General features: G+C 42.3%; 2 protein-coding genes across 2 annotated transcripts; both read right to left on the bottom strand.

Moving 5' to 3' along the window:
* Nucleotides 1-12079: 12079 nt before the first annotated feature.
* Nucleotides 12080-54570, bottom strand: LOC132898595 (heparan sulfate glucosamine 3-O-sulfotransferase 3B1-like). The gene is made up of 2 exons (XM_060940308.1): nucleotides 53658-54570; nucleotides 12080-14711 (listed from the first exon to the last, which is right to left on the bottom strand). The coding sequence occupies exons 1-2, from the start codon at nucleotides 54254-54256 to the stop codon at nucleotides 14093-14095; spliced, it is 1218 nt and encodes a 405-aa protein (XP_060796291.1). The 5' UTR covers nucleotides 54257-54570; the 3' UTR covers nucleotides 12080-14092.
* A 9571-nt stretch (nucleotides 54571-64141) lies between these two features.
* On the bottom strand, nucleotides 64142-185739 carry LOC132898596 (protoheme IX farnesyltransferase, mitochondrial). Its single transcript, XM_060940309.1, has 7 exons — nucleotides 185650-185739; nucleotides 182777-182919; nucleotides 178841-179114; nucleotides 178223-178347; nucleotides 92728-92798; nucleotides 68800-69032; nucleotides 64142-65664 (listed from the first exon to the last, which is right to left on the bottom strand). The coding sequence occupies exons 1-7, from the start codon at nucleotides 185678-185680 to the stop codon at nucleotides 65222-65224; spliced, it is 1320 nt and encodes a 439-aa protein (XP_060796292.1). The 5' UTR covers nucleotides 185681-185739; the 3' UTR covers nucleotides 64142-65221.
* Nucleotides 185740-288358: the final 102619 nt, after the last annotated feature.

The raw sequence follows: 288358 nt of genomic DNA on the forward strand, positions 1-288358 counted from the left end.
CAGAGGGACAGATAGAATGAGGGGGAAAGAGAGAAAACAGGTTACAAAAGTACAGGAATCTATGCAAATGAGATTTGAGGTTTGAAGTTGAGCAAATTGAGGTTTACATGAGTTTGTCTTCTTCCGTGTAAATTCACATTCACTTGGGAGAACAACTGAGATATGAACTTTTTTTCCTGAATTTACAGATAATGATTTACAAACCCAATTTCCAGAAAAGTTGGGATATTTTCCAAAATGCAATAAAAAACAAAAATCTGTGATTTGCTAATTCACATGAACATTTATTTAACTGACAAAAGTAGAAAGAAAAGACTTTTAATAGTTTTACTAATTGACTTAATTGTATTTTGTAAATATAAATGAAGTTAGAATTTGATGCCTGCAACACACTCAAAAAAAAGTTGGGACAGAGGCATTATTACCGTTGTGTTACATCACCTTTCCTTTAATAAAACTTTTTAATCATATGGGATCTGATAATACTAATTGTCGCAGTTTTGTAGTTGGATATTTTTTGTCCATTCTTGCTTGATACAAGACTTCAGCTGATCAACAGTCCATAGTCACCATTGTCTGAGTCTCCTTTTCATGATGCACCATACATTCTCAATACAAGACAGAGCTGGATTGGCAGCAGGCCAGTCAAGCACACGCACTCCATGTCTACGAAGCCATGCTGTTGTAGCCTGTGCAGAATGAGGCGTGGCATTGTCCTGCTGAAATAAGCATGGACTTCCCCAGAGGAGATGTTGCCTTGATGAATATGTCTCTCTAAAATCCCAGTATATCAATGGTACCTTCACACACATGCAACTCACCCATGCCGCGGACACTGATGCCCCCCATAACGTCACAGATGCTGGCTTTTGCACCTTTCTCTGAGAACAAACTGGATGGTCATGTTTACCTTTGGCACTGAGAACTTGACGTCCGGTTTTCCTGAAAACACGCTGAAATGTGGACTCCTGTGACCACAGCACATGCTTCCACTGTCTTTCGGTCCATCTGAGATGAGTTCAGGCCCAGAGAAATCAGTGGTTTCAGGTTGCATTTCTGGATGCAGTGCTGGACTGTGTTAAGTGACAGCAGTTTTCTGAAATCCTCTCAAGTCCATGTGGCTGTATTTGTCACAGTAGCATGACGGTTTCTCAGGCAGTGCCACCTGAGGGCTTGACGTTCCCGTACATTCAACAGTGGTTTCTGACCTCACCCTTTACACACTGAGATGTCTCAGAATTTCCTGAATCTTTTCACAATGTTATGTGCTGTAGATCTTGAAAGACCTTAAATCTTGCATTGAGAAATGTTTTTTTTGAATTGATGAACAATTCTGTCACGAATTTTGGCACAAAGCAGTGAGCCACGCCCCATCCTTGTTTGCAAAGGTTGAGCCTTTGGTGCTGCTCATTTTATACCCAATCATGATACCAGTTAACCTGTTTATTATGGAATCTTCCAAAATGGTGTTCCTTGAATATCTGATGAACTTTTCAGTCTGATTTTGCCTCTGTCCCAACTTTCTTTTGAGTGTTTCAGGCATCAAATTCTAACTTCGTTTATATTTACACATTGCAATTAAGTCAGTCAGTAAAACTCTTGAAAATGTTTTCGTTGTACTTTTTTCAGTTAAAAGAAGGTTCAGGTGAATTAACAAATCACAGATTTTTGATTTTGTGGCATTTTGGAAAATATCCCAACTTTTCCGGAAATGGAATTTGTACATAAATACTAAGCTTCTTGTGTAAACACTTGTGCAAATTATTTATAAATAAATCCATTCATATCCAGTTTGATAAATGAGGCCAATTTTTTTTTATTCTAAAAAGATTAAAAGTATCAAACAGAGCTTTAACGTAAGGTTTAAATCACCACACGAGGATTAACGATTCAAGTCAAGATTCAATTCATATGAATTCAAATAATTCGAAAATCAATCAAAGACTGACTGAAACAAAACAACTGAAAATTGATGAATGGATCATCCAGAATGGGGCGGCATGGTGGTGTAGTGGTTAGCGCTGTCGCCTCACAGCAAGAAGGTCCGGGTTCGAGCCCCGTGGCCGGCGAGGGCCTTTCTGTGCGGAGTTTGCATGTTCTCCCCGTGTCCGCGTGGGTTTCCTCCGGGTGCTCCGGTTTCCCCCACAGTCCAAAGACATGCAGGTTAGGTTAACTGGTGACTCTAAATTGAGCGTAGGTGTGAATGTGAGTGTGAATGGTTGTCTGTGTCTATGTGTCAGCCCTGTGATGACCTGGCGACTTGTCCAGGGTGTACCCCGCCTTTCGCCCGTAGTCAGCTGGGATAGGCTCCGGCTTGCCTGCGACCCTGTAGAACAGGATAAAGCGGCTAGAGATAATGAGATGAGATGAGATCATCCAGAATTAACCCATGAACACTGTACACATTTTGAAAGGATCAAAATAAAAGAAACGAAAATCTTGAAGCAATAGGAAATGAGCTCGAAGCTGAAGGGAAACTCGTACTCAGTGCACTGGTTTCCATCCGATGAACTATAAGCGTAATACAAACGCAGCAGATTTTCTAAGTTTATTTTTAAACTCTGTCATCTTTGTGTGTCTCTGCTTTGGTCTTTGGTGTGAAGTTTCAGTCAGGTACACGACGTTTCTTTATCTTCATCCCTCAGCTCTTCAAAATCACTGTGTGGTTTTACACCCAACCCTCGGGAGCTGTGGAGAGAGAAGTTGTGTGTGTGCGTGCCTTTTTTTTTTTTCAGAATTCATTTGTCGTCATTCTTGTGCTTCAGTGTTACTCAGAATCTGAATTCCTACGAGTATCCTATTTAAAAAAATAAATAAAATATTTATTTAAATAGGATATGTGGGCGGCACGGTGGTGTAGTGGTTAGCACGGTTGCCTCACAGCAAGAAGGTTCTGAGTTCCAGCCCAGCGGCCGGCGAGAGCCTTTCTGTGTGGAGTTTGCATGTTCTCCCCGTGTCCGCGTGGGTTTCCTCCGGGTGCTCCGGTTTCCCCCACAGTCCAAAGACATGCAGTTAGGTTGACGTGGGGTGGCCTTGGGCTGAGGTGCCCTTGAGCGAGGTACCGAACCCCTGACTGCTCCCCGGGAGCTCTGGTGTGGCTGCCCACTGCTCTGAGTGTGTGTGTGTGTGTGTTCACTGCATCAGATGGGTTAAATGCAGAGGATGAATTTCACTGTGCTTGAAGTGTGCATGTGACGAATAAAAGGTTTCTTCTTAAAATAAAATAAAATAAAAAGTAATAATCACACCCTAGCTCTGATGAAGTCTTCATCAGACAGAGGCTGAGCTTGCAGCCCATTTACACCGGCTACTTTCTCATCACACACTAAATTAGACTCATCCATCCATCTGTGCTAAAGAAGACTTCCTGCAGGGACAGCCACCAATTGCTGCTCTTCCCTCTCTCTCTCTCTCTCACACACACACACACACACACTTCCTCTGCATTATTGATGGCTGTCGGTCAATGCGTCTGACCACACTCGTCTCTGCAGGGGGGCCAACGGTCATCAAAACACGCACGTGTCCTTGTAGCTCCCTTTTTATTTTGATGTCTGCACCAGCGCTAACCCATTTGGCAAGCTTTTACACAGACGAAGGCATGAGCAAAGTGACAACATGCACATTTTTTTCACCTATTAGGCAACTAAATCCCACAAACAGAGAGCTTTGCACAAGCACACGCACACACAGTAGAGCTGGGGATTGCAGGTGTACTAATATCACCTCCAAAGGTCATGTCCTAGCCTGCCTTTCAAACAACACCCCTCCGTGTGCATGTAAGCCTTTCCTCCTCTTTATCCTATACAACTCTTCTCTTCTTTTGTTCCTGTTTTTCCACCTGCCTGGCATGGTTTCTTGACACGTCTCCTCTCAGAGTGCTTCGAGCAATCTGCCACCATGTCAAAGGCAGCTGCATGACCCGGCACACTGCTTCCTGGAAGAGTAACAGAAGCACATCCGACCCACGTCTATCACAATGACAATCACTCAGTCAGGAATGAGAAGATTTACAATGTTTACTCTTATTTGATACCTGGACTCATGATATAACAATGCTATAAGTGTATAATGATCATCGGTATTAACTTTAATCTTACTGAAAAATAAAAGCCAGGATTTGTTTTAGGAGCATATATAGACACAAGGTAAACTGTCACAGCTTTTTTACATATATGAGAAAGAACTCTTGGCGAGCGTACAGGCTTGGACTTGAATGAACCGGAGATGAAGTAATTACAGGATGTGGAGAAGGGGGTCAAAAATTTGAGGCAGTGTTCATAAAATCCCTTAACCCTGACTTAATCAGACTATCTAATGTAAACTACCGGTCCTGGGCCTCAGGGGCACTGGCTAATCTGAAGAGATAAAGTCCACCTTTACAGGATGTCGAGACCCTGACTGACCTGCACGAGCAAGACTGTAGGGTGTTAGAAATAAGGAGAATACTCTTAGCTGAAACATTTCTTCTATCTGGATCGGGATATTTTTCTGCAACTGAATAAAGAAATCTATCTGAAGCATATGTATAGCAGAAAACATCAGAAATTCTGCCATTGAAAACCAGTTCTTGTTTAAAAAGACACTGCTTTCCCACGATGCCGAGTGTAATCCGTTCCCATTTAACAAAGCAGTCAGGGAGATGAATGCAAGCTACAAATGACAAATCTCCTTTCATAATGAAATATGTAAAATGGCCCCAGATAAACAGCATGTTCAGTTTCAAGGTCTTCTGCTTTAGTCAAGGAAGATGGAGCACTGCGTGTGAAGGTGGGTGGTGCCATCGAGAATTGACCATCTGAATTGTTCATTAACCTGCCACTATAACGGAGGTGACCATCTGTGTTATAAGTAGTTGAACAAAAAGTCAAACTTAGTTCAAATAACAAGGGCCCCACCATGATACCTTGGTTGATGGCAAAAATCGAGCAGGAAGAACCCAGAATGAAGTAGGCACAGTATATAACTAGCTGTTATAGGGTGTAACAGGGTGGGCCAAAAGCAGGGATCCAGTATTTATTCATGGTTTATCTTTATTATTAGCTCAGCTGGCCGACAGGTGATGAGTTTATGCCATCATGTGTTGTCCATCGTCCATCTGGCGCCATCCACATTTCACAAAAGTTGCTTCTTCTCTCTCAATTCTTCATCGATTTTTATTCTTTTTGGCAAGAAGGTAGGTCTGCCTGGTAGGTCTGCATATAACTTCTACCCAAATTTGCATAATCACAATTAATAATGAAGATATGGAGTAATTAATCAATCCCTAACAAGCAGTTTCCACACAAATCACGTCTTCTCCCTCAGTTCTTCACTGATTTTGATTCTTTCTGGCATGAAGGTTGGCGTACCTATGGTGCATAGAACTTCTTACCCAGATTTGCTTCGTGACAATTACGAATGAAGTGATGGACTAAATAAGCCTTAATGAGCAATTCAACGAAAATCGCTTCTTCCTCACTGTTTTGGATTCTTTCTGGCAAATAGGTTGGTATTCCTAGGATGGATATCGCTTCTACAGTATATATAGCTTGGATATAGTGTATATTCAGTGTACGCAAGACCATGAATATACTCAGGTACACTGAGGGAATGTCAGGGGCCACTTAAGACAGAGCTTAATACCGAGATAACTACAAACACAGACTGCAAGAGCTGCATGTCTATAATACAAAGTCAGTCACTGCAGTCTGAGAGAATGATACAATGATTGTGTGAGTTGCATGTGAAAAAGTCCTATAATAAGTCTGCATTCCCAAGACTCAGGGGATTTCAAGCAGGTTTTCTTCACAGCCATTGCAAAAATCAACATCTCTCACAGACCCATCCAGCCGCTGTTGGAAAACTCAAAGTGAGGCTCCACCCCAAAATGGCACGTGTCCCATGTACATACACAGGGTATAGTAAGTACAGGGATACCCTATTAATGAATACGAGCAGCCGACATGTGTGTGCACGCAGTAAACCTGCTGCAGCATCTTATCGTTTTGGCTTGTGTACTGTACATGCGTGTTAATGATACCATAAACATAAAAGGATGGCACACACCCTTTACATGTAGTTCACAGTGCAGTCTGGGAATACACTATATGTCATGTCGATGCAGGACGTTCTGGCACCCTGTAAAATCCAACAGGACTTGCCCAGCTTGCATTTCACTGCATTCATGTCACGAGCGAAAAAAAAACCTAAGCTAGGACATACTATTAAATAGAAATTTATACCATAAACTCTTCAGCTCAATCCTACATAACTATTTATTTATTTAAACTGTATTAATTAAATAAAAAACGGCAGGCATATCTCGGTATCTGCAATACTAAAACTTTTTTTTTTTTTTTTTTACCACCCAGGGGGTGGCGACCCCTCTTAAATCCACACCAGGCTACAGTGTCAGGAACAGGTCCCAGGAACATTGATGGAGGACATTTCAAACACATAAGAGATTAAATATGACCTCATCAGTACTGTATACCTACTCAAAACCAAAAATACATAATGAATAAAAAACTGTATACAGTACCTACTTTTGGCCCACCCTGTATAATAAAATACTTAAGACAAAGCATCTTAAGACACTTGTGCTTTGTCCCAAACATAATTTTGTGGTTTGGCACCCTATCCAATATGGCTTGAAGTGCAAATCCCATTACTGGGCTTATATATACACTTTTGGTCATTTTAATTAAACTGGAAACTTGGCGTGCCCCCTCAAATCAAGCACATCAACATTCAGACAACTTCCAGCCATCAAAAACTGAAGAGAGAAGGTACTGAGGCATTCATCTGGACTTGCAAGACAGAGACCACCTACCACTCTTTTTTAATGGAAAAAAGCCCCATGTTGCTGTGCATTAACAAGCTTGAAAGGGCGCCTGGAGTCTAAATTATTGATTGCTCCTTCTGGCAGCCACATTTTCTTCAGTTGTGCCTGAAACGTTTGGAGCTTCTTCATTACTTGGCCGCTTGAAGCTTATCAGATCGAACATTTAGCGCAGCAGGCAGCACAATGCATACAAGGGAGCAGGAGAATGTTGCTAAGCATGGGGGTTTTGCGTGTAAGGAAAGCCAGGTGTCTGCACCCATCAAAATACCCCCAAACAACAGCCAGCGCTCCCACAACAATTCCAGGGCAGCGGTAATGACAGCAAACCATAAAAGCAGCAATTACCAAATGCCATTCTGTACCCAAAGCTTACTCACAAACATCAGGATCATTTCCTGGATTCATGCCTTTACAGGCTTCAGGCAAAGGTGTCGACCAGTACCAGTCACCAGCGAATAGCTTAATCAGCTTCGTCAATAAACACCATGCTAACCCATCAGGAGGTTTGGATGGAGGCCAGATGTGTTTAAATATCCGAGGTACATTTCAGAGACCACATCCTTTGGCACCACCATTGCTGTGTTTGTCAGCACAGCCGCTTGTGGTGTGAAATTATCCAGCTTCAGACTTGCTAGTGTTGATGGTAATCTTGATGAAAGGCAAACAGTTGTGGCTTGGGATCTCCTGAGGAGCTGGGAGGTTGGAACTTGTTTTGCAGGGATTCTGGGAAGGGCCAAATAAACCTTCTTTGGTACATGATTTTGGATTTTCATTCTATGAGTGATCAAAAGGTGAGAAGATATGTATACTGTACTTCTTTTCATCATCTGTAATGCTCCCATTTGAGTAGACACTTTGGACAAGGTGGAAAGAAAAAGTGTGATCATAAAAACAGCACTGGTTTATTTAGGGAAATCATCACTTACTCTAATGAGCAAGTGCAGGGAGGATGGGTCTTAAAAGAATCTCTGTTGAGCCTGTCCGATTCCCCAATTCTCTCTTGTTTACAGTAGAGCATATGTCCCCTGCCTGGTCTGAATCCTCAAGGGTGGTATTAGCTCTCTCTGGCTTCCCTCATGGAGCAGAGAGTTACCAAGGCCTGGACTCAGCTCTGGCTTATTCCAACCCAGTAACAGCAAGGTTGGGTAACACCTTTCCCACAGGCGCTCCCTTGAGTCAGCTATGTTTTCAGCTCATGTCAGCTCCACCAAGTGTCAATGAGCACTGTGGGTGGAAGGGGGAAAAAATCTCTCCAGTCCACCACAGTTGCCCTGGAAATAGACAAGCCAAGATCTTTATTTGTATTTCACAATCAAGAACTTGCTTTTTGTACTTTGAACTTTGCAAGTACACTGCTGATATTGGACATGGGCTGACACTGGACGAGTGAAATCTGACTCTGTATTTTACAAATTAAGAAAACGGCCACAAATGTCAAGATGCTTAATATGATCGAGGTGATAAAATGCTTCTTGACAGGATCAAATTCAGTTACTATGTATTACACTGGTTCATAAACAGAAGCACTCTGAAGTGAGAACAACTTGCTCTCAGCATTAATCTTTTATGGTGTGTTAAGATTGCTGTCTAAGCTCAGCTCTGAGCTAATACTTGCCAACATGTGTGAGGAAGCCAACCTTAATAAAAGATGCTGGAGGAAAAAACGGGGCTTGTAGGAATTCGGGGTGGTTAAGTAACCTACAATCTACAACCACAGTCCAACAGTGCTATGTTGGCGTATAGTCGTTAAACATGGAGTTACTCCGAACAAGCCAAGGTAATTTCTCCTAAAGGTGACAAGAACATATACAGAAAGCATATTTTTATATCTCGTAATGCCATTACGGTGCCCTGATTTCTGCAAAAATGTCAAAACATGATTCCATATTTCACAAACAGCTTTCACCACTGTAACTCTACCAGTGCTTAATGCTTACCTTTTAAACTGCTGGATCATTGAACAAAATATGCATTGCATACACCGATGCCAGTGATACATATGCTCACATTATATATATGTCAAAGCAAATCAGAACCCTGGATATTTGGACATAATTGGCAAGACAAAAATCTAGCCATTCAATCCCAACAAGGTTGCTAGTAGGTAAGGGGCCACACTCTTGGGACCCTGCCAAGTTTGTGCTCTAAGTAATGTACTGTCAGAGAAAATCAGAGCCGGATGTGTAAAAGCCATTTGTGTTTATCTAACAAGGATCTTCATAAAGTGTTTTGAGTAAAAACTTTTCCGATTCTGACTACAACTAGGTGATGTCAAGGAGATCGAATCCTGAATCCAACAACATACTGTATTTGCAGCCAGGAACGTCTTTGCATACCACTTAGTTGGCACCAAGTTGGCATCATTTCTACCAAATTTATGTTGATATGATCAAGGCTGTCATTAAGAAAACCACAAATGCCAGACATCATGAACAATTTTCTATTTCTATTGACAGCAGCAACCTGCTATTACGGCCACTACGTAACTATGTTTATACATACACCATCTTTATCCTTAGGTAAAAGCAAAATGTCAGATAAAAACACGTCAAATAAATGTTGTGATATTGTTTGTTGGGATAGTGGTGGCTTAGAAGTGAAGGCATGGAGCTACTGATTGGAAGGCTGTGAATTCAAATCATCACTTCCAAGCTGCCATGGTTTGGTCCATGGATAGGACCATTAACCCTCAACTGCTCAGTTGTATCCAATCTCAAGTGTACTTTAAGTTGATCCTGGTCAGAGTTGCAGTTTATCTGGAGCCTATTCCAGGAACAGTGGGTACAAGGCAGGGACACCCTAAATGGGATGCCGGTCTATTGCAGAGCACCAGGCGTACCTAGGGGTAATTTATTGTAGCCAATCCATCTCCTTGCATTGATCGGAAACTGGATAACCCTGAGTAAATCCACACAACCACGCAGAGAACATGCCCAGAAACTCCCCACAGATAGCAACCCAAGCTCATGGTCAAACCAGAGACCCTGGCCCAGTGAGATGGCAATGATACCTGCTGTTCAACCATGCTGCCTACAAAGTACAAAAGACCCCAACACCCTGGTGCCCTTTTCTTCCATACTAGACCATAGATGATCCTGAAATACCACTGGATGCTATACTGAACATCGCACTCATGCAGGATATCTGGTAGGCATATCAACTGAAAATACAAATTCAATCCAAATTATTTGAATTCAGAACTGAATGCTAATCCACATGCTTTTTACAGAATTAAAATGTTTATCCGTTCTTGAGATATTACAAATCAAAGATTGAAAAAACGTCTGAATTTTTAGAAAACGGCCGTAATATTCTGTATGAGGATCGCATGATCCAAAATGGGCCTCATTAACCAATGAGATCAAATGTTTTTTCTTAATAATTTTATTTTTCCAAGATATTTACATGGAAATTGGCAGCACATACCGTAGATGGTTTGGTACTGAAAACAAATTATGCAAATTAGCATTCAATTCTGCTAATCAGGTTAAACGTTAAATTGGTATACTCTCTTCAAATTTTCACCAAATGGCTTTATTTGTGCAATACAAAGCTGATCTTAACACTCATTTATACATCACAAAGAAGGAGAAATCAATGTTAATTATAAAATATGCAGAAATAAGCAGTGAATGTCTCACATCTACCATTCTCTATCAAAATAAAAAAGTAATAAAAGATTATTTCTAATATCCCCTTTGTGCTCTGTAGGGCTTTGTATTTCTCAGTAGGGCCTACTAGTGTTTATATGAAAGAATATAAATGATTATTTCGATTAATATTCACAGCTTTCAAGGTGAACCTTGAAAAAAAACTGTCTGATCCACATCCAATAAATAATTCACATTCACTGAACTGAAATTGACACTCGCGTTTCTGACTTCGGTTTTTTTAAATCTCATTCCGACCACCAAGACGTCAATATTTTTCATCAAAACAACTCCAGTTATATTAGAAAATAGTTATTTATTGATATGAATCAGTCTGATTTAAAAAAAAAAAATAAGTAGGTAAAGCTATGAAAACTCACTTCAAAGTCTCCCGTGAATCAGAACATCAAAACTAGCAGAGGGAAAATGTTGCTGAATCCTTCATCAGAAACAGTGAGAGCGAGAGAACATCCCTATAAAAGTGACCTGATTGATATTGACGAGTAATCCAGTGGGAAACCGATCAGGAGAGAGAGAGAGAGAGAGAGACTGACCGCTTTCCCGTGACTCAAAAAGAAAATCACCAGCAGTTTCCCGATGTCACGCGAGCAGAGTTTTTACTCTGTTGTACCGACTTCAACCTGCCGTTCCTCCCAAAGCACTGAACAGATCTTAACCAGATACATTTCTTTGGAAAGCAGAGATTATAAACTTTTTAATGAGAGTATTCATGATAGAAAATATTCAAGAGTTACCCAGTGACAGATTTGGAAACTTAGATGAGCGTCTGCATGGACAATTTTCACAGCACGGCCAGCGAGCGTCTGATACGCCTATATCTGGTACACGTATCCAAGATAAATATCCTGAAAAATACACTGAGGCAAAACTCAACTGTAAGCTACTGTATGCGCCCAAGGTGCAATGTTGAGCTGAACTCAGCTGATCCAAATAGATTTGTGTGGAGCTACAGTGTTTTCATGAGATGCTGCATCAACCCAGGTGCAAATCAAGCGTCCTGGGAGAGCACACTTCCTGAAAAAGAACAACTCGTACCCTGTTTAGGAGGAGCACTGCTGAGACCAGCAGTAAACAAGTCGCCAGGTAGGTCGATTGAAAGAGAAATTCACACAGGGACCTTTATAGTGTGTTGGTGGGCTGAAGGAAAAGCACGTAGCACTACTGATCTCAGAGCAGCTTTTAACACTGAAACCCAACCAGGCAGTGGTTCATGTTTAACTTGATCTAATCTAATGTGATGTTGAGGATCAGTGTGGACCACCAGATCTTCGCACCGACATAATATAAAGGCTGTGAAGGGACTTGTGGTGCCAAGATTAGCCATGCTAACTTTGTTGGCTAGAAAAGTAACATGAAGTAAAAATTTTCCCTCTTTCTGGGCTTGTTGAGTGAAATAAACTCCAGGAAGATATTCGACTGCAGTTACACATTTTTCTTCCATTTTCGCAAAACAAATACTGTTGATTCAGAACTAAATACAGGTGGGAAATAAAGTTGCGAAAAGCGGAGTTAAGACAGAAGACACTTTTGGTAAAATATATATTTTATTTATTTCTTCATACAAAGAAATATGAATGTTCAGTATTTAATTGTCTAGAAATATCTGCTCCATTTTGCTCATTCATGGTGTAAAATTATTTTTAGATAGATACCACAAAATACTTGATTTACATGTCTTTTTTTTGTTGTTGTTTTTACATACAGACTCGCTAGCCTATTTATTATACGTGGGGTAAGACAAACATCACGATCTGAATAGGAGGTTGAATAAAACTCAACCATAAACAGATTCATCAGAAGCATGGACTACTTGACCATGAGCAGAGGTTTCAAAATTCTCCCAAGCAAATAAAAACCCAGGGCTTCTCGAGTATCTGTGAACTCGAGAAGAGATCCGCAAATCATTATTACTACTGCTTGAGGTCTTTGTGGAAGAGATGTTTCTGCAAATACAGAATAGCATTGTTGAGGTAGCAGAAACTTCCAATCTCAACCACTGTACAAATAGTCCATGATTAGGTCCAATCCGAATGCTGGAAACAAACTTCAGTGATCCCTTTATGGTTACGGCAAGCTTTTGCAAGTTTGGTTTGGTTGGTGTGTGTTTTTGCAATAAATGAGGATTGAAAATAGAAGAAAATAAGAAATGTGTGTAAAAATTTGTGCCTTCTCTTTCCTGCTCACTTCTGAAATCCACATGTGGTGGATGCTCATGGCTATGTCCTCACAGATGATTCGTATTAAAATTTCCCTCCTAAATGGAAGGATGTGGGCTTCAGCATCATACAGAAGGAGTTCGAGGCACAAAATCATCAAAAGTAAAATCAATGCGCAGTTGCTGACCACATTTGAGTTCCACACCCATCCTTTGCAAAAAAAAAATATATATATAATCACACAAGCACTTTCCTCAGTACTGGATCTTCACATGTTTAAGTGATTCATGGCTTCAGTACATTCACAATTCAACCCTGTTCCAAATCTGTCAAAAATCTCTTCTTTAAAAACCTAAATGTCCTCTGATATGAGAGACTCTTTTTTTGCCTCAATTTTATTGAAAAATTTACCAAAAAAAAAAAAAAAATTACCGTAGAACCTTCAAACTCAACCAATCATGCTACACTACTGCTAGTACATTTGCTCGTGCCTTTTGCATAAATGTTTTCCATTTAAGTATTAGACACATCAAAAAGTTAGAAGTCTATCCTGAATCGTTGTTTTCCTTAAACTGAGGAGGAGCAGGTAGAGCAGGGCTGCGGTGCTGAGGAATTCCTCTCATCTTGGAGGCTACACGATGTACAACAGATGGCTAGCTAGACAGTTTCTCCCTCTTGCATAAAAAGAATTCAAGTTGAAAGAGAAAATAATGTCGAAAATGTGCAACACAAACTGAGACAAAAACATTTGAGGCTTTATAATGAAGTTACAAACTTGCAAAGGTTAATTTGGCAACAAGAAATCAATCGAGATCAACCCTGAAAAGGAGGAGATAGAGTGCCGATTGGTCCGATCCACTTCGAGATCTTGCGCTTGAGGAACCACAGTATCTTCCGACTGCACTTTAGATCACATCACACCACCTGCATGACAGTATCTCTGGCACTGACCCAATCTGGTTCACCTCATTATCCCAAGATGCAATGAGACCCGAGAGATCTAATCAGGTTCATATGTTACGGAATTAGCATAATGACACGTTGCCGCAGTGTAGTCCACCGTACGATTGCTCCACTGATAAAATGCCCGTTCATAGTGCGTGTTGGTAGAAAAAAAAATATATATATATCCGAGCAAAATATTCATGAATCAAGGGCACTGTGAGTAGCAATTAGGCCTACTGATCCAACCATTCAAAAAAAAATAATAAAAGATGGTGTTGGGGGGGTTGAGTAGGAATGTTGTGGGACAGGGGTGTAAATGTGAGCCAGATGCGCTGTACAAATATGGTTAGGCAGCTTAGTGAATTAATTGCTTAAAAATTAAAAAATAAATTATTATAAAATAGATTTCTGTACATTTACATATATATAGATAGCAATTGTCACATCTCTTGTCATTTCAAACACAAATAGGTTTCAGTTTTTGGAGTTCACTTTCAATCCCAACCAAAGTTGTGTCCAGTCATCTGGTAGAACTTCATATTGAAGGGTCTGTAGAAGTCTCGTAACCTCTGCACCACCTCAGGGTCGATATTGGGGTGTGTTCGGCCTTTGGTTTTGCCCAGGCAATGAGGCTTGCTACTTCCTTCAGCCTTCTTCAGGCATGGAAAGCCCTTGGTCTGGTTGAAATAGAAGTGTTTGTCTGTGATGATCCTCTTGAGGCCCAGGAAGTCCTGTACACGGCCAAGCTCTCCAGCTGGGTCGCTGATCAGCCGTTCACCGCTCACGAACAAGATCTGGTGCATGGGAAAGAACTGGAGCCAGTTGTCCAGGTGCTTGGCGTAGATGCCGATCTGGATGGCGCTCCATGAGGTGTCGATAAGGCCCGTAGTCCTGTTTTTGAAAGTCAGGCTTTCGAAGGAGGGAATGTCTGGCTTTTTGGACAGTGTCTGTGTGTAGTCCGAGATTGCCCGGGTGACTGGATCCCTCACCACCACGATGAGTTTGGTGGAACGTGACATGGAACAGATCCGAGCTGGAGCTTCACGGGTCACAAAGTAGCTGGGCGTCTTCTCCATGGTGATCTGGCCCTCCAGGGTCTTGGGCATCAGGTCTCTGGGGGCAGAAGAGAAAGAGGTTAAGATGGTGGTTTAATGAAAGCAAAATGCAGCATGAGTCCGTCAATAACAGAGATGGAGTATGCCTGGTGACTATCAATGAGGCGATGCAAGCCTCTGGGTTTAAACCAATTAGCATTGTATGATCAAAGATCCACTAATGAAAGATAATAAGATGCATGCTATCCATTTCCTGGAACTACTGCCGATGGCATCTGGTCCACATAGGACATCAATGTAGAAGTTAGGCAAATACTGTTAAGGCAATTTAAACTGTATTAATTTTGACTTAAAAGATTTTGAGGAAGACTTACACACTCCAGTTTGAGGCTTAGTGTGCTCAGCTCAGTTCAAGTGTAAACTCGCCACGTAAGAACTTAAAGGCTAATAGACACTTTCCAGTAGTTCGCCAAGTTCTTAGCGCAGCATTTCATTATCATTTACATTACAGATGAAAGTCGATCTGCTTTGTTTAAGCAAAGAAATCCATTGCTTGGAGAGGGAAGCAGGTGAAAGGGATATGTTATGTTATACGAGTACATATAATCAGGGCTTTTTGAGAACAAGTCTTTTTGAGTAAAAAGGCAACGCAGACCATATGCCAAGTCGAGTCAGTTTGCCAATTCAGGTCAAGTCGGGAAGAGTGGATTATGGTGCAGTGATAAGAGTAAGCTCTGACAGATAGTTATGGGTGGAGGAGGATATACGATTTCACTCTCTCAATTCAGAGACGCACAGTAAGTCGGTAAGCCTGATGAATAACATTAAAACATGCACGCTCTACAGGAACAAAAGTCTATATTTAATACCCTAAAACGCTTTAGGGTGCAGGGGGAATTCCCTTTCAGAAAGGTTTCCAGGTGGAATCTCTTTGAAAAACTAATAACTGTTAACTGTTCCTTGAAGTGTACATTAACACAAAAGCAATGGTCCCAGTGAAAGAAACAACCTGCTCATTAAGTTGTAATGTTGTTAAAATTACCCACCCAGAACCTCCCAATCGGTTAGTCGTCTTGAAACAAACTGGCAAACACTCGAAATGTATGTGATTGTGTTTGTCTGAGTAAGGGCCCGGTCCCACAACACCAATAACTATACCTACAAGTACAACTCTGACTATACCTCTGCCTGAATTTAGTTCCAGGAAGTCATGGACGTTTTTTCCAAGTAGTAGCACATTATTCCGGGTCATACTGTACAGCTTGGACTTCAGAACAACCCATGTGCACACTCCAGTGGTGGATAAAACACAGATAGGTCACGGACTACGGAAATAATAATAATTAAAAAAAGGATAGAAAATAGAGTGGTTACGGATTGATCATGGACATTTCAGTATATTATAGATTGGTTACCGATTTCATACGGATGATGCATCACGGATAAAAAAAAATTAAGTCGTCTAAAACAATTAAAATGTTTGGACTGCCGAAGTTCATAATTACAATATCTTACCTGCATTTATATGTTTACTTTATTAATTTACTCTTGATATTTCATGGAAAATAATCACATCTGAGTTTCCGCTATGTACAATTGGCTGCGGCGGGCCGCCGCACCTTGATTTTTGCCGCCGCACCTTCAGGAATACCCCTAGGAGCTATATGTATTCGACTACATTATCCGTTGCTTGCCCAGTCTTTGCGTTTGGGGCGAAGCGCAGTTCCACTGGCCGAGCTAGCAGTTACTTGATTGGTTTCCATGGGTCGCCGTGGGCTCCGATTGGACAACGTTCCACCTGGAGCAGCGTAGCCAAGCCAACCTGAGGTAAACTAACTGCTACGTTTTCTTCGCCAATTGTCGGGAGAATTAACGATGAATAATAATTAACATCTTTATATTAATCATAATTATTGCTATAATTTATCCCATTAGATTCCATGGTGGCCGGCGTCAGCCATATTGTATCCCATAGCGGCCGGCGTCGGTGTTTTAATAGGCTATATAGGTGAACGGACGACGCCATCATCCCATTTAAAGATAAGCCTAAATACTCTTAAGATCAATATTTCAGACCCTCTTCGATTTATTTTCATAATAACACGTCTTTGTAATCAATTATTTTTAGATATATTTTAGTTTTACTATAGATCTTGCGGTTTGCGAGCCGTCCTTGGATACAAACCACAGGTTCTATCTGATAGCCTATAGACTAAATATCGAAACTTCAGACCCTCTTCGGTGTGTTTTTAGAACCAAAGCCATAACGTTTGTATTTAATTATCTTAGGCTACGTTCACACTGCAGGCTGAAGTGACTCAAATCCGATCTTTTCGCCCATATGTGACCTGTATCCGATCTTTTATTGACAATATGAACGACACAGATCCGATTTTTTCAAATCCGACCCAGGCCGTTTGGATATGTGGTCCTAATTGCGATTCCTATCCGCTCTTTTCATATGCGACTTCAGTCTGAACCGCCAGGTCGCATTCATCCGACTTGCACGTCATCAACAAGCCACAAACGTCACTATTCTGCGCTGAAGTAGGCGGCGGGTCTCTCAAAAAAAGTTACAACAACATGGCGCATAATCACGGGCGCAGATAGAGGGTGGGACGGGTGGGATTCGTCCCACCCAGATTTAAATTCACCTCGTTCGGTCCGCCCCACTTATAGGGAGGAAAAAACATCTATGCTGTCTTTCTTTGCATAAGGCAAACCTCACGGAAAAATCAAAAGACTAATTACCATTCGGTTTATTGAGGTGCACAGCAGTGTATACATAGTTGCAACAACTCACATAAAACAAAACAAAGACTGATATTCGGTTGGTTGAGCTGCGCAGACTGCACAGGTTGCGAGCTCGAGCTTGGTTGCTATGGTAACCCACAACAAGTTTGACAGGCATATCGGGGTTGGGGTTGGTTTGCTGGCAGCTTTGTCCCCCCCAGTTTTTTGTCCCCCCCCAGTTCAAAAAACGTATCTGCGCCCCTGCGGATGACATCAATGCGAGGGACGCTTCGGGCTGTGAAGGTTCTGAATCTTCTCAATGGAAGGACGCAGAGGTTAGGGAGCTGATTTCCATTTGGGGGGATACAGCTATTCAAGCTAGATTGGATGAGTCATACCGCAACCGGGCGGTTTTACTTCCGTAAACACTGGCCATGCTCACTGCGTGTGACGTCGTCGTATCCTGCAATGTGCATGCGGAACACTTTTAGGTCGCTTTTCGTTCATACTGAGGATCACATACAAGTCGCATATATTTGTTAATGTGAACGACCTCACAAAAAAAATCGGAATTGAGCATTAAGCCTTGCAGTGTGAACGTAGCGTTAGTTTTACTATGAGATGTTCCAGCTCCTTCTTGTCCGTAGTCTAACACCGAGTCGATAGTTGGAATTGAGATGAACCGCCACCGTCATTTTACAAGGCTCCGGTGCGCGCTGTTCAAATGGTAGGCTACATCATTTTTGTTGTGGATGAATTGTATTTATACGCTCCATTATAGTGATGACAGTAAACTTGGACATTTAAAAATGGTCCCACGCCGACGCGAGTTTTTAAACACAGCCCTTTTTCTGAACGTCAGTGGGTGCGTGTGATCATCTGCGAAATGCTATATCAGATCAGAAATGATCAAAACCACGTTAATTTCAAAATGTTCATGTAAATGTTTTGAAAATATGAACATTTTAGGCAGGTAGCAGTAATCAAGCAGGAGAGCAAAGCAGACTGCCAGAACAGGAAAGAGAATGTGAAAAGAGGGAAGAGAGAGAGGAGAGCAGCCAAAAGAAGGGCAAACACAGGGCCACGGGCTGGGACCCTACATGGGTTGACAAGCCCAGATACAAACCTTGGCTTTACCACACTGACCATGGCAAGTATTCTGTGGCTACTTTAATATCAACCAATTCTGCCACTCACAGTCTTTGTTGTGTTAATTACCTCATCTTTCAAGACTAGGTTTATTCATTTATTCCCTTACAAAGGGTCACCATTTTAGTGTGTGTTTTGTCAAAAAATTTCTCAGAATGCTCCCGTATCCTCGTACTGGGGTGGGACGTCTGAGCGCAGGTCTTGCCACCGCACCTTCAAACATTTTCTAGGAGAAACACTGCACATATCCGTGAATAAAAGATCTGTGCTTTGCGTTATATTTTTTATTTTCCGCAAATCCATATTCCGTGACTTCATGATGCAACAAGGATGTACAAAGATGCCTGGGGGGGGGACGGGGGGGGACACGTGCTCAGACAACGTCACATGTAAACAATTACCTGATTGGTCAGATGTTTTATCGGATCAAGTCCAGGCCTGGAAAAATTGCTCCAGAAGCGATCTCACCAATACGGATAAACCCAGGCCTGGGCTATAGGGATCGTTATCGGTCTGGTGTGAGCAGCGACCACATAAACTGCAGGGGGGACTGATTTACAGTGCTGAGCGTAAATGAGTACACCCCCTTTGAAAAGTAACATTTTAAACAATATCTCAATGAACACAAACAATTTCCAAAATGTTAAGACAAAGTTTAATATAACATCTGTTTAACTTATAACATGAAAGTAAGGTTAATAATATAACTTAGATTACACATTTTTTCAGTTTTACTCAAATTAGGGTGGTGCAAAAATGAGTACACACCACAACAAAAACTAGTACTTTGTATGGCCTCCATGATTTTTAATGACAGCACCAAGTCTTCTAGGCATGGAATGAACAAGTTGGCGACAGTTTGCAACATCAATCTTTTTCCATTCTTCAACAACGACCTCTTTTAGTGACTGGATGCTGGATGGAGAGCGATGCCCAACTTGTCTCTTCAGAATTCCCCAAAGAAAATAATTTCTTTCTACCACAAAGGTGAAGGCTACAAGAAGATCAGCAAAGCTTTACTTATCAGTCAGAATACTGTAGCAAAAGTGGTACAAAAATTTAAGAAAGATGGAACTGCAACCATCTCACAGAGACGTCCAGGTCGTCCACGGAAGTTAACACCTCGACAGGAGCGTCTTCTGATGAGAAGGGTTGAAGAAAATCGTCATGCAAGTTCACCGCAGTTATCTAAAGAAGTAGAAAGCCAAACTGGGGTGACTATTTCCCGTGACACAATACGGCGTACACTGCGGAGGAATGGCATGCATGGATGCCGTCCACGAAAGAAGCCTCTCCTAAAGCCCAGGCACAAAAAAGCCCGCCTAGAGTTTGCCAGGGTCCATGCTGACAAAGATGAAGACTACTGGGACTCTATACTCTGGAGTGATGAGACCAAGATAAATGTTTTTGGAACTGATGGCTTCAAAACTGTATGGCGTCGCAAAGGTGAGGAATACAAAGAAAAATGCCTGGTGCCTACAGTGAAACATGGTGGTGGCAGTGTCCTTATGTGGGGCTGCATGAGTGCTGCTGGTGTCGGGGAGCTGCATTTCATTGATGGCATCATGAATTCAGATGTATTGCTCTATACTGAAAGAGAAGATGCTACCATCACTCCGTGCCCTTGGTCGTCGTGCACTTTTCCAACATGACAAATGATCCTAAACACACATCTAAGGCCACTGTTGGATTTCTGAAGAACAGGGTGAAAGTGATTCAGTGGCCAAGTATGTCTCCTGATCTGAACCCAATCGAACACCTTTGGGGAATTCTGAAGAGACAAGTTGAGCATCACTCTCCATCCAGCATCCAGTCACTAAAAGAGGCCGTTGTCAAAGAATGGAAAAAGATTGATGTTGCAAAACGTCACCAACTTGTTCATTCCATGCCTAGAAGACTTGGTGCTGTCATTAAAAATCATGGAGGCCATACAAAGTACTAGATGTACAGTAGTAATTTTTGTTGTGGGGTGTACTCATTTTTGCACCACCCTAATTTGAGTAAAACTGAAAAATGTGTAATCCAAGTTTTTATATTATTAACCTTACTTTCACGTTATAAGTTAAACAGATGTTATATTAAACTGTCTTGTCAACATTTTGGAAATTGTGTTCATTGAGGTATTGTTTAAAATGTTCCTTTTCAAAGGGGGTGTACTCATTTACGCTGAGCACTGTATTTATAGTTATTGTGGGACCGGGCCTTAACGCTCTGATTCTGTTTGGTGTGTTCAGTCCAGTGTTTGAGTACCCCATTCCAATCAGACATCAACAAAACCAGAATACCCCCGTCAGAGTACCGGAGTATACAGTACACCCTGATAGGATTTGTTGGTTTATTGTCTCAAGAGTAACAGGCAGTGTTCTCAGTCCTGGGGCCAAGTTACAGCCTCATTGTCAAAAGGCCTGTTAGCGTCTGGCGTAATCCTGCTTTGCGTGTTTACATCCTGCTAACGCAACACTACACGCCACTTCAAGAGGACACAAACAATACAGAAGTGGTATCTGCTTTCCCCACTTCAGTGGCTGGCAATTCTGTTTATCTCGTTCAGTGATCTCATTGTAAAAGGCTTATTATTTGTACAACTGGTTAAGAACAAGTCTGCCGAGTCGAGGCGAGAGATTCCACAGAACAGAAAAGATACAGTTAATCATATCGGAGGTATTGTCAAGTCTTGAGTGGAAATTTTTCAAATTCTGCATGTTGCCCTTTGGGATAAGTAGTTCACTTGAAATAGATTAGGAGAACAAGCAGCACTATATATCCTCAGTGAACCATGGGTGGGGGGAAAAAATCCCAATGTTTGCAATGTGAATCACAAGGTGTCAATCCAGAAATGGAAAGCAGCCAAGGGCAGAGAGAGGTGAACTAATGATGCAGTGCATTTAATAGGAAGCTGTTGGCAGACTGGTGTATCCAGCCTTTTCAAAATAGTCAGCCACTGATCCAATTATGATAATGTCGGGGTGATTTCTGCTGTCTCACAAGAGGAGAGTGGAAGAGAAGAAAGACTGGATAATCATCATTAATAGTCTGGTAAATAGATGAGCTTAGCGCCTACTTGCACACCAATGTCAAGCGGAACCCCAGATTTCTGCCTGTCTTCGAGTGGGTTAACACCAAGTTTTAGAAACTTTCGAGACAGCTCAAAAGCACAACGGAAGTTTATTGGCTTACGTAGCCCGAACAAAAGTGAACAGGAAATATAAACTTGATGTATGACGAGTATAAAGCTCATAAGCTTGTGGTTAGGGGGTAAGAGTCACCTATTAATTCCTAATTATCAGGAGGAGAGTGAAACGTTGTGTGGGTTTGGTAATGAATGCCAACGTTGGCGGTTTCACTGCTAAATGAACCCCCCCACAAACTCATTCACGCTAATGTGTGTACTCAGCCTCAGGGATAGAATTGCACAAAAGACGACCATAACCGGTGAAATCTCGAATCTATATCATATAACATTTCAGTGAACCACTCTTTAATTTTACCCAAAACAAAATCTTCAACTTTTTCTTCAAGTACTAAAATTACAATGGAGACTTGAAAACTAAGGACAGGGAGCAAGAATCTTGACGGCGGGTGAAAGGTTAGAAATCCGCTGGAGAAAAAAGGCGAAAGGGGAGGACCATGACAAGTCTCCACCCATCCTCTTATCCTTTTTCTGCCTCTCTGAGCAACAGGAGAAAGAGGGAATAGAAAGAAAAGGGGGTTGAGGAGGACAAGTGGCCAAGCTCTTGGATGAACAATGCCTATTCTCACCCATTTTGATTTATGAGGTAGTTCTTTTTAGACGTTCCGTCAGCAAACAGGCAACGCTCTGACATTGGCGCCCTCTTCTTTTCCCCCTTCTTTGCTTTCAAACAGAGCATTGTGCTCGGGTGATCTGAGAGAATCAGGGCCAGGGCAGAAAGGGGGAAGGGGCACTCATGGAGGCCTGAGTGGGGCACTTCTCGCTCACTTTGGGGGAAGAGAGAGAGAGGAAGTGGAGAGCCCTTGAGTGGAGTGCAAAGCAGCTCGAATGCCTCTGGGGGAATGGACTCGGCGCAGGCTGCCAACAAGCAAGGGTTAAGATATTGGACTGATCAATTATTTAACACAGGATTAGAAAGGGGATAGGTGTGCTCGAAAAAAGATTCTCCTGATAAAAGAGGGGTGTTCCTCTCAACAAGACAAGGTCAGAATGTTGTGATGGTACTTGACAGGTTCCTAAGACTTCTGAGCCATTATTTTTTGTCCTTTGTAATTTAAGTGTTTCTAATTCTCTCTGTATTACTACATTTCCTCTTGTATACCCAGACATCAGGACAGTCAAATTTGATGAACCTTCTACAGCATCTACCGTTAACCACTTCCATGTTCCTTGACGTTCTTGGAGAGCAATCCTATCTCGTCCTTCCAAACTCTCACAGTTTGTCCGAGGAACTTCATCTCCCATGAAAACTCAATTTTGGACAGCTTCACACAGGCTGTGTGTGTTTATTCTCATAACACAGCTTGCTCTTTTCAGTAGCAAGGTCAACTGCCTCTTGTGAAGTGGAAGACTTGTCCAAGTTGAAAGAGATGCCAGAAGGAAAGTATGCAGATATCTCAGCCTCCCTCTTTCACATTACTTCAAATGCAACAATAAAACACTCCTGCGGCCTGGCTCTTGAGATCAACAGAGATAAAGTCAGGAAAATAGAGCTGGAGGGAGAACGCCAAGAGCCGTTATTTGCTGCATTTCTGCTCCTGTTCCCCCACTTAATGTCCTGATATGCTGATAAGATGGTTTCGCTTACATAAGACTATGACAGTTTTTTTCCCCCCCTGCCTGTAACATTTCATGCACAGTGTTCAAGAGACAAAAAGCTGATATTACTTCTCTGGTTATTTGTTCCAGCCAAAATTTGAAGCACCAAGACCATTGCCAATCTCTGATGTATGGTAGGTATGGAATGAAATTCAGAAAGACCAAAAACAGACAAGTCTGCATGCTGTATACACAAGTTATGGTATAACTCCGGCAACCTTGTCAAATAAACCTAAAAGGCCTGCAACAGCGTGTCCATCATCTGGAGTACCAAACCAGACAAAGTCCAGAACCACGGCGCACTTACAAACTCTCAAATTGCACTCAAACAGTCAACACTGCTCTGTGTGAGTGAAGTGACAGGGTGCGTGACAGATTCTCTCAAACCCAGATAGAGCGCTCTGCTACCAGTTCCCACACTCTGGCCTCTCTCCAATAATCAGGCTATTGATTACAGTGCCTTAACCCCAGGGCCGTAGAGATCTAAGCATTCAATTGACACTTTACCCAGTCAAGGAGGAAATACATCCCTTCTTCCAACTCTCTTACTCACTCAACTTACTACTCAGATGATCAATGGATTTAGGAGGGGGGAAAAAGGAATGTTCTTCATTTCTCTGATAGAGGTACAATCCCAACCCTACTTTGTCTCATCTCATCTCATTATCTCTAGCCGCTTTATCCTTCTACAGGGTCGCAGGCAAGCTGGAGCCTATCCCAGCTGACTACGGGCGAAAGGCGGGGTACACCCTGGACAAGTCGCCAGGTCATCACAGGGCTGACACATAGACACAGACAACCATTCACACTCACATTCACACCTACGCTCAATTTAGAGTCACCAGTTAACCTAACCTGCATGTCTTTGGACTGTGGGGGAAACCGGAGCACCCGGAGGAAACCCACGCGGACACGGGGAGAACATGCAAACTCCACACAGAAAGGCCCTCGCCGGCCACGGGGCTCGAACCCAGACCTTCTTGCTGTGAGGCGACAGCGCTAAACACTACACCACCGTGCCACTTTGTCAAAATAAAAAAAGTGACCGTCAATGACAGCGTAGCTCACTCCGGCCCCGTCTTGTCCAGAAGGAACGATCTAAAGTGGGCCACCTTGCACAATAAATGTTGCAAGCTATATGCGCGATATCCATCCTAGGAATCTCGACCTATTTACCAGAAAGAATCCAAAATGGCGAGGAATTGACCAAGAAGCAGCGATTTTTTTTTCAACTGCTCATTAAGGCTGAATTAGTCCATAACTTCATTAATAATTGTAATTCAGCAAATCTGGGTAGAAGTTCTATGCACCTTAGGTTCCCCTACCTTCATGCCAGAAAGAATCAAAATCGGTGAAGAATTGACGGAGAAGCAGCGAGAAACTGCTCGTTAGAGACTCATTAATTACTCCATATCTTCATGATTAATTGCAATTATGCAAATTTGGGTAGAAGCTATATGCACCCCAGTGAGACCTAACCTTCCTACCAAAGAGAATAAAAATTGATGAACAGAGAGAAGAAGCAATTTTTGTGAAATGTGGACGATGCCGGATGGACGCTGGATGGACAACACAAGATGGCATAAATTCATCACCCGTCGGTCGGATGAGCCAATAACCCATTAAACCAATAAAAAAGTAGGAGACTCCATTACAAATGGACCTCACTTAAGATGGACAACCAGAGAGCAGAACTTTCTCTCTTAATTATGTCTTAGTCATGTTCAAAGCTTTTGAGGGAAGTATGACACGGTGCCAACATTAAACGATCTCCTGTGGTGTCTTCGAACCGTAGTACATGGTACTCGTATCAAAAACCAGTTTTGTATACAACAGCATTTCCAGAATTGCTGGATGATACAGGCCAGGCAAAAGGTTCCCACACTTCCAAATTCATAATTCGCCTCAAACAAAATACAACCATGTCAGCCTCATATTGTCTGTTTCCTATAATCCTGGCTGTACCAGATCACCAAGGTTGGAAATCTCACAGCCAAGTCTGCATGAAACTTCTAATTTAATGGGAAAAGTCAATTATTACAGCACAAGCCAAGCCAAAACAGGTTAAGGCCAGGACTCAGCCTTGCGTCAGTGGATATTCTCACTGTTGACTTGTAGCTAAGGTTCGGGTCAAACTACAGCTCATGATTGGTTTGCAAATACTTGGCGATGAAAAATTGGTAGCATCACCGCCAATCGTGCAATGCACGGTGAATGTTCTCCGATCAATTGCAAGCTGTTTTTTGGTGTGTCTCCACCACGTGAGTGGCCAAAAACTTCAAAAAATTTCACTGCATGCATTTAAATATGGTGGTGACGTTTTGGTCGGCAAACTAAGCAGTAAATACTCACGGATGGGTTTGGGAATACTTCCTAAAGCTCGGGGAACCTTTGCCAAGCCTCGAGATGTATTTGTCTCAAATCTAAATCTCTGCTGAACCTTCGCCAAGACTTGAAATGCACGTTTGTATTTGGCGATCCTTCACCAAGGTTTGTAATTGGTTGGGCGAAGGGTTCAAGGATATTCGGCTAAATGCCTGGCGATGGTTAGATAACATTTGTGATGATCGCTGATTGACTGGCGCTGATGTTACGCATTGTTGAAATCTACTGAGCAAGGCATTGGCGATCATTCTCCTGCCAGACGCCAATATGTACAAAACCCTCAAGCATGCCTCCTCGGCAAAACTGTCAAGTGTTCACTTGCTGTGTGACCACAATTTTTAGTTCGCCTGTACATCGCCATGCATTGCCACCAAAACGGCTCATTTTCCCATCGCAAACCATCACGAGCTGTAGTGTGACCGCAGCCTAAGAACTGTTAAGCTCATCATAAAGACTGTCCTGTGCTCATCCCAGGACTTATTCACAATCTGCTCAAAATGAACATCCTGTAAAACACACACAGGACTGTCTGCCTTTACAGTTCTAATCCTCTCTGGTGTCACCCAGAAGAGGATGGATTCCTTTGAGTCTTTCAAGGTTTCTTCCTCATATCATCTCTAGCAACGGTCACATCTGGCTTGTTGATTAAAGATCTAAATCTACATCTTGGTTTTTAAAAAGTACTATACAAGTAAATACCGCGAGCTGGCCTAGGGGCTAGCATGTCCACCTCTTGACCGGGAGATCGCGAGTTCCACTTGCAGTCAGGTCATACCAAAGAGCATCATAAAGATGGTACAGTGGCATGCAAAAGTTTGGGCACCCTTACTGAAAATGTCTGTTACTGTGAATAGTTACGTGAGCAGAAGATGAACTGATCACCAAAAGGCATAAAGGTAAAGATGACACGTTTATTTTCAGTGTTTTATGCAAGATGTGTGTATTATTTCTGTTTTATACAATTGGAGAGTGAAAAAAGAAAAGGAACACCATGCAAAAGTTTGGGCACCCCAATACATTTGAGTTCTTAGGTAACTTTTACCAAGGTTCCAGACTTTAATTAGCTTATTGAGCTGTGGCTTGTTCAAATTCTTCGTTAGGAAAGGTCAGATGATGCAGATTTCAAAGCTGTATAAATTCTCTGACTCCTCAAACTTGTCCCTAAAATCAACAGCCACGGGCTCCTCTAAGCAACTCCCTCGCATCCTGAATAATAAAATAATTGATGCTCACAAAGCAGGAGAAGGCTACAAGAACAGAGCAAAGTGTTTTGAGGTAGCTGTTTCCTCAGATCGTAATGTTAAGAAATGGCAGTTAACAGAAACAGTGGAGATCAAGGTGAGGTCTGGAAGATGAAGAAAACTTTCTGAAAGAACTGCTCGTTGGATTGCTAGAAAGACAAATAAAAACCCTTGTTTGACTGCAAAAGACCTTCAGAACGATTTAGCAGACCCTGGAGTGGTGGTGCACTGTTCTACTATGCAGCGACACCTGAACAAATATGACCTTCATGGGAGGGTCATCAGAAGAAAACCTTTCCTGCATCCTAGCCACAGAATTCAGCGTCTGAAGTTTGCAAATGAACATCTAAGCAAGCCTGATGCATTCTGGAAACAAGTCCTGTGGACTGATGAAATCAAAATAGAACTTTTTTGCCACAATGTGCAAAGGCATGTTTGGAGAAAAAAGGGTTCCAAATTCCAGGAAAAGAACACCTCTCCGACTCTGAAGCATGGGTGTGGATCGATCATGCTTTGGGGTTGTGTTGCAGCCAGTGGCACAGGGCACATTTCATTGGTCGAGGGAAGCATGGATTCGAATAAATACCAGCAAACTCTGGAAGCAAACATCACACCATCTGTAAAAAAGTTGAAGTTAAAAAGAGGACGGGTCCTACAATAAGACGATGATCCAAAACACACCTCAAAACCTACAATGGAATACCTCAAGAGGCACAAGCTGAAGGTTTTGCCCGGGCCCTCACAGTTCCCTGACCTAAACATCATTGAAAATCTGTGGATAAATCTCAAAAGAGCAGTGCATGCAAGACAGCCCAAGAAACTTGCAGAACTGGAAGCCTTTTGCAAGGACGAATGTGTGAAAATCCCCCAGGTAAGAACTGAAAGATTATTAGCTAGCTGCAAAGAGTGTTTACAAGCTGTGATACTTGCCAAACGGGGTGTTACTACAGTAGGTACTGACCATGCAGGGTGCCCAAACTTTTGCTTCGGGCCCTTTTCCTTTTTTGATATTTGGAAAATGTAAAAGATGAAAAAAAAAAAAAAGTTTTTGCTTAAAATATAAAGGGAATGAGTCATCTTTAACTTTATGCCTTTTGGAGATCATTTCATCTTCCACTTGCTTAACTGTTCACAGTAACAGCAATTTTGACCAGGGGCGCCCAAACTTTTGCAAACCACTGTAAAGATTGCTGTCTGGCAAGGCACGCTGCAATACAGATGAAAGTGGGGAGTCCAACTCTCATGGTTACCAGAGGACCTCCCCCCCCACTGTAACCCAAGCTGTATAGGTGAGGGGCCAAGGGCTAGAGAAGCAGAGATCGGCGTTGCCCAATGTGCCTCAAGGGCCTGGTTAGTACTGGGATGGGAGACCGCCTGGGAAGACCAGGTCCTGACACAGGAGGGACTTTGACTTTTGACTATACCAGTAAAAGTGGATAAAAAGGTATAATTAGTGAGAAGGGTATAGACTCTGTAGTGTGCGAGAGTGATGCTTTCTTGCAACGGAGGCATCCGCCATCCATCCATCCACTTAAAGTCTCCTGAGTGCGTCAAACCAGAGCAGCTCTTCACCTGCAAGGCCACAGCCAAGCACACTTGTGTACGACAGAGCACACTGTGTGTGTGTGTCCTCTCTCTGTTGTTTCCTTTACGTCTTCTCTCCTTGGCTCCCTGTCTCCTGCTTTCTCTTTTCTTTCACCCATCCTTTGGCATGTAACCCTTCGCCTGGCGTACGGTAAAGAGACGTAATAGGTTACCTTCTCTCAGACGTGTGTCTGATCTCTGTCCGTCTCAGGTACAACTGTGGCAGAGTCGTGTTTCTTTCTCAAGAGTTCACTCTGCGAGCACGTCATCCTATCTGTATCAGCCACACTCAGAGAGCCTCTTCAGGAGAGAGTCTGCTCTGAGGGATGAATAATGGAAGAACATGGAAAATCAAAGATGCTGACCTGGTGTTGTCCTGCAGCTGACACAGATGTGTACTCGGAGGCTCTTCTGACAGAAATACCTTTGCACTTGGCTAGGATGTGAATACAGCATTATGAGCTGATGCAAGTTTTTTCCCCCTGAAGGTTGTACGCGAAAGGAACACTCCGTATAACAGCAGCACATCGTTTAATCTTGGTGTTTTGTCTCACAGCCTATATGGCATACGGCCCACCGGCTGGCTTCGGGCTAAACAGTTTATCTCCACTGGGAAAACACAAAGGGTTTACCAACCAGAAAATAATGAAGATCGACAGGCACGACACAAATGTGTGTATATTGACAGATGATCTCTGTAAAAAGAACCACGGTCTCTTTGGTGCTGTGGCGTGCTCTGCCAGCCACAATTTCTCTCACACAAACTTGCTCGGTCAGAAAAACACACGCACTTCGCCTGCGAGTACAAACTCGCTCTGAACCGCAACGGTCTCTGTGAGTAGTACATAATGGCATGCATAAATCACAGGCTGCTCAACTTGAATAACTCTCCATCTGCAATGAGTTTGTTTCAGGTTTATTTGCTGCTCTTTGACGCCTTTCGAAAGCTTGCTAAAATAAAACGGGAGCTCCCGAGCGCCACATCAAGTTGCAGCGTCTCGGTCGCTCCAGCTGAATGGAATTACTAGTCGCAAGCAGCTCGGCATGTGCTCTAAATAAAACACGCATAGAAATGAAGTGGCGCTCACTGCTCGAGTTCACGCGTCAACTTGAGAGGAAAGAGCGACTGGTTTTTTTTTTGCAAGCTTAAGTGTCTGATCACATGCAATGGCTGTGTTGGAGATTTCCATTTCGAAGGTTGTTGAGCCACATTTCAACCCACGAAAGCCTTCAAAGCAACTCTGCTCATGGATATTTAAACAGTGCGAAAGAAACCAGATAAGAAACAACTATGACTCGGTGACACCGAAACATTTCTGAGCTTTCCAATATTTCGGACTGAAACCCAACACACTTGACTTTCAGCACTCAAGTTCCCCAACTCAGCAGAGCATGCAATCTTTGAGTAGTTAATCAGCCTGCATAAATAACCCAGCAGATAACAGGCGTTTGTACTAGTCTGGCTCGCCCGTCCTTAGCAGTCATCAAGGCAGAGCTCTAGTGTTTGTCCTGCTCGAGTAATCCGCTCTGATAAGCCTGTTTGCTCCGAGTGTTTGTGCAGGGTGTTAACGGACTCCGTTCGCATTCCGATAGAGCAGGAAAGCAAGAACCCAGTGGAGCAGCATGATCAGAGAAGACCGAAAACATTAGCAAAATGCCATATAGGTGGCAGAAAGTCTTTTGAGTGATCTTCAATGTCAAAGCCAAGACGCAAATCCCCCCCTCTTCTGAAGCGTAACAGTCTAGAAAGAGCATCCTGTTTTGCTTGGCACTCGTTCCTCCCCGACTGAAGTGTGTTTGAAGACAGGTGAGCATTAAGCACAGGGGATTTCCTGTGTCTATCTGTCCATCAGCACTACGCTCGAGCTTAAACATCTCTGCAGTCTGGCATCCTCCTCAGTCAGCATATAATTAGCTAAATTGTGCGGGAATAGCAACATAAGTGACATTTAAACTGCTCGGTTAACGTAGGAAGACATCCCAGCAGTGCTCCCTCTCTCTCGCCGTCTCTTTCTCTCTCCTCAGGCCATCCTAGCGATTTCCGCTGAGGGAATTCGGCCCAGCGGATAATAAAAAGACCGGGTTTCACTTTTCGAGCCCGTGTTATTTCGGAAAGGATGTCCGAAAAATTGAAATCTCAATGACAAATGTTTTCACTTCCCTCTCTCATTCTTCCTCTCCGCTGTCCCCGTTCCAAGACGCCTCACGGTTCCACGAGAAACAAGATCTGTCCCACCCGTGCCAGGAAGACATGCCGTTCCAAAACCACAAAATGTGGACGCGAGTAGACATTTGAGAAATGAGCTATGACATGAAGGAAAAGAACAAAAACTACCGCTTGGCTTGGCTTGTTTGCGTATGACTTTAGAGTTACATATCGGGAGCAAGTCAGTAAATGATTTTAATGTCTATAATCGCGTTGCTTGATGTTCACTTATGAATCCAATGCACTATAAATGGCTAATGGAAACATTAGAAGTTATAATTCAGTAATTTTGGAGCATAACATGAAAAACATACCAAACAAATTACAACCACTTTGGTATACTGGGGAGCTCAAGATTAAAGGAATGGTTTAGCAAAAAATAAGTTGATAAGACAAGACGTGTTCGGTGTTTGACGTTTTCGTCTTCAGTTTCACACCAGAGCGATGTTTTGGGTAACGAAAAAGTCAGTCGTGCTCAAAAGGAAACGGATGAAGGCAATTTTTAGCCTTTTTTTTTTTTTTATATAAAGATGTAGACCAAGCAACAGCAAGAAAATATCAAGACATAAACATGTCAGTACTTAATAATTAATCTCTCTGCCATTTTGCTTTTTTGAAGAACGAAACCACAGCCCTGCCTTCTTGTTTTCAACTGGCTCACAAGACCAAGGCTGTAAATTCACAGGTTCACCAAAATGAAGTCGATGAGAAGCGAAAGGAGCCACTCCAAGAGTTAAAATCAACAATTTAAATAATACATTTATTTCAATTCATTAATTTATAGTGTGGGGTTGTTGGGTTTTTTTAATACATAAAATGATTAGAAGCGCATTACAAAATACACTCACCAGCCACTTTAATAGAAACTTGTTCTTGGCTGCAGGAGCGGAACCCAATGTGTTCTTCTGCTGTTGCATGCTGAGATGCTTTTCTGCTCACCACGGTTGTAAAGAGTGATTATATGAGTTACTATATCCTTCCTGGCAAAAACAAACCAATCTGTCCATTTCCCTCTGACCCTCTCTTATCAACAAGGCGTTTGTTTCCACCCACAGAACTGTTCCTCACTCACTCAGTGTTTTTTGTTTTTCGCACCATTCTGTGTAAACTCTAGAGACTGTTGTGTGTGAAAACCCCAGGAGGAGATCAGCAGCTTCTGAAATACTCAAACCAACTCAAATCATCGGGCTCAAACCAACACCCATGCCACAGTGAAAGAAAATCACACTTCACTGTGAGATCACAATGTTTCCCGTTCTGATGTTTGAACATTGTGAACATTAACTGAAGCTCTTGATTTGTATCTGCGTGATTTGATGCATCGTGCTGCTGTTGAAGGAATCGGCTGATTACAGAACTGCATCAAACAGAACAACAGGTGGATGTAGGGGTGTTTCTAATAAAGTGGCCAGTGAGTATAATTCTAAAAAAAAAATAATAATAATAATAATAATAAATAATAATAATGTTAAGGACAAGAACATAACTGAAATAAAGTCTAGTCTTGAAAGACAGATTATGTAAAAACTAAAAAGCGAATTTAAAAGGTATGTTTTCAGGTAGGGCGGCACGGTGGTGTAGTGGTTAGCGCTGTCGCCTCACAGCAAGAAGGTCCGGGTTCGAGCCCCGTGGCCGGCGAGGGCCTTTCTGTGCGGAGTTTGCATGTTCTCCCCGTGTCCGCGTGGGTTTCCTCCGGGTGCTCCGGTTTCCCCCACAGTCCAAAGACATGCAGGTTAGGTTAACTGGTGACTCTAAATTGAGCGTAGGTGTGAATGTGAGTGTGAATGGTTGTCTGTGTCTATGTGTCAGCCCTGTGATGACCTGGCGACTTGTCCAGGGTGTACCCCGCCTTTCGCCCGTAGTCAGCTGGGATAGGCTCCAGCTTGCCTGCGACCCTGTAGAACAGGATAAAGCGGCTAGAGATAATGAGATGTTTTCAGGTAACATTTAAAAGCGTCCAAAGATAAATAATTGCGCAGTTGGACTGGAAGTGTGTTCCAGAGTTTTGGTGACACCAAGCTAAAGGGATCCAACACCAGGTGATCAGTGGAACAAATACCGCGCGCGATGCCGTTCCTTCATCAAACCACTAACTGTTTTGTTCAGACAATGATGGTGTAAAGTTTCTATATCTTCATTACTCCATCACATAAATCAACAGCTTTCCCCTTCAGGAAGTTACTTCTTGGGTGAATTTTATTCCTATTTGCTCTGTTGTGAAAAAAGCAGAAGAGTGTCTCTGGTACTGCTGTAATAACGACTCAAAAATCATAAACACCTCTTCTGGTCAACTTGATCAAGACAGCTCACAAATCTGGGAAAGGGTTTTCCTCTCAAAAGACTGCGCTTAAAAAAAAAAAAAAAAAAGGTGTCAGTATTTATGCACTCTTCGTCTTTTGATAGCAGAAAGAGGAAAAAAGACGAAGGAACATGAAAGGAGAGAAAAGGAGATCGTGAAGACACAAAAGAGGAAACAAGCCCTGGGCTCCAAACACACACCAGCTCTGTTGCCTTGGAGTTTCATTCATTCATCTTTGCTCCAGCAAGCACATCAACACTGCCGTGTGTGTGTGTGTGTGTGTGTGTGTGTGTGTGTGTGTGTTTCCTTAATCATCTGCTCTTTTCTTGCAGGGGTTAATGGAAACCTCAGGGGGTCTCCCCTTTCCCCCAGTCCTCTAGCTCTTCCTTGCTTTCTTTCACACACACACACACACTTCTATAACTGACACTGTCCCATCACCTCACTGCTGAGGTTCAGTTCAGTGTAATGACTTTGCTGTCACGCCTTTGCATGGCGTCCTCGTCTGACTGACTCCACCCCACTGATGGACACACACATGCAGATTCCAGCATCGAGCTGCCATTTGTGTTCCACTGATCTTAAACAGAATTAGTGCCCATCCCACCTCACGAGAACGGCACTTCTGTTTGAAATATAGTCATTAAATACTTAAAAAAAATTTTTTTTTGGTAATATTTATGCTTAAATACCATTTAACACCATTTTCTATCAGTCAATCATGACAAAAACGGGTGGGGGTGGGGGGTGTACATTTTTAGTTCCACAACATTCCCTGAACACATTCAGCCCTGTGAAATATCCAACACGATCAACAGGAAGTTGCCGAATCATCCGAATTTCTCAAGTCTCACAGGAAGAAGAAAAGTGTCAATCCTCCATTTCCTTTTTTTGTTTTGTTTTACACAATGATAGTGATACTGACTGATAAGTACTGTCACTTTGAAAGGATTACTAAACAAGATTATAGGGAAAAAAAACTGTAGATTTTAAAAATATATTTTAAGTAAATCAATAGAATGTCCTTCACCCTTTCACCACTGCATAACTTTATATACACACTGCTATATACGCACACTATAACTTTTTATTCTATCTACATTCACTGAATACGAGCAATCGGACGCTCTGATTGGCTACTCTACTACTAGGATATCAACTCCTATACTGTGAGTAGAGAAAAACAAAATGGTGACATATTGCTGAACCAGCCAAGGACAATAAAAACTCGACTCGAAAACAAAACCCCAAAAAATACAAAAGAAAAAAAAAATTATATATATATATATATATATATATATATATATATATATATATATATGGAATAAAAGTATCTTTTTATTATTTTTCAAGAATTATTGCATTTTTCACAAATTGCTTCTGTCATTTCACCGGTTTGTTTATATTCTAAGCAGAAATTATTTTGTTGGACATTTTGTATAAAAGGTTTTATCGAATTTGCAAAAAATAAAAATGCTCCATCAAAATCCAGTGAATGTGGATAGAATAAAACAGCTATTCCACTCAATCTCGTCGTACATGGATTATAGTTATCAGCTCATGTACGACTCGATTTTGGGGAATAACTAAAATATTTAAAGGTTCCACAGTTCCCCCCCGTCTTCCTACTGATGCGCTGTACCTTTGTTTGTCTGTCGAACACTAACCTTCCTTGAATAGAACATCGAAAACCTTTGAACGTCACTTTGGAAAAATGAGAGGCTGGAAGAAGTAGAGCATTTCAAATATCTCGGAAGTTTGATATCAGCAGATGGAACAATTCAGAAAGAAGTGAAAACCCGAATTGCAATGACTAAATCTGAATATGAAATGAACAAGAGGGTGTTAACAATTGAAAGTTTACCAAAAGAATTAAGAATCAGCCTTCGACAGATCCAACCGCAAGTTGGCCTAGTGGTTAGCGTGTCCGCCTCTCGATCGGGAGATCATGAGTTCTACTCACGGTCGGGTCAGACCAAAGTCCATCATAAAAATGGTACCTGCTGCCATCTGGCAAGGCACGCGGCAATACAGATGCAAGTAGGGAGTCAAACTCTCATGGTTACCAGAGGAAGTGGAAATGTGGCTCTGGAGGAGAATGTTAAAGCTAGACTGCCTTTCAGATTTTTCAAGTGTAGGTCATAAAAAGAATTTTCCCCGACACCCAGTTATTTTTGTTTAGTGACCGAAAGCTACTGAATTCAAATCACAGACTCCCAAATTTATTAATGAAATTTAGTGCCATGTGGCCCTAAATTCTCCACTATTTTTTCCTGCTTCACCTTGACCCAATACAAGATACTACGTCATGCATCACATAGTGATCTTTCCCCGTTCACGGCAAACAACTGTGGGATACAAATTTGAAACAGGAGAGAAAAATGGAGGACGCGAGTGTGCGAATGAAACATGAAAGACCGACTACAGTAACGGGAAGCGAGAAGAAAAGAGTTCTCCAAAACAGTGAGAGCTGAATAGCAGTCTGCAGTGGTGAAAGGGTTAATGCCCTTTCCATGCCATTAGTATGAATGCTAGTTAACCATATTTTGTTTATTTGATTAAAAAAAATTATATATATATATATATATATATATATATATATATATATATATATATATATATATATAAAAGCCTGTTAGTGATTGATTTCCAGACAAAACACAGACATTATCAGCAAAGAAACCTTGTTGTCAATTCAGTGCTGAAAAGTGATATTTTAATTGGACAAATGGCACTGCAATCACAGAACCACTCAGCGTCTGGATATTTTACACACTATCTTCAGAAAAGGACGAACTCCACACCGATAACCAACAGCCACACGATCGGGTCAAATAAACCAACTCCGATTCAGACCGAGTGAAGAAACAAGGTCTTTCCTTTGCGCCTTAGAAATCCGTGATGTTTACTTCCACACGTTAATACTGAACGTTTTAAGTCTAGCTTTTTTAACAGAATGCATTTTCAGTACAAACTTAGCTTTGTAAACGTTTTAATATTTTTGCCTTATTTTAATTATTTATGCATTTATTATTACTTATTATACATACGGGCCACTTTTCCATGGAATAAAAACGTATTCTATTCCCTTCTAGTGGGTTTATTGATGGCATGTAATATTATTATATCGCTTATCCTCCATGTATTACGCCACTCTCCCCAGTGGAGAATGAGCATGCAATATTGTTATAATATTGCACATTGTCAAGACAACACGATGTCACATGCGAAGATCCAATGACAAAACTTTTCTGTTGTGCATGCGCACAATCATTTCTTTGTTGGCTGGGAGAGAGAGAGAGAGAGAGAGAGAGAGAGAGAGAGAGAGAGAAGACGAGGTTAATTCAGTGCTCAGTTTAAGCACTAAATAAATAAACTGAAACTAAAAGATGCACTGAACACCCAAAAGGCTATCAAAACTTCATTATATATTCTTCGCACATATTTACAAGAGAAAAACACACCAACGGACATCAAAAAACTTGAAGAGACACAGAGATGTAAAACTTCCGCGCAAGTGAGTGACTGACAGTTTGAAAACAAAAATGGCCGTGAGGTTTGCTTCATTAAAAATAATTTCAATTTATATAGCGCCTTTCTTAAAAGGCAAGGTTGCTTTACAATTTTAGGGAGCGGGGAAAAGAAAAAAAAAGTCCACCAAATAATGGTCGGGATGTTATTCCAATGGTGTAGCAGCCACAGTCCACCCAAAAGGCGCACGAAAACAAGTCCCACACCGCCAGCACAGCCACCGCGACGCTGCCAGGCAACATCACTCGGAACACCATGCCATCGAGCCACAAAGCGAGCACAGACGCACCGCTACGCAGAGCGCTGGTATGTCCCAAACCGCCTGCACAGCCACCACGACGCCACCGAGCAACATCGCTCGGAATGCCACGCCAAGCACTAAAGCACCGCTGCACAGAACGCTGGACAACCACGATGTAAAAATTAGCAACGAGCTCACAGCGGTCCATAGCGAGGAGCACAGGCATCACCCACAGCAAGCCAAGACCTGAAGGGAACCGACGCCCAAAACTGGGTCCGGAGCTACACCACAACCGGCAGACTAAAACACTCAAACAAAAATTTATATAATTAAAAAAAAAAAAAAAGATAAAATAAAAAGCTGAATAAAAACCGAAGAAGATTTAAAGAGACAGATGCACTGGACACCCGAAAGGCTACCAAAACTTCCCTGGATATTCTTCACACATATTTACAAGAGAAAAACAGACCAACAGACACTGAAAAACTGGAAAAGAGAGCAATACCGGAAATATTGCCAAAAGTTCTACTTGGACAGAACATTAGAATGCATTCGATCAGAATCAGCATTCAATATTGGTAAGTTCCCCCCGTTCTTAACTTTTTGCAAAATCTATAATTGTTCCATTGAATGTGTATGTATATTATTATTATTATTATTATTATAATATCATCATCATCATCAATAATAATATTGGCTGGCTTTTTTTGTGGTCTATCAGATATATTCCATTCAGCTACTCGTCTTCGACTTGTTCAGTATCATGCTCGCTGAATGGAATATATCTGATATACCATGAAAAAAAAAAAGCCAGCCAATGTTATTTAATATTAAATTGTAAATATTTTAATATGATAAGCATGTTTTTTGCAAAGTTGGAACAAAGTCATTATTATTATTATTCTCCAGGTCTCTGGAAGAAAGACTGCAGAGAGAGCAGGACTGCCAGCCATCAGCCATCTAGGAGCCTTTACTTCACTCTTCCTTGATGTCTTCTTGCAGGAAGTAAATAAATGGTTTGTGTGTTTTTTTTTTACCTTCGAAAAAGAGTGTAAGAGAGAAAGGTGTAAATGCATGTGTAATGGGGGGGGGGGGGGGGGGCTTCAGCACACAGTGAATGAAAAGGCACATTTTGCTGAATGGGTGATTTTTCCATCTTCATTAACACCGATATCAAAGATCATAGTCATGGCTGATATGTGATGACTGTCGTTTTAAGTGAGATTGCTTTCTACCATGTTTGACAAAACTTAGTGACCCTGAAGTCAAAACATTGTTCAGCGCTATCTGTTCCAGTTCCTTCATGATATAGACACTAATATGACAATAACAGGATGTCTAGAAAACAATTTATATCCAAAAATTTGTTTTGGAGATATTCCAGAGTTCATTTTATATTTATACCATGAGTTGGCCTTGTGGTTGGCGTGTCCACCTCTTGACTGGGAGATCATGAGTTCTACACACAGTTGGGTTATACCAAAGACCATCATAAAAATGGTATCTGCTGCTGTCTGGCAGGGAACGCTGCAATACAGATGCGAGTGGGGAAGTCAAACTCTCAGTTACCAGAAGACCAGCCCCCCACTGTAACCCTAGCTGTATAAGCGAGAGGCCAAGGGCTATACAAGTGGAGATTGGCGCCACCCAATGCACCTTAAGGGCCTAGTTAGTACTGGGACAGGAGACTGCCTGGGAAGACCAGGGCATGATGCAGGAAGGACTTTAGACTTAGAATTTTATATTTTGTCAGGCTTTTTTGTATTAATCATACCTGTACTTGAATGCTATAACCTATTGTTTAAACCAGTCCAGCACTTCAACCCACCATCACTTGAACCTCCTGTCAGGAAACCCATCAAAACACAGAATCAAAGATTTCACAAAGATTTCAGAGTGACTTTAAGAGGCGTGATGGTGTTCTTGAAGACAACTTATCCTGGGAGCTGGATTAGTCAACACCACACTGCATAACCTGAACCCACAATGAAGCAGCATTTCACTGCGATATTGACCCCACTGCCAATACTTGCTGCATCACTATTTACAGTACAAAGCAAATAAACTTCATAAACTCTGCTTTACTGGAACTTTTCAGCTTGTGGTTTTAACCTCATTGGCGGCTGACCACCTCAGTGGCCCACCAGGCTCTTCTGTCCCCAGGCTGCCTCGTTGCATAATTAGCTAGAGGTAATCTGGGGCCGATTTCTCCAACCCCCTTTGCTCTGGCCATCCCTGTAGCCAGGCCATGCCAGCTTAGTCAAAGAAACTGGAGGCCTCTTTCTCCTCAGCCACAATTTCTCCTTCTGTGTGCTGAGCAAGGGGGCAAAAACAGCTTTACAAGTCCTTCAAGCAACACAGGCTGGTTAATCCATTGGTGAGTTGCATGCATATAGATTTATAACCCCAATTCCAAAAAAGCTGGGACACTAAAATATAAATAAAAACAAAGATAATTTGCCAATCAGGGAAAACCTATATTTTATTGAAAATAGTCCAAAGACAACATGAAATGTAAAAATTTTATTGTTGTTTGAAAAACATATGCTCATTTTGAAAATGATGTCAGCAACACGTTTCAACAAACTTAGGACAGGGGCATGTTTACCACTGCATTGTATCACCTCAACTTTTACCAGCACTCTGTAAATGTCTGGGAACTGAGGAGACCAATTGCTGTAGTTTTGAAAGAGAAATGTTGTCCCATTCTTGCCTGATATACAATTTCAGTTGCTCAACAGTCCGGGGTCTCCTTTGTCGTATTTTGCACTTCATAATGCATCAAAGGTTTTAAATGCAAGACAGGTCTGGACTGCAGCAGGCCAGTTTAGCACCCGGACTCTTTTACTACAGAGCCATGCAGTTTTAATCTGTGCAGAAAGCAGTTTGGCGTTGTCTTGCTGAAAGAAGGAAGGCCTTCCCTGAAAAAGATTTTGTCTGGATGGCAGCATATTGCTCTGAAACGTTTTTATATCATTCATCATATATCATGATGCCTTCCCAAATGTACAAGCTCCCCATGCCATGTGCACTAATGCACCCTCATACCATCACAGATGCTGGCTTTTAAGCTGTGCACTGATAAACCGGATGGTCCCTTGCCTCTTTAGCCTGGAGGACGTGGTGTCCATGATTTCTAAAAAGAATTTCTACTTTTGATTCATCAGACCTCGGGACAGTTTTCCACTTCGCCTCAGTCCATCGTAAAAGAGCTTGGGCCCAGAGAAAGGGGCGGGCTTTCTGGATATTGTTCATATCTGGTTTTAATTTGCATTTTAAATTTGTACCAAAGATCACAGGCATCCAGTGTCAGTTTTCAGCCTTGTCTCTTGCATACAGAGATTTCTCCAGATTCTCTGAATCTTTTAATGATATTATGGACCACGGATGATGTGACCCTCAAATTCTTTGCAGTTTTACATTCAGAATGTTTCGTTATTTTTAAATCGTTGCACTGTTTGCCCACACAGTCTTTCACAGAACGGTGAGCCCCGCCCCATCTTTACTTCTGAGAGACTCCGCCTCTCTGGGATACTCTTTTTTTATACCCAATCATCTTACTGACCTGCTGACAATTAACCTAATTAGTTTGGGTTTCTTTTTGTTTTGTTTTTTTAACATTACACAACTTTTTCAGGTCTTTTGTTGTCCCTGTCCCAACTTTTCTGAAATGTGGTGCTGACATCAAATTCAAAACGAGCATGTTTTTCAAAAACCAATAAAAATTCTCAATTTTAACATATGTTGTCTCTGTACTATTTTCAATGAAATATCAGGTTTCCATGATTTGCAAATTATCACATTCTGTTTTTATTGAAGTTTCACACAGTGTCCCAACTTTCTTGGAATTGGGGTTGTATATACCCAAAGTACGATATATTTATCCCCCAAATGAAAGTTTCACCTCATGCTTCTCAGTGGCTTGGGGAAATTACAGGCATGTGAGAACAAGGAGACAGTGGGAGGAGCCGCGGAAAAAGCAAAAAGCAAGGACTCAAAAGAAGAGGAGCTGCTCTATAAAGGAGGTGTTGGGGATGGGCTGCTTTGGGGGAGGAGAGGGGTGGCAACGAGGCCACAAAGGAGAATAATCTGCCGGTTAGGAAGATGCTGAGCAGTTTAGCCAACACTAAAGCGTGCTTGGGAGCAGCTCTTTGAGTTTACCCAGCGAGCACCGAGCCAGCCTTTCAATAGAGGATGTCAACCTGCTGACTACTGAATGGCCCAGCGGTCAGGGTTCAGCCCCAGCTGAGTGCAGGAAGTCTATTTCACTCTCTGGAAGCACAGCGCTTCTGCTGGGAAGCGCTCGTTAATGCTGACCTGAGATCAGGCTCCAACTCGGAGTCTACTGTTATCTTCTTTTGAGGAGAGGGACGCTCAGAGGCTGAATTGTGTGGAAAATGTTACAAGAAATAAGATTCCAAGTAAAAAAGAAAGAAGGAAAGAAAAGAAGCTGTCAGGTGACTTGTGTGTGTGCGCAGTGCTGTAATTACAGGGGTCAGAGGTCACGGGGTGCTGAGAATCAAGGAGTTACCTTCAGGCTAAGTGGGTCTGCAGTATTTATTAGATGGGTTCTCAAAGAAGTGTCTTAACTATCTATCTTTCTATCTATGACTTGAATGAATGTCCTTATATTCATCATGCAAGTGCACTGAAATTTAAAAAAGTCCAAAAAAGAAAATGGGGGAAAAAAAAAAAGAAATTTATTTTTTTTAAATGTATCTATTAATTCATTCCCTCATTCATTGAGTTACTTTTTGCATATATTCATTCCTTTATTACATTCATCACCATTACAAATCTTCATAATTATCATTTCACCAATTTCATAATCTTCTGTTCTCTCAAGCATCAAACGTTCAATGTCAACCCAAGTGTACCTTTACTAACGCTGAAAAAAAGATTTAATATGATTTAAAAATAATTATTCTATCCACATTCACTGGATATGAGCAATCGCGCGCTCTGATTGGCTACTCTACTACTAGGCTATCAGCTCATGTACCGTGAGTAGAGAAAAACAATGGCGGAGTGTGTTGTTGAACCAAACGAGGATGAAATAAAAACTCGACTCAAAAACACACCCCCCCCCAAAAAAAAAGGCAAAAAATATGGACAAAGTATTTGATGGTAAGAACGTACCTTTTTATTTTTCAAGAATTATCATCGCATTTTTCACAAATTGCTCCTGTCATTTCGCCGGTTTGTTTACATTCTAAGCGGAAATGATTTTGTCTGACATTTTGTATAAAGTTTTTATTTTTCAAATTTGCAAAAAAAAAAAATTGTTCTGTTTCTCAAAATCCAGTGAACATGGAAAGAATAAAACAGTTATTCCACTCAATCTCATCGTACATGGATTATAGACAACTCGGTGCTACGCACCTCGTCAGCTATCAGCTCATGTACGACTCAATTTTGTGGAATAACTTAAACGTGTTACACTGGGTTACGTTTAAGTTTTGTGAGTCGAAAGTTCAGGAATAAAAAGCTCAGATAATTAAATATGATGGTACATTTCTGACTAACGTCCCGAATCCCGTACATGACTCTTTATTACACTCATCAACAACAATTAATTAATTTAGAGCTGTGTGGCCCTAAATTCTCCGCTATTTTTTCCTGCTTCACCATGACACAATACAAGATACTACGTCACGCATCACGCGGTGGGCTCTCCCCGTTCACGCATGGCATTGTGGGATACAAATTTGAAACAGGAGAGAAAAACGGAGGACGTGAGTGTGCGAATGAAACGTGAAAAACCGACTACAGTAACGGAAAGAAAGCGAGAAGACGTTATGTTATAGACGAAGGAAAGGAAACGCAGGACCAAACTAATAAATATGGGCGCTCAGCGAGCACCTCGATGTGATCAGCTGTTCGTTTAGCGACAGAATGATGGAACTGTCAGTGCACGCTCAAAGGGAAACCTGCGCATGCGCACACACACGGACTTCCTCTGTCTGCTTGACTGCACGAAGCGAGTGATTTCATGCACATTATTTGCTTTAATCCCCTCAAATTAAATAACTTCCCAGCCACAGAATGGCCTGATATTTTGTGAGATATTACAGAAATAAACAGATATCACAATCACCACATTTCAGACGGAACTAAATTTCACCAATTTTATGAAATCGAAAGGCCGTCTAGCTTTAAAGATTGCAACGAAATGAAAAGGGAGTTAATTACTGTATTTGCGGCGTGTGTGTGTGTGCTGGGTGTCTGATGGGTTTCACCTGCTGTGCAGATGGTCTTTAGACAGGCAGCGCTGTATGACGGACTGCCTGCTGACCCTTATCCACAGAGCGCTTGACCAACCGACACACACCACCTACTCCAGCCTGAGCTAATCGATACGTCTGATTCCCGGAGGATACACACCGGCTTGGGTTATTACTCTGTGTGCGCGCACGCAGTAATCATCATATCCCTATGCAAACATGACACAAATCAACAAAAAGAGCATCTAATCGCCAAGCAGCAGCTTGGTTTCTCTTTGATTTGCCCTTCCACTAATCTGGGTGTGTTGTGGAGGCAGGAAGTGGAGAAGTGTGGCGAGGTTAGTGACCCTGCCTTCCTGGACCTTGTGGATAAAAACATCCTGAATGCTCCAGATGGATGGAGATCTTTGGCTGGATAAAACACGAAGGGGCTTTAAAGAAAACTTTAAAGTAACAGACCTCCGAACACTTCCTGAGGTAGATAGCAGAACGGATTTCTCCTCGCGGAACAACGCTCCACTCGTCCCTTTGTCAGGTGGCGCTAAGCAGAAAGGCCACTGCTCACTCCCCTTGAATCACACTTCTAAGAGTGCACACTAGACACACTGTTCCATCCCACAGCTCCTCTTCATGGTTTTAAATAAATAAATAAGCGCCTTTTGATAATTCAAGGTGAAAATGCTGAAACGTTCCATCTGATTTTACACTTTCAAGCACCTTATGTCTAAATATACAAGCATCATAACTTTTGACCAAAATGAATAAATGAAATGACTTGCATGCTCGTGCTTAATTCAAAAAACAAACAGATTTAGAAGTCACTGTCTGCTCGCTCCTGATATTTTATTAAAAAAAAAAAAAAAAAAAAAACACGATATTCCTCAAGAACACGACTCGAATTCTTGAATCTGATTGGTCAGAAGGTGATTATTTTCCGAGAACAGCAGCTCCAACACCAGTTCAGCTGATTTGTCCAACGAACACGCAATATCATCTACTATTCTCTCCACATTCACTGGATATGAGCAATCGTGTGCTCTGATTGGCTACTCTACAACTAGGATATCAGCTCATATACCGTGAGGAGAGGAAAACAGAATGGCAGAGCGTGTTGCTGAAACAACCGAGGATGAAATTAAAACTCTACAAAATATACAAAGCAACAAAATATGGAATTAAAGTATTTGATGGCAAGAACATACATCTGTTTTATTTTTCAAGAATTATTATTATTATTATTATTATTATTATTATCATCGCATTTTTCACAAATTGCTCCGGTCATTTCACCGGTTGGTTTACATTCTAAGTGGAAATGATTTTGTCGGACGTTTTGTATAAAAGTTTTTATTTTTCGAATTTGCAAAAAATAGCAAACCTGGCAGCCATGTTTGTTTACAAATTGTCACAGTCGCTCGTTAGCGCGCAAGTTATGTGTAACACGTATCTTATGACGGTTTCAATTCACTGCGACGGTTTATTGCGAGCGCCGCCAGCAAACAAAGAAATGCTTCTGTGCACGCGCAGCACAAAACTCCCTCATTGGATATTCACATCAGCTCCGATGTGTGAGGTCATGTTGCCTTGACAACCATGCAATATCGGAAACCATATTCAACGCTCATTCTCCACTGGGTAGAGTGACGTGATACACGTAGGATAAGCGATATGCTAACAATATTGCATGCTGTCAAACCAAATGAATGAAACCCGCTAGAATGCACGCTTTTATCTTTAATGTATAATAATACAGCATATTGTAGCCGTATTATGCCGAGACTGCATGCAATTGTGATGAATTATCTGATGACATTGATAAATGTTCGATTATGTCTGTGTCCACCTGTGATATCCACATGCGCTGGTGTGCCTCGGACTGAAACTCACGTGTAGCGCAGCGCTCAAGCTCATTAGGACGAATGGCCATGCACCTGTTCCTGATCAGGGCGCAATCATAGCTCATGCACATAAGGACTCTCTTCACACACAGACTTCATGAAGTATACGATCTGTTCTTTGTATCTGAAGTTGCCAAGCCTTGATGACTGGTTTTGTCTTTGTTTTCTGTTTCCATGGCCATGTTTTGCTTTGCCTTATATATCCGGTTTATGTCTCACCCCATCATCGCCTGTCCCTGGTTCTGCTCTTTGCCTCATGTCATGAAACTTTTCTTGCTTGCTTTTCAACAGGGATGAGAGTGGGTGGTCATCAAAAAAAAGGGGGGGGGGGGGGTCTGGGAGGGATACCCCCCCAGGAAAATTTTGAAAAATAAGGCCTTACAAACCACTTTTCCTGCAATCTGAGCTGTAGTAGATAAAAAAAAATAAAATAATCGGTTGTCTTTTTTTTATATACTTACATGAAAATATGTTTCAAATCAATCGGAGTATTGTTTGAATTCAAAATAAAATCATATTCTACATTTCAAGGGTATGGTTATAATTCATGATCAACAAAAATGACAAACTAAATTCACATTAAACTTAAGTTCTATTAATTATCAAAGTGTTCATATATTAAATAAAATTTCTGAGGGTGACTGACCTTTTCTCCCGGTGTCCTCATTAGTTGCATATGATTTCTTCAAAAAGTCTTTTGAAATATTTAAGTTTTCAAAACTGTCAGCATTAATTCAGAGTTACTGACCATCATATACATGTTCAATGTATTAAATCAAACGAATGCTAAGTTTACGGGAAAATGTCTATGTACACTTTATACCGTTATTTATAGTTCACAGTCACTTCTCATTTTCATTTGATCATTTCGACGACTTCTTCAGCTTTTTGGCCAAAGACAAAGCTAGTCAGTCCTCTCTTTTTCCCTTTTTCTTTCATTGGCAAGCTGCTCCTGTGTTTTTACATGGTCTAATCTAACAGATACTTTTGTAAGAACTGTTATGATTGGCTATCACGCTCTCGCCATCAATGTTTTGGCCAATTACTGTACATTGTAGATAACACGTATTCTACCGCGAGACTAAAGATGGCGAAAATGTAAACATGTAACATCGTCGTAGGAATGAATTACGCTTGAGTATCACGAAGGAACATACCCCAACCCCCCTCAATAAATGGAAAAAAAAAATTCTCAACGGATTTGGCATAATAAAAAAAACGTCGATTTTTACTCAGAAAAAGCGGAAATCCGCCGAAAACTCTCATCCCTGTTTCAAATAAACCCCTCCTGCACTTACATCCATCCATCACCCAGTCACATGACACTACTTGCTCTCCCAAAAGTTAATTAATTTTTTTAAAATAAATAAATGAGTGAGTCGCTGACAGCTTCTTAGTGAAACACGAGGGCCGCCATTGGCAATACGCACAGCAACCAATGATAGGCAAGATGACAAAAACGGGATACAATAGGTGTGGTGATAAACATGTGTAATGTGATTGGTGATCTCGTTTATGAATGGAGTTTATGCACGCAAGCAAACGCTGTCTATATACACAAGAACATCAAGTTCCTTCATATAGATATGCAATATAAAAAAAAAAAAAAAAAAAAACACCCAACCGGCCAGCTGACGGGCTGGAGACTTAAAACTTCGACCCGATATTGTGAAATTTGTGTTCATTTATGGAACAGTTATGAAATGAGTCTCCAGTATCAACACTCTTCCAGTCCTCCTGGAGGAGTTTGTTTATTCCTGTTCCATGAGAACGTTACAGGATGCATGGGTTTGTTGGGGGGTTTTTGGTCTTATTCTCCTTAAGAGAGAAAGTAAAAAAAAAAAAAAAAAAAATCAAGGCAGGTGAAGGAACTACTAGTTACAGCTGCTAGAATTAACAGTTATTCCACAAAATCGAGTCGTACATGAGCCGATAGCTGATGAGGCGCGTAGCACCAAGTTGTCTATAAGCCATGTACGACGAGATTGAGTGGAATAACTGTTTTATTCTATCCACATTCACTGGATTTTGAGAAACTGAGCATTTTTAGTTTTTGCAAATTCGATAAATAAAAACTTTATACAAAATATCATCTCATCTCATTATCTGTAGCCGCTTTATCCTGTTCTACAGGGTCGCAGGCGAGCTGGAGCCTATCCCAGCTGACTACAGGCGAAAGGCGGGGTACACCCTGGACAAGTCGCCAGGTCATCACAGGGCTGACACATAGACACAGACAACCATTCACACTCACATTCACACCTACGCTCAATTTAGAGTCACCAGTTAACCTAACCTGCATGTCTTTGGACTGTGGGGGAAACCGGAGCACCCGGAGGAAACCCACGCGGACACGGGGAGAACATGCAAATTCCACACAGAAAGGCCCTCGCCGGCCACGGGGCTCGAACCCAGGACCTTCTTGCTGTGAGGCGACAGCGCTAACCACTACACCACCGTGCCGCCTTTATACAAAATGTCTGACCAAATAATTTCCGCTTAGAATGTAAACAAACTGGCGTAATGACAGGAACAATTTGTGAAAAATGTAATAATAATAATATTAATTCTTGAAAAATAAGAAAATGAGCCGCTCTTACCATAAAATACTTTTATTCCTTCTTTTGTCTGTTTGTTTTTTTAGGATTTTGTTTTCGAGTCGAGTTTTTAAATTTCATCCTCCGTTGGTTCAGCAACATGCGCCGCCATTTTGTTTTTCTCTACTCATGGTATATGAGCTGATATCCTAGTAGTAGAGTAGCCAGTCAGAGTGCACGATTGCGCATATCCAGTGAATGTGGATACAATAATGCACAATGTAACTCTATATATAAAAAAAAATAGTATGAGGTAATCAAATCATCGGTAGATACGTGGTAGAAGAGGAATTGAACATTTCAGGATGTGCTGTTAGAGGAAAATAATCAACTCCGTCCAAAGTCACATCACGCCACGCCATCGTTGATTGTTTTCCTCTGACATCATGCCCTGCTGTGTTTCATTCCTCACCGATACGGAATTAAATCACACAACCACATCAATAATCACACGACATCACGATGTTGAAACTCACTCCCGTGACAGTTCCGTATAAAGTTCCGTATAAAGCATTCCTTCACACTGCGTCATTCACGTCAGTCGTCCTTCTGAAACGTTCGTCTAGGTGAAGCTTTGGAGAGGTGAACTCTGATTAAATCAGTCGAGTGTGTATTACAAACCTGCAAAAGCAGCAGAACCCGGCTCCAGCAGACCACACAAAGCACAAACATTACTGAAACTCGAGACTGCCAAAGCGCTGAGATTATTCAACACACTCCGCGGCACACACTTCTACATTCCCACAGCGACGTGAAGAAAACCGTGTTCGATGCCAGTTTAAAGGATTCCGCAGGACAATTTGTACTTTTGACCAAATGTAATCGAGGAGCCAAATAGGGCGGGGCTCGGAAAACTCTATACGTTGGACTGTCTGGATTTTTTTATATTTTGTAGACATTAAACAAACACACAGTACAAAAGTCTTGGGCACAAAGAAATGCTGCAGAGAAAAAAATGGCTTAAAAATAATGAAATATGTTTCAACATCTAAATAAATAAATAAATCAGTGAGCCATAATAAATGAAACAGTCAGTATTTGGTGTGAGACGACCCTTTGCTTTAGTCTCAGGTCCAGTGAGTGCAGTTTTATGTGGAAATGATCTGTAGGTTTTCCTGAGCATCTTACAGAACCAGCCCCAGTTCTTCTGGACACTTTGACTGTCACACTCACTTCTTCATTTTACACCAAAACCCAGCAGCCTTCATTATGCTTTCTGTTTTCATCTGAAAAGTGCGCTCTCATGGAATACACTGCTCAGATACAAACTATTTTTTTCTCTAACATTTAATTTTGTGCTGGAAAAAAATGAACATTTGGACTCAAATGTTTTGACACGATAACGTAGAAGTCATACAATAGAAATCTATAACAAAGTTGGCATGGAAAAAAAATAGGGGGGCTAAGACTTTTGAACAGTACTGTATATCATCACCACCACCACTCTAATGTACAAACCCTCCTGCTTTGCTGGCCATGTATTGTCCAGTAAATTAGATTTGTCTCAGATCATCCGTATTGAAAACTGATGATGGACAAAAACTTTTCGAAGTCCGTCTCACCGCGAGAACACGGCACTGTTATAGAGTACAGTAAACCCATGTGGAAGATATTCCCCGCAGGGGGAAAAAAAAACCTGCGTGAGACATTTCTTCTTTAACGTTTTCACTACGTCCACCTCACAGCTCTGGTAACTGCAAAGAAATGCTGCAGAGAAAAAAATGGCTTAAAAATAATGAACGTGGAAATGGGGAACCTACAGTGGGAAACGTGATCCAGTCGACTTTGCACTCATTAATTAGTGCATTAAAAAAAAATTTTAATAAAATAAAATCAAAGTTTCAACAGTGAAAGTCGAGGAAAACCATCTGAAATGTTTGTAAGAAATTAAACATGCAATTTTAGGAAAATAATTATTTAAAACAAAAAAAGTTTATTTCCATACCAATGCTGCTTTTTTATCCATTTATAGCTACATGTAATTTTACAGAACATCTCAGAGACGAGCGATTTAACAGTTATTCCACAAAATCAAGTCACACAGGAGCCGATGTGTGCCGAGTCGTCTATAACCCATGTACGACGAGATTGAGTGGAATAACTGTTTTATTCTATCCACATTCACTGGATTTTGAGAAACTGAGCATTTTTATTTCTTTGCAAATTCGATAAATAAAAACTTTATACAAAACATCTGACAAAATCATTTCCGCTTAGAATATAAACAAACCGGCGAAATAACAGCAGCAATTTGTGAAAAATGCGACAATAATTCTTGAAAAACAAAATTTTACAATATATATGCTCTCACCATCAAATACTTTTATTCCATATTTTGTTGAGTTTTTTGTGGTTTTGTTTCCGAGTCGAGTTTTTATTTCATCCTCGGTTGGTTCAGTAACACGCTCCACCATTTTGTTTTTCTCTACTCACGGTATATGAGCTGATATCCTAGTAGTAGAGTAGCTGATCAGAGCGTGCAATTGCTCATATCCAGTGAATGTGGATAGAATAATTCCTGTTATACAAGAATTAAACAGTCGTTTATCCACCAACATAAAAGAAATTAAATAAAATAAAATCATGGCTTGTTAGGTCTGTTGTGAAAACTTTCCAGAAAATTGCTGGTATTTGAGACTGTTTATAAACGTTAATAAGCGTCTTATTACAAAAAAAAAAAATCCACAAACCTCTTTGCCATATTAATGGTTAAACATTCCTTTTAATGAAATAACACTTAATTTTTCAGTGGAAGTCATTTTATTGTTAGTGTTAGATTATGAGGATCATCTGTCCGTCTCTCACACACACACACACACACACACACACACACACACACACACACACACACAGAGGAGCTCAGAACACTCAAGAATCCATTCATACACTATTTATATACTGTGACATGAAAATTAGCCAGAAATGTGAACCAGGATTCAACAATCCAACCCTATAAAACCTGTGTGTGTGTGTGTGTGTGTGTGTCTCACTCACTTTATAAAAACAGATTTGTCTCCCGACATACAGCGTATAAAGTCATCACCTTCTACACTAAACACACACTCTCTCTCCCTTCTGTTTCAAGCCCAAAAACACTTCATTAAACACACACACATTCTATAACACTGCTGGATGTCCGTATGCAATCGATGAGGCGACACTTCACAAACACCAAACTGCACCCAGACGGTTCATCTCCCCTCGTGACGCAGCTCTGTGATCAGACATCGGATTGGGCCTGGAGCTGAGCAAGCAGCTGTGTTTGAGCAAAACTCACTCATGAAGAGTCTGGAGAGCGTCACTGCCCTTTTCCTCGCTGTGTGTGTGTTTCACAAAGCAGCAATTTCAACATGAAGAAGGGGGGAAAAAAAACGGCGAGAGAACGGATAAGGGTGTGCATTTTGTTTGTGCGCTGTGCCTTCAACCCAAACAGCAGCTCTAGGATTTCAGTGGTGTCGCATGTCTCAGTCCAAGCAGCTGCAATGCATGAGAGATCAGTAAAGCTACACACACACACACACACACACACACACACACACACACACACACACACACGGTATTCTTCTGAGCATTTTAGTCTTAAAAGTAATTAACAAAATACTGTATGATTGTTTGGTTCTTGTTTCTCACACACACACACTTTGCCTAATTCTTATTTATTTTAGAGATAAAAATTAATTTATTGGATGAAAGCTATATTTTATGATCTCAGGTCTGAACATTTCTCCAGATTCTGCTCCAGAATCAATTCCGGACAAGAAAACAAAAGGATTGCATCTCTATAAAATATAGAATTCTAGAACCCTAAAGGAAGGTTGTATTAAAACTGCACAGTTTTCCTAAGATTTGAAAAGCGTATTTGTCTCATAAAGCCCCACTTTGTTGCAAGTGGTCCTGTCACGGCACAATACCAGATAAAGAAAAGGCTCGAGGGTGAGATTTAAAGCAGATTTAGTGGATCAGAGTCTCAGCCTCGGTGTTTTCTTTATAAATAAAAGATTAAAAGCCGGCCTCGGTGGCATTTCGGCTACGGCAATCCGTGATGCTCCGTAATCAAACCCAGATTGACCTCGAGCCTGGGAACAGGCGTGCTTCCGCACACGTCCGTGTTATATGGATTCCACACAAATAGAACATCCGAGACAACATTTCGCATCAGGGACTCGTTTCCATTCAACCTCCGCCTGCGTACGAGCCGAGCTCAGTGCTGCACACAGGCTCGGTTTATCCTCAAGCAACAAATGAGCCCTCAGGATCCGTGATACGCATGAACACAGTCCTCTTTTCATCTAACCTCGATCTGTGTAGACTTCGATTCTTTCACTCGGTCCCGTTCCTGTTGAGGGCCCCCGAATGAGGCGCAGATTGAAGGCGCTGCACTTTCTTCTCCAGACTTTCCTAAATCCCTGAACTTCAGTAAATCCGGTTATTGTGACAGGCGTGCTGCTCAAACGCTTTAGCAACTTTGTCACAGTGAAAGAGTGGCACTGAAGATCACAGGTGCTCCAACAGAAATAATAATAATAATAATAATAATAATAATAATGGGCTTTTCTAATAAGATGGTTTTCTCAGATGTTTAAAAACGGCATAGAGAAGAAGTGACTGAGAATATAAAATGCAAATGTGTGCGAGAGAGAGTGCGCGAGAGTGAGCAAAAAATTAATAAAATTGTACACGTGTCAGATTTGAGTGAAATATTTAAAACCTACTTCGCCCATTTCAGCTTTAAAAATATATGCATAAAACAAACACCTCATAACCACAAATTCCTCCAGTAAACTAAATTACATGAGCCACAAACACATTCTAAGCAAACTTCCGTTCCAGAGGCGTGAGCTCAGCTCTTTGTGAGAACTGTTTAAGCCCAATTTGAGACTATTGTGGTGTAAATTAGACGGAGTTTATTATGCTGTTTATTTATTGCCTGGAAAGATTGAAAGGGGGGAGAATGGGGAGGGCTTTTCAAACTTGCAAACTTTCTGAATGATTTCTTACAGAATTACAAAACTTGATGAATCCATGTTCGAGATAAATTCATCGAGTTTTTACGAAAAGTCTCAAAGTTTGTCTGCTTTCACAGATTTTGCCTTCAGCTCCATGAACAGCGTTGGAGTCCTGCTGTGCGTTTCAGTCTGTTCAGCTCCAGGCTTTAGGTTTAAACTCAGCACCTTCATTAAACAGGTTGGCAGGAAACAGCGCTGAAGAACAACTCCATGAAGGTCCAGACCGTGGTGAAGGTTTTCCGCACTGATTAAATTAACGGGAAATAAAGATTCACAACTTCTTTCAACAGGTTGCTTTCAAACGCAGCCTGTTCCTGTCTGTGTATTTAAAATAACCAGGCGACATGGGCTGCGACCTCATAACCTGCGATTTCATATCGTTTAAAAAAAAAAAAAAAAGTGTTGTGTAAAGCCCATGGGGGGGGGATCCCGAAACTGAACGGGTCGCAATAAGGAGTTACTGTATAGAATATAAATAAGTACATAAACAAACAAATAAATAAAGTCGGAGGACAAAACTGACATTTTTAGACACTTTAGTTCCATCTAAAATCATAAATATATTCAAAGCCAAATTTATTTATTTATATATTTATTCGCCGCATATTGCGCATGATTTATTTTTCATTCGTTTTTATTTTTTATTTATTTACTTCGTTTGTTTGTTTGTTTGTTTACTCTGTCTAAATATCTCGAAAGATCTCCAGATGTCCACAAGCACAAAGTTTTCCTGAATATTAAAAAAAAAAACGAAAACATTTCATCTGCTCTGAACAGCGGCAGGTTTTTTTTTCTTCTTCTTCTTTATTCTGTCCATCACAACCTGAATGAGCTGCACATGTCTGAAAGTTTATAAATAAACATTTATACCTCCATAAATCCTCTGACCAGATCGTGTTTGCTTTTGATGGCAAAAACCGGGTGATGGGATCCATGAGACCCCCGACAGAACTGAACCAGGAATTAGACCCAGATAATAATAATAATAATAATAATAATAATAATAATAATAATGCTGCGCTCTCTCTCTCTCCCCTGCTGCACCCCCCCTCCCCTCACTCACCTGTGCGTTTGAACTCATCCCCTTGTGTAATGAAATGAAGGTTCTGATTGGTGCTTACCTGTACCACTCCAAGCCGTTGTCATAGAAACGGTCGAAAAAGTGCGGCTCGGCTCCCGCCGCCCTCACGTCCGGGTGCACGCGGAGAAACTCGAGCAGCGCGCGCGTGCCGCCTTTCTTCACCCCGACGATGATGGCCTGCGGCAGCCGCTTGGTCCCGGAGCCGTTGGAGAAGGTGGACAAGCCGCCGCTGTGCACCGGGGACCGGCGCTCTGCTCCTGCGTCTCCCCCCCGCGGCTCCGGTTCGGCCTCGTTGCCGTTCATCAGGGCATCTCGGGGAAGCGTCCTGGCATCCGGTCCGTCGTCGGTCTTGACGTTGTTCAAGTCTCTAGAGAACAGCCCGACGCTCGTCTGCTCGTCGTCCTCCCAGGCGCGCGCTCGTGCAACTAACCGGGACCCGACTCCCGACCTGAAGCCCGCGGGGTCCTCGGTGCGGCGCCGGTCTGCGCGTAAACTCGGCACGGTGGCGCACGAGCCCACGCACGAGTACAGCACGTAGAGCCACAGCGCGAGCATGATGCCGAACAGCGCGAGCTTCCGCCTCACCGGACTCGCTGGCAGAGCATACGGATGGTGCGCGCGGAGCAGGCTATATTCCATAAGCCTCGGCGGGTGCGGTGTGGACCGGACTCCACCCGGACATCTTCACACGGGGGGGCAGAGGGTCTCCAGGACGCGCGCGCGGGCGGGCAGGACGGAGGGCAGGAGGGCGCGCGCGTGCGTCAGGATGCACAAGCCATGCCAGTCCTCACGGGGAATAAACCTCACCGACAGCCAGACTGCTCGAAAGTGGCACGAAGAAAAGGCTGGGGAAGCTCCAGAACCGAACCGAACCGAACCACTTCTGACCACAATGTCCAAAAGAAGAGAGCAGAACCCCGAACCGCCCCAGCGCGCGCGCTCCTTCAGCTTCATCCAGCCTTCAGCACTGAACCTTTATAAACACGCACAACTCTCCGAGGCCTGGGATTGGCTGAGGCGGCGGCCAATCAGAGCGCAGGGATTCAGTAATTGCAAGTTTGTTGACATAAACGGACCAATCAGAAAAGGACAGAGGAGGAGCTTAGGGGGAGAGAGAGAGAGAGGATTCTTCTTTATTCCTGGTTATTTAGACTTTCCGACTCTCCACTTTTCATCTTATAAACTTTCAAGACAAGTTTAAACTTTTACCTTTGATTAAAAAAAAAAACCCACACACATAAATAAATAAATAAATAAATAAATAAAGATATTTCCTCAATTAAAAAAAAAAAAAATCTTTAATTGACCCGGTGCGCTTTGACTCTGTATCTCTGACCTGAGATGGAGGAAATAATCCAATCATCTAAACATTACTTTTACTTTTCATTGTTTGCATTTTTCAAAAGATAAAAATGCCCAGTCTGGACTTTACCTGTGTTGTTCAAACTAATTAAACTGGATCAGCGATGAGTCTCATCATCTCGACTTTTCCAGCCTGATCAATAAGTTTTTATCATCAATCATGTATGTGAGTAACTGTTTGTTTGAGAGATGGACTGGGGGTCTCAGAGTGCAGTCCAAAAACTTTCAGAGTCCTCTACAGAAAGAAACAGAGTATTGTAAGGGAAAAAGCAGTCCTTAAAGAAGTATTAATAATAATAATAATAATAATAATAATAATAATAATAATAATAATAAAAGACTAGAACTTCAACTTCTTCCTCCTCCTCCAATTTCACCCCTGATATCAGTAACTGTTGCTCTTTGGCTGGATAAAACAACAATTAAATATCTACAAAATGAATTCCAGCCTATAATTAATGATCTATCCAAGTTTAAAGGTTTGTGCTAAAGTGGCGCAACTTGTAGCTCATAGTGAACTTTATGGAAAGAAAATGAAGATGAAATTTACTCACCAAGTCGTTTTGAGATCTCGGGTTGGGTTGGACAAATCATCAGGCAGCTTGAGGGGAGAGAAAAGAGACATGAGCTCATTTTCAACAATGACTAAAAACTCTGTTAGAGGTTTCAGTTCATTAAAAAAAAAAAATCATCCGACTTTTCCGCTTGTAGCTCGTGTGTGTGTGTGTGTGTGTGTGTGTCTGTGTGTGTAAATCAAACCCTATTACTGAACAACAAGCAAATCAACCTCCATATCAAAGTGAAACCTAAAGGCCAGTGGAGAACAGGCTGAGATGTGAACACATTATTCAGAAACACTGTATAATCCAGTGTAAACTTAATAGTACAAAAATGACGCGTTAATTATGAAAATTAAAATGCGACTTTAAAAAAAAAAGCAATTAATAACCTGTATAAACACTTCTTCCGAAATTGGTCCTGTGGATATTTTTTCCTGTGGTTTTAAGACCAGCCAGAGCTTTCTACACTGAGCTAAATGTTCCCATGACACACACATTAATACAGTATTTAATTAAATCAGATGGACAGAACTGTGAAAAACTCTCAGGCACATGTACAGGCCAATGCTGGAGACAAAAAAAGGCTTAAAAATAATGAAATGAAATGATTCAACATTAAAAAAAATATAAACAGTAATCAGTAAGCTGTAATAAATAAAACAGTCAGTATTTGGTGTGAGACGACTCTTTGCTTAAAAATAAAAACAGTAGTCTCAGGTCCAGTGAGGTCAGTTTTATGTGGAAATGATCTGTAGGTTTTCCTGAGCATCTTACAGAACCAGCCACAGTTCTTCTGGACACTTTGACTGTCACACTCACTTCTTCATTTTACACCAAAACCCAGCAGCCTTCATTATGCTTTCTTTTTTCATCTGAAACGTGCTCTCTTATGGAATATGCTGCTCAGATACAGTACAAACTTTTTTTTTCTGTAACATTTAATTTTGTGCAGGGAAAAAACCCCAGAATGTTTGGACTCTGAAATGTTTTTGTAATGTTTTGACTCGATAATAGAAATCATAAAATAGAAATCTAGAACAAAGGTTTTGTTTTTTTTTGGGGGGGGGGGGGGGGGGCTAAGACTTTTGCACAGTACTGTATATTATTATTATTAGCAGCCATAAGTCTGTCTTGTGACTCTACACAGAGTGATATCTCATATTAGACCCTCATTAGACTCACATCAGACCATCCACATGTGTGGCATTAAACATACAGAGGAATGAAATAAAACTCAGTCCTGCAGAGCCACTGAGAATCACATCCCCGTCTTTTACCTCTGACCTGTCACTGCGTCACTGCTTCATCCTGCAGATGCTGATGTCTGCTCTGAAGGCCAGAGATCCAGAGTAAAGGTGAAGATCAGCAGTTCAGAGGCTTTGAGACCATAACAGCGTTCTGTAGAGGGAAGAGATCAGCTCCACATCAGCTGAGGCCATGTGGAACAGAAAAGAATTCCAATAAAATAGTTCAATGAAGACTCAATCTTTTATAAAATACAACAAAATTACAGAAATAACTATCCAAATTAAATCTACACACCTTTCACACTTTCATTAAATATTAGACATCTGGCCTTTTCTTTAGTTTTGCCCTGAAGCCATGGACTGGATGGATAAACAGGTAGGAAGTAAACAAGTCAGCAGGTCATTAAATTAAATGTAGAAGTGGATGAGTAGATAAATAGTAAAATTTCAACAAGTGAGTTATTAAATAAAAGCAAGCAAGCGGATAAGTAAGAAGGTAAACAAGTGAGTCAACAAGTAGGTAAGGGGATAAACTAAGTAAATAAGAAAGAAAGAATGCAAGTAGATCAGTACGAAAGTAAATAAGGGAGTAAACAAACAAGTGGATAAATATGCAAGTTATTCCGTAATTAAATAAATAGATATGTAAATAAGTAGGTACATACATCAGAACACAAGTAAATAGGTAATTAGGTAATTGAGTAAATAAGTAAGTACATAAGAATGTAAATAAGAAGTTAATTATATATCTTGTAAATAATCGAATAAATAAGAGGGTGAGGAAACAAAAAGCAAGCACAGAAGTAACCAAGAAATTTTATTTATTTATTTGCTGTGTAGCCAGAAACTCTGAAACTGACGTTATTAAAAAGAGAACTCCTGTTGCTGCTGGAATAATAATAATAATAATAATAATAATAATAATAATAATAATATTATTATTATTATTATGTACTGTAATAATAATAAGTACCTTAATAGTAGTAATATGTATTGTAATAATAATAATAATAATAATAATATGTACTGTTGTAGTAGTAGTAATTATTATGTATAATAATAACAATAATAATAATACATTTTTTTCCAGGATACACATTAAAACCACCACTGCTGATGTCACCAGTCTTACCTCATCACAGAAGACTCCAGAGAAATGAAAGCGGAGCAGGGCACCCTCCTCCTCCTCCTCCAATTCATCATCAGCATTTTAAGCATTATTGAAAATAGATCTATGGATTATGGAATATGGCATCAATCAAAAATGAAACTGCAATTAAACAAACAAAAAAAAATAAATCACAAGAGACTCAAAGAAGGGCGGCACGGTGGTGTAGTGGTTAGCGCTGTCGCCTCACAGCAAGAAGGTCCTGGGTTCGAACCCCGGGTCCGGCGAGGGCCTTTCTGTGTGGAGTTTGCATGTTCTCCCCGTGTCCGCGTGGGTTTCCTCCGGGTGCTCCGGTTTCCCCCACAGTCCAAAGACATGCAGGTTAGGTTAACTGGTGGCTCTAAATTGACCGTAGGTGTGAATGTGAGTGTGAATGGTTGTCTGTGTCTATGTGTCAGCCCTGTGATGACCTGGCGACTTGTCCAGGGTGTACCCCGCCTTTCGCCCGTAGTCAGCTGGGATAGGCTCCAGCTTGCCTGCGACCCTGTAGAAGGATAAAGCGGCTAGAGATAATGAGATGAGATGAGATGAGACTCAAAGAATGAGTGAGATGAAGTAACGTGTGGATTTGTAGTACAAAGAAAGCAGGCAAAGCAACAATGAAGACCACAGCATTCGTTCATCTGCACCTCACCAAACTACAAACTCGTCTCAGTCTGGTGTTGACATTTAATCTGGACACACAGCAGGAACAGCTGTCTCCATCTCTCTTTTCTCCATCTAACCCGACCACAAATCACGCTGCATCCGGACCAGGCCTTTTTATGAGGATACGTCTCGTTCACATCCCTCCATCCGGGTTAAATTCCTCCTGTGGAGAGCAGAGAGGAGGAGGAGGAGCAGGAGGAGAGCAGGCCGAGGTGCTGACGGAGGCTGCTCTGTGTGTGTGAGACCATAGAAGAAGGGATCATATGTTGCAGTTGGACAGGTGCAGAGGTCGATCCTCCACTGATCCCATGGGGCGACACGCTAGCCGAATGTGGCTAGAGATGCCGGACGCCGCTACAAGCAGAAAAAGGAGGGAAATGAAATGGTGCAGGAAAAAAGCAGAAAGCTCCAAGGTCCAGGAACGAGTGTGGATTAAAGGAGTAGTTCAGCCAAGGATGAAACGGACACAAGGACATTTATAATATGTCCAGATTATATCTAATCCACAAGTCCATATGGCTTGAAGGAAGATCAAACTACGCACTGAGGAATAAAGTGACTTCTTACTTGTTAGCATCATTACCATTATCATAACTCCAGTGCAAAGATAAACAAGCAAAGATTAGACATTACGTCCACAATATGGCCAAAAGTTTGTGGACACCTGACCATAGCACTCATGTGCTTTCTGAACAGCCTCCTTTACCCTTATAATCACCTCCACTCTTCTGGGAAAGCTTACCGCTAGATTTTCAGACGTGGCTACGGGGATGTGTGTTCATTCAGCATCAAGAGCAGTAGTGAGATCAGGCAGTGATGTTGGACAAGGAGTAATGTCTGGGGTGGAGTCAGTGTTCCAGTTCATCCCAATGGTGTTGGGTGGGGTTGAGTTCAGTCGGGGCTCTGTGAAGGACACTCAAGTTCTTCTAGACTAACCTTGGCACATTATGTCTTCTGCTTTGTGCACGGGGGCATTGTCATGCTGGAACAGGTTCAGGTCTTTTAGTTGCAGTGAAGCAAAATGGTAAAACTACAGCATACAAAGACATTCTAGACATGCATGTGCTTACAAACTTTGGGTGGGGGTCAACATTTTAGGGAAGAACCACATTTGGGTGTGATGGTCAGGTGATTTACCTTTAATGAAAGTCAAAACTCCATAAATAAAGTTTAGAAAGCTGAAAAATTCCAAATAAAGACTAAACAGTGAAAGAGCACATCGTATATAACGTGTGCTAAAACAACCATTGTACAACAGGTAGTTCTGGTTCACTAATCCGATCACACAAGAAGCGTTTCAAACATTATTTTTACTAAATGCTAAAGTACAACAGCACGAGGGGATTTTGCCGTGTGCATCACTCCACCTGTGTGTTCGGTACATAAAATTGCAATTCTAGCAACAGTTCATGACACTGAAACTGTTACTACACTTACTATTGGTTGTCGGTCAGTCTGTTGGTTGGCACGGCAACATACAAAGCTCTGTCAAAAAAGCAGTGGCTTCTTTGGAAACCATTTTCATCAACGGAGCAAAAATTTACAAAATATTTAAATAATATTGGGAGGCGTTGAGTGGTCTATCAGATATATTCCATTCAGCAAGCATGATACCGAACGAGTCGAAGATGAGTTGCTGAATGGAATATATCTGATAGACCATGAAAAAAGCCAGCCAATATAATAATAATAATAATAATAATAATAATAATAAAACACTCTCTTCCAGTTTTTCGATGTCCGTTGATATGTTTTTCTCTTGTAAACAGAGGTGAACTGTCAGAGAATGTTATATTTCTTTTATTATAATTATTCTCTTCTAATTCGGCCTCATTTTCTATCAAATCTGCTTCAGAAATGAAAGGGTTACTGTCCTGAAAACATTCAAATCGAGTTCTCCAATGAGATTGTTTTGTTTGTTGTCTCCAGGCTGAGAAGAGTTTAGAGCTGCTCACTCATTGGTTCGGACTTCATTGCCAGGACAGAAGGCCATGGCAGTGTGTGTTTATGTAGGAAGTGACAGATGACTGATTAACCAATCAGATTTTGATTTATAGTGGGAGGGACCAAAAATTTATCAACCTTGGCCTTCTTGAAGGTTAACGCGAGCTTAACCACGAGTTGGTGCCGTCAGTGCAGCAGTGAAGTCGCCTTCCAGCCAGTGTAGCGTTCATCAGTAGTGTTCGCGAATGCTAATAAAGCGGTCAAGCCAGTGCTATCTATCGAGAGCAAGTAGCACAGGCTAACGACTGAGAAACGAAGATTTCTGTCTCCAGACTCTTCTTCAACGCTGCAGCATTTTTCACTCAGACTTAAGTATTCATTTCCCCGTGTAATTTACTTAATTACTTTTAAAACCAACATCAACAGCTACACACAACGGAGCGACCTGGCAGCCTGACGCTAATCCCTTACAAAATCCTTTACCCTGTTGCTTTTTTGGTGTCTGGCTAAGTTTTGGCTGAGCTCAAGTCCCAGCTCTAATAGGAACAGTTCACCCACTGCTTGTAAATACACATGAAGAATATCTAATGAAGTTTTGGTAACCTTTCAGGTGTTCAGTGTGCTTTTCTCTTTCCTGGTGAACAAAGAAATGCTTGTGCACATGCGCAGCTGAAAACTCTCTCAATGAATATTCATATCAGCTCCGACGTGTGACATCATGCTGTCTTGACAACCATGCAATATCATAAACCATATTCAACGCTCATTCTCCATTGTATTTTTTCATTCCTGTCTTCCTGTCCTGTCTATTCCCCGTGCCAATTGTATGTATGTATGTATATGTACGGATGGGTTGACAGCTAATTTCACTAGTACTTGAGACTACGTGACAATAAAGGCTTCATTCATTCATTCATTGGGTAGAGTGACGTAATACACAGAGAATAAGTGATATGCTAACAATATTGCACGCTATCAAACCAAATGAATGAAACCCGCTAGAAGGGAATAGAACACGTTTTTATTCCAGTGAGAAAGTGTCCTGTATGTAGAATAATCAGTTATTATATCCGAAATGTCACATACTGATTAATTTATTGTTTATAGAACTGTTGTATAAAAGTAATAATCACACAACAGCCACTTCCTCCTTTATACGCCACCGTTACTTCTGCACTCATTGGAGCTAGTTTTATTTGGATTTGTTTTCGATTGCATTATTTCAAGTTATTATATGAAATGAAAGCATTTGACAAAATTTACATATATGACATATAGATTCGTACTCTGAAGCTCTTGTGGAATCGGAATGTTTGGATTTTTTTTTAACTTGCAGGATTTTTATGAATATCACCATTCTTGTCTAAGAGCTCTTGAAAACAATTTACCAATAAATCCAGAAATGATGCCCACCGTATGTTATATTACTACCAAGTCTAATGAATGATCCCTTATGTTAAGGTCACACACAGCTGGTTGATCCCGGAGAACCATGGCTGGGGCTACCGTGGCCATTCCAGCAGATTTTGGAGGTGATCTTTATTTGCATAAAATAAATATGCAAATGAAGCCACGGTAGTGATGGAAGACGCCGGTAAAACCAATGGCGGCAGAAATGTATAGTGACGTATGGCCTCCAGCGTGTACAATTTTCATGGCTGCAGTACGGCATAGCCACAGCAAGATGAAAAAATAAGCCACGCCCCTTAGGCAAACTTTTCACTTACTGCAGAATGCTGTTCTGTCAAAATTTTGAGCTTGATGGTTGCGATGGAATGCTACGGTCACCCCAGGAAGCCCACGCAAGACTCCCGTATGCCTCAAGGATGCTCACGGATGAATTCACCTGGCGCTTGATCCACAGTACTTTTCAACACGGCCAAACTTTCCAGGGATGGAAGCCACACCCTTCTGGTTGTCAAGGTAGCTCTGAGATTCTCACATATTCTGAGAGAAGGGTCTGGAATGCATGCTGGTTGACCCCCGGAAGACTCGAAATCATCTACTGGTGTCATGTGAGACCGAGGCATTAATCGGGCGCTCATGTAACAAAGCAACTCACCACGGAGTAGCATAAAGAAATGCATTAATACACCAAAATGGTTTGGGACTTCAAAAAGTGACCTTTTGACCTTTGAAGGGAACATATGAAAAATTCACTTTTTCCACTGCTTGTGCAGATACATTTGGGTATCTGGAGTGTCTACCAACCCTTAAACTCTGAAATAAGACACCCAGTCAGTTTCTTTTGTTCTGCGCATTTCAGAAAACATGAGCTTCAACAAGCCGTTCAGATTCGGCTCCACTTTCTATGTCACAAGGGGAGATCGTTAGACTAATCCTGCCCCTTCATCGGAGTATCTCCATTCACGGCTTGAGAACTGCCTTTGTGAATGAACATTCATGAACAAAGTGCTTCCCTGATTGGCTGGCGGAAGAGGGGGCGGAGTGAGCAGTGTCTATCAATTTAAAGGAACAGGCCGGTGCTCAAATCAGCCGTCTTGAACAGCGCTGTTTAGACGGGGTGAGGGGGGAGCTGGGGGGCTTCATCCTTGTCGTATTTTGACCAAAGTGTTACTTACTTATGCCTTCTACCCCTCCTGAGGCATAAGCCACCGACAAGCGATCTCCAGGCATCTCGGTCTTGGGCTATCCGCTCCAGTTGACTTGGTGTATCCCATTGTTCTTTTTTTTTAAAGATATTTTTTGGGCTTTTTTTCACCTTTATTGGATAGGACAGTGTAGAGACAGGACAGGAAATGAGTGGGAGAGAGAGACGGGGAGGGATCGGGAAATGACCTCGGGTCGGAATCGAACCCGGGTCCCCGGATTTATGGTATGGCGCCTTAGCCACCTGAGCCACGACGCCCCGTATCCCATTGTTCTGGTGTCAGCGTCAAGGTCTCGGTGCCACATGTTTCTGGGCCGTCCTCTGTTCCTCTTGCCTTGGGGATTCCAGGTGAGTGCTTGTTTGGTGATGTTGGAGGCTGGCTTGCAGAACGTGTGGCCGATCCGCCTCCGGATCTCCTTTTCTGCAGAAAGCTGGTCGGTTGATTCTCTGCCAGAGGTCCTGGTTGTTTATGGTGTTCGGCCAGCTGATCCGGAGGATCCTTCACAGACTGGTGTTGATAAAAGTCTGCACTTTTTTCATTGTTGCCACAGTTGTCCTCCAGGTTTCTGCTCCATATAGAACTGACTTGACGTTGGAGTTGAACAGCCTGATCTTCATTTGCAGAGTCAGTTCCTTTGAGTTCCAAATGTTTTTCGGCTGAAGGAATACTGCTCTTGCTTTGCCCATTCGTGCCTTCACATCAGCATCGGTTCCGCCCAGCTTGTCGACGACACCGCCCAGGTAAGTAAAGGCTTCCACCTCTTCCACCTTGATCGGGTCACTGCTTGTGGTGTTGACCTTCAGGATCTTTGTCTTCCCCTTGTTAATATTCAAGCCTATTTGAGTCGAGGTGGTTGCCACTCCATTTTGACCAAAGTGCGTCACAGAAATTTCATCAAGACCTCAGGGACTGTGCCAGCTTATGGAAAAGACGTACAATATGTCACCTTTAAAAACCATTAACAAACACCACCAAAACCACCATGGATTAAAATGCATTTATTTGAAGAACACATGTTCTTTATCATCTCACACAGATGATGTATTTATACAGTGAGGTCAGATGTAGCCTTTACACAACATCAAGAGGTCGTATACAGTATGAAGGACGGCAGGAAAGCCAAAGCCGGGGTGCTCGCTCTGTCTAGCATCACAGATCCCTTTTCCACCCGGTGAGTCAGTGCTGGTTCTTGAGGCAGGGACTAAAGATGAGTTCTGGAGTCAAAACTCTGAACCAAAATGCGAGAACTGATAGTCTCATGATTGAGTTTCAGGCTGGTACTTATTCAAAAGCCTTTTGTGTTTTCTGTTTATTAAAAAAAAAAAAAGCATGGAAGGGAGGGAGAGTGGACGGCCAATCAGATTACAGCATTTAGGATTCTGAAGCTTGTGTCTAGTTGAGTGAACAACAAATCGACTCTTTTTATTTAGGTTTGTGATTAAACCATGCCATGAACATTGTATTGGGTTAAAAAGTATATGACTGGTTGAAAAACAATAAAAGTCGACCAATCACTGAAAAGTAAATAACGGCATTACTAGCAACAAAGTGACTGTCCGTGACATCATGTTGTGTATTGACTCTGAAGGAATTTATTTTATCGAACCAATTATATTATGGTTCAACTCTTCAAATGAGCACGTGGCTCAGTTATCCGAAAGCGTCTCGAGTTCCCTAAACCAGCACCGAGTTAACGAAAGGGGTTCAGTCGTGACAAAATCTCGCGCACCACTGTGTGGCTGGCTCGCTTTGCGGTTGAATTTTTGGTGCTCCACCTGAGCTGCAACATGCTTCCAAGCTCTCCAGACCCCAATCTGGATCCAATTTCCGATAATTTAAACAGGACTCGCCGAGTGAGTCAGTGATTCTGGCTTCTGCTATTGTGCAGCTGGATATTTTATTAAATATTTAACATATTTACACACGTTCCAGACTTATTTTACTAAAGACCTGAGGGAGTCCAGGAGTTTTCATTTTGATCAGCTGTATAGTCCTCGGGGCTCCTCTGATCGATCCGAGCTGCCAGTCGTACCGAAAATAAAAATAAAGCTGATTAAGATGGTTTAGGAAGAAGAGGAGGCGTGTAATGCGATGGTTGAGTCAGTGGACCCGGTTGGCCCCGCCTCCTCAGCCGGGCGTCTCTTTTTGCAGGTGAGGGCGAGCAGGAGCAACATGGGCAGGTGCCAGAGGCTACAGAAAAAGAGCTTGCGGGCACTCTGGCGCTCACCACGCTGGTAGAAGCGGAAGGCCAGGTAGCTGATGTACAGGTTGATGGGCAGAGAGACAAGCGGGAAAGTCCAGGTGGTGACGTCCAACGCGGGGCCGAGCGTGGAGAGGCCGATGAGGGCGACGCTGTGGCGGAGCGCCACCCGCTTGCACATAGCTGGGTGGGTGACTGACATCATGCGGTAGCCACCGCGAGAGTAGTCCTCTCGCAGGTTCCAGCTCAGAGCGTTGAAGTGAGGGAACTGCCACGAGTAGAGGAACGCCCCCAGCAGCAGAGCACCTACAGGACAGGACAGAGAGAGAGAGAGAGAGAGAGAGAGAGAGAGAGACACAGACAGTCAGACACATCGGATTCAAAAAGACGACCAACGATACCAAAGTGCACAAGGAAGAAAGAGTGAGAAAATATGAAGACCATAATATGAGCAGTGCCCCAAGTACCTCAAATATCTCAAATTATTAAAGTAGCAAACTCTGTGAGCTTATGCTTTATTCACGCAGGTGTCTTTTTCTTATCTTTGATTCGCTGTGTGATGACAAAGGCAAAAGCGCAACCGTCCAAAATGGTTACGATTCAAACTGCGCATATATCACACCTCTCAGCCAATCAGAACCAAGTATGATCATTTAATTAGCATAATGCCAAAGCCCAAGGACACTAAATGTAATAAAAGCAGTCTGGAACAAATCAGACTCAAGATACAAGATTTATGATGAAAACACCTTCTAGTAATTTCTCACATCCTTCCTGTAGAGAGATGAGTGAGCCGGGCTTGTGTTTCAGCTCCTGCGTTGGAGAAAAGCAGCAGCAGCGCAGCGGCCCGAGTCTGAGCACCAGAGCATGAAACTCCACATCGCCTCTGAGAGTGTGTGTAAGAGAGACGTGTGTGTGTGTGTGTGTGTCTCTGCTTGTGTAAACACACGCGCTGCTAAACCCTCTGGGAAAACAAGGGATCTGAAAGTGTCAGCTCATCTTTCCCACCACAAAGCGCGCAGTAATTAGCAACGCAGGCGCTGTTTATGACGAGCCCCGCATCGCCCTTTTACACTGACCAGAGATCCGTGTGCGCGATTTCTCTTCCAGTGACGGGAATAAAATCCGTGAAGTGCAAAACGCCACAATACTGTGAAACATGGGTTTGAGAAAATGGAGATACTAATTTCGTTTTCTTTATTCACCTACATTTTAAGAACATTTTCCAAACATTTGAAAGGTTTTTTTTTTTTTAAATCACCATTTTTAGCATAATTTAAATTGTGTAAACATATCAACATTTTTAATTCAACATTACTGGAATTTTTTAAATAATTTCTAAATCATAATTTTTAATTTATTTTTTAAATTTATATTTAATCACACTTTAAAAAAATTAAACAACTTAATTATTTGATCACTATTTAAAAAAAATTAATGTTTATCATATTTTTAAATATAAATCACCATTTTTTATTATCAGTTTAAAATGTGTAAGCTTTAAAATCAACATCATTTTTAAAAATTGTTTATTTTTTAAATTAATATTTTATCACCATTTAAAAAAAAACACCATTTAAAATTATTTTAAAAATTTAACAATGCATCTCCATATTATTTTTCAAATATAAATCACCGTTAAAAATATAAATCAGTTAAAATGTTTAAACTTTATTAAACTCAACAGTATCACCATTTTAAAATTACAATTTTATGTATTTTTCAGCATTTTTGTCAAAAATTAAAAAAAAAAATTAATTTGATCACTATTTTTTAAATGTTTGTGTTTATTTTCATATTGTTTAAAATATAAATCCCTTTTTTATTATCAGTTAAAATGTGTAAACATATTGAACATTTTTCATTCGACATCTCCATTTTTTAATTATTTCTCAATCATAATTTTTCATTTAGCTTTTATTTTTTAATATTTCATCACCTTTTAAAAAACCCATTTAAATATTTGATCACTATTTTTTCCATTTAACAATGTTTATCTTCATATTACTATTAAATATAAATTAATTTTTATCAGTTAAAATGTGAAAAAAATCAATATTCACCTTTTTAAAATTATTTTTAAACTATAATTTTTATTTAATTTTTAAAAATGTTTTATCTTTTTAAACAAAATCCTTTTAAGCGATTTGATAACTTAAAATTAATTTTTATCTTCAACTTTTTTTAATTTTTACATTTTTTTAATATATAAACTGCCATTTTTGTACTTTACCGTAGCAACCATTTTTTGGACATTTCACGACATGGAGAGAGGAAAACACAAACAAACATCTGGTTGCTTGGGTGAGACGGACGGTGAGTGAGATCTCCTCTCCAATCACAGCCCAGGAAGCAGAAACACATGACGACACACCACTATATATATATATATTGACCATTTATATAAACTGCTATGCTGCCGGTGACTTATACTAACATCCTGCTCCTCCTCCTCAGGAGAACCCTCCAGCTGGAACTGACGACGCAATAACCGTTTAAAAATAAACACACAAATCTGAGACAACATTAAATATGGAGCAGGAGCAGGAAGAACCACCTCCAGCTCAACGTGACGAAGACGAAAGAACTGGTGGTCGATCTGAAGAGAATCAGGGCTCCGGTGAACCCTGTTAACGTCCAAGGGGTGAGTGTGGACGTGGTGGAGGAATAGAAGTACCCGGGGCTGTACTTGGACAATAAACTGGACTGGTCCAAAAACGTGAACACCGTATACAAAAAGGGCCGGAGCCGTCTCTATTTTCTGAGACGGCTGAGGTCCTTCAACATCTGCTGAACGATGCTGCGGATGTTCTCGGAGTCTGTGGTGGCCAGCGCCATCCTGTACGCCGTCGTCTGCCGGGGCAGCGGCTTGAGGGTGAAGGACACTAACAGACTCAATAAGATCATCAGGAAGGCCGGCCATGTTGTAGGCGTGGAGCTGGAGTCTCTGACAGTGGTGTTGGAGAAGAGGACACTGTATATACAATCACTTCACTTTGCTTTTACTTAAGTTATTGAACTTATTTAAATTTTATTTTTATTTATTCTTTTTTAAAGACTATTTTATCTTCTATTTTTAGACATGTTTACTTCTTCCTTGATTCAGGAGCTTGGTTGCAAATTTTGAATTTCCCTCCGGGGATTAATAAAGTAATTCTGATTATCAGCTAACTGCATCAACATTTTGAAAGTGCGTCCTGTTTTGGGAAAAATGTGAAGAGGCCATGGCTGAACGCTTCTCCCCTTCTGCAGCTGCTGATGTCACGCAGTAAATGGGCGTGGTTTATTATCTCGACTCCTGTCCAGATCATGGATGATCACACGACACACTTCAGCTGGCTGCTCTCAACTTACAGCCGTCACAACACACTTGACTCGCAGCAGGCCAACACTCGTTTAATATGGACGTGTAAGTGTGTATGTAGTGTGTGTTATTCAGACCTGGATCCAGAGCGCCGGTCGCAGCGGTCCAGCCCATGATGGGAGGAATCGCCCCCACCACTGAGCCCACCCACGTGTTAGTGATGCTGAGACGCTTCAGCGGTGTGTAACAACACGTGTACAGGAAGATGTTCAGAGCTCCAAGGAACCCTGTTAGAGGATTCACAGCCAAGGTCAACAAGGTCACACCAGGAATCCCACAGGCCAGGGCGAACGATACAGCGTGGAGGGGGCTGAGAGAGAGAGAGAGAGAGACAGAGACAGCCAGACAGCGAGAGAGAGACAGAGACAGAGAGCGAGAGAGAGAGACAGAGAGAGACAGAGAGAGAGAGAGAGAGACAGACAGAGAGCGAGAGAGAGAGAGAGCGAGAGACAGACAGAGAGAGACAGAGAGAGAGAGACAGAGCCAGAGAGACAGAGAGAGAGAGAGAGAGAGAGCCAGAGAGAGAGAGAGAGAGCCAGAGAGAGAGAGAGAGAGAGAGAGAGAGAGAGCAAGAGAGACAACCAGAGAGAGAGAGTAAGAGGACAGAGCCAGAGAGAGAGAGAGAGAGAGAGAGAGAGAGAGAGAGAGAGAGAGGAAATGAAATGATTATTCACATCTCAAGCAACAGAAATCAACACTTCTAGACTTCACAGCATTTTATTTATTTATATTCAATTCACTGATCTGTCATAATGCAGGTACAGAAAAGGAATAAAAACAATAGCCACAAGCGGCGATAAAGGACCCGAACACCTCCGGTATACCAAATCTGGCGTGAATCCAACAACCTGACAAGGAGAACATCAAAATGTAACGTGTCAAAACGCACAAAACCAAAAATCACTCACTTCTTGCTGAGTACGGCGAATACGATGTACATTACAATTTTGTTTGCCTTGGGGCACCGCACACACCAACCAAATTTGACACGGATAGATGAAACTATATACCAGGCAAACGGCTCAATGTCACGTGGGGGCGCTATGGAGTCCCCCAGACACACCCGGGGCCAAGCCTCGAACCCTGAGTCGCGGTGGCCAGGACTGATGTGTGTACCAAATTTCATGAGTTTTCGCCGATGGGAACGCCTCAAAAATGGCCAAGTGTTCAAGAAAAAGAAGAAGAAAAAAAAAACCAAGCAGCCTGAGGAAAACAGGGTCTCGCACCTCAGTGGACGCTGGCGGCCGCGTAGCTCCGGTGCTCAGTGTCCGAATAAATAACCTGAGAAATGGAGAGCAGCTGCTGTGATAAGTGATTTGGTGTGATGAGTGTGTGAGACAAACAAAGGGTTCAGGTGCGTGCTGGAGATCAAATCCCGTCTAAGGCACGCCCGCTCGCCTTTTTTTTTTTTTAAATTAAATTAATAGAAGCGAAGGCCTGGTTCAAGCTCGCAGCTCAGAACTCCATAAATTAAAGGGAGATCCAGATCAGGACCAAAGGATGAAAAAAAAAATAATTCCACACCACTGATTACTGCTGTTACGTGGTGCTTTTAAGTCCGAGTGTGTGTGTGTGTGTGTGTATGTGTGTGTGAGAGAGAAGAGTAAGAGATCAGTGACAGAAGTAAGGTACGACACTCGTACAACTCAAATCAATTCTATTCTATTCCATGCCATTCCATGTACCTGGATAGTCCCTTTAAGCAGGTTAAGGTTAGAGACACCGTGACAAAGCAGCTTCACAGAAATCCGGTTGGAGATCGTGAAAGAAGATCCGAAAAATGATCATGTTTATGGAAACATTTTCCGTTGTTAATATTTAAGAAACTTGGCTTAATTCTGGAAAACATTTGGGTGAATATATACCCAACATATATCCAGTTCCAACCGAGGCATTCTGTGTGAAAAATGTCTTTGTATTTTAAATTTTTAACCAGGTTCGGTGATGGAGGGGAAAAAAAAAAAAGGCATTAGTTCCGTAGTTCATATCTGAGAAACAGGCATTCCATTATATTCCATTATATTCCATTATATTCCATTATATTCCATTATATTCATCTCGCAGGCGCGCTTATCCAGAGCGACATACAACACACCCAGAGCAGCCTGGGGAGCAGTTTGGGGTTAGATGCCTTGCTCAAGGGCACGCTGGGCGCTCCTGCTTGTGCTGAAATGACAGCTGAATGAAACTTCTAGAAAATCATGTAACATCTATAGTACCAATCAAAAGTTTGTACACCCCTACTCTACTCATTCACGGGTTTTTCTGTATTTTAAATTTTCAACATTGTCGAACACCGAAGACATCAAAACGATGAAATAACACATGGAACATACTGTACATGGAAAATTAAAAATAGTGTTAAAAAAAAAACAACGTTTGACATTTTAGATTCTTCAGCGTATCCAGCGTCTCCCTTGATGACGCTTTCCACTCTACTGGCATTCTCTTAACCAGCTTCATGAGGGACTCACCTGGAACGCGCTTCAATTAACAGCTGCGTTTCATCAAAATCAGGGCTTTGAACCGGTTCAAGGAATGAAAACGAAAACCGGGAACTTTTTCTATTTCACATGGAACAGAAACGAAACCAGAAACTTTATTATTTTTTATGTTCCGGAACAGAAACGCTTATTAAAAATAATGGTAACCGGTTAATACCGGTTTTTATTTCGTTCCTCAAAGTTTCCGTAGCCTACAAATAAAAAAGTCATTCTTCTCCTGCGCAAGTTTCTATGACCTGCTGGGGTTCACTTCCTGTGTGACGTTCGCTGACTGAATGGAGAGAGCGGGAGGGTGGACTACTATCACGTCTCCATTACTGAGTGTCTGAGCAAAGAAGAGCCTGAACGTTGCAACCTCCCTATTGGCTGTTTGTAAAAATGTATCAGTTGTTGCCCTTCCCACGGGAATCATCGCGGGCTCGAGAGACGAGACCTGACGAGTTAGTTCGTTGGTAGCAGAACAAAATGTCTGGACACAAATCGGGTTTTCAGAAAAGGAAAGAAAATAAACGGAGGGTCGAAAATACAAAAAAGGAGGCAGAAAATGCAAAACGAGTTTTAAGGTAGGACAAATGGTTACTTTTCTGAGGCAGCCCGCCGTGGCTGCCTGCAGGCTTATTTATTATAGCCCATTTAGTTAAAATAGTTGATATAAAATGTTTATAGTTATAGTTATGTGATGGTTGTCCTGATTTAGACTGGTGTTTTTTTGGGGGGGGGGGTTGCGCGATGTTGCACCCGGGTCCAGATTAGGGCAGAACCGGCCCTGGCTACATTTCAGGTGTAGTTTGTTTTATGTATGTATGTACTTGCGTAGACGTGTACTTGGTCTTCCAATATGGCGCCTAACAAAATCTCGCGGCGCGGTGACGTCATGCGGTAGCCCTCTATAGGGCCTGACTAGCCTTTGGTAACACACTAAACGAATTATCTTTCATTTTTGGCACTTTTTCTGTTTGTGTAGATGGGAAGACATACTGAGAATCCAAATCGCCAACATTTGAAATAATAATTGTTTTGAATTATTTCTTGTCTTATTTAATGAAGGTTGTAATAGAATTAGCCTACATTTGGCTTAAGCTGGATGAGACAGAGACATAATTTTATAGCCATTTGTTAAACAGCTGACAGGGAACGTAATTAACCGTTCCGGGAACGAAATTTTTTTGTTCTAACCGGTTCGGGAACGTCTATTTAATGGTGGAACCCAAAACCGGAAACGTTAAAATTCCGTTTCTGTTTGGAACGAACCAATTGGAAAAAAATTCTGGTTCAAAGCCCTGATCAAAAGTTAATTAGTGGACAAATTTATTAGCTTCTTAATGTGTTTGAGATCAAACAGTAAATAATAAAAACACAGTAAACAGCCCTATTACACACCACAACTGTAGTAATCCATACAGTATTATGTCAAGAACTGAACAACTAAGTAAAGAGAAACGACATCAATCGTTACTTTAAGACATAAAGTGACTTACATTAATAACAATAAAGAAAAACAAAACACCATTGTGGACACGAAGGCGTGTCCAAACTTAATCATTCAACAGTACCGTATATTCCGTTTTCTGAAAACGTGTCCAAGATTGTTTCGGATAAAACGTATTGCTCTATCCACATTCACTGGATATGAGCAATGATTGGCTACTCTACTACTAGGCTATCAGCTTATATATCGTGAGTAGAAAAAAACAAAATGGCAGAGCGTGTTGCTGAAGCAACCGAGGACGAACTAAAAACTCTCCTCGAAAACAAAACCCCAAAAAACTGTCATCAAGCATTTAAAAGAAACCCTCCCCCATATACACACACCGTATCTACTGGTAATGCACCTTTAAGTTGGTCTGCCAACCACCAGAAAATCCTAAAAGAGAAGTAAACCCAAAAAAATACAAAAAAAAAGCAACAAAATACGGAATAAAAGTATTTGATGATAAGAATGCATTTTTTTTTTCAAGAATTATTATTATCGCATTTTTCACAAATTGCTCCTGTCATTTCGCCGGTTTGTTCACATTCTAAGCGGAAATGATTTTGTCGGACGTTGTGCATAACAAAGTTTCTATTGATTGAATTTGCTAAAAATAAAAACGCTCCGTTTCTCAAAATCCAGTGAATGTGGAGAGAATAAAACCGTTATTCCACTCAATCTCGTCCTACACGGCTTCTAGACAACTCGGTGCTACGCACCTCGTCGGCTATCGGCTCATGTACGACTCGATTTCATGGAATAACTTAAATATCCCAAAGCAAGATTTCCTTCCTCGAACGATGAATAAAAGCAGCTAATAGAGCTCAGGATTACAGTTCACAATTCTGAACAACTTCATCACCTTGACGATTAAATTAATAAATATCCTACCATCATCATCATCATCATCATCATCATCTGCCCTGTAAGACTGATTCGGATTGGTAGTGCTGTCGCCATCGCTGGAACCACTCAGGGTCCGACTGCACCGAGCTCCAGGCTGAGAACGTGCACTTCTGAAAGTGCCCATGACGTTGCTCCCGTCACACAGACTCCGTTACTCCTCCAGTCACAACAATCATAAAGAAGTTAGTCAGCTAATTCGATTTGTAAATGTATACTGATGTTCTTTTGTCCTGCACTAAAATCTCATGAACCGTCTTCGATCACTGCTTTCAACAAGTTTCAGAAAATCCATAAAACATGCAGCACGAATGCATTCAATATGGTGAAATGCGCAGTTCTTAACGCTCCTGATAGATTTGTAATGTTCCATATGGCAAACACATCTCCTCCTGCCGAGGAGGAGGATCTGGTTACTCCAAATGTACATTTTAGAACGGTATTAAACCATACTGAAGCCATTTGTTCAGAATGAATCATTATTAATCTTCAGGAGTTCATCGTTTGACATCGCACAAGAAAATTCAACAGAAGCAAGTCCTTCACGAACGTTTTGGTTAGTAGTTGTTGTGTCTCAAAAACAGTCTAACGTTCTCCTCCGATGGCACTGTAACCACTAGCCTGGGCCCGCCCATCCTAAGCGTGACGCAACACGAGGGCCTGTTGCGAGCTTAGTCTGGCCAGGCAAGCTACCTACAGCTCTTCCAAGCTCCCGAAAAATCGGGAACCAATCAACTTTGAGCATCTCCAACGGCCCTGGGTAGAGGCGTGTTCAAGGCACTGACGTAGTAGAACTGCGACCGGAAGCCATAGATTGTTTACAGAATCTATGCCGGAAGCGCTTCATTCACAAATGCTGTATTGAAAGCATTCAACGGGAAGTTCTCATTGAAAACGGAGCAAAGAGCAGCCCTGGAGGGATTTATTGAAAGGAAGGACGTTTTCGCCTTGCTCCCGACTGGCTTCGGTAAGAGTTTAATAATAGGATGTCTATGGTTTAATCTACCAGTTAGCCCCGTCGCGTCGCATACGTCAGAGGAAAGAGTGATGTGATTGGTTTAAGCTTCGTCACAGCCTTTTCTGGCTTCGACCAGTAGCAAACTGAGGCATTTCAGGGAGGCGGGTCAACCACGGGCTCTGGGAAACGGTTGGACTTAATATCTTGGCCAGACCAATAGCTCGCAGAGCTTTGCAGTCGCGTTAGCCAGGCTACGTAACCACAGCTCTAGCACGACATTTCACTACCAGCTCTCAAACTAAATGCAAAACGCAAAAGGACTTGCATGGTAGAAGCTCTGTGTAATGAGTAATCATTGATGTTTTCTCAAAGATGTTTGTTTACGATTTTTGGAAGGAGTCTCCAGTGTCAGTGCTTTGTTACGGTCAGAACTGAAGTTGTAACAAGTTGTGTACCCAAGAACGAGCGTTTGTAGCTGCTATAACATCAGTAACAACAAGAACTAACTTGTTTCGGCGGGACGTTCCACAGCATTAAAAATACAGCTACAAATGGATAAAAAAAAAAAAAAATGTACACCGGTGTCATTGTTTAATAAATAAAAGATAAACACGAGTAGTAAATGAGTATCCGAGCCCGGAAAACATGACTGCACGATAAGGAGTATCATTACACCAGTCTGATGTGAAGCCGTGCTGAAGGACGTTTTAGAGTCTCGGCTTGCACGCCGGTGTAATGTGATTTCTTGCGTCACTTCACATATCAGAGAAAACTTCAAAGGCTGCGGAAGACACAATATGATGCTCAGGACTGACATCAACCGCTTGCTGAAATGTGTGTATTTGTGGGAGCGAGCAGCTCGCTCCGTGTCGAGGCTAATGGATATAACGAGACGTTTGAAAGGTGACGTTTGTGTTTGCACGGCTGCCTGCACGAGCGTGGCTTTGTTTAAGGGTGCTGGCTGTACGTCGGACCCGAGCTTGTTATAAACACGCCGACTACAGCAGAAGGGAACCGTCAGGGCCTTCTAGGCATCCAGAGAAGCCCAACCATATCAGCATCTCAAATGTTATATTTAAATTTCTTTAATTCTTTCATAATTTCATTTTAATTATTCTCTTCTAACTCGGCCTCATGTTCTATCTTCAGAAATGAAAGGGTTACTGTCCTGAAAACATTCAAATCGAGTTCTCCAATGAGATTGTTTTGTTTGTTGTCTCCAGGCTGAGAAGAGTTTAGAGCTGCTCACTCATTGGTTCGGACTTCATTGCCGGGACAGAAGGCCGTGGCAGTGTGTGTTTATGTAGGAAGTGACAGATGACTGATTAACCAATCAGATTTTGAATTATAGTGGGAGGGACCAAAAATTTATCAACCTTGGCCTTCTTGAAGGCCAACGTGAGCTTAACCGCGAGTCGGCGCCGTCAGCGCAAGCAGTGAAGTCGCCTTCCAGCCGGTGTAGCGTTCATCAGTTGTGTTAGCGAACGCTAATAAAGCGGTCAAGCCAGTGCTATCTATCGAGAGCAAGTAGCGCAGGCTAACGACCGAGAAACGAAGAGTTCTGTCTCCAGACTCCTCTTCTACGCTAGCAGTATTTTTCACTCAGACTTAAGTATTCATTTCCCCGTGTAATTTACTTAATTACTTTTAAAATCAACATCGACAGCTACACACAACGGAGCGACCTGGCAGCCTGACGCTAATCCCTTACAAAATCCTTTACCCTGTTGCTTTTTTGGTGTCTGGCTAAGTTTTGGCTGAGCTCAAGTCCCAGCTCTAATAGTAACGGTTCACCAGTGGACTACAGCAAGGCTGAGCTCAGACTCCAAAACTTAAAAAACAAAGTCGCAGTAACGAAGTGCCAAGTCGAAACAAACCAACCCGACTTCAAACCTTTTCTGAAGTTCTAAAAGAACCATCCACGTACCTCATGGAACTCTCTTTTAAAGAATAGACCCATGGGATTGGATTGCCTTTGGTGAGCAAGGCTTCATTTCTGGGACAAAGTGCTCCATCTTGTATCCTAAAAAAGTTCATCATCTTCAGTTTGTCTCTCTTGTGCTCACCAACAAGCTTTCCCTTTCAGAAAGGATTACAAGTTTAAGTGTTCCATCAGAAAGATAACCTTACAGTGTTCCTCAGTTTGCCCCTTGATGGAAACTTCTAAAAGTTCTATCCTGGGCCCTTCATCAGGGTTTCCTTTTCACAGTGCACCCTTCCACTTCTATAGGTTCTTCCTTTCAGGACAAAAAAAGTACCAAGATGCTAAACAGAACTCCATATTCTACACTCAGAAAAAAATGGGTACATTTTTGGGAAACCCCTAATGTTTCTTTGAGTCTGGCCATCAGAGTGGGTTCCACCCCCCATACACACACAAAGGAAGGGTCTATTTAACACCAAAAAGGGAGCCGCGCTCTCTCAGATCGTATGTACACCAACAGCAGAACCTGCAGGTTTGCTTTTCGGAAAAATAACAGGCTTTCGTCTAAACCGGGGAACAGGGGCGCTGAGCCCTCTTACCGAAATGCCGACTGAACCCCAAGTCACACTTAGGCCATGCACTTATATGCTACTGCACAACATGCAATCTTTCTCAAAACGATCTTTTCTCCGTGAAAACATCCCGGCAACACCACGTGACAATGTGTCTGATCATCAAATACGTTATAATTACTCAAAAAATATTCCAAATCATAGTAGATACACCTCCAGACGGCGCAAAAACAATCCGAATTGGTGGTTTCCAGACTGAGGCACCATGTTGTTTACTTGTCGCGGCTGCTCTCACAAGATTTGACATGGGTTACATACAAGGTCAGCTGACTTGAAGAGCGAGAGTTCTCGAGACTGAATGACCTTTCACCCACCGGCGCGGGAGCTTTTGACAGAAGTAGTTCGCGAGTTGTTTTCATTGACACTTGGGCATTTAAAGATGTCATCCCGCGGCACGAAACGGAAGAAAGCCAAAGACTGTCCGGGGCAGATGATGATTACTTCTTTCTTTTTCAAGGTTGACAAACAATTTGTTACAATTTCCCTGTCAGATAGCCTCAGAATGTCCCATTGGAGCCTCAATTTTTCAAAGGCTTTGCACAGCGGGGGGGGGGGGGGGGGGGGGGGGGGGGCAGGCAACCCCCCCCCCCCGCACCATCCCCCCCCCCGTCGCTTCGCTCCCTCGCCATGGTGAGCGCCCTCATGCTAAACTTTTCTATAAAAACCCTGAATAATACCACAAAATGACTATCGCGATAACCACACCATCGCCTGTCCATTTCCACATCCATCAGTGGCAAACTGTAGAACCAAGTCGAACACTTGCAGCTTTCTACACTTGCAGAACTTCAGTTCCAAGCTACAACTGTTAAGAATCCGACAAGCCACGAGGAAAACTTTCTAATCGTGCAAAACACATCACCTCGCAAGCATATCAGTTTGGGCTCAAAGACCCTGTCTGAAAGGAAACCTCGGTTCTAGGGAAAGGTTCTACGTAGAACATTTCAGGATGCATTTCAAGGCACCGGAATGCAGCAATATTGGTCTTATATTTGACTTCACTTCAAGCACATGAAGATGTTCGAGCTGAACGTTTAAACCCAGAGATTAACAGACGCCAGTTATCAGCCATCAGCTCTCCTCTTTATCGGTGCTCTGAGAAACTCTTGTCTAAACGAGGTCAGAGCGAAGGCGTTGAAGATGGAGGTGTTTCACACAGCTGCTCTGGATCCAAACGACAGCTACAGCACTCAAGCCTGCAGTCTTTACTGTGACACACAAGTCGGCAAGTGGAGCTTCAAAAGGAAATAATAATAATAATAAAACAAGGCCAACGTAATCTTGAGCATCCTGGCACCATGAGCCTAAAGGGTGAAGCGTGTGTATTCATTAACCACACACACACACACAGCAGAGGCATTAACTAGCGGGGTCTGATTTGGACTGTTTGGATTCACTCGACTGCCAGTCTTTACCTTCTCCTGTTGACTGATGAGCTCTTTGTTGTGGAAAGTGATTCAGGCGTGGGTCAGAGGTCCTTCGCTATCAGAATCTACTAACAAACTCGATTAGCAACAAGAAAAAGCTGTTAACCTCGAGTGCATGTTATCGCTGCTTGCATTATGCAAGCAGCGATAACCGCTATTAACCAGTAAACTAGCAGTGGAAGAGTAAAAATTCAGATTTCTGAGTTGAAACTTCTTTACAAAACTTCTCCCAAACAAGCAGATCAACTGTAAGCTGCTGCTCACTTATGTATCCCCCACTCTTGCTTATATCCGAATCCAAGCAATCGAAGGAACAGGACACTTATTATGAAATCAAACAGTAGTGATTTGTAGTTGCTGAGAAAAATGTGTCAATACATGCTATATGTTTCGCAAATATATTCAGCCGGTAAACAGGACGTCGATGTGCGACAGACCTGAAAACGATAAACACGGTATAGAACCCCAAGCTGAAGTTTGGTACCAAGTGGCTATGATTTGTGGTTGCTGAGAAAAAGAGTGTTTCAGACAGACGGACAGAGGGAAACCAGTATACCCCCCTCTCCTTTAGCACAGGAGTATTAAAGAAACAAACAAAAAAAACAGCATCGGTGGTGTAGTGGTTAGCGCTGTCGCCTCACAGCAAGAAGGTCCGGGTTCGAGCCCCGTGGCCGGCGAGGGCCTTTCTGTGCGGAGTTTGCATGTTGTCCGCGTGGGTTTCCTCCGGGTGCTCCGGTTTCCCCCACAGTCCAAAGACATGCAGGTTAGGTTAACTGGTGACTCTAAATTGAGCGTAGGTGTGAGTGTGAATGGTTGTCTGTGTCTATGTGTCAGCCCTGTGATGACCTGGCGACTTGTCCAGGGTGTACCCCGCCTTTCACCCGTAGTCAGCTGGGATAGGCTCCAGCTCGCCTGCGACCCTGTAGAACAGGATAAAGCGGCTACAGATAATGAGATGAGATGAGATGATGAAACACACCACATAATAATGCCCTCAACTGCACTCTCGCTTGTGCTGCTTTGAATAAAAAGTCATATGTCGGATTAAATATCAAAACTGGTTGATCATAATCTTAAAGCAGTCCCGAAGCAACTTCACATTTACCCATTACGGCATGCCATCATAGCAGAGTTTCCTGAGCAAGCGAAGCTCCATACTCCAGAGAACACGGGAACGCATCGACCTGATCTTTGAGGGATTTTGCGCCTGTCCGACGTCCATACCGTACATACGAACGATGTGCGTGTACCACCACAGGGAACCTGATCGCAAGTGCAAGGCAACGTTTCTCAAACACCTGACCACCGGACAATGAAATTTGTATTTTTATTTCCCGGAGATAGACGCGTTTTTAATCCAGCGCTTCTTTTTAATTTGGTTTAAAAAAATAACACTGGATTATTTACTCTCACATTCTATGGAAAATATTGATGGAAAAAAAATTCATAGCGGGCAACGCATCTTGGCATTGTAGGCTTTTTTAAAAACCTGAACGATTTCTTACTCTGCACACTCATGTAAACATCACAATTACGAGCATCTTCCTTAGTTTCAAATCATCTGAAACTATCACAGATCGATATCGATTAGTTCTTGTTCTATCCTAACTGCCCTCACCGGCCACTTTAATAGGAACTTGTTCTTTATTCTAAGATCCCTGTTCTTGGCTGCAGGAGTGGAACCCAGTGTGTTCTTTTTTCTGCTGTTGCATGCTGAGATGCTTTTCTGCTCACCACGGTTGTAAAGAGTGATTATATGAGTTACTATATCCTTCCTGGCAAAAAAGCTCAAACCAATCTGTCCATTTCCCTCTGACCCTCTCTTATCAACAAGGCGTTTGTTTCCACCCACAGAACTGTCGCTCGCTCACTCACTCACTCGATTAATGTTTTTTGTTTTCCGCACCTTTCTGTGTAAACTCTAGAGACTGTTGTGTGTGAAACCCCAGGAGATCAGCAGTTTCTGAAATACTCAAACCAGCACCCATGCCACAGTGAAAGAAAGTCACACTTCACTGTGAGATCACGATGTTTCCCGTTCTGATGTTTGAACATTAACTGAAGCTCTTGATTCGTATCTGCGTGATTTGATGCATCGTGCTGCTGTCGAGGGATCGGTTGATTACAGACCTGCATCAGACAGCAGGTGGGTGGATGGGTGTTTCTAATAAAGTGGCCAGTGAGCAGGGATTGAAACGGGCGGTCGCCCACTCACCAATGCGAGTTGGAAAGGGTACGGGAGACTAGTGACAACATGTACTCGACCGAGTGAGCGACTGGCTCGCCATCGTTTATTTAGCTTCGCCTCAGAAATAATAATACAAACAAAAAACGAATTAAGGTATAGAAACTAAAATATAAAAAAATATTACAAAAAAAAGTGAGGCAGGGTAACCACAACAGTCCTAGACCAATTACTGTGGGCCCGACTATAAAAATAAAAAACTGAAATTAGAATAATTTACTAGCCAAAAACGAGTGATATGAATTAGGGCTGTGCGATATGGGAAAAAATGAATATCCCGATACAATTTCTCCATTTCACGATATACGATATATATCTCGATATATTTAAATCTCCTCTAAAGGACCCCATGAAATCTAACTTTTACTCTTTACTGTTTTCACTACAGTCCCTGCAGATTAAATAACATTCTCGGTTAACTTTACAGGTGGTTTTCAACAACACATTTTAAATTTTCATGTTGGTGATTAATCACAATTCAATTGAAATAAGACCATTTTTATTCAACAAAGATGCGGCACAAACTGCAAAAACAATCTTGAAAATTACAACAAAGGGACAACACAATACAGAGCTGCTCAGAGCTCAAACCAATAAAGTGCAGCTCAACACTGAGAGACATTTAGCCTAAATAAGAAAAGTGCTCATTCATTAAATTATTAAAAAAAATAGATCTCCAAGCTATTAACCTGACTACTGAGAACCACTGGAACATTCACAATAGAGAGAGAGATTGCGGGAGAGAAGAGAGAGATCTGCAAAACATCATTTCTCTCTTTGCACACTTTTGAACTGAATGTTTTCTGGCTCCGCCTCTCAGACGTGTAGAATTACGGCTGCTGCCTTTCGTGATGACAGGGTTTTTTGCACACTTTACAAACTGGCATTTGCTGCTCCACGTCCTCCTCGCGATATCCAAAAAACTCCGGATGACCGACCCCTTACAAGTTCTTTTAGGAACCAATTCGTCCGCTTCCATTTTTAATTTGTCGCTGAAATTGACAGAGCTTACACGGTAGCCTGTGCAAAATCAGTGATTGCACGAACTGAGTCAGCGCTGTAAACCGGAACCAGGAAATCGCAGTGTTGCCAGATACTGCTGACGTTTTCCAGCCCAAAATATGTTCAAAACCCGCCAAAACACACTTAAAACCGCCCAATCTGGCAACACAACCGAAACTAGAAAATCTTCCTGGAAGTTCCTTTCAGCACCGAGATGTCACCCGGGATTGGTTGGCGAGTGCGTGACGTTATTGCTTTCTTTACCCTTAGGCAGCCTCTCACGTTACTGCCTGAGGGACAGGGAGAAAACCACCGGGAAATGTTTTAAACAAACACGAAACGAACGCAAGTCGGAAGATGACCATAAAATACTCGATAGTTACGATATAATCATTTTATGTATCGCACACAGAATTTTCGGCAATATATCGAGTATATTCGATATATCGCACAGCCTTAATATGAATATACAAAACCAAACATAATCTAAAATTAGGTTATATACTAAACAATTAGGCATGATAGCCACAATAGTCAGTAGGCCAATTACTGTGGGCCCGACCATAAAAATAAAGTAACTGAAAACTAGGCTATTTAAATATTTAATATGGACAATAAATATATACTAACTTAAAAGCAGCATGAAAGTTCTCCATGCTATATATATATATATATATATATATATATATATATATATATATATATCAAACTACTCACTGCCTCGATGGTTTCTATCAACGATTCTCGCCCATTTTAAGCAGAACTTGGTCTATTTTACCGTTTTTTACGATAATTTCAATAGATTTTGCGAGACATTTGTCAAGTTGGCATAGACGCGGGCGCCGCCATATTTTTTACGTGCGCAGTATACACCGCTACATGCAACATGGCTGCACAAAGTTTCGTTTCTTCCCGTTCATTTTCGTTGCTGCCCGTGAAGACAAATGTAACTTGAACCGCTATTGGTCAGATAGATTAGACCCCTGCGAAGTTTAAAAGTCCTTGGCTTGACGTTTCTGACAGCTATCAGAACAAACGGATATCGCTCAACAAGTATGATGAGCCAGAGCAGCCTGCAGGTGATGAGAGGGAGTATGTGGCAGGAGACGTAGAGCCCCAGGAGAGACAGAATGAGGAGGTGGAAGATGAAGATGACGAGGAGGCGCAGCATGATGTGGTGTATGACCCGATAGATGATGATGATGATGATGATCTGGATGAGGGTTTCGAAGATTGTGATGATAATGAGATGACTGAGGAAGAAGTTTATAGACAGTTGAAATTGATCACTCGTGTATAATATGGTTGTATTATATGAATAAATATATAAAATCGGCTTGAAATTTGTAATTATAAATACGGACCAGTGCTACTCCATTCAGACCAGCACCTCTGAGAGGCACTGGTCCAAATGGACCAGTGCTCCCAAATTCCCGTTTCGATCCCTGGTGAGTGTATATAATAATGTTGTAAAGTGAAAGCGCTGGTTCACTGCTGTCCCCCAGGCACCCAGCACAGTCACACCATAATAAACGTGGTGGTGGTGTTTCTGGCGCATGGCATGCGGCGTCAAAGAAAGGAATAAATATGCATCATAACTGCGATGTGCATCTCATTATTGATCTCACGGTCACAAGACAATGCAGTGATTTATTGACATAAAATACACAACACTACAGAATTCGACGGTTCATTCACGGTGCTGTAATATTATTATTCTGCTCAGGTTGATTGTGTGTCCTGGCAAATATTCTGCTCAAACACTCATCAGCAGCTCTGCTTTTAAGCACAGCGTAAATATCTCTACAGCAGCAGGTCAGTGACGGTGCATGTACCTGGATCAGGTTCCAGTGGACAGGTGTGTTAGCGGCCATCAGCAGATAAACGCTGGCATACGGCCGCTAAGCCTGACAGGCAAAACCTTATCCAGACATTACACTGCCTGAGGTCTTCAGAGTGTAAACAGAGAAGCTGACCTTAGCAACGTGCTCCGGCTCATAGTTTATTCACAACCTACTTATTATAATGAGAGCCTTGATCACAAAAATGACACTGTTTGTCTGTGTAGGGTTAACCGAGGCAGATGTAGGAAAGAGGGAACAAGAAAAGTGAAATTATGGTGCAACCCCGATTCCAAAAAAGTTGGGACAAAGTACAGATTGTAAATAAAAACGGAATGCAATGATGTGGAAGTTTCAAAATTCCATATTTTATTCAGAATAGAACATAGATGACATATCAAATGTTTAAACTGAGAAAATGTATCATTTAAAGAGAAAAATTAGGTGATTTTAAATTTCATGACAACAACACATCTCAAAAAAGTTGGGACAAGGCCATGTTTCCCACTGTGAGACATCCCCTTTTCTCTTTACAACAGTCTGTAAACGTCTGGGGACTGAGGAGACAAGTTGCTCAAGTTTAGGGATAGGAATGTTAACCCATTCTTGTCTAATGTAGGATTCTAGTTGCTCAACTGTCTTAGGTCTTTTTTGTCGTATCTTCCGTTTTATGATGCGCCAAATGTTTTCTATGGGTGAAAGATCTGGACTGCAGGCTGGCCAGTTCAGTACCCGGACCCTTCTTCTACGCAGCCATGATGCTGTAATTGATGCAGTATGTGGTTTGGCATTGTCATGTTGGAAAATGCAAGGTCTTCCCTGAGAGAGACGTCGTCTGGATGGGAGCATATGTTGCTCTAGAACCTGGATATACCTTTCAGCATTGATGGTGTCTTTCCAGATGTGTAAGCTGCCCATGCCACACGCACTAATGCAACCCCATACCATCAGAGATGCAGGCTTCTGAACTGAGCGCTGATAACAACTTGGGTCGTCCTTCTCCTCTTTAGTCCGAATGACACGGCGTCCCTGATTTCCATAAAGAACTTCACATTTTGATTCGTCTGACCACAGAACAGTTTTCCACTTTGCCACAGTCCATTTTAAATGAGCCTTGGCCCAGAGAAGACGTCTGCGCTTCTGGATCGTGTTTAGATACGGCTTCTTCTTTGAACTATAGAGTTTTAGCTGGCAACGGCGGATGGCACGGTGAATTGTGTTCACAGATAATGTTCTCTGGAAATATTCCTGAGCCCATTTTGTGATTTCCAATACAGAAGCATGCCTGTATGTGATGCAGTGCCGTCTAAGGGCCCGAAGATCATGGGCACCCAGTATGGTTTTCCGGCCTTGACCCTTACGCACAGAGATTCTTCCAGATTCTCTGAATCTTTTGATGATATTATGCACTGTAGATGATGATATGTTCAAACTCTTTGCAATTTTACACTGTCGAACTCCTTTCTGATATTGCTCCACTATTTGTCGGCGCAGAATTAGGGGGATTGGTGATCCTCTTCCCATCTTTACTTCTGAGAGCCGCTGCCACTCCAAGATGCTCTTTTTATACCCAGTCATGTTAATGACCTATTGCCAGTTGACCTAATGAGTTGCAATTTGGTCCTCCAGCTGTTCCTTTTTTGTACCTTTAACTTTTCCAGCCTCTTATTGCCCCTGTCCCAACTTTTTTGAGATGTGTTGCTGTCATGAAATTTCAAAATGTCTCACTTTCGACATTTGATATGTTGTCTATGTTCTATTGTGAATACAATATCAGTTTTTGAGATTTGTAAATTATTGCATTCCATTTTTATTTACAATTTGTACTTTGTCGCAACTTTTTTGGAATCGGGGTTGTACTTATCAAAAGCATTGAGAGGAAAAACCAGTGTTTTTGTAAATAATGATTGTACCAGGGTTCGGATACATTTTCCACACCCAAAGCCACATTTTTCCGATCATATTTAACACCACCACAGTACAAATAACCAGGTTATTATTTAAGTAATGATTTTAAAATCCAGCTGTTAACATGTTACACTGGGAGTACTTAAGCTGGTATGTTGTCAAATAATTGCCAGAACCAAGCGAGTAATTGCTGATGATATATTTTTTCACAGGGCTCAAAATTTCCAGTGGCTCCCTGCGGCGCGGTACTGTAGCTCAGATGAATCAATTAAAACCAAACCCAGACAAGTTCAATGCACAGCATTTTATTCAAGCTGCAATGCTAAAACACCGCAGTGTTCTTCTGTTCCTGCCATCTACATCTGAAAAACTAAACTGATACCTTCGACTCATCAAAAGAAAAGGGAAGAGAAGAGAAGAGCACTGACTTTGCTTCATTGAAGATTAGATGGAGTAAAACTGTTTACTGTAAACACTGTTCAACAAAGAACTATAAACTAGATAGGGATTGTGACTAAAATCGCAGTTATTTGCGCCAGCTGACCTCTGTCAATTGAAGGTCAAGGAAAAGTTGCGTCCTGCCGCGCTAAACAAAAAACGAGCGCTCTGAGAACACAACATCTCTCACTGCAATATATTGCAAACAAAATTGCAATATGCGTATTGCTATCCTATAATAAAACCTTTTGCCAAGTTTCGTGAAATTCCTCCAAAAATCGCGAGAGGAGTTGATTTCAGAAGGTGAGAACCCTTTCCGGGCGGGTGGGCGGGCGAGCCGACCAGCTAGCCAGACTTCGCCACGACATAATCCCCCTTCAGGCCTTTTGGCCAGCGGGGGATAAAAACCTTATTGAAAAAAAATCATGAAAATTGACAGTTATAAGTGATTGGGGGGAAAAAAAAACCTCCCATTTTTCATGCATCATTCCGGTTCAGTGATCCAGATCAGCACCAAAAGTCATAGCAATGTAATTCAGCCCAGAGGTATTCATGTGAAACTTGGTGATGATTGGTTGAAAGCTGAGGGAAAAACAGCGTCCTAAAAATCTCATCTCATTATCTGTAGCCGCTTTATCCTGTTCTACAGGGTCGCAGGCGAGCTGGAGCCTATCCCAGCTGACTACGGGCGAAAGGCGGGGTACACCCTGGACAAGTCGCCAGGTCATCACTTATTATAATAATAATAATATAGATTGAGTCACTGCCTAAAAGCAGAGCTCCCATCTGTTTCTGGGTTGTAGAATTTTCTTATATCGTAGCCAGCCTCTTTTGTTTTATTTCTTTACCGTTATAGTTACTGTTTCCTTATGTTGTACAAAATGTCAGGCCACAACAGTGACAAGTTACTCACTACTATACTGTCCCGACTACTACTCTACTTCACTACTCATTTCACTAGTTGTTGGGTTTCCTGTGGTGGTGGCACATATAGAACCAAAACCATCAGAAAACAACTCGATGAGTTTCTTTATGTATCCACACTTTATGCCTATGGGGCTCTGCACAGGAGCGCTGCTAATAATAATAATAAACTATATACAGACCGTGACTAAAGTCACAGTAATTTGCGCTAGTTGTTACAAACCGGAACGTCTGGTCACCGTACCCTATAGATCCAGAACAGTAAGAGGAAGAGAATGACGCTTAGTGAGGAAAAGTTGTGCCCTGCCACCCTGAAAAAAAAAAAAAAAAAAAAAGAATGAATTATGAAAATGGACAGAGTTATAAGTGATTGAAAAAAAATCCCATTTTTCATGGATTATTCTGGTTCAGTGATCCAGATCAGCACCAAAAGTCATAGCAACGTAATTCAGCCCAGAGGTATTCATGTGAAACTTGGTGATGATTGGTTGAAAACTGATGGAGAAATAGCGTCCTAAAAAAACATTAAGAGGAGAAGAAGAAGAAGAAAAAGATGATAAAGTAGAAAGATCCTGAGTGAGAGTAACAATTTGTGCCACTGCTCCTGGTGCAAATTAATAAAGTCAAATAATAATTAACAAAATCATACATTAACAGAAAGAAAGAAAGCACAACTTTATTCATCACACACTTGTGAAATTTCCTCTCTGCATTTAATCCATCTGAAGCAGTGAACACACACACGTGAGCAATGAGCGCACACACACACACACCCAGAGCAGTGGGCAGCCATGCTAACAGCGCCCGGGGAGCAGTCGGGAGTTCGGTGCCTCGCTCAAGGGCAGCTCAGCCCGAGGCCGTCCCATATTAACCTAACCACATGTCTTTGGACTGTGGGGGAAACCGGAGCACCCGGAGGAAACTCACGCAGACACGGGGAGAACATGCAAACTCCGCACAGAAAGGCCCTCGCCGGCCACGGGGCTCGAACCCAGAACCTTCTTGCTGTGAAGCGACCGTGCTAACCACTACACCACCGTGCCACCCAACATGGCAGAATGCATTTTGAAAACTCAACATAGAACTGAGAATAAAATGTAAAATCCTTGGTCGCAAAATGTTTTGGTTCGCTCCCCCCCGTGTGTTTTCATGTTTCTCCTTCAGTCATAAGCACACACACACACACGCACTTTCAAATATGAAGATAACACGTGGTAGTCAGACAGGTATCAGGCTAAGAAGTTGTGTGAATACGCCACACACACACAAGTAACGGCAACTACACACATCTGTTCTAACACATACATCTACATGCACACAGAAACTCAGACACAGAGAGACAGACCGTCATGCAGATGCACAAATACAAACACCCGATATTTTCCATCATTCACACCCTGGCCACACCCACACCACCAGCAAAACTTTCCAGCCCTCGGAAAACTTGCAATTACCCGTTCTTACATTTGTAATGTTGCAATGTGCGTTCGCGCAGATATTTTTTTTTCCCCACTTTTGTATAGGTACGATGTAGCCCACTGTGCTACCACCAGATAGTTCACTGATGACAAATGCCACGGAAATCACCTCAGACCACAGTGTGATCTAGAGACGGGTAGTTTTCTTCAACAACGGACTTTAAAATTCCCATTCGGGATCCTTCAGCGCGCGTTGTGCATGCACGCTCAGGACCCAGCCATTACAGGAAACACCTGATGCTGATTTGAGTCCAATCAGCACGCAAATATAAGGATGCTGTTTTCACAGAGACTTTGTGAAGCATTCCATCAGGTATGTGGCGGTAGACAGGTCTACAGTAAGTGCAGGAAGTGTGCATTAGCAGGCGTGATCTTTACAAAAACGAAACTGAAACCAGAGTCATAAACATGGCTAGAAACAAACGTGACCGTGATAATGATACTTCACAAAGTCTTTGTGTCTTTATATGCACGTGCTGATTGCGTTCAAATCAGTATCCGGTGTTTCCCGTAATGGCTGGGTCCCAAGCGCACGCACAACGCACTCCGAAGGATCCCCGAATGTAAATGCACCAAGTCTCGGTGAAGGACCCCAAACAATACAACCCAATCTGCAGCCCACATGCATGTTTCTCCGGTACGATGTTTGCTCCACCTTATTTCTGAAGCGGGACATGATTTGCTGCTCAGAACCGCCAGCACACTCCCATTGGCCAGCACGCAGCACGGCAACCAACCATCCATCATCCTTGTTCCGTACTCCAGCCAGGTCCAGCTGCCGGTCCTGGCCGCCCGCCATGTTGTTGCTGAGGCCGCGATGGCGATGTCCACGTAAAGGTTAGCTTCTGTGACTGGGACAGCCATTACTAATTTACCACACCATGCTAATCAGGACTGAGCCTTGCAAAATTAGGCACAAAGGCTACATGCGCTATAAAATGGCAAAAAACAAAATTTTATTGAAATGATTTGAGTTGACTGAATCCTTTTTCAGAAATTTACTACCTAAAAACACTAAGGGCTTCTCCCAACTTGCTTTTTCATGCCACAATTGCACCAGAGGGCCCCAAATTTGCTTCAATATTTCAATTTTTCCCAGGGGACCATGCCCCCAGACCCCCCCTACCAACACCCGTCAATTTCGAGATAATACCCTGCCTCGGACCAATCATGTGCACGTCTTGCCTCGCTTTAATTACACAGCATGAAACTCGCAGTGGCTTGAACATTTGGGCTTAGTTTTCGTTCGTTCGTTCGGACGGACGGCGCAATCGTCTGGAAACAGAAATATTTCGCCAAACTTGATTTTCCTTTTTCCATACTTATCGAGCTCGGGAAATTACTAAAATCAAATTCCACACTGCGTAGGAACCCTGTACTACAAGTCACTAGAACAGTCCTGAAGCGAGGTCGAGATATTGTGACTCTAAAGGCCACAGCATATGATTACTGCCTCGCTCCGCGATGGAGTCAGCGGGGTGAGGGATTGGAATCAGTGTGGTTTGTGTGCGTGTCTGTTAACAATCAAGTGTCTAGACAGTTGCACTGGTTCACTTCATAGTTTCAGGGTAGGTGGGCAATGGTCCGTAGAGTGCCTGATTAAATTTTGGGGGTAATCAGGTCCAGGTGAAGGTCACCGGAAAGGTCAACTTTCAGTCAAAATAACATTTTCCATTATAACTCAAAAACGGTTGCCGATAGACAGGTGTGTACTATTCTGAGCATACAGGAACTCCCATATGGCCTTTCATTTGGTACCATGATCTCTGACCCTGAGTGACCTTGAAAGGCCAAACTCAAGGTCACGGATTTTCAGAGAGCTGTAACTTGAAAACGGTTGATGGTAGACAGATATTTACCGTTATCAACTTCTACGAAGTGCCATATGGGCTTTCATTTGGCACCATGACCTTTGACCTTGAAAGGTCAAACTGAAGGTCATGGGATTTCAAAGGGCTGTAACTTTACACTGATTGACTTCAACTTTTCATGGTAGATGGGCAATGGGCTGTAGATTACCTGATTAAATTTTGGGGGTAATCAGGTTGAGGTCAAGGTCACCGGAAAGGTCAAAATAGTTTTTTTGTGATAACTTTCTTCAAATTCATCATTTTGACTTCAGACCAAAACCAAAATGTGCATCTTTCAATTCTGCTTCCAACCACATGCTACATGATGGGGTAGCTTGGACAGTCTTCATAGCAGTTGGGGGTTAAAGGTCAGGGGGATCAAGGTCATCGGTCAAAATAGCATTTTCCATTATAACTCAAAAACGGTTGCCGATAGACAAATGTTTATTATTATGAGCATATAGGAACTCCCATATGGCTTTTCATTTGACGCCATGATCTTTGACCTTGAATGACTTTGAAAGGTCAAACTCAAGGTCATGGCTTTTCATAGGACTATAACCTGACAGCTGATGATTGAGAAATATTACCGTTATCAACTAGGGATGTTAACCGATGACCGTTTGACCGGTGGTTGACCGAATCAACGTTAACCGGTTAATTTTTTTTTGGTTGTCGGTGAAAAAAAAAAAAAAAATCAATCGTTTTGAAGCTGCCGATTTTGGAGAGGAGAACCTGGAATTCTGTGTTTGTAAACGCTTGGGGCATGCCATGCGGTGTAAGGACGACAGCTGACAAATCAGAAACACCCATTCAGTCATGTCCCGCCCTCCCGCCCCAGTTAAAGACAGCTGACAAAATCAGAAACACCCATTCAGTCATGTCCCGCCCTCCCGACCCAGTTAAAGACAGCTGACAAAATCAGAAACACCCATTCAGTCATGTCCCACCCTCCCGCCCCAGTTAAAGACAGCTGACAAAATCAGAAACACCCATTCAGTCATGTCCCACCCTCCCGCCCCAGTTAAAGACAGCTGACAAAACAGAAACACCCATTCAGTCATGTCCCGCCCTCCCGCCCCAGTTAAAGACAGCTGACAAAATCAGAAACACCCATTCAGTCATGTCCCGCCCTCCCGCCCCAGTTAAAGACAGCTGACAAAACAGAAACACCCATTCAGTCATGTCCCGCCCTCCCGCCCCAGTTAAAGACAGCTGACAAAATCAGAAACACCCATTCAGTCATGTCCCGCCCTCCCGCCCCAGTTAAAGACAGCTGACAAAATCAGAAACACCCATTCAGTCATGTCCCACCCTCCCGCCCCAGTTAAAGACAGCTGACAAATCAGAAACACCCATTCAGTCATGTCCCGCCCTCCCGCCCCAGTTAAAGACAGCTGACAAAATCAGAAACACCCATTCAGTCATGTCCCACCCTCCCGCCCCAGTTAAAGACAGCTGACAAATCAGAAACACCCATTCAGTCATGTCCCGCCCTCCCGCCCCAGTTAAAGACAGCTGACAAAATCAGAAACACCCATTCAGTCATGTCCCGCCCTCCCGCCCCAGTTAAAGACAGCTGATAAATCAGAAACACCCATTCAGTCATGTCCCGCCCCAGTTGAACACAGCCGCCACCTGTGCTGCCAGATTGGGCGGTTTCCTGCCCATTTGGGCAGTTTTAAGTGGATTTTGGCGAGTTTTGAACATATTTTGGGCTGGAAAACGTCAGCAATATCTGGCAACATTGGCTGCCACTCGGCGGGAGAAAAGTGTCGACACGGGCTTTTTAGCTTACAAATTACTATTCTGTTTGTTTTTTTTTTTAAATTATTATTAGAAGGCATATCGAGTTTAGTCCTGCCTTGGCCAGTGCATTCTGAAAGTACGTTTCGGTCTGTAGCCAACAATGCATGTTATTGCAGATCATATATCTCCACACAAACTAAAGGCACAGATGCCGACTTTTTCACGGCTTTTTCATGGACTGTAACGGCATTTGCTTATGTAGTAATTTTAATACAGAATTTACTCTGTTGAAATTATTCAGACACTCCAACGCCCCCACTAAAAAAAAAAATCGGATCTGCACGAGCCGTGAAAAAGGCGCGCCGTTTGCATCCCTGTTTAAACTCATAGGTTAACTGACTTTAACCGGCTAATGAGGCTCGATGGTCGGTCAAGATTTTTTTTTAGTTTTCGCCATCCCTATTATCAACATATAGATATAAAATAAGTGCTGCCGGGCGAGGTTTGTTTTGTCAGGTAACATTTGTTAATACGATTATTTTCATCTTCATGAAACCATTCTGTCAGCCCTATGGGTGAGGCGGAGTCATTCTGGAAGAGACCACGCCCACCAGTATACAAACAAACATTGCATCATATGATAAAGCTGATGAATCAGAGGAACTGCAGTGATGCTTTATGCCATAAATACGGCAGAATAATAAACTCGATGAAAAACCCTTCCAGGGCTTCATGCTTTCATGAAACTCACCTTATTTGTCCTCGGACTAACGGCCTGTTCTTCGTCCGGTTCATGTTGGAATCAAAGGGCACCTCAAAGTACTGTGGGAAAAATATAGGAGGAGAAAAAAAAATTAAAAAAATCATCAGTCAGGACACGATGAGCGATGAAAACAAGACACCATTAGTACAAAATATGTGAGCTTATATCCAATAAACCAGTGGTCCAACACTTAATACCCTCACGTCAATAAGGTAAATTAAAGACCCAGCAGCTTGGGAACTCGAGTTCAGGGCTGGAAATGATAGATAATGCTTTAATTTGTGTCCATTTCAACTTGAATGTCTCAGAAACCACATAAGCAAAAAGTGTTGTCATTTCCTTGACAGGATCCCTTTATCCTCTGCCAAAGAACAAACAAGAACACTTCAGAAACAAGACACTTACACTTCATTGCCAAGACCAAACATCTGTTCCCACCACCCGTCTGTCTCACACCAGTGGACGCACAGCTTATTGAACTGGCACAAACTGAATCGATGGAAAAAAACCTGGATCAATCAGGCAGTTTATGGACGCATCGGTGCTGCGCTTGCTGTGGGAGAATTGCTCCAGAGCACGACAACACTGCGAGCGATGCATAGTCAGACAGTTACATGTGTGCACGGGGTTTTCTGTGGTGCATAAGGGGACGATTATGACGAAAAACTACTTATTCCTTTTGTTTTATGGCCTTCTCCTTGGGAGTCTGCTTAAAAGCCACCCCTGGGAACCCACAATGTGTGGCTAAAATGCAAACACATGGGGCGCCTGAAGCCAGGAACCGGTTAATCTCGGTGGGCAAGTCCACACCTAATGAACAAAACAGATATCAGACCATTTCATCCAGTGAATCCCAGGATACATTACACTTGAAATATAGCTCACATAAAAGAGCTAATAAACAGATAACCTACGGTTTTTTCTCCCGTTCTAATTTACTGTAGGACACTGGAACAGACTCCGCGGTCAGGAACATTTTACACCGAAGGCGTATGTACGGGTATGTTCTTATACGTTTTAGAGATATAAGGCATATCACTTTGCCAAAGGAAAGATGATCTACGACCAGTGTTTGCTTAACTTGACTATATACACTCACTGGCCAGTTTATTAGGAACCCCCATCCACCTGCTGTTTTCATGGGTGTTGGTTTGGCCAGATGGACTGCTGGTTTGAGTATTTCAGAAACTGCTGATCTCCTGGGGTTTGTTTTTACACACAACAGTCTCTAGAGCTTACACAGAATGGTGCGAGAAACAAAAAACAAACGCCTTGTTGATAAGAGAGGGTCAGAGGAAAACGGACAGATTGGTTCAAGGGGTTGGGGTTTTTTTGGCCAGGAAGGATATAGTAACTCATATGATCACTCTTTACAACCGTGGTGAGCAGAAAAGCATCTCAGCAGAAAAGCAACAGCAGAACAGATCACCACACTGGGTTCCAGTCCTGCAGCCAAGAACACGAATCTTAGAATCAAGAACAAGTTCCTACACTGCAAAAAATAAAAATCTTAGGAAGTTTATTTGTCTATTTTCAAGTCAAACCATCTAGCCACTCTTATTATAAGACATAATTGCCCAACAAGCAAAACCTCATTTAGGTAGAAAGGCTAGTTTTTAGACAGTCCATCTTGAAAATCTTGTATAGACAAAATGTCTTGAAAAAGTCTTATTTGGAGCACCTTTGAAAGTAAAACAAGTTTTTTAAAGGGATAGTTCGGGATTTTTGACATGAATCTGTATGGCATCCCCCATCAATAGTGTCGTGCAAACACACTGACTTACCCCTGACAGCATCCTGTGAGTCCAGTTCTTGTCCAGTTTTGGTCCAGACGAAAGTAGTCCGGCAAGTTTGTTGGGGTCACGAAAGTAAAACGTTTTTCGTCTCAAAACAGTATGTGTTCAAAAGAGTGATATATTTGCATCACAAAACCGTTGCCAAATAAAAAGTCAGACCTCAAAATCGCTTGGCACTATTTTCTCTCCCTTCTTATCACTGCGCGCTGCCGGCTTGAAGCCGGCAGCGCGCAGTGATAAGAAGGGAGAGAAAATAGTGCCAAGCGATTTCGAGGTCTGACTTTTTAAAAAGAAACTACCACTGCTGCCTATGTAGTGCCCTATTTATACAAATAGGAGTCATTCAGGATTCAGCCATGTTTTTGCTCTGTGTCATGGCTGAATCCTGAATGACTCCTATTTGTATAAATAGGGCACTACATAGGCAGCAGTGGTAGCTTCTTTTTCCCTGCCATGGAAGCGCACTTGTATACTGAGGAGGAAAGCAATTTGCATTACAGCCGTGAGGCGGCTCTTCTCGGTTTTCCCTTTCGGGCGCTCTCGTTTTCTGTTAGAATTTGGTAAAGAAAAAAATAAATAAATATTATTTACCAGCTTACCGGGTCCATGAACATAAATGTGACAGCTGACAAGGTCGGGATATAAACGAATCGAATACAAACCACCCGCCGGGACTCCTACTTATGCGGCTCCAGCTTATCCTTGAAGCTGGAGCCGCAGCTGGATGAAGCCGGCAGCGCGCAGTGATAAGAAGGGAGAGAAAATAGTGCCAAGCGATTTCGAGGTCTGACTTTTTATTTGGCAACAGTTTTGTGATGCAAATATATCACTCTTTTGAACACATACTGTTTTGAGACGAAAAACGTTTTACTTTCGTGACCCCAACAAACTTGCCGGACTACTTTCGTCTGGACCAAAACTGGACAAGAACTGGACTCACAGGATGCTGTCGGGGGTAAGTCAGTGTGTTTGCATGACACTATTGATGGGGATGCCATACAGATTCATGTCAAAAATCCCGAACTATCCCTTTAAAAACAAGTAAGTACATTTTGGACATTTGTCAAATGCGGTTCATCTTGTTTCAAGAAAAAAAAGTATGCTTGTTTTAGGAATAAACGAACTTTACTGAAATCTTTGAATCTTTCATTACAATTCAACTCCACCTTACGATAGTTTACTGCGGCTGTTTTCTCAGTCATTCAGAGTGAGCTCCTTCTAGATGCTGTACAGACTCTAGACCAGACAAGTGCCTTCAAAAAGGCTATGAGTGAGTGGAGGGCGGTTTAGTGACGTCTTTTTGGAATGCTGTGAGTTAAGTTCAGTGGTTTTGTTTGTTTGGTTGTTTTTTTTTTTTTGTGCCTGATCTTGTAAACCCCTCGTACACATGAATAGTCAGTGCCCCCAAAATGCACTGTTGCTTTGGCGTTGTGTAAGCACTGTAAGTCAAAATGCGCAGACTTTTATTTATTTATTTATTTATTTTTTGGTGCCTGAGGTCCTGGGGAAGTGGAATCTTAAGAGATGTTTTAATGTTTGAATGTTGAAATGGGAAAAAAATAAACTTGTTGCAATGCTACACGTGTCGTCAACTTGATTCAAGATAGTCTCTGGTCTCATATCTAGAGTATTTTACTAATTACAGGTCACAAAAGGAGAATCTTTTAAGCTAGCAATGCTTAGTTGTAGAATTTAACAATCCTAATATTAGTATATTTATCTTAAATTCAGTTTTTACTGCTAAAACTTTGTCATGAATTTAAGTGAAATACCCTTAAAATGAAATAAATAAAAATGACTTGAATGGCTAAATGTAAGAAGTACGATCTTGTTATAAGAACTATTTTGAGTTAATCAGATCTCGCATAATAAGTTCCCCAATCTTATTTTGGAATTATTTCATCTAAAAACAGGTTAGATTTTTCATCTTACTTTAAGAAATCTTACCAAGTCAAATTTGACTAGTTCCATTGGCAGATTTTTTTCACCTGATTCAAGTAAACATGCTTTGTTTTAATCTTTTATTTCTTATTTTTTGAAAGGCCAGTTTTTGCAGTGTATTAAAGTGACCAGTGAGTGTGTTCTAGCGTGATGAACTGAACCCTGAGAAGAAAAATCCACGATCGACAAATTGCTCTTTTTTTTCCACAAAGCCATTCAAGGTTTATTTTAGAATCAAGTTCCAAGTTAAATTTTGTAATTACCTCGCCCGCGATGGAGTAAACGGGGCGAGGTGTTGTAATCGGTGCGGTTTGTTTGCGTGTCTGTCTGTTGACTATCTAGACAGTTGCACCGATTGACTTCAAATTTTCAGGGTAGCTGGGCAATGATCCGTAGATCACCTGATTAAATTTTGGGGGTGATCGGGTCAAGGTGAAGGTCACCGGAAAGGCCAGGCGAGGTTTGTTTTGCCTGGCAACACTTGTTTAAACTTGCAATGGAAATTTCTAATAAACACTTCAGAACGCTTAGCTATTCTCTGTTTCTGTATGTTGAACTAAAGTGGCTTAGTTACTGAGAAGAGATGTTTTTCCACATGCTGTAAATCGCTTTTCTGTGGCCTTGGTGATAAGCAGGGTGCCCGAGTTCTCATAACTACACACCCGCCTGCACATACCAGAGCACGCTTTAACAAAGCTTCATAGAAAATCTTGAGCCAATCACGTGAAGATGCAAGCAGTGAGCGAATGCCTTTAGAGTATAATAGATAGCAGCCACTAAAACAACTCAGAGAGCGCGCGCATACTCACATCACTAGAGGTGATGTTCTGCTTTAATTTTCCTTCTTTCCTATCTTATATTCCTTTGTATGATTTACTATAATAAATAACTGAAAAGACAACTGCTAAGTGTTCTGAAGTGTTTATTAGAAATTTCCATTACAAACTTCTGTAACCGTCTATATGAACCACACCGCTGTGTTTGATGACCTGCCCAGAGTGGTGCAGTGGGATTCAACCCTTGCTTCATCTCCACCCAAAGAGAATGATGCAGCAGTGCTTATGTCCTTTAGTCTACCCAGATTTATTCTATCCATATTCCCTGGATATGAGCAATGGTGCGCTCCGATTGGCTACTCTACTACAAGGATATCAGCTCATATACCGTAAGTAGAGAAAAACAAAATGGCGGAGCGTGTTGCTGAATCAACAGAGGACGAAATAAAAACTCGACTCGAAAACGAAACCCCAAAAAACACAAAACAACAAAATATGGAAAGTATTTGATGGCAAGAATGTATCTATTTTTCAAGAATTATTATTAATGTATTAAGATTAATTGTTTATTTTTATATATACACAGAGCCTAATCTAGGAATTTGAAAATAGGGGACAGATCCCTCACTAGTTGTAGAAACAGGGGACAGAAAATATTAACATGGGTAAAAATATCTCTCATTTGTTACAGTTAGTGGGGACAGAAAAATAAGTAATACATTGGTAGATATTTTCAAGAGTACATCTATAAACAGAACAGTTTTATTAATCTTTACTTTTAGAATATCATTAACATAATACTAAATTGAACTTTCAACAAGAAAAATTAAACAAATTACTCAAAAAAAAAAAAAAAAACGAGCAATCATGTAGAATGTGTAAGATTACCAGGACTACAAAAATGCAGAAAAATAGGCTTTACTTATCCAAATGTGCAGAGAACCTCAGAGCACAACATGAAGTTACCTTAAAATATAATATAAATGCCTCAGCTTTCATGTAAGAAAAAAAAAAAACTATTAATACTAGTACTGTGTGCAGGCAGTCTCTCCTGAAGACTAAATTAAACAATAATTATAAACTAATAAAATAAATGGCTCAGACTTCATACAAGAAAAAAAAACCAAACAATTTGAACAGAATCTCACAGTATGATGCTGAAGCTGCCTAAACAATGGAAAATAAAATACCATTTTGGCAAAAATGTTGGCATCCATTAATTTCTTGTATTAAGTAAAAAAAATAAATAAAGTGCACACAGTCCTTCACTGTAAACATCACACACTTTCAGTAACAGAATTTAACCCTATATAAACACTGACTCGCACATCATGCAATGTTGCCAGATACTGCTGACGTTTTCCAGCCTAAATATGTTCAAAACCTGCCAAAATGCACTTAAAACTGCCCAATCTGGCAACACTGCGCGCATGCTGCTTCTCTTGAACGTATACACAGAAGTAAGGCGGAAGGTAGTTTGCCGACGTCACCGCAAGACGACACCAACGATTGGATATAATAGTTCACAAAACTGTTTTATCCGCTAAATAAACCATTCGGAATACTTCGGTCCTTTCCGATATTTTCCGATTGGTGTGTAAACAACGCTGTATTTACTGCAGTGCTTGCTAGCGGGTGCTGACAAATTGATACGCACAAGATTCAGTAAAACGCGACTACACGCTCTCTACTTATAAATGCGCGACAAAATGAATAGATACGCGATATCAGTCTCGCGCCCAAAAAGTGGATGTGCGACAGACAGATAAAAAACGCGTATTATCGCGTATTACGCGCCCTAGATTAGGCTCTGTATACACACACACACACACCTTTTTTTTTGCATACTTAGTACTTTTTGCACTAGTCTTTCACTGCCTTATCTTTTTTTTTCTATATTTTGCTGCTCTAACAATATAAATTTCCCTTTGTGGGATAATAAAAGGCTAATCTTATCATCACATTTTTCACAAATTGCTCCTGTCATTTTGCCGTTTTTTTTACGTTCTAAGCAGAAATGATTTTGTCGGACGTTTTGTATAAAAGGTTTTATTTATTGAATTTGAAAAAAATTAAAATTCTCTGTTTCGCAAAATCCAGTGAATGTTGATGGAATAAAACCGTTATTCCACTCACTTTCGTCGTACATGGCTTACTGACAACTCGGTGCTACACGCCTCGTCGGCCATCAGTTCATGTACGACTCGATTTTGTGGAATAACTGTTAAATATCACCTTTTCATCTGTACACTCTGCTCAAACACATCAACCATGAAAGTTTCAACGTTTGATGCCGTCAGTGGCGTCACACTCATCATCTTGTAGATCACTAAACAGCCAAGCTGAGTCTCAGCCATAACGCTGTACAGCTGCATTTCAACTCGGAGTCCAACATTTGCTGTCTCAACTATTTCTGCTTTGGTTCTCTCATTAATACGGCATTAAATATGGCTGGACAACAACAAAATAAGCTCTTGCTTTTTTTCAAAACCTGACTCATCAACATGACTTTTTTTCTCCTTCTATTAAACGTAGCTGTGACTTGACGACTTGTTAATAGTGGTGCAGTGGGATTTAGTCCTTTCGTGCTTCATCTCCACCTCAGTACCAACACCCCGCTGTGATGCCAGCATGGGTGACGACTGCTAACGTCTCACAATACAGCACCGACCAACAAATTAGCACCTCAACGTATTTAACCTGTTTCAGGATGGAGTTTTCCTATAACAAGGATGACAGGATTTGTTTGGCATATCACACACATGGCTTCAAAAATCATCAGCAAGCCAGCAAACCTTCTCAAAGAAGAAGAAGAAGAAGAAGAAAAAAGAACAGGTGACAAACACGTCCAAGGGGTGACACTGAAGATTGATGGTTTTTCATTTTCTCCTCAACAGGCTTTCGCAGCACCGTCCAACACGGACCAATGTCATCCGAGATGACTTGGGGAAGCTAAAAGCCCAACATCTGCTGTGTAAAAGTGCAGTGCGGGCTCTGCAAAGTCTCAGTTTTATTCTTTCTGCCATTCGAGGCATGGCGTGGGACTGCAGCAGCTGCGACCCATGCTGAGGGAGCTCAGCTTGAGGGTCGAGGTGTTAATTCTATTTCCTGGGTCAGAAAACGAGTCAAGAGATCGGGAAAAAGAAATGGGGTGAGGGTTCTGGCTTGGGGCTGATCCTCGGGAGTGCTGGCCAAACTCTAATAATGCTTTTACTTGGAGGAAAAAGGCTCAAGGCCTGAATGCTGATGCGTCCGTGGTGGTTTTGGAAAGAGCTTCTTGCCCTAATAGTATGTAAGCATGTGTATTACCAGCATATGAAATACTTGAGCAAAAGCAATAAATCTGCACTGGGTGGCTCAGCAAACCCAGAAGGCATTAGTGTTAAATTAGGTATGGGAAAGAGTACAGATCATCTGATTGGAACATAACTGCCAAATCAACTGGCAACTTCAAACTGCCTTGAGAATGTACGCAATTTTCACATTTGCGTTTTGTTTTTTTTTCTTCTGGACTTGGGACCATTTGCTCAAAGTGTTTGGTGGAGTGTGAAAGCTGTTTTTAAGTCTGGAAGTGGTCCAGACTGCCACCAGTGATACCTTGTCCTCTGGAAAACAGTGGTCTGGGGCTCAATTCCTCCCTACTGGGGTGCAGTTCACATCATATTTGGAAGCTATGCACTCTTGGAACTGTACAGCAAAGTAGGGTGATTGGCTGTCTCGTTACTTCCTGTTTCAGGAATTTGTGATGGAGGGGAAAAGGTCATGTCCAGCAAAGGAGACAGAATGTCCTACTGATGTATAAAATCAGACTCGCACAGTTAAAAACCAAGTGGTAACCTCCGCTCCGGAAAACTGAAGACAACATGGAAGTGCTAAAATCTGCAGCTCCTTGAATGGCCACTTGAGGCAGGCTCCAAAAGCGAGTCAATTCCTATACACCCCCCCCCCACCGCGTTAAAATGTCCAACAAAATGTCCAAAACCAAAATGTTTACACCCTGATAGAAATATTATACTGTATATCTCCCAGTTGTTTCGATCTCCATAGCAAGGAGTGCATTTTTATATAATAGTTCAACAGTTTAAATTATATCGAGACATACATTTATGCATAATTAGGGGCGGGGCTGAAAGCTGGGTTTGTGTCATCTTGTTAGCCGCTACCTGGCATTACCTCAGAACTCAAACCAAATTCATAATTTATGGCGCCTTGCCTACGTATTTTCGAAGAGCTTTTTCATGCAAACAACTTTTACACACTACTACACCTGTAAGTTACTTTCATTTGCTTTATTAGATTGGACTTACCTTTCAATATTTTTGGTATAGTCGCTGCCGATGAAGTTTATCGGGGTCTCCGCTTCAGTAAATTAGGCTTAGACTGACAAGTTGACAGCTTGAGCGACTGAAAAAAATTCCATTTTTGTAGTTCGACATATCGACAAATAATATCTATTCAGCATGACGAGTCGCATAGCAACAGTCAATCGTTGACCAAGAGACGCATCTCTTAACTAAATCACGGGTTTGGTTAATAGTTTCACATTAAATACACTGTGCTATGTGATCATCATAGACTGACCATCTAACAGTAGCTGATATGGACCTCAGCCACTCTTAGCTAGCTATTAACCAAGCTAACGCTAGTTATCTAAGCTATCAGGGGAAAATATTATTGTGAATGTTGCTTTTATTAACAAGACTGAAAAGATGACACTCCTTGATCAAATATGTTTATCAGACGGTTACACACGGTGGTGGTGATTTTTTTTTTTTTTTTTTAAACTGGCCGTTGAGGTTATGGTCTGTCTCTTATAGAGCGGCTTCTTTTAGTTTAGCCAGTAGTAGCTTGTTCGCTTCAAGGTTAGTAGGCGTGTTCCAGCCGTACTACTCCAGTGACCCAGCTTCACTATTCCTGCACCTTTCTTCATTTATGGACTAGCCGGGAGTTAGGCGGAGTTAGGTACTGCCAAGATGGCGATGCCCATAGCCTCCTTGTTTGAGCTTCAAACCCGCTCTTCAGAAATCTTGAGAGTGACGTCACAGAGGCTTTGTACATCATTTTTACAGTCGATGTTAAACAGGGTTCTAATTTGACCAAAATATCAACGTAGTGGCACCAGCTATAACGGCTGAGGGTTCGTGGGTCACCTTAGAGCCCCGAAAGCTCATGGGTTCTACATGTTCGGAGATGCATTCTAGTGCATGTCCTGGCACTTGCAGGCCTCCACGAAAGTCACTCTTTTTGGTAATGAGATTTTGTCTTTGCCAAAAGTTGCTGTGATTGAAGACTTTATAGTTGAATTAATATTCAACTATATTGGCGACATTGATGGAATAAGAATAAAATGGACACTTGACCAAGTGTCAGCTTTAGCCATTCAGTTACAATATGCGACTATCCAAATCTGTTATCATACTGTACCGTCCCCTACTGACCGTTACTCTGATTGATTCAATGCACCGTGTTGCATCATAAACGCAATCCTGGGGACCAGCATAAGCGCCTCTTAACACAGATGGCACTTTACCGTGAGCACAGCATAAGGAAGGAGGTAAACTGGACTAGCATGGTCAGTGACAATCTCCACACGGAACTACTCGTGCAGCTATGCACCGGGCAGGGAGTGGAGTATGTCCGCATGTAGAACGTTCGCACGGTGGCATGCCGTCACCGTCGCGTGGGGATAAGAGAAAATTAAACAAAAGACCACGTTTTCAAGATTGACTAGTCTTCTTAAGGCCGAATCCCATTTCACCCCTTGGACCAACCCCTTGGCCCTTCCCCTCCATTTTGCGCGTTCACGTGAAGGGGTAGGGGTATCCCAATCCCAGTTAACGCGGAAGGGTAGGGGAAGGGGTAGGGCTTCTGTACCCCTCCAAACGGAGATTTTCCTGGAGCTGACTCCGAACGAAGGGGTTTGAGTGATTTCCCACAATGCCATGCGGATTTCAGAAAGATGGCGGTTCCCGCGGCGAAAGATTGTCATAAATGTATTTTCTCCATTATTTACGTGTTTTAAGTTGTTATCCAGAGGAAACACGCCGCTTGATTCGCTTTTGAGCTGAGAATGAGCAGCGATTTCTGAAATCCAAGCGGCTGCTAAAAAGCTTTGGGAGTGAGTATTGTTTTCGGTTGCTTGACTGCGTACGTTTTGTTCTGTTATTCTCGCTTTTATTGTTTACATGAGTGTTCTGACACCTCATTCTGTCGGATGTGGTGCACGAAGCACCAAAGATATCCCATTCAGTGGTGTTAGTTAACAAATCACACCCTGCCAGCAGAGATTTCTGGTTCTGGCTCTGACTGTAGCGGCTGGTCGCAGCCAATGACGCATTTGGTCGCGTTTTGCTAACGTAAACGCTGACGGAGGTACGCGATGACGTATGCGATCGTTGAAGGGCTATCCCAATACGTAAGGGTTGAATTTCAAGCCCTATCCCTTGTAGCTCAGTTTCAAGGGGAAGGGCCAAGGGGAAGGGGGAGGGGTAGGGGTAGAAATTAGAATTGGGATTGGGCCTAAGAGTGTAGCGGCAATTTTTACAGGCGTGTCGGCAATCTTGTGGATGCAGCAGTAAGGAAGCATTGCGTATTAGCCTGATGCGCTGAAAAGGCCTAGTTATGAACCCTGGTTAAAAACCTTAAAGGAGAACAGCTCGACGTTTTATGATATTCCCACATGACGACATTCCACGCATCCAAAAAGGGCCATTTTCACTCCTTCAGGATTGGCACCAAAGGAAAATTATTAAAAAAAAAACAAAAAAAAAACAGCAAACTTTTCAACCTAGTGACTACCGTTTTGCAAAGACAACATGCATTTGTACCAAATCGCACAACTGGTCCATGATTGAGAAAGAATTCTTGCACTTGAAAGTAACCCTGAGATCATGAGACCCTCCAAAAAAACTAAATCCTGGATATGGAATCAAATATTCGATCCAAGTGGGAAAACACCCTTGCCTTGAATAGCTTCACCAAATTAAGCTAATAAAGCTTAATGAGCAACAGACAAGCAATATTTTTTTGTAAAATGTAGTCTTCTGCCCAAGTTGGGTTCCTCAACTTAATAGATGGATATTTCAAATACTTTTCTAAGTGGAGTACTTCACATGTATCAGACTGCTTTATTTTTCCAGTAACTTGATTTACTGTTTAAATGCTGAAGGGTTTATGTTCTGATGCCAGCATGACTGTTGGTTGGCACCAAATGAAGAATGAACAGTGCCACAAAACCCACAGAAAGCAAATTTATGAAACTTTTCGATGAAAATGGCTCCATCGGAGAAAAACAGCTGGATTACTGCTCAAGAATGTTGCTGTTTTCAGGGCTTGACAAATTCTAAGCATCCTGGCAACATGTCCCCTCACTCTGTCCATTCCCGTTCTTGCCTTCAATCATTCAAGTGTCCAGATCATCTGGTTCAGATCATCACTCACTCAGACTCACTGTCGCTCCTCTTCAACTTATTCCATCTCCACAGTTCTCCCAACAGGGCCTTGAGTGGACGACTGGTCATTTATTTTCAAGTGCAAAAGAATATGATCTTTTCTAAGCCAGAGACAGAAAGTGATGAAGTTCGTGTCTCTTCTTATGTGACTTTGTGCAAGCTTGACAGGAAACAAATGTGTGCACCCATGCATCGGAGCGGTCAGGTTGATGAAAAGCTGATTGATCAATGTGACAAGTGTGTAACAAGTGCGAGCCATGTGTGAGCAAGTCGATTGCAAGCGCACACACGCAAAATAAAGAATATCAAAGCACAAGCTGCAGGATGGCCATGTAGTTTGTATACAGTGGAACCGGAAACAGCGTTCACCCATTTTTCCACATCGAAGACGTCATCACAGAGAAAGCGTTTTTCTTGTTCGATAAATTCATTCATGAAGAATCCATCAGATCACACCGGAGCAGGGAGAATAGTGGACGTGGAAAGTCCAACCCTTGGTAAACCACACTGATAAAATTCCAGGAAGTATATGTTACTGAGTAAAAATAAAGTTTACAACAACTGTGTACATTCGACCACCTGTATGTAGCAAATACATCAACAGGATCTGGAACTGGAAGATCTAAACACCAACTGCGGAGATGCATCTCCAACCACACAAGCAGAACATGAATTGATCCAAGAGTTTAAAGCAACAACAAAATAAAGAAAAACAAGAATCAACAATCTGGAGCTGCAACCAATCAAAATCCAGGTGCATGGACCAGTTTCTGGAGTTTCAATGGTAACAAACAGAAAGCTTTCCTGATGTGTTTCCAAGGTTCACAGCAAACAGGCAAACGAGATCCTGCTCATCTGGACATTAGAGCGAACCAAGAAAGCCTGAGTTACACCGTGTGAACCGAGGCACTGGCCAACGAGTTCACCAAACACAAGAAGAAACCAACTTAGTGGGTGAATATCAGAGATCTCAGAAAGTTATTATATTTTAAATAAAACATGCATGTTCAAAATTTACAGACCCAAACCCCACTTTGTGGTAGTCAGCGATAACCACAGATCCCTTCCAATGGGGAAAAGGATAGAAGAAGAAGAAGAAGAAGAAGAAGCAGTAGCTCCATCACTCATCCAATACGCAGTCATCAAACACAAATGGGACTCTGGCCTGGTGTCAGCATTTATATGCCAAATAGTCATATATGTTATATTGCCAAAAGTTTGTGGAAACCTGACGATAACATTCATCCTTTGCTGTTACAGGGTTCTCCAGAAAATCTGAAGTAGCCAGTTAAAACAAGTAGTAGGTGGCTCTGGAATTTGTGGTGGCAGAACTGCCGCAGTGCACCAAGTGCATGCCAATGCTAGAGGGGTCTGGGGGCATGTGCCCCCTAGAAAATTTTGAAATTTACATGCCTTCTGGTGGCTTCTGGTGTGTTCTCAGCTAATAAATGGCTTGGTTCAAAAGATAAAATGGCTTGGTTCCAAAAAAAAAAAAAAAAAACAACATTCAAAAAACTGATCAGAGCCTGAATTTTTTTTGGGGGGGGGCGCGGGGGGGGGGGGGGGGGGGCACACAATAACAATGAAGGGGAGCGCTATAAAGATATGTATAAGAGAAAATAAGAGGAGGTAATGAAAAGGGGGAAAAAAAAAGTCAGGAAATACTTTTCTTGAGGCAAATTTGATAGGATACGATGGTTTAACACACAAACCAAGTACATGCGATGTACATGGTAACATGGCGGCCAGATGGCTTCACTCGTCTGTACAGCATGGACTGGACAATGAGCTCTCCAGATATTTTGCGTAGAGATCAGTGGATGTAACATTACTACATGCGCTACGACGTGGTCATGTGGTCCAGCTCAGCCAAAAAAAAAAAAATCAAAATCAACAAATATGGCGTCTCTTCCGGTCACGTTAGACCTGAATCGAAGACAATTTCGTGGTGGAATAATTAGATTTGCAGCAAATTATGGGCAGTGGAGACAATATTTAAAAACAAACAAACAAAACAAAACACTTGAACATTGAAAGGTAAGTTTTAATTTTTTTCTGGGATTGAGTAGCCAGGGCAGACCATCTGTGTAGGTGGAGAAAACCGTCGGTCGCCGGAACTTGTGGACATCTCTGCTGTTATAATAACCTCCACTCTTCTGCGAAGGCTTTCCACTGGGGATTTGTTCAATCAGCCACATGAGTATCAGTAAGGAGGCCTGGGGTGCAGTCAGTGTTTCAGTTCATCCTAAAGGTGGTCAGTAGGGTTGAGATCAGAGCTCCGTACAGGAAACTCGAGTTCTTCTACACTAACTCCATCTTCATGAGGACGCCATGGCCTAATGGTTAGAGAAGCAGCTTTGGGACCAAAAGGTCACCGGTTTGATTCCCTGAACCAGCAGGAATTGCTGAAGTGCCCTTGAATAAGACACCTAACCCCCAACTGCTCCCCAGGCTGCTCTGGGTATGTTGTATGTTTCTCTGTACGTACGTACATACATACATAAATGTAATGTACTGCTCATGGGACGTACCATGTCTTCATGGGCCTCACATTGTGCACAGGTTTGATTCCCTTGGTACAGCGTACAAAGTCATCCTATACAACTGTGTGCTTCCAACTTTGGGGCAACAATTTGAGGAAGGCCCACATATGCGTGTCCACATACTTTTTGACATTTAGTGTAAACTGAGAGGTGAAAGCACTGCTCTATAATAAAAACCAGTGAGAAGACAAGATTCAACCTTGATACTCTAATAGAATTTTGCTCTCAGACGCCGTTATATGGCTCCCATGGGTCAATAAAATGGATAAGACTATTCTACGTTTAAAACCTCTTACCTTAGGTTCTGTTCCATTGTATCGGGTTGCAGTTTGCTTTCCATGAACTTGAAATACTACTTTAACAGCCACAATGACAAGAGAAACAGTGACTGCATTTTTCATGCAATAGAATCCAACACGAAGAATCAACATCGCTAGAATCAACATGGTTCGTGGATGGCTAATGGCTACTGTGAACAGAGTTTAGGAGTAAAAGATTTCACCGGTCAAGCAAACACGAAGTCATGTTTCGTAATCAACCAGTCGGTTTAAATATTTGCACTACACACCTGCTGTTTTATGCAGTTATCTAATCAGCCGATCCCTTGGCTTCAGCACACTGCATCAAATCATGCAGACGCAAATCAAGAGCTTCAGTTAATGTTCACAACGTTCAAACACCTGAATGGGAAAAATTGTGATCTCACAGTGAAGTGTGACTTTCTTTCACCATGGCATGGCTGCTGGTTTGAGCCAGATGGACTGCTGGTTTGAGTATTTCAGAAACTGCTGATCTCCTGGGGTTTTCTCACACAACAGTCTGTAGAGTTTGCACAGAATGGTGTGAAAAACAAAAAACACCGAGTGAGTGAGCGACAGTTCTGTGGGTGGAAACAAACGCCTTGTTGATGAGAGAGGGTCAGAGGGAAATGGCCAGATTGGTTTGAGCTTTTTTGCCAGTTAGGATATAGTAACTCATACATATAATCACTCTTTACAAGCGTGGTGAGCAGAAAAGCATCTCAGCATGCAACAGCAGCAGAACACCTTGGGTTCCGCTCCTGCAGCCAAGAACAGGGATCTTAGAATCAGCAACAAGTTCCTATTAAAGTAGCCGGTGAGGGTACACCGAAACAATTTCCTGGTGCAAAATTTCAATCTATTGTTTAAAACATTGTTATAACCTCATCCATCCTTCTGACAACCATGAGGTCATGATGGCACCAAATGCAGAGAAATGGACCGAGAGCCAGGGGAAAAAAGTGTGGCTCCAGCTTTCTGGTGCCAGTATTGAAAGAGTATTCCGTGGAAAGGAAGGGTGTTGATAAAGAAAACAAAGGGATGAAAATGCTGGAGGTGGTACAGTGGTTTATGAATGAACTCGCCCCCTTGCGTTCCCTACAATGAAAACAACTGAGACATCAGCAGCACTCCCAGCTATCTTCACAGGCTCCGAGTCAGAAGATGCGAGACTGTGCGTCTTTCTCCCAGCACTTTTGATTGTTTATTTATAGCTCTTCCTCAAGTCTGGGAGCACTTCGCTGTAAACAACCTGGCAGAGGGTCAGCTGGCATGCTGACAAGCTTGATTAATGGTTCGAGTGATGTCCTCAACAGCCAACATGCTAATAAGCCAATTATTAATGTCCAGGAACATGTTATCACTGAGTCACTGCTAATCGATGGATGTAGCCATTACCAAAGTTCAACTTGGCCTAGCATCACAAGAAGGTGGTTTCATTTTAAACAGCTGTCAAAGATACAAATTACAGTAGAAACTTGGAATTGAATGATCTGACATGTTCTTCTGGTTTAAACCTGCTCTATACCCTCATATACTCAACAAGACAAAAGCTCCACATTCCTCAACATGTCCCATTTTCTCAGCCTTGCCTCTTGATCTGGTTCCAGCTCCAACATTTGCAGATGTTTTCGCCACACTTGCTCCAGTTAGGACAACATTAGCGTCTGTTTCGAGATGACGACACAAGATAGATGATAGCAGTCTGTGCTGGTCGGGAGCCGGAGCCGAGGGCTTAGCGGCGCTGCCGTGGGGTTCATGAGGTTAGGAGACTTGCCTGGGAGAAGGGAAGCAGTTCGTCATCCCTAACCTGGATGTCAGATTAAATCACTAGGGCCATCTCTTCGTTGAAGCTGTGATCTGCTTTTCCCACCAACATTATTTGCTGGTACCGTAGGTAGCACAAGACAGCCATGATGTATCGATAACCGCTCAGGCAATTTGTAGGATAACAAAACCAACTCTCATAGCTACATCCTGATCAGGATGACGCAATCCCACTTGCATCGATGATCCTTGAATGAACACTGCATCTTGTATGGATCAGTTATAGTACAGGTTCCCAGGCCTGGTCCTGGAGTAACCCCTCCCCCCAAATCCTGCATATTTTAGTTATCCAAACACATCTGTTTCAAATAATTAGCTTATTAACGGCTTTCCAAAGTTGAAGTGGGTGTTTTTGAGCAGGAAACGTGCAGGACAGGGGATACCCCAGTTACCGGGGGTTTGGAACCTGGGTGTTAAAGTAAACCTCTACTATGAAACACATGAAATATGTTTCCACTGAAATATCGATGCTTAGTGATTTTGGCACTACTTTGCTGGTTGGTGGTGGATTTTCATCATTCCGCTGAAAAGTTAGTAGCTGTATACTGCACTGACTCAACAGGTTGACTTTGACATCACGTTGATATCTAAGAACCCTTTTTATACAGATATTCCATATTATACACACAGGACACTTTTTCGATGGAATAAAAACGTGTTCTATTCCCTTCCAGCAGGTTTCATTCATTTGGTTTGATAGCATGCAATATTGTTAGCATATCGCTTATCCTACATGTATTTCGTCCCTCTATTCAACGGAGAATGAGCGTTGAATATGGTTTACGATACTGCATGGTTGTCAAGACAACATGACGCCACACGTCGGCACTGATGCTGATATTTAATGAGAAAGTTTTCTGCTGCACATGCACAGAAGCATTTATTTGTTCGCTCGGAAAGAAAGACATTGAACACCTGAAAGGCTCCCGAAACTTCATTAGATATTCTTCATGCATATTTACAAGAGAAAAACATATCAACGGGCATCAAAAAACTGGAAGAGAGATATGTCAGAGATGCAAGACTTCCGCACTAGCAAGTGACTGACAATCTGTAAACAAACATGGCCGCCAGGTTTGCTTCGTTAAATACGGAAGATTTTGAGAGAATTTTGAAAGAGAAAGACGCGTTGAACACCCGAAAGGAATGTGTGTATAATAATAATAATAATAGCTGGCTTTTTTCATGGTCTATCAGATATATTCAATTCAGCTACTCGTCTTCGACTCGTTCAGTATCATGCGCGCTGAATGGAATATATCTGACAGACCACTCAACACCAGACAATATTATTTAAATATTGGTGTACAGAAGGCACCTCGATATTCTAGGGTGACACATCTATGCTTCAGAAATAGGAATACCCCGAGCATACTGGTGATGCTTTTAAAAATAAATAAAGTGGTGGGTGAACGGAGTGCTGAGGTGCACTCTTCAAACAAGTCAAGATGCTGAGCATCACATGCAACATGTAATCACTTCCGTGAAATAGTTCACATTTAAGGGAAGTAACAGCCTCAATGTATAGACCCTTTTCACGTGACGTCATGACCAACGCGGCCGCCATTTTGGACATGTACTACCAGTAGTTTACCACAGCCAACACTGAGGAACGGCAGCAAAGAAAGTGTTTATTTTCAGCAAGACTTCCATCATGCCACTATATTGTTGTGCACCTGGATGTAGTAACCATCAACAAACAAGGCAAGGGTTATCATTTTATCGGATCCCGACGGAGAAGATGGATAGCGGCCATTAACAGGAAAGACTGGCAGCCCTCGGCATACCAGCGCTTGTGTAGTGACCACTTTGTTGGAGGTAAGACGAATAAAATTAGCCAGAAAAGGCATTACATTGCTGTTAACATTCTGTGGCGGCGAGTGTGTAACCAAATAGGCTAAAATAACCCATTGTAACCTCTTTGTTCTTCTGTAGTAGCTATTAGCTAACGACATTAGCTAGCGTTGTGTTCCTTTGCTGTTGGTAGACTGTAGGACAGATCAGAGGCAGTGTCCTACAAACAGCGCTTAATTTGAGGGGGAGCAAGCCGGAGTGCGCTCCGGAACCTCGGGCGTTGGCTCCAGCAGCTATTTACACTGGATCCGGTGATCCGACACCTCTTTTGACTATGTAACAAAAAAAAAAACCCAAATAATTAAATAAAAAAATGCAAGTTTATTTAGTGTTAATGTCTGATTTTGATATCTGTCTTGTTGGTGATTTCTCTCATGAAACGACATCCACAAAATATCTGCAAATGAACTTAATTTGCAGTGTTATTACAAAACATGCCCAGAAGCGCAGCGCCGCGCCCCCCTCCCCCCCTCTTTTTTTCCGCACCGGAGCCGCTCATCCTCTGCGCTCCGGGACCTCCCACTTTACAAATTAAGCACTGCCTACAAATAAGTGTTCAAAACAAGAGGAACATGTATTTGTCTCTTAAACCCAGGCCGTTCCCTGTAATCTCTAACAACGGTTGGAGAAAGTAATGGCAAATAGTGAGTGCACAAACCAAAGAAGGGAAACTGTACACAGCGCCAGGGCAGTGTGATGGTATGTCTACTTTTAGATTGTGTTAGCTTATCAATGAACACACTCGTCACTCGACGAGTTTCACGTCTTTACGACGGATACTTAAATGTGTGTTAGGTATTATTGTTGCAGTCTAAGCAGTCATTGTAGCAGCTAGATGAGCGAGAACCGAAAGGGTCTGTGCCATAAACCGTTATTTCTGTACGGCGTTGCTAATGTGTCGTTACTGTTGTTATTTCTCCCTCTGCTCGCCCTGTAAATGCCCTACGTCGCTGGATAGCGAAGGTATTTTCTGCATCTCGCTCCTTTTTCTTGTATGTTCTCCGTTTGTCGCCTTCAAACCAATTCGACCCGAAGTCCGCTACATGTCCAAAATGGTGGTCGCGTTTACGAAGGTCACGTGACTGAAAAGGGTCTATAGAGAGCGTGCACGTGACATCACGAGGTCACGTGATATTTGTTTATCTGCCATCTTGGACGGCGTGGCCGCGCATAGAACTTAGACGAACCCGTTCTAATTATCAAGTGTGTGGGAGTAGATCTTTCGAGAATGGTTATATCTTGTTCAGCATTTGGTTGTACCAATAGACAGGGCCAAAAGGAGGGCCTGTCATTTTACAGATTCCCCGCAGACGAGGAGAGACGCGCAAAATGGGTGTCCGCTGTGCGAAGAGAAAACTGGAACCCCAGTTCTACCAGCCGAATTTGCACCACCTATCACCAAGTTGTGATCAAAAAATATAAGTGGTTTTCACATGGACGTGTAATATTAATGTTCTTAATAAAATATGTATACAAATGCATAACTTGTTTATAAAGTTCTTCCTATCAGATTGTGTAAAGTACTGAAAAAGAATATGCATGTTATTTTAGGCACATAGAGGTGCAAGAAAATATTTTTTTTATTTGTTTGAATATAGAAGCTGGACATATCTGTGACCCCTATACATTTATATCTGATTTTTTTTTTTTTTCAGACAAAAACATACATATTTACAACCCTGTCATTATCTGGAACCGAGTTTAGATTTCGAACATTCTTACGATAAAACGTCCTGCATAGTCTCTTTATGATAAACGTCTTAATGCCACTTACCCGTGAGGTTATCAAGTAGACATTCTTCTTCGGAACCTTCCAGAGGTATAGTTGGGATACGCATCCCGCAACAAAATATTTATAAGCTTCCAGGCTCTTGTAAGCTTTGAGGGCTTTGCCAGTGCAACACGATTCACGATTAACAAGAAAATTGTAAATGTCGTGGTAGGCCAGATCGGGCAAATCGCCGGCACCGCAGCTCCGAATTTCCCTGAACAAGGATTGTGGCAAGTTGTACGGATCTGCAATCCCCAACCTGGAACACTTTTCCACGTAACGCTGCCTCACGTCACCTTCAAGATGCTGAACAAACTTAGACAAATAATCGCGCGATGTAGATGGGGTATTTTCCGAATTTTCTTGGGGATTACTCCCTGGATCCATTACGCTCGCGCAAGGTAAACTATCCTGATGCCGTCCAATATGGCGGAGTAAACACGGACGGGTCACGTGACTGCACATCCTCTATCGGCTATATCAGGGGTTTTCAAAGTGTGGGAGAGTCAGCCCCCCCCCCCCTCAGAGAGCAAATAAACAACAGCGCCCCCTCTTACAATTTTTGTTGTTGCTATACTTAATGTTCCATTCGTATTTTAAAAAATGGTTGCTGTACACATTATTTTTTTCCTTTTACACATTTTAAACATCTGTGCTTTTTTTTTTTTAAACATCTTGTTTTACACATTTTAAACATCTCATAGCATCGTTAGCTAGCACCTCTTGGCAGACAACACACTGTGGCAGTGGAGCATCTTCAGATCCAGTCCATGAAAATCCAAACTTTAAATAATCGTGGTCATACTGCCTTCTTTTTTTGCTTGGCCCAGACTCTGTCTCCTCACTCACTGTAGCTTTAGGTACTAAAAATCAATCCATTTTGTCTCTAGCAAAGGCTAGCTGAAGTTCGCTAAATGTCTGCAATAGTAACTTATTCTGGTTTATTTTTCCTCACGTTGCGCCCCCCCGAAGAACTCTGGCGCCCCCTAGGGGAGGCGCGCCCCACACTTTGAGAAGCCCTGGGCTACATCATGTTTGTGTCCTTTAGTTGTGCAGCTTTTCAGAGGAAAAATGGTCCGTCAGAAAACTGCACGAGCAAATTGAGAGGAGAGGGAAACGAAACAGAGAGAGAGAGAAGTAACGAGGAAGACAGGAGTGGAAAGACTCATGCAAGCAACATGTGATCATAAATATGTTGAGAATAAATGAGGAAGCGATTTGAGGCAGAAAGGTGCTTAGACACCACAGACAGAGACTTAAATTCCTGCTGCTCTTGAAAAGAAGAATGTCAAAAATGTCTCACCCCTGTCCCACCATACCGGCTGTCCCTTTTACACAGACGTTGATCCTGGCTGTGTTATATTATATTAGCGGCATTTAGCAGACGTTCTTATCCAGAGCGATATACAACAGACTTCCCTTAAACAGTCTGGGGACCAGTTGGGGGTTAGGTGCCTTACTCAAGGGCACATCAGCCATTCCTGCTGGTCCGAGGAATCGAACCAGTGACCTTTTGGTCCCAAACCTCCTTCTCTAACCATTAGGCCATGGCCTCCCCCATGATTGCTGCTACCAATCTTTCCGGCTCAGAGGCAGAACACCACAGACTCGCCGTTCTGCATCCGGACGTTTTATCCAGAACGCGAGACGGAATAATGGTGAGAGACTGGTTTCTGCCTTGAACAGGCTATATAAAAGGGGCTACTGCGGAGTTACAGCTGAGACTTTGCTCAGCGAGCTAGTAATTGTAGTCCAAGAGATGATGAGTGTGATGGCTTTGAGGGTGGTATTAGGAAGAAAGTTGAAGCTTTGGAAACTGATTTGTTTGAACCAAGTGTAGAGATGAGCGGAGCGGAATAAAAGGACTACATGGCAAGTGCCGCCGCATCGTTCTTTTTCGGTAGACGTGAAGCGAGGGCAAAAATCCCACTGGCACCAGTCACTATGAGCAAGCAGTCGAACAGCATTATGGGTGGAAAACCATGAACCAAAGTGAATTAGAGCAACATGTCAATGAAAGAACGAATGTGATCCTTTTTACAATATAAACGTTAAATAGGAATTTTCAGAACACCCATCATTTTCAGAGCAAAGAGTTCAAATGCCACCAGAGAGAGAGAGAGAGCCATGTACATGTCACGTGTGTACTGAGGTCTTTCCCAAGACCTCCATTAATCACCATTCCACTGATCAGCGCAGTCCTCAACTCTCAAACAAAACACAGACCCCAATTAAGCGATAGCATTATTTTCACTCAAGGTAAACACATCCATTGTGCTAAAATGACAAGTTCCTTTCTGGGAGAAAGCTCCAGTTATGTGTGACCAACTCCGATAAGTCTGCTGGCTTTTAATGAGAACATTCCAGACCACTTCCAGAGAACCATTAAGGCTGTGTACACTAGACAAGTTCATGCCCGGGGTTTCAGTTGATAAGCGAAATGTTCAGTCCCATTAAGACTCTTCTGCGTAGGCGACCCAGAAGGATGCAGTCGGAAATCAGGGTCCTTGTAGAAGCGGTGGGAATGGGTGTTAGAAGCTAAAAGCTTGTTTGTTCAATCGGCAAAGAAAGCTGGCTCATTTCAGCATGCATGAGAAGGTGATGAGTAAGCATGCATGTTTATCTGGCAGAGTTTAGATTATGTTGGGATAATCCAGCTGTGTGCAAGAGGACAAAGCTCAAGAGTAGAAGTTGGAGTGTGGTCCTTTAAAGATAGCGCCGTCCAATCATATAAAATGTGGCTTGTTTTGAAAAAATTAAATGAAAGAGTGATTGATTCTATCCACACTCACTGGATATGAGCAATCGCGTGCTCTGATTGGCTACTCTACTACTAGGATATCAACTTGTATACCGTGAGTAGAGAAAAACAAAATGGCGGAGCATGTTGCTGAACCAACCGAGAACGAAATAAAAACTACTCGAAAACAAAACCCCAAAAGTTATCAAATACAACCCCGATTCCAAAAAAGTTGGGACAAAGTACAAATTGTAAATAAAAACAGAATGCAGTAATTTACAAATCTCAAAAACTGATATTGTATTCACAATAGAACATAGACAACATATCAAACGTCGAAAGTGAGACATTTTGAAATTTCATGCCAAATACTGGCTCATTTGAAATTTCATGACAGCAACACATCTCAAAAAAGTTGGGACAGGGGCAATAAGAGGCTGGAAAAGTTAAAGGTACAAAAAAGGAACAGCTGGAGGACCAAATTGCAACTCATTAGGTCAATTGGCAATAGGTCATTAACATGACTGGGTATAAAAAGAGCATCTTGGAGTGGCAGCGGCTCTCAGAAGTAAAGATGGGAAGGGGATCACCAATCCCCCTAATTCTGCGCCGACAAATAGTGAAGCAATATCAGAAAGGAGTTCGACAGTGTAAAATTGCAAAGAGTTTGAACATATCATCATCTACAGTGCATAATATCATCAAAAGATTCAGAGAATCTGGAAGAATCTCTGTGCGTAAGGGTCAAGGCCGGAAAACCATACTGGGTGCCCGTGATCTTCGGGCCCTTAGACGGCACTGCATCACATACAGGCATGCTTCTGTATTGGAAATCACAAAATGGGCTCAGGAATATTTCCAGAGAACATTATCTGTGAACACAATTCACCGTGCCGTCCGCCGTTGCCAGCTAAAACTCTATAGTTCAAAGAAGAAGCCGTATCTAAACATGATCCAGAAGCGCAGACGTCTTCTCTGGGCCAAGGCTCATTTAAAATGGACTGTGGCAAAGTGGAAAACTGTTCTGTGGTCAGACGAATCAAAATTTGAAGTTCTTTATGGAAATCAGGGACGCCGTGTCATTCGGACTAAAGAGGAGAAGGACGACACGAGTTGTTATCAGCGCTCAGTTCAGAAGCCTGCATCTCTGATGGTATGGGGTTGCATTACTGCGTGTGGCATGGGCAGCTTACACATCTGGAAAGACACCATCAATGCTGAAAGGTATATCCAGGTTCTAGAGCAACATATGCTCCCATCCAGACGACGTCTCTTTCAGGGAAGACCTTGCATTTTCCAACATGACAATGCCAAACCACATACTGCATCAATTACAGCATCATGGCTGCGTAGAAGAAGGGTCCGGGTACTGAACTGGCCAGCCTGCAGTCCAGATCTTTCACCCATAGAAAACATTTGGCGCATCATAAAACGGAAGATACGACAAAAAAGACCTAAGACAGTTGAGCAACTAGAATCCTACATTAGACAAGAATGGGTTAACATTCCTATCCCTAAACTTGAGCAACTTGTCTCCTCAGTCCCCAGACGTTTACAGACTGTTGTAAAGAGAAAAGGGGATGTCTCACAGTGGGAAACATGGCCTTGTCCCAACTTTTTTGAGATGTGTTGTTGTCATGAAATTTAAAATCACCTAATTTTTCTCTTTAAATGATACATTTTCTCAGTTTAAACATTTGATATGTCATCTATGTTCTATTCTGAATAAAATATGGAATTTTGAAACTTCCACATCATTGCATTCCATTTTTATTTACAATTTGTACTTTGTCCCAACTTTTTTGGAATCGGGGTTGTATTTAAAAGAAATAGAAAAAGAGCTAAAAGAATAATCGTTCCCCCCCTCCACCCACACCCACACACACAATCTCCTGTTCCACACTCCAGCCCAGTCGGTGGCGGTAATGCACCTTTAAGTTGGTTTGCCAACCGCCAACAAAAACCCAAAAGAAGAAGAAAACCTGCAAAAAGTACAAAAAAAAAAAGCGCAACAAAATAGGGAATGAAAGTATTTGATGGTAAGAACATATATCTTTTTTTATTTTTCAAGAAGAATTATAGCATTTTTCACAAATGACTCATTATTTCGCTGATTTGTTGACATTCTAAGCTGAAAAGATTTTGTCAGACATTTTGTATGAAGTTTTTATTCATCAAATTTGCAAAAAAATAAAAATGCTCCGTTTCTCAAAATCCAGTGAATGTGGAAAGAATAAAAGTCATTCCGCTCAATCTCGTATATGGATTATAGACAACTCAGTGCTACGCGCCTCATCGGCTATCAGCTCATGTACGACTCGATTTCGTGGAATAATTATTATACATACAGGACGTTTTTCGATGGAATAAAAACGTGTGTTCTATTCCCTTCTAGCAGGTTTCATTCATTTGGTTTGATAGCATGCAATATTGTTATCATATCTCTTATCCTACGTGCATTACGTCACTCTACCTGATGGAGAATGAGCGTTGAATATGGTTTACGATATTGCATGGTTGTCGAGACAACATGACGTCACACGTCAGAGACGTAAAACTTCCATGCTAGCGAGTGACTGACAATGTGTAAACAAACATGGCCGCCAGGTTTGCTTCGTTAAATACGGAAGATTTTGAGAGAATTTTGAAAGACGTGTTGAACACCCGAAAGGAATGCATAATAATAATGGCTGGCTTTTTTTGTAGCATACCAGATATACCCCATTCAGCTGGCATGCTATTAAACGAGCTGAAGATAAGTACTGACGCCACCCAAGATTATTTAAACGTGTGGTTTTTCTTACCAGCACCCACTCCATTTCCAGACCAGCGTGTTGGAAGAGTATGTTAGTGTGTGCTGTGTTCAAGTTGAGAGGCTGCTGATGGAGCCACTTTAGTTTCTCTACTCGTTTCCAACAAATGTTACCCCACGAATTTCTCCCCCTCGCTGCAAAATCTCACAGAAACTTCTCTCACTGTGTAATCTTGCTCTCCTCCCCCCCTCCTTCATTCTTTATTTCCTGCTGTTTATCTGCTGGGCATGCTCGGATGTGGGTCAGAAGCTTCAGCCTTTTCTGCAAATCATCTCTCTTTTTCTAAACAACCACCAAGTGTACTTCAGGTCCGAGACCCTGCCGTACGTTTGCATTCCATAATCAGACTCCCAATTCACTCCGTTCCTGTCTTTAGGCCACCTGCGTTCTTGGCACAGCAGACAACTGATAACGTGCACAAACATGCGGCAGACAGGACAAAGACAGGAGATAGCAGGAGAAGACATCTTCAAAGCTGAATCGCTCTTGGTGTCTGCCACAAAGCAGGCTGTTGACTGAGTCGACACGGGATTTTTCATTCTTACTTTTTTAAGGTGTGCAAGGCAAGCCCAAAGCATGAGCAGCATTATAGAGGTTTGTGCGTTATCTTCAATAAAAAAAACCCGTCACGAGTTGAGTAGTAACTCTACAATAACATGCATAAAGCAAAGGAAAGAAAAGAAAAGGCGGCATGGAATGAAAAGGCGGCGACACCCCTTCATCCTGTCCAGCATTAAGCCAGCAATTATCCAGCACGCTCTAATTGTGGTTTCTCAAATCCATATAACAGGCTTCTGAGATGCAGACCTTGTGGTCGCCTACCCTATTATTAGCTGCATGCTAATGGATGAGGTACGGGCCCGGGTAAAGATGTGAGGCGTGCTCGAGTGGGGACCTCACATTAACCTACACATCCGTGACGCAGAGGACTCCTGTCGGCTTTGAGCTTTGAGGACTTGTAAAAGCGCCACTGTGAAACAGCAAGATGAATAATCCATGCTTCAAGTAATACAGGCACGAGTGGCAACAGATGGAGCCGGGTCGGTTTTTGACGAGCTCCAAGACGTGTTAAGGGTTTTCTGTCATTCTGAGTTCTCCCTCGCTCCGTGCGCTGGGCCTCAGAGAGCCCCCGTGCTCATTTGTCCTCATCCCTCACTCCAGCGTGGCCCTGTTAGCTCCTCGGCCGGGTCCTCGGAGTGAGCAGTCAACCATCTGCCCAGAAAAAGGAGCAAAATGGTTCCGGTCAGAACGTATGTACGTGCGAGACAGACAGGCCGAGATGAGGGAATGATCTGACGGCCAGAAACGGCGCGATACAAATACCAGTGGAAGGACAGCAGCCAAGAAAGTCTGGATGACGAGAAGGACGGGGAATACTTCAGTAAATCAACAAAAATATAAATATAAACATAAATAAAAGCGAGCTACAAGGAATAAACTTTCCAAATGACATTCTTAGAAATGACTCAACTCCCACCTGGTGTTCTCGACCTTAAATAAACACACGACCATAAAAACGTGGCATGCTCCAGTACACTTTTTAACCATCATCATAAATCACGCTTCTGTTGTCTCAAATCGGACTGGTCAGAACATTTACCTACCTTCAAACTTTAAAAGTATTAAACCTAAAAGGTAATTTCGTACAGCAGCAGCTCTGACGGTCGTTCCAACTGCGAGACAAAATTACAGGTTTACTTTAATACACCCGTTCGAATCCGTTACTGTTGCCATAGTAACGTCTCATTCACAGGGACTTCTACTGAGGATACTCCATGTCATGTAATCTTAGACTAATTATCAAGTAAGAAACTGTTTAAATATAATCAATCATTGATTGTATCTGATGATGTGCTGCGGCAGAAGGATAAAACACCTGAGGATCAGCGTTTCCCCCAACATTATATATTCCCCTGGGCTGGGGCACGGGCCACCACCAAAACCCATTTTACACTCACTGGGAGCCCTGGTTTTAGGTTGTATCTATCCATCATATATATTAGTCTCACTTGTTTAACTGAGTTAAACATGGGGGAAAGCCATGGCCTAATGGTTAGAGAAGCCTCTTTTGGCCCTTTTCCACTACCCTTTTTCAGCTCGCTTCAGCTCACTTCAGCCCGACACGGCTCGCGTTTCGACTACCAAAGAACAGCACGACTCGGCTCGCTTCAGCCCTGCTTAGCCCCTAAAACTCGCACCGTTTTGGAGTGGGGCTGAAGCGAGCCAAACCGAGCTGAGTGAGGCTGGGGGCGTGAGCAGACACTCCCCTGTGCACTGATTGGTGAGGAGGCGTGTCCTCACATGCCCACACACGCCCCGCGAGCATGCTGGGATCTGTAAACACCGCAAACCCGGAAGAAGAAGAATTACAAATTACGAGAATTTCTGAAGCCTTATGCGCCTCGCCTCATCTATACGCTCTTGCCAGTATCTGTTGGCGTTGTCGGTGACAACAAGCCACAGCACCAAGACCAGCAACACTAACGACTCCATGTCCTCCATGTTTATTGTTTACTAATCGGGTTGTGAGACTACCACTTAAAAGATCACTGATGTCACTGTTTGCGCTGCTTAACGACATCACGTGACGTCCACCCACTTTCGCTAACTCCACCCAATGTGTCCACCCACTTCCAGCCAGCACGGTTCAGTGCGGTTGTAGTCGAAATGCAACTCCAACAGCCCCACTCAGTTCGACTCAGCCCGGCACGGCTCAGCCCGACTCAGCCGCGTTTGTAGTGGAAAAGCGGCATTTGGGACCAAAAAGTCGCCGATTCGATTCCCTGGACCAGCAGGAATGGCTGAAGTGCCCTTGAGCAAGCTACCTAACCCCTAACTGCTCCCCAGGGTATGCTGCACATCGCTTTGGATAGGAGCATCTGCTAAACGTCATTAATGTAAATATAATGAGTTCTTTTTAAGCCTCGGTCACAACCGGCCGTACGTGCTCCTACGGCCGGTCTACGTGCAAAAAACGCAAGAAATGCACGGAGGGCGCGCGTGACGTGCTGATTTTCGAGCCGTAGACTGGCCGCAGAGGTTCTTTGTAATGTCAAACAAACTCTACGGGTGCTTATGTTTTTTTCAGGTTGCAAGATAAACTTACGGCCAACGTGCGTCTTTCTTCACGAACAAAAAAAAAACCGCAGCGATTTGGGAAACGCCAAAAATCGCACGTCCGGTTGTGACCTAGGCTTTATCTACGTTTAGGACTTGTGTGAAAGTCTGATGCTTTACATCATACTTGTACAGAAATATAGCAAATTCTAAACGGTTCATAAACTTTCAAGGACCCCTGAAAATTAAAATCTGACCATTTTCTCTCAATATGTTGAAGGATTTCTTTTTCCGACTCTTGAACCTACTTACAGTAACTCCCAGGCAGAAAAGTAATACACAAGAAAAGTGTTAAGAGCCTTCAGACTCGCAGGAAACTGAATCCTCCCAGTTGTCACACATTTCTGATGAAGATTCATGAGAAGGCCGATTCCGAGAAGTTCCAGCCGATTAAACTTTCTACTTTCATCATAATCCGGTGACTGCAGCAGCACCCTCAACAAGTCCAGGACAGTTACGCGTATACGCTTGACTTACTAAAAGCATCAGATAAAGAAAATATATATACATTTCGTCTTCAAACGCAGTCGACACAAGCAGCGGCGTCACCCGAAACCATTAAGCTTTGATCTCTGAAATATTCGCCATCTCCCGTAGTAAATAATCAGTCAGCAGGTGAGATGAAGAAGGAAAACGGATGTCAGGGTTTGATGAATATGAGAAACGTAAGCCTTGGATGCAAAAAAAACAGGCCTTGAAAACTTAGTCATGAGCATATAACGCACTCTCGCTACAAACTTTCGCATATACTGTGCTGTGAAGAAGCATTTACCCCCTTCCTGATTTGTTCCATTTTTGTACATTTGTCACACTTAAATGTTTCATGTCATCAAACTAATTTGAATATTTGACAAAAGACAGCTCAAGTAAACACAAAATGCAGTTTTCAAATGACGATTTCATTTATTCTTTTTTTTTTGGGGGGGGGGGGTACCCAACTCTATGGCCTTATGTGGAAAAAGTAATTACCCCCTCAACCAATCAATCCAACAATTAACCAAATTTAATTAATAATTGGGTTCAGTTTCACGAGCCACACCCAGGCACGATTACTGCCAGACCTGTTCAATCTAAAGATCCCATAAACAGAACCAGGCTGGGGCTGGCGATGTGAAATAGGCTAACAGATCTTAAAAAGATGCCGCGAAGTAAAGAGTTACAAGAACAGATGCACAACAAAATAAGTGAAATCTATCAGTCTGGAAAGGGTTACAAAGCTATTGCCAAGGCTCTGGGACTCCAGTGAATCACAGCGAGAGCCGTCATCTACAAATGGAAAAAAAACTGGAATGGTGGTGAATCTTCCCAGGAGCGGCCGGCCTTCCAAAATTCAACCAAGAGCGCTTCAATGACTGATCCGGGGGGGGGGGGGGGGGGGGGGGGTGTGTCACAAAAGAACCCTGATGAACATCTAAAGAACTGCACACCTCACTTGCCTCAGTTAAGGCTCGTGTTCATGATTCTACAATAATCAAAATGCCATCCATGGGAGAGTTGCAAGGCGCAAACCAACCACAGCTGACCAAATAGAACACAAAGGCTCGTCTCACAGTTATCAAAAACCATCCTGATGACCCCCAAGACTTTTGTGATACAACCCCGATTCCAAAAAAGTTGGGACAAAGTACAAATTGTAAATAAAAACGGAATACAATAAATTTACAAATCTCAAAAACTGATATTGTATTCACAATAGAACATAGACAACATATCAAATGTCGAAAATGAGACATTTTGAAATTTCATGACAGCAACACATCTCAAAAAAGTTGGGACAGGGGCAATAAGAGGCTGGAAAAGTTAAAGGTACAAAAAAGGAACAGTTGGAGGACCAAATTGCAACTCATTAGGTCAATTGGCAATAGGTCATTAACATGACTGGGTATAAAAAGAGCATCTTGGAGTGGCAGTGGCTCTCAGAAGTAAAGATGGGAAGAGGATCACCAATCCCCCTAATTCTGCACCGACAAATAGTGGAGCAATATCAGAAAGGAGTTCGACAGTGTAATATTGCAAAGAGTTTGAACATATCATCATCTACAGTGCATAATATCATCAAAAGATTCAGAGAATCTGGAAGAATCTCTGTGCGTAAGGGTCAAGGCCGGAAAACCATACTGGGTGCCCGTGATCTTCGGGCCCTTAGACGGCACTGCATCACATACAGGCATGCTTCTGTATTGGAAATCACAAAATGGGCTCAGGAATATTTCCAGAGAACATTATCTGTGAACACAATTCACCGTGCCATCTGCCGTTGCCAGCTAAAACTCTATAGTTCAAAGAAGAAGCCGTATCTAAACATGATCCAGAAGCGCAGACGTCTTCTCTGGGCCAAGGCTCATTTAAAATGGACTGTGGCAAAGTGGAAAACTGTTCTGTGGTCAGACGAATCAAAATTTGAAGTTCTTTATGGAAATCAGGGACGCCGTGTCATTCGGACTAAAGAGGAGAAGGACGACCCGAGTTGTTATCAGCGCTCAGTTCAGAAGCCTGCATCTCTGATGGTATGGGGTTGCATTAGTGCGTGTGGCATGGGCAGCTTACACATCTGGAAAGACACCATCAATGCTGAAAGGTATATCCAGGTTCTAGAGCAACATATGCTCCCATCCAGACGACGTCTCTTTCAGGGAAGACCTTGCATTTTCCAACATGACAATGCCAAACCACATACTGCATCAATTACAGCATCATGGCTGCGTAGAAGAAGGGTCCGGGTACTGAACTGGCCAGCCTGCAGTCCAGATCTTTCACCCATAGAAAACATTTGGCGCATCATAAAACGGAAGATACGACAAAAAAAGACCTAAGACAGTTGAGCAACTAGAATCCTACATTAGACAAGAATGGGTTAACATTCCTATCCCTAAACTTGAGCAACTTGTCTCCTCAGTCCCCAGACGTTTACAGACTGTTGTAAAGAGAAAAGGGGATGTCTCACAGTGGGAAACATGGCCTTGTCCCAACTTTTTTGAGATGTGTTGTTGTCATGAAATTTAAAATCCCCTAATTTTTCTCTTTAAATGATACATTTTCTCAGTTTAAACATTTGATATGTCATCTATGTTCTATTCTGAATAAAATATGGAATTTTGAAACTTCCACATCATTGCATTCCGTTTTTATTTACAATTTGTACTTTGTCCCAACTTTTTTGGAATCGGGGTTGTAATATTCTGTGGACTGAGGAGTCAAAAATAGAACTTTTTGGAAGACAAGGGTCCTGGTACATCTGGCGTAAAACTAACGCGGCATTCCAAAATAAGATCATCATACCAACAGTGAAACATGGTGGTGGTAGTAGTGTGAAGGTCTGGGGCTGCTTTTCTGCTTCTGGATGACGACATAATTGATGGAACCATGAATGCTGCTCTCTACCAGTATTCTACTGAAGGAGAATATCCACCCATCAGTTTGTGACCTAAAGCTCAACTGCAGCTGGGTTGTGCAGCAGGACAATGATCTGGCACACACAAGCAAGTCCACCTCTGAATGGCTCAAAAGAAATAAAACTAAGGTTTCGGAGTGGCCTCGTCAAAGTCCTGACTTGAATCCAATTGAGGTGCTGTGGCAAGACCTTAAACGGGCAGTTCATGCTCGAAAACGCTCCAATGGGGCTGAATTGAAACAATTCTGCAAAGAAGAGGAGTGGGCAAAAGTTCCTCCACAGCGATGTAAAAGACTCACTGCAAGTTATCGCAAATGTTTAATTGCAGTTATTGCCGCCAAGGGTGGCCCAACCAGTTATTAGGTTTAAAGGGCATATTCTGGACCAATTTCATGCTTTTTATATGAAAGAATGTCCCTTTACACACTCCTCCAGAAGGGTAATTTTGCACAAGGCCATCTGTCTACAGCAGAAAAAAATAAATAAAATGCGTCTGGAAAAATCCCAAGGGAGTCTGGAGCCAGATTCGTGACGTCACCTGCGGAAGCGCCAGCAGGCTGCGTGAGCTTTGCACGGTTTCAGTGCACAGCCTGTGTAGACCAAGCGCTCCCATTTCTCTCTCATTGTCCGGTCTTTTGGGAAACGATGAGTACTAATCCCATCATGATTGGTGTTGCTACACCCTCCTACGATACATCTGTTAACTATTTTAATAATTACGTGATAACGTTGAAGAAATTTGCAGAAAACCACCAGGTCGTTTTCTCATAAACAAACCAGCGCTGACGTAGGATTCAGAAGGAGGCGTCCCGCACGCGACGTCACGAAAATCAATGTTTGCCGGGAAACCCAAATGCCAAGTTTTTTCAGAGGCGGACCAATTCGCCTCAAATGGCTTGATTTCAACTGAATTTTTCTGGTATTGCGCAAGGGAAAAAAAAATTGCAGAGAATGCGGAGTGTTACAGATATTTGACCAAAGTTTAATATAAAATAGGAGAATTACACTGATCTTGCTCCTGAATTTACCCGTGATATGCACTTTAAAGTGCTGATGACACGAACATGACTCTATGCAATTTCTTAAATAAACTATACAACATGGCAAACATGTTAGATTTCTGTTATAATTATGTGAAAAGAAGCTGTTGTTACGCGAATATCCAACTTTTAATTGCACAGCGCAAGAAAACTGGGTCCGTGGCTCGCGGCCATGTTGTGACGTCAGCGGAAGAACACGCTGCGGTTCACTGGCTGTTCTACTCTGGTTCTACTCAATGGAAATGGCGCGTGAAAACGCCGGTGAACTCTCTAGTGCTAGCTCTTCCTCTTCTGGGAGTCTAGAATTGTGTTGATCTCTTCCCAATAGAATCTATGATAGCCTACCCTCTTTACCCTTTGCCTCTCGTTGCTAGGCGGCAGCTACATGAAAGCCGCAAGCTTTCACAAGCAAATACATGACTGATATCACGCCGACTTTATGATTACATTTATGATTATCATGTAGAATCTATAGCTCTACGTACCTTTATCTTATGTCGTTTCTCAACACATGTTCTGACAGGAGGACTGTCTTTGGAGGAGTCGCCTTGTCCCAGGCAACTGCTGGATCCGGCATAGCTACTAGTAGACCCCCTCCGGAATACTGTAGGCAGTGTTGCCAGATACTGTTCAAAACCCACCAAAATGCACTTGAAACCACCCAATCTGGCAACACTGACTGTAGGCACTGCTGATGGTAGTAACACACGTTTGTGCTGAACTGAACACCCAAGAGATTCTTTTAAGCTGGGAAGGGTGTCAAAACAATCCAAATCGAAGTGTTCAGAGCACAGGACGGATGTTGGTGAGGGCTCCCACTTGTCACGAGTGCCCCTGACTTGCTTCACCCACTTCGCATGCAGCTTGGGATCTCTGGGAAACTTGAATAAACTTACCCCATCCTTGTGGGTTTTGGAGCAAAAGCCGGCAACACAACGCGAAAGCATAATAACTAATACTCTCGAGTTCCGAATAACCGTGCATGCACGGCTATTTATTTTTGCGAAAAATTCCCGCCAGCACGGTCTTATTCGGGCCTACACGCTTATTCTATTTGTCAATACAAGCACGTGTGACGAATGAGCGAAAATAACGCCTGAACACAGACGACTCACTACGCACATGCGTAGACACAACGAAGCACCGCCGATGCACCAACAACCCTGCCGGTGGTAAACAACGGTATCTATGATCGATTTCAACCCACCGAAAATTGACATGAATTTCACCCATCCAGTTCCATAAGGTAGAATATTCTTGAGATATAATAGCATAGAAGTGAATTACAATGCAATTTTTCCAAGTAATTAAATACTTATGCCAGCGGTTCAATATTGCTGGATGAAGACTTAACGGTTCATGCTCTTTCACCTGCTGGATTCAAATGGTGCAATAAAGTCTTCCTCTGCCTCTGTAATAGAATTTTGACATTTTTAAATTAGAATTTTGATGTTTTAAGACCTTAAATAAAGGTAAATTAAAGCAATTTGCATACTTGAGTTTCTCAAGCAAAAGTACTCTACTAGTATCCAGATATTCTTTTTGTTTTAGATAAAAAGAACACGAACAAGAAATTTTGACAGCCATGATATTTGTCTGTTTACTGAATTGATATTTGGTCTCCAAGATCTGTTCAGCATAATTTTCTAGACTACAAGTGTGCTTATCGCTTATTATATTTGTCCTAATGTGCCATCCTATACTCTTATTCCCAACTGCACTATTATTCGAAACTCGAGAATTTTCCGGCCTGCATGCTTATTTCCACCCTACACTCTTATTAATTTTTGCCCATTTTGCCGCCCTACACTCTTATTCCCAACTGCGCTATTATTCGGAACTCGAGAGTATATATATGTATAATAATAATACTAATAATGATAAACTGAACACCTGTCGCATCAACAACAAACTGGTAAGTGAGGAGGAAGATTCTTTCACTGACGTCATATAGCTCCTCCTCCTCCTCTTTCGTCTCCTGGGTGCTGCAGCCCCGTCAAATTTGCCCAAATAGCCGCGTTTATCATAACTTGTAAAATAGGCGCCTTCGTGAATTAATATATGGATCATCGGGAATTACTTTTTATGTTATAAAACATCGCCAAAGATGTCAAAAACGTGTCATCAGCACTTTAAGCGGGCAATTACTTTTCACATGGGTGATACAGGTTTTGATTAACCCTTTAGATTTAAATAAATTAGAGACAAACGATAAGTAATCAAGTCCGCAGTCAAGTTAACAATACACGTTCACGCCATAAAACAAAGGCTTAACTTGCCTTGCTTAGGTAACGAGTGCTAACAATTATCGAAAACGGCGATCAAAGGATCGATAAAAAGATGAAATGACTCGACATCATCTGTGATTTGCAACACGTGAATGAACTGAACGGTGAAGATTTAGAAAAACAGAGCGAGTCAGTGGGTGGACATTAACAACGGTACTCCGGTAACCTCCGTCATTTCCATAACAGATGAAGAAATCAATCATCTCCTCTGTTCGTGATCCTTTAACTCGGTCAATGAACTGCGATAGTGACTCGGAAGGAGAAATTCATGATCAGGAGAATGTGCCAAAAATTAAAGCAGTCCAGGATAACAAGTAGCAATGACAGCGTGCCGCTGCGCTGATGACCCTCCCAGACGTCTATACGGGAGAACAGCACGTTTTCGTTTGGCCTTTCAAGACGTTTAAAATCGTTTACATAAAACTAGTGCCGATTTGAGAATAAATAACATTTACGGAATACACTTAATTTTGTGCGGCGTCGCGAGGAGTTTTTACTTTAAGCGTTTCACGTTGTGTAATGCAATACACCAAACTCACAGGCGCCGCCATCTTGGGTTTTTTAGGATGCACAAAGGATGCTGGTTTGTGACGGGGCAACGGACAAAAATGAAATTTTACACAACACTGGATTTTCAAATGTCCATAACTTTGGTTCTTTAAACATCTTTAGAAAATTAAACAAGTTTGCAATTCAGATCTTCACTCTCTTTAATTTGACGCATTATACAACGCTATGGCAACTACTATAAATAAAAAATGGCCTGTCATTGCTAGGACAAGTTTCTTCAGCAAGTAAAACTGGAGGGACACTACTGTAGGATCCTACTTTTACAAACTTAAAGTCAGGCTTGTAGTACTCGAGTCCGACTTGTGCCCTAATTTTAAGGACTCATGACTTGACTCGGACTCGTAAATTGGAGACGAGGACTCGGATTTGTTCTTTATTTTTCTGTAACATGACAATAATTTGGCGCAAGATATTTATATCTACATTAATTTTTATAGTAATTTCATGCAAGAGAAGCACATTCACCTGTTCATACGTCATGTTCAGGAACAAACTAACGTGAATGGCGCTAAAATGCCTGGAGAGACGTCGCTAGGATTGTCCGCTTTGCTTCTACAGACTTCTCGTGCAGTGGGAAAAAAATGCACTGCGATGTGTTCCATATGTAGAAGAACTATCGAGGAGACGACGGGGATGACCTCGAACTTCAATCGTCATTTGGCGAGACCACACCCAGAGAAGGAAGAGATGCGCTATGTTCATTGCTCTGTTGCTTGCTGAGCGATGAACTAGTGAGTGTTAACCCTGTCTCATGTTATTTTCCCTGTTGATAGTGGGCGGGGCTTGCTGAGCGATGAACAAGCTTTTTATCTGTAGCCTGTTAACTAAAACGGGGCGGTCGAGCAGGAACGTTAGTCCAACACAGTAGCAGAGACGCTTTCACATAAAGGCAGCAACAACCACCATCAAATAGTGCGGGTGGAGTCTTGTTCTCGGACTCGACTCGAAATTTTCTTTAACGACTCGGACTTGAACACTGGGGACTTGAGACTGGACTCGGACTCGAGGTTTAGTGACTTGACTACAACACTGCTTAAAGTTTGCAATATTCACGTTATTTCTGTGTCATTATGTCACGTGCGTGTGCAGCTCGCCTCAAACTGCTACTCACGTACACGCCACACTTGAGCTCATGAGGACGAATTCCCGTGCACCTGTTCCTGATCAGCGTGCAATCACAGCGCATGACTATAAGGATGCCCCGCCAAAAAAAACAAACAAACAAAACACACAGACTTTGCGAAGTACACACGCTGTACCTTGCATCTACGTACTGCCAATCTGGTTCTGACTTTACTTTGTATATTTGGGTTCTGTCTTTCATTCTTGCCTCGGCTATTCTGGTTGTGCCTTGCCCGATTCCTCACTCCACTTTCGCATTACGCATTGGACCCGTTTGCCTGCCTGTTTGTAAATAAACACTATTTCTGGAATTACACTACGTTCAGACTGCAACCTGAAACGACCCATATCCGATTTGTTGTGAAATCCGATTTTTTTGTTAGGCCGTTCACATTACCAATTATATGAGATTTGTATGCGATCTCCAATATGAACGGAAAACGACCCAAAAGTGTCCCGCATGCGCAAATTGACACATAATAAGCACATCTACGTAATACGTAAACAAAAAAAAAAAGCGCACTCTTCAAGTTTGCAAGTAAAGCATGGAGATGAGGCGAGACCTGGAGATGTGGTTTTTGTGGCGGCGGCGGAACTCACACAATAATCTGATTAATGTGGGCAGCAGAATAATGAGACCGAAGGTGTCAAATTACTGGAAATTTCCAGAACAATCTTATAATCTTGTAATACAGGATGGTTTAAGTTATAAATCAGTTACAGAAACTGTTTTATTTAATCAGGCTAACAGATCAACATCCAGGTCCCTACCAAATCCACCATTAGCTTGATCAATTCTATAAAAGTCTATTTAAATTCTGAAAACTGTACAAATGTTGTTGTTTTCCACCAAAGAGGCGGGATTAGCCAACGCAGAATAGTGACGTTTGTCTCTTGTTGATGACGTGTAGGTGGCATGAATGCGACCTGTCCGGTCAGACTGCAGTCGCATGTGAAAATAACGGATGTGCATCGGAATTAGGACCACATATCCAAGCGGCCTGGGTCGCATGTGAAAAAAATCGGATCTGTGTCGTTCAGATTGTCAATAACAAATCGGATACAGGTCGCATATGGGCAAAAAAATCGGATATGGGTCGTTTCAGGATGCAGTCTGAACGTAGTCTTACATCCATTCATCCACCTTGTTTACATGACAGACTGAAAAGACTGAATTACTTCCTCTACTCTGTAAATATGAAAATGAATTAAGCATCAATATAAATTAAATACAGGTGGTCTTGTTTTACGCAAGAGCGAGTGACAGTGCGACAAGCAGGTCCATTTCAGCCTTACGAACTTTTCAGTATAAACTATTTGGACGTCTCCCAAAAAGTGAGTGGATAATAAACCCTGCTGCTGGATGCAGAAACCTTAACGGTTTTCCAACTACTGTTTTTGATCAGCCGAATCGTCTGTGCACTCCGACTCGGCTCTGGTAAGTTGTTGGTAAAAGCAGCTGTTCTGCGGCGCACAAAGGCATGGCCACCATCGATCACTGCCACCCGCATTTCCACAACAAAGGACACACTGCTAACAAAGTGCTTCCGCTTCCTACACAGGATTCGGCTGCCCCTGACTCGATCATCTTTTAATCCCAATAAGTGCTGTTCCTGTGTTCTTCAGAAGTCACACTCCTCCCTCGGAGTAGGGGGAAAAGAGGGACGCCTGGAAAACGAGTCACTCCAGAAGAGGATATGACAAGGTCAAGGCCTCGCGTTGAACCGTATCAACTTTACACTGTGTATCCATCTGGCTAAAGATACACAAAGCAACACCACGATCACTGCGGCGCAACACTAAACCATGTTAATCTGTTCAACTATTGGGTTGCTTTTCTAAGGGTTACTTCCTGAGCTGCCAAGTTAATGATGGCTCGGGAACGTTCAGCCGTGTCACACCCAGGTACAAATAAAAGGACACGCTTCGCCGTTTTTCTGCTGTTGAAGTGCTGTTGCACACAGCAGCCCATCCTCCCGTCACTCACACGCGTTAATCAGTAACGACACTGTTCCAGGAAGGCAAAGAAAGTCGGAGATCTCTTGGCTAATGTGGTACAGAGAAAATTACTGCAGCATCACGGTGTTCCATTTTTCCCAGATAATTCAGATAAACAAACGAGACGGGGCTTTTCTTTCATCTAGAGACCACCGTACCCGATGCCATCAGCTGTTCGTGTCTGAGATCTATGGAATCAATTTTGTGCCAAAATGTTCATACAATACTTTTGAAATATCAAACAAAAACAATAAATGAAAATTTAAAAAAAGAGTCAATTTTTTTTAGACTGGCAAACAAATTATTTGTGTAATTGTGGAAAATATCAGTCTATTACTCTTCAGAAACCTTTTCTTTTTGTTCCGCGTCTTTCTCAGTTTTGTCTGACGTAATTTATTTTGGTTGCGATTCCAGCTTTCTCGTTTGCGCTCCCTGACTTTTTGCTTGCAGTTTTGGCACAAACTTGACGTGTGGGTGGGCTGTCCAGGAATGCATTCCCATTGGCTAACTTGTGTTTGACTGACAGCTCCACTCAGCCATTCCCTACTCGGATTCTGGCGGACTGTTTGACGAGTGAGCGATCCATTGATGGTAAACAAGGATCAAGTGGACTTCAGTGGCGACTATGATATTGAATTAATTCAACAAAGTACAAGTATGGGACAAACGTGTTGTATGTGCTGCAGTAGTGCACATTATGCAGGCGTGTTTAACGTTAGCAAGACAGCTATTATATTTAGTGGAGCTAAGGCTAACATTTGACTTGCCACGAAACACCTGCATAATTCAATATCATAGTCGCCACTGAAGTCCACTCGATCCTTGTTTACCGTCAATGGATCGGTCACTCGTCAAACAGTCCGCCAGAATCCGAGTAGGAAATGGCTGAGTGGAGCTGTCAGTCAAACACAAGTTAGCCAACGGGAATGCGTTCCTGGACAGCCCGCCCACACGTGAAGTTTGTGCCAAAACTGCAAGCAAAAAGTCAGGGAGCGCAAACGAGAAAGCTGGAATCGCAACCAAAATAAATTACGTCAAACAAAACTGAGAAAGACGCGGAACAAAAATAAAAGGTTTCTGAAGAGTAATAGACTGATATTTTGCACGATGGGCGGCACGGTGGTGTAGTGGTTAGCGCTGTCGCCTCACAGCAAGAAGGTCCGGGTTCGAGCCCCGGGGCCGGCGAGGGCCTTTCTGTGCGGAGTTTGCATGTTCTCCCCGTGTCCGCGTGGGTTTCCTCCGGGTGCTCCGGTTTCCCCCACAGTCCAAAGACATGCAGGTTAGGTTAACTGGTGACTCTAAATTGAGCGTAGGTGTGGGTGTGAATGGTTGTCTGTGTCTATGTGTCAGCCCTGTGATGACCTGGCGACTTGTCCAGGGTGTACCCCGCCTTTCGCCCATAGTCAGCTGGGATAGGCTCCAGCTTGCCTGCGACCCTGTAGAACAGGATAAAGCGGCTACAGATAATGAGATGATATTTTGCACGATTACACGAATAATTTGTTTGCCAGTCTAAAAAAAAAAAAAAGACTTTTTTTTTTTTTTTGTATTTTGATTTGTCGTTTTTGTTTGATATTTCAAAAGTATTGTATGAACATTTTGGCACAAAATTGATTCCATAGTACTCCATTCATCTACAGTCCAAGTTGGACAAACATTGCTAAATGCATCCAAAACTCTGCTGTGAAAACTGCCATAATGCAATCAGTGTGACTGGCAAAGTTTAAAATAAACCAACTGAAAAAGGTTCACTTACGAAACCTCTAACGGCCTGCGAACACTGTTTGGGAAAAGCCCAAAGGCTGAGCAATGCTCCCCCCCCCCCCCCCGATTTAGATTTGGGACGACTCGCAAACAACTTGGTCCTTAAGTGTAGTGCTCGAGCTGTGCCTAGACTTTCAGGCGAGAGTGACTATTAGTGCACAAGCCAAGGGCTTGCAAAAGAATGCTTTTAAAGACATACCGGAATGTGCCATCTCATTTCAGGGTGGACCAAAAAAAAAAAAAGGAGCGATTGCAAAGCTCAAATGGATGTAAAGTTGTCACGAAAAAAGCCCTCGGGGCTAAAACGGGCTTCATAAAGAGAGGCTTAATATACAGCACCTTATCAGAAAAAAAACATTAAGATAAGATCGGTTTGATAAAATGCACTTGATTTATGGAAGAAAATTAGAGGATGGAGCAAAGGTATTCGTGTAAACCATACTTAGCAAGCTGCCTGGAAAGCATAAGCTTTAAATTACACAATATGCAACCAAGTGATGGAAAATAATAATAATAATAATAATAATAATAATAATAAAATAAACGAATCTAAAAGACAAAAGAAATCTGAAAAACCACTGCAAACAGCATGGATGCCTATAGGGATGTGAAAGCTTGCTCGAGTCCCAAGTTAGATTTCTAAAAACCAGTCGGAATTATCTGTGCCAAGCTCCGCAAATATCACATCACATACCATCTGCTGTGCCGTAAAATCTCCCTCTCGATTCGGAGCAGGCCAGCAAAAATGCCCAGGAAGCGCTTTTTCTTCAAGGAAGAAGACCTGGGCCTGCTTTGAACCTCTCGGCCTTTGAGATATTCTTGCTCATGGTGAAGCGCCATTTAATTTTTCACCAGTAATGGTCCTGACCACAAACAGCTCCAGTGGGTTAGAATTAACATTCAGAGCTAGCTTGCAGGCATGGTGCTAACAGAGCTGCTTTTGTTAATTAGCCACGCATCTCAGTTGTAAATAGAGTGTTCCTATTGCCATTGAGGGTCACCTCCATCAGGAGATGGAGGGAGGGTGAGACACAAAAGGAGGCTCAGTGAACCTCTACCTTTAACCGACTCACACTGGGGGAAAAGGCTGGAATTCACACTTTTCATCGTCTCTCTGTCTCACGTCTGCTCTGAATAAGCTGCTCATATATTTAAGTCGACACGCAAATTCCCTGGAAATCCTACCAAAGCATGCCTAGGATCATAGACAAGTAAAGGAGATACCATCGTTTCCATAACATTGCAATATTTAAACTAGAGACTGTGACTAAAGGCACAGTAATTTGCGCTAGCTGACTTTTGTCAATTGAAGGTTGAGGAAAAGTTGTGTCCTGCCATCCTGAACAAAATTTAAAAAATTAAAAAAAAAACTGATTGAAAAAAATAATGAAAATTGACAGTTATAAGTGATTGGAAAAAAAGCCCGTTTTTCATGGATCATTCCGGTTCAGTGATCTTGATCAGCACCAAAAGTCATAGCAGCATAATTCAGCCATGTGATGATTGGTTGAAAACTGAGGGAGAAACAGCGTCCTAAAAAACATTAGGAGGCTCATCATCATGAAGTCGAAAGACCCTGATGCCTCTTTTCCACCAAATCAGTTCCAGGGCTGGTTCGGGGCCAGTGCTGGTGCTGGTTCACAACTCGTTCAACTTGCGAGCCAGCTGAGAACCAGTTTGCTTTTCCATCGCTCGCGGTGCTAAGGGAAGCCACGTCATTACGTCGCTGTATACGTCATTTACGTCGCTACGTTTGCATAAACCTTGGCGCGAATATCGAAGTAAAAACAACACGGAAGAAGCAGCAGCAACAGCAGCAACAACAATAATAATAATAATGGATGACTAAGTGTTTGTACAGCTGCGGCTTCTCGTCGCTTAAAAATGGCGATCTTTCGCGGTCTTGTTATTGTTGTTGGTCTTAACAACTCCGCCCACCCGCTGACGTAAGCGGTTCTTTCCTCTGGCCCAGCAGAGAGTTGGTGCTAGCCTGGAACCGGTTTTTCTGGCCCCAGAGCCAGTTCTTTGTCAGTGGAAACAGAAAACCCGGTTCCAAACTAAGCACTGGCCCCGAACCAGCCCTGGAACTGCTTTGGTGGAAAAGGGGCATAAGTGAGAGTAACAATTTGTGCCAGCGCTGCTAGTACAAATTAACTAGATAGAGACTGTGACTAAAGTCGCAGTAATTTGCGCTAGCTGACCTTTGTCAACTGAAGGTCAAGGAAAAGTTGCGTCCTGCCGTCCTGAACAAAATAAAACGAGTGCTCTGAGAGCACAATATCCCCCGCTGGCAACTACATCTACGCTGTAACTGCTTAATACACCCTCATGAAATTGTCAAAGTACAAATTTGGTAAATCAAGGGCCATAACTCTGGTAAAATATGATGGAATTGAACGAAATTGCAATATGCATATTACTGACATATAACAAAGAATCCTGTCAAGTTTCGTGAAATTCCTCCAAAAATTGTGAGAGAAGTTGATTTCAGAAGGTGAGTACCCTTCCTGGGACGGACAGACAGACGTATTTTCGCCACAACATAATCCCCCTTCAGGCCTTTCGGTCAGCGGGGAATAAAAAAAAAACTGATTGAAAAAAAATCATGAATATTGACAGAGTTGTAAGTGATTGAAAAAAAGCCCATTTTTCATGATCATTCCAGCTCAGTGATCCAGATCAGCACCAAAAGTCATAGCAATGTAATTCAGCCCAGAGGTATTCTTCATGTGAAATTTGGTAAAGATTATAGTTGAAAACTGAGGGAGAAATAGCATCCTAAAAAACTTTATAATAATAATAATAATGATAATAATAGTGAGTTAGAGTAACAATTTGCGCCAGTGCCGCTAGCGCAAATTAGTAATAAAAATGAAAGATAGAAGATTTTAAACCACGTACTATTTCCAAAAGCACAATTTTTCAATTCGGAATACAGCTATGGTCTTCCAAATCCGCCAGGTTACTCTAATGTACGTTGAAGCTAAGAATTTCATCTCTATAAATCTCTGAAATAAAGACAACCGTGGACACACCCTGTATTTAAATCAGACAAATGAAAAAACATCCTCATTGTCTAAGTTCACAATTGGGAAACTGGGTTATCAGAGAAATCTCCTCACGCTGAGCTCCAATGTCGGTGCGCAACACATCCCCTTTGTAGATCAGATCACAGGTGTTTTTTTTTTCTTTTTTTGTGTGTGGCAGTGCCTGATCCTTGCACAATGTGCCAAGAAACAACAAAGAGCTTAGCTTCTAATTTGGTGAGGGGGTTGCTGGGTGCATGTTTACCTGGCCTCAAGAGACAGAATACGGTCAAGAGGTACCCTTGATCAGAGGAACAAAAGTAACAACAAACTAAGGCTGACAAAGTAAAATCAGAATATTCTTGTTATGACTGCCTCAAAAAAGTCAAATATTCATAGTAACAGGAAGAATTGTGGGGGAGGACCCAAGAGAGGATTAAAAACCCACCATATACTACGCTCCAGAGGGATTTGCACACCGAAGCCCAATATCTTCAGCCTCAGGGGTGTGGAATGGATTCGCCCAGGAGGTCATGAAAGGCAAGCGCGAGCTGCTCCACTGGTAGAGTCTTCTCATGAAGAAGTCCGTCTCCAAATCCAGCGTAATCAAAAAGCAGTGCATACAGTATACACGATACTATGCAAAAATATTTTGCCGCACCACAGAAAATGGGTACATACCATTCTGTATCAAGAGTTCACCAAGTCTATTAAAGTACGGTGAAGAAAAATGACGTTGATCTACTCTAGATTTTTAAATCCTGATGCTGCATTCAGAGTTACCGTCATGTCCAGAACATCAAGCAGTTCCCTTGGGACAAAGGGGATTCATTGATATGTAGAACCAACCAATGGCATAAAAACATGGTGGTCAAAAACTTGTTGCAAGGATTATCTGATGCCATATCATCTCACAAGGTGGCATAATTTTGATGCTACTTCGACATTCTTTTTGGCCTCTTCTGAAGAGCTGAAAATAGCCTTCCAAATAGTGTTTGGGACTCGGACACAGTCTCAGTGTTTAAGTTGAGGCTAAAAACATATCTGTTTAGTCAAGCCTTTTGTTAATAGTTTTCTTATTAGGCCAAAAAAAAAAAAAAAAAAAGTGTGTTTCCGGTAACATGAAATACTAAAATAAGGTCGGTAGGTAGGAAAGTTTTTTTTTTCTTAATTTTTTTAAATTTTGTTCGAAAAAATTAACACAAGTAAACATCTTACAAAATAGTATTTTGGCACAGAATCCTTTATACCACACATCATAATAAAATAAAAGTGTTTTAAATCTTTAAACAAATAAAAAATATATCGCAAGAGTTTGAGTTATGATCTACGGAAGCGTATTGCTGCCACACTCAAAAAAAATTGGCTTAGAATCAAGTAATTACGTGAAAATATATTGTTAACAAAGTTATCACGTTTTTACAATATATTTATCATGTAATAACGTAACATCACGTAATTTCATGATATGAAATTATCACGTTATTTCATGATATTTTCATGTAATAACATGAAAACACCTTATCAAGAAATAACGTGAAAATAACGTCCTAGGCTAGGCTACTTCCATTAAAAGCAGCCGGCCTAGCCTACTGTAGAACTTGGGTCGAGCAAAAACACCGAGCAAAAACACGGCTGAATGACTCCTATTTGTATGAATAGGGGACTACATAGGCGGCAAAATGTAGTGTTTTTCCCTGCCATGGAAGTGCACTTGTATACTGAAGAGGAAGCAATTTGCATTACAGCCTTGAATGAGGATTCAAAATGGCGGCTCGGCTCAGTTTTCCCTTCCTCCTTCAGTATACAAGTGCGCTTCCATGTTTATGCAGGAGGGCTGATAGAAGTGGCGAAACATTTTACTTTTTATCGTTTCTTTCACAACTTGAATGCGTTGAAACAAAAAATTATGACAAACTAATGCCGCTTACACTAAAATATCGAGGGAAATTTGTAATAAAAACTTTACGGTCGGCAATTTCGCCGCCGAAATTCTCGGTCGGTCGGGTTACCGTAAACCAGGGCTTTGAACCAGAATTTTTTTCCTATTGGTTCGTTCCGAACCGAAACGGAATTTTAACGTTTCCGGTTTTGGGTTCCACCATTAAATAGACGTTCCCGAACCGGTTAGAACAAAAAAATTTCGTTCCCGGAATGGTTAATTACGTTCCCTGTCAGCTGTTTAACAAATGGCTATAAAGTTATGTCTCTGTCTCATCCAGCTTAAGCCAAATGTAGGCTAATTCTATTACAACCTTCATTAAATAAGACAAGAAATAATTCAAAACAATTATTATTTCAAATGTTGGTGATTTGGATTCTCAGTATGTCTTCCCATCTACACAAACAGAAAAAGTGCCAAAAATGAAAGATAATTCATTTAGTGTGTTACCAAAGGCTAGTCAGGCCCTATAGAGGGCTACCGCATGACGTCACCGCGCCGCGAGATTTTGTTAGGCGCCATATTGGAAGACCAAGTACACATCTATGCAAGTACATACATACATAAAACAAACTACACCTGAAATGTAGCCAGGGCCGGTTCTGCTCTAATCTGGACCCGGGTGCAACATCGCGCAACCCCCCCCCCCAAAAAAAAACACACCAGTCTAAATCAGGACAACCATCACATAACTATAACTATAAACATTTTATATCAACTATTTTAACTAAATGGGCTATAATAAATAAGCCTGCAGGCAGCCACGGCGGGCTGCCTCAGAAAAGTAACCATTTGTCCTACCTTAAAACTCGTTTTGCATTTTCTGCCTCCTTTTTTGTATTTTCAACCCTCCGTTTATTTTCTTTCCTTTTCTGAAAACCCGATTTGTGTCCAGACATTTTGTTCTGCTACCAACGAACTAACTCGTCAGGTCTCGTCTCTCGAGCCCGCGATGATTCCCGTGGGAGGGGCAACAATTGATACATTTTTACAAACAGCCAATAGGGAGGTTGCAACGTTCAGGCTCTTCTTTGCTCAGACGCTCAGTAATGGAGACGTGATAGTAGTCCACCCTCCCGCTCTCTCCATTCAGTCAGCGAACGTCACACAGGAAGTGAACCCCAGCGGGTCATAGAAACTTGCACAGGAGAAGAATGGCTTTTTTATTTGTAGGCTACGGAAACTTTGAGGAACGAAATAAAAACCGGTATTAACCGGTTACCATTATTTTTAATAAGCGTTTCTGTTCCGGAACATAAAAAATAATAAAGTTTCTGGTTTCGTTTCTGTTCCATGTGAAATAGGAAAAGTTCCCGGTCTTCGTTTTCATTCCTTGAACCGGTTCAAAGCCCTGCCGTAAACACACTATTTTTTTTTATTTGGCCTTAGGTAAAGGAGTAGATCTGGAGGGTCCTCAGGCATACAGTGTTTTTGCAAACTGGGATGTATGGATGCTGTCGCCCCCCCCATCACTCGTTCATTCGTGTTTGTTGACAGTATAGTGGCTGCTGCTTTATGTCCCGGGGCTCCCTCATGCCCGCGTTACCTTCTGGCTCTCCCCTTTTAGTTATGCTGTCATAGTTAGTCTTGCTGGAGTCCCTGCAAAATGTATACTGTTCTTACTCATCAGGTGACTCTGGGCATACCCAACAACCTGCGTTTCCTTTCTACCCCCCGTCTCTCTCTATCAAGTTACACATCAATCCTGAGACACCGGTGATGCTGACCTCTTCTGCTCTTCAGACTCACCTGATCCATCCTGATGCCCTACTTCTGGCTGAGGTTCTCATCACATTGCTCCTGTGGAGGACGGCCCCCATACGGACAGTTGAAAGTCACACTTGGAAGACGGCTCTGGACACTTACAGTTTTGCTGTGATGGCTGAGGACTACAGTTGCCATGATAACTTTAGGACTGCAGTTGTCACGAACATGTTTAGACCTCAAGTCTCCGTCAATGAACAGTTTATAACTTCAACAAAACAGACTTCACGCTAAAACTAGAGCGAATTTCCTGGTTGTACTTTGTGACTCCACAGCACACGGTTATAGAAGCAAGTTATTTATAATCCCGCTATCTGTTATCACCCAGATGAGGATGGGTTCTCTTCTGAGTCTGGTTCCTCTCAAGGTTTCTTCCTCGTGTCGTGTGAGGGAGTTTTGCCTTGCCACCATCACGGATACATTTATTAGGGATAAAATCAGCTCAGATGTTTAAAGTCTTTAATTTTCTGTAAAGCTGCTCTGCAACAATGTCGGTTGTTAAAAGCGCTATAAAAATAAAATTGACTTGATTTGACTTATGGGCTGCTTGGAAGATACGAGATTCAAAGTCATGCACAGCTGATGTGACTTGTGCTTCCAAAGCCACAAAAAATTAAACTTAACAGAACCATTTAGGAATCCGACCAATATTGTCAAGGTTCTTTAGATCTATGAAATCTGGCCCTTCGTCTATAGCTCTCCATGCTCTGTTCTCCAAAACCATCAATCAGGTAGTGATATGCTACATTTCCTTCATGAGAAATCTCTTTCTAGGAGGGGTCTGGGTAAACAAAGCCTCGTGATAAGAGCAAAGAGACACCTCTCGTGCAACGGCATAATCCTTGCAAGCAAACACTTTTGATCATGAAAAGAAACTGCACACATCTCCAACCTTGGAGTTTGAAAGAGAGGGATTAGTCTGCCAAGTGCTGATGACACAAACTGAGTGAAAATTCAAGAGATGCAAACAAGACCGATTACAAGCAATTTTTTAAACCACAAACTCGTACAGCAAAGTAGGTTCTTGAGTTTGAACCCAATGTTTCCAAGAGCTTGGAGAACTAGTGGCAGGGAAACCACAGTCTCAAAATCCTTGTTAAAAACAACAACAACGACGATGACGAGGTAGCCTATGGCTGACCAAAAAGCTCTAGGATAATAAAAACCACAATCAACCATGAGGCAAAGAAACAAACTTGACATAACTACCCCGAGATTTGATGCAAGAAACCTGTATGAACATGTGAATAGTCCTAAGCAACTGCATTATTAATTTTGCCTCAGAGTTCAGATCATTCTTCTGCTTGACCAATCATGTAACCAGATGTCAAACCGTCATGTCCATCCCCCCCCTTTTTTTTTTTTTTGCAAATATCTTCCGACTTCCAAAAGAAGATCTCAGATCACTGTATTTGACAAAAGCCAGTTGCATATCCATGTAATGGTGCATTCATTTACCACTCAGTGACCCTTCTGTGACCCTGGCATGCAAACGACTAACAATTTTAAATCAGGAAAATGTTCAGGGGTTGCAATATCCATGAGATATGGCTGCGATATTGCCCGGACGCGAGCCACGCTATAATTACGTCTTCTCAGATTTGCCCCTGCCAAGGCAGTGCTTCCACAAGCAAATCTACATCATTGCACACATTAGGGACAGAGTTGATATTTTATTCATGCACACGTATCGAGCAGAACAATGTTATTCCTGAGGCACAGGGACTTCCTGTACAGACAGTATTGTTCCCCAAGCGACTGTAATGCAGGTTTATTTTCAATATGACAAAAGGCGGAAAGGTCAAAGATGTCCGTGATTTTAACCTTAACTCGTTCAAAGTACCAGTTCCGGTCGGTCAATCCCACAACTTCCAATTTGTGGTATTGGAACAGCCAATTTCGAACCGTTTAAAGCGCACAGAAATTCATAAAATCACAGATAGCAAAGGATTCATTTGCAGATTATTAGACAAAGCATGGGAACCCATGTGGAGCGAGCAAGCATAATGCGCAGTCATGTCAAGTTTGATGTCGACTGGCACCGAGAGGATTCTGCCCCCAAAGTCTTACAGAAAATTAATTATTAAACAGCTCCATATGGTTAAATATTAATATGTATCCAAACTATAGCTATGCAAGTCATCCCACCATGCAGAATCCTGTTCCACAGTGCCAAGCTATTAGAGGAAACCTGCCTTAATGCCATCTAATGATTGTACCGAGAGTCTTAAGCAGAAATTGAAAAGCCAGATCTCTGAAAACAGCACTGGTAAAAGGTCTACTCTCCGAACTGCAACTTAGATCAAGGATAGATCATTTGTTTTGGAAGCACACACCTGTTACAAGGCAACCATCACACTTCCAAAGAGTCGGTTCAACAGTCTAAGTGGAACTAGCAGGCTTACCAATGGAAATATATCCATCATAAATGATTAAGGATACACACAGCAAACCCAACCAGCCATTTTTGGAGGGAGAAAAGGAGAACGTTTTTAGGCGGCGGTTTAATTTAATTGCTGATCACTAATGGAGGCAAAGAACATTAAATTGGGTTAAAACAGGGATGGGGATGGAAAATTGATCACAAGTGTGACAAGTACAACAGTGACAATAATGTCCAGCAGAGCCATGTTGTCATGGCCATGGAATTTTCATATTGCTTGAAAGCATATTGCTCTGCATCTCACGAGGGAATGGACAAAAAATGGCTCATTTTCATGGCTTAGAGAAAAGAGACTGCTCCATGATACAATTCGGGGAAGTGTGGGATCTAGTTACGGCTGATGGGCCTTCCAGAACCAGCAGCAAACCATCAAGAACTCATACTGGTCCCATAGACGCCAGACAAACCCGGTGAGGAATGTGTCCAAGATCTCATGTCTAGGTTCTCTTCAGGAAGAACACCGAAGGCCAAAAGAGCTTGCATTCGCAAATCATCTTTAGATTTGGATCACAACTCAAATGCAGCAAGAAAGAAGCAAAGGAAATAAAAGCTGCTTCAAATGGTTGGACAATTTTCAGCACTGCACCAAGGTCTTAAAAATAAAATCATTAACTTGTCACACACACTAAACATGCAATAATGTACATTTACAATGTTGGCGCTAGTAGCACTGCGGGGGTGATGCACTTTCAGCAATTTAACTGCAGCAACAAAATTTATTAAAAGTGTAATTCACTCCCAACAGGCAGTGGTGACAAATTCGAAAACGACGAACGAAAATTACAAGGTGCTGAGAATGCATTTTTAATCTTAAATCACTGTCATAATGAAAATTATATCAAAAAGTGCTTTCGTACAGGAACACAATTCTTGTTTGTGTCCCAAGATCCCGACTTTATTTTTTCTGAACGCATGCAAATATGGATTTTAAAAATTCATGGGAGCAACATGAATTGGAGGCGACTACCAGACTGCCTGTCTATGACGAGAAAGATCAAGTAAGATATGCTTGTCATCATAGACAATTCTCATGGGATGCCAGACTTCTGTTTCTCTAGCTATATTGAAACCCCAAAGAAAAATACTCCAGATGTCAATGTACCAGAAAACGGGAGGGGGGACGACTGCCAAAGGGCGTGTTCTCATCAAGCCACTTCATAGCAGCCTCCGATGGTTTAAAAAAAAAAGTTCAAATTCATAAGAGAGACAGCATTACAGGGGCTGTACATAATGCCGGAATGACAAGCAAATGATGCATCAATGCAGTTCTACCAAATAATGGCAATCAGGGCTGCGTATTCAATTAATAGCAAGGCACCGAGGCAAGAAGTGCCTACTAATCATACAACAAAACAGGAATTACGCTGCACCATAAATCAATTCAAATCGCAATTTGATACGCTTCTTCTCCATGGCAGGCTTGCATATTTGCATGATAATGGCTCCGAGTGCTTCTTGAGTCACTCATGCTAAAGGTAGGGTCGCTCTGGGGGAGGAGTTTAAGGCATCTTATCTCACAAGGGAATTTCCAGACAAGTTCAAATTTTCAGCTGGAAATGTGCCAATTTATCACATGAATATGGGAATATAGATAAGTAATTGAATGATTAATTTAGAAATAAGGGTTTTTTTTGGGGGGAAGGGGAATCATTTTTCTTCTAAATCAAACATACTTAAGTAACACTGTTCACGCACTAAATGTATACTCGGGGTTGCCTCGGCTAAGTGGTTAAGTTGGGTGAACCCTATACAGTTTCCTGCCACAGATAAAGGTCGCACATCACGAACGAGTCATGAGCCGAGACCAGCAGCCTTAAGCCCTGATCACACACTCTGGACTCTTACAGTAACGCTTTTATGGCTGAGGACTACAGTTGACTTGCTAACTTTAGGACTGCAGTTGTCATGAACAGTTTTGCACTCAAATTTCCATCAGTGAAGAGTTTATAACATCAACGAAACTGACTTCATGTTAAAACTGTTAATGTTATAGTCAGGCTGTCTGTTGTTGGCCAGATGAGGATGGGTTCCCTTTTGAGTCTGGTTCCTCTCGAGGTTTCTTCCTCATGTCGTCTGAGGGAGTTTTTCCTTGCCACCGTCGCCACAGGCTTCTCATTGGGGATAGATTAGGGATAAAATTAGCTCATGTTTTAAGTCATTCAAATTCTGTAAAGCTGCTTTGCGACAAGGCTTATTGTTAAAAGCGCTAAACAAATAAACTTGACTTGACATTCCAGCTCATGATGGGTTTGCGAATACTTGGCAATGAAAAATTGGTAGAGTTGCCACCAATCGTGCAACGCATGGCGAATATTCTCCGAGCTTTGCGAGTTGTTTTTTTGATGCGTCTCCACCTCATGAAGGCCAAAAAAGTCGCAAAAAATTCAATGCATGCACTGAAATTTGGTGGCGATGTTTTCATCGGCAAACTAAGCGGCAAATACTCGCAGATGGGTTTTGGAATACTTCCCAAAGCTCATGGAACCTTCGCCAAACCTCGAGATGCATTTGTCTCAAATCCATGTCCCCGATGCTCATGAACACAGCGGCTCGACAAAGCCTAGCCTTCCCCAAGTCTTTAAAAAGTGTATTTACATTCGGGGATCCTTTGGAGGGCGTAGTGCACGCTCTTGGGACCCAGTCTTTATGGGAAACACCTGATGCTGATTAGAGCACAATCAGCATGTGCATACAGGGTGCCCCAGAAGTTAGGGGGCATATTGATCTAGGTTTATTATTCCAGAGTGCCCCCTAACTTCTGGGACACCCTCTATAAAGACGCTGTTTTCACAGAGACTTTGCAAAGTATTCTGTCAAGTATGCGGCGGTAGATGGATGCAAGTGCAGGAAGTGTGTTTATTAGCAGGCGCGATATTTACAAAAACAAAACATAAGGCAAGGTCAGAGTAACAAAACACAAACGAAAGCAAAACAGAAAGCAGAATCATAAACCAGAGTATTTAACCAGTCATAAACATGGCTAGAAACAAACGTGAGTGTGATAATGATGATACTTTGCAAAGTCTCTGTGAAAACAGCATCCATATCGGAGCGTGCTGATTATGCTCAAATCAGCGTCAGGTGTTTCCCATAATGACTGGGTCCCAAGAGCGTGCACAATGCGCTCCGTGAGCAAACGTGGCCACTCAAGCTGCACCAGACTCAAGTGTGCAAAGGCATGACAGTCCTTGTTTGCACAGTGGACAGTATCTTTGCCCATCATGCAGAAGACCGGGGTTCAATTCCCAGATGGGGAGTCTGGTTAAATAGTGGTTAGCACTGTCGCCTCACAGCAAGAAGGTTCTGGGTTTGAGCCCAGCGGCCACTGGGGGCCTTTCTCTGTGGAGTTTGCATGTTTCAGGGATCGAAACGGGCGGTCGCCCACTCGCCAATGTGAGTTGGAAAGGGTATGGGCGACTAGTGACAACATGTAGTCAACCAAGTGGGCGACTGGCTCGCCATGCTATATATATCAAACTACTCACTGTCTCGATGGTTTCTATCAACGATTCTCGCCCATTTTAAGCAGAACTTGGTCTATTTTACCGTTTTTTACGATAATTTCAATAGATTTTGTGAGACATTTGTCAAGTTGGCATAGACGCGGGCGCTGCCATATTGTTTACGTGCGCAGTATACACCGCTACATGCAACATGGCTGCGTGAAGTTTCGTTTCTTCCCGTTCATTTTCGTTGCTGCCCGTGAAGACAAATGTAACTTGAACCGCTATTGGTCAGATAGATTAGACCCCCGCGAAGTTTAAAAGTCCTTGGCTTGACGTTTCTGACAGCTATCAGAACAAACTGATATCGCTCAAGAAGTATGATGAGCCAGAGCAGCCTGCAGGTGATGAGAGGGAGTATGTGGCAGGAGATGTAGAGCCCCAGGAGAGACAGAATGAGGAGGTGGAAGATGAAGACGACGAGGAGGCGCAGCATGATGTGGTGTATGACCCGATAGATGATGATGATGGTCTGGACGAGGGTTTCGAAGATTGTGCTGATGATGAGATGACTGAAGTAGTTTATAGACAGTTGAAATTGATCACTCGTGTATAATATGGTTGTATTATATGAATAAATATATAAAATCGGCTTGAAATTTGTAATTATAAATACGGACCAGTACCTCTGAGAGGCACTAGACCAGTGCTCCCAAATTCCCGTTTCGATCCCTGTTCTCTCCGTGTCTGTGTGGGTTTCCTCCAGGTGCTCCAGTTTCCCCCACAGTTTAAAGGACATGCGGTTATGTTAACGTGGGGCGGCCTTGGGCTGAAGTGCCCTTGAGCAAGGCACCCGACCCCCAACTGCTCCCCAGGCACTACAGCATAGCTGCCACTGCTCTGGGTATGTGTGTATGCTCGCTCACTTGTGTGTTCACTGTTTCAGATGAACAGGATGAATTTCACTGTGCTCAAGTGTGCATGTGACAAATAAAGGTGTTCACCTGCTTTGTGACCACAACTTTTAGCTCACCTGTACATCACCATGCACCACCACCAAAACGCCTCATTTTCATCAACAACCCATCGCAAAGAATCGCGAGCTCAAGCATGACCATAGCTTTTGAAAGCATTAAGTGATGCTCGCATGCGTATATCAAATCATATTAGCCTCAAAAAGTTTGTTCCAATATCTATATGGCTCGGTACTGACATTGTAATTTCATCTCACACTGTCAGACATTACAGTACCAAAATATATATATATATGAGTGATTCCACGCTTATGGGTACTGAAATGGGGACATGAACTTATTTTTAAAAATTCACCTAAAACCATTTCTTTCTTTTACCATCAGGTCACAAAACATGTAATCTTTAATGAATGATATGTTAAAAGATAACTTTAATTTTCTGAGATGTAATAAAAACATATTTATATGCCAAAGTCAGAACGTAACAGAAGTGTTGTGGACATATATATTCTCAATTTTAACAATGTAGAATTACTTTTTGAAACATAGGAAGGTGATGTTTTAGCAAATATAATTAATAAACATGTGTAGTAGAATAAACATACACATTCTTTCAATAAGATTAACATGGTATAGAGCTAGATTGTAATTAATTTGTAACAGACGCGAGATGGACAATCGTAACAGAAGTAATGTAACAGACATCATTTTGGAACTCATAGGCTTGACTTTGGCATATAAATATGTTTTTATTACATCTCAGAAAATTAAAGTTATCTTTTAACATATCATTCATTAAAGATTACATGTTTTGTGACCTGATGGTAAAAAAAGAAATGGTTTTAGGTGAATAAGTTCATGTCCCCATTTCAGTACCCACAAGCGTGGAATCACTCATATATATATATATATATATATATATATATATATATATATATATATTTTTTTTTTAGGGCTGTCAAACAATTAAAAAAAATTAATCGCAATTAATCTCAGAATTTCATATAGTTAATCGCGATTAATCGCATTTTTTAAAATTATGTAAATGAATAAGGCTTTTAAAGTGAAATGTTACAATTAAAATGGTGAACAGATTTTATGCTAAAAGTACTTGTTAAAAACTGCTGGGACAAGAGAAAATGGTAAGGGAGTTTATTCACTCACATACTAGGCAGTACTGAATATACAAAACACAAAATTGGATTTTGTGATGGATTAGGGAGCTGCAGTCTCAAATATAAAACATGTCGTCACATACTACTGTGTCTCAGTTCAGACGTGTGTGACAAAAGAAAATAAAAATGAAATAAAACTTCAATTGTGCCGGAGTTGTATTCAGTCACAGCCTATAGGACTTCAGTGCTGTGCAAACAAAAATAAATTGCAGTTGGACTTCAATAAAGACGTTTAGTGTCGTATCACAGTGCTACAGCATACTGACATCTCACTTTGCAAAAGTATAAGTGCGTACCAAAACCAACTCATTCACCATAGACATATTATAAACATAGACGCCGCATTGAGCTGGTGGCCCGTTGCTGGGATACGTCAGAGTGTCCGCCATATTGGATGTGGCAAATCTTCCCCGTAAACCAATGCAAGTAAATGGACTGAACTTCATAAAGCCCCTTTCTACAATAATATACTAAGTAACTTTAAAAACGCACAATGGAATTCAACACGATATCACTTTAGATCCATGCATATATTTTAAATTTATATTGTATGTAATGCACACACATCTTGAAACATCGATAAAGGACATTTATTGTCAAACTCAAGAATTAATTCACAATAAAAAAATTCAAAGTGACAGTTGGTCCATGTTCGGACCGTCATGCTGGAGATTCTGGGTCCGTGTCGTCCAGGGGTCTCAGCAGCAGTGACTGAGGGTGTCAGGAATCTGTCACGGAGGTGAGCTAGCCTGATGTGCTGATCCTGAACTGGCGTCGTGACTCAAGGCTGACCAGGGCGTGGACGATCCCTGGTGCTCCCTGTCTGTCTGTAACGCTGACTCAAACGGGAAATGGTCAAATGATGAGCACCGAAGTGCCGGGCGACCTCTGTCTGTGTACTTCTGGCACGCAACATCCCGATGGCCTGTTCACGTTGATTTTGGCTTAGGCGTGGCATCTTCAATAATGACAATTTTCCCATCATTTCCCCCGGGTATTTATAGGCAAGATTGTGTGTGTACAGTGTATGCAAAATTTGTTTGAAAATTAAAGCCTGTCCATGTCATTGACTACCCGAGTCATATTGTACGTTATTGAGTACAACTCCCTTAAATTCTGATTTGAGCACAGATTTGGAACTTATTCGGGCGGAACGAAGTTATTTTTCCATTGTGATATATTTCTTTTCTTCTTGAGATAAACTCAGCACGAATTCAGAAAGTTTTATCAATGTGCATTTTTAAAGTTACTTAGTGTATTTAACTCGATGCCTTTTATTCACCCATTAACACACACACACGTATATATTTGTGAAACAAACAGGCATCAAAACAACACATATAACTTTTAATGGTGATGGTTATAAACATGCATGTCAACCTTTGGTCAATCAAACCTGTATAACCAACCTCCAAAATCCGTATTTCCCTTATAAAATCCGTATAAGATGCAAATTAAAATAATTTACCTAAAATTTCAATGATAATTAACAATGATCTATCCCAGTTACTTTTTATTCAATATTAATAACAATAAACCTTCAGAATGAATACAAAGCTCCAATGTTTGACAAAAACACAAAGTGTTATCAGCGTAGTTACGAAGGAAATACTTCGTTGTTTGGAGACAGGTTTCACCGAGCGGCTATTATGCGCGAGACTTCATATTAGCCACAAAGTCAGAAAAATCTGTTCGTAAAATTACGTTATAATGACCAAATACAATGAAAAGTATTTTTCCAGTCTCACCTGTGAAAGGTAATCCCATGTGATCTCGTTTGGACGGTAAACCTGTTGGTACAGGGATGACGTATGATTCTACGCAGAAGGCGGCGTCTATCTTTATATGTCTATGCTCAATCACACTCTACTTTTGAAATGAAACTTCCCGTTTAACAGACCTTTCTCCATCACTCACACGTACTCTTATTGAAGCAGCGCGCGACAAGCCTCAACAGGAACTACGGGTGACTCGCAGGGCCAAATTAGAATTTGCGTTAACGGCACTATTTTTTTTAATCGCGATAAACTGAGATCGCGTTAACGCGTTATTATCGCGTTAACTTCGACAGCCCTAATTTTTTTTAAATCAGAAATGATGTGTACTCAGGCAGCCTGGAACAACACAGGAAATGTCCATCATGAGTATACATACCTACTGTGAATAGTGAATACTGAGATGTTTCAGTACATGCGCATGTATTCCGTGCACTGTGCATACACTGAAGAGTTTGTCAATATTTGCACAGGGAAAGACAACATTGGAAGAACTCTGACTTGTTTGCAACACCTGCATGAGAAGACAGGCTGTCAATGACATAATGCGTCCATGTCATTCGTGAAACTTTCATAACCCCAGTGACGAGCAAACTTGGGAGAACCGGCAGTCGCACTGCATTCTGGGAGTCGACTATATCTTAACCTGCGTTGACAAGTTCAATCAGTAATGACCTGCTTCATCCCACAGCTGTGTGAACACAAAAAATACCAGTGCTGGAGCAAGCAAATACTGCATGAAAGACTGTAGTTGTGCCTCAGGTTGTCATACAAACTGCTCAGAACGAAGGCTAAAAGAGGGAAAGATGAAGAAAAAGAAGTTAGTTTTGTAGTCAGGCAAGCAGTGGAGCGTTGGCTGTCCAGAGTGCATGGTAGTCTTGATGTGCTGGGGCAAATAATAGTGGGGTTTCCAACCATTTCTAATTTATGCATAAAAATGTAAATGCCAGGAATTTGCAGGGAAAAACTACCAAACTGGAAAAGCCACTGCTTTATAAAGAGAAGTCTTAACACAAGAATGCTTTTCAGGCTTTGACACCGAAGATGTTTTGGGGGACCAACCCCTGCCTGCCCTATCGTATACCAAAGGGACAGGGTGATGACATACTACTTCTAAGACATAAGAAGCCTGCTGCATTCACTCCACCAGCTGAACATGCTTGGTGCGGACAGTAACTGCCCTGTTCTATACATGAGCTAAGAGATCAGCTAATGGTTACCATCGCTTAGACTGGCAAGGCCATCCTTCCCACCCAGACAGCAGAACCAATTATGCTCTTTTAAACTCCCATGGCCATGGCATCCAAAAATCCAGACTATATCGTAAACAATTAGGTCGCCTTCATTGCTACCATTAGTCTGTTTTCCAAGTCTGAACATGATTACAGTTGATACTTTTGGCATTTGGGCTGGTTTCACACTGCACATAACGAAATGAACCAAAAGCAAAGGAACGTTCCAGAAACCCATTTCAACCAACAGGGAACGGGTTCCTTTCTCCTTTGCACACCAAATTTTGAACCATTTGAAAAACAGTTCAACCAAAAATAAATTGGTTCGGAACCAGAAAAGTTGGTTCCCAGCTGGACCCAAAATATTGCTGGTTTTTCTAGCACGAACCTTGATGACATCAGTGGGTGTGCCATTAGTTTGGAGAGGAAGCAGAGCGTAGCAATGGAGAACACAATGGAAAATGATACTGAAGGATCTTCAGAAAAAAAAAATGGACCAAAAACAAATACCTGCAATAACAGAACAAAAGCTTGGAGGTAATCAATCAATGCACGCCGCCATCTTGCTACTACTGTTCACTCCCATTGTGCATCATACAATGATGTCCATTCATGATGCATCCTTGATTACAATGGCTCTGCTCAAAACGTGGGCCGGTTCGCTACCTAGTACCAAGGTTCAAAGAATCCGGAATGGAACCACTTCAAGAACCTGTTCCCCGTTGGTCGAAAAGGGGTATGAGGGGTGTGAAATTGAACTCGATGTCCTTTTAACACATAAAGGCTCAGTTCAACAGATTAAATCTACTTTAAAAAAAAAAAAGTCACCCACCACCTCACACAGACGTCAGCTTTGGTTCAGTTCATGCACACCACACTGGAGTTTGATTGGAAGCAGACCAAGACCACCTCGCTCAGGCACTTTAGAACTGCTTGTTTTGATCAGTACTTGGGTGCGACAGGCTGCGTTCTCACCTGCCTAAAATAACCGCATTGTGGAGGAAAATGCACCATCGCGTCACAGGGAGAAAATACTGTGTGTGTGAAAGCACCCTGAACGGCAATTTATAGTACTGAATTAAAACTATGCCACAGGTGCATAATAGGGCTGTAACGATACACCCAACTCACGATTCGATTCGTATCGCGATTTTTGACCCACGATTCGATACGCCCACGATTTTTTTAAAATGTTTTTTTAAAGTAGTAAATTTGACTTATTAACATTTACTTAGTTACATTAACTATTTAATAACAAATAATTCAGACCCCTGCAGAGAATGAGTAATATGTATGCAAAAATGAACAAATGTATATCCAAAGATTGTTTTATTTCTCAAAATAATACTGTTGAGCCGGAAGCTCTGTTTTTTTCGGTTCTGAAAAAGTCATTTTTCCAAATCGTGTAAATCCGTTAAGATTTTTTTTTTTTTTTTTTTTGGGGGGGGGGGGGGGGGGGGGGTGGCTCTCTCACTGTCTCACTCTCATAGGGCCAATGATTTTCTGTGATCGCGGAAAACAGATGGAAATTACGGAATTTTTATGGTGAAACATTGCTCGCGTGTCAAAATGTAACTGCCGCAGAAGGCTTCCGCCCAAGCAGACATGCCTTCAGTGCTGCCAGATATTGCTAACGTTTTCAACCCCAAAATATGTTCAAAACCAGCCAAAAAGCACCTAAACCACCCAATCTGGCAACACTGCATGCCTTTCCGGTCAAGTGATTGTGATTGGCTTGTGGCACACCTAGCCAGCCAATGAGCTGCTTGTTTACAGATTCGCTCCCCGCGTCGCAACCAGAATGGCGACCGCTTAAAAGAAACGAATGCTCTGCCAGTGGCGAGTGTGGACGTTGCGTGACTCGCAGAAGATTGTCGCAGGTCGGCGAAAAAACGACTTACTAATAGATATAAAAAAATAAAAGTAATTTAAGTAAGTTTAAAATGTAATTTAAATAAAAAGTAAAGTATTCATAAATTGAAGTTTGGAAGCGCCTCTGTTTTTGGGCTGAGGAGAAGTTTGAAAGGGTGTACCGCGATTCTGCCTTCTTGTATCGCGATACGGATCGTGGCTCTGCGTATCGCGATTTCAATACGCATATCGTTACAGCCCTAGTGCATAACCTGACGTCCACCTCCCCAGAAACGTAACTACGCATCACGGTGACGCAGACCGCAAGGATCGACTGATTTCACTTAGTAGCATCACATTTAGGCCAATATGTTTTCAGCTACACCACCTTTTCCAGAAAAATCGGAAATCATGATATTGTGCTAATATAAAGTGTGAGCATCTGTTACGGCTGTAGTTAACTAGAACAGCCAGTTTAATCCTGCATCCAATGCAGTGCTTCGAGCGGCTTATGCTGCTGAATATGGGCAAGTTAAAACACTTCAGAAATGCTTTCAGTGAGGACACATGCACCTTACATGCAACCTTATCTGCACGAACCTCGACGCTGAACATGCGGCATAGATTCTATGCAGAAATATAAATCTGCCTCAAGGGGGATAAAAGTCAAGGGTCCTCGGGATACTTAGGAAATCTCACGTAGGGTTACGTCCACAACATTCAAAAGGTTCTTGAGTTAACTCCCCACCCCACACCATAAATGCAATTCACCTATGCCAACTGTCCTGGTAGACTATTCTGATGTGCACTGAACGGCATTTTTGATGTAGTTCACGTAGTTCACGTTGTAATTTTCGAGCGGCTCTCCCAAAAGGACAAGCCAGAGAACCTTTCAGTGTGCTTCATGGAACATTCTTTGCTGCACGCAGATGAATGGTGGTGTTTTGCTGATTGCTTCTATTAATATTTCATAACAGCAGTGAATAGAAATACAAAAATTCTCATTTTCCTTTGCCCACTTATTTGGAAAGAAGGATGCCTCAAGAGAATATTTGGACTGGCATCCTTCTTGGCAAATGGTCACTTCTGCTAAAACCTGAACCTAGCCATTAAACATCAATCGACGTGCAACACTTGGAGTTGCAGGAAGGTTGTGAGCATACTAGAGCTACTGCACAAACCAAAACCGGATTTATACGTACAAAGGTGGTAAAATCCTTCCGCTCCAGTTGGTAAGTTTAGAGCAAATGGGGGGGGGGACCCAGTGCATGAACAGAATCAGTTTTTCACAGACTCCACTTTTTCCCTACTTTCTCAAGCACAGGGAAAATGCCAGAGATGCAGACACACCATCATTCAATGGCTGTGGGCTCTTACACCATCCTTGGCAATTTCTAAACAGGGTTCAACTAACTAAAAAAAAAAAAACCCACAACATAGCTGTGTGGGTCCAGTCCATTCCCTAAGGGTGTTCAAGCAGTTTAGGCCTCCTCAGCAGAAATGAATGCATGGGTCTCTGCTTTTCACGTTGAGTGATGACAGTGAATACACGCACACTATTGCGACTCGGGGGACACCATGAATGATTAGCAGTGAGTATTTCAGCAGCCTTAATGGTCAAGACACATGCCAAGGAAGCACCAATTACTTAGCTGGCAGTACTGAGTACTCACTAACAGCAAACTCTTCATGTAAGAGTGCACAAGTGAGGAGTACACTAAATGTGGACACTTCTCAAGGCAGAGCTCAGCAGTGCATTTAGCAACAATCGGGGATACAGTTCTGTTGGACATCATGTCCAGGCATGGGACAATGGTTGAGACAATAATATTTTGATCAAACAGGATGATCTCCCACATGTCATGCCCCTTTTCCACCAAATCAGTTCCAGGGCTGGTTCGGGGCCAGTGCTGGTGCTGGTTCACAACTCGTTCAACTTGCGAGCCAGCTGAGAACCAGTTTGCTTTTCCATCGCTCGCGGTGCTAAGGGAAGCCACGTCATTACGTCGCTGTATACGTCAGTTACGTCGCTACGTTTGCATAAACCTTGGCGCGAATATCAAAGCAAAAACAACACGGAAGAAGCAGCGGCAACAACGACAACAATAATAATGGATGACTTCGCGTTTGTACAGCTGCTGCTTCTCATCGCTTAAAAATGGCGATCTTTCGTGGTCTTGTTATTGTTGTTGGTCTTAACAACAACAATAACAAAGAGCCACTGACGTAAGCGGTTCTTTCCTCTGGCCCAGCAGAGAGTTGGTGCTAGCCTGGAACCGGTTTTTCTGGCCCCAGAGCCAGTTCTTTGTCAGTGGAAACAGAAAACCCAGTTCCAAACTAAGCACTGGCCCCGAACCAGCCCTGGAACTGATTTGGTGGAAAAGGGGCATCAGTGGATCTTTCTGGGCCTTGTTCAGGCCTGGCCATGGGGCAATTCCCTCTTTTCGGCCTCTTGACAGCGGGCACGGTCGTATCGTCCAAGTTCAAATGCCAGGACTTCCAGTAAACCACTATCCTGTTTAGTCCTTGAGCAAGGCACATAACTGCTCGACCTAATTTTGGACTCCTATCCATTGGAATACTCATCCCAACAATCAAAAGGCGGTGTCGAAGCTTGATACAGAGCCAAACAAAGTACCATTTAGCATGATCCACCTTTGCTTTGCTCCATTTACTTTAATGTTTGAGGCATTCCTCGACTGAGGCGTGTTGTCTTTGATCACACAAACTGCACCAAAACTGTGGCGAACAAGAAAGGTGGGTTTTAAAAAAGCTGGCACCAGATCAAAGGGTGTCTCCTTCCAACTTGTCTTTTATTCGCCTCTTTGGACATGTGAAAACAAAACAGAATGAGTAAGGTGTGGTCATTCAGCCGATGCCCAGGTAAAGATCTGTTTAAGTGAGCATGGTTGATGGGTCGGGACAGCGTGGCGCACATCAAAGAGTGCCTGTTTCTCTTCGCAACAGGTGATGGGGTGTCGCTCGACGAGTACCGAGCCCGTGTATGTAATTATGGCAAAAGAAAATTGCACTCTTGGCCAAAACAAAAAGGAACAAAAACAAGTCTTGGCAGCACACACTGTAAGCAAGTTTAAAATGCATACCAGCCTTAAGGCAAGAACTAAATGTCCTTTTTTATCCTGGCACTTTAATGACTTAAATTAATGAATGACCCAAACATTTCTATGCTACTATACGCTACGAATTTTAATGCGTTTGTGAAAATGAATCCACACTATCTGAGAGAAGTAATTTCAACATAAAACTCTTTAGCTTCTCCCCAGAGTCTTTGCATATGGCAGGTTTCGATGGTTGCAGCAGATCCAAGTGTGTGCACACATGAAGCAGTAACCAAAGGAGCAAGACACAGGAGCAGACAAGGTCTCAGTCTAATCCCTCATGTGTGGAGTGAAGCTTTGCTGCAAATGCTACTTGCTAACCACAAGAAAGCGATCTTCAAAACTTATACGTCTAAATTGAACGACCTCAAACATCACGCACGGCCTATTAATCTGGAGCTCCACAAGCGTGGAGAAGGCCATCGACACAGAATAAAAGCAGAGCTAATTAAAAGCCTTGTAAACCAAGATCTGGTCCAGTTGGTTGCTCGAGGCTGTAGCTGACAGCTCAGATTGGCTGGGAACTTCACAAGGAAACCATCACTTTGTTTATGTTTAGCGAGTATATTTTAAGATTCACTTCATTTAATATTTGGCAGCGACGTGCGTGCTGGTCTTATGACAAATGACTGACATGGAAAAATTAAGTGGCGCTCCCTCGTATTGTTCGTTCTCAATTAGGACTTCAAATAAAGCTCAAGTGTGAAATGCGATCGGGGTGTTAACCTTGGTTTAGTTCTCACGGAGCCAAAATTTACCTTCATCCCACCACCACCGCCCCCCAAACTTCCAGCAAGAAAGAAAACATAAAAATACATAATATAATGCATAATACAGCACTTCTAAAAGCTTACAGTTAGTACAGATATTTAAAAAGTTACTAAGAAATCTTAAAAGCGCCACGAGTTTCAATGACTGAAAAGTTTTAGAGGAAAAATTGTAGAGGCTTTAGCCAAAGTCACCAAATCTGGTATGCCTTTTTTTTTTTTTTAAATAGACAAGTTGACATTCATTAATTTGCACTAGCAGTGCTGGCACAAATTGTTACTCTCACTCAGAATCTTTCTACTTTATTATTATTATCATCCTCCTAACATTTTAGGATGCTTTTTCTCCCTCAGTTTTCAACCAATCACCAAATTTCACATGAATGCCTCTGGACTGAATTACGTTGATATGACTTTTGGTGCTGATCTGGATCACTGATCCGGAATGGCCCATGAAAAAATTAAATTTTTTTTGAAGCACTTATAACTGTCAATTTTCATGATTTTTTTTTCAATTTATTTATTTATTTTTTTAAATTTTGTTCAGGGCGGCAGGGTGCAACTTCTCCCTCACTGAACGTCATTCTCCATCTCTTACCGTTCCGGATCTACAGGGTACGGTGAGCAGACGTCCCGGTATGTAGCAGCTAGTGCAAATTACTGTGACTTTAGTCTCAGTCTAGGAAGCAAGTTGCTGTTTGATGATCTCACTGAGAAATAACACTAACAAATCATTTCATGAAGGCAGATAAACTGCTGAAATGATCTTCAGATGCACTACCGTTCAAAAGTTTGGGGTCACTTTGAAATGTCCTTATTTTTGAAAGAAAAGCACTGTTCTTTTCAATGAAGATCACTTTAAACTAATCAGAAATCCACTCTATACATTGCTAATGTGGTAAATGACTATTCTAGCTGCAAATGTCTGGTTTTTGGTGCAATATCTCCATAGGTGTATAGAGGCCCATTTCCAGCAACTCTCACTCCAGTGTTCTAATGGTACAATGTGTTTGCTCATTGCCTCAGAAGGCTAATGGATGATTAGAAAACCCTTGTACAATCATGTTAGCACAGCTGAAAACAGTTGAGCTCTTTAGAGAAGCTATAAAACTGACCTTCCTTTGAGCAGATTGAGTTTCTGGAGCATCACATTTGTGGGGTCGATTAAATGCTCAAAATGGCCAGAAAAATGTCTCGACTATATTTTCTATTCATTTTACAACTTATGGTGGGAAATAAAACTGTGACTTTTCATGGAAAACACTGAATTGTCTGGGTGACCCCAAACTTTTGAACGGTAGTGCAAGTGTGAAAATTCAGGCTGTTAAGGGATTTAAAAAAAAAAAAAAATCTAAATAAATGCTGCGAGATTGATTTATCAAAATCACGTCAATATTTGCCATGAAAAACATTTAAAAATATTTTGATTCAAATGAATTTTGGGAAATGAACGCATCAGTGATGGACATTATAAACTTTAAAGGCCAACATCTTTCTTTTGCACTATTCATATGCAATAATGGCCATAACAGTTCAATCAATAATATAACTAAATGAACTGAGGTTAATTAAAAAAACCAGACGTTTTTGCAAATGACTGGCCTTTCCACTCGCCGTCAATGGTGCGTGCAGTCACACTGAGGTAATGGTGTTTGCTTACCAAGTTCCAATCTTCCCCAGTCAGTACATTCAATATATTCAGCTCCCACCAATACGTCCACTTTTGCTGAAACTACTTCTCGATGGTGGCTTATAAATCCCCTACCACTGAAACTGGCCTGTAGTCCATCACAATCCATTTAGCTATCGAGTTGATTAATCTGTCAGAGGTAGACGTAGTCAGTTTGCGTCTGAACGCCTGTTTGAGTGTGGTGAAGCTAAGCTTGGGGCTAAGCTAGGTCTGACCTCCGAGCTCACTGCTCAGCGTTTTAAGGTGATATTTCAATCTTGAACTACTCCGATCGTACGAAAAAAGTCTTTACTGCAGAAATTACTCAGAACTATGCTCCCATCAGCATTTCCATCTGGGCGCGTTCTCCCCTCCCCCAACGTTAATTTTCCACTCACTCTGCCGAGCAATGCTTCGTCATCCGCTTCCATCACGTTTACAAAACTACTATGGACTGTTGTATTTATGGTCAAATAGCACCATGGACAGTGACATAAGGTCAAAGGGCATCATAAAGTGCAATTAATCCGTGCTGATTTTTTTGACGTCTACAATTAATCAAAACAAACGTGTTATACCGTACATTCACTCACCGAACTTCTTATAATCCGAACTTCTTGTTGACTCTAAGATCCCTGTTCTTGGCTGGGGGACTGGAACCCAATGTGTTTTTCTGCTCACCACGGTTGTAGAGAGTTGCTACGAGTTACTATATCCTTTCCTGGCAAAAAAAAAAAAAAAAACCTCGAACCAATCTGTCCATTTTCCTCTGACTCCTATCATCAACAAGGCGTTTGTTTCCACCCACAGAACTGTCGCTCACTTGATGTTTTTTGTTTCTCGCACCTTTCTGTGTAAACTCTCGAGACTGTTGTGTGTGAAAACCCCAGGAGTTCTAGTCTGGCTAACGCGACTGCAAAGCTCTCCGAGCTATTGGTCTAGCCAAGATATTAAGCCCAACCGTTTCCCACAGCCCGTGGTTGACCCGCCTCCCTGAAATGCCTCAGTTTGCTACTGGTCGAAGCCAGAAAAGGCTGTGACGAAGCTTAAACCAATCACATCACTCTTTCCTCTGACGTATATGACGCGACGGGGCTAACTGGTAGATTAAACTCTTACCGAAGCCGGTCGGGAGCAAGGCGAAAACGTCCTTCCTTTCAATAAATCCCTCCAGGGCTGCTCTTTGCTCCGTTTTCAATGAGAACTTCCCGTTGAATGCTTTCAATACAGCATCTATGCGTAATAGATGCGGAAGCGTGAATGAAGCGCTTCCGGCATAGATTCTGTAAACAACCTATGGCTTCCGGTCACAGTTCTACTACGTCAGTGCCTTGAACACGCCTCTACCCAGGGCCGTTGGAGATGCTCAAAGTTGATTGGTTCCTGATTTTTCAGGAGCTTGGAAGAGCTGTAGATAGCTTGCCTGGCCAGACTAAGCTCGCAACAGGCCCTCGTGTTGCGTCCAGGCTACAGGAGATCAGCAGTTTCTGAAATACTCAAACCAACTCAAATCATCTGGCTCAAACCGGCACCCATACCACAGTGAAAGAAAATCACACTGTGAGATCACAGTGTTTCCCGTTCTGATGTTTGAACATTGTGAACATTAACCGAAGCTCTTGATTTGTATCTGCAGGACTGGATGCATCGCGATGCTGTCGAGGGATCGGCTGATTACAGAACTGCAGGTGGAGGTTAGGGTGTTCCTAATAAAGCGGCCGGTGAGTGTACAGGTAGATCATGGCTGCCTACTGAAATGATGACACGATGTCTGGATTTATTATTTTGGTACGTCTTGAGACTGAGAGCATGTGCTTTCTCCACACTGCATTTTTTCCCCCCAATTTGTTTTCAAATTGACCATTAAATGAGGTCCAAAACCCAATCACAGCGAACACACAACCAGAACTTTTCATTCCACATTCTGGTGTCTGGATGGAATTCAAGCTTTTCCCTTGCAGTAATAAAACACCAATCTCTTTTTAAAAAGGCACAAGTAATCTGGCTGGAGAATTAATATCCCCGTGCAGCAATACGGACTCTTGTTCTTGGCAGTGCCTTCGCTTCTCTGTGTCTTTTGATAAACCAGCAGACAGATGTGTTTTCCAGGAATGCAAGGTGATTCGAATCCAAACATCTGCCAAATGCTGTTAAAATGTCTCCCATACTTGGAATTGGATTTGAGATCACGGTTGCACTCGATATCCAGGATATGGCTGAGCATGGACAAAAGTATGTACAGGTAGTCGTCGACTTACGACTGCGTTTGGTTACGACTGACCGTTCGTAAACCGATCTGGTCGTAAGTCGGCCTGTGTTAAATGAACGCAAGTACCGGTATATTGTGATGTGTAATGATATTGTAATCATCTTAAAGTCTTATTTTATCAACATTTTCTTATTTCATTACCTTGGCTCATTATTTGGTTTAAGTCAAACACTGCATGCTACACTGCGTACAGTACAATTCGTTTAATATGTGCAAAACAAAAAATATGAAATACAGGTGTGAAAAATAGAAAACATTTTAGTTTGAAACATACCAAACATCAAATAGCTTGGTCAAATAGCGCTTACATAGCCTAGAGGTGTGTTTTGGGTCACTGTATTTTTTTTTTCGTTTCCGTTTCCGGTTGAGAGTACGTCGTGCGCGTTCTGGCTGCCGCTTCGCACCAGAGCTTTTTTATTTCTTTTCTATTTTTTTTCTGTGTGTTTGTGTAGTTTGGTGTTTGAGTGTTTTGTCCGCTGGTTGTGGTGTAGCTCCAGACCCAGTTTTGGGCGTTGGTTCCCTCCAGGCCTTGGCTCGCCGTGGGTGATGCCTGTGCTCCCAGCTATGGACTGCAGTGAGCTCGTTGCTCATTTTACATCGTGGTTGTCCAGCGCGCTGCGCTTTAACGCTTGGCGTGATGTTCCGAGCGATGTTGCTCGGTGGTGTCGCGGCGGCTGTGCAGGCGGTTTGGGACACACCAGCACTCTGCATGGTGGAGCTTCTCTGCTCGCTTTGTGGATCCATGGCATGGTAGCCTGTGCTACTTGCTCTCGATAGATAGCACTGGCTTGACCGCTTTATTAGCGTTCGCTAACACGACTGATGAACGCTACACCGGTTGGAAGGTGACTTCACTGCTTGCGCTAACGGCGACGACTCGCGGTTAAGCTCGCGTTGGCCTTCGAGAAAGCCGAGGGTGATAAATTTTTGGTCCCTCCCACTATAAATCAAAATCTGATTGGTTAATCAGTCATCTGTCACTTCCTACATAAACACACACTGCCATGGCCTTCTGTCCCGGCAATGAAGTCCGAACCAATGAGTGAGCAGCTCTAAACTCTTCTCAGCCTAGACACAACAAACAAAATCTCATTGGAGAACTCAATTTTAATGTTTTCAGGACAGTAACCCTTTCATTTCTGAAGCAAAGTTGATAGAAAATGAGGCCAAATTAGAAAAGAATAATTATAATGAAATTATGAAAGAATGAATGAAATGAAATATAATATTTGAAATGCTGATATGTTTGGGCTTCTCTGGAGGACGAGAAGGCCCTGATGGTTTCCCTCTGATTACAAGAGAAAAACATACCAATGGACATTAAAAAACTGGAAGAGAGCGTGGGTGTATGTATTATAATAATAATAATAATAATAATAATAATAGCTGGCTTTTTTCATGGTCCATCAGATATATTCCATTCATTTAGTCATCTTTAACTCGCTCCATATCATGCTTGCTCAATGGAATATATCTGATATACCACTCAATGCCAGACCGTATTATTTAAATACTATTGTTCTATTCAGGTTGATTTTGTGCTCTTGGACTCATCAGGAGCTCCGCTTTTAGGCAGCAGCTGTATATCTATATTACTCCTGATATACATCCTTTCAACACAGTACTGTTTTACTTAAAGTATACACTTGTAGAAGATTAGATCCAGTATCACTCCGGAGAGGATCTGTTCCTTTTACAGTCTGGTTCCTCTGAAAGTTTCTCCCTCGTGTCATCTCAGGGAAACTTTCCAAAAAAAAGAAGGGGCTCCACAAATAAAATTGAATTGAATACGCGTACTTACACGAACTCAACTGGGCTTATGTTTTCTGTTCTTTCAGGCTAATTATTTAACTAAACAGAAGCTGTAACGCATCCAGAAACCTGTGCTTTTTTCCCCCTTCTCCAATCCCTGAGGTACTGGCAAGTTTTTAAGTAATAAGAATCAAAAGCTTTCATTGAAATTCAGCTCAACCCGAAGCCCTGAAGCCAGGGTGGATTCGGCTGTGCTTAAGACATCGCAGGTGATTAGTAAAAAGTATCTGATAATATTTGTACAGGTGAAAAGCATGTGGATTAAAATCACAGGTGACCCACTGTGGGGTCAAGAGAAAGAGTCTCCAGAACCGTCCAACAAAAATGAATAAACAGGAAGAGTTTCACCTATCCTTGCATTTTATTAACCTTTCAGTCATACCTGGCACTGATTTACCAGGGCTCTATGTTAACTTTGAGACATGGCTGCCCATTCGGGCAACCATTTGTAGAAATCTGGTTGCCCGAACTCAGAACATGGTTGCCCAAATATTACATATTTTTTTATTTATTATTCAACCTTCTCAGACGCTGTCTGTATCAACAAGCATTGACACTAGTGCCCCGTGCGAGTAATGCGGTAATTACTCATGTAGTGAAGGACATACCAATATCCAGTCCCCCCAGGATTCCGCGGGCCTTTTTTGTGATTGTTGCGGGCTAAAATGTCTGATGTTGCGGGGGTTTTTCCAAAAAATTGCGATGAAAGTTGCGGTGTTTTTTAGGTTTTTGTTGCGATTACATTGCGGGAGGAAGTGAAAGTTGCGAGAAATTGTTGCGATTTTCTCTTTTTGTGATTAAAATTGAGTGATATGTTAAATATTAAGTTATTACTGAAAAACTATTGATTAAAAAAACAAAGACACTGAGAAATGGTCCTATAAACAACTTTACCAATATAAAAGATTACCAGGACTACAAAAATGCAGAAAAATAGGCTTTACTTATCCAAATGCACCTGTTGGTTCAAAAGTTAAAAGTGCATAGAACCTCACAGCACAACATGAAGTTACCTTAAAATATAATATAAATGCCTCAGCTTTCATGTAAGAAAAAAAAAAACTATTAATACTAGTACTGTGTGCAGGCAGTCTCTCCTGAAGACTAAATTAAACAATAATTATAAACTAATAAAATAAATGGCTCAGGCTTCATAGAAGAAAAAAAAAAACAATTTGAACAGAATCTCACAGTATGATGCTGAAGCTGCCTAAACAATGGAAAATAAAATACCATTTTGGCAAAAATGTTGGCATCCATTAATTTCTTGTATTAAGTAAAAAATAATGTAAAGTGCACACAGTCCTTCACTGTAAACATAACACACTTTCAGTAACAGAATTTAAGCCTACAGAAACACTGACTCGCACATGCAGTGTTGCCAGATACTGCTGACGTTTTCCAGCCCAAAATATGTTCAAAACCCGCCAAAATGCACTTAAAACCGCCCAATCTGGCAACACTGCGCACATGCTGCTTCTCTTGAACGTATACACGGAAGTAAGGCGGAAGGTAGTTTGTCGGCGTCACCTCAAGACGACGCCAATGATTGGTCAAATTTGCGGGAAAGTTGCAGTGACTGGATATAATTGCAACACCGCCCTGAATTCGCGGGGATTGGTTGAATTTGCGTTAAAATTGCAAATCGCAACATCGCAAAATCCTGGAGGGTCTGAATAGAACAGTGAATATGCACTACGCGATAATTATTATTATTATTTTTTTTTTTTAGATTTTTTTTTTGGGCTTTTTGCACCTTTATTGGATAGGACAGTGTAGAAACAGGAAATGAGCGGGAGAGAGAGACGGGGAGGGATCGGGAAATGACCTCGGGCCGAAATCGAACCCGGGTCCCCGGATTTATGGTATGGCACCTTATCCACCTGAGCCACGACGCCCCCTACGTGATAATTATTAGCAGTGGGAAACTGCATTGCGAGCCTGCGATGTGCAAATGTGAATTCCGCTAGTTGTTGAACATCCCGTAATGATGACATGGACGCGGTCTTTCCGAGTCAAACAGTCGCAAATCGTGATGGAATTTCATCATAATATGAATGAATAAACATCGTTTTTCACGCAAGTTGACATATTTGGGTAGTTGCCTAATCGGGCAAGCATTTGTGAGAGTCTGGTTGTCCGAATCTATTGAACGGTTGCCCCGGGCAATCGGGCTACTGTTAATGTCGAGCCCTGTTACACACCTGTACATTCACCATACATTCACCTCGTCAGCCATGCAAAGGGGTTTTTGTACCACAAGATCAACCGTGAGCTACTGCTCCCTTAACGTATCCCCCCTCCGCTCTCGCTTACATCAGAACGCAAGCAATCGAAGGAACAGGACTCTTATTATGAATGTTGACTTCAACAAATAATGAACCCTGAAACAACTAAGTAAAGAGCCGTGTCTCTCCCCAGGGATTTCACATAGCATCCTGGGAAACTGTCATTCTGAAATAGCATTTTGCTTCTTGAAATGGCGTCAAAATCCACCCTAGATGTTTCATAAATACATTCAGTCAGTAAACAATACATCAGTAAACAGGAAGTCGATGTGCCACAGACCTGAAAACAGTAAACACGGTATAGAACCCCAAGCTGAAGTTGGTACCAAGTGGCTATGATTTGCAGTTGCTGAGAAAAAGTGTGTTTCGGACGGACAGATGGATGGAGGTAAACCAGTATATACCCCCCCCCCCCCCCCCCTTCGAAGCAGGGGTATTTTAAGAAAAAAAAAAGTGCTACCCAGACTGAACTCAGCTTAAACAAGTTCTTACATCATTAATCCAGGTAATAACAGTCTGTGATTATCGTTATGACTCACTGTGAATGTGAAGCCATTGTGGTTCCAAGTACTAATCAGTGTAATGATCAGATTATTTTAGATTTATTTAAACCACAGCGCTGCTGAATTCTTGGTTCTGACTGGTCAGAGGAAGGTGTTCATTAATTTTCAAATCAGCTGTGGTTGACATGTGACTAATACACTCATTTTAAATCCGCTGCATTATTATTATACAAGGGGGGGGGGGCATATATTCTTTGATATGGTGAAGATTTCCATCTGGAGATGTTTAATATTTTTGGAAGGAGGCTCCAGCGTCAGAGGATTTTCTGCGTTCCTGCTAACAAGACGAAAATTATTTTATTTTGTCTTATTCATATCAAAAGAGAAGGAAAAAAAAGATTCTGGTGAAGGAATGACACTTTTGAAAGTTACTTACGAATGTAGAGACATAAAATGTAACTATAATCAGATTTAAAAAAAAAAAGTAATTGACATTGTTCCCCCTATTGTATTTTTATGAATAAATCAATGAATAAAATGCAATTGTTGGCAAATTGCTGTGGTGTAAGAGAAATAAAACACTGAGACGAACCGATATAGAAACGGAACCGACTCTCATCAGGCTCTGCCATGGATTCCTTTCTTCCAACAGCACACGGCCTAGTGTTTTATTTCTAACTAAATGATATTAAAGAATAACTACAGGAGAATGAAACTGCAACTCGGCAAAAAAATAAATAAAAGTTTTAAAAAAATAAAATACGGACAAAATAATGAACAGTTCTGAGGTCGAGCTAATTCTTGTGAATAAGTATGAAAATGAAATGGTTGAGAAATTTGGTGAAATAATTTCCAGGTAAAGTAGAGCTAGCGTTCACCACTTTTGTCAAATGTTCAATGAAAAAAATCTTTATTTTTCATCTAAGCTCCATCCGGGACATGGAGAACCAAAACTGTGACATAAATCTCTGTCACCCGTGAGGAAATCGATTAATTATTTTGAAAAATTTGGGGACTTTTGTTTGTGAATGTGTTGATATAATAAAAAGAAAATCACACGTTGGCTTGAAGAAATGAAGTTTATCTTCTCATGTTGAAAATATTTATACACACTCGCCACGCAAAGGTAAACTTCACATCTTTGCCCCAGTGAGTAATATCTCCCATACATGATATTGATAATATACCTAGGGCTGTGCTCGTTTGCCATCAGTTGCTCACCATATCGTACCATATATATCGCGATATATCGAGTTAAACGATGTCTTTAATGCAGAGATGCCTACACCAAATTTTGAATTTCAGTATTCTTGAAAACATTTTTCAGTATTTTGGAATGACTTTCAGTAACATTCATTTATGCGCATTTCCATTATAAAGAGGTGTATACGGGTCAGTCCATGAAATGATGTTACTTTTCATTGGTCCGGGTTTACATAATCATTTCATCTTTAATTTCCATGATTTAAAGAAATATTTAACAGATTATCCATAAATATTGTTTGAAGAAATAAAATAAATAAAAAAAAAATGAAGTTTTCTTTTGAAATAAAGAAATGTGAAACATTTTCTTCCCCCGTGACTGGACACGGATGACACGTTTTTTGTGACATGGAATATTTGCTGACTTTGAGCTTAAATAAACCTTCATTACTTTGAGAATTTCAATAAAATTAGTTTCATGGTACTTGCAATTTAGTTTTACACTCGCATAATAAAGTTAAGAAGGTTCTATAAACTATTTAGCTTCGAATTCATCCACTAAAAATCGGTTGTGAACGTAACATTGTGATGTCCTACCGTGTTACGTTAGAAACCAGGCTTATAAAAAATGATAAAACGAGTTGAAATCATGATTGATGTTTTTAATATAAAGAAGAATATACTATAAAACGATGTAGGTAGAAAGAAATTTAAACAAATGGCAATAAAAGAAAATTATCGATGTTTTTTCTCACATCCTAACTTAGCGTCCACTCACTTCCTGGTTCGTTCACAACCTGCGAGACCCATTTACTCAATCTAGGTCAGCTGAACTGACGCGAGATAACTTCTCGCGGGATCTCACACACCACAACACGTGCTCTCGTCGCTATCAATGGCATCAAAATGGCGGCCAGCAAGAGCAGGTAGGTGATATTATCAGCGTTTATTATTCAGTGTTAATGTTTAAAGTAAGCAAATAAAAGCAAAAAATTGATTTTATCAATATTTTTCCTTCATTTTTAAAAGCTTGTTCGTGTCCTTGTTACATTAGCAACCGGGTAAATATTTATGGATTTTATCATACATTGTAGAGCAGGAGTTCTCTTAACAACTATGTTATATTTTCTTATATGGTCAATGCTTCATGGAAATAAAAGTTGTTTTCAGTTGTAAATTGTTTTAAGTGACTCCCTCTATGTCACATTTTGGTAACCCCATTTCATGGACTGACCCATATACCAATATGTTTAACATTTAAATTATTAAAAAGAACTGTTTTGTGTGAATTGAATAAACAAAACGCGAGCAGCCATCTCAACTGAATTTCCACTCAACAAATTTCTAGAGCATACAATAGATCACATTTTTATAAATACAATAGTGTTCCCTGTTTGCAGACATTACGGTTGACGAACAATCATTGGTATTGAATGTAACTCCTCAAAAGTATTATATTATATTGCCTGGCAAAATGTTCTACCTGTTAACGGATTCTAATAAAATTTAAACAAAATTTCTTATTTCATGCCAGAGAGAGTCCGACATTGTTATCTTAATGTCCCAATATATAAATACTTCAGCATAATGCTTCAGAAGAGGCATTGAATAAAATGGCATTTATAATTGTATTTAAAACAGTGGAATGATCAATTTTTTTGCCACAATCCCAACAGCACTAATCATAAAATTCTGTTTTTGATCAGACTACATGTACATTTGCACTTGCAACACTGAAAAGACTTTGAATTAAAGAAGTACAGCCAGTGTTTGATATTTCAGTGAATAAAAATCAGACATGTAAAAAGAAACTGAATAAGTTTAACTCACATTTCATGGCACTAATCGGCAAGTTCAACTCCAAGCACAGGTCAACCATCACCGCTTCAGCACGCGTCACGTTCCGTGTCTTTTCATCCACAGATTTCGTAAAAAACTGCTGGATACCCCCAGATTTACTTTCCGCCTGACTCGCCATTTCAGCATACTCCATATGTTTTTTTTTTGTAGTTGACATGCCGCGTGCAGTCATCGCGACCACCATGAGTGATGTTAATGTCAGTTCTACAGTTTGCAGTGCGCGTATCCATTGCCCTTTTGACTGGGTGTAATGCACGGCCATTCTACCGTATCGAAAATAGCGCGAACAAATGTGCGGAATCTGCGCATGTCACACACAGCATGTGCGGTTGTCGTAAAAATAAATAGCCTAGCCGTGATTAGCGCATGGATTGAAAAAGTCGCTTGGACATTTAAAAACGACTCACTGGAATTTAAGACTTTATAATAATTCCGTACACAATAACACTGTTTGCCGTAACATCGTATTTACGTAACTTTTCCGTACAAAATACGGCCAATCCGTACTAGTAGGCATCTCTGTTAATGCATCGCAAGCAGAGGGCGCGAATACGTTTGGCGCCAAAATTATTCATTCAATCAATGAGTCTCAAGACGAGGCCATGGAGACATGTGGGACGTGATTATCGGCTTGCAGCGTCTGTAGCAGAGCGCATTGAAGCAGAGCGCCTAATTTCTAGTGCGTATGCCCTGAGTAACTGGAAGCGCCATTTGTAAATAAAAACGTTTTTGGTTGGAACAGGTTGCAAGCATGAATTTCCGTCGATTTCTGGCATGAAACATGCTTTAAATCAAGTGAAAATTGATGACAACCTGCTACAGAACCGGAAGATATGCATGAAATTTATCATATATGGGATTTTCAAGTGAGTAAACGATATCGTATCGTACCCCCGAAAACCGTGCATGATCGAGTATCGCGAGCTGTGAGCACAGCCCTAATTATACCACCACATTTCCCAGCACTAGTCCGACTTATTTTTCTCCCGCATGTCCATAATCATATTTAAAACTAACTGACTTTCAACAGTGTTGTCAAACAATACAGATAACCTTTGTGCCGGATTTGAAGTGCAGTATTCTTGAGTCAGACCCTAACCGCGAGCTGTTTGTCAGAGCACCATCATGAATAGTTGGAGTCTGTGTATACCAGCGCTAATAACACGCTGAGTAATGAGCCTGCGTTTACAAAAGCGTCGCTTTTAAGCGCCGTCTCTCCTGCATTTAACCTCGGCTCTGCTCAAGCACTCGCGCCGCAGTAATGAGCCTCTGGCAGCGCCGTGATTTCTGTATTGTTTTGTTCGCTCGCAGCGAGATGGATGAAGCAGCGCTACAGCACTGGCACGACTTCACTGAACGCCCAATAGAGTTTCATTGCGCATTACGCAAACACAAACACTCCGTGTGGCCTCTCACAGTGCACTTTTTTCGACGGACGGATTGAGCGAGAGGGAGCTTATTCTCTGCTTCTCAACCGACTCGTTTGCATTCCTCTCCTGCTGCGGAGCTTAGAAATGTCTGCTGTGCTCTTCTGCGCCGCTTTGATTTTACTCCCTGCTAAAAGCTTTTGCCAGACAAAAAGAGAGAGAGAGAGAGAGAGAGAGAGAGGGACTGAGACTGTGACGCAGCATGTTCAGCTGCACAGTAATCAGTGAGCTGCTTTCATGGCCATGATGTCGCTCCATATAGAAATGCCATTCTAATGGCACAGATATCAGAGTAACCGCCAGGACTCGCATCAGCCCCAGCCTGAACCCCATTAGGGCACGGACGTGCTCTGTAATTTCGAGAAGGTTATGATTGGAGCGTCACATTCTGCCCTCGAGGGTGGAAAGCAGCTCACTTCACTTCACCACTCTGAGTGTTCGGAGAAATTCCTCCATTCTCTGATTTCCTCATCCTCAACCTGAGCAGCATCTCAGCAAAGCAACTCGAGCTCACTATTTATTCAGACTCCACCTGAGCAGCACTTCCTGTCATGCTGCCCAATCATCCTAAAGACTACACACAAGATGCCTTAGCATTAAAAGAAACTAATTTTCACCCTGTCCTTCATTCGGATCCCAACTCGCTCGGAGAATCCCTTTTTCATCCTTCTTTCAGTATGTTTTAGATTAGATAGAACTTTATTGATCCCTTTGGGAGGGTTCCCTCAGGGAAATTACAATTCCAGCAGCATCATTACACAAACAGAGAACAGAAAATAGAGAAAAACTTCTAGATAAATTAAATTAAAGTATTTACATATACAAATATAAAAAAAATAAGATATGGGAAAAGAAGAAAAAGTCCATCAGGAGAGATATTGCACTTTATATTGCACATTGTCCGGTATTGCTTATTGTCAGGCTAGGCTACTGCTCCTTCCCGTCCTCTGTCCTCCTGTTCCCCCTCCTCCCCCCCAGAGAGGAGTTGTACAGTCTGATGGCGTGAGGGACAAAGGAGTTTTTGAGTCTGTTCGTCCTGCACTTGGGAAGGAGCATTCTGTCACTGAACAGGCTCCTCTGGTTGCTGATGACGGTGTGCAGAGGGTGACTGGCATCGTCCATGATGTTCAGAAGTTTGTCCATAGTCCTCTTCTCTGCCACCGTCACCAGAGAGTCCAGCTTCATACTGACCACGGAGCCGGCCCGCCTGATCAGTTTGTCCAGCCTGGATGTGCTGCCCCCCCCCATCACACCACGGTGTAAAACAGGACACTGGCGACCACGGACTGATAGAACATCCACAGGAGTTTCCTGCAGATGTTAAAGGACCGCAGCCTCCTCAGGAAGTACAGCCTGCTCTGTCCCTTCCTGTATAAGTGATTGGTGTTGCAAGTCCAGTCCAGCTTGCTGTCCAGCCACAGCCCGAGGTACTTGTAGGAATCCACAGCCTCCACCTCGACTCCCTCAATCAGAACTGGTCGTGACCTTGGTCTGGACCTCCCAAAGTCAATGACCAGCTCCTTGGTCTTCGAGGTGTTGAGCTGCAGATGGTTCCTGTTGCACCAGATGGCAAAGTCCCTCACCAGGCTCCTATACTCCTCTCTATCGTCCCTGATACACCCCACAATGGCTGTGTCATCGGCGAACTTCTGAATGTGACACAGCTCCGAGCTGTAGCAGAAGTCCGTGGTGTACAGAGTGAAGAGAAGAGGGGCCAGCACCGTGCCCTGGGGTGCTCCGGTGCTGCTAATCACAGCGTCAAACGTGATGTCCTTCGACTTGACGTACCGCAGCCTGTCGGTGAGGTAGCTGGAGATCCAGGTGACTAGGCAGGGGTCCACTCGCATCCTGTTCAGTTTGTCTTGAAGCAATAGGGGCTGGATGGTGTTGAAGGCACTCGAGAAGTCCAAGAAGAGGATCCTCACTGTGCCATTTCTCTTATCCAAATGCGACTGGGCTCGGCGTAGCAGGTAGAGGATGGCGTCTTCCACACCAACACCTGCCCGGTACGCAAACTGCAGACAGTCCTGGACAGTTTTCAATCATTTCGAGAAGCAAGAACGAGCTCTCTCACTATCGGGTCATTTCCTGTTTGCCGAAATGAACAACATTTTCACATTTTTGTCTTTCAGGACACAAAAGCAGCATATAGTATCATATGTAAAATATTGCTTGTTAAGACTGCATGGCTCGAAGGATTTCCTGAAATTATGGCCACAAAAGCCATCAAGTCGATGCATTCACATATTCTCTGAAGTATGGGGCTTCGTTCTTCTATCATAAACATATCTTCAACAGGGCTTTCCCCAAAGCGTGGCTACGCGGCACTTTGCTGCGCTGTCTGACATCAGCGCCATGCTGTCACTTGCATGCGCGCACAAAATAAAAAATCAATACTATAAATTGAACAATGCAGAGTACACTTCCGCACCTAAATATCTCCTCGTTCCCCCTGAAAAAGAGCAATAACTATAGAAATAGGAAGAGAGATTGTAATATATAGGTCGAGACGATCCTGGTACTCAGCCCAGAAGTGAAAAAGGGTTTCGCTGCGTGCACTGACTGCCATTCGCAACCGTACATAAAGCCACAGTCTAGGCGCTGGTTGCTAGATGGCGCTGTTGCATGATTTGACCTTGATTCTGTTCCTGGCATCCTGGAATTGGAAAATGAAGAGGCGTGCTGCGAAGTGTTTTCATTTCAAATCTAATTTTGTCCTTTAAACGTCGCCCCTTGCCTATTTGACAAGGTAAAAAAACTGAACATTTTAAAAAAGTTGAATTGTGCCTAAATCAGCCCAAGATGCCACCACAATGCCTCATTTGAAGTCTCTAATATCAAAATTTTTCCAGGGAAGCATGCCCTCGGACCCCCGAGCAGCCTTCAGGGGCCCTCCGGGCTGGGCCAGCCCTTACAGGCTGAGCCCTGCATCAGTAGCACCGCTCCGATTTTTTTTTCTGGGGAAAGCCCTGTTCAAGTATCATGAAATTTCTGTGATATTCTCTCCCAGATGAGAATCTCAGTCACCATGTAATGGACTGCTTCCTCGATCATCTCGATCAACGAACCTCAGCTGGTTTCTTTCATCTTAAATTGATATCTGACTGAACGATACAACATCCACGACAGGAAATTTCAAGTTTGCCCTGTTTAACTAAAGCTGGTTTAAAGGGGAGCTCAAGTCATTTTTAAACTTGCTTTATTTCTTAATTAACGTGTTATTCAATTACGTTTTCGGTTTCAGTAACCTTATATCGTGACTCATATTGACAATTACTTGCAATTAAATATTATACTTATCGGCCTGTTCGGTTTTTAGCCGTGTTGAATTTAGTTCGTTTGGTCCACGGCAGGCGTCGCTTATCCGCGCGATCTTCACGAGACTTGTGCGAGATTTTGAAATGTGAAGAAGTGTCAGCCAGGTGTCAGTGCTGCCATTTTGAAAACTGTTTTCCAAACGAAGTATTGCACAAAAACGAGTTTAAATGACGATTACTGCCGACTTTTTTCAAACTTTCCTGATTGCTATCAAAACAAACAAAACTTCCGGCTTGATTACATCAGTGTTCGAAAGAGGGCGCGCGCGTCTTTTGACGACCCCCTGTGTCCGAAATCGCTCCCTACTCACTGTATAGGGCACTGTATAGTGAGGACGCCATTTTGTAGTGCTGTCCAAAACCTTAGTGAGGATTATTTACACCCTATCTAGTGCACTCAAAGTATCCCACAATGCATCACAAAAAGTAGTGAACAACGATGGTCACTAACCAAAGCAATATATCCCATCATGCATTGTGGTCGCACTAAAAAAAAAAAATCAAATTAAGTCTCAAATGTGATTTAATAAAAGGCAGCGGCAAAGAAGAAAGTATTCAGCCTTGATTTAAAAGAACTGAAAGCTGCAGGTACTTTGTATTGATTAATGTGTGAAATGCGCTCAGTATAATATGGATTTATCACAAAAACACACGCATGGATTTATTATTTTGAAACCCACCAGCCGACTGATCTGGCACGTTTTAATTGTGCGACAGTAATGACGTAAATACCAGCGCGACGGACTAGTGTCCGAAAGAGTTTTTTTGTTTTAGTCCTCTATATAGTAATTCCCTCTATAGGGAGTAGGGAGTAGTGAACGAGTGAGCGATTTCGGACACAGGGAACGTCGGCAGATGTCGGTCACTTTGATTTCCGCTGTACGTTTTACTTCCGTCCTACGATGTCTCGCACAGGTCTCAACGAATCTCGTTTACGCCCATTGCTTTGACATATGGACTGATATATTACAGAGCATATTTCAAACACTCATAACTTGCTATAGCAGCGACAAAATAGTGATCAAACATGCGTTCCGATATTTAATAAAATGAGATAAATAGAATTTTGATTAAAAAAAATTTGCCTTCAGTTCTCCTTTAACGAACGACATTCACAGGTGACAAAGTAAAATAAAATCTGGAATCCTGGCCTGATGCTCCCAACTACAGCTGTGTATGCTATGAAAGTAATAAACAGAGTCCACACACACGAGAGGATTGTGTCAGTATATTTTAGTGAACCTCCTGAAAGCATGACAACAGACCCTACATCAGAAGGTCATGCATTGACCTTAGCCACATACAAACATAGTATATATATATATATATATATATATATATATATATATATATATATATATATAAAAAAAAATCAGAAATGTCTACGCGAGCGCACCAGCGGAGTAAAAGCGCCCGTGTGCTGCCCAGTCCCATGTTTGGTGGCTAAAAAACGAACGCTAATCTCATGTCATATCAGACAAACTAGTTTGCTAGTGAAATGGACACAGTATCATGGCTTACAGAATCAGCCCTGAGGTAAAGAGGAGATTCGTTACTTCCTGCAGTCAACGTTCATAATGTTTATTACTTCCTGCTCCAGAGTAGAGACTCTTCTGTGGATGAGGAACCATCTAAGCAAATCTTTCTGTCCTCAACATTACTAACTCTGCTCTCACCCACCATGTGTGCTCATAATTAAAAAAAATAATAATAATAACCATCTCGTTTTTCCCAACAAACCATGACAGTGTGACGATCGAGAACAGGAAGGTATTCAGCAGCGTGCGTCTGTGAGAAACCAATACGAAGTATGACGCTGCACTCCGGATGTGTGACGGGCATTAACATCATCTACACTACCGTTCAAAAGTTTGGGGTCACTTTGAAATGTCCTTATTTTTGAAAGAAAAGCACTGTTCTTTTCAATGAAGATCACTTTAAACTAATCAGAAATCCACTCTATACATTGCTAATGTGGTAAATGACTATTCTAGCTGCAAATGTCTGGTTTTTGGTGCAATATCTCCATAGGTGTATAGAGGCCCATTTCCAGCAACTCTCACTCCAGTGTTCTAATGGTACAATGTGTTTGCTCATTGCCTCAGAAGGCTAATGGATGATTAGAAAACCCTTGTACAATCATGTTAGCACAGCTGAAAACAGTTGAGCTCTTTAGAGAAGCTATAAAACTGACCTTCCTTTGAGCAGATTGAGTTTCTGGAGCATCACATTTGTGGGGTCGATTAAATGCTCAAAATGGCCAGAAAAATGTCTTGACTATATTTTCTATTCGTTTTACAACTTATGGTGGGAAATAAAAGTGTGACTTTTCATGGAAAACACAAAATTGTCTGGGTGACCCCAAACGTTTGGACGGTAGTGTACGTCCAACAGAACTTTAATCTCCTGTCAGCATGGCCATGCAGGACGTTCTTCTCCAGAAGGTTCCTGTGGTGCAGAGGAAGAAATGCAGCACGGAAAAGTTCTCGGAACGACGGTTCAGCAAGATTTGCTCACAGCATCAGAATCCTTACTTTTAAATGAGTTATGCTCGCCATCCACTTTATTAGAAACACCCCTACTGTTCTGTTTTCTGCAGGTCTCTAATCAGCCGATCGCTCGGCAGCAGCACGATGCATAAAACCACGCGGTAGAGGTCTGCGCAGGTCGGATTTTTCAGTCCCGCTCCCGCATTGTGCAGTCCCGCTCCCGCCCACAAATCCCGCATGATGCAGACGTTCGCGTTATTTCTCAGGAAAGTTCTTGTCTTGACACAGCGTGATGGTGCCCCGCCCCCTACTTTGAGTGGATTTGAGCATAAATATCTACAGCTCACGTTCGTTATTATTTACCTTGTTTCTGAATTCAGCATGTAGTGTCTCTAATAATAATAATAATAATAATAAGCTGTCAAGCGATTAAAATATTTAATCGCGAATCGCACATTTTTATCACGAGAAACCATTATAATTTTCTGATCAGCATAAAAAAGTGAATGGGCTTGCTTTGTACCAATGGTGTTTTTTTTTTATTGCAAAGCAGAGCTAGTAAGAGAAGTGAATTGATTTACTGCTTGAGTTAGTCTACAACTCTAATCAGAGAGACAGTTTACACAGTGACAGTAGGCTTGACTCAATGCTATCCCAGAAATCCTTCCTGTAATATGCAAATTTGGCCGCCTCTGATTGGACAGCCAAATTTGCATATTACAGGAAGGATTTCTGGGATAGCATTGAGTCAAGCCTACCGTCACTGTGTAACCTGTCTCTCTGATTAAAGTTGTAGACTAACGCAAGCAGTAAATCACTTCACTCATGGTTCTCTTACTAGCTGGGTGTGAACTGTGAGTCATTAGAGTGATCAAAGGATTTCCCGTTAGGGTGATCAATGGCAAATTTAAGATGCCATTCCTCACTCAATCTGGGAATCTGACACTCTCTGCAAATTTAGGCATCTTAAAATGTTTTTATTAATGCCAAATAAAATATCCAGCACAAATTATATATGATAGACATAAATTAATAATTTATAAATTTTATTTCAAACACATTTTTAGTTAGCAGGACTGCAGCTTATCACCGCTCCTGCCCGCGCCGCATATGTGCACTCCCGCCCCCGCGCGCATATGTGCACTTCCGGTCCCACCCGCGCCCGCAATGAGCTTTCAAAATTTGTCCCGCGCCGCACTGCTTTGCGGCAGGTCCTGCGAGTCCCGCGGGAGTGCAGGGCTCTACCACGCGGATACAAATCCAGAGCTTCAGTTAATGCTCACGATGTTCAAACATCAGAACGGGAAAAACTATGATCTTGCAGTGAAGTGTGACTTTCTTTCACTGTGGTATGGGTGTCGGTTTGAGCCAGATGGTTTGAGTATTTCAGAAACTGCTGATCTGAGGTTTTCACACACAACAGTCTCTAGAGTTTACACAGAATGGTGCGAAAAGCAAAAAACAAACACTGAGTGAGTGAGTGAGTGAGTGAGTGAGAGAGAGAGAGAGAGAGAGAGAGAGAGAGAGAGTTCTGTGGGTGGAAACAAACGCCTTGTTGATAAGAGACATCCAAGATCAGAAAACGGACAGATTGGTTTGAGCTTTTTTGCCAGGAGGGATATAGTAACTCATATAATCACTCTTTACAACTGTGGTGAGCAGAAAAGCATCTCAGCATGCAACAGCAGAAGAACACATTGGGTTCCACTCCTGCAGCCAAGAACAGGGATCTTAGAATCAACAACAAGTTCCTATTAAAGTGGCCGGTGAGTGGATATGGATGGACACACACACACATACACACACACACACTTGGACAGTTCAGCATTTTTTGAGAAGAAAAATATTCATCACTCATCAGTTATCATCCACCTCACAAAAGCTGAACTCGAATTCATTCTTTTTTCCCCCCTTTTTTTGAACCCACACTTTCTTTGAAGCTTGAACTCATGGAGGTTAAAAAATGCGGTTAAACGCCGCACAGTTCCTCGATCACGACACCTCGGATTAGTGGATGTTTGCAGAAACACTGACCTGGTTAATCGAATTGGCCGTACATGAAGAGAGCCCTGTTCCAACTGTAGCCAGTATGAAGGTGATGGGGTCAAAGGGCACAGGAGCCATGGCGTATCCCGCCGCCGCTGTTGTTACCACGAGCGCTGAGAGCGAGAGTGATCAGGAGAGAAACAATGAACAAAAATGGACGTTTAACAAGCTTCGTTTCAACAAACTAACCTTTTAACCAAGATGGCAAACAAATCGAGTTGCGGATTTTGTCCTGTTTGAATACGCAGGCGATACATCACAACAGACGATATAAAATCTGATGAGGCGCACGTGTTCAAACAGCGACATGGAACAATAAACACTCCGGCACATGCTGTTTATCCAATGCTGATTATTTTCCTGGCACATCACATCCTCTTCCTTTCTTCACTCATTACCTCTGACTCCTGACATAAACATTACACACAGACACACAAGCCCCTGTTCAAGCTGTGACTATAATTTAAAAAAAAAAAACAACAGCAGATCAGAGTGCGCGTGATAAATACAAACCTGTGATCTGAGTTAATGAACCATTACGATTAAATATCATAAACTGCTTTTAATTGAGTCGTCAGTGCAGATTCGTGCTGTGAGCGGTTCTACCTGTGAGTTTGAGTTTAGACAGCCGAGCGTAGATCCCAGGTAACTCTGAGTAGTCGACGCTCAGTTCCTTCCACTGCCGGGCTTCGATCCGAGCCTCTCTGACTGCCTCGGGCTCATCATCAGCGCCTGGGTCTGCTACACCGGACACGGGTTTCACATCTGGGATCTCCTGAATCTGCCTGAGAACCACATCGTCTCGTTCTTCCAGCGTGGAGATCACTGGGTCCTGCTTCGGCCGAGCTCTCTGGCTCAGAACACTGCTCGCCTTCACGTACTGAGGGACACACACACACACAATAAGAGTACAACCTGGTGTGTTATGATTCAGTGACTCAGTACATGAATGATCAGGGCTCGACATTAACCCTTTCATTGACTCGTCCGGTCGGATGACGAGCAGCAGGATTTTTCACTTGTCCTGACCAGAACATTTTTATTCCTATGTATTTTTGAGTGCGATGAAAAGAGCACGATTAAGAAAGTTTATCAAAAAGCAGGTATAGATACAATCTTCATTATGCTTTAATGATTTATAGGTTTTCAATAAAACTCAAACTTTAACTGTAACAATGAACAGAAACCATCCAAAGCCCCGTTATGGTGTGTGTGTTCTAATCCATTACCTGATCTGCACTTTTAAGAATCGGACTCACCCAAATTCAAAGCTTCTGGAGGAAATAAAGTTAAATCTTGATCGATCCAGTAAAACTTCAAGTCAGTGTTGTAGTCGAGTCGCTAAACCTCGAGTCCGAGTCCAGTCTCGAGTCCCCAGTGTCAGTCCAAGTCATTAAAATAAATAAAAAAATTGAGTCGAGTCCACTATTAATCCGAGTCCGAGAACAAGACTCCAACCGCACCATGTGACAGTGTCTGTTTCAGCACCATTAACATTAGTTTGTTCCTGAACATGGCGTATGAACAGGTGAATGTGCTTCTCTTTTTCAGGGAGTGTGAAGTATTCTGTCAGAGATGGTTGGGAGACGGATGTAAGTGCAGAAGGTGTGTTTATTAATACAAGTGAAGACGGTAAACAATCCAGAACGGCAGGCAAAATCATAAAACACAAACAGGCGACAGGTCGAGCGACGCACAAACAGGCTATCGTAGACTCGGCAGCATCAAAGACGAGAAACAGGAAATCAGGGATCAGGAAACCAAACAAGGAAATAAGGCTCGGTAATGTATCAGCAACGCAACTCAATACTTCACAAACTAAGTGTGTTTTCACAGTTTTTATATCAGCGCGCTGACTGCACCTTAATCCTGTGCAGGTGCGAGTCGTTTACGGTGCGTGTGCGAGAGTCCACTTGGTGTGCGCGCTGTCCGGAGCGCGTCCGAGAGTCTATCTGATGCACGCGCCAAGGCGCACAGGTGTGACACTCTTACATGAAATTAGTATAAAAATTAACCTATATATAAATATCTTATGCCAAATTATTATGGCATGTTACAAAAAAAAATAAAGAAAAAATCTGAGTCCTCGTCTCCAGTTTACGAGTCCGAATGCAGTTAATGCACGAGTCCGAGTCATTAGTGCTCAAATCCAAGTTGAGTCACGAGTCCTTAAAATTAGGGCACGAGTCAGACTCGAGTACTACAAGCCTGCTTGAAGTATAAATTAATTTAAAGAAAAGGAGTAAGACATGATAAGGGGGACAGAATCACGCTGTGAATGAAAAACCGTGAGTGTATTCGACACTGTCGTAAAGTTCCCGCAAAATATTTTACAACATTTGTGATGGTGAATGTGAATCATACAAAAGAAAAACACAATAAAAAGTCAGAATGGAATGAAGTTTCACCACAGACATTTATTTTATTGAGGTGTTTGATCGCCATTTCTCTGATTTCAATGAGTCTAATAATCTATAATTAGATATTACGATGTGGTTATTTTTACACACACACACACACACACACACACACACCTGCTGTACTCGGCTTCCCCGGAATTTTGGAAACGATAACACAGCCGGATCGCTGAGGGGATCGAACTAGCTTTGTTGGAAATTTATTGATGTAACTCTTGAATGATTTCTATAAAAATGATGATTTTTCAACAAATATTCAGCTCGTCCCGTCGGACAGACAGATGAGGATTTGACTTGTCTGGACTAAGCGTTTGGTTGTCCCGGACAGTCGGACTAGCATTAATGTCGAGCCCTGGAATGTACATTTAAAGCAGCAAACAGCTCACGAAGATATGAACAAGACTTTTTCTTCTACACTGAATTCAAATTGATCCTTCTCTTAGGCCGTGTGTGGTATCAGAGTTTACTGATGCGTTCCGTCGTTCAACATGTCCGACAGATTTTCAGACTTGAATGCATTTATACTTTTGCTCTCAGTGTGTACATATATTTAGTGCATTCATGAAACCGGAAGGGCGCTTGGTAGAGCGCAGACCTCCGCCAACCCACAGACAGTATCATCAACATCAAAATCACTTGAACCGAGGAGAACACTAAAACCGGACACCAAATTTCATCCAAATCTGTTCAATACTTTTTGAGTTACGTTGGGAACAGACAAAAAAAAAAAATCAAGGACGTAGTCGCTCATCTGTCCTGCCATCAAAACGACCCTGACGATCAAAACATCAAACAGAACTGAAACGTGACGATGTGAGAGAGAGAGGACCGACCTCCACCACTAACTGCTCACAACAGGAACATCAACAAACGACTCAATTTTGTTCCCCGAGTGAAGATCGACCCAAAACATCCATCAGAACTGAATTCGCATGATAAATGAGAGAGGAGATACAATTCTAGTCAGAAGAAAATGTGTTAATTGACCTAATGACTAATTTGTTAAAAAAAAATTGACAACACAACGACCAAGTGTTGTGCAGAAGGTTGAGTTCTTCCAAATAAAACAATCAGAACTGAAATCCATTCAGAACTGAGGGAGGGAGGAGACACGATTTAACTGAAAATAAACAAAATTGTAAACAAACTGCTTACAACAAGAAAATCAACAAACAACCGACCGAGTTTTGTTTCTCAAAAGGAAGCTCGACCCAAACATCGATCAGAACTGAGAGAGGAGATACAATTCTAATGAGAGGCCTGGAAAATTCGTTAATTTGGCCTAATTAGTAACGCGTTAGCAAAAAATTTGACAAAACAACCACCAGGTTTTGTGCAGAGTGATGAGTTCTTTCAAACAAAACAAACAATCGGAATGGAAATCCGTGGAGAACTGACGGAGGAGATACGATTTAACGGAATTACGGATGACAGACGGACGCCACGCCATGGCAACAGCTCATCGGCCTTACGGACAGATGAGCTAATAATCCTGAATCCAAATACGTATCCAGAGTTGCATCAAAATCTAGTCAGGTGTTTCTTGGCTGACCTTTCCTCAAAATTGGTTCACTACTTTGAGTTACATCAGGAACAAACAAACAAACAGATGCAAAAAACATAACCTCCTCCAACAAAGTTGACGGAGATAAAAACATCTCATCGTTGCAGAACGTTTTAGCCTTTCAGTGCTACATACTGAACGACCTGAAGACTTTCTTAATCAGAACATCCAGCTGACTTCCGAGAGAGGAGAAAAAATAAAAAAATTGTTCTGCATTTCACTGGATGAGACCGCCATTTTATTCAGCAGCAGTACGAAAACAGTTCGACAGGAAACGCCCAGTGGTTTATAATAATAATAATAATAATAATCAACTCAGACATTTTTTTACAGAAAAAACAGCCCACAGCCTTCTGGACTTCTTTTGCCTCACAAAGTAACCTCTTCTAGCTCCTCTACCTCCTCCTGGCTCACGTCCTTCCTGCTTTACTGAACTGACTTTTCCACTCGGTGAATTTTAGTCTTTAGCTGAAAAGGCGAATAAAAAACATCATCAAGAGTCTCCATTATCACCATAAGCAGCTGATCTGAATAAACACAGTGGAGCTCAGGACCTCGTACCTGTCGCTTGAGGAAACGCAGGTGCTGGAAGGTGATCCATCGCGCCGGGTCGCTCCTGTAGAGCCGCACCAGAGTCCGGACACTCCGCTGATTTCCGGGTGCATTTATTAAGACCGTCAGGTTCACGCTGGCACTGATCAGACCTGCACAACAACATGATCGTCAAATCATCGAAAACTCAAGCAAAAGGGTTCTCGGAGTAGAACCGTGCTAAAGGATCAGGACATTACAAAATTCCGAGACATGGATCACAACAGATTCGTTTTCAAGCACAAAATTAAATGTGACAGAAAAAAAAGTGTTTGTATCTGAGCAGCATATTCCATACGAAAAAAGAAAGCATAATGAAGGCTGCTGGGTTTTGGTGTAAAATGAAGAAGTGAGTGTGACAGTCAAAGTGTCCAGAAGAACTGTGGCTGGTTCTGTAAGATGCTCAGGAAAACCTACAGATCATTTTCACATAAAACTGCACTCACTGGACCTCAGACTACCATTTATTATATTTTTTAAGGGTCGTTTCACAACAAATATGGACATACATTATATAGCTGTATAAAATATTAAACACACAACATTACACAGTGGCATGAGGATATGAAGTTTATCTTCGAGTTGTGAATGTATACATCATGAGTGAGCGAAGTCAACGAGTGAAAATATTTTCTCAACACAAGATAAACTTGGGGCGGCACGGTGGTGTAGTGGTTAGCGCTGTCGCCTCACAGCAAGAAGGTCCTGGGTTCGAGCCCCGTGGCCGGCGAGGGCCTTTCTGTGCGGAGTTTGCATGTTCTCCCCGTGTCCGCGTGGGTTTCCTCCGGGTGCTCCGGTTTCCCCCACAGTCCAAAGACATGCAGGTTAGGTTAACTGGTGACTCTAAATTGACCGTAGGTGTGAATGTGAGTGTGAATGGTTGTCTGTGTCTATGTGTCAGCCCTGTGATGACCTGGCGACTTGTCCAGGGTGAACCCCGCCTTTCGCCCGTAGTCAGCTGGGATAGGATCCAGCTTGCCCAAGACCCTGTAGAAGGATAAAGCGGCTAGAGATAATGAAGAAGATAAACTTCATATCTTCATGCAAGCATGTAATGTTCTGTATATTATCTGGACACACCGACAAAAAAAAAAAGCACGTTAATCAAAAGAATTTTAATTTTGAACTGGTTCGCCATTTTGACACTGTGCATCTAGTCAGCGGGAAAACACTGGAAGTGACGTCATCGGAGTGAAATATTGGGAATTATTCTACATACAGGACACTTTTTTGACGGAATAAAAACGTGTTCTATTCCCTTCTAACGAGTTTCATTCATTTGGTTTGATAGCATGCAACATTGCTCGCATATCGCTTATCATACATGTATTACGTCACTCTACCCAGTGGAGAATGAGTGTTGAATATGGTTTACGATATCGCATGGTTGCCAAGACAACATGACGTCACGCCAGAGACATAAAACTTCCGTGCTAGCGAGCGACTGTGACAATTTGTAAACAAATATGGCTGCCAGGTTTATTTCGTTAAATACAGAAGCTTTTGAGAGACTTTTGAAAGAGAAAGACGTGTTGAACACCCGAAAGGGGTGCGTGTATACTATCAGCTGGCTTTTTTTTGTGGTCTATCAGATATATTCCATTCAGCGACTCATCTTCGACTTGTTCAGTATCATGCTCGCCGAATGGAATATATCTGATATACCACTCAACACCAGACAATATTATTTAAATATGTCACTCAGATCTGTGATGTATTTTGTATGAGAAATGCGAGTTTTTCAACACAAGATGATAAACTTCATATCTTCAAGCCAACATGTGATTTTCTTTATTATATTGACATATTTACAAACAAAAAGTCCACAAATTTATCAAAAACAAATCACTGATTTCCTCACGAGAGACAGACAGAGATTTACGTCCCGGTTTTGGTTCTCCGTGTCCCGGATGAAGAATACGAGTGGTGCGTTTCCCACTAAAACACTCATGTCTATATATCAGTATATTCCAGCCATAAAGGAATAAACAAAACACCTTGCTCCACTCTGTACGCTGATGAAGTTTGTCATGACCTTTGTCATCCAATGCTTTATACGTGAGCTTGGACAATATGATCACACCAAAAATGGGGAAAGATAAAGATAAGCTGTGGATTAGAAGTTACACAATGACAGCACATCTGTATGGTGAGTCTCGAACAAATATTTCACATCTGGCAGATACCAGGCTTCCAGACAACCAAGAAGCTTTCCATAAATAAACACCCCCCAAGAACATGTGTCCTAACTGGACCTTAGGCTCGAACAACACTGATCACTGTAATCATCATCATCAAAATGGAAATAATTTCAGTTCACACTGTTTGTGTTATCTTTGATTTTAGGACTTGTCTAAAATGTTCACTACACAAACAAAACGAGCTAAAAAAAATACTTGCATCACATTAAAATTCAACACAACAAATATCCGCTAAAGCATTTATATGAATAACTGCTGATAAAAAAAAGGGATAATAATGAAGAAAATACACAGTCATAATTCTCCTAACAATCCCTATCAAAGGTCAGCTCGGGCTGAAATCCAAATCACTCCTCACTCCCTACACAACTACGCTACACACACACGTTATGAAATAAGAGCGTCTAGCGCCCTATTTAGTGCACTACTCTACACAGGAAAGGCGTTTAGGCTCCAACCCGCTTCATAGGAAATCAAGCTAGTGTTAGCTAAACCGCTAACTTCATCCAAACGCAGCAGCCAGAAGCGCGGCTAAGCTAACCGGCTAACACACCACCGACCCTCCCAGCGCTTCCCCCTCCCGGTGAGCTCCGACTACCGACACGGTGATAACCGCCCTGGCGCTCCGGAGCCGCTGCCCACCTGCTGCACGGATACAAGGCGCCTTAAACATGCTCTTTGCCTTCGAACCGGCTGCCACTGCTGTCCTCTTCACGCGCTGCGCGCCGCCATTTTGACCCCTGAAGAGAAAGTTGCTTCCGGTCACGTGACTTAAAGAAAACCTGGTACGCCTGCAGTGTGTGGAAAATTAAATCAAATAAAGCATGTTTATTGAAATTAAAAAAATATATATAATGAGTGATTCCACGCTTATGGGTACTGAAATGGGGACATGAACTTATTCACCTAAAACCATTTCTTTTTTTACCATCAGGTCACAAAACATGTAATCTTTAATGAATGATATGTTAAAAGATAACTTTAATTTTCTGAGATGTAATAAAAACATATTTATATGCCAAAGTCAAGCCTATGAGTTCCAAAATGATGTCTGTTACATTACTTCTGTTACGATTGTCCATCTCGCGTCTGTTACAAATTAATTACAATCTAGCTCTATACCATGTTAATCTTATTGAAAGAATGTGTATGTTTATTCTACTACACATGTTTCTCATCTCATTATCTGTAGCCGCTTTATCCTGTTCTACAGGGTCGCGGGCGAGCTGGAGCCTATCCCAGCTGACTACGGGCGAAAGGCGGGGTACACCCTGGACAAGTCGCCAGGTCATCACAGGGCTGACACATAGACACAGACAACCATTCACACTCACATTCACACCTACGGTCAATTTAGAGTCACCAGTTAACCTAACCTGCATGTCTTTGGACTGTGGGGGAAACCGGAGCACCCGGAGGAAACCCACGCGGACACGGGGAGAACATGCAAACTCCACACAGAAAGGCCCTCGCCGGCCACGGGGCTCGAACCCGGACCTTCTTGCTGTGAGGCGACAGCGCTAACCACTACACCACTATGCCGCACTACACATGTTTATTAATTATATTTGCTAAAACATCACCTTCCTATGTTTCAAAAAGTAATTCTACATTGTTAAAATTGAGAATATATATGTCCACAACACTTCTGTTACGTTCTGACTTTGGCATATAAATATGTTTTTATTACATCTCAGAAAATTAAAGTTATCTTTTAACATATCATTCATTAAAGATTACGTTTTGTGACCTGATGGTAAAAAAAGAAATGGTTTTAGGTGAATTTTTAAAAATAAGTTCATGTCCCCATTTCAGTACCCATAAGCGTGGAATCACTCATATATATATATATATATATATATATATATATATATATATATATATATATATATATAAACTGAAGCAGTTTTATTATTGTTAGTATTGTTTTATTTTATTTGATCAAATTATTATTATTTTCTGGGCAGCACGGTGGTGTAGTGGTTAGCGCTGTCGCCTCACAGCAAGAAGGTCCGGGTTCGAGCCCCGTGGCCGGCGAGGGCCTTTCTGTGTGGAGTTTGCATGTTCTCCCCGTGTCCGCGTGGGTTTCCTCCGGGTGCTCCGGTTTCCCCCACAGTCCAAAGACATGCAGGTTAGGTTAACTGGTGACTCTAAATTGACCGTAGGTGTGAATGTGAGTGTGAATGGTTGTCTGTGTCTATGTGTCAGCCCTGTGATGACCTGGCGACTTGTCCAGGGTGTACCCCGCCTTTCGCCCGTAGTCAGCTGGGATAAGCCTCGGTCACAACCAGCCGTACGTGCTCCTACGGCCGGTCTACGTGCAGGAAACTCACGGAGGGCGCGCGTGTGACGTGCTGATTTTCGAGCCATAGACCGGCTGCAGAGGTTCTTTGTCATCTCAAACAAACTCTATGGGCGCTTACGTTTTTTTCAGGTTGCAAGACAAACTTACAGCCAACGCGCATCTTTCTCCATGAACAAAAAAAACGCAGCGATTTGGGAAACGCCAAAAATCGCACGGCCAAAAAATCATACGTCCGGTTGTGACCTAGGCTATAGACTCCAGCTTGCTTGCGACCCTGTAGAACAGGATAAAGCAGCTGCTTTATCTCTCTCCTCCTACAGATAATGAGATGAGATGAGATTATTATTTTCTAGGCATCCTTCTGTCTCGAAAGACAATGGTAAGTGCCCTGAAAGTCCTCATCAGTCTTGTTGCACGTGTTGAGAGCAGCGTTTCAAATGGCTCAGAAGTCCGATTCTAGTGTGGCAGTGTCTGCCACAGCAGTTCCACACATATTCTGATGGTGGGTTGGCATTCTGCTGTCTCATTTTTCTTTGTTCTCTTTTCTCCTCCAACCGGAGGTTTCTCATCTTCTCGCCACTCTTGACAGCCGTCGCGATCAGCAGCGAGCACCTCCCAGTTGACCATGTCGATGCCTGTAAGCTTCAGATCGCGCTTACAGACGTCCTTGAAGCGCAGTGCCAGACGGCCTACTGGGCAAAGTCCTGAAGCAAGCTCACCATACAGAAGATCTTTTGGTATGCGGCTGTCCTCCATTCAATGCACATGTCCGAGCCAGTGTAGTCGATGTTTGCAAAGCATGAGATGCATGCTGAGGGAGCCTGCTTTCTTTAACATAGCGGCGTTGGTGACTTTATCCTGCCATGTGATACGAAAAATTCACCGCAAGCAGCGCAGATGGAAGGTTTCCAGACGATTCTCCTGTCTGGCATACGTTGTCCAGGACTCACTGCCATACAGCAAGGTGCTAAGGATGCACGCCTGGTATACCTTGAGTTTGGTGTTTAGAGTCAGCTGATTGTTGTTCCATACCCTCTTGCTCAATTTTGACAGGACGGCAGCAGCTTTGGCAATACGCTTGTCGATCTCTGCGTCGAGGAACAGATTACTGGTCACTGTAGAGCCAAGGTAAGTGGAGTGGTCGGTGACCTCAAGTACCTCATTGTTGATGCTGATTAATGGGGGAGCCGGAACATTTTGACCCATGATGTTAGTTTTCTTAACACTTATCATCAAACCAAATTCTTTGCAAGCAAAGGCGAACCTGTCAATCAGATGTTGAAGGCCTTCTTCAGTGTGCGAGATAAGGGCCACGTCATCGGCAAACAACATTTCTTTAAGGAGAATAGTCCGAACTTTAGACTTCGCCTTTAGTCTGGACAAGCTGAACAGTTTGCCGTCGCTTCTTGTGTGCAAGTAGATCCCTTCCTCGGAGTGGTGGAATGCATAGTTTAGCAGCACTGAAAAGAAGATACTGAACAAGGTCGGTGCAAGAACGCAGCCTTGGTTTACCCCGCTCAGGATCTTAAAAGACTCTGATGATGTGCCATTGTAGCTCAATAATAATAATAATAATAATCTCATCTCATTATCTCTAGCCGCTTTATCCTTCTACAGGGTCGCAGGCAAGCTGGAGCCTATCCCAGCTGACTACGGGCGAAAGGCGGGGTACACCCTGGACAAGTCGCCAGGTCATCACAGGGCTGACACATAGACACAGACAACCATTCACACTCACATTCACACCTACGCTCAATTTAGAGTCACCAGTTAACCTAACCTGCATGTCTTTGGACTGTGGGGGAAACCGGAGCACCCGGAGGAAACCCACACGGACACGGGGAGAACATGCAAACTCCGCACAGAAAGGCCCTCGCGGGCCACGGGGCTCGAACCCAGGACCTTCTTGCTGTGAGGCGATGGCGCTAACCACTACACCACCGTGCTGCCCGAAGAAGATTATTATTATGATTATTATTATTATTATTATTATTATTATTATGTTTACTTAAGATTAGATTAAACATTACACACACACACACATTTGTCTCACTATCCTTGTGAGGACCTTCTATTGACATAATTATTATTGCAGTTAATTTGTGCCTGCACCCGAACCTCAACCGCACCTTAACCTCAGTAATGAAAAATAAACTTTTTGGTTTTTTATTTATTTATTTATTTATTTAATTTCACTTTATTTTTTGTTTAAAAAACACAACAGCAGCAATTTCCTTGTGAGGACCATCCAAATGTCCCCACAAAGTCGAAATTGTCAGATTTTACAATGATTGTCTGGACATTTGGTCCTCAGTAGTACATAAAACACACACACACACACACACACACACACACACACACATATATATATATATATCATAGTGGTGCTTGAAAGTTTGTGAACCCTTTAGAATTTTCTATATTTCTGCATAAATATGACCAAAAACATCATCAGCTTTTCACACAAGTCCTAAAAGTAGATAAAGAGAACCCAGTTAAACAAATGAGACAAAAATATTATACTTGGTCATTTATTTATTGAGGAAAATGATCCAATATTACATATCTGTGAGTGGCAAAAGTATGTGAACCTTTGCTTTCAGTATCTGGTGTGACCCCCTTGTGCAGCAATAACTGCAACTAAACGTTTGCGGTAACTGTTGATCAGTCCTGCACACCGGTTTGGAGGAATTTTAGCCCGTTCCTCCATACAGAACAGCTTCAACTCTGGGATGTTGGTGGGTTTCCTCACATGAACTGCTCGCTTCAGGTCCTTCCACAACATTTCGATTGGATTAAGGTCAGGACTTTGACTTGGCCATTCCAAAACATTAACTTTATTCTTCTTTAACCATTCTTTGGTAAAACGACTTGTGTGCTTAGGGTCGTTGTCTTGCTGCATGACCCACCTTCTCTTGAGATTCAGTTCATGGACAGATGTCCTGACATTTTCCTTTAGAATTCGCTGGTATAATTCAGAATTCATTGTTCCATCAATGATGGCAAGCCATCCTGGCCCAGATGCAGCAAAACAGGCCCAAACCATGATACTACCACCACCATGTTTCACAGAAGGGATAAGGTTCTTATGCTGGAATGCAGTGTTTTCCTTTCTCCAAACATAACGCTTCTCATTTAAACCAAAAAGTTCTATTTTGGTCTCATTCATCCACAAAACATTTTTCCAATAGCCTTCTGGCTTGTCCATGTGATCTTTAGCAAACTGCAGACGAGCAACAATGTTCTTTTTGGAGAGCAGTGACTTTCTCCTTGCAACCCTGTCATGCACACCATTGTTGTTCAGTGTTCTCCTGATGGTGGACTCATGAACATTAACATTAGCCAATGTGAGAGAGGCCTTCAGTTGCTTAGAAGTTACCCTGGGGTCCTTTGTGACCTCGCCGACTATTACACGCCTTGCTCTTGGAGTGATCTTTGTTGGTTGACCACTCCTGGGGAGGGTAACAATGGTCTTGAATTTCCTCCATTTGTACACAATCTGTCTGACTGTGGATTGGTGGAGTCCAAACTCTTTAGAGATGGTTTTGTAACCTTTTCCAGCCTGATGAGCATCAACAACGCTTTTTCTGAGGTCCTCAGAAAGCTCCTTTGTTCGTGCCATGATACACTTCCACAAACATGTGTTGTGAAGATCAGACTTTGATAGATCCCTGTTCTTTAAATAAAACAGGGTGCCCACTCACACCTGATTATCATCCCATTGATTGAAAACACCTGACTCTAATTTCACCTTCAAATTAACTGCTAATCCTAGAGGTTCACATACTTTTGCCACTCACAGATATGTAATATTGGATCATTTTCCTCAATAAATAAATGACCAAGTATAATATTTTTGTCTCATTTGTTTAACTGGGTTCTCTTTATCTACTTTTAGGACTTGTGTGAAAAGCTGATGATGTTTTTGGTCATATTTATGCAGAAATATAGAAAATTCTAAAGGGTTCACAAACTTTCAAGCACCGCTGTATCTCGAGAGAGAGGATATTACACGGTTTCGCGAAAATATGAAGTTTATCTTCGAGTGGTGAACATATTCACGAGTGAGAGAAACAAACGAGTGAAAATATTTTCAACACGAGAAGATAAACTTCATATCTTTGCATCACCGTGTAAGGTTCTTTATATTATATGGACACATCAGGAAAAAAAAAACACGCAAGTTCATCAAAAGAACTTTGATTTTGAACCGGTTCGCCATTTTTACAACGCGCATCTAGTCAGCAGGAAAGCACTTAGAGTGATGTCATCGGAATGAAATATGTCACTCAGATCCGTGATGTATTGCGTCTGAAAAATGCGAGTTTTTCAACACGAGAAGATAAACTTCATATCTTCAAGCCAGCGTGTGATTTTCTTTTTTATTATATCGACACATTCACAAACAAAAGTCCCCAAATTTATCAAAACAATTCATCAATTTTTATATTCCTCTCATGTGGCATATCGAGATTTATGTCATGGTTTTGGTTCTCCATGTCCCAGATGGAGCTCATAACACTCGTGTCCATACGGTATATTATCGAAATTTCTCAGTAATATCTGAACCTCTTTGAGATTTTGGTCTCAGTGGAAAAATGTTCTGTACAAATAAAAATGATGATGATGATTCGAGGGCGGCACGGTGGTGTAGTGGTTAGCGCTGTCGCCTCACAGCAAGAAGGTCCGGGTTCGAGCCCCGGGGCCGGCGAGGGCCTTTCTGTGTGGAGTTTGCATGTTCTCCCCGTGTCCGCGTGGGTTTCCTCCGGGTGCTCCGGTTTCCCCCACAGTCCAAAGACATGCAGGTTAGGTTAACTGGTGACTCTAAATTGAGCGTAGGTGTGAATGTGAGTGTGAATGGTTGTCTGTGTCTATGTGTCAGCCCTGTGATGACCTGGCGACTTGTCCAGGGTGTACCCCGCCTCTCGCCCGTAGTCAGCTGGGATAGGATCCAGCTTGCCTGCGACCCTGTAGAACAGGATAAAGCGGCTAGAGATAATGAGATGAGATGATGATTCGTGTTGTTGTTGTTGAAGAAGAATGTGCATGTACAGCGTACAATGAGTTTCAGTCTATTCGAGTCTACGCCGCTGGATTTGGGTTGTTGGAAAATATTTCTGAGGACCTTTTGGGACTGATCTTAATCTGTGATTAGACATGATGAGAATTTCCAGTCATAAACCTTTTAATTTGCCAGATTCTTTTTTTCATTGCTGCTCTAAAATTGCTCAGTATCTGAGTCTGAATGGTGAAGTGGGCTATAAAACCTATTTTCAGTGATCCATGCTATGATTCAATCCTTCACAGTCACAACGCCAACTCATAATTAAGAGAAACCCATTTCCGTCGTCAGCATGTTTAATCTGCACACTAGATTATCTGCATGAGCTTTTTGGGACTCCATAGACCCACCTTGCAGTTTCGACCCAGCTGGATGTGAAGGTGGTGACCGTGCAGCAGTGTTACTTTTCCTTTCTCACGTTATCCAATGCTACGTTACAGTGACCTATCGTGTGGTTATCTGAAATCTGGGCTGCCAGACAACTGCTGTCGCTTGCCAATAAATCTGTGTCATGGAAGGGATTCGTTTAACTCTAAATTGCCATCTCATTCAATGTCTGGCCCTTTGCCTTGATGCCCTTGCCTGTCCTCTGTGTGGACAGTTATTTATGTGTGTGATCACGCTAGTGGCCAGAGCTGCCAATAGACCGCTTGCTGATTACTTTGACTTTGTCTTTCTGGTCGACTCCAGCTGCGGCGGTGCACAATCATGTGATGTGTAGGATCAGATGAACTGCATCGCTGTACAGTAACACAATATGTTATTTTGTTTACATTACTACCTTCAATTATCATCAAATCAATTCATGATACTGTTCACTGACAATGTAAATGAACATTAAACTATACACGTATTACAGTATATGCTCTTACTTTAACAGGAACACCTGTACAGCTGCTCATTCATGAAAATATCCAATCAGCTAATCATTACATTAATGGCATTTAGCAGACACTCTTCTCCAGAGTGACATCCAGCATACCCAGAGCAGCCTGGGGAGCAGTTGGGGATTAGGTGCCTTGCTCAAGGGTACTTCAGCCATTCCTGTTGATCCAAGGAGTTGAACCAACATCCTTTTGGTCCCAAAGCTCTTTGTTTAACCATGAGACCATGGCTTCTCCCAACCAGTTTTTGGTGAAACTGTGCCCACTGTAGTGTCAGATTCCTGTTCTTCGCTGACAGGTTATAGTCTTCTGCTGTTGTAGCTCATCCACCTCAACATTTGATGTAATCTGTGTTTGATGCTTTTCTGCTCACCATGGTTTGAAAGAGTGGTGATGAGTTTATGCCATCATGTGTTTTCCGTCATCTGTCTGTCGGTGTCCACATTTCACGCAAATCACTTCTTCTCTGTCAGTTCGTCACCAATTTTTATTCTCTTTGGCAGGAAGGTAGGTCTGCCTGGGGTGCATATAGCTTCTACCCAAATTTGCATAATTGTAATTAATAATGAAGATATGGAGTGATTAATCAATCTCTAACGAGCAGTTTCCACACAAATCGCTTCTTCTCCCTCAATTCTTCACTGATTTTGATTCTTTCTGGCATGAAGGTAGGGGAACCTAGGGTGCATAGAACTTCTACCCAGATTTGCTTCATTACAATTATTAATGAAGTTATTGGCTAATTAAGTCTTAATGAACAGTTCAACAAAAAGATCAATTCCTCACCATTTTGGATTCTTTCTGGTAAATAGTTCGGTATTCCTAGGGTGGATATTGCTTCTATATATAGTGTATATAGCTTGCAACATTTATTGCATGAGGTGGCCCACTTTAGATCGTTCCTTCTGGACTAGACGGGGCCGGAGTGAGCTACACCGTCACTGACGGTCTCGTTTGAGTTGCCATAGCTTTCCTGGCATCTTGAACCAGTCTGTGCCGAGTTTCCCCAAAAGCCTCTTAACGCTAAGAGAGAGAGAGAGAGAGAGAGAGAAAATATTCATTGTGCTGCTTGTTCTACCATTTAACAATGATCTGTGCTGTGATGCTTTTGGGAAACTCAGCGCTGGCCACGTCTTCTGATGTCCCACATAGTGTTTTATCCCACAGAACTGCTGCTGCTTATTGGATGTCGCATTATTCTGTATAAAGTCTAAAGACTATTGTGTGTAAAAATGAGAGGATTTTTTGAACAACATAACCTTATCTGGCACCAGCAACTATACCACATTTTCCTCAGTTTTGATGTTTGATTTGAACAGGAACTGAAGCTCTTGAAGGATAGCTGTATGATTTTCTGCACTGTGCTGCTGCCATGTAATTGGCTGATTGAATAACTGCATGAATGAACAGGTGTAAAGGTGTTCCTGCGGGTGTAAAAGTGTTCCTGTTTAGGGTCTCACTTGGGATGCAAGAGGTCCTGGCTTCAAATCCCGGCCGAGCCCTAATTTTGTTATGGCCCAGCTCAAGACCATAACAAAAGAGGAGGACACGCATCTTTAAATTAGAAAACTCAATGATTTATTGGAATAAACAAAACTTAAACTGAAGAAAGCGGGTAAGGCTAACAAAATAATGCAAAAAAAAAAAAGTCCACAAACCAAGAAGGCCCAACAAGGACAGCTGCCACCTGTCCCTTCCTCTGTCTCTGGTATCTGCCAAAATGATCTTTGTGGCAGCGGGGGCATGGTCAAGCGCCGGTCTGTGACAGGAGGGCGGAGTCAGGGAAGGTAAGTGGCAGAATCACGACACCTGAGAGCAATTAACCTGTGTTTGTGTGTCTTCCCAGTGACCGCGCCCTATATGAGGAGGGAGAGCGAGAGTGAAAGGAGCTCATCCCTGAACCAGACGCCGGTTGTGTGTGTGGCTGTGCGAATAATTATTGTTAAACTGAAAAGTGTGGCAATAAAGCCAAGTTATAAAACCTGATCTCTGTCCTGCCGTCCTCTGTGCTCCACCCACACGTAGGGAGTCTTACAGTGGTGCCGAAACCCGGGACAGTGGAGCACCAAACCAGCAGCCCCATGGAATCCTCCCCGTTCGCCGATCTGGTCCACGCCCTCGCCACGGCTCAGCAAAGCCAGCACCAGGCACTCATCATGCTCCGAAAGGAGCAGGAGCGGCACTTCGAAGCCCTGGTGCTGGCCCAGCAGGAAGATCGCGAGGCGTTCCGGCATCTCCTCGCGTCGGCAGGGTCCACCAGCGCTCCGGCCATGGGCCCGTCTCCCCTCATTGTCACCAAGATGGGCCCGCAGGACGACCCCGAGGCGTTCATCACGTTGTTTGAACGATTCAACCGCACCCTCAAAAATATTATTAAGAAATTCGTAAGTGAGGACGCACGTAATTGGGATAAGTGTCTCGAACCCTTGCTGTTCTCAGTGCGAGAGGTCCCCCAAGCCTCCACGGGGTTTTCCCCGTTCAAATTATTATATGGGCGTAAGCCACGTGGCATCCTGGACGTGCTGCGGGAAAATTGGGAGGAGGGACCTTCACAAAGTAAGAATGAAATTCAGTACGTTATGGACCTGCGCGCAAAACTCCACACGCTCACCCACCTAACTCAGGAGAATTTGCGGCAGGCCCAGGAACGGCAAGCCCGCCCGTACAACAAGGGTACGCGCCTTAGAGAGTTCACTCCGGGAGATAAGGTACTCGTACTGTTGCCCACGTCGAGCTCCAAATTGATCGCCAAGTGGCAAGGACCCTTTGAGGTCACACGGCGAGTCGGGGATGTCGACTATGAGGTGAGGCGAACGGACAGGGGTGGGGCGCTACAGATTTACCACCTCAATCTGCTTAAACTCTGGAATGAGGAGGTCCCCGTGGCATTGGTGTCGGTAGTTCCGGAGAAGGCGGAGCTGGGGCCGGAGGTTCAAAAAGGAACATTGGCATCACGTACCTCTCCGGTCCCCTGTGGAGACCACCTCTCCCCGACCCAACTCACGGAGGTCGCCCAGTTGCAGACCGAGTTTTCGGATGTGTTCTCGCCCCTGCCCGGTCGCACTAACCTCATAGAGCACCACATAGAGACGCCCCCGGGGGTGGTAGTGCGTAGCCGCCCTTACAGGCTACCCAAACACAAAAAAAAGGTGGTTCGGGAAGAACTTCAGACCATGCTCGAACTGGGCATCGTCGAGGAGTCCCACAGTGACTGGAGCAGCCCGGTGGTCTTGGTACCTAAGGCCGACGGGTCGGTCCGGTTCTGTGTGGACTATAGGAAAGTCAACACGGTGTCTAAATTCGACGTGTACCCAATGCCTCGTATTGATGAGTTGCTCGATCGACTCGGCACTGCTCGCTTTTATTCGACACTGGATTTGACGAAGGGATATTGGCAGATCCCCTTGACTCCACTATCCTGAGAAAAAATGGCCTTTTCCACACTGTTTGGTTTACACCAATTCGTCACCCTTCCGTTTGGGCTGTTTGGGGCGCCCGCGACGTTTCAGCGGCTGATGGACAGAGTCCTCCGCCCTCACGCCACATATGCGGCAGCGTATTTAGATGACATAATCATCTATAGCAATGATTGGCAGTGGCACCTCGAACATCTGAGGGCCGTCCTTAGGTCGCTGAGGCGAGCGGGGCTCACAGCCAACCCAAAGAAGTGTGCGATTGGGCGGGTGGAAGTACGGTACCTGGGCTTCCACTTGGGCAATGGGCAGGTGCGTCCCCAAATTAATAAGACGGCAGCAATTGCGGCCTGCCCGAGGCCCAAGACCAAAAAGGGGGTGAGACAGTTCCTGGGGCTGGCTGGCTATTATCGTAGGTTTATACCTAATTATTCGGACGTCACCAGCCCGCTGACTGATCTCACTAAAAAGGGGGCACCAGATCCGGTCCAGTGGACGGAGCAGTGCCAGCGGGCTTTCTCAGAGGTAAAGGCTGCACTGTGTGGGGGGCCACTTCTACACTCCCCTGACTTTTCTCTCCCCTTTATGTTGCAGACCGATGCGTCGGACAGAGGGCTGGGGGCGGTTTTGTCCCAGGAGGTGGAGGGGGAGGACCACCCTGTCCTGTATATCAGCAGGAAGCTGTCGGTGCATGAGGGGCGCTACAGCACCATAGAGAAAGAGTGTCTGGCCATCAAGTGGGCGGTTCTCGCCCTCCGGTACTACCTGCTGGGGCGCCCTTTCACCCTCTGTTCGGACCACGCGCCCCTCCAGTGGCTCCACGGCATGAAAGATGCCAACGCGCGGATCACCCGTTGGTATCTGGCGCTCCAACCCTTTAATTTCAAGGTGGTCCACAGGCCGGGGGCGCAGATGGTCGTGGCGGACTTCCTCTCCCGTCAAGGGGGGGGGGGGGGGGGGAGTCGGCTGCAGGCCGGACGGCCGCCTGGCCTGAGTCGGGCGGTGGGGGTATGTGGCAGTGGGGGCGTGGTCAAGCGCCGGTCTGTGACAGGAGGGCGGAGTCAGGGAAGGTAAGTGGCAGAATCACGACACCTGAGAGCAATTAGCCTGTGTTTGTGTGTCTTCCCAGTGACCGCGCCCTATATGAGGAGGGAGAGCGAGAGCGAAAGGAGCTCATCCCTGAACCAGACGCCGGTTATGTGTGTGGCTGTGCGAATAATTATTGTTAAACTGAAAAGTGTGGCAATAAAGCCAAGTTATAAAACCTGATCTCTGTCCTGCCGTCCTCTGTGCTCCACCCACACGTAGGGAGTCTTACAATCTTATATAGAGGCTGAACCAGGTGAGACAGGTCTCAGGTGAGCAGGTGGGAGGAGCCAACACAAAACAGGAAAACCAAATGAGCCCAGAGACCATTACAATATTAAATATTAAAATTTATTTGTGAGTGGGACACAAATGACCCTCCAATCATCCATCCATCCATTATCTCTAGCCGCTTTATCCTGTTCTACAGGGTCGCAGGCAAGCTGGATCCTATCCCAGCTGACTATGGGCGAAAGGCGGGGTACACCCTGGACAAGTCGCCAGGTCATCACAGGGCTGACACATAGACACAGACAACCATTCACACTCACATTCACACCTACGGTCAATTTAGAGTCACCAGTTAACCTAACCTGCATGTCTTTGGACTGTGGGGGAAACCGGAGCACCCGGAGGAAACCCACGCGGACACGGGGAGAACATGCAAACTCCGCACAGAAAGGCCCTCGCTGGGTCACGGGGCTCGAACCCGGACCTTCTTGCTCTGAGGCGACAGCGCTAACCACTACACCACCGTGACACCCCCCTCCAATCATAAAAATAAAAAAATAAAAAAACACAGCACTTCCAGCTGATGCTTGTTTGCATCTTGGACACACAGCATTAAAGCTGCACTTTTAGGATCCTGGACAGCTCCGTGGTGAATAAAAAGCTGTGGAGCCCAGACATCCCATTCCCCTGATTCATCTCATTCATTACAGTGGCTTCCTGCCCAGCCCTTTGCTCTTGTCAGATTACACACAGTAATCTCACGCTCCCATCCAGATGCAGGCCTGATAAATGTCAACGATGCCCAGCAGCGGGCAATAACAACCCGCAGGCTCCTGCTCTCCGACAGAATGCCATTACAGCCTCGACGGTTTGATTTGATTTCAGCTCTGACCTCTTTGACCTCTTTCTGGGGGAAGGTTTTGATGTGCATGCTGAAAGGTATTGTTTGATTTATCAAAACTCATAGTGGGGTAAAAGGTGAATAATGTCCATGTGTGTTCCAGCGCACAGATGGTCATGAGCGTACAAACATGTTGCTGTTTGTAAACTGTTTGCGCGTGTGTTTACATGGGCATGTTTGCATTATGTGCCATTACTGTAAATGTGCTGACATTGTGCACAGTGTGAACGGATGCAGCTAAGGACGTGCACAAAGACGGATAATGAGGTGTTTGTTGGGAAAGCAACAAGAAAAAGTCTGTGTTTATGTGAGTGCGTGTGTACATGAGAGAGCTTATTAGAGGTGTGTATCAGGACTTGGATCTTGCTGGACTTAGCAAAAAAAAAAATTGCAGGAACGGCTTTTTCAGAAAAATCACATAAACTTCACGTGTTGTGTAGATTTATTTATTTAACCATTCTGACGTACTTTTCACATGCATCATCATGTTACGGCCACTTTATTAGGAACACCCATCCACCTGCTGTTTGATGCAGTTCTGTAATCAGCCGATTGCTCGACAGCAGCACGATGCATCAAATCACGCAGATACAAATCAAGAGCTTCAGTTAATATTCACAATGTTCAAACATCAGAACAGGAAAAACTGTGATCTCACAGTGAAGTGTGACTTTCTTTCACTGTGGTATGAGTGTTGGTTTGAGCCAGAAGGTTTGAGTTTGGTTTGAGTATTTCAGAAGCTGCTGATCTCCTGGGGTTTTCACACACAACAGTCTCTAGAGTTTACACAGAATGGTGCGAAAAACAAAAAACACTGAGTGAGTGAGCGACAGTTCTGTGGGTGGAAACAAACGCCTTGTTGATAAGAGAGGATCAGAGGGAAATGGGCAAATTGGTTTGAGGGTTTTTTTTTTTCCAGGAAGGATACAGTAACTCATATGATCACTCTTTACAACCATGGTGAGCAGAAAAGCATCTCAGCAGAAAAGCAACAGCAGAAAATCACATTGGGTTCCGCTCCTGCAGCCAAGAACAGGAGTCTTAGAATCAAGAACATGTTCCTATTAAAGTGGCCAGTGAGTGTATAGGGATTATTATTATTATTTCATCTCATTATCTGTAGCCACTTTATCCTTCTACAGGGTCGCAGGCAAGCTGGAGCCTATCCCAGCTGACTACGAGCGAAAGGCGGGGTACACCCTGGACAAGTCGCCAGGTCATCACAGGGCTGCACATAGACACAGACAACCATTCACACTCACATTCACACCTACGGGCAATTTAGAGTCACCAGTTAACCTAACCTGCATGTCTTTGGACTGTGGGGGAAACCGGAGCACCCGTAGGAAACCCACGCGGACACGGGGAGAACATGCAAACTCCACACAGAAAGGCCCTCGCCGGCCACGGGGCTCGAACCCGGACCTTCTTACTGTGAGGCGACAGCGCTAACCACTACACCACCGTGCCGCCTATTATTATTATTATTATTATTATTATTATTATCCCATGCTACATACTTCTATATGATTCATTTATTTATCATGTGATTTTTTTTCACATCCAGGACTCATGGTTTTATTTATCTATCACACATGATCGCATACTAAACACATGATGTCACATGTTCACGTGTTATTTAAAGGCCTAACATAGTGAAGTGAGGCAGCCTTTCAATTTCATAAAATCAGTGAAATTTAGTTCCGTCTGAAATGTGGTGATTGTGATATCTGTTTATTTCTGTAATATCTCACAAAATATCAGGCCATTCTGTGGCTGGGAAGTTATTTAATTTGAGGGGATTAAAGCAAATAATGTGCATGAAATCGCTCGCTTCGCGCAGTCAAGCAGACAGAGGAAGTCCGTGTGCGCATGCGCAGGTTTCCCTTCTTCTTCTTCTTTTGGGTTTTACAGCAGCTGGCATCCACAGTGTTGCATTACTGCCATCTACAGGTTTCCCTTTGAGCGTGCACTGACAGTTCCATCATTCTGTCGCTAAACGAACAGCTGATCACACCGAGGTGCTCGCTGAGCGCCCATATTTATTAGTTTGGTCCTGCGTTTCCTTTCCTTCGTATATAACATAACATCTTTTCTTCTCGCTTTCTTTCCGTTACTGTCGTCGGTCTTTCACGTTTCATTCGCACACTCACGTCCTCCATTTTTCTCTCCTGTTTCAAATTTGTATCCAACAATTGTTTGCCTTGCGTGAACGGGGAAAGCCCACCACGTGATGCATGACGTAGTATCTTGTATTGCGTCATGGTGAAGCAGGAAAAAATAGTGGAGAATTTAGGGCCACATGGCTCTGAATTCATTAATTGTTCTATTTTAAAAAAATAATAAAATTGGAAGTCTGTGATTCAAATTCTGTAGCTTTCGGTCACTAAACAAAAATAATTGGGTGTCGGGGAAAATTCTTTTATGACCTACACTTGAAAAATCTGAAAGGCAATCGAGCTTTAAAATTCACCTTTCAATAAGACCACAATTTAATATTTCAACCTGCTGTTATTACAAACTTAATATGGAAACATCTTATGCGAATGGGTGAAATGTGAAAACGTGCTTGTGTTTGAGAAGGTGACTAGGGCGGGGTGGCACGGTGGTGTGGTGGTTAGCGCTGTCACCTCACAGCAAGAAGGTCCGGGTTCGAGCCCCGTGGCCGGCGAGGGCCTTTCTGTGTGGAGTTTGCATGTTCTCCCCGTGTCCGCGTGGGTTTCCTCCGGGTGCTCCGGTTTCCCCCACAGTCCAAAGACATGCAGGTTAGGTTAACTGGTGACTCTAAATTGAGCGTAGGTGTGAATGTGAGTGTGAATGGTTGTCTGTGTCTATGTGTCAGCCCTGTGATGACCTGGCGACTTGTCCAGGGTGTACCCCGCCTTTCGCCCGTAGTCAGCTGGGATAGGATCCAGCTTGCCTGCGACCCTGTAGAAGGATAAAGCGGCTACAGATAATGAGATGAAGGTGACGAGGGCTCGAGGTGTATCCATGTCACTCGGTCCATACATGACATGTTTAGGTTCCTGTGGTCACAATTCTATTGATTTTTCTGTCTCTCATTTTTTATCTCAATTGTTGCCATGACTTCATTGCTTTGTGGCCATAAAATGGAGCTCAAGAAACTGCACTTGTGGCCTCAGTATTATCTTACGGGCTCCTTATTGATTTGTAGCCACATGTTATTAAAACACAACCACTATGTTACTGTGTAGCTCTGCAACATATAAAGAAACGCCACGTTTATCAACATGAGAGGGTATCGAGTACTTGAGCAAATGACTCCCAGTGCATTTACTGCTTTCATTCATTCATTCATTCATTCATTCATTTGTTCATTCATAATTGCTTTCTTCTGGTCTTGGCTCATTGGTTAAGGGTTTGGATTACAAACCAGAAGGGTGTGAGCTCAAATCCCAGCAATTAGCAGGGTTGGGTCTTTCAGCAAGTCTCTCACCTGCTCCAAAGTTATGTCATTTTGGATAACTGTGTCAACCAAATGAGAAAAAATATAAAGATTAAAAATACAAACCTCAACACTACACTCACCAGCCACTTTAATAGGAACATGCTCTTGATTCTCAGATCCCTGTTCTTGGCTGCAGGAGTGGAACCCGATGTGGTCTCCTGCTGTTGCATGCTGAGATGCTTTTCTGCTCACCACGGTTGTAAAGGTATTCGGTTATTTAGCACAAAAGTCTTTTAGCACACGTTCTAAAGTCTCTTAGCACAACTCTATGTTCTTTAGCACATTATGGTCACAATAATCGAAAAAAAAACCCCTCACCTTGATATAGGAAGGGGTTTATGATGATTGCTTCAGGACCGGAAGCCGGAATTTCTGCTGTGGTGTACAGTACGTTAAGGTTCAGTTGTCGATCCCTGAAACGTGGACTGAAAATCCGATTCTTTGGTGTCTTTGGATATTTGTAGTTAAGCCGTAACAAACCTTGAATTGTCGGCACCTTCATAGATAACTTCAGTCACTTCTGATCATATCACAAATTCAACTGACTGTCAATAATTACGCGTTTGCCGAATTAATTAACCAGGGGATTATGTCTCTTGCCCTGCTTGACAACATGTTTTGCCGACTAAGAGCAGAATCTATTCCTAAAAACTTACTCAAATTATTAAAAAACAGAGGATGGGAAGGAGCAGTAGCCTAGCCTGACAATAAGCAATACTGGACAATGTGCAATATAATGTGCAATACCTCTTCTGCTGGACTTTTTTTTTCTCCCCCTCTTCCCCATATCTTATTCTTTTTTATACTCGTATATCTCATATCATCTCATTATCTGTAGCCGCTTTATCCTGTTCTACAGGGTCGCAGGCGAGCTGGAGCCTATCCCAGCTGACTACGGGCGAAAGGCGGGGTACACCCTGGACAAGTCGCCAGGTCATCACAGGGCTGACACATAGACACAGACAACCATTCACACTCACATTCACACCTACGCTCAATTTAGAGTCACCAGTTAACCTAACCTGCATGTCTTTGGACTGTGGGGGAAACCGGAGCACCCGGAGGAAACCCACGCGGACACGGGGAGAACATGCAAACTCCGCACAGAAAGGCCCTCGCCGGCCCCGGGGCTCGAACCCGGACCTTCTTGCTGTGAGGCGACAGCGCTAACCACTACACCACTGTGCCGCCAACCTCGAACCAATCTGTCCATTTTCCTCTGACCTCTCTTATCATCAAGATGTTTGTTTCCACCCACAGAACTGTCCTTCACTCGATGAAGTTTTTTGTTTTTCGCACCATTCTGTGTAAACTCTAGAGACTGTTGTGTGTGAAAACCCCAGGAGATCAGCAGTTTCTGAAATACTCACCTCACCTCACCTCACCTATCCCTTGACCTACGGGGTCGCTGGGGCGTTATGGATGCTCAGGCTACAACCCTCCTCCAACCCTCTCTGTCCTCCGCTCTTCTTAGTGTTTCTGTGAAGTTCATATGTGTCCATTCTCGTATGTTATCCTCCCATCTCTTCCGTTGTCTACCACGTCTTCAGGCCCCAGGCACTGTCCCTTGTTGTGTAGTATTTGTTAGACCGGCCGCACGTGTGACATGGCCGTACCATTTAAGTTTTCTTTTCTTAACTGTCATGAGAAGGGTCTCATGTGGTCCTATAGCCTGTTCAACAGTCTGGCAGATATTTTCATTTGTGATGTGGTCCCTGTGTGTTATACCGAGAATTGTCCTGTAGCACCTCATTTTTGTTGCTAGGATCCTTCTTTGTAGGTCTGCTGTGAGTGTCCACATCTCGCAGCCATACAGGAAAATTGATAACGCAAGTGAGCGTAAGAGGTGGATCTTTGGTCCCAACCGGATGTGTTTATCCCTCCATATGGTTTTCAGTCTTGCTACAGCAGATGTCATTTGTGCTATTCTAGCCATGATTTCTGGTTTTGACCAGGGCTTTGAACCAGAATTTTTTTCCTATTGGTTCGTTCCGAACAGAAACGGAATTTTAACGTTTCCGGTTTTGGGTTCCACCATTAAATAGACGTTCCCGAACCGGTTAGAACAAAAAAATTTCATTCCCGGAACGGTTCATTACGTTTCCTGTCAGCTGTTTAACAAATGGCTATAAAATTATGTCTCTGTCTCATCCAGCTTAAGCCAAATGTAGGCTAATTCTATTACAACCTTCATTAAATAAGACAAGAAATAATTCAAAACAATTATTATTTCAAATGTTGGCGATTTGGATTCTCAGTATGTCTTCCCATCTACACAAACAGAAAAAGTGCCAAAAATGAAAGAGAATTCGTTTAGTGTGTTACCAAAGGCTAGTCAGGCCCTATAGAGGGCTACCGCATGACGTCACCGCGCTGCGAGATTTTGTTAGGCGCCATATTGGAAGACCAAGTACACATCTATGCAAGTACATACATACATAAAACAAACTACACCTGAAATGTTGCCGGGCCGGTTCTGCCCTAATCTGGACCCGGGTGCAACATCGCGCACCCCCCCCCCCCAAAAAAAACAAAACAAAACAAAAACACCAGTCTAAATCAGGACAACCATCACATAACTATAACTATAAACATTTTATATCAACTATTTTAACTAAATGGGCTATAATAAATAAGGCTGCAGGCAGCCACGGCGGGCTGCCTCAGAAAAGTAACCATTCAATGACACAACAAAGCCTGCATCCACAGCGGGCTGCCTTAAAAAGTAACCATTTGTCCTACCTTAAAACTCGTTTTGCATTTTCTGCCTCCTTTTTTGTATTTTCAACCCTCCGTTTATTTTCTTTCCTTTTCTGAAAACCCGATTTGTGTCCAGACATTTTGTTCTGCTACCAACGAACTAACTCGTCAGGTCTCGTCTCTCGAGCCCGCGATGATTCCCGTGGGAAGGGCAACAATTGATACATTTTTACAAACAGCCAATAAAAAGCCAATAGGGAGGTTGCAATGTTCAGGCTCTTCTTTGCTCAGACACTCAGTAATGCACTTACTCACTTATTATCACGTGGAGACGTGATAGTAGTCCACCTTCCCGCTCTCTCCATTCAGTCAGCGAACGTCACACAGGAAGTGAACCCCAGCGGGTCATAGAAACTTGCGCAGGAGAAGAATGACTTTTTTATTTGTAGGCTACGGAAACTTTGAGGAACGAAATAAAAACCGGTATTAACCGGTTACCATTATTTTTAATAAGCGTTTCTGTTCCGGAACATCTCATCTCATCTCATTATCTCTAGCCGCTTTATCCTTCTACAGGGTCGCAGGCAAGCTGGAGCCTATCCCAGCTGACTACGGGTGAAAGGCGGGGTACACCCTGGACAAGTCGCCAGGTCATCACAGGGCTGACACATAGACACAGACAACCATTCACACTCACATTCACACCTACGGTCAATTTAGAGTCACCAGTTAACCTAACCTGCATGTCTTTGGACTGTGGGGAAACCGGAGCACCCGGAGGAAACCCACGCAGACACGGGGAGAACATGCAAACTCCACACAGAAACGCCCTCGCCGGCCACGGGGCTCGAACCCAGGACCTTCTTGCTGTGAGGCGACAGCGCTAACCACTACACCACCGTGCCGCCCTGTTCCGGAACGTAAAAAATGATAAAGTTTCTGGTTTCGTTTCTGTTCCATGTGAAATAGAAAAAGTTCCCGGTTTTCGTTTTCGTTCCTTGAACCGGTTCAAAGCCCTGGTTTTGACCCTTCATCGGATATGATGGAGCCCAGGTACTTAAACGTTTTCACTAGTTCTTATGTTGTTCCTTTGATTTTTACCGCAGTGTGTAACCCATGTGCGTTATTTGTCATCAATTTAGTCTTTTCAGCACTTATTTCCATTCCGTAGGCATCTGAGGTCCTGTCCAGCTTTTCCACCAATGTATTTAGCTCATCCTCTCTCCCTGCTAAGCCATCGATGTCGTCTGCAAAACGCAAGTTTGTGATCGGCCTTCCTCCTATTGAAACTGTACCGGTGTGGTTTTCTAGAGCATCTTCCACTATTCTTTCCAGGTATATGTTGAAGAGGATAGGGGAGAGGAGGCTTTCTTGGCGTACTTCTACTGTGGTGTGGAACCAGCTGCCAATTTTCCCGTTCAGGAGCACGGCACTTGTAGCCTTACTGTACAGTCGTTCAATAACTCTTATAAGGTTTTCATTGATATTATATTTCCTCATAGTGGCACACAGGGCTGCATACCATACCCTGTCAAAGGCTTTTTTAAAGTCAATAAACACTTGGTACAAGTCTTTTTGATTTTGTAGGTGTTTCTCACATAGTAACCTCAGATTGAAGATTTGTCCCATGGTGCTTCGTCCTGCCCTGAACTCTGCCTGTTCCTCGGCAATGATGGACTCAGCTACAGGTTTCAATCTGTTCAAGATGATCTCCAACATAACCTTACTAGGGTGACTTATCAAGCTTATTGTGCGATAATTTTGGCAAGTAGTACTTGTAGGTTCCCTTTTTTGGCAAGGTTATGATCAGGGACTGCATCCAAGGGGTTGGCCATTGCCCAGTGCTCCAAATGTGATTACCTGTGTGTGTGAGAGTGGTGATCATTGATTCTCCTCCTGCCTGGACAAGTTCTGCAGGTATGTTATCTATCCCAGCAGACTTTCCTTTTTTGAGAGACTTGACTGCTTGCTTGACGACTTCTTGCAGGATTGGATGTGAGTCTGTGTCTGAACTTGTTTTAGGGCAATTGAGAATGGAACTGTCTCCATTTAGTTGGCAATTGTAAAGTTTGGTGCAGTATTCTGTCCATCTGTTCAGTATTTCTTTCTCCTCTGTGAGGCTCTTTCCTGTTTTGCTTTGGATACTAGGTGGTCTCTTCTCTTTCTTAGCAGTGAGATTTTTAACCACCTGGTGTGCTCTGTTTGTATTATTTCTGTCTAGGTTTTCTTGGATTTCTGCACATTGTTGACCAATCCATCTTCTTTTACTTCCTTCAGCATTGTCTTGACCTTATTGCTGGCTTCTCGGTACTTTTGTGCTCCTTCAGGCTCTCCCTTCCTTTTCTTTAGTTCGCGCCTCTTGTCGCATTGTTTGAAGATGTCAGTTGTTACCCATGGCTTTTTGGGGCGTTGTTGTTTTCCCAAAATTTCGTTGGCAGTTTGTACTACTGCTGTGTTAAATGTGTCCTACACCATATCAATATCTGTGCTGTTTCCATCTTGAGTCATCAGTGGGGCAAACCTTCCTCCAGTCACTGCCTGAAACTCTTCCCTAATTGTAGGGTCTTTGAGTTTATCCAGGTTAAATCATAGTCTTGTGAATTTTGGCTTGCTTTGTCTCTTCAAACGTGTTCTAAAAGTCATCAATACCAGGTTATGATCACTTCCCACATCTGCCCCTGGGAAACTGTGTATGTGGGCCGTTGACCCCTGTGCAGAAGTATTTGGTGACCATTATATAGTCAATTTGGTCTCTATGCTGGCCGTAATGACTAAGCCATGTCATTCTCCTGGAAATCTTGTGTTCGCCAAAGGTTGCCCAAATGGGGATGGGTTCCCTTTTGAGTCTGCTTCCTCTCAAGGTTTCTTCCTCATGTCGTCTGAGGGAGTTTTTCCTTGCCACCGTCGCCACAGGCTTGCCCATTGGGGATAGATTAGGGATAAAATTAGCTCATGTTTTAAGTCAGTCAAATTCTGTAAAGCTGCTTTGCGACAATGTTTACTGTTAAAAGCGCTATACAAATAAACTTGACTTGACTTGTTTGCAAGTATTAGATTGTTGGTTGCTGCGAACTGTAAGAGTTATAGCCCTCTTTCATTTGTTGTTTGATTACAGGATATGCCACATGTGCCTTGCCAGTTTAGGTGTGCATCTTTTCCCACCTTTGCGTTCCAGTCTCCCTGTACCACTTGGACTTCCTTCTTGTGTGTTTCTTGTATGACTTCTTGTAATTGACTATAACAAGCTTCCACTTCTTCGTCACTGTGGTCAGTCGTTGGAGCGTAGGCCTGTACGACCGTAACGTTGAAGGGGGTTGCCCTTAAGCGGATAGTGATTAATCTGCTAGAAACTGGGTGACATCCCATGACAATATCTACAATATCTTTGTGGACTAGAAACCCTACACCTTCTTTGTTTTTATCATGCCTTCTGCAATAGTACATCTTGTGGCCTTCATCAGTTGTGGTTTCCCCTATGTCCTTACACCTTACCTCGCAGAGTCCTCGTGGATTACAGCAGTATTTGCTCATCTTGTAGGCCAACTCTTCGAGTTTCCCATCTGGTCTTAATGTTCTAATGTTCCAGGTGCCAATAACTATACTATCTCTGCCACACAGTTTGTCTCTCTTTACACCAGTAGTGGACTTGTCACCTCTGCCCTGGTTTGCAGCAGTAGGCGCAGCCCTTTTTAGCCCGGGTGTCAGCTGAGCTGGTATTAGATTTGTAGTGGTTGCCTTCACCATCCTGACGTATCTTGGGCAGGGTGGCCTGGAGGAGCCTATCCCTCTCCAGGCCATCAGCCACAGCCGAACTCCTCCAATACTCAGTGGGTCGCCCTGACCCTGAACACTTGGCTGTTGGGCTCGTTGGTTAGCCCCTCTGCCCTAGTCATTGACTTGTGCTTCTTGTGCCATATGTGGTGTGCCTCATGTGAGTCCATCCACCCTAGGATGCAGTATCGGCATCCTCCCCTCACGTGGTTTAGCCCGCCTGCTGAAGCAGTTTACTGGGGTGTGGCACTTGTAGCCAACACGTGAGAGATTGGAGGGTGGGTGAGGTCCAGTGAGGTTTGGCCACTCAACTAAGTAGAGTGCAGCATGCCAGATGCCCAAAAGGTACTACCTCTATCCAGAGCCCCCTACACCCCTCCAGAGCCCCCTACACCCCTGAAATACTCAAACCAAACTCAAATCATCTGGCCCAAACCAACACACATGCCACAGTGAAAGAAAGTCACACTTTGAGATCACAATTTTTCCCATTCTGATGCTTGAACATTGTGAACATTAACTGAAGTTCTTGATTTGTATCTGTATGATTTTATGCATCGTGCTGCTGTCGAGGGATCGGCGGATTAGAGACCTGCATCAAACAGTGGGGGTATGGATATTCCTAATAAAGTGGCCGGTGAGTGTACATCTTGTAATAGTAACCCAAATGTTGAGATTTTAAACCTAAACATAATAATAAAATGCACTCGGAAGTCAATTTCAAGCTATATCTCGGAGGTCATAGGTGTATACATGTATATATGTATATTGGCTGCTTTTCTCGATTTGTTGTGCCAGTAGACTGTAAAACATATTTTAGGTTATTATCTACAGCTATAGTTTTGATGCGTTTGATAAAACAACTGATAAATATTTCCAAATGGACATTTCAGTGTCATTAGTGCGTCTCAGATTAGATTTGGGAACATTTTTGTTGCATCCAGGCACAAATTAAACCCTTTCCTGAAGATAATGTCCACTTTGTACTCATTGAGAATTCTCAAGGCCTGTGCACACCACTTTATTTGCTGGATTAAGTGAAATTAAAAACAAAAATGCATTGCAACATAACACCAAGGCAACATTCAGAAACCCTTTGATGGGCTTTTAAACGAACATCAGTCACCAGGGAAACGAAGCAAATGCTGAGTCCTGGTCCTCAGGTCTGTGAGGTGTGCAGCATTATTGTGTGATGAAGGAGGGTGATAATTGAATGAGATGCTTCAGCAGAAGAGGACTAAGGATGAGCAGAGGTCATAAACCGAGACATGCCTTCACATTGTATGTCCTCAGTACTGAGACAATGCAAGCAGCAGATGGATGCATTGTGAAAGACGGGACTGTAGAACAATATGGTGGCAGTAAGAAGGTCTGTTCAACATCCATCGCTGTGGTGGTCTCCTCTCCTCATATTGCGCTTTCATCACATCATCTTGAAAAATGACAGTAAACACGCTTTCATGTGTGTGTGTGTGGGGGGGGGTGTCAGCTGAGGGTTACTGCTTTCTGCTACATTTAAAGATTTCTCATTGAAGCATACAGTCCATGCACAGTATCAGTCATAACTTAACATATCTATAAATGGTTTGTACATATAATCATTTCACTATATTGATAAAATTCAGTGAACAGGTAATGAAATGCAATTTTATTAAAGGCGTCACGCAGTGGCGATAAAAGTCGCATTATTCTGCACCAGAATGCTTTCGAGATTCGAAATAAATTGACCGTCGATTTTTCAAAAGCTTCCCGCGGTTGGAATCGGTCCTTATTTGGTCATGCCCATCACTTGAAATTTCCCGCGTTCGCAGCGCCCCCTCTCGGTCAATGGAACAGCTGCGTGACGTCATACCAGTAACCACTCGGTGCAGTTGCAATGGCGGACACACCAGAAAATAGGAGCGATGCTGAGGAAATTAGCTTTGATTTTTACCGATACAGAAGAAGAAAATGGCCCACAAGTAGAGATTTTGACAGCTGAATGTCCTGGTGGTATCCAGCCTTACAGATTTGAACCTGAGCGCTCATCTTCAGAAGAAAATGAGGACAGTTCTGACGACGACAGAAACGAAGACGAGAATGAAGAAGACCGGCGACTTGAAGACTTGTTTTGGTTGGTTTCTCTGACTAAATCACTACTTGTGTGTATTTTTAAAGACCATTTTCACTTGAATTAGAATGCTGTGTGATTAATCTATGATTGTGTGTAATACTGATAGCTGTAGGGGGTGAAAGTATAGCTAGAAAGATTGAATTCTAGCAACTTGACAGCTTGCGATCTCGCGAAATGCAGTGGGCCTTCTGATACAGTAGACCCCTTGATATTCCAGTTTTCATCATTTTCCTTTTATTGCGGTTGATTTTAACTTGATATTCAGTATGTTATAGGCTGGGAGTATTGAGCTTTGTATTGTATTGTTTAGTAAACGTACACTCGTCAGTAATAAGTGATAATTATTAGTTAAAGGCAGCTCTGTGGCATAAATCACTGTAAAATTTGGACACAAGTCCAAATTTGGCCTTTTGGTTTCTATCCTATAGATCTATTTTGCTCTCCCATGATGATCTTAGACCTATTAAAAGCGACATGGGGTGTTGTACATAATATTGCAAGATCATGGAGGTTTAATTGGAGTTTTGTGAAACTTCTTGAACTGTCTTGTCAGTGGGAAATTCGTGTAAGGCAATTCCTGGCTGGGGCTCGTTGTTACAGCCAAACACAATACACTGATTAGGCATTTTGTATCACAGAATATTAATACATCATTTCATAGTGTTTTGAGTGTTCAAAACTATCCACAAACTGAATAAATCCACAAAATCCGCAATGTAAACAACTCTGGTAAACGCACGCTATAGAGAAAACATGGCGACAGGCCAGCATCACCCAAGGGAGGTTACTGGTATGACGTCACACATAAGTTGACCTAGTTAACGGCTGGCTGCCTAAATTTAGCTGTGCGCGTCAACTTTAAATGCTTGTAGCGGGCGCATCGTGACACTGAGATCGCGGGAAACCGAGGGGCTTGAATAACCCACCAAACCCGACATTTTGACACATGATATAGCCTGATTGCTGAAATTACCGCACGACGCCTTTAAATGAAAAGACATTAATTTGGGGTTGGACTTGCTCTTTCTAAGGTGATTCTATCATAACTACAACTTGTACTGTAGAAGGGCACTCAGTAGAGTGCATACTTCTGCCAAACCACATATTTGGATTTGCATCAAAATCTAATCAGTTGTTCCTCGGCCCATGATCCACCTTTCCTCCAAATTTCATCAAAATCCATTCACTACTTTTTGAGCTACATTTGGAAAAGACAAAAAAGTCCTGGATCTGCATACATAGAGTATCTACATATTCATATATACATATTCAGATTTGCATAAAAATCTAATCAGTTGTTCCTCGGCCCATGATCCACCTTTCCTCCAAATTTCATCAAAATCCATTCACTACTTTTTGAGCTACATTTGGAAAAGACAAAAAAGTCCTGGATCTGCATACATAGAGTATCTACATATTCATATATACATATTCAGATTTGCATAAAAAGCTAATCAGTTGTTCCTCGGCCCATGAGCCACCTTTCCTCCAAATTTCATCAAAATCCGTCCACTACTTTTTGAGTTACATTGGAAACCAGCAAACAAACGGAGGCAAAAACATAACCTTCTCCAACAAAGTTGCCAGAGGTAATAACCTTGTTGAATGTACACATCAATCTTTTGTTGTATTTTGCATAAAACTTCATGATACCATGCAAATCGCACAATAGATCATTAAACGTGTTATTTTGCATCATACAAAAATATACACAACAAAAATGTTGTTAATTCACATTTAAAACTGCATTCACATACATGAGAAGTATGAAGTTTTCTGAGAGGAAAAACATGTCACTTAAAGTCAGATCTCCAATCAAAAGATCGTATGAAATGATTCGTACATACAGGTCTGACTTTAATACACACGAACTGGAGTGTGAAATGGATTGGCTCAGTGAAAACAAGTCATCTCAAGCAAATGGACAATAAGCATGTAAGCTACGCAACATTTAAATAATATTGGCTGGCATTGAGTGGTATATCAGGTATATTCCATTCAGCTAGCGTGTTAGTGAACGAGTCGGAGACGAGTAGCTGAATGGAATATATCTGATAGACCACGAAAAAAATCCATTATTATTATTATTATTATCCATACACAGTCCTTTCTGGTGTTCAACATGTCTTTCTCTTTCAAAATCCTCTCAAAATCTTCCATATTTAATGAAGCAAACCTGGCGGCCATGTTTGTTTACAAATTGTCACAGTCGCTCGCTAGCACGGACGTTTTATGTCTCTGACGTGTGACGTCATGTTGTCTTGACAACCATGCGATATCGCAAACCATATTCAAAGCTCATTCTCCATTGGGTAGAGTGATGTAATACACGTAGGATAAGCGATATGCTAATAATATTGCATGCTGTCAAACCAAATGAATGAAACCTACTAGCAGGGAAGAGAACACGTTTTTATTCCATCGAAAGTGTCCTGTATGTATAATATGTTTTCGAAAATACTTGTTTTGTGTCATTCTATGTGGTGATATTTTTAATATCCTGTAAAAAAGCATGAATTTACATGCTGAATGTAATGAATTCAACATTAACAGTTGTTAATGTTTTGGTCCATATTATACTGTCGACGTATAAAAGTTACTGATGTAAAATATGCAAACTCTGGAAGGAAAATCACTTTCATTTTTAGCTTTCCTACTCGAGTGAGAAACTTCACACATCAGGTAAATCCAACAGCAGCTCAGCTTCTATGTGTGTTTTCACTTTAAACTTTCAAAACGAGCCACGCTTTCATAAAAGATGAAAAACCGCAATCCTCGCCGAATGGGAAAAGTGCTTGTTAGTGGGACTGATGTCCAAGTGCATGCTAAAATTCTCTAAGTTGCTGTGAAATTGGTTCAGTGCAAAGAGAAAAGATTTTTAATGTAAACACCAGATTCCAGCACTCAGTGGTGTAAAGGTGACATATTGAAACAATTGAGAGGAACTCCAGGCCCTGGGTTGAACCAGCTGAAGTCTGGAGTGCCATTAGACATCACTAAGTGTGAACCAGGCTCCGCGTTCCTCTTAAAGTTTGGTGATGCCATTTTTTATTATGGTCCAGCACAGACAGACAGTGCTAAGCAGTCACAATGAAAAACTACACAACTGCTCCCATAAAACTGACCGTCCGCAACAAGTGAAGGCACCATGACCTGTCATCACCCCTGCTGATTTACGTGCTGTGTCCCGGTGGGTTTCAGCAGGAACATTAATTCTTGGAGAGATAGCCATTTGAACTGCAGCAGTTGAGAGAGTGAGAGAGAGAGAGAGAGAGGGAGGATCAAAAAAGCATGCCTAGACAGACATTGCCAGGAACAGTTGTGGTGACACTCCTATGTTTGTAATTGATTTTCAAGGGCAGCATTCTTGTTGTCAGAGATTGGTTAACAAGCTACAGGCTGGCGCCCCAAATTCTTGTCAACCGCCGAGTATCCCAAACCCCCTCCCTTTGCACCCGGATGGCACCAGTGCAGAATACTAGGATCAGCCAACTGAATGGAATTGGTTAACGGGATTGTCTAGAGCTCTCATCTTCAGAGATCTTCATGGAAAAATAACTCCATATGCAACTATTCCAAGGAATTTAAACTAATAGGAAAGATGTTCCACCACCCTTGACCAAACCAGTGAACAAAATAACAAAAAGTATGCTGATACATCAAGATTAACATCAACCGTATCTCAGATCAACATTTTGGGGAACAGATTGTAGGAATGTAAGTCCTGGATATCATCTGATGGAGAACTCTCCCAGTAAGACCCTTCCACTTCGTTGCCCCACAGGTATTCCCTTCCTTCATCCCAGCCTACAGTATGTTTACATCTAAAGCTCCTTCTTTCTTTGTGCGACTCGGAGACTAAGCCAGTAATTGGCCACGCATCATCAATCTCGCTAAGCCGTCCCTTTCACCAAAAGTCCCATCCGAGTTTCAAGAAGACAAATGGGACCGAGTCGCCTCCCATTTGCCAACAAGTAGACCCTGGGTGGAGGAGGCAGCCATGTGGTCTGTGAGAACCCACAATGTGGAGTGTCCGTCTGGTTTATGTCACCAAGATTAACTTTGTGTCAAATGTCCTTTCGAGGAAGGGAGTCAGGCAGAGACACTAGAAAGGATGCCTAAGGATGGGTGGAGAGCAGGCATATTTTGAGGCCTGCTGCAGTCATTAAACATTTCGTCTCCTCCTGTTACGTAAACTTGGTTCTGTGGTTTTCGATCTCTGCACGATATAGAAGGAATCTTTAGGAAGCCTTTTTAAGAAGAAAAAAAGACCCACTGTCCATTTCCAGCCGAAACCTCCTTCAACGTTGTTGCTACTCAAACATCTCAAATGTATTTGTCTGGCAGGTTGTTTTGTCTGTACTTGCAGTTGAGAAATGAGTGGAAACGTGTGTCTTTTCTAGCAAGTCTGAAGAACATTCAGCAAATCTAGATGCCAGGGTGAGGTCAATGGGGACTGAGTGTCTTTTGCGCAGGGTGTGCTGAGTTTGGATTCCCTCCCTGTGTCCATGGTTTGGCTGTAAAAGTATGGGAAGAAAGGCTTTGTCATGAGAAGAAAGGAATCAAGAAGCTTCAGAAGGCTTCCTCATGTTTGTCTAGATGTGACTATGATATCCAGTCTTTGTTCTTCCAAAAACTGTCTATCCTGACAGCCTTTCTATCAGTGGCGGCTGGTAGTCTTTCAAACAGGGGAGACTGGTCGGTTACGATATTTCCAGATTTTAAAAGAAAAAACACATCAATTTTGCCCATACTCTTGCCTCTGATCTGGCTGATTGTTGGCAGGGTCACAAACTGTGAAATAACAGGTTCTTTTGGCCCATTAGCCTACTGTCCAATATACATGATGGTGGTATTGGGGGGGTATATTTTAACATTTTATATTTTAAAATTGTGGCATGTGGCATGTTGTTTAAAAATTGATCATTATTGAAAGCAGCTCTTTGTCAGGAACCTCAGCAGTAACAGCAGAGTGTTCTGGAATAGGCACAAGCACTGACCTTGGGGAGCCAAACATAGAGCTGGGTGCCACACATTTCATTCAATGACACTTTCCCTATATTTTACTTATTTTGACTGAGAAATGTTTTATTGACAATTTTGATAACCCTTCACTTTTAATCCAGGTCTGTAGTGTGAAATGTTCTCGGCTGTGTTTTTGTTTAAAAATGTTTTCCAAATTGTAGCTGTGTTTAATTCATATCCAGAGAAATATATATTCCAATATAATATACTCAGCATAAACATTTTAAATAGATTCTATATTTTTGGTCCATCCATGACATATTACTAAAGTAGCCTATTTACTGTTGTTGATGTGGGTCACTTGCTGTTAGCCAATTCACTTTCTCGTACCAGGAGAGCTGAAAGGAACGAGTATTATTCCCTACCTTTTTCACCAAGTCAATTTGAGGCGTTGGTCTACCCTGCTCTTTAATTTTAATTTTTTCCTCGAAAGGAAGACTGGCAAATGGCTTCGCCAAAATTAAATCAGCAATGCTTGGCATCCGTGCGCAGCTTTCTTGCTAGCTGACTAGCCCCCTCAAGTTCAAGTTCAGTCACTCAAATAAACGAAATTTCTGGAACTAAGATAGCAAACTTGACAACACTATATTTACACTTTATTTACAATGAAAATATATACAAACTAAAAAAGCTGGTAGAAACCGTATGTAATGAATGAAATCGAAATGTAAGCTGATCTCTTACAATACACCACAGCACTTGCGAATCCGCACGGGACTGAACTGAAATTCACTGCTGCCTGTCTATATTTGAAACGAGCTGTCAATCAAAGAAAATATCTGGCCGCTTTCACCAATCACCAGTCTCCTCGCAGAAAGCTTTGCCATGTCCCTCCCACTGTGAGGCTGGGAGTCCGGTGGGCGGGCGTTTTCGCAGTATTTGTCCAATAATCGTCTTGCATTTTGAGATTGAAAAGCGCATAGCTCCCAAATGCCATTGAAGTCCACTGAGGCTGGGCTGCATCGCGCTGTCACGAGGGGGAAAAACTCACGCACACATTAGGCGAACTGGGGAAAGTTATAAGGGAATGATTTCGCACTGTAGTTGGGTTGAGCACATATATTTCTATGATTCTGGATCTGAAATAGCAATGTTATAAGCTCGGCTATAACATAAGCCTAGCGCAATTCATCCTACACGATGTTCGTCATTTTTAGAGGAGGCTGAGCCTCCCTCGCTGTCTTAGAGCAATCGCCCGTGCTTTCTATGATATTTATCAAACCAAACTCATCCATGTTGGCTCCGCTATTGGTGTCCATCAGGTTATCTCGTTGAAACCTGACATACAGACCCATATTCAGACCAAGACTCTCTTCTTGCATGTGGGAACAGATGAGGCCGTTCATCTACTGTCCAACCCTGCTGTAAAAGATGAACAGGAAGAGGGAAAAAACACTGTCCAATTCTCCTCGGTGTCCGAAAGTAATCAGGTATGTCACTGATGTTGTAAATCTGTGTTCCAATGGTGGCCTGAGGCCCGGACAGGAATGCAGTCCCACTGCGCTCTGGACTTGTCTCAGTGCCGTAAATCCTGAAGCATCTTCAACGAATTGTACATAATTCAGAGTGAGGCCTGAATGGTTCCAGAGACACCATAAGACTGCAATCTTGTGAAAAAGCCAATTTGTCCATGTCTCTATTCCTAAATCTAAGATTATCTGATTATTTCTTACCAGCTTCGCAGATTTAAGTTGTACATTTCACTTAAGGTTTACCAAAAATCTGAACCAAATTGCCAACAGCGAGAACGGTCCAGCACGAATGCTTTTCCATTCATTTTCCCAAGAATGACCCTTTTTGTTATTGTAAGCGTAGACACAACGTGGAAAGTCAAAGAAAACAATAATACCACATAAATACTTAGGCAAGAAAACACATGTTGCTGGTTGTTCTCTCTGAAGCAAATCGGATACGCAGAGATTCCATAAGGTTCTTTCATGTGAACGAGTGAATTTATTGAAGTCATGCTCCGAGTCGCTGTGGCATTTATTGGTAGGAAATTTAGATAATTTCCAATCAATAAAGACAGACAAGAAAAACATTACCCCCTCATTCTGAGAACCACAGAGCCATTTGTTTTTACTCTATAACCTCATTTTATACATCTAAAATGCAGCATATTGGTTTCAAGACACGCAACCCAACTGTTGGAAAGCCTTTTTGTCTCCTAGAAATTTCCACAAGACTTTACAGGGTACAGCTATTTTGTTTTCTTGAAAAAGAAAATATAATGTCTATAAAAACATATTTGATATCATTTAAACAATCTAAAGCACTTCACATACCAATAACCAGCCACAGAATATGTCTCCGTTGAATAATTAACAGTTATTCCATGAAATCGAGTCGTACATGAGCTGATAGCCGACGAGGCGCGTAGCACCAAGTTGTCTATAATCCATGTATGGCGAGGTTCAGTGGAATAACTGTTTTATTCTATCAACATTCACTGGATTTTGAGAAACAGAGCATTTTTATTTTTTGCAAATTCGATAAATAAAAACTATATAAAACATCTGACAAAATCATTTCCGCTTACAATGTAAATAAACTGGCAAAATGACAGGAGCAATTTGTGAAAAATGAAATAATAATAATTATTGAAAAATAAAAGAAGATATGTTCTTACCAAAAAAAGCGCCGCTCTCAATTTACCGGTCGATCTATGTTCCGACTCTCACCTATGGTCATGAGCTTTGGGTAATGACCGAAAGAACAAGATCGCAGATACAAGCGGCCGAAATGAGTTTCCTTCGCAGGGTGGCTGGGCGCTCCCTTAGAGATAGGGTGAGAAGCACAGTCACTCGGGAGGAGCTCGGAGTAGAGCCGCTGCTCCTCCACATCGAGAGAAATCAGCTGAGGTGGCTCAGGCATCTTTTCGGATGCCTCCTGGACGCCTTCTTGGGGAGGTGTTCCAGGCATGTCCCCCCAGGAGGAGGCCCCGGGGAAGACCCAGGACACGCTGGAGGGACTATATCTCTCGGCTGGCCTGGGAACGCCTCGGTGTTCTTCCAGAGGAGCTGGCCGAGGTGTCTGGGGAAAGGGAAGTTTGGGCTTCCATGCTTAGACTGCTGCCTCCGCGACCCGGCCCCGGATAAGCAGAAGTAGACGAGATGAGATGATGTTCTTACCATCAAATACTTTTATTCCATATTTTGTTGCTTTTTTTTGTATTTCTTTGGGTTTTGTTTTCGAGTAGAGTTTTTATTTCATCTTCAGTTGGTTCAGCAACACGCTCCGCCATTTTATTTTTCTCTACTTATGGTATATGAGCTGATATCCTAGTAGTAGAGTAGCCAATCAATTGCTCATATCCAGTGAATGTGGATAGAATAAGTAAGGATATAAACACTTCAGGATTTGCTCTTATAGAAAATGAACAATGATGGGGTGGCATTACGTGGCCATGTGACACATTGTACTTTTTTTCATTTGTAGTTGTTTAATTTTGCAGAATGCCCATGAAACAGGTTAGTTCTCATGTCATCCTATCATTATTCTCTGAATTGAAGTTAATAAGACAAAAAAACCCTAGCTTGTCATGTTACAGAAAAATAGTAAAGTGAAAAATCATTTGTCCTGAAGAGCTCCCTGTGGTGGAAAAAAGCAGTGACACGAAAGAGTCTGATACTGATACTGATAATGGGCTTACTGTATATAGCATGGCGGCACGGTGGTGTAGTGGTGAGCACGGTCATCTCACAGCAAGAAGGTTCTGGGTTCGAGCCCCGTGGCCAACGGGGGCTTTTCTGTGCGGAGTTTGCATGTTCTCCCCGTGTCCGCGTGGGTTTCCTCCGGGTGCTCCGGTTTCCCCCACAGTCCAAAGACATGCAGGTTAGGTTAACTGGTGACTCTAAATTGAGCGTAGGTGTGAATGTGAGTGTGAATGGTTGTGTGTCTGTGTGTCAGCTCTGCAATGATCTGGTGACTTGTCCAGGGTGTACCCCGCCTTTCGCCCGTAGTCAGCTGGGATAGGATCCAGCTTGCCCACGACCCTGTACAGGATAAGCGGCTACAGATAATGGATGGATGTATATACGTAGCATCATTTCTGTGAGTTCAATAGTGCTGGAATCATCCTTTCTTTCAGCTGAATTATGAAGGACACAGCTCAACATGGTCAAGTTGAAGACATACAAAGACTCCTTCCAAATATCTGAAATAAATGTCTTGCAGAAAATGTCACCACATTAGTGACTAAATCCATCCATTGATTGTCCGTAACCGCTTATCCTGTGCAGGGTCGCGGGCAAGCTGGATCCTATCCCAGCTGACTACGGGCGAAAGGCGGGGTACACCCTGGACAAGTCACCAGGTCATCAGAGGGCTGACACATAGACACAGACAACCATTCACACTCACATTCACACCTACGCTCAATTTAGAGTCACCAGTTAACCTAACCTGCATGTCTTTGGACTGTGGGGGAAACCGGAGCACCCGGAGGAAACCCACGCGGACACGGGGAGAACATGCAAACTCCGCACAGAAAGGCCCTCGCCGGCCACGGGGCTCGAACCCAGAACCTTCTTGCTGTGAGGTGACAGCGCTAACCACTACACCGCCGTGCTACCTAATGCATTTTTGTATTCTGTTGATATGGACCGTCCACCATATAAGTCTACATCTAATTTGTTATCGAAAACTAATCAACACCTTAGGACCAATCAGAATCGAGAATTCAGCCCTGCCATGATATCAAGAAAAAGAGTCGATTTTTCAGTTCGCGATTTTACTGCTGTAAATCGTGTAGCAATAACATGCGTATCTCGTTGTATTTAACGGCCATGGTGGATCCATAAAGCTCGTGTCTCTCAGGCAGGAGGAAGGATCAGGCATAGCTCCAAGATCAACATTACACTGTATAAATCGCCACTCTGAGCTCAAGGTCACAGTCTGCCGTATGTCTGGAGACTGAAACCTAACAGCTGGGATAAACTCCTCGATGCATTAGATGGAGAACAAGGCCAGATCACATTAGCCATTTATACTTTTCCTCCCCATCTCGAACAATATCAGCCCAGGTTTCATTACCTACCTCCAAAGCCCCTCATCCATTTTACCTTTAGCTCAACGCACACATTCGTACACAAACACTCCCAAAGTGCGAAAATGACCGAGTGCAAACAAGCAGCACGCTGGCAAAAAAAGTGCCAGATCCCATCAGGGCATGACTTTAATTATCAACCCTCCGCTTATGTATAACAGGGAAAAGGTGGCTATTCAAGACGCCTCCATCATTCATTTTTCTTCTCTTTTTTCCCCTCTTTGAAACTTCTTTTCTTGTTCCATCCAGGTTTCTGTGATCCAGGGACACTAATTTCATTTTAACAAAAAACATTTGCATAGCAGGAATTATCTGAGCGCTGCGTGTCACACAGAAAGAATGTGCTCAGCTCCGGAGCACAGGTGGTGGAAATTAGTCTTTATGCGGTTCTCGCTTGCTCTCTCTCCACTTCTTTCTCTCCCACTGGCTTGGTATAATGGATGGCAGAGTGGTTATGTGGTTAAACCCTAATACTGATGAGGACAAGCTTCCAGGATGAAGCAGATCTCGAAAGTATCTTCGTACACCACGCGTGAATTCCAATACAAATGAGAGATCGTTATGGTCGAGCTGATTGTTATATCAAGAAAACTTTTATTAAATTTACATAATCGTAGTCATTTTTTAAAGATCGACACATCCATTAAAGGCAAAAAGGGAAGTTTTGTTCTTGCTTATAAATTAAAGTTACACACACACACACACACACACACACACACACACACACACACACACACGGATGAGTTTGGAGGCAGATATTCATGGAAAAGATTTTTGTTGCAAACTAATTTGTGAAACGCTCAGAGGAAAACCTGCCAAATGATGGGTTTTGACCAACATCTCTGCTGGTGACATACTTCAAGAAACCAGTGATCTATTTCACCATCAAAATTATAAAGAAATATATATATATATACCCTCACTGGCCACTTTAATAGGAACTTGTTCTTGATTCTAAGATCCCTGTTCTTGGCTGCAGGAGTGGAACCCAATGTGTTCTTCTGCTGTTGCATGCTGAGATGCTTTTCTGCTCACCACGGTTGTAAAGAGTTGCTATGAGTTACTATATCCTTCCTGGCAAAAAAGCTTGAGCCAATCTGTCTATTTTCTGATCTCTGACCCTCTCTTATCAACAAGGCGTTTGTTTCCACCCACAGAACTGTCACTCACTCACTCACTCGATGTTTTTTGTTTTTCGCACCATTCTGTGTAAACTCTAGAGACTGTTGTGTGTGAAAACCCCAGGAGATCAGCAGTTTCTGAAATACTCAAACCATCTGGCTCAAACCAACACCCATACCACAGTGAAAGAAAGTCACACTTCACTGTGAGATCACAATTTTTCCCGTTCTGATGTTTGAACATCGTGAACATTAACTGAAGCTCTTGATTTGTATGACGTATGATGCATGGGGGGGGGCGGCACGGTGGTGTAGTGGTTAGCGCTGACACGTACCAGCCTTCGCGCTCTGATGCAAAATTAAAGAAGCAAATGGACACAACATGGGCGGCACGGTGGTGTAGTGGTTAGCGCTGTCGCCTCACAGCAAGAAGGTCCTGGGTTCGAGCCCCGGGGCCGGCGAGGGCCTTTCTGTGTGGAGTTTGCATGTTCTCCCCGTGTCCGCGTGGGTTTCCTCCGGGTGCTCCGGTTTCCCCCACAGTCCAAAGACATGCAGGTTAGGTTAACTGGTGACTCTAAATTGAGCGTAGGTGTGAATGTGAGTGTGAATGGTTGTCTGTGTCTATGTGTCAGCCCTGTGATGACCTGGCGACTTGTCCAGGGTGTACCCCGCCTTTCGCCCGTAGTCAGCTGGGATAGGCTCCAGCTTGCCTGCGACCCTGTAGAACAGGATAAAGCGGCTACAGATAATGAGATGAGATGAGATGGACACAACATGCCTCAAGACTGATTTATAACTGCTGTTATATTTGCATCGTCAAGACGGCTGCTACACACATCCTGACATCATTTGGTGCATTGCTTTGTAAAGGAGCTCAGAAATTAGTGCATCTCATCTCATCTCATCTCATTATCTGTAGCTGCTTTATCCTGTTCTACAGGTTCGCAGGCGAGCTGGAGCCTATCCCAGCTGACTACGGGCGAAAGGCGGGGTTCACCCTGGACAAGTCGCCAGGTCATCACAGGGCTGACACATAGACACAGACAACCATTCACACTCACATTCACACCTACGCTCAATTTAGAGTCACCAGTTAACCTAACCTGCATGTCTTTGGACTGTGGGGGAAACCGGAGCACCCGGAGGAAACCCACGCGGACACGGGGAGAACATGCAAACTCCGCACAGAAAGGCCCTCGCCTGCTACGGGGCTCGAACTGCATCGCTTCTACAAATTCCAACGCAAATAGTGGAGGCAGCTTAGGACCAGGTGTCCTCAACTAAGGGTGTTTTCACACCTGGTCCCCTTTAAAGGAACCAGACTCAGTCCTCTTTAAGTGGACCAAAAAGTGGACCAACAGAAAAAGAACTCAGTTCTTTTTGTGTTCACACTGTGAATTTATTACAAAGAGGACTGGGTTCTCTTTCTGGTCCAGTTAAGCTTTGATGGGGCCTCAGTCCTCTTTCTGTTCACACCAGGTCCTCTAGAGCCCTCAGACCCCCAGTGCACGGAATTCTGGGTAATTTTCTCTTTAATCAAAATGTCTGCTGCCATGCTTGCCCTGCTGTATTCTTTGATCAAAATAGTGCAGATTAAGGAAAATTAATTTATTATATTATATATCAGTGGCTGCTGGTAGTCTTTCAAACGGGGAGGCTGGTCTGTTACGATATTTCCAGATTTTAAAAGAAAAAACACATCAATTTTGCCCATACTCTTGCCTCTGATCTGGCTGATTGTTGGCAGCGTCACAAACTGTGAAATAACAGGTTCTTTTGGCCCATTAGCCTACTGTCCAATATACATGATGGTGGTGTTGGGGGGGGGGTATTTTAACATTTTATATTTTAAAATTGTGTCATGTTGTTTAAAAATTGACCTCGGCTGTGTTTTTGTTTAAAAATGTTTTCCAAATTGTAGCTGTGTTTAATTCATATCCAGAGAAATATATATTCAAATATAATATACTCAGCATAAACATTTTAAATAGATTCTATATTTTTGGTCCATCCATGACATATTACTAAAGTAGCCTGTTTACTGTTGTTGATGTGGGTCACTTGCTGTTAGCCAATTCACTTTCTCGTACCAGGAGAGCTGAAAGGAACGAGTATTATTCCCTACCTTTTTCACCAGGTCAATTTGAGGCGTTGGTCTACCCTGCTCTTTAATTTTAATTTTTTCCTCGAAAGGAAGACTGGCAAATGGCTTCGCCAAAATTAAATCAGCAATGCTTGGCATCCGTGTGCAGCTTTCTTGCTAGCTGACTAGCCCCCTCAAGTTCAAGTTCAGTCACTCAAATAAACGAAATTTCTGGAACTAAGATAGCAAACTTGACAACACTATATTTACACTTTATTTACAATGAAAATATATACAAACTAAAAAAGCTGGTAGAAACCGTATGTAATGAATGAAATCGAAATGTAAGCTGAGCTCTTACAATACACCACAGCACTTGCGAATCCGCATGGGACTGAACTGATGTTGCCAGATATTGCTGATGTTATCCAGCCCAAAATATGTTCAAAACCTGCCAAAAAGAATTTAAAACTGCCCAATCTGGCAACACTGTACCGCTGCCTGTCTATAGTTAAAACGAGCTGTCAATCAAAGAAAATATCCGGCCGCTTTCACCAATCACCAGTCTCCTCGCAGAAACTGCCATGTCCCTCCCATGTGAGGCTCGGAGTCCGTGGGCGGGCGTTTTCGCAGTATTTGTCCAATAACCGTCTTGCATTTTGAGATTGAAAAGCGCATAGCTCCCAAATGCCGTTGAAGTCCACTGAGGCTGGGAGTCCGTGAGACTCCGTGGGCGGGCATTTTCACAGTATTTGTCCAATAATCGTCTTGCATTTTGAGATTGACAAGCACAGAGCTCCCAATCCACTGAGGCTGGGCTGCATCGCGCTGTCACAAGGGGGAAAAACTCACGCACACATTAGGCGAACTGGGGAAAGTTACAATGGAATGATTTCGCACTGTAGTTGGGTTGAGCACATATATTTCTATGATTCTGGATCTGAAATAGCAATGTTATAAGGTCGGCTATAACATAAGCCTAGCGCAATTCATCCTACACGATGTTCGTCATTTTTAGAGGAGGCTGAGCCTCCCTCGTTGTCTTAGAGCAATCGCCCGTGATATATATATATATATATATATATATATATATATATATATATATATATATATATAATATTATATATTTATAATAGTTATATTATTGTGGCCGACTCATCAGTCAGTAAGTTCAGAGAACTGTAAAGCGGCTGTGGTAAGTTCCAAAAGGAAGTTGAGTTTCCCTGCTACAGTCACGTGACCAACTACGGCAAACGAAGAAGGTTAAACTACAGTGAAAAAGGCGAAGTGAACCCGGTGCGCTTTTTGTTCACAATGCGCAGATTAGGCGAACCGTACCATTGATTTTTAACGAACCGTACTGAGACCACCTCCTGAGGTGGTCTCAGTTCGGTTCGCTTTAAAGGGGTCTGGGTACGGTTGGAGTGTTCACATATGCGCAAAAAATGCTGAGTCATCGATCTGAGTTCGGTTAGATGGCTGAAAGGGACCAAGTGTGAAAACACCCTCAGATTGCGCAACGCAGTTGCGGCCTTCCAGAGGGGTCCAGGGGCATGCCAGCAGAAAAAGTTTGGAAAAAGCGGTGTTAAACGGTGCATTCTCCTGCATTCTGAGTGCCATATTTGAAGAAAATTGACCGAGAAATTGGACATACTTCACAAAATTCATGCTTCTCACCTCGCCTCGGTGCTTTGATGCCAGATGATCTGATGACCAAGTCACCTTGAACTTGTCCTAGTGAATCTTTTTTTCTTTGGCGTGTTCATTGTTCGTGATCACCAGAGCGTGTTTGGTTTTTAGAAATACTGGTGCCATTTGTTGTAAAATGTAACCTCATTGCCGAGAACCAATGGAATGGCGCGATAAAGTGATACAATTTAGATTGAACATCATTATCATTATCGCGCTGTTCCATTGGCTCTCAGCGTCACTTAATATGACTATTTGATGCTATATACTTGTATCCCATGTGCTGAAAACAGCTGAAGTGAGATCAGAAAAGAAAATCTAACAATGTTGACTGATTATTAGCTCATCTGGCCAACAGGCGATGAACTTGTGCCATCATGTTGTCCGTCGTCTGTCCGTCATCCATATTTCACACAAATCGCTTCTTTTCCTTCAATTCTTCACCGATTTTGATTCTTTCTGGCATGAAGGTAGCTGTACCTAGGGAGCATATAACTTCTACCCAGATTTGCTTCATTACAATTATTAATGAAATTATTGGCTAATTAATCCTTAATGAGCAGTTCAACAAAAATCGCTTCTTCTCGGCCAATTCCTCACCGTTTTGGATTCTTTCTGGTAAATAGTTCGGTATTCCTAGGGTGGATATCACTTCTATATATAGCTTGTATATAGTGTACATAGCTTGTGCAAGGTGGCCCGCTTTAGATCGTTCCTTCTGGACTAGACAGGGCCGGAGTGAGTCTTGTTTTGTAATACAGTATTTTTAGAACTAAAATCGGTAGACTGTTGCGTGAATCGGTAGAGTTGCCAAGCATGGTACTATAAGTATATAAACTGTTATTTAGTACTAACACAAATAGATTTTTAAATCCATTTAAATATTTTGAGTACCCATCTTCTGGATTTACTAATTAGTAAATATTTTTGAACGTATGGTAAGGGCTTTTGATTTGAGACGAAGATCATGACAATAATCACGCCGATGGCCGAAACGGAGCTTGTTGTTCTGCTGTGCATGAGATCACTAGTTACAGTTTAACTCAGATACCAGACGGACCGAGATGCTTTGCTCTGACGTGCTGTCCAGTGGACACTAGAGCCCTGCACTCCCGCGGGAGTCCCGCGGGACCCGACGCAAAGCAGTGTGGCGAGGGACAAATTTTGAAATCTCATTGCGGGCGGGAGGGGGAGTGCACAATGCGGGAGCGGGCGGGAGAGGTGATAAGCTGCAGTCCCGCTAATTAAAAGCGTGTTTAAAATAAAATTTATAAATTATTAATTTATGTCTATCATATATAATTTGTGCTGGATATTTTATTTGCCATTAATAAAAACATTTTAAGATGCCTAAATTTGTGGATGTGGTCTAATCTTGCGTACGTTTCCGATTCCTTTCCGCTCTTCCGTGTTTGAGATCTCCGATCATGGCAGAAGAGCAGAGCTCCTCTAGTGAAGCTCACAATGGGTATCTCTGTAAAGCCTCGGCTGCGCATGCCGCCTGGCAATGCGCACCCTCGCTACGTGTGCTAGGTGAAGGATCGGTCAGTGGAGAGCTCAGCTAAGCTCAGCATGTTTAATTCCCCAAGCCAATGACAAGAACTTTTGTGAGAAATAACACGAACGTCTGCATCATGCAGGATTTGCGGGCGGGAACGGGACAAAATATGGCAGGCGTGGGCGGGAGCAGGACTGAAAATCATAATTCTTTACGGGAGCGGGCGGGAGCGGGACTGCACAATGCGGGAGCGGGACTGAAAATTCTGTCCCGCGCAGACCTCTAGTGGACACCACTTTCAGTCCTCCAGATATGTAAAAGCTACACAAATGAATAAGTGAACAATGCTACTTACATAGCCACACTGCATATGTGTGAATGTCTGCGTGGGGAAAGTAAAGTATTTCTGCACCTTCAGCTGATCACCAGTGAGTCTGGAGCACATTATAATAATTAACTGCAAGGCTCACTGAGTCCTCATTGTTTGTTTCTTTGAATTTCAGCGTCATGTTATCTAAAACGTGACTGCCTTCTCGTGCAACACTTTCGCTATTCACAAAGCGTCTTTCTTTCCATGAATGACAGACAATAAATCATTTAAAAGTCACAAGCGTTCAAGTTTACAATTCATCGCACACGTAGACACAAAGTGAGTCAGGTGGCAGCGAGCTGCTGTCATCCCGGTGTCACTCAGAGACATTAGAACAACAGTCTGAAGTGCTAACAGCAGTTCTCAATCATCTCGTAGACGGCTCTGCTCTTAAACGCTGGCTCCAGTTGACCTTATTTATAGATCATTAAAGGTTTCATTCGACTGAATCGCAGCTCTTGTTATAATAAACACTCAGTTTCATAAAACACCGCCTTCTTAGAAAACACGTCCGCGATGGACTCACTATTATGTTTGTGTGTGTGTGTGTGTGTGTCTGTGTGCTAGCATGTGTAATGGCGAGGGTCAAAGGTGACCATTTGAAAATGGATACGGTCCTGTGTGAAGGATTCTTCTGAAGGATCTTGTTCATGCGCCGTGTCCACTCTGAATTAACGTTTGCTTTCTCAAGCCGAGTGAAAAGCTTCATTATGCCAAGTGTTTACTTACTACTTAGGAATATTAAACAAGCTTGCACTGTGTGTGTGTGTGCTGCTAAAATGTGTGTGTGTGTGTGTGTGTGTGTGTGTGTGTGTGTGTGTGTGTGTGTGTATTATTGACTCATTAAAGGTAGACTGCCTTTCAGGTTTTTAAAGTGTAGGTCATTTACAACCCCGATTCCAAAAAAGTTGGGACAAAGTACAAATTGTAAATAAAAACGGAATGCAATGATGTGGAAGTTTCAAAATTCCATATTTTATTCAGAATAGAACATAGATGACATATCAAATGTTTAAACTGAGAAAATGTATCATTTAAAGAGAAAAATTAGGTGATTTTAAATTTCATGACAACAACACATCTCAAAAAAGTTGGGACAAGGCCATGTTTCCCACTGTGAGACATCCCCTTTTCTCTTTACAACAGTCTGTAAACGTCTGGGGACTGAGGAGACAAGTTGCTCAAGTTTAGGGATAGGAATGTTAACCCATTCTTGTCTAATGTAGGATTCTAGTTGCTCAACTGTCTTAGGTCTTTTTTGTCGTATCTTCTGTTTTATGATGCGCCAAATGTTTTCTATGGGTGAAAGATCTGGACTGCAGGCTGGCCAGTTCAGTACCCGGACCCTTCTTCTACGCAGCCATGATGCTGTAATTGATGCAGTATGTGGTTTGGCATTGTCATGTTGGAAAATGCAAGGTCTTCCCTGAAAGAGATGTCGTCTGGATGGGAGCATATGTTGCTCTAGAACCTGGATATACCTTTCAGCATTGATGGTGTCTTTCCAGATGTGTAAGCTGCCCATGCCACACGCACTAATGTAACCCCATACCATCAGAGATGCAGGCTTCTGAACTGAGCGCTGATAACAACTTGGGTCGTCCTTCTCCTCTTTAGTCCGAATGACACGGCGTCCCTGATTTCCATAAAGAACTTCACATTTTGATTCGTCTGACCACAGAACAGTTTTCCACTTTGCCACAGTCCATTTTAAATGAGCCTTGGCCCAGAGAAGACGTCTGCGCTTCTGGATCATGTTTAGATACGGCTTCTTCTTTGAACTATAGAGTTTTAGCTGGCAACGCCGGATGGCACGGTGAATTGTGTTCACAGATAATGTTCTCTGGAAATATTCCTGAGCCCATTTTGTGATTTCCAATACAGAAGCATGCCTGTATGTGATGCAGTGTCGTCTAAGGGCCCGAAGATCACGGGCACCCAGTATGGTTTTCCGGCCTTGACCCTTACGCACAGAGATTCTTCCAGATTCTCTGAATCTTTTGATGATATTATGCACTGTAGATGATGATATGTTCAAACTCTTTGCAATTTTACACTGTGGAACTCCTTTCTGATATTGCTCCACTATTTGTCGGTGCAGAATTAGGGGGATTGGTGATCCTCTTCCCATCTTTACTTCTGAGAGCCGCTGCCGCTCCAAGATGCTCTTTTTATACCCAGTCATGTTAATGCCCTATTGCCAATTGACCTAATGAGTTGCAATTTGGTCCTCCAGCTGTTCCTTTTTTGTACCTTTAACTTTTCCAGCCTCTTATTGCCCCTGTCCCAACTTTTTTGAGATGTGTTGCTGTCATAAAATTTCAAATGAGCCAATATTTGGCATGAAATTTCAAAATGTCTCACTTTCGACATTTGATATGTTGTCTATGTTCTATTGTGAATACAATATCAGTTTTTGAGATTTGTAAATTATTGCATTCTGTTTTTATTTACAATTTGTACTTTGTCCCAACTTTTTTGGAATCGGGGTTGTAAAAAGAATTTTCCCGACACCCAATTATTTTTGTTTAGTGACCGAAAGTTACTGAATTCGAATCACAGACTTCCAATTTTATTATTTTTCTTTAAATAGAACAATTAATGAATTTATCTCCACGTGTCCCTAAATTCGCCGCTATTTTTTCCTGCTTCACCATGACCCAATTCAAGGTACCACGTCATGCGTCACGTGGTGGGCTTTCCCCGTTCACGCAAGGCAAACAATTGTGGGATACAAATTTGAAACAGGAGAGAAAAATGGAGGACGTGAGTATGCGAATGAAACGTGAAAGACCGACTACAGTAACGGAAAGAAAGCGAGAAGAAAAGACGTTATGTTATATACGAAGGAAAGGAAACGCAGGACCAAACTAATAAATATGGGCGCTCAGCGAGCACCTCGGTGTGATCAGCTGCTCGTTTAGCGACAGAATGATGGAACTGTCACTGCACGCTCAAAGGGAAACCTGCGCATGCGCACACACACGGACTTCCTCTGTCTGCTTGACTGCGCGAAGCGAGCGATTTCATGCACATTATTTGCTTTAATCCCCTCAAATTAAATAACTTCCCAGCCACAGAATGGCCTGATATTTTGAGATATTACAGAAATAAAAATATATCACAATCACCACATTTCAGACGGAACTAAATTTCACCGATTTTATGAAATCGAAAGGTCGTCTAGCTTTAAGCATTTCTTGATTTTTAATAAAACATAAATGGCTTCCAAGATACAGCATCTTCTTCAAATACAAGTAACCTGTGAAACAGTTAATGTTTAACTAATGTGATGATGAGTATTATCCCGTTTGACTTTACAATTCCAATCATCATATAATTCTAAATTTATTTACATAGCCTGAGGATAACATCGTTCACGTCAATTGGCTATTGATGCTGCTATTGTACAGTACTAGTAAAAGTTTGGACACAGCTTCTAATACAATATGTTTTCTTTTCTTTTTTAGTTTTATGAATTAAAAACACTTCTTCATGTCTTAATGATTGATGTTGTTTCTCTTTACTTAGTTGTTCGGTTCTTGATATAATACTGTATGGATTACTACAGTTGTGGTGTTGAATACAGCTATTTACTGTATTTTTATTATTTACTGTTTGATCTCAAACACATTAAGAAGGCAAGAAACTCGTCCACTCATTAACTTTTGACGAGACACAGCGGTTAATTGAAAAGCGTTCCAGGTGACTCCCTCATGAAGCTGGTTAAGATAATGACAGTAGTGTGCAAAGAGTTATGAATGTAAACGCTGGATACACTGAAGAATCTAAAATATCAAACATATTTTGTTTTTTAACAATGTTTTTGTGAGTAATGAGTAATGCAATAAGGAAGAATTACAAATTATGAAAGAAAATGCTGTTCGAAACTTTTTATTGTTCACGGATATTCACTTTGCCTTCGGTGGATAATTGTTCATTAAAAAAGTAAGATACAAGCTTGTTTGGTAACTAGCTACTTCATCAAAAGCATATTGTGTCTGTAGTTTAGTTAGCGGGCGGCATGGTGGTGTAGTGGTTAGCGCTGTCGCCTCACAGCAAGAAGGTCCGGGTTCGAGCCCCGTGGCCGGCGAGGGCCTTTCTGTGCGGAGTTTGCATGTTCTCCCCGTGTCCGCGTGGGTTTCCTCCGGGTGCTCCGGTTTCCCCCACAGTCCAAAGACATGCAGGTTAGGTTAACTGGTGACTCTAAATTGACCGTAGGTGTGAATGTGAGTGTGAATGGTTGTCTGTGTCTATGTGTCAGCCCTGTGATGACCTGGCGACTTGTCCAGGGTGTACCCCGCCTTTCACCCGTAGTCAGCTGGGATAGGATCCTGCGACCCTGTAGAACAGGATAAAGCGGCTAGAGATAATGAGATGAGATGAGTTTAGTTAGCTGCTTGTAGCTTGACAAATTACAATATGCAAAGTAGCTTCTCCAATATTAGTAATTGAAATGATGATGACAAAAATGTGTTGCCTTTTTTCAGTCTTGATTTGTTGATCGGATATGCTCCCAAGCGCCAATGTATTGACGTTGTGTGTATGGTGGATGTTTTGTGGACTTTGTACAGTATGTTGGTGCCTGTAGGCTGCGGCATTACAAACTTAGCCTTGGTGTTGACCCGGTGTAGTGATATATGACCCTGAAACACTGCAGCACATTCGTTGGAAAAATCATCAGTCATCTGATGGCGTTAGAGCGTACATATACTGTACATGGAAGCACTTCAGAGCCTCGAAGAACAGCTTGATTTTCGAGTGAAAATATTTTCGCAAGTGTTCAAGTGCAATTTGGCTGGTGAAGACGTTCAATAATTTTGTCAGGTCAAACTTTCGGCTTTGATCATCAGCATAAAGGGTGTTGGATTGTTGAATTCCAGAGCTGCAATGGATGGATGGATGGCATGTGGATCAAATCCGAAGCAGAAGGAAGCAAGTGAGGGGGGTGTGAATAAATGAAAAGGCTTTGAAGTCAGGTTTGGTTTTGGTGCTTATTTGCATGTTGAATCGGCGATCCTGAAACACACCTAACATCTCACACGTGTTCCATGTGCGCATACGGTATAGAGCTGATATATAAATAGCTGAGAGTCAGACTGATTTAAAGTGAAATGGAAACATACTGCAACCTGTAAATTGTGAGCGGCTGTTGGCCTGGTAGCCAGGTTGAGCAGCAAATCTATCTTTTGGGCATGCAGCCTGCGGTCTCCAGCTGTGAGGACACCTGTCTGGGCCTGGAGAGCATTTATTTATATGCCCCTCTTGAGACGGTATATTTCAAAAGTAGTTATTTCTGTCTGTATGACATACAGTGTGTATATGTTGGTCAGTGTGTTTGGTGTAGGAATGTAACTTTGGCTGGAAACACGGCTACTCACTCAACACTGCTAATGTTAATTGCAGGAGTCATTAGTCACTCAATCCTGTCAGGGTAAGACTTGTTTAGGAACAAGCTTCTTCTCCGACAGCTTCGGATACACTTTATTTGTGCAGGTGATGAGGATGATGACTGACATCCCAAACATCCTGTTTCTCAAGAAACCTCTTCCAGTGTATATAGAATATACTGGATAAAAAATATCATGTGAGGCAGCCTGATATGATATGAAGCGAAGTAACAGTTATCACCTTGAAGTTGATTAGATTCCTATAGTGTTGTAGTCGAGTCACTAAACCTCGAGTCCAAGTCCAGTCTTGAGTCCCTAGTGTTCAAGTCCAAGTCATTAAAGAAAATTTCGAGTCGAGTCCACTGTTGATCCGAGTCGAGTCCGAGAACAAGACTCCACCCGTACTATTTGACCGTGGATGTTGCTGTCTTTATGTGAAAGCGTCTCTGCTACTGTGTTGGACTAACGTTACTGCCCGACTGCCCCACTTTAGTTAACAGGCTACAGATAAAAAGCTTGTTCATTGCTCAGCAAGCCCCACCCACTATCAACAGAGCAATGAACATAGCGTGTCACTTCCTTCTCTGGGTGGAGTCTTACCAAATGACGATTGAAGTTCGAGGTTGTCCCCGTCGTCTCCTTGATAGTTCTATGTTTCACTATGACTGATACAAAACACTGGCACTAGAGACTCTTTCTGAAAATGCTACGCTGCAAAAAATGATAGCAAGGTAAAAAGTATATATCTTGAACATCCATCCATCCCTTATCTGTAGCCGCTTATCCTGTACAGGGTCGCAGGCAAGCTGGAGCCTATCCCAGCCTATTATGGGTGAGAGGCGGGGTACACCCTGGACAAGTCACCAGATCATCACAGGGCTGACACACAGAGACACACAACCATTCACACCTACGGCCAATTTAGAGCCACCAGTTAACCTAACCTGCATGTCTTTGGACTGTGGGGGAAACCGGAGCACCCGGAGGAAACCCACGCGGACACGGGGAGAACATGCAAACTCCACACAGAAAGGCCCCCGTTGGCCAATGGGCTTGAACCCAGGACCTTCTTGCTGTGAGGCGACAGCGCTAACCACTACACCACCGTGCCGCCCATTATCTTGAACATAATCGTATTTATTTAGTATTTGCTATTATAAGCTGACAATAAACCAAATGTAAGATTACTAAATCTATTTCAAGCCTTACCCTCCTGCACACAAATTCTAAGTTTGTAATTATTTTTCTTCTATCAGCAGAAGATTTTGCTCATTTTAAGCATTTATTTCAATAAAAAAAGCAAAATTATCTTCCAGTAGAATCAGAAAATTTGAAGCTTAAAATTACAACCCCAAATCAGAGAAAAGTTGGGACAGTAGGGAAAATGAAAATAAAAACATAAAGCCATGATTTCTAAACTGACTTTGACTTCTGTTTCAATGCAGACAGAATGAACCCGAGATATTTCATATTTTGTTGGTCAGCTTCATTTCATTTGTTAACATACATCCATTCCTGCATTTCAGACCTGTAACACATTCCAAAAAAAAAAAAAAAAGTCAGGATGGGGGAAATTTAGGGCTAGTAATGAGGTAATACAATTAAATAATGATGTGATTTGAGACAGGTGATGTCAACAGGTGATTGTAATCAAGATTTGGGACAAAATCAGTATCCAGGAAGGGCCGAGTCTTTGAGGAGCAAAGATGAGCTGAGGATCTTCAGTTTGTCAACAAATGCATGAGAAAGTTATTGAAATGTTTAAAAACAATGTTCCTCACAGAAAGATAGGAAGGGATTTAGATATTTCACCCTCTATGGTGCACAATACAGTATCATTAAATGATTCAGGGAACCTGGAGGAATGTGTGTGTACAGGGCAAAGGGCTCAAGCCTAATCTGAACCCCCATGATCTCCGATCCCTCACTGCATCAAGAACCGTCATTCATCTACAGCTGATAGAACCACATGGGCTCTGGATTACTTTGGCAAACCTTTGTCAAGCTACAATACGGAGTTACATCCAGAAACACCAGTTACAACTTTACTGTACAAACAGGACGCCTTATGTTAACTGTGTCCAGAAGCGCCTTCGACTTCTCTGGGCTCGGAGGCGTCTGGGATGGACCATCACACAGTGGAAACGTGTATTGTGGTCAGATGAATCAGTGTTCCAGGTCTTTATTTGGAAGAAGTGGACGCCGTGTGCTCTGAAGATGAAAAGGACCATCCAGACTGTTATCAGGAACAAGTCCACAAGCCAGGGTGTGTTATGGTATGGGGTTGGGTCGGTGCCCTTGGCAAAGATAACTTACACTTCTGTGATGGAGCATTAATGCAGAAAAGTACACTCAGATTTTGGAGCAACATATGGTGCCTTCAAGATGACGTCTTTTCCAGGGAGATTTCACCAAGAAAATGCAAAATCACATTCTGCTCACATTACAAAGGCGTGGCTGTGGAAGAAGAGGGCGTGTCCTGTTTGTCCCCAATAGAGAATGTGTGGAGAATTTAGAAATGAAAAATATGACAAAATATGAAATGAAAAACACTTCTGATGACCCTGGACAGTTGGACACCTTAAGACCTGTTTGCAGGAAGAATGGAACAAAATGACACCTGAAACACTTCATCACACGGTGTCTTCTCTTTTAAGTGTCATGAGAAGGAATGGGAATGTCATAAAGTGGTAAATGCTTTACCGTCCCAACTGTTTTGAAATATGTTGCAAGAATCAAAATTGAAATACTTGTTTATTTTGAAAAAACATAAAATAATGTGGGCGGCACGGTGGTGTAGTGGTTAGCGCTGTCGCCTCACAGCAAGAAGGTCCGGGTTCGAGCCCCGTGGCCGGCGAGGGCCTTTCTGTGTGGAGTTTGCATGTTCTCCCCGTGTCCACGTGGGTTTCCTCCGGGTGCTCCGGTTTCCCCCACAGTCCAAAGACATGCAGGTTAGGTTAACTGGTGACTCTAAATTGAGCGTAGGTGTGAATGTGAGTGTGAATGGTTGTCTGTGTCTATGTGTCAGCCCTGTGATGACCTGGCGACTTGTCCAGGGTGTACCCCGCCTTTCGCTCGTAGTCAGCTGGGATAGGCTCCAGCTTGCCTGCGACCCTGTAGAACAGGATAAAGCGACTACAGATAATGAGATGAGATTATTATTATTATTATTTTTTTTTTTGTTTTATTTCAGTTTCAACATACCGTCCCAAGTTTTTCTGATTTGGGGTTGTAAATCAAAATACAATTCATACATATATTTTCTGTAAACATACCTGAACATATCCTGATGGCATATTGTATGTGGTTTTGTCACTCCGTGAATAAAATTATGCATGGTTTCATTTCTATATAACGGACTGGTTTCCAATCCAGGGTGCATTCCCAGGAATAGGCTCCAGATTCCCAATAACTTTGACCTTTATTCATTAAAGATGAATAAAGTAAACCAGAGTGCAGTGTAATATCCATTCTGTACAGCACTCATGCAGCAGAGAAGGCGGAAGATGCAGCAGGTGGTGAACCTCTTTACACCGCCTGGGTGGTCCACATCAACACACTTCCCAAGTTGTATGGGAAATCATTCTCTGCCGAGCTCCTCCTCTTCCTCCTGAAGCAAAACCTCCTCACAGGATGGACTCAAAGAGTTGTGCTGTGTTTTTTCCACCCCTGCATCGTGACCTTTGCTCAGCTCAGGGAACGGTGTTCTCACACCAGCTACAGTTTTGCTTTCTCTCTCCCTGGTGATGATAATATCCATCATTTCTGCTGGGACGTTCCAGGACGAGGAACGGATGATTTGTTAGCATTTTCACCTAAGACTATTTTTTTCCTGGAGCTCAGACTGGGACAAGGTGAGACCTGTACCTGCCGAGCCAAATCTAAACACCAGATGTTGGACACTGTAGTGAAGAAGAAGGACATGCTGGTGACCCACTTCAGTTTTAAGACAGGAGGATTTTTTTTTTTTTTTGAAAGCTGCGGTCCTCTGGACTTCTGTTTTCTAGAAAGTTCTATTTATCAAGTTTGTAAATGTTCCTGCTGTAACATTTTCACTTGTAGGAACATTAACACTAAAGTTTCTAAGGTTACTATCGAACTGCTCTGACAGTAAAGACACACAGACTTCAGGAACGAATAATCACATGATGAAAATTTGATTTTTAGACACTTCACACTTCATCTCATTTTTCAAATTTTCAACAGTTTTTCTTTCCATAAAATTTATTTATTCATAAAATTGTGCTTAATTTGTTTATTTTCATGAGTGATTTTTCCAGACAGTTCATTTATTTCCACATGATTCAGTTATTTTTCACAATTTTATTACATTGATTCACTGATTTTCATGTCTTTGTTTTCACCAAATTTTTACATGATTAATGATTTTTTACATGCAATTTTCCCCCAATTCACTATGTTTTTGTAGTGAAACGTAGTGCAGCGAGTTCCCTGATTCACTACATTTACCATTTGATGCTTGACATCATGTACATGATTTTTTCTTTTCACATGCGATTTCTTTCCACATCATTGATTTTCACTTGATTTTTTCATGATTCATTTATTTTCCATTAGTTTTTTTCCTGACGTGATTCATTTTCACATTTCCCCCCCAATTCCCCGTAAGGAACTTATTTTCACATTTGATTCTTTCCATGATTCGTTTATTTTCACCTGATTTTTTTCACAGTTCATTGCAAAAGTCTTAGTCAATGCTGTCGACCAAAAATGGCTTAAAAATAATGAAATGAAATGTTCATTTAAAAAATACTATAAACAGTAATCAGTAAGCCATAATAAAATTAAACAAAGTCAGTATTTGATGTGAGACGATTCTTTGCTTTAGTCTCAGGTCCAATGAGGTCAGTTTTATGCGGAAATGATCTGTAGGTTTTCCTGAGCATCTTACAGAACCAGCCCCAGTTCTTCTGGACTCTTTGACTGTCACACTCACTTCTTCATTTTACACCAAAACCCAGCAGCCTTCATTATGGTTTCTGTTTTCATCTGAAACGTGCGCTCTGATGGAATATGCTGCTCAGATAAAACATTTTTTTTTTCTGTAACATTTAATTCTGTGCAGAACCCCCCCAACATTTGGACTCTAAAATGTGTTCGTAATGTTTTGACTCGATCATGTAGAAGTCATAAAATAGAAATCTATCACAAAGTTTGGATGGAAAAAAATAGGGGGGGCTAAGACTTCTGTGTGTCTGTGTGTGTTTGTTTTTCAGTTGATTCCCTTTTCACGCGTGTGTTCCCTCTCCATGATTAATTTCTTTTCACATGCGATAAAAAAACAGATTAATTTCATTTTCATGTTCATTTACACGATTCATTCGTTTTCACGCAACAATTTTGATATGATTCATTTTATTTCACATGCAGAGTTTTTTTCACATATTGAACATGTAAAATCACATATTCTATCCACATTCACTGGATATGAGCAGTCGTGCACTCTGATTGGCTACTCTACTACTAGGATATCAGCTGATATACCGTGAGTAGAGAAAAACAAAATGGCGGTGTGTGTTGCTGAAACAACCGAGGACGAAATAAAAACTCTACTCGAAAACAAACCCCCCCAAAAATAAAAAAAGCAACAAAATATGGAATGAAAGTATTTGATGGTAAGAACATATTGCAGTAATCCCTGATGTGGGTGGAGCACAGAAGTACGGCAAGCGAGAGTTGGTGTTCACACAGACACTTTATTTTACTTATTTTCATCAGCTTTTCAGCTTCTCTCACTCACACACACACGCAACACACACGTGTTCTGGTCGGGGGAGACTCTTCTCTGCTCTCACCCTCCTTTTATACTCCATCCCTGCAACAAACAAACACACACACACACACACACACACACACACACACACACACACACACACACACACACACACATATTAATTGACACCAGGTGTAATGACTTAGCCACTTACCTTCCCCGACCCCCCCCCCCCTCCATTCACAGACTGCTGCTTGGCCACGCCCCCGCTGCCACATACCCCCACCACCCGACTCAGGCTGGAGAGCCGTCCGGCCTGAAGCTGACTTCCCCCCCCCCCGATGGGACAGGAAGTCCGCCACCACCATCTGTGCCCCCGGCCCGTGGATCACCTCGAACTTAAATGGCTGAGGACGAGATACCAACGGGTGATCTGAGCATTGGCATCCTTCATGCAGTGGAGCCACTGGAGGGATGCGTGGTCCGAACAGAGAGTGAAAGGTCGCCCCAGCAGGTAGTATCGGAGGGTGAGGACCGCCCACTTGATGGCAAGACACTCCTTTTCAATTCTGCTGTACTTGCTTTCACGCATCGACAGCTTTCGGCTGATGTACAGCACCGGGCACTCCTCGCCCTCCACCTCCTGGGACAAAACGGCCCCCTGTCCGATGCATCAGTCTGCAAAATAAAGGGGAGAGAGAAGTCAGGGGAGTGTAAAAGTGGCCCCCCACATAATGCAGCTTTTACCTCAGAGAAGGCCTGTTGGCACTGCTCCGTCCACTGGACTGGATCTGGAGCCCTCTTTTTAGTGAGGTCGGTTAGTGGGCTGGTGACGTCTGAATAGTTAGGTAGAAACCTATGATAATAGCCAGCCAGCCCCAAGATCCGCCTCACCTCCTTTTTGGTCTTGGGCCTCGGGCAGGCCACAATCGCTGCAGTCTTGTTAATTTGGGGACGCACCTGCCCATGACCGAAGTGGAACCCCAGATACCGCACTTCCACCCGCCCAATCGCACACTTTTTTGGGTTGGCTGTGAGGCCCGCCCGCCTCAGCGACTTTAGAACAGCCCTCAGGTGTTCCAAGTGCCACGGCCAATCATGACTGTAGATTATTATGTCATCTAGATAGGCGGCCGCGTAGGCAGCATGAGGGCGGAGGACCCTGTCCATAAGCCGCTGGAATGTAGCAGGCGCCCCAAACAACCCAAAAGGGAGTGTGACAAATTGGTGTAAACCAAACGGTGTGGAAAAGGCCGTTTTCTCTTGGGATAGAGGAGTCAAGGGGATCTGCCAATATCCCTTTTTTAGATCCAGTGTTGAATAAAAGCGAGCAGCACCTAACCGATCAAGCAACTCATCAATGCGAGGCATTGGGTGAGCGTCAAATTTAGACACCGCGTTGACTTTTCTATAGTCCACACAGAAATAGACCGACCCATCGGTCTTGGGAACCAGGACCACTGGGCTGCTCCAGTCACTGTGGGACTCCTCGATTATGCCCATTTCGAGCATGGCCTTGAGTTCATCCTGAACCACCTCTTTCTTGTGGTCGGGCAAGCGGTAAGGGCGGCTACGCACTACCACCCCGGGGGCATTTCGATGTGGTGTTCTATGAGGTGGGTACGACCCAGAAGGGGCGAGAACATGTCAGAAAATTCCTTCTGCAACTTGGCTACCTCCGTGAGATGGGTTGGCGAGAGGTGGTCTCCACAAGGGACCGGAGTGGTCAGAGATGTTATCTTTTTTTACCTTCGGCCCCAGCTCCTCCTTCTATGGGACTACCGACACCAACGCCATGGGGACCTCCTCATTCCAGCGTTTTAAAAGGTTGAGGTGGTAGACTTGCAGTGCCCCACCCCTATCCGTTCACTTCACCTCATAGTCAACGTCCCCAACTCGCCGTGTGACCTCGAAGGGCCCTTGCCACTTGGTGACTAATTTAGAACTCGATGTGGGCAATAATACGAGTACTTTATCTCCCGGTGTAAACTCTCTAAGGCGTGTGCCCCTGTCATACAGCCGGCTTTGACGTTCTTGTGCCTGCCGCAAATTCTCCTGGGTTAGGTACATAAGGGTGTGGAGTTTTGCACACAGGTCAAGAACGTACTGGATTTCATTTTTACTCGGTGAAGGTCCCTCCTCCCAATTTTCCCGCAGCATATCCAGAATGCCACGCGGCTTACACCCATATAATAATTCAAAGGGAGAAAACCCTATGGAGGCTTGTGGGACTTCTTGTACTGCGAATAACAGGGGTTCGAGCCACTTATCCCAATTACGCACATCTTCACTAACGAATTTCCAGATTATGTTTTTGAGTGTCTGGTTAAATCGCTCTACTAATCCATCCATTTGTGGGTGATAGACACTGGTGGGGATAGACTTAATCCCCAGTAACCCATACAGCTTGCGCAGTGTGCGTGACATAAACAAGGTGCCTTGGTCTGTCAGGATTTCTTTTGGAATCCCAACCCAGGAGATAAAGCAGAAGAGCACTTCCGCAATACTGCGTGCTGAGATATTGCGGAGAGGCACTGCTTCCAGATATCACGTTGCATAGTCCACTAGAACTAAAATAAAGTGATATCCCTGTGCTGACCGATCTAATAGCCCGACGAGATCCATCCCAATTCACTCAAACGGGGTCTCGATTAGAGGAAGAGGGTGGAATGGTGGCGTAGTGGTTAGTGCTGTCACCTCACAGCAAGAAGGTCCGGGTTTGAGCCCCGTGGCCTGCGAGGGCCTTTCTGTGCGGAGTTTGCATGTTCTCCCTGTGTCCGTGTGGGTTTCCTCCGGGTGCTCCGGTTTCCCCCACAGTCCAAAGACATGCAGGTTAGGTTAACTGGTGACACTAAATTGACACCAGGTGTAATGACTTAGCCACTTACCTTTCCCGACCCCGCCCTCCATTCACAGACTGCTGCTTGGCCACACTGCCACACATATCTTTATTTTATTTTCAAGAATTATTATCGTATTTTTCACAAATTGCTCCTGTCATTTTGTCGGTTTGTTTACATTATAAGCGGAAATGATTTTATTCGACGTTTTGTATAAAGTTTTTATTTATCGAATTTACAAAAAAGTTAAAATAAAAATGCTCTGTTTCTCAAAATCCAGTGAATGTGGATAAAATAAAACAGTTAGTCCACTCAATCTCGGTGCTATACGCCTCGATGGCTATCAGCTCATGTACCACTTGATTTCATGGAATAAGTGTTAAATATTCACATGATGCCATGTGTGTTGAGTTTGCTTGGCAATTTCAGGCCACTAAATGCTGAAGTGCATTTTTATCACGTTTCTCACAGACTCTCAATCACATGTGATTGTAGGAATAGTTGAAGGTGGGTGGAGCACAGAAGCACGGCAGGCCAGAACTGAGTTCTTACAAACACTTTTATTTTGCGCTTTTCAGTGGCTTACTTTGCTCGCCCACACACATGCACACAAGTGTACAGGTTGGGGAGAGTTCCCTTTCTCTGCTCTCTCTCTCCTTTTATCAGGTGCAGTCACTGGGGGAGACACACAAACACAGGTTAATTCACGTCAGGTGCAGTGATTCTGCCACTTACTTTCCCTGACTCCGCCCTCCATTCACAGACCGACGCTTGACCACACCCCCGCTGCCACAGTGATTTATATGAATTTGCATATAAAGAAAGAAAGGTTGCATGAGCAACATTCTACAAACATCGCACAAACCATTTTTAGACTGTTTGAGTCTAACCTTTTTTCGAGCTCCTGGGTTCCTGGTTCCATCCTGAGCTTGTCTTACTGTCTGTGTGGAGTTTCTCATGGTCTTTCCATGTAGGTTTCCTCTGGGTCCTTTGGTTTCCTCCGGCCTTCCAAAAACATGCCAGTAGACTGGTTACCCCAAATTGGCCCCAAGTGTGAATGCATGTGTGTGAATGAATGCGTGAGATGAACTTGGGGTCTGAACCAGGCTGTATTCCTAAATTACGTCCACTGTTCCTGGGGTAGTCTCCAGATCCACCGCAGCCCTCATCAGGATGAAGCACTTACTGAAGCTGAACAATAAATTAAAAAAAAAAAAATGAAGGATATAAAGTGTTAATTAATGCCTTGACGGTAATTAATTATTGTGCCATTTATTCCTATTGGCTTATATTAATTACAAAGCTAAAATGTCAACAGATTTTTACATTATACCACAGAACAGATTAATAAATGACATTTCTTGTAAGTAGAAAGCTCTGCTCTTAACAACTCGCATTTTTAATTAACCATGTAGCCAATTAGCTGAAGGGTTCCCGAGTCCTGCTATTATTTATCTTTACTCGAGATTGTGCCAAAGCACTTAGGCGTATCCCAATCAGTAAACTAGAATTCAATGCTTGAGCACTTCAATTGTTACGGCTGAGAATAGTCGAGAGGACTTATCCAAGGGTACTAGGTTCTGGAGAACACTTAAAGTAATCCTTGACACCAAAAATGCTAATGTGGGTAAAGGGAGTTGAATAGGAGTTAGGCGGGCCCTGTTTGCTCAGATTCGATAATGCTAACCATTCTTTGCTAGCTTTAATTCCTTCTTAGTAACGGCAACATTTTTGTTTCACAGCATTAGCATTTTTTCTTTAAAAAAGCAGCCTCTGCAGTGACCTCCAAAGCTCCCCTGCGAGGAGATGAAGGAATCTTCCAGCATTTTAAGGGCCGGCAATTTTCCAGCTAGGCCTCTTTCCCCTTTTGAGCGCCTTTCAAGAGCATGGCAGAATGGAGAACATTGACAGCGTGGACTTACTTTTTCAGGCACGGACTGAGAGCATGGCACAGAGCCTAAGTAAACCCTATAGCAACCTGTCTCATTTAACTCCCCCATGCGGCATCGTGTAATTGAAATTCTCTCTGAGGAGCACAATGGCTTCCTTTGAGCAGAGCTAAACCTTTGATGAAAGAAATGTCATTCTCGAGTGTCGGCATCACCGAGGGCGCCCCGGGATTCCCCACTCATTGGGTCATTTTCACACAGAACCTGAAGACTATAGATGTCCAGTCGGGGCGTGTTTGATTCCGGGGGAAGTCTCGGCCGGGTTTCGAGAGAGGTATTGACCAGAGTGCGAGAATATTCCTGCAGAAAGAAACACATGAGAAACTCATCTGCGGGCACTGAAGGATCCTGGTGTCTCACATAAACTTCCCATGGAAACCACAGAGGCCCCAGCCTAAGGAAAAAATGTGTGTCGGATTCAGGAATAAACGAGTCACTTTAGATGCTGTGGCCAGTTTGTTGAGTGCAGTTTGGCTTCGTGCGATGATTCAGCTTGATTCCTTGAGGCACATCCTTCCTCTCGTCTCAGCTTCTCTCCTCAGATGTTTTTTTCTTTTTTTTTTTTAAATATATACACAATCCACGTTATATAATGCTGGCATCACATGATCATAGCATGGCTCTATTTCACACTTTGCATTTATAATTTTGTTATACTTCCAAGCAAATCTACATCCTGTATGTAATACTTATAGATGTACACCAGGGTTGATGTCTGAATATAACTCATAAAAATAATGAATTACCTCCCTTCAAGTGTAAAATCCATTTTTAACTGAAAGATTAATGGTTATAAAAATCAAATATGTAGTTTAATTGGATCGACCAGAATCTGAGCCTGGATTTATGATGCTTGAAAGATCATGTCATTGAATCGATACATGTGTACTGTGATTTTTTTTTGGACCTATTTTAATATTTTTGGTCTGATTTCACCTTTTTGAAATACAATTCTTGAAAATTTAGAGAAGAAAACAAAGGCACAATCAGTGTCATGGCAATATCAGACAAACAAACAAACAAACAAACAAACAAACAAAACAAAACATAATATGCAATTCTGCTAAATTTTTTGTGGATTTGAAAATTATTATTATTATTATTATTATTATTATTATTATTATTAATTTTCCTAAATTTTAATCAAAATCTGTTCACTATTTTTGAATTACGTTGGGAACAGTCAAACAAACAAACAAACAAACTGAGGTGAAAACCAAACCTTCAACAAAGTTGATGCAGGTAACAACAACAACAACAACAACAAATAATAATAATAATAATAATAATAATAATAATAACAACACAATTTTTAATCAAAATTTGTTCACTATTTTTGAGTTACATTGGGAACAAACAAACAAACAAAACAAACAAACAGAGCTGAAAACAAAACCACCAGCAAAGCTGATGGAGGTAATAATAATAATAATAATAATAGAGCAATTCAATTTTTTTTGTTTCTTTCTTCAAATCCAAAATTTTTTTTCCCCGCTGAATTTCCAACCTTTTATCGTGCTGAAATTTCAAAAGTTGATTCTTGGAAATCTTAATTCTATCCCACTCTATTAATACAAGTCAGATTTGCAGTAAAAATGTTTAACAATTAGAAGTTCAAAAGTAATTTAGCGCCATATTCAGGTTTTTGTATTGTTCCTGAACCTCCTACTTGTAATTACAGCAGCTTGTAAACATCCTTCTGAAACTTTTAGCTCCGGTATTTACAGTATGTCTGATATTATTATTATTATTATTATTATTATTATTATTATTATAAAGACAACACGGATACATTTCTCTCACCCAGCCCTCCCACACTTCCCGTCCCACTGAGGTCACTGCTCCTACGCTGTTTCCTCCTGCTGAACTAAAGCAGTGGAACGAAAAGTTCACCAAGTTCATGCGATAGCGAGCCAGAGACTGTGATCATTGCAGGTAATCAAACCAGGAAGCCATCATTAAACTTGACCAGCTAATATGATCCATAAACTAGGAAAAACACATTCAAGTCAATTCAATTAACGTCTTCCAGTTGTGCTTTGTATTGGTCAGACTCTTTCCTGGCTGTTTGGAGTCCTGTTTCCTCCATATGTCTTACGAAGAGGCCAGAAATGTAATTATGTGTAAGAAATGGCTGGGTTAATGTAAAGACACCGTTCTGTCTGTTTGGGTGGCCCAAGACCTCAAAGAAATGTCGCTCACAGATGCTCTCTGTCATCGTGATGGAGGAAGAAACACTGTTTAAGTGCTGCTTAAAGACTCATCAAGTGGATAAAGGGAAGGGACTGTTTGACACAGGCATTATCTTTAGTATCCATTGTATATCAATAAGTAAGCAGACAAATAAAACGAGGCGCCACATGGGAGGGACGGCAGGAAAAGGCGTTGTTTTCTGGCTGGTTTTCCAGGTTTCTTCCTCCATTGAGTGGCTGCATAAATCAGATTCCATTACGAGGATTATTCAATCCCATTGCCATTGAATAGGACCTTCTCCTTGTGTTCAGCTCAGGTTGCCATGGCAACAAATAACATGGGTCATTCTAGAATTCGGGGAACATTTCATGTCTCTAAGATAAACCTTTTGTTATTTTCCACAAAAGAAATCTTTATTGAATCAGTTTTGAACAATAATGCAAATTATGACAAACTTTCACCAATAGCGATGCTTGATGTCCATTTTAGACCCAATTTATCCATAAAACATTAACTAAATGACTCCCACCCCTCCCCCCACATTACTGGCTGTCTTCGACTCCTGAATCATCCATTCAACTCCAATAAACAGGAAGTGACTCAGTTGAACAGTCTGGTTTTTGGGATTTTATTCTATTAACTATTTTAAAATCATTTGCATTGAAAGTCTATTTTCTGTATTATGTGAAACTTCAGTTATATTAAAAAATATATATATATAAATATTTTATCCGTCCCAATGTTCTTGTCAACTCTGTTGATGGTTATAAAAACCACATAAAATCCACAAAGACTTTAATAATGTGCATGACACCTGCACCGAGTGATGTCACTTCCTCTGGTGGGAAACTTCAGAAAGGCAGTGAGAGATATTATGTTCTGTTTCTTCTCTCATTAATTTGAACAAAATGTTGAGGATTTTACACCAACAGGAGATTAATTATTCGTCAAATCCGTTACTGTGATATTGGAGTGAATCTCTCAGTCATTTTTTTAAAAACAATAATACGATTAAAATCCATAAAATTCTGTTTTTTTATACATGCTGTGTGGTAGCTAGTTTGAGGTTAGCATGTGGAGTTCAGACACAAAATAGTGGGAAATGTCAACTCTGTTATTGGCCAGTTCTGTTAACGGATTGCCCAGTTTAACGATAACAGAGTTGACAACGACTAACAGAGTCAACACTTGAAATTGACCAGCGATTACAGAACGGGCCGTGTATATTTGAGACATCTCTGATACAGCCGTGTTATGGATTGGCATCCCATCCGAGGTCAAGTCTCCCATACCAGTTGCTGGTTAAATAAATTTTCTTGGAGAAAAGTTGTACTTAGAAGCGTCATGATAGCTAAATAACAAACCTAATATGATCATAAGAAACACCAACACTCAGGATGAGTTATGAGGATCGTTTAAGCAAAAACTTTCATTTCAATGCATGAAGGTTACTGTACCATTAACAGTCATCACTGCTGAACCCGATCCATGTTTGGTTGACTTGGCCAGAATTGCAGCAGCAGGGTGGCCAGTTCCTTTCTGCGCACTCACACACACTTTCACACTGATGGACAATTTAGAGTAGTCTTTGGACTCTAGAGAAAACCAGAGCAAGCCCACTGTGGCAGTGGGGGTGTGGTCAAGCGTCGGTCTGTGACCGGAGGGCAGAGTCAGGGAAGGTAAGTGGCAGAATCACTGCACCTGATGTTAATTAATGTGTTTGTGTGTCTTCCCCAGTGACCGCGCCCTATTTAAGGAGAGAGAGCGAGAGCAGAGGGAGCTCTCTCCCCAACCAGACGACTAATGTGTGTGTCTGAGTGTCTGGGAGAGTGTACGCTGAAAAGTGTCACAATAAAAAAGAGTTTTGTGAACTCAGTTCTGGCCTGCCGTCCTTCTGTGCTCGTCCCGGGTTTCAGCACCACTGTGACAGTTCATATGGGTGGGTGGAGCACAGAAGGATGGCAGGACCTCGGATGGGATGCCAATCCATAACACGGCTGTATCAGAGATGTCTCAAATATACACGGCCCGTTCTGTAATCGCTGGTCAATTTCAAGTGTTGACTCTGTTAGTTGTCGTCAACTCTGTTATCATTAAACTGGGCAATCCGTTAACAGAACCGGCCAATAACAGAGTTGACATTTCCCACTATTTTGTGTCTGAACTCCACATGCTAACCTCAAACTAGCTACCACACAGCATGTATAAAAAAAACCAGAATTTTATGGATTTTAATCGTATTATTGTTTTTAAAAAAATGACTGAGAGATTCACTCCAATATCACAGTAACGGATTTGACAAATAATTAATCTCCTGTTGGTGTAAAATCCTCAACATTTTGTTCAAATTAATGAGAGAAGAAACAGAACATAATATCTCTCACTGCCTTTCTCAAGTTTCCCACCAGAGGAAGTGACATCACTCGGTGCAGGTGTCATGCGCATTATTAAAGTCTTTGTGGATTTTATGTGGTTTTTATAACCATCAACAGAGTTGACAAGAACATTGGGACGGATAAAATATTTATATATATATATATTTTTTAATATAACTGAAGTTTCGCATAATACAGAAAATAGACTTTCAATGCAAATGATTTTAATATAGTTAATAGAATAAAATCCCAAAAAACAGACTGTTCAACTGAGTCACTTCCTGTTTATTGGAGTTGAATGGATGATTCAGGAGTCGAAGACAGCCAGTAATGTGGGGGGAGGGGTGGGAGTCATTTAGTTAATGTTTTATGGATAAATTGGGTCTAAAATGGACATCAAGCATCGCTGTTGGTGAAAGTTTGTCATAATTTGCATTATTGTTCAAAACTGATTCAATAAAGATTTCTTTTGTGGAAAATAACAAAAGGTTTATCTCAGAGACATGAAATGTTCCCTGAATTCTAGAATGACCCATGTTATTTGTTGTCATGGCAACCAGAAGGACGGCAGGCCAGAACTGAGTTCACAAAACTCTTTTTTATTGTGACACTTTTCAGCGTACACTCTCCCAGACACTCAGACACATTAGTCGTCTGGTTGGGGAGAGAGCTCCCTCTGCTCTCGCTCTCTTTCCTTAAATAGGGCGCGGTCACTGGGGAAGACACACAAACACATTAGGTAATTAACATCAAGTGCAGTGATTCTGCCACTTACCTTCCCTGACTCCGCCCTCCGGTCACAGACTGACACTTGACCATGCCCCCGCTGCCACACCCACGTAGACAACATGCAAACTCCACACAGAAAATCCCCTGTCGTCCACTGGGGTTGAACCCAGAACCTTCTTGCTGTGAGGCGATCGTGCTAACCACCCTGCCAAACATATCTACTGACCTTTCTTTTTTTTCCTTTTTATCCCCCCCACAAATAATGTGTGTGTGTGTGGTAACTATCACTCTGTCCATCCATTTGTAAACATTTTAGTTTCTGGAGCATAACTTAAAAACTATTAGGATTTTTTTCATGAAACCTGACAGTTATCTTAAGTGACTGGAGGAGTTGGGCCTTTTGACATTTTGGGATTTCTGTGATTTTTATTTTTCCCATATTTCCATTGGAGGCGGCACGGTGGTGTAGTGGTTAGCGCTGTCGCCTCACAGCAAGAAGGTCCTGGGTTCGAGCCCCGGGGCCGGCGAGGGCCTTTCTGTGTGGAGTTTGCATGTTCTCCCCGTGTCCGCGTGGGTTTCCTCCGGGTGCTCCGGTTTCCCCCACAGTCCAAAGACATGCAGGTTAGGTTAACTGGTGACTCTAAATTGAGCGTAGGTGTGAATGTGAGTGTGAATGGTTGTCTGTGTCTATGTGTCAGCCCTGTGATGACCTGGCGACTTGTCCAGGGTGTACCCCGCCTTTCGCCCGTAGTCAGCTGGGATAGGCTCCAGCTTGCCTGCGACCCTGTAGAAGGATAAAGCGGCTACAGATAATGAGATGAGATTTCCATTGGAGTGGGGTTTATCATGTGGGGGCCGGGGGGGGGGTATACGTCATCTCCTGATGACTCTTGCCCAGTTTTTCTTTGTTGTTTCTATTGCATTAGCTGTGAGTGTAGACAAGACGTAGGTTGTGGCGTTTACGTCTTGTGCATCTGTTTGTGTTTATGCAAAAGACAGCTGGGTCAAAGCTCTATATAAGACTACGTCCATTTCAAAAGGTCTGACCTTCACTGCCTGTCTCTCTCTATTTGGCATATTACTGCAGTGACGTAGCCCCTCTGACAGCTTTTTTTTTCCAGCCATCAAAGTTTCTCGGGAAGAATTACAGTCGTGGTTTCCCATTGGTTTTTTCCTCTCAACCATTCACACACATTCACACCTACAGGCAATTTAGAGTAGCCAGTTTACCTAACCGCATGTCTTTGGACTGTGGAGGAAATCGGAGCACCTGGAGGAAACCCACACAAACACGGGGAGAACATGCAAACTCCGCACAGAAAGGCCCCCCTCGGTTTCTGGGCTCAAACCCAGAGCCTTTTTGCTGTGAGGACCATCAACAGTCTGGGGTCTGAAACTTTCTGAAATTTAGCAATCGCATCCATTAATGGTTTGTACGGCCGTCCTTCGGTGTTAATGTCAATGTCATATACGCAACCAGGCGCTTGGAAAATATCAGCACAGATGCTCTGAATCCCATCCCTAAAGACAGCCATACCTCCATCTTTAATCATCACAGCTTTTTTCCTTGTTGTGATACTACTGTACAGAATCTTTCCAACTCCCCAGAGCCTCTCTCTCTCTCCTCCTTTCTGTCTCACACTCTTCTTGGCAATGAATCAATCATTCTTAATTGCTCAATTACTCTGGAGCAAGGCCTGGCTGGCTGTAAAAAGAGGGGGAGAAACAGTCAGGCTTCATATTTTCCAGGCCAGATTGCTTTGCTTTGCTTTAATAAACAGATAGGGTTGCGGCGATATGGTGTCCTCCTGGAGGACGCTGCTGGACGAAGAGTACATCTAATTAAACCGAACACTTGGCAAGCTTTTTTTTTAAATTTTATTATTATTATTTTTTTGCTTTATGCGATAAATGAATGTGGGAAAGTAAGTATGAAAAAAATGCAGTTGCTAACAAAAATGTGCATATAAAGAAATGGTCTCATAAAAGCCATGATAAAATAAAACAGAACTCCAAGGAAAGTGCTTCAGTTTGTTGATTAAGGAGCGAAACCTGGATGACATACGGTAAATGCAAGGATGAAAAATGACAGTCAATATCTCTCGTCCTTGAACGAGCTTGGCTTTCAAGGAAGAAACCGGGTGTGTAAAGCATGATTAAGAGTTTAGGAAGATAAGAGACGAGAAAAAGGAATTAAAGACTGTAATTATCATCGAGAGCATGGGCACAAAGCTTTATTTTACATCTGAACACAATATAAGAGCATATTTCGAGGAAATATAGAGTATATTCTTGATTAAGACTGATATGAGAAGCTAGAAGAGTGTACCTACAATATAAATGGTTAATAAGCTTTATTATTATATTTTTATCATGATAATAATGGTCAAAAATAGCAAAAGGTGTGAAAAAAAAATTCAAGAACAATCACACAACATTAATACTGATTTTGAGAAGTCAGAGTGATGTAGTATTTGACATATTTTCTATTTTATCACTTGCATTAAAACGTGAGTATTTGTGTAACATGTGATCACATGACAGTTAAGTCATCATTTGAGAAATCACATGTAAAACAAAGCCGTATGATCGACGTGTGAAAAATGAACATGTGAAAATGATTTATTAAAGCTAGACGGCCTTTCGGGTTCATAAAATCGGTGAAATTTAGTTCCGTCTGAAATGTGGTGATTGTGATATCTGTTTATTTCTGTAATATCTCACAAAATATCAGGCCATTCTGTGGCTGGGAAGTTATTTAATTTGAGGGGATTAAAGCAAATAATATGCATGAAATTGCTCGCTTGGTGCAGTCAAGCAGACAGAGGAAGTCCGTGTGCGCATGCGCAGGTTTACCTTCTTCTTTTGGGTTTTACGGCAGCTGGCATCCACAGTGTTGCATTACTGCCATCTACAGGTTTCCCTTTGAGCATGCACTGACAGTTCCATCATTCTGTCGCTAAACGAACAGCTGATCACACCGAGGTGCTCGCTGAGCGCCGATATTTATTAGTTTGGTCCTGCGTTTCCTTTCCTTCGTATAGAACATAACGTCTTTTCTTCTCGCTTTCTTTCCGTTACTGTAGTCGGTCTTTCACGTTTCATTCGCACACTCACGTCCTCCATTTTTCTCTCCTGTTTCAAATTTGTATCCCACAATTGTTTGCCTTGCGTGAACGGGGAAAGCCCACCACGTGATGCATGACGTAGTATCTTGTATTGGGTCATGGTGAAGCAGGAAAAAATAGCAGAGAATCTAGAGCCACATGGCCTTAAATTCATTAATTGTTCTATTAAAAAAAGCCAATAAAATTGGAAGTCTGTGATTTGAATTCAGTAGCTTTCCATCCATTAAACAAAAATAATTGGGTGTCGGGGAAAATTCTTTTTATGACCTACACTTGAAAAATCTGAAAGGCAATCAAGCTTTAAATGTAACAATAAATGGATAAAAAGTGCCATGTGTCATTATTAAAAAAAAATCAGTTGGGAATAACACACTTGCTGTTATTGGAAAATAAACAAGCTCTGCTGTCACATTCATTCATTCATTATCTCTAGCCGCTTTATCCTTCTACAGGGTCGCAGGCAAGCTGGATCCTATCCCAGCTGACTACGGGTGAAAGGCGGGGTTCACCCTGGACAAGTCGCCAGGTCATCACAGGGCTGACACATAGACACAGACAACCATTCACACTCACACCTACGGTCAATTTAGAGTCACCAGTCAACCTAACCTGCATGTCTTTGGACTGTGGGGGAAACCGGAGCACCCGGAGGAAACCCACGCGGACACGGGGAGAACACGCAAACTCCGCACAGAAAGGCCCTCGCCGGCCCTGGGGCTCGAACCCAGGACCTTCTTGCTGTGAGGCGACAGTGCTAACCACTACACCACCGTGCCGCCCCCTGCTGTCACATACTTGATAAAAAAAAGGTAATCCCCACATGATGATAAATACAATAAGAATCATTAATTCACTGATTTATCTTTAATAAGTGTTTTATTGTGGTTAGGGTAACAGTGGATCTGGGGTCTATCCCAGGAAAACTGGGTGCAATGCAGAAATGCACCCTGAAATGGAGTCAATCTCAGGGTATTTTGTACACCTAATCTCACCAAATCTGGCACTTTGTGGGAAGTAGATGGAAACCAGAGAACCTCGAAGAAACCTACATGGACATGGGGAGAATAAGAAACTCAATGCAACTCGCACTGAGACTCACTACTGATACGAATAATGTCTCAATTCTTATTTTCCTCAACTTAACTGCTGCATTCAGTGCAGTTCATCATAACACACTCAAATATAAACATCTTGAGGAATGGACTGTTTTATCTGGACCTGTTTAAATTCTTTCACAACATATTTAAATAGTACTTGCTTGCAAAGTGTGTGTCGAAAAGACACACTGTCTATTATGGTGTACCACAGGGTTCTGGGTTGGGTCCCCTCCTGTTCTCTTTGCATATGCTGCCACTGGGTAAACTTATCACAGAGCATGGAGTCAGGCTACAGCCACACTACAGCTCGTGATGGGTTTACGAATACTTGGCGATAAATAATTCAGTAGCATCGCCACTAATCATGCAATGCTCAAATCGTGAAATGGTCTCAGAATCTTGTGAGTTGTTTTTTGGTGCATCTCCAACTTGTGAGTGGCCAAAAACATCACAAAGAATTTTAATGTATGTATGGAAATTTGGTGTTGATGTTTTCATCGGCAAACTAAGTGGCGAATACTCACAGACGGGTTTGGGAATACTTCCTGAAGCTTGGGGAAGCATCGCCACTAAACACCTCATTTTCATTGATAACCCATTGCAAAGCATTGCAAGCTGTAGTGTGACCATAGTCTAATCTGCAACAGCTATGCTGGTGACACTCAAGTATACATGACAGTAGTACCAGAGGATCCCAGTGCTGTAAATAAACTGGTGGGTTGACTATCCAGCATCATAAATTGGAAGAATAGAATTTTTTTGAAATTAAACCGAGAGAGTGACATTCTTCTTATACCCCTGTTCCACCAACAGGGAATGTGTTGCCTGGGAATTGCACACCAAATTTTGAACCTTTCAGAGCATTTTGATAAAAAATGAATAGGTTCGGAGGCTAAAAAGCTGGTTCCCAGCTGGAACTAAAAGAGAGCTGGTTTTTCCAGCGTGAACCGTGATGACATCAGTGGACTGTCAGAGCGCAGGGGAGAACGGGGACTTTGCAAACTGCAGTCTGAGCCAAAATGAAGAGCAGGAATCGGTCAGAAAATGGGCGGAGGTCGATCGATCAGCAAACAAAGCAATGTAGGGAAAACAATAAGCCAAAGTCAAGACTAAATGTAAACACGGTAAGTTCAGGGCTTTGAACCGGTTCAAGGAATGAAAACGAAAACCGGGAACTTTTTCTATTTCACATGGAACAGAAACGAAACCAGAAACTTTATTATTTTTTATGTTCCGGAACAGAAACGCTTATTAAAAATAATGGTAACCGGTTAATACCGGTTTTTATTTCGTTCCTCAAAGTTTCCGTAGCCTACAAATAAAAAAGTCATTCTTCTCCTGCACAAGTTTCTATGACCTGCTGGGGTTCACTTCCTGTGTGACGTTCGCTGACTGAATGGAGAGAGCAGGAAGGTGGACTACTATCACTTCTCCATGTGATAATAAGTGAGTAAGTGCATTACTGAGTGTCTGAGCAAAGAAGAGCCTGAACGTTGCAACCTCCCTATTGGCTGTTTGTAAAAATGTATCAATTGTTGCCCTTCCCACGGGAATCATCGCGGGCTCGAGAGACGAGACCTGACGAGTTAGTTCGTTGGTAGCAGAACAAAATGTCTGGACACAAATCGGCTTTTCAGAAAAGGAAAGAAAATAAACGGAGGGTCGAAAATACAAAAAAGGAGGCAGAAAATGCAAAACGAGTTTTAAGGTAGGACAAATGGTTACTTTTCTGAGGCAGCCCGCCGTGGCTGCCTGCAGGCTTATTTATTATAGCCCATTTAGTTAAAATAGTTGATATAAAATGTTTATAGTTATAGTTATGTGATGGTTGTCCTGATTTAGACTGGTGTTTTGTTTTTTGTTTTTTTTTTGGGGGGGGGTTTGCGCGATGTTGCACCCGGGTCCAGATTAGGGCAGAACCGGCCCTGGCTACATTTCAGGTGTAGTTTGTTTTATGTATGTATGTACTTGCATAGATGTGTACTTGGTCTTCCAATATGGCGCCTAACAAAATCTCGCGGCGCAGTGACGTCATGCGGTAGCCCTCTATAGGGCCTGACTAGCCTTTGGTAACACACTAAACGAATTATCTTTCATTTTTGGCACTTTTTCTGTTTGTGTAGATGGGAAGACATACTGAGAATTCAAATCGCCAACATTTGAAATAATAATTGTTTTGAATTATTTCTTGTCTTATTTAATGAAGGTTGTAATAGAATTAGCCTACATTTGGCTTAAGCTGGATGAGACAGAGACATAATTTTATAGCCATTTGTTAAACAGCTGACAGGGAACGTAATTAACCATTCTGGGAACGAAATTTTTTTGTTCTAACCGGTTCGGGAACGTCTATTTAATGGTGGAACCCAAAACCGGAAACGTTAAAATTCCATTTCTGTTCGGAACGAACCAATAGGAAAAAAATTCTGGTTCAAAGCCCTGGGTAAGTTAGGCAGAAATCAAACAGCTTGTTAAAGTTAGGCACAGAACACTAAACGATACTTCACACTGACAATCTGTGAGAACGGATTATATATAGGCGAGGTGATTACTGATGAATGGGAAACAGGTGATGTAGTTAGAAGTCAGGTGATAGAGGGCGCTGTGACTCTTGGGGATTGTAGTCCAGCATGGCGATGTTTGGAAGCTGCTCTGAACTCATTTTTCGTGCCATTACTGACAGACGTGCCATTAGTTTGGAGAGGAAGCGGAGCGCAGCAATGGAGGACGCAATGGGAAGGACACATCTTTAGAAGAAATGGACCGAAAACAAATACCTGCAATAACTGTTATGGGTGGTGAGATGTGGTGAGTAGGATCCAGGAGCAGAACACAGACCAGTAAATCCAATAATAAAAAAGACTTAATAGGAGTAAAAAATAAACCAAAAATAATCCAGAAAAAGCTAGGGACAAAAAAAACGAGGCAGGCAAGGAGAAAAAACATTAGCATAAAAAATAGTCCAGACAAAAAACTTGACAAAAACGTAGCACAACAAACATGAAAAAAGACAAAAATGTAGTGCAAAAAACTGTGACAAGAAACAGGCAAAACAGAGAGCAAAATCCAAGAAGCAAAACTGGCACCGAGACGACATGAAAAACCAACGAGACGTTCTGGCAAAGTCCCCTTCTGAGAACGGCCTTTTTATACACAGCAGAGCAAACCTGGAAGTGAATGCCAGCAAGATGGAAGTCCCGTCCCGGATCCGGATTAGCGCTGAACTGGGAGATAATAAATCTCCAGAGTGGAAGTCCGGGGTGGAGCATGACAATAACAGAACAAAAGCTCGGAGGTAATCAACCAATGCACACTGCCATCTTGCTACTATTGTTTACTCCCATTGTGCAACATCCTCCATTCATGACACATCCTTGATTACAACAGTTCCACTCAAAACTGATGGAAACGTGGGCTGGTTTACGAGCTGGCACCAAGGTTCAAAGAATCCTGAATGGAACCTGTTCAAGAACCTATTCCCTATTGGTTGAAAAGTGGTATTATTGACTTGGAAGCATGGAGGGAAAAAGGTTTAGACAGTCTGGGCAATCTGGTGCGACAGAATAAACTGAGGTTAACTAGAACGGCGCTCGGTAGAGTGCATACCTCCGCCAAGCCACATATTCAGATTTGCATGAAAATCTAATGAATTGTTCCTTGGCCCATGGCTCACTTTTTCTCAAAATTGTATCAAAATATGTTCACTACTTTTTGAATTATGTTGGGAACAGACAGACAGACAGACAAACAAACGGAAGCGGAAACATAACCTTCTACAACAACGTTGGCGGACGTAAAAATGTAGGTGTCATCCTTGACTGTGACCTCACATTTAAATCACACATTGTCATTAAAACTGTGTTCTTTCATCTCAGGAACATAGCTCGTAGAAGACCATTTCTTGGATGATGCTGAGAAGATTTTGTGTTTTCACACCTACACTACTGGAAGGCACGCTCCACAGGACTAACTGAAAAGAAATATACAGATTACAACTTGTTCCAAATGCAGCAGCATGAGTACTTGCACACACTGGAAGAACTGAGTGTACTACTACCACCCCTGTTTTTTTTTAAGCAACATTGCATTGTTTCTCCATCCATCCATCCATCTATCCATCCATCCATCATCTCTAGCCGTTTTATCCTGTTCTACAGGGTTGCAGGCAAGCTGGATCCTATCCCAGCTGACTACGGGCGAAAGGTGGGGTACACCCTGGACAAGTCGCCAGGTCATCACAGGGCTGACACATAGACACAGACAACCATTCACACTCACATTCACACCTACGCTCAATTTAGAGTCACCAGTTAACCTAACCTGCATGTCTTTGGACTGTGGGGGAAACCGGAGCACCCGGAGGAAACCCACGCGGACACGGGGAGAACATGCAAACTCCACACAGAAAGGCCCTCACCGGCCACGGGGCTCGAACCCGGACCTTCTTGCTGTGAGGCGACAGCGCTAACCACTACACCACCGTGCCGCCCTATGATCTTATCCTGATGTGTATTTTCTTTGCATTCCTTTTGTAAAGCTTTTTATTTTAGCTTTTAGTTAGATATTATATTTTACACACACATTTTCTTCCCTTGTTAGCTCATCCGGCCGACAGGTGATGAGTTTATACCATCATGTGTTGTCCATCGTCCGTCCGGCGTTGTCCACATTTCACGAAAATTGCTTCTTCTTTCTCAATTCTTCACTGATTTTTATTCTCTTTGGCAGGAAGGTAGGTCTGCCTGGGGTGCATATAGCCTCTACCCAAATTTTCATAATTGTAATTAATAATGAAGATATGGAGTAATTAATCAATCTCTAATGAACAGTTTCCACACAAATCGCTTCTTCTCCCAGGCAATTCCATGTAAATGTCAACCTCACCATGCAAAAATAAAGCAACATGTAATACATCAAAACCACTCCCAGAGATATCACCTAGGCCTGTATTTTACAGATGTGAATAAGTTGAACCAATTTGTAACCAACCTAATGTGTCACTGTCAGTCTTTCTTTCTTATAATGTAAACCCCAAGCTAAAATCAACTTTGATCATGTACAATTCTATATTATTGCCACAAGCCACAGAAATGTATGCTAAAATCCACAAAACAGCAAAACAATAGCCATCCTAAATATTATTTAAGAACTTTGATAGTTTTAGCTGATATTTAGAGAGTTTTTCAAAGGGTTATGGTGGTTAAATTGCTGATTTTCTAAACATACGCCATGTCTGTTTCAGACGCGTCACATCCATAACGGAATTTCGTCACATCCATAACGCTGACTTTTCCTTCCGAAACTCTGCATGAAATACAAAATATTTTAAACAAAGATTTTTTAATATTCACCTTGGACCCCTCTATCAAATGGATATCTCCATTTCGACATTAGGTTTACAATTTCACAGAATTTGATAAAAATGTACAGTCACCCAAGAAAAGTGATACTTTTTCTGTCACGTCCATAACGCATCTTTTATTGGCATTTTTTGGCATGCCCTAGATGTACTATGGGAATTGTTCTTGTTCTATCACTTCTCCAGTATGGTACAGCCTTAAAATATGCAACACCTGTTTAAATACTGGGAGACAATAAAACATGCACTGGGTCATTTGTTGCCATTTTGAGTTCAAGTGTCACGTCCATAACGCTGGAATTGCTCTCCCTCAATTCTTCACCCATTTTGATTCTTTCTGGCATGAAGGTCGGGGTACCTAGGGTGCATAGAACATCTACCCAGATTTGCTTCATTACAATTATTAATGAAGTTATGGACTAATTAAACCTTAATGAGCAGTTCAACAAAAAGATCAATTCCTCACCATTTTGGATTCTTTCTGGTAAAGAGGTCGGTGTTCCTAGGGTGGATATCGCTTCTGTATATAGCTTGTGTATAGTGTATACAGCTCGTAACATTTATTGTGCAAGGTGGCCCACTTTAGATCGTTCCTTCTGGACTAGACAGGGCCGGAGTGAGCTACGCTGTCATTGATGATCTCGTTATTATTACTACTATGCCTCTGTATGTGGTTACTGAACCGGTTAACACAAATCAGTGCGTTTGTTGTTGTTGTTGTTGCCTGGACACACAGACATATCAAAAAGAACCTCCACCATGTTGTATTTAACACATCTGTTTTGAAAGCAAACCAGGCAGATTAATTTGAATGCGAATTTGCAATCTTAAAACGAAAAATAAAAAGAGCTGCCTTTTCTCTTAAGCGGTTAATTCTGTTCCTCTGGCGGTGGTCTGACAGTATCACAGCCTCTCCCAGCGCCGCGCTGTGTGTGGATTAATCAGGGAGGTTCTCTCTGTCTTACTGTTAATGTCGTATTGTCTCCTCGCCCTTCAGCTGTCTTTTACCAGACACGCAGATTTTGACAGGAAATTGCTTTCAGCTGCCAGTCTCGCCGGCGGACGCCTCACGTTGGGATTGTCATTTTTCATCCTGTCTTTTGTGCAAATGAAAAGAAAGACAAAGAAGTAACGAGAAAGGAGGAAAGGACACACCTTATGAAGATGTAGGAAGAGGAGCTTGGGATAAAATGTATATGACAGAGCGGTTTTATTTTTAATATAAATGACAGGCTAAGATTGCTAGGTTTGTCGTAAATATAACAAAGATAATGACAATAGAGAAGAACTGGTGAAAAGAGGCACCAAAGTAGCTAATAAGAGGCTGATCAACTGTAGTCAAGATGGCTTGTGAATTTATATCCTATTTAGAGGCTACTATCATGGTAAGACAGCTAGTGTCGGATACAGAGGTGCTAACATTTACAGGTTAGCCGTCGCATTTACCATTTTTGACCCCTTGCTTTGATTCTGATTGGTCTAAGTTTACTTTAAATGAAATAACTGCTAGCTGGCTAATTCACCAGCAGGTTGGTCTGTGTATTTATATTTGATCGTCACAGTAAATGTGCATATAAAAAAATTATAATAAAAAAAATCACAGTTAAAAAGAGGAGAGGCCATGGTCTAAAGGTCAGAGAAGTAGTTTTGGGACCCAAAAGGTCACCAGTTTGATTCCCTGGACCAGCAGGAAAAATGTACTGGGGAGTGAATGCAACACTTTCCCCTTCTCTACATCCATGGCTGACGTGCCCTTGGGCAAAGCACCTTATCTGCAACTACTGCTCCCACGTGCTTCAGTGCATCTGCTCACTGCTCTGCGTGTGTGTGTGTGTGTGTGTGTGTGTGTGTTTTCACTGCTTCAGATGGGTTAAATGCAGAGAAAGAATTTCAATGTTCTCTAATGTACATGTGACAAATAAAGATTTAAATCCCCCCCAAAAAAAAGAAAAAAAAGAAAGAAAATGTTATCATAATTGAGGAAGTGGAAATAGTTAAGAAAATTTGGGTCCCTTGGAAAGATTAGCCATTTAATAATAAAAATAATAATAAGTTCAATTGGGGCGGCACGGTGGTGTAGTGGTTAGCGCTGTCGCCTCACAGCAAGAAGGTCCGGGTTCGAGCCCCGTGGCCGGCGAGGGCCTTTCTGTGTGGAGTTTGCATGTTCTCCCCGTGTCCGCGTGGGTTTCCTCCGGGTGCTCCGGTTTCCCCCACAGTCCAAAGACATGCAGGTTAGGTTAACTGGTGACTCTAAATTGACTGTAGGTGTGAATGTGAGTGTGAATGGTTGTCTGTGTCTATGTGTCAGCCCTGTGATGACCTGGCGACTTGTCCAGGGTGTACCCCGCCTTTCGCCCGTAGTCAGCTGGGATAGGCTCCAGCTCGCCTGCGACTCTGTAGAACAGGATAAAGCGGCTACAGATAATGAGATGAGATGAGATAAGTTCAATTTATATAGCGCCTTTGTCACACCCAAGGTTGCTTTACAATTTAGGGAAAAAAAACAAAACAAGTGTTGCCAGGCAAAACAAACCTCGCCCGGTAGCACTTATGATGAATATGAAGGAAGATATCGCGAAAAAAATTGGTCCCCTGTGGGTCCATATGGCTACTGCTTATAAATAAAATAGTTTTCTGATCCCATGTCCATACAGTAAATACAGCATATATATTTACTCCATGAGGCCGTAGCCACAAAAATGAAGCGTAATCCAGAAATGAACAATTTAAAAATCACAGAAGTAAAATATACCAAGTGTCTATACTTTATATTATTCTACTCTTACTGCTTACAGTGTTCGAAACTGAAACCTCCGAACTGAGGCTGACATACACACGCTGTCGTCATGACTCAAACTCTTATTTCCCAGAAATGGCCCTGCGCTAGAGCTCAGTGGAATGCACTTACCCTCTGTAATAAGCATAAACATGTCTGAAAGCTATTTCTTTAATCTAGTCCATTTATTTCAAATGGTGAACCGAATTATATACGCTCACTGGCCATTTTAATCGGAACACGTGTATGCGCATGCACAGTGCACGACTGTTACACTCTTACACTCTTGCAGCATGATGACATAGTGTCTCGCACCTCTATCTGAGGCAGTAGACACAACAAAAACGATTTGGACCTTTTTGGTGACCTTGACCGGATGACCCTCAAAATGTTGGAGGTTCTATTTGAGACCAACGCCCATCTATCCTGAAAGTTTCATGAAGATTGATCCAGCCGTTTTCCCATAATATTATTAACAACAACAACAACAAAAAAGAAACAAAGAAATCAGACTGAAAACAATACCTGGTGGACTCCGTCCTGGGCGAGGTAAAAAGTCCACCAAAAGAGGATTAGGATGTAATTCCAATGGTGTACCTACTACAGTCCCACCAAAAGGTGCACAAAGATGAATCCCACACCACCTGCACAGCCGCCACAACGCCGCCAGGCAGCATCACTCGGAACACCGCACCAAACACAAAAGCACCGCCGCACAGAGCGCTGGACAACCCTGATGTTAAAATGACCAATGAGCTCACTGCAGTCCATAGCGAGGAGCACAGGCATCACCCATGGTGCACCAAGGCCTGAAGGGAACCAATGCCAAAATTGGGTCCAGAGCTACACCACAAACAGCGGACAAAACACCCAAACAAAAAACAAACATCGAACTACACAAAAAGAAAACCAAAAGGGAAAAAAGAAAAGAAAAAGAAAAAGCTCCGGTGAGAAGCAGCAGCCAGAATGCGCAGGGCATACTCTCAACCAGTAAAGGAAAATGGAAAGGCTACAGGCCAATTTAGCCTATTGGTAATTAAAAAACATAAATAGACAATTTTCAGAACCCCAGACTTTTCCTCTGAACAGATTTGCGAAGGTAACATGCTGTTTTATTAAAATAACTTTAACTTCTCAATCTTTTTGTTTTTTTACCACTAACCACTTATGTCAAATTTTGAATTTTAAAAAGTGAAACACAGAAATCAGTTGAATTAGACCACCATGGAACATCACAGGAGCCTAAACACGGAGAAGATCAATATTATTAAAGCTTAGCTCAATCTTGGAATGAAGCTAAAAGAAATCCTGGAGTCACTGGTATTGCGAGATGGAGACAGACAGACAGACAGACAGATAGATACCATAGATAGATAGATAGATAGATAGATAGATAGATAGATTGATTGATTGATTGATTGATTGATTGATTGATTGATTGATTGATTTACTTTATTGATCCCAAGCTGGGAAATTATGTTACAGCAGCAAGTTATCAGACATGTGAAAAGAAAAAGACACACTGTACAAAATAAAATAGAATTAGAAGAAAAAAGATCCCAAGAACAAGCTAACTATACAATATACAGATAAAAACGTAATGATAAAAATGCATATCTATCCATAAAGTACATATCATTGGACCTTAAAGGTAGACTGCCTTTCAGATTTTTCAAGTGTAGGTCAAAAAAAGAATTTTCCCCGACACCCAATTATTTTTGTTTAATGGACCGAAAGATACTGAATTCAAATCACAGACTTCCAATTTTATTCGTTTTTTAAAAAAATAGAACAATTAATTAATTTATCTCCATGTGGTCCTAAATGCTCCGCTATTTTTTCCTGCTTCACCATGACCCAATACCAGATACTACGTCATGCATCACGTGGTGGGCTTTCCCCGTTCACGCAAGGCAAACAATTGTGGGATACAAATTTGAAACAGGAGAGAAAAATGGAGGACGCGAGTGTGCGAATGAAACGTGAAAGACCGACTACAGTAACGGAAAGAAAGCGAGAAGAAAAGACGTTATGTTATATACGAAGGAAAGGAAACGCAGGACCAAACTAATAAATATCGGGGGTCAGCGAGCACCTCAGTGTGATCAGCTGTTCGTTTAGCGACAGAATGATGGAACTGTCAGTGCACGCTCAAAGGGAAACCTGCGCATGCGCGCACACACACACGGACTTCCTCTGTCTGCTCGACTGCGCGAAGCGAGCGATTTCATGCACATTATTTGCTTTAATCCCCTCAAATTAAATAACTTCCCAGCCACAGAATGGCCTGATATTTTGTGAGATATTACAGAAATAAACAGATATCACAATCACCACATTTCAGACGGAACTAAATTTCACCGATTTTATGAAATCGAAAGGCCGTCTAGCTTTAAGCAAATTCTGAAAGCAAATAGACAATGTTTTCTTGTTCTCGCCAAATAATTAACTGTATGATGTTCAAAGAAGATTTTAACTCATTAACTTCTGGGTTCAAGTTCCATAATTTGTGGCCACAATGTAATCATTCCTGGCTACGAGATACTCATGAGTGGCTTTAAAATATTATTTCATGGACTCAATATATTAATTTGTGGTGACTTTTTTATTAAAAATAACCACCGTCACTTTAGTGGCTCCGTATGGGGTGGAGTTTGTTATTGTGTCTTAATTAGGAAGGTCAGAACACCCCTTTAAACCCACCAATAAACCTGTGGAACACCATAATCAATCAATCAATCAATCAATCAATCAATTAAAATATTCTCTTTCCTTACAGTGAATTACAGGTGAAGCACTTTGTTCTGTGGCCAGGCATCCCATTCTTCTCCAAGGCTGTGCTTCTTAGTACTTTTAATCCACAGTTCAAGTTACCGTAAATTTTCTAAAATGTTTTGATTGTTAAAACAATTTCAGACATGCCATAGGTGAGTTTTATTGCCTCAACAAATTCAACAAGCAAATCAGGCTCATTCGTCGATGCAAATCCAGGCCATACAGTGTTGGTGGTTTTCCAGTTTCCCACTGGTGAGTTTTCTTGAGGAGGGTAAATGCATCATTACATTCCTGTCTTTTTCATTCGTGAAATGTTATAAATGGTTAAAATCTTCGAATAAGGGGAGCGGCAGCTGTAGTAGTGTCTCTTCATCCATATTACTTCATTCATGCAAAATCCATCAAAATCACAAAGTTGGTCCAAACTGGAAACACAAATCCTATGAATACAGAATAACAGACTGCAGCTCACTTATTCCTCTCACCTCATTTCTTTTTCCTCTCCAGCTATAAAACAATATCTTTGCTTTCCCAAATTTGCCTTCAAGTTTGGCCAAAGATGTGGTTGATGGCCCAAGATAATACCAATAAGTGTGCTTGTTGTAGTCTCAAAGAGCTCCCAATGATCAGGAAGTTGGGTTGAGTTCTGGTGGAGAAGAGGAAGTCACCATGCATCTGTCGCACCAACCTCCAGTGCTCCTCAGATCTTGCTGTAGTGATACCTCTTGAGCAGCTCTATCATCTACAGCATAAGCGCAGTGTTTCATGAAGCTGATGGATATCTGAGCGTGATGGAGAAGACTGCATTGTGAGTGTGTATGCTGATGTTGGCACGTCTTCCTCACACACATTTGCTTCTGTTCCTCTGGCCATCTCGGGCTTTCTTTCAAGCAGTACAGCACCCTTCGTCAACTTGAAAGTTTCCATCCTTTGATTACAACCTCCTTGTTTTAACCATATCCTTCTTGGCTCGTGTGTGTATGTGTGTGTTCTCCAGACTGGATATTCTGTACATCCTGTGGGACTCATAGCCAGGAGAACGAATCCGGCTTGTGAGGTTTGAGTAAAACGTTACGCTCATTCATCATGCTGATCGGAGTCCAAGTGTGAAATGCTTAATGTGGTGTCAAATGCAAATCTTCCACACAGGATACAGATGTTTATGTCGACTTTTATGCACATAATGCAAACAGGTGGTGAAGTTCTTTGCTCATTTTATCAAACTGACTTTTTCAGATCAAATAATTCATAAGATACGGCATAAAAAAGCTGCTGTGTACGTTTAACAATTATTTCATGAGATCTCGTCGTACATGGCTTATAGCTGACTGTTTTATCCTCTCCACATTCACTGGATTTTGAGAAACAGAGCATTTTTACTTTTATTTTTAGCAAATTTGATAAAAAAAAAAACTGTAGACAAAACGTCCAACAAAATCATTTCCGCTTATGCGGACTCCTTAAAAACCTATTGATGGCGGCACAAATTGACTTTAATGTTGTTTTTTTGTAGAAAGTGCCGTCTTGCTGTCATGTTGAGGTATAGAAAGGCTTTAGACATTCATTTAATTCTTCCTTGGAAATTTCAGTTCTTTAATTTTCAAACTTCTTTGAGCTTTTGAACCAGTGTAAAAAATTCAACAAATTTTAAAGCTTAAAAATGAAGAATGTAAACAAGCCAGCGAAATGACCATAGCAATTTGTGAAAAATATTTATTCCATTTTTTGTATACAACCCCGAGTCCCAAAAGGTTGGGACAAAGTACAAATTGTAAATAAAAACAGAATGCAATGATGTGGAAGTTTCAAAATTCCATATTTTATTCAGAATAGAACATAGATGACATATCAAATGTTTAAACTGAGAAAATGTATCATTTAAAGAGAAAAATTAGGTGATTTTAAATTTCATGACAACAACACATCTCAAAAAAGTTGAGACAAGGCCATGTTTCCCACTGTGAGACATCCCCTTTTCTCTTTACAACAGTCTGTAAACGTCTGGGGACTGAGGAGACAAGTTGCTCAAGTTTAGGGATAGGAATGTTAACCCATTCTTGTCTAATGTAGGATTCTAGTTGCTCAACTGTCTTAGGTCTTTTTTGTCGTAGCTTCCGTTTTATGATGCGCCAAATGTTTTCTATGGGTGAAAGATCTGGACTGCAGGCTGGCCAGTTCAGTACCCGGACCCTTCTTCTACGCAGCCATGATGCTGTAATTGATGCAGTATGTGGTTTGGCATTGTCATGTTGGAAAATGCAAGGTCTTCCCTGAAAGAGACGTCATCTGGATGGGAGCATATGTTGCTCTAGAACCTGGATATACCTTTCAGCATTGATGGTGTCTTTCCAGATGTGTAAGCTGCCCATGCCACACGCACTAATGCAACCCCATACCATCAGAGATGCAGGCTTCTGAACTGAGCGCTGATAACAACTTGGATCGTCCTTCTCCTCTTTAGTCCGAATGACACGGCGTCCCTGATTTCCATAAAGAACTTCAAATTTTGATTCGTCTGACCACAGAACAGTTTTCCACTTTGCCACAGTCCATTTTAAACGAGCCTTGGCCCAGAGAAGACGTCTGCGCTTCTGGATCGTGTTTAGATACGGCTTCTTCTTTGAACTATAGAGTTTTAGCTGGCAACGGCGGATGGCACGGTGAATTGTGTTCACAGATAATGTTCTCTGGAAATATTCCTGAGCCCATTTTGTGATTTCCAATACAGAAGCATGCCTGTATGTGATCAAGTGCCGTCTAAGGGCCCGAAGATCACGGGCACCCAGTATGGTTTTCCGGCCTTGACCCTTACGCACAGAGATTCTTCCAGATTCTCTGAATCTTTTGATGATATTGTGCACTGTAGATGATGATATGTTCAAACTCTTTGCAATTTTACACTGTCGAACTCCTTTCTGATATTGCTCCACTATTTGTCGGCGCAGAATTAGGGGGATTGGTGATCCTCTTCCCATCTTTACTTCTGAGAGCCGCTGCCACTTCAAGATGCTCTTTTTATACCCAGTCATGTTAATGACCTATTGCCAATTGACCTAATGAGTTGCAATTTGGTCCTCCAGCTGTTCCTTTTTTCTACCTTTAACTTTTCCAGCCTCTTATTGCCCCTGTCCCAACTTTTTTGAGATGTGTTGCTGTCATGAAATTTCAAATGAGCCAATATTTGGCATGAAATTTCAAAATGTCTCACTTTTGACATTTGATATGTTGTCTATGTTCTATTGTGAATACAATATCAGTTTTTGAGATTTGTAAATTATTGCATTCCGTTTTTATTTACAATTTGTACTTTGTCCCAACTTTTTGGGAACCGGGGTTGTATTTATTCCATTTTTTAAAATTTTTTTTGGGTTTTGTTTTCAAATAGAGTTTTTATTTCGTCCTCGGTTGCTTCAGCAACACGCTCTGCCCTTTTGTTTTTCTCTACTCATGGTATATGAGCTGATATCCTAGCAGTAGTGTAGCCAATCAGAGCGCATGATTGCTCATATTCAGTGAATGTGGATACAATAATTTTTTTTTGACGTTTCCATTGCCTACTGATAAAGGTAATAAGGTATGATTGAATTTCCAGACCAATGAAATGAACCAGTTTCTCATCATACTTAAGTGTCAAATTTTGTCAACCACCAGATACAGCAAAGTACTGCATCCAGTTGGATTAAACCAAGCACTTTTTTTTTCATGGAAGGCAACTGAGGAAAAGAAAAAAACCTGGCTGCACTTGATAGACTCTGACTTGTATGGCTTTATTTATTCTCTGTGGTCTGAGTAATGAACTGACGACCTCATCACTCGAATTTAATTTCATCCAAACCTCAAAAACTCAAAAAACAAGTAGCCAATACAGTATATTGCCAACTTGTACAGTGGTGATTGAAAGTTTGTGAACCCTTTAGAATTTTCTATATTTCTGCATAAATATGACCTAAAACAACATCAGATTTTCGCACAAGTCCTAAAAGTAGATAAAGAGAACCCAGTTAAACAAATGAGACAAAAATATTATACTTGGTCATTTATTTATTGAGGAAAATGATCCAATATTACATATCTGTGAGTGGCAAAAGTATGTGAACCTTTGCTTTCAGTATCTGGTGTGACCCCCTTGTGCAGCAATAACTGCAACTAAACGTTTCCGGTAACTGTTGATCAGTCCTGCACCCCGGCTTGGAGGAATTTTAGCCCGTTCCTCCGTACAGAACAGCTTCAACTCTGGGATGTTGGTGGGTTTCCTCACATGAACTGCTCACTTCAGGTCCTTCCACAACATTTCCATTGGATTAAGGTCAGGACTTTGACTTGGCCATTCCAAAACATTCACTTTATTCTTCTTTCACCATTTTTTGGTAGAACGACTTGTGTGCTTAGGGTCGTTGTCTTGCTGCATGACCCACCTTCTCTTGAGATTCAGTTCATGGACAGATGTCCTGACATTTTCCTTTAGAATTCACTGGTATAATTCTGAATTCATTATTCCATCAATGATGGCAAGCCGTCCTGGCCCAGATGCAGCAAAACAGGCCCAAACCATGATACTACCACCATCATGTTTCACAGATGGGATAAGGTTCTTATGCTGGAATGCAGTGTTTTCCTTTCTCCAAACGTAACGCTTCTCATTAAAAAAAAAAAAAAAGTTCTGTTTTGGCCTCGTCCATCCACAAAACATTTTTCCAATAGCCTTCTGGCTTGTCCACGTGACCTTTAGCAAACTGCAGACGAGCAGCAATGTTCTTTTTGGAGAGCAGTGGGTTTCTCCTTGCAACCCTGCCATGCAACACCATTGTTGTTCAGTGTTCTCCTGATGGTGGACTCATGAACATTAACATTAGCCAATGTGAGAGAGGCCTTCAGTTGCTTAGAAGTTACCCTGGGGTCCTTTGTGACCTCGCCGACTATTACACGCCTTGCTCTTGGAGTGATCTTTGTTGGTCGACCACTCCTGAGGAGGGTGACAATGGTCTTGAATTTCTTCCATTTGTACACAATCTGTCTGACTGTGGATTGGTGGAGTCCAAACTCCTTAGAGATGGTTTTGTAACCTTTTCCAGCCTGATGTGCATCAGCAATGCTTTTTCTGAGGTCCTCAGAAATCTCCTTTGTTTTTGCCATGATACACTTCCACAAACATGTGTTGTGAAGATCAGACTTTGATAGATCCCTGTTCTTTAAATAAAACAGGGCGCCCACTCACACCTGATTGTCATCCCACTGATTGAAAACACCTGACTCTACTTTCACCTTCAAATTAACTGCTAATCCTAGAGGTTCACATACTTTTGCCACTCACAGATATGTAATATTGGCTCATTTTCCTCAATAAATAAATGACCAAGTATAATATTTTTGTCTCATTTGTTTAACTGGGTTCTCTTTATCTACTTTTAGGACTTGTGTGAAAATCTGATGATGTTTTGGGTCATATTTATGCAGAAATATAGAAAATTCTAAAGGGTTCACAAACTTTCAAGCACCACTGTACATAATGTGTTCTGTTGGTGCAAATAACTCTCTCCAGCTCCAATAAACCAACAAAACGTTATTGCGCACACACGTACATAGCATTAGAAACCTGTAACGAGGGAGTTCCTAGAAGTTAATTTGCATAATTAAATTTATTTGCATCCCTGGCAACAAAAAATTGAGAAGCCCTGGGGTAGAAAATGAAACTCTTGTCATAACAAGACTTATGTTGATGTAGTATATTTATTTCAATTATTTTCTTTATTATGTATATTTTAAAACCAGTTTGCATATCAATAACCTTAATATCTGCTAGGCATTTTGTCGATATTTTAAAATATTGTAATATTAATCTGACTTATAAATGTCACTTCTTTTTCCATCATGATAAAAAAGTAGATTGAAACCTGACCCAAGAACAGGTAGACAGGTAGGTGGTCCTTTAATCTCAATTTAAGTTCTTCTTTTTCTTCTTCAGGCTGTTCTCGTTAGGGGTCACCACAGCGGATAATGTCCCTCCGTCTCCTCCTGTCCTCCATATCCTTCTGTCACACCAATCGTCCTCCTTCACCACATCCATAAATCTCATCTTTGCTCTTTCTCTTTTTCTTCCACCTGGCAACTCCATCTCCAGCATTCTTTTCCCAGTATAATCCCAATTTAAGTTATATTAACCAATCCAGACATAATTTGACAATTATCTTATATGAGCCTCTTTAATAGTCCTGTTTAAGATAGTTTAGTGAGCTCACTGTGAAGTCAGCTGTCTCCAAAATTTCTGATCACCAGTATGGCCTTTTTTCATAGAAACGCTTCTAGTGTGTTTGAGGCATCATTACTGGTAATAGCTTTCATTTCCTGAGCTCAATATTTATTTGGATGTTTGCCTCGTCTGTTTGGACAGGTTGGTAATTGGGCTTAATTGGACCATTTCTGTGAGGCTGAAGTGTATGATAAGCTTTGTAATAACCAGATGGAAAGTTATACCCTATGGGTGGCCAGAAAATGGAAGATTTATTTATTTATTTTTTTTAAGAGCAACAAACTCAAAACCTAATATATTGAATATACACCACAATATATTTTATGCTGAATTATTTTAACACTTTATTTTGTCTTATTCTCAAATGTGATCTCATCTCATCTCATTATCTCTAGCCGCTTTATCCTGTTCTACAGGGTCGCAGGCAAGCTGGAGCCTATCCCAGCTGACTACGGGCGAAAGGCGGGGTACACCCTGGACAAGTCACCAGGTCATCACAGGGCTGACACATAGACACAGACAACCATTCACACTCACATTCACACCTACGCTCAATTTAGAGTCACCAGTTAACCTAACCTGCATGTCTTTGGACTGTGGGGGAAACCGGAGCACCCGGAGGAAACCCACGCGGACACGGGGAGAACATGCAAACTCCACACAGAAAGGCCCTCGCCGGCCCCGGGGCTCAAACCCGGACCTTCTTGCTGTGAGGCGACAGTGCTAACCACTACACCACCGTGCTGCTCACTGTTCATAACTTAAGAAAGGAAAAATAAAAATGATGATTTGTGCTCAACAAAAACAAGATATTTACTGCATATTTGGAAAAGTAAATGACAAAATGAATTAATTTCAAAAGTAGATCATAGAAACACTCAGCCATACATGAAATAACCTGGAAAATGAATGCATGTCGTTTTTGACCCATGTTGTGCATTAGAAGGGTAGTGATACAAAAAGGGTTTTTATTCAAAAAGTAAGAAAGGAAAAAAATAAAATAAGGATGTATGATGATCAAAAACAAGTTAATTGAGGAACACCTTGAATACTGAATGATGGAATTAATTTATTGCAAAGATATAGAAGATAAAAACTCAGCCGGGTCACTTTTGACCCATGTTTTGCATCAAAGAGTTAAAGATTTTATTCCAACTCCAGAACAGGAGCATCACAGACATTTTAACAGCTGGTGTCTGATTGAACACTTCATTTATTACACTGATATCTGTTTCACTATTTCACATACAGTACCAGTTAAAAGTTTGGACACGCCTTCTACTTCAGTGTTTTGTCTTTTTTTTTAATTAAAAGTCACTTCTTCATGTGTTAAAGTAATGATGGATGTCGTTTCTCTTTACTTAGTTGTTTGGGTCTTGATATAATACTGTATGGATTACTACAGTTGTGGTGTTGAATACGGCTATTTACTGTATTTTTATTATTTACTATTTGATCGCAAACGCATTAAGAAGGCAAGAAACTCGTCCACTAATTAACTTTTGATGAGACACAGCTGTTAATTGAAAAGCGTTCCAGGTGACTCCCTCATGAAGCCGGTTAAGATAATGACAATAGTGTGTAAAGTGTCATCAAGGGAAACACTGGATACACTGAAGAATCTAAAATATCAAACATATTTTGTTTTTTCTACAATTTTTTACCACATAATTTCATACATGTTCCAGATGTTATTTCATAGTTTTGACCTGTGAATGAGTAGGGGTATACAAACTTTTGACTGGTACTGTCCAGTGGGGTCCAAAATTCTGAGACCACACTGACAATATGGAATTTTCTCTTCTTTTTATTTTCCCTCATTTAAAATTGCAGAAAGTTTTAGGATTTTTAGTTGGGGGTTGCACCTGGAGGAAACTCTGGACTCTTGCAGTGGTGCTTTTGTGGCTGGGGACTGCGGTTGACTTGCTGACTTTAGGGCTGCAGTTGACTTGCTGACTTTAGGGCTGCGGTTGACTTGCTGACTTTAGGGCTGCGGTTGACTTGCTGACTTTAGGGCTATGGTTGACTTGCTGACTTTAGGGCTGCGGTTGACTTGCTGACTTTAGGGCTGCGGTTGACTTGCTGACTTTAGGGCTGCGGTTGACTTGCTGACTTTAGGGCTGCGGTTGACTTGCTGACTTTAGGGCTGCGGTTGACTTGCTGACTTTAGGGCTGCGGTTGACTTGCTGACTTTAGGGCTATGGTTGACTTGCTGACTTTAGGGCTGCGGTTGACTTGCTGACTTTAGGGCTGCGGTTGACTTGCTGACTTTAGGGCTGCGGTTGACTTGCTGACTTTAGGGCTGCGGTTGACTTGCTGACTTTAGGACTGCGGTTGACTTGCTGACTTTAGGGCTGCGGTTGACTTGCTGACTTTAGGGCTGCGGTTGACTTGCTGACTTTAGGGCTGCGGTTGACTTGCTGACTTTAGGGCTGCGGTTGACTTGCTGACTTTAGGGCTGCGGTTGACTTGCTGACTTTAGGGCTGCGGTTGACTTGCTGACTTTAGGGCTGCGGTTGACTTGCTGACTTTAGGGCTGCGGTTGACTTGCTGACTTTAGGGCTGCGGTTGACTTGCTGACTTTAGGGCTGCGGTTGACTTGCTGACTTTAGGGCTGCGGTTGACTTGCTGACTTTAGGGCTGCGGTTGACTTGCTGACTTTAGGGCTGCGGTTGACTTGCTGACTTTAGGGCTGCGGTTGACTTGCTGACTTTAGGGCTGCGGTTGACTTGCTGACTTTAGGGCTGCGGTTGACTTGCTGACTTTAGGGCTGCGGTTGACTTGCTGACTTTAGGGCTGCGGTTGACTTGCTGACTTTAGGGCTGCGGTTGACTTGCTGACTTTAGGGCTGCGGTTGACTTGCTGACTTTAGGGCTGCGGTTGACTTGCTGACTTTAGGGCTGCGGTTGACTTGCTGACTTTAGGGCTGCGGTTGACTTGCTGACTTTAGGGCTGCGGTTGACTTGCTGACTTTAGGGCTGCGGTTGACTTGCTGACTTTAGGGCTGCGGTTGACTTGCTGACTTTAGGGCTGCGGTTGACTTGCTGACTTTAGGGCTGCGGTTGACTTGCTGACTTTAGGGCTGCGGTTGACTTGCTGACTTTAGGGCTGCGGTTGACTTGCTGACTTTAGGGCTGCGGTTGACTTGCTGACTTTAGGGCTGCGGTTGACTTGCTGACTTTAGGGCTGCGGTTGACTTGCTGACTTTAGGGCTGCGGTTGACTTGCTGACTTTAGGGCTACGGTTGACTTGCTGACTTTAGGGCTGCGGTTGACTTGCTGACTTTAGGGCTGCGGTTGACTTGCTGACTTTAGGGCTGCGGTTGACTTGCTGACTTTAGGGCTGCGGTTGACTTGCTGACTTTAGGGCTGCGGTTGACTTGCTGACTTTAGGGCTGCGGTTGACTTGCTGACTTTAGGGCTGCGGTTGACTTGCTGACTTTAGGGCTGCGGTTGACTTGCTGACTTTAGGGCTGCGGTTGACTTGCTGACTTTAGGGCTGCGGTTGACTTGCTGACTTTAGGGCTGCGGTTGACTTGCTGACTTTAGGGCTGCGGTTGACTTGCTGACTTTAGGGCTGCGGTTGACTTGCTGACTTTAGGGCTGCGGTTGACTTGCTGACTTTAGGGCTGCGGTTGACTTGCTGACTTTAGGGCTGCGGTTGACTTGCTGACTTTAGGGCTGCGGTTGACTTGCTGACTTTAGGGCTGCGGTTGACTTGCTGACTTTAGGGCTGCGGTTGACTTGCTGACTTTAGGGCTGCGGTTGACTTGCTGACTTTAGGGCTGCGGTTGACTTGCTGACTTTAGGGCTGCGGTTGACTTGCTGACTTTAGGGCTGCGGTTGACTTGCTGACTTTAGGGCTGCGGTTGACTTGCTGACTTTAGGGCTGCGGTTGACTTGCTGACTTTAGGGCTGCGGTTGACTTGCTGACTTTAGGGCTGCGGTTGACTTGCTGACTTTAGGGCTGCGGTTGACTTGCTGACTTTAGGGCTGCGGTTGACTTGCTGACTTTAGGGCTGCGGTTGACTTGCTGACTTTAGGGCTGCGGTTGACTTGCTGACTTTAGGGCTGCGGTTGACTTGCTGACTTTAGGGCTGCGGTTGACTTGCTGACTTTAGGGCTGCGGTTGACTTGCTGACTTTAGGGCTGCGGTTGACTTGCTGACTTTAGGGCTGCGGTTGACTTGCTGACTTTAGGGCTGCGGTTGACTTGCTGACTTTAGGGCTGCGGTTGACTTGCTGACTTTAGGGCTGCGGTTGACTTGCTGACTTTAGGGCTGCGGTTGACTTGCTGACTTTAGGGCTGCGGTTGACTTGCTGACTTTAGGGCTGCGGTTGACTTGCTGACTTTAGGGCTGCGGTTGACTTGCTGACTTTAGGGCTGCGGTTGACTTGCTGACTTTAGGGCTGCGGTTGACTTGCTGACTTTAGGGCTGCGGTTGACTTGCTGACTTTAGGGCTGCGGTTGACTTGCTGACTTTAGGGCTGCGGTTGACTTGCTGACTTTAGGGCTGCGGTTGACTTGCTGACTTTAGGGCTGCGGTTGACTTGCTGACTTTAGGGCTGCGGTTGACTTGCTGACTTTAGGGCTGCGGTTGACTTGCTGACTTTAGGGCTGCGGTTGACTTGCTGACTTTAGGGCTGCGGTTGACTTGCTGACTTTAGGGCTGCGGTTGACTTGCTGACTTTAGGGCTGCGGTTGACTTGCTGACTTTAGGGCTGCGGTTGACTTGCTGACTTTAGGGCTGCGGTTGACTTGCTGACTTTAGGGCTGCGGTTGACTTGCTGACTTTAGGGCTATGGTTGACTTGCTGACTTTAGGGCTGCGGTTGACTTGCTGACTTTAGGGCTATGGTTGACTTGCTGACTTTAGGGCTGCGGTTGACTTGCTGACTTTAGGGCTGCGGTTGACTTGCTGACTTTAGGGCTGCGGTTGACTTGCTGACTTTAGGGCTGCGGTTGACTTGCTGACTTTAGGGCTGCGGTTGACTTGCTGAATTTAGGGCTGCGGTTGACTTGCTGACTTTAGGGCTGCGGTTGACTTGCTGACTTTAGGGCTATGGTTGACTTGCTGACTTTAGGGCTGCGGTTGACTTGCTGACTTTAGGGCTGCGGTTGACTTGCTGACTTTAGGGCTGCGGTTGACTTGCTGACTTTAGGGCTGCGGTTGACTTGCTGACTTTAGGGCTATGGTTGACTTGCTGACTTTAGGGCTGCGGTTGACTTGCTGACTTTAGGGCTGCGGTTGACTTGCTGACTTTAGGGCTATGGTTGACTTGCTGACTTTAGGGCTGCGGTTGACTTGCTGACTTTAGGGCTGCGGTTGACTTGCTGACTTTAGGGCTGCGGTTGACTTGCTGACTTTAGGGCTGCGGTTGACTTGCTGACTTTAGGGCTGCGGTTGACTTGCTGACTTTAGGGCTGCGGTTGACTTGCTGACTTTAGGGCTGCGGTTGACTTGCTGACTTTAGGGCTGCGGTTGACTTGCTGACTTTAGGGCTGCGGTTGACTTGCTGACTTTAGGGCTATGGTTGACTTGCTGACTTTAGGGCTGCGGTTGACTTGCTGACTTTAGGGCTGCGGTTGACTTGCTGACTTTAGGGCTGCGGTTGACTTGCTGACTTTAGGGCTATGGTTGACTTGCTGACTTTAGGGCTGCGGTTGACTTGCTGACTTTAGGGCTGCGGTTGACTTGCTGACTTTAGGGCTGCGGTTGACTTGCTGACTTTAGGGCTATGGTTGACTTGCTGACTTTAGGGCTGCGGTTGACTTGCTGACTTTAGGGCTGCGGTTGACTTGCTGACTTTAGGGCTGCGGGTGACTTGATGTCTTTAGGGCTGCGGTTGACTTGCTGACTTTAGGGCTGCGGTTGACTTGCTGACTTTAGGGCTGCGGTTGACTTGCTGACTTTAGGACTGCGGTTGTCATGAACGGTTTTGCCCTCGGGTTTCCGTCAGTGGGGGGTTTATAGCATCAACAAAGCTGACTTTGTTAGGACTGTTAATGTTATAGTCACGTTGTCTGTTATCACCCAAATGAGGATGGGTTCCCTTTTGAGTCTGGTTCCTCTCGAGGTTTCTTCCTCATGTCGTCTGAGGGAGTTTTTCCTTGCCACTGTCGCCACAGGCTTCATCATTGGGGATAGATTAGGGATAAAATCAGCTCATATTTTAAGTCGTTCAAATTCTGCAAAGCTGCTTTGCGACAATGTTTGTTGTTAAAAGCGCTCTACAAATAAACTTGACTTGACTTTGAAATATTTAAAATGAAGAAAACAACGTGTCTGTTCAATATCTGTAATATTTAATATTCTGCACTATTTCTAATTCCCGATTTAAATATCAGCAAATTAGTGACATTGATCATGTACAAATGCTTGGATTTTCCTCATGTCTAATCTCTTCTAGTGCAGCATGTGATAAGACGATGCTCTGATGGATTTGATCTAAAATGGATCAGAAGATTTTATATAAAATTGTGGGGTTCATTCCAGCTTGAGCTCATACTGTCAGTAAAGCAAAATGTGGATGAAGCAAATACTAGGAACTCTGAAATGAATGTAAATATAGGCATATCAGGTGACAATTAATAGGTAATCTAAATTACTTGAAATTCTCTCATCTCATTGAATTCAGAATTGAGTGCTAATGAACATACCTTTCGCAGAATTAAAATATGTTTATCCGTTCTTCAGATATTACAAATCAAAGATTGAAGAAACAGCTTTTTAGAAAACGGCCATAATATTCTGTATGAGGATCACATGATCCAAAATGGGCCTCATTAACCAATGAGATCAAATGTTTTTTCTTAATAACTTTTTTCTATTTTTCAAGATATTTACATGGAAGTTGGCAGCACATAGATGGCTGTATACTGAATACAAAGTTTAAAAATTAGCAAAAACCAATTATGCAAAGTAGGATTTAATTAGAATAAATTATGCTAATCAGGTTAAAAAACATTAAATCAGTACACTCAATCAAAATTTTTAAAAAGATTATTTCTAATCCCCTCTTTGTGCTCTGTAGGGCTTTGTATTTCTCAGTAGGGCCTACTAGTGTTTATATGAAAGAATATAAATGATTATTTCAATTAATATTCACAGCTTTCAAGGCAAACCTTGAAAAAATTGTCTGATCCACATCCAATAAACAATTCACATTAACTGAACTGAAATTGCGGGCAGCACGGTGGTGTAGTGGTTAGCGCTGTCGCCTCACAGCAAGAAGGTCCGGGTTCGAGCCCCGTGGTCGGCGAGGGCCTTTCTGTGTGGAGTTTGCATGTTCTCCCCGTGTCCGTGTGGGTTTCCTCCGGGTGCTCCGGTTTCCCCCACAGTCCAAAGACATGCAGGTTAGGTTAACTGGTGACTCTAAATTGACCGTAGGTGTGAATGTGAGTGTGAATGGTTGTCTGTGTCTATGTGTCAGCCCTGTGATGACCTGGCGACTTGTCCAGGGTGTACCCCGCCTTTCGCCCGTAGTCAGCTGGGATAGGCTCCAGCTTGCCTGCAACACTGTAGAACAGGATAAAGCGGCTAGAGATGATGAGATGAGATGAACTGAAATCGACACTCACGTTTCTGACTTCTGTATTTTTAAATCTCATTCTGACCACTAAGATCTTAATATTTTTCAGCAAAACAACTCCAGTTATATTGTAAAATAGTTATTTATTTACATGAATCAGTCTGATTTAAAAAAAAAAAAATAAGTAGGTAAAGCTATGAAAAGTCACTTCAAAGTCTCCCGTGAATCAGAACATCAAAACTAGCAGAGGGAAAATGTTGCTGAATCCTTCATCAGAAACAGTGAGAGCGAGAGAACATCACTATAAAAGTGATCTGATTGATATTGACGAGTAATCCAGTGGGAAACCGATCAGGAGAGAGAGAGAGAGAGAGACTGACTGCTTTCCCGTGACTCAAAAAGAAAATCACCGGCAGTTTCTCGATGTCACGCGAGCAGAGTTTTTACTCTGTTGTACCGACTTCAACCTGCCGTTCCTCCCAAAGCACTGAACAGATCTTAACCAGATACATTTCTTTGGAAAGCAGAGATTATAAGCTTTTTAATGAGAGTATTCATGATAGAAAATATTCAAGAGTTACCCAGTGACAGATTTGGAAACTTAGATGAGCGTCTGCATGGACAATTTTCACAGCACGGCCAGCGAGCGTCTGATGCGCATAGTATATATTTCAAAGATTCTACTTTTCCTTCAAGTTGTTATCAGGAATAAAATGAGAATTGTCATGAGAATTGTATTAAATTAAAACCTGACATTCACTCTATGATGAAATCACTCAGCTAGCAAAGTCTTAGACATCTTTATTCAGGATTAATTTTTACCACTGTACTTGTTAAACAAGGTCCTTAAACAACATAATGAACAAGTGAATCTTTTTTTTTGCTTGTTTCATTATCAAACATGATTGAAGAGATGCAAATGATGTAATTAGATGATGTTAATTAGATAAAAACAACTGAAGAAAGCGTTATATATGTGAGAAATTAACCTTGAAAAACTATCAACTTGGCGTATTTTTGTCCAGTGGTTCTTTGAGGTCCACCCAGCTCCTCGTACAAAGCGGCATGAAACCAAGGTTTACAGTCGTGGAAATGCCGACTCAACGTTGGCACGAAGTGGGCACGGATTTCCTGGCAGCGGCACATGGCAAGCAGCCTAATAGAGACATCGTGGACACTATTAGCACAGATGGTTGTCAAATGTATGCAAATAAGTTGCTCTCTGAATCAGGAACCACCTGTCATGCACACACACACACACACACACACACACACACACACACACACACACACACACACACTCCTACTTTCACTTGAAAAGAAGGAAAAAATCCCTGCCCGTGAATAAGATTTTAGCCCTTTGTAACAAATCAAGCAGCAAACGTTAATGAAAGCAAAGACATTAATCATAATTTGTTGTGTTTCAGAGCCAGGTTTGAGAATTTGAACAATGATTGGAGAAAAAAAAGAGAGATAGACCTGTCTATATAGGGATTGTAGGTCTTTTTATGATTTCACTGTTATACCGTTTGGATTAAAGAACTCGCATTTTGCCTTAAATAAAGACTTAATCGTTCCTTTTTAATTAACTCTCTTTCAGTTCTTCATTCTGCACACAGCCCTTCTCTCTCTCTCTCTCTCTCTCTCTCTCTCTCTCTCTCTCTCCCTCACACACACACACACACACTTGTGCATCTCATGCATAGCGCCGTTTTCTTAAGTCAGTCCCATAAGGGACCGTTGTTTTTATAGTCCCGCTTAACATTTTAAAAGAGCTGTCAGGAAGGTATTGCAAACAGATGCGTAAAGCATAATATTTACAGTACGCTCCCCAATGAATTTTCGCAGCCAAGTGCATTGGTGTTTACATTGTAACACTTTTTTTTTGTTTTGTTTTGGAAAAACACACCATCCGTCCAGCTCGCGTCCTTCCCACGCATACTTGTCATTTTTTGTAGAAAACAAGCTGTCTTTCACGCCGCAGCATAGCATCTGTGGTCAAAGCCCAAACACAAGGCTTTCAGACTCGGGCAAAGGGTAATTATGCTGTGCAAAAAAAAAAAAAAAGGTTTCTAAGGCTGTAGGTTTAGGCTCACTTTTTTTTTTAAACAAAAGTTAAGGCAATATTTCTAATCCAGGATCATGGACAGTAAATCAATCAAAAACAAACAAAGCAAAGTCATCGTAAATACTAATACAAGATTAAAGTTTCACAACTATATTGCAATGTGAATGCAAATGTTTGTACACTCTTAGGCAACCATGATGATGATCACTCACCAGGCACTTTATTCAGAACATCCATCCATCCACATGCTGTTTGATGCAGGTCTGTAATCAGCCGATCCCCTGACGGCAGCACGACGCATCAAATCACACAGATACAAATCAAGAGCTTCAGGCTACATCCACACGACAACGGCAACGAGATGTTATTTAAAAAAAATATCGCGTCCAAATGGGCAACAATCAGTAAAATATCAGGTCCATATGGCAACGCAACGCTTGCTGAAAACGATGCAATACACATGCCACACCTCTAGGGGCGCTGTAAGACGGTCCCTTCGGAGACACCAGAACAATAGAAGTAGTAACGACGCATGCGCATAAACTATTATGCGCAAGACTTCATATTAGCCACAAAGTCAGGAAAATCTGTTTGTAAAATTACATTATAATGACCAAATACAATGAAAAGTATTTTTCCAGTCTCACCTGTGAAAGGTAATCCCATGTGATCTCGTTTGGACAGAAAACCTGTTGGTACAGTTAAACGCAGCTAATCTTTATTCTCCGCTTTGACCTTTCCAAAATGGCGGCGAGGATGACGTATGATTCTACGCGGAAGGCGGCGTCTTCAATGGTCCGGAATAAAGTGAATGATACACGTTGATGGAATTAATTTGTTGTTTCTCACCTGTGAAAGGTAATCCCATGTGATCTCGTTTGGACGGTAAACCTGTTGGTACAGTTAAACGCAGCTAATCTTTATTCTCCGCTTTGACCTCTCCAATATGGCGGCGAGGATGACGTATGATTCTACGCGGAAGGCGGCGTCTTTAATGGTCTGGAATAAATTGGATTAATTTGCTCCTCTACGCCCTTTTTGAGGAATGTATTGTCGGACTTAAATCAACATCTGAAGAGGTGAGATCGCTCCTTTTTTCCCCTATTTTTGCTGGCGGGATTGCACCATTACACAATAAATATTCACAGTGAAAATATTTTGTAAGCGCGTTTCATGAACCAAGTTATAGGATTTGTTGACAACTCGCATCGCAATGAGAAGATCGTTGGCACTACTGGTGTTAAGAATCAGACCATTTCATAAATGAATATTTTGCTGTAGAGCTGCAGTGTTTGTACAATTGCATGTTTTTGCTTCACTATTACTGTCACTATTCTGCTTCTTGCATTACTACTGTGAACTAACACTGAACATAATAATAATAATAATAATAATAATATCCAAGCTCGTGTTTCACTCTCACTAGTGCTCTGTAAGGCTTTTTCCTGGTGATATTCGTTACACTTCTACCCGGCGTGAAGCACTCACAGTCATGTGGTTGTGACGTCATCGTAAACAAATCCGTTCTACTCATCCAGACGACTTCACAACGGCAACGTTGCCAGATCTTTCCACTCTGGAACCCGTTCTCAAAAAGATTGCGTTTTGGGCACCCAAAACGCCGGTGCCGTGTGGACGCCAGGCCTAAACGATAAGCAATTGTATCGGAGTCACCTGAATCCGTTGCCGTGTGGACAGGGCCTCAGTTAATGTTCACAATGTTCAAACATCAGAACGGGAAAAACTGTGATCTCACAGTGAAGTGTGACTTTCTTTCACTGTGGTATGGGTGTTGGTTTGAGCCTGATGGTTTGAGTTTGGTTTGAGTATTTCAGAAAATGCTGATCTCCTGGGGTTTTCACACACAACAGTCTGTAGAGTTTACACAGAATGGTGCGAAAAACAAAAAACAAACATCGAGTGAGTGAGCGACAGTTCTGAGGGTGGAAACAAACGCCTTGTTGATGACAGAGGTCAGAGGAAAATTGACAGATTGGTTTGAGGTTTTTTTTTGCCAGGAAGGATAGAGCCACTCCTAGCAACTCTTTACAACTGCGGTGAGCAGAAAAGCATCTCAGCATGCAACAGCAGAAGAACACACTGGGTTCCGCTCCTGCAGCCAAGAACAGGAATCTTAGAATCAACAACAATTCCTATTAAAGTGGCTGGTGAGTATTGTTCGACAAAAAAGAACAATAAGCAAATCAGTTCAAAAGTTTGCATCTCTAATTATAAATATTCACTAACTAGCAGGTTATCCAGTGTTGCCAAGGTTTTGCAAAATTCTGGGTTGCCCCCAGACTTCCATGTCAAATTTGGTGAAGATCTGTCGAGAAATGGTGATGTTAACCCAAGACAAACAAAAATCCAAACATCCACCACCCAAGGGCCCACCAGGGACCCCATGGGGCCTCTCCATGAATTTTGTTTATATCTGAAAAATTCCAGGCCATCCCCGGACCTACTTGCCAAATTTGGTGAAAATCCATTGAGAAATGGCAATGTTAGCTCAAGACAAACAAACAAACAAACAAACAAACAAACAAACAAACTTTGCCACTTATTATATAGATAACTCTCACACCATGTCATGGTTTCATGTTGTGAATCAGATGCTGTTGATTAATTTTCTATCACAGCAGCCTGGACAGTAGCTAGTTCTAGTATGTTATCATTCCTCTAGTAAACACAGGGGTTTATATGATGGAAGCTCCACATAATCTAAGAGTAACAATAAATGGATCATAAAGCGTTGTTTAACAAAGAAAACCATATCATCACGAACGTGGTATTTTCAGTACGGAGATGTTTATCCAAGGAGTCTCCAGTTTCACTACTTTCCTGACACAAGAGATGTTTCTCAGTCACATGACAAGGGCTGTATTTTGTCTTGTTATCTTCAAGAGAGAGAAAGGGGCGGCACAGTGATGCAGTGGTTAGCGCTGTCACCTCACAGCAAGAAGGTTCTGGGTTCAAGTCCAGCGGCCGACGGAGGACCTTTCTGTCTGGAGTCTACATGTTCTCCCCATGTCTGCATGGGTTTCCTCTGGGTGCTCTGGCTTCCCCCACAGTCCAAAGACATGCAGTTAGGCTACTCCAACTGGCTACTCTAAGGCTACATCCACACGACAACGGCAACGAAATTTTATTAAAAAAAAATCGCGTCCACATGAGCAACAGATCAGTAAAATATCAGGTACATATGGCAACGCAACACTTGCTGAAAACGATGCAATACACATGCCACACCTCTAGGGGTGCTGTAAGACAGTCCCATCGGAGACACCAGAACAATAGAAGAAGTAGACGCATGCGCATAAACCCCTTCTTCTACCCGGCGTGAAGCACTCACAGGAACAAGCACACAACAACAAGAAGAAGATGGCTGCGACTACGCGAGGAAATCGTGCTTTCTGTGTGTACAAATTAGTTTTATTAGTGTGCATAGTTTTATATAACTTAATTTTCTTATTGTGTGTGAACATTTTGAAAAGCATTTTTATATAATTTATATAACTTTTTATATTGCGTGTGAACATTTTGAAAAGCAGTCTTATCCAGTAAAAAAAAAGAAATTCAAGAAATGGTTCAGTTACTTGTTTATTTAAAAGAAAAGCTGTGTACAAAAGTGAATGCAATGCAGTGGTTCATACAAAACAGCGAGAGTGCTGCTTGTTCTAGTCATGTGGTTGTGATGTCATCGTAAACAAATCCGTTCTACTCATCCAGACGACTTCGCAACGGCGCCGTTGCCAGATTTTTCCACTCTGGAACCCGTTCTCAAAAGATTTCGTTTTGGGGCACCCAAAATGCCGGTGCCGTGTGGACGCCAGGCCGAAACGATAAACAATTTTATCAGATTCACCTGAATCCGTTGCCGTGTGGACAGGGCCTAAGTTGTCCATAGGTGTGGATGGTTGTTTCCCAAGCCCTGAAATGGCAGGGTTGCGGCAGGAAGGGCATCCGGCGTAAAACTATGCTCCGATTAATATGATGTGGATGAACAGGGTCCACATGGACCCTGACCTGGCAACAATGCTGGACAAGGGAGAAGAAGATGAATACGATGAACTTCAAGAGAGGAAAAAGCGAAGGAATAATTGATTATCACTGCTATCATATAAACAATAACAGGAACTAATTTGTCTCGTGGACATTCCACAGCATCGAACACAACAATTACCAATTAAAAAGAGTGATGTCATTAATTAATAATAATGTTGTTATACATAACTGGCTATGTTATTCTATAACACATAACATAGCTTCTGATCATCTGGAGTCAGAGCATCTTCCTGAGAGGAGTATCTTTTAGATCCTCCAAGTTCCATCCCCCATTCAGTCTCAACCCAGATAGCTCACAATATTACTCACATGTGGAAAACCTTGTATGTTTTACGTACTTTTTAAAAAAAGTATATTGCGAATAAATGAGAGAACGCTGCACATCGGACAGAAAATGCATTTTACAGTTGCACTGGGACAGACCATTGTTGAGTAATGAGCATAACAAGAGGTTGAAATCAGCCACACACTCTTTCTTTGCAAGGAAAAAGCTCTGAAGTGGCACTTGCACATCACATTATAAAGCAATTAGGACATAAACCCAAATTTGCATTATTGACGCAAAGATAAATGCCTCCATTGTGCCGTGTAGAGGCTTCAAACTGCTCGGTTGTAAATGTTCTCTGAACAGATGTTGCCCTTATTGTGTCTGCTAACAGCTTCACTTTCTCACTCAAATCCTTCAGGCAGATTCATAACACTGCCATCTTATATAGGAATAGCACCCTGGAGACGTTATTCCTGAGGAGCACCTTACGCTCATAAATTGATGTAATACTGAGCAACTGGTAAAGAAGAAAGGTTTGATGAAAGTAAATGGCAAACAGCAGCCTGTTTTTTAGCCTACTGTGCATTTTTCTATATGATCCCATTACAGCACAGCAACCTGCACAGTAACGCATGCAGCCAGTCAGTCCTGGTGGAAAAAAGCCTTGACATCATCAGTCTGCTCGCCACATCAAAGCAATCGACTGGTCCAATTTCTGCGTTTTACCTCACACACCCTGCCATAAAATGCTGCACCATGACAGAAACATCACAGCTTATAAGTAGAGCCTCGTGTGACATGCACTAGCCAGGCCTCTTTCTCTCCCCCTAGGTAGTAGCTCTGCTCCATTACCCACAATGCTGAGTGCAAGGAGAAAAGCTCACTGCTGATGACTCATCACTGTTCAGTAGAGGATCACGCCAGCACAAGGCAATGCAAAGGTTTACGCAAAGTATTGCTTGATTTATGTTTATTTATAAACAGCAAGATTTGAAGTGGAAGGCAAAAGCCTTGAACATTATTGCTTAATGGTTCTTTGGATAGCTTCTTAGTTAAATTCCACAAGGGAAAGCTTCTCCACGAGGGAACACTCTTTTATAGGGTTCTACACAGACCCTTTTATGAGTCACCAGAGTTACCCTGCAATGGGAAAGCTTACCCTCATTTAGCAGGTGATCACATGGTAATATAAAGACATATAAACCTTTCTTCTACTAGTGAGCAGAATGTTTTGTGCTAGAACAAAGCACTGGATTATTCCCATATGCATGATTCCTTACCAATACCAAGAAAGTAGCAATCAAGAATAACAAAGTAACCCTACATGAGAAGGTCCCCACTATATCACACTCATCCTTTGGTCATTCTCATCAACCCAAGTAGCTTAGATGACATGGTGGTCCTCCAGCCACCTGGGCCACTTGACAGATCTGATCAACAGCAGCGCGAAGAGGACTGGAGCAGAACGGTCTTAAAAAGTAGGGTGATTGACGGGTTCTTGGTGAGGTTGTGGTGTAGATATTTAAATGTAGAAAAATAATAATGTGAGAAGTTCGATCATGCTGAGATATCATGCAGGGTTTTGGCTTGCAGTTACAATATCTGAACAGCAAACCTTCTCTAATAACTACATAAACTCCCAGAACCCATTGGTAAATTGGGGTCTGCATTTTGAACTCCCAAGGCCTGTTGGTGGGTTGCAACTCCTTTTTATTTATTTTGTTGATTTGGAAAAGAATCACTTTCACATGTTGGTGCCATAGACAATAACATACAGAAGTATTTAATGAAAGAAACAGAGAATAAATATCAAAAGGGTTCAAAAAGGGTTTGTTTTGACCCATTGGGACAACTCTTAGACATTCTTAAAAACACGCAAAGGAATCAAAAGAAGCCAAAACTCTAAAGGAATCAAAGGAAGCTAGAACCTCAAAGGAATTGAAGGAAGCTAGAACCTTGAACGAATCAAAGAAACATAGAGCTTCAAAGGAACTGAAAAAAAGGCAGAACCTTGAACCAATCAAAGAATGCTAGAACCTCAAGGGAAATAAAGGAAGCAAGAAACTCAAAGGAATTTTAAAAAGCATGAACTTTAAGAATTGAAGGGAACCAGAACCATGGAGGAAGCTAGAACTTTGAAGGAACTGAAGGAAGCTAGAAACTCAAAGGAATTTCAAAAAGCATGAACCTTGAAAGAATAAAAAAAAAAACTGCAAAAAAACCCCAAACCCTTCAGAAAGCCTTCATTAAAAAAAAGAAAAGATATTTGTGCCCCTTTTGTAGCATTTTGGCTTGCAGCTCCAGTATTGTATTGTAAAATGTTTTAGTCTTGATTCTTCTAGAGTTTCTTATCAAAGTGCATTTCTACCTTCCAACATGTTCCAGTACAGCCACACAAATCAGGTGCATATTTTCTTGCCCATCTGACTTTAATCGTAAATTGTGGATTTTTTTTCTTTTCATGAAGCCCCAAGTTGCCCACAGGTGCAGAGTTTTACCATCTCAGACTGCTTTCCATTATAATTATGTCCACGATCTCACTGCTTTCCATTTTTCAAGACCTCAGTGAACACATACCCACAATGGCACTGGTGTGACCTCATTCTGAAGCTTCTGCCATCCAGATTGTTCCAGCAAGACCACAGCTGCGCAAACATGTCAGGCAGTGTTCAGCTGCTCTATTGAATATTTTGGTGTGTGCCCACATTTCACAAATCAACAAGCAGAGGTGTGTTGTCATTTTCAGGCCGACAGGTCAGGCTGCACTGGCTGCTTTCAAACCTATTTTGGCACAGAAACATTACGGTTCATGGCGTTTGTGAAATGAGCTCACCTTCGCTGCCAAGTGGAAATTGTTCGCTGATTGAGATGCAAGTCAAGCGACGTAAAAAGGACTGTTATTCCTTCTTGTCCTGAGGGAATCCAAATAGTCGATGTCGACTCAACAAGAAATATGAGGAATCAAATTTGCCAAATTCAGGGTTTCTGCAATTAGTCCACAGCCAGAGCCGGAGACACTGGAAGCAGAGTGGGCCAGTCAGAAGGTTTAATTAGGGGAAACGAGCCTTCAAGTCACGACAGCCAGACAGTGATTCATGAGCGAGGTAATTACTTCAAGGCAACATCAAATCCCACGCAACAGCAGGTCAGTGTCAGCCTCGGGCATTTCCCTGTTGCACGAACTTGCACCATCTGATAATAGTGTTGTGACATCGTTTGGTGATTCCATGATTGTGGTGCCATTTAGCCATTATAAATAAAAATAGTAAATACACAACTAGCATCCATGCTAATAATCTCTGCAAGAGAACCTTTGAATGATTGAGTTTTAAAATGAGTATTCTAAAATTAAAGATTCACTTTCAGTTGTAGGTCACAAGGTTATACGTTCAAACTGACCTCTGCCGAGTTTCCCAAAAGCATCGTAGCACAAAGATCATCGTTAAATGGTAGAACGAGCAGCACAATGAACACTCTCTCTCCTAGTTAAGATGCTCTTAGCGTTAAGAGGCTTTTGGGAAACCCACCACTCACCAGTCAATATCAAAATGTCATTGAGAATAAAGAAAAAAAAGATAATGATTAAAAATGAAAGAATGTATGCTTCTTCTTCTTCTTCTTCTTCTTCTTCTCATAAAGAAGATCACATGTTCAGCAGGAAGGTGATGCAACTTCCTGTTGAACATGTGACTTGAATATTCCAGATATTTCATCGAGGTGAATGGGTTCAGTTAAAAGGTTTGAGTGAGTCCATGTTTCATAACCTATAATGGACAATTAATTGAAAAGAATGGTTCAAGCATGAGATGTTAAATGGATTCACACATTAATGTAAAAATGATCACTGTTTTTAAGTATTTTAATGGACATACTGCAACGGAAAGTGTAGTTGTAGTGCACTGGAACAGGCAAAAAAGTTTTATATGATTAATTGGAAACATGAAGGACTTGGTTGTAAAGGACTACCATCCATCCATCCATCCATCCATCCATTATCCGTAGCTGCTTATCCTGTGCAGGGTTGCAGGCGAGCTGGAGCCTATCCCAGCTGACTACGGGC

This window comes from Neoarius graeffei, chromosome 14, assembly GCF_027579695.1.
Source record: "Neoarius graeffei isolate fNeoGra1 chromosome 14, fNeoGra1.pri, whole genome shotgun sequence".
Taxonomy (NCBI): domain Eukaryota; kingdom Metazoa; phylum Chordata; class Actinopteri; order Siluriformes; family Ariidae; genus Neoarius; species Neoarius graeffei.

Bases quoted from the DNA above. Each gene is read 5' to 3' on its own strand.
- LOC132898595 (XM_060940308.1), bottom strand. From the start codon at position 54,256: ATGGAATATAGCCTGCTCCGCGCGCACCATCCGTATGCTCTGCCAGCG. The intron at 14,712-53,657 runs GTAAGCACCAAT...TTCTGCCCCCAG, and splicing joins AACGGCTTGGAGTGGTACAG to AGACCTGATGCCCAAGACCC.
- LOC132898596 (XM_060940309.1), bottom strand. From the start codon at position 185,680: ATGTTTAAGGCGCCTTGTATCCGTGCAGCAG. The intron at 182,920-185,649 runs GTGGGCAGCGGC...GTTGTTGTGCAG, and splicing joins GCCTTGTATCCGTGCAGCAG to GTCTGATCAGTGCCAGCGTG. The intron at 65,665-68,799 runs GTCTGAATAACA...CCTGTCCTGTAG, and splicing joins GACCGGCGCTCTGGATCCAG to GTGCTCTGCTGCTGGGGGCG.